The 288,358-nt window shown below is 42.7% G+C and overlaps 3 protein-coding genes, 1 long non-coding RNA gene and 1 pseudogene across 7 annotated transcripts; 1 reads left to right on the forward strand and 4 right to left on the reverse strand.

The window, feature by feature from the left end:
- Positions 1–22,336: 22,336 nt before the first annotated feature.
- Positions 22,337–23,685, reverse strand: C5H11orf96 (chromosome 5 C11orf96 homolog). The gene has a single exon (XM_024558963.4). The coding sequence runs from the start codon at positions 23,316–23,318 to the stop codon at positions 22,947–22,949; it is 372 nt and encodes a 123-aa protein (XP_024414731.2). The 5' UTR covers positions 23,319–23,685; the 3' UTR covers positions 22,337–22,946.
- A 16,591-nt stretch (positions 23,686–40,276) lies between these two features.
- Positions 40,277–75,481, reverse strand: ALKBH3 (alkB homolog 3, alpha-ketoglutarate dependent dioxygenase). Of its 2 annotated transcripts, none has more exons than XM_024558797.4 (10): positions 75,354–75,481; positions 73,164–73,313; positions 72,707–72,810; positions 71,569–71,603; positions 69,097–69,144; positions 68,070–68,173; positions 66,443–66,531; positions 60,256–60,465; positions 43,880–43,978; positions 40,277–42,972 (listed from the first exon to the last, which is right to left on the reverse strand). In XM_024558797.4, the coding sequence occupies exons 2-10, from the start codon at positions 73,240–73,242 to the stop codon at positions 42,880–42,882; spliced, it is 861 nt and encodes a 286-aa protein (XP_024414565.2). In that variant the 5' UTR covers positions 73,243–73,313; positions 75,354–75,481; the 3' UTR covers positions 40,277–42,879. The 2 variants fall into 2 exon arrangements, with proteins under 2 accessions (XP_024414565.2, XP_024414566.2); XM_024558798.4 differs by having other exon boundaries at positions 75,105–75,480.
- Positions 75,482–75,541: 60 nt separating this feature from the next.
- LOC123479592 (uncharacterized) lies at positions 75,542–88,216 on the forward strand. Of its 3 annotated transcripts, none has more exons than XR_006655248.2 (5): positions 75,542–75,607; positions 76,399–77,842; positions 78,398–78,464; positions 79,329–79,450; positions 88,054–88,216. It is a non-coding gene; the product is annotated as an uncharacterized lncRNA (long non-coding RNA). The 3 variants fall into 3 exon arrangements; XR_008427009.1 differs by having other exon boundaries at positions 76,399–76,471; positions 77,365–78,464; XR_008427008.1 differs by having other exon boundaries at positions 76,399–78,464.
- Positions 88,217–88,730: 514 nt separating this feature from the next.
- On the reverse strand, positions 88,731–225,347 carry HSD17B12 (hydroxysteroid 17-beta dehydrogenase 12). Its single transcript, XM_024558740.4, has 11 exons — positions 225,061–225,347; positions 174,839–174,885; positions 170,963–171,038; positions 137,919–138,026; positions 125,264–125,328; positions 124,335–124,379; positions 107,892–107,926; positions 101,158–101,239; positions 99,511–99,576; positions 90,421–90,570; positions 88,731–90,161 (listed from the first exon to the last, which is right to left on the reverse strand). The coding sequence occupies exons 1-11, from the start codon at positions 225,218–225,220 to the stop codon at positions 90,057–90,059; spliced, it is 939 nt and encodes a 312-aa protein (XP_024414508.2). The 5' UTR covers positions 225,221–225,347; the 3' UTR covers positions 88,731–90,056.
- On the reverse strand, positions 113,712–113,810 carry LOC112303503 (U6 spliceosomal RNA; annotated as a pseudogene).
- Positions 225,348–288,358: the final 63,011 nt, after the last annotated feature.

Here is a 288,358-nt window from a genome sequence, read left to right on the forward strand (position 1 = left end):
GATATAAATCACCAGCACCTGTTCACGAGAGCGCCTGCCTGGCCCCTCGCCCAGATTTATGGGAAAATAATTGGGAACATCCCTTCCCAAAATAAAAACAACAATGATTACTCCCAAAAGGCTTTCCCCATTAAACCTCAAGTCAGTCTCTTCCTCAGGGGTGAAGCTGGGCTGGTAGATAAAGGAATAAAAGTACTTACCGGACCAGGTCACGCTGGAGAACAGGAGGCGTGCTGAGCCAGGAGCAGGGTAGTCCTCCCTTTCATCGGGAGCAACCCCACCCTTCTTCTCCATCAGGAAGTTTCACCGATGGCACGTGGGTTTTTGAGGCATCTAGTCGATGAGACGTTTCCTCAACCCCTGTGAACTTTGTCTCTAGCAGGGTGAGAAAAACAAGCCCCCCACCCCACACCCCGAACCCCGCCCTCAGAAGGATGAGGTGATGGGACATAAGGGGCTTCTCTGCCCAGGTGGGACCCAAACCCACCTGCAGGCATAAGCAGAAGGGACCTTGGCCGTGGGGAGGCTGAGAAGCTCTGAGCCCCTTGCTCTCCCCACCCTGCCAGGATCTCAGAAGAGCCTCTGTTACCCAGGCAACAGTCTGTATGAACTTGGAGTACATTGAGATTTACATCTTCTAACTACATTTCACGAATACCTTCCAAAACTTAAACAAAATGGCTTGAGCTGGAGCTTCCTAGAGGCAAGTAAAGGAAGGAGTCTTCCCACCTAGTGTCACATGTGTTCATTATTTATGGAGCAAATCCTACGTGTTAAACCAAACCTGTGTCATTTGTTACCCACAACAACCCAAAGAGCATCGTCATCTGCATCTCACGGATGAGGAAAACGAGGCATGGAGAGGAAGCGACTTGCTCAGGGAGGCCCAGATTCCAACCCAGGCCAGTCTGACGCCACAGCCAGAGACAACTGCCAGACTCGGAAGGAGGTGTTTCTGCACACCCCTGCTGGATTCCTTAGGCAGGATGCTCTGTACATCCATTTCCCATCACTGCTGTTACAAATGACCACAAACCTAGTGGTTTGAAACAACATAGACGTATTACTTTAGAGTTCAGAAAGAAGTCAGAAGTCTGAAACAGGCCTCACTGGACTAAAGTTCAGGTGTTGGCAGAGCCGCATTTCCTTCCGGGGGCTGGAGGGGGAAATCCATCTCCTTGTGCTCTGCAGACTAGAGGCCACCCACATTCTTGGCTTGTGGCCCCTTCCACCACCTTCCACGCCAGCAAAGGCCAGTTGAGACTTTCTCACAAGCCATCTCTTTGGTCTCTTCTGCCTCCCTCTTCCCCAGGTCAGTACCTTTGTGATTAGCTGGGCACAACTAGATTATCAGGATAATCTCTTTATTTTAAAGCCACTTGATTTGCAACCTCAATTTCCCCTTGCCTTGCACTGTAACATATTCATAGGTTCTGGGGATTAGGATGTGGACACCCATTGTGAGGGATTAGTCTGCCGGCCACACTCACAGAGAGCAACTCCAGGGAGTCACCAACCCAGGGTCCGGTTTTCACCTTCACACGGGGTTTGGGAAATGATTGACCCTGACCAAGACATCCAAGGGACTGATTTGTCACAGTGGAAAGCACCCCCACCTGGTCCTGATGGGGTCAGAAAGGCGCAGGACAAGGATTGTCTACCCAATCTTAGTTACGGTTACTACTACGAGAGCAATAGCGGCTTATGCAAAATACTCAAACATTACCAGCCGTGTGACTGTGGCGCACTGTTCTGTGCCGTGTGTGTGTGTGTGTGTGTGTGTGTGTGTGTAATACAATCACTATACTATATAGTGACTGCAGCGCACTATCCTGTGTTCCTCGGAACCTGTCTCCTGCTCTCACCGGGCACACAGCCGCCCTGTTTGCCCAGCCTGACCCGTAGGCCGGTGTGGCCACGTGGCGTGTCCTAGACAATGAGGATGAGCAGAGTGAAGTGCCCCACTTCCAGGCCTGGCCTCAGGAAACCTCCGCCAGGCCCTCCTCCTGAGACAGCCCAGTGGAAAACGTCAGGCCTCGCGATGGAGCTGAACTCTGGGTCACCTCTCGGAGGACAGAGGGGCACTGGCCAGGACAGCTGCTTTTGACCTGAGAGCCAGAAACAAAGTTCTGCTGTGTGTGCCAGGCAGCTCTGGCCATTCGTCACACCAGCCATCCTTACCTTTAGACACTAAAGTTCTGCTGAATCTTTCAGAAGGATTTATACTGGGCAAATATAAAGCATACACCCATAATACAAATACCGCAGTTGCATACTAGTATAAATGCTATTCTGTGATGTGTTCTTTTCACTTAGCAGTAGGCTAAGGGCATCTTCCAGTAAATGTAGAACTACTTACTTTTTCATCTTCATTGAGCTATAATAGATAGGCAGAGAACCATGCATATCTAATGGGCACAACCGCTGAGCTGGGACAAATGCAAACGCCTGGGAAGGAGGGTAGCACACCTTGGCGATGCACAGCCAGCCCCTCCCGGAGCTCCTTTGTTTACTGTGTGCGCAGGCGTGGTAGGGACGCCTGGTGGCCTTTGACTACACAGCGCCACCCTGCTAACTGCAGGCACCATCACTTCTCAGACTTTTGGTTAAGAGTAAGTGTGGTATCGAATTAGTTTTATTAACAGCATCGAATTTCTTTGGTAAGGTTGCCCTGGAATTTACCTGGCCAGTTCCTCACTCATAGATATTTCCAATGATTTTAGCTTTTTAGTATTACAACTAATTCACCATGGATATTCCTGCACATATACCTTTGCACACCTCACGTGGATTTCTGGAAGCCCTGTTCCCACACAGAGAACCTCTAGGGCCAAAGACTCAGTTATACACTCATTCTGAACAATTACCATCAAATTACCTTCTCCTAAGTTTGTATTGGTGTCAATTCTAATGAATAGTGAACACATGTGCCTGTTTTCCTAAACTCTTGTCAATATTCCATCTCCGCCAGCTCGTTAGGTGAGATACAGTGGCTCATTTCTCCTAGAATGCCTGAAGACGCCTCATTTTCAACCGGCAGCTTGTATTTCTGCCTTCGGCGTGAAATGTTTTGGTGAGCACAGAATCATAGCTAGGGAATGGGGTGGTTCCAGAGGACGTCCATGCCACAGAAACCTTCAGACGGCTGTCCCTGGCCCATCACGGAGCCCACATCCGGAGGCAATGCTTCACAGCTGCTTCGAGCACGGCAAAGAATGCCACATCCTTGATTTGGGCTTGTGACCTCATTTAAGAAATAATCTTTAAATCCCTACCGTGTCCCAAGCACTGGGGATACAGAGGAGACTGAGGAGAAGCCGTTCCTTCCCTCCCTCCTTGCTTTCAGTTTTGTAGGTACGGTGGTATTCCTCCATCAGGGTCACACAGTGTCTGGTTGTTTCTCTTTGGGGATGTAAACAGGCTGATAATTAATGTCTAGATCCATGAATTCATTAGAGGTTGTAAAATGGTGACATTCTAATGCTAACAGTGTTTCTTCATTAATTAGCTGAAATACTTCTGAGAAGAGAAACTTCCCCCGTGGGTCATTTGGTAATCCTGAAGTACCGTTTATACAGGAAAGGCAGAATAATTAACTCTTTCCCCATGTTTAGCATTTCCAAAATGAGCGATTCCCTCGCTATCTCCCAAAGGTGATTAAAGAGATTTTCGATATCATCGCAGATTTATACAATTGAATATATTGAATGTGTTTCAATCTATTGTAGTTATTATCTTTGTTGTTGCTTCAGTTGTCCCATCCATGGTCAATGACAGCTTATTCGAGTTGGCTGCTGGGTCCTTCTGCCAGACCCTAGCAGTGTTCAGCAGCTTCTTCGCTTTCTGGTGAGAAAAAGTAATCCCAGTCCACCCTGTACATTCCTCCGAAGATCCGTGGACACTTTTAGTGGCGAGACGTATGTAAAGACCACGATGTGGACACCAGAAGGGCTCCTCACTGCTGGGCTGGTCATCGCTTCTGGACCTTCCCATGGACAGAAGTAGGAAATTCGTTCTTATCTTTAAGATGAAATGTATCACAAGAAGAAAACATTATGAACTGGTACTGATACTGACAATTCAAATATAGGAGTACAGGGTTTTCATTTAATTTCAGTAAACTCCCTCACACCAAAAATCATGGTTCTTAACGACATTAAGACATCTGTGCATTCGCTCTATCCTCCACGGGGCCAGGACTAGGGGGAGGCCGGCGTGCACAGGCCAATTTAAGGAGGTGCGCTCGTCGGGCGCAGCAGGTGCACGGCGCCTCCTTCAATGCTCTGCCCCAAGGGTGTCACTCTCCTCGCCCATAGTTCTGACCCTGATCCCACTCTACACACTCAACGGTCTTCGAATAACAACACGAACACCAGCACCAATGATGCGATGATTAGAAACAGTCTGAGGTCACGGTGGTGCTTCATTCAAACCAGCAGTTCTTCATTCCTCATCTGTGTTCCACTATGGGTGTGCCAGAAGTTACTGTGCTTCAAGTACTTGGACTAACTCTTTTTATATCACTATGACACCAATTGGGTACACAGTTGGGCTCATTTGGTTTATTTTACTTTTAATTTTAGGAATTAGTTCTTAAATTTAATTGTTTTATAGTTATATAAGGGATTTACATGATTCCAAAGTCAAATTTACAACATAAAGTTATTCAAAGGTGACTAACTTCCATTCATATCTCTGTTCCCTCACACTGTGTCCCTACATGTAATTTTTAAAAATATACACATGACTTTGCTTTTTTTGTAATACAAACAAACATAGGTGTGTGCCCCACGATTGCTGATAAAAGGTAGACACTCTACATACTTTCTGTACTTAGTTTGCCTGAGACACTGTCCCGGAGCATTCTCATTTATTACTGTCACACCGTCCTTCATGTTCGTTCAGCCGGCCTCCTATTGATGGGTTTGGGCTGTTTCCAGGGTTTGTTTTTATTACAAATAGTACTACAATGAATCAGCTAGTGCTCTTGTCTTTTTGTATTTTTATTGTGCTCAAAGGATATTGCTTCAGTGATCTTGAAGGATATTTTCACTGGGGATATAATTCTAGGTTGGCATTTATTTCCTCCCATCGGATTGAAGAGGTCGTTAAAATATCTTCTGGCATTATTACTGCTGACAGGTCAACTCTCTGTCTAACTGTGGCTCACTTGAAGGGAATCTATCTTTTCTCCTTGGCCACTTTTAATAAGCTTTTCTCTTTTACAATGGTTTTCTGTAGTTTCACTACGGTATGTCTAGCAGAGATTTCTTTTTATCTTGCTTGAGATTATTTACACTTTTTGGACCTGTAGATTGGTACCTTCCATCATTTCTGAAAAAATCCCCAGCCATTCTCTCTCCAAATATTGCCTCCTCCTCTTTCCTCCCTCTTTCCTATCCTCATGGGATAGGAAACATATCCCAAACATATATGTTCGATCTTCCAACTGTACCCTTCACATCCCTTGTAATTACTTCTACATCTTCATCTTTCCTTGCTGAATTCTGGATGTCATCTTCTGGCTTACCCTGAGTTCGCAAATGCCCTATGTGTGTAATCTACAAGGAAACTATTCACTGAGTTATTCAGTTTTAGTTATTATACTTTTCCTTTCTCAAAATTCTATTTGGTTCTTTTTCAAATAGCCTAGAATACTTTTCATAGTTTCTTGTTTATTGTAGAGAGTCTCAACCTCATATTTCATTTCTTTAAACACAACAAGCACCAGTATTTTACTCTCTGGGTCTGATGATGTTAACATCTCAAGTTCTTGAGGGGTCTGATTCTGTTGGTTCTCACTCATGGTCTCCTATTTCCATATGTACTTGGTTATCTTGACACACCAATGGTGTCTGTGGAAAACTAGTTGTGGGAATAATTTAAAACCAGTATGACAGTACTTCTCCTAGAGAAGATTTTCTTTACTTCTCCTGTGCACCTTGATATGCTAATGGTCGGAAACTACCTTAACTGAGTTCAAGGCTTGAAGTTCCCTGGGCTACCATGTGACGCCAACGTAAGTTGCACGTCTGCTCGAGGAGTGGTTTACTTCCTGTTTACGCTTACTCTGAAGTTATAGATATTTGAAATTCCAACATAACGGGGAAGATCTATCAGTTTTGTAACTGGTTCTGCAAGACTATCGAATGACCTCACGGCAAAGGTAATTTTGGTGCTGGGCTTTCTTCTCCGAGTTTTCACCGCAATTCTGGCCCAACATTCCTATGTTGCCTATCTTGTCGACTCTTTAATACTTTTAACAAAATATTTCACCTAATCTTTTAAGTTGTCACAAGTAGGAGGATTTGTCCAAATAATCTAGCTTGCCATCGAAAGAAACAGGTTATCTGCATTCTCGTGAATTTTAGCGACAGGTGTCTAGAAGCCGAGAAACACCAAGGATTGCTGGAGACCACCAGAAGCTAGGGGACAGGCATGGAGCAGATTCTCCATTGGAGCCCCCAGAAGGAACCAGCCCTGCCAGCACCTGGATTTACAGGAGCTGAGGACACTACGACAGCCGGCTACCGCAAGAAGTCAGACCATCGATGTAATCCTGGCTCTAAATCCGAAAGTGTGTATTTCGAGACTGAAGCTTGCTCCAGTCTTGGCCTTTGGAATCTTGCAATGGCCATTCCTCAGCTCGGTATGGAACACCTACCATTTGCCAGGACAAGACTTTCTCAGACAAAGGGACAAAAATTTCTGCCTTAGCAGAGCTTTCATCGTAGAGAATGTGGTACTTGGACTCCTTTCAAATTGCCCATGTTATAATGGCCTTATCTATCCAGTAGAGGAAAAATAAGATAAACAGTTCTGGGTGGGAAGTTGCGTTTACTCAGTGAAGAAATACAACAAGAGAAACACAGGGAGTGGCTTATCCTTCAGACCTCATTCTTTAAACAAGGGTCCCAGAACACCTCCCTCAACACTCGCTGAGACCACCTCAATGCTCCTCTACCACTGCCCTTTCAACAGATGTTTTCCTTTTCTTTTCTGATCTGGGAGCTCCCTTTATCTCAGCTGCAGTCAACTGCCCTATCTTAGCCCCCCACAGACAGGGGTTGATGGCAGACCGAAGTAATTATTTAGACTGTTAATAACATGGAGATAGTATTTAATTACGCATTATTACCTTGCAAACTTTTACTACATATACTGAGGTTTCTTCCAGCATATATATCAAAACCAACCAAAAAACAAGGCATAGGAATCTTTTCAAAAACCCTCCATGATATATATGCACACGGAATCTGTAAAACAGAACGCCGACATATTAAAACTACCACCCAGAATCATTCTGTGTGCAGAGCATATACCACCATTACTTGGCTGCCTGGGATAAACCGTTGGACTAGCTCACAAATATGTCTCCGCGACTGTATTTCTGCTGCTGAATGTGTCTCGCATTGTTCGGTCTTTTCTCTGAGACATTGGATCTCTTAAGTCCAGTGTACACCAATGTCGCTTTGGGTGGATGCATGCTGATAAAAGAGTAAAACTCTTCTTGGAGGCTGTGATTTAGCATTATTGAGGTAGGGTCCCAGGGTCTGCATTTAACCAGCTTCCAAGGAGATTCTGATGCAGAGAAACCTGCCCCTGGGTGTTATCCCCCAGTCCTGGCTCACTGCTTGGGTTACATGCAACTTTTCCTTTTTAACTGATATCCATCCTGTACTTGGCCCTACTGGTAAGCCTGAGTCAGAAACTCCTTTCTCGTGCCTGTCAGTGACAGTCACTCACCTGTGCCCTAGCGTATATCTCCTAATCTGCTGGGCTTAGTGCTGTCACCCAGTCTGGGGGGTCCAGACTTCCTGGGAGGCATGAGACTGTTTCTTCTGGTCACTGACAGGACTGCGCAGTCAAGCACAACTGTCGGTTTGAGCTGGGTTAGAAGGCCACTCCTGGTGTTGGCATGAATCACCAGAAACACTTCAACCATATTAAATTCAGGATCAAGTATTTGGAATATCAATAACTTTATTTTACTGAGCATTAGTTACTACCCAGAGTCCCTCTGTATGGGTTTCCAGAAGCCCAGAGCTACTTCCATGGGGCTGGGAATCTGAACAGTGATGTGAAGGGCAGGGGACACACAGGTCACAAAAGTAAAATGAGCCCAGGGTCTAGCTCTGCTCTTTGCCTGGAACAGGCTTTCGGAAATAGGCCCTTTCCTTCCCTGAACCATCAAGGTACCCTTGTTCTTTACAACTCAGGACTCTCTTAGAGGACTCTGGAGACAAGTCAATGAAATAGTGGATGAGAGAGTAAAGGCCATAGTCAGTCAAATAGTCAACAAGTGTTTGTTAAATGCCTACTATGTGTACGCTGGCCCAGGAGATACAATGGCAACAAAGGCAGACATGATATCATAGTCTATCAGGGCAGACAGACTTGAACTGAATACTCAGGTGAGTAACTGAAACTGCAACAGTGATCATTGCTAAGAAGGAGACGGTCAAAGGTCAAAGTCACAGACAAGTAGGCAGGGAGCCGTGAAGGAGCACCGGCGGGGGCCATGACGCGGAGCTACCGGTAGAGCGAAGGCTGCCTGGTTGGGAGAAGGCAGCGGTGGCAGGACCGGCAGAAGGCGGCCCCGAGGTTGGAAGGGTGAGGCCAGAAGAGAACAGTTCAGGTCAACAGCTGACGTCCGGGAGCTGGGTGTGGAGGACTATTCCGCCGTCTGGACTTCCCCATGTTGCACTTTGCCATCCATGTGACATCCCTCCTGGTGCCCCGGACGTCTTTCTACCTCAGTGTACCAAAGCCCTTTCTGTTGTTCGGTCATCACTGTGTGTGTCTCACCCTCGTGCCCTGTGTAAGGTGACAACACGGCACTGCAGTCGGAATGCAGGCTCTGGGTGCCGCCTGTGTGACCTCGGGCGAGAAGTTTCACCTCTCTCGGCACCAGCCTCCCCTTCTGTGAAATGAGGAAAGAACATGACTTACCTCCCAGGACCAGACTAGTACATGCCAAAGTTCTAGAACCGCACCTGGCACGTGGTGAGTGGGGAATAAATATAAGCTGTTAATATTACTAGTGCTCTAAACACTTTAAACATAGTTGCTCATTTACTTCTTGCAAAACCCTATGACAGTTACTATTATTACTGACACTTTATAGATAAGAGTTCTATAATTCATTAAAACATATATTAAGTACTGTGCTAGGATCTGGGATGGACAATGAGCAGAAGAAACACAGGCCCTGCTGTCAGATGCAGGAAGAATAGTTAGAACACCACTGGGCTCCCACTGACCACGTCGCGGACAACTTGAGCCTCCGTGTAAATAGTGATCGTAACAATCATAAGGTGTTGAACGAAACAGGAATTCATGGCTTCATGCTGATATAAATAAATGAATGCACAAATAAGGAAATGGGGGGATTCTTTGTTATGTTAGAATGCCAACTAATGAATGTCAAGGAAATGATGGAGCTTTTTAAAAATCACCAATTGGCAAATATCAACCATAGTCGTCACTGATTCAGACAAGATTTGTCAAAGGATGCTAAAACCACAGGGTACAACCACAGGAGAGCAGATGACAGCTAGTGGCGGGTGGTGGTGGTGGGGCGTTTAGGGGGTGGAGGGATTGAGGGAAAAGGAAAAAGGACTCATGGACAGGGACAACAGTGTGGGGATTGCTGGGGGTGGGGGTGTAAGGGGACTAAATGGTAATGGAAAAAAAGTACAATAAAGATTAAATGTAGCCCTGGCTGGTGTTGCTGTGCCAGTGGATTGAGTGCCGGCCTATGAACTGAAACGTCGCCGGTTCAATTCCTGGTCAGGGCACTTGCCAAGGTTGTGGATTGGTCCCTGGTTGGGGGCATGTGAGGGGTGGCCAATCGATGTATCTCTCACACATTGATGTTTCTCTCCCTCCCTTTCTCCCTCCCTTCCCCTCTCTCTAAAAAATAAATTTAAAAGATTAAGTTAAAAAAAATAAAATAACACTCCTTCAAAAAAAACTTTGGTGAGAAATGGGATATGTACATACTCTCAAAATACTTATTAATTCCAAAGAGGAAAACCACATCTTTATAGTAGAAAAACCTGGCAGACACCACCTTACCGCAGGGACTAAAATTGCCACCACCAGTGGTGGGACAAACTGAGGCACGTGCCCCGGATACGATGCCCTGAGAAGGACGCAGGAGCGCTTCTGCGGTATTCCTGCCAAAAATGCAAAACGTGGGTTTAATCGTGAAGGAACAGCAGACAGACTCAAATTTAAGGACAATCTACAAAGTAACTAGCTCGTGCTCCGTGAAGATTAAAGACCGTGCAAGACAAAGGCAGACCGAGGGACTGTTCCAGATTAGAAACCTGGCAACTAAGTGCGACGTGTGATGCTGGACAGGATACTGGACCAGAAAAATAAACGACATATATACATCAAGGGCATTACTTATATATGTCCTTTATGGAACAATGTGAATGTCTACAGGTTGCCTAGTAGTATTATGTTTATAATAATTTCCTGGATTCGATAACTCACTGTGGATATGAAAGACAACGTCCTTGTGTTTGCAAATACGCTCCAAGGGGTCCTGAGGCGTAAAGGAGCCTCGTGTTTGCTAGCATCTCTCAGATGCCCGGACAATAATAATAATGAGTAATGTGTGTGCATGCGCATATGGACAGACAGATAAAAATGATAAAGCAAATGATGTACAATGTAAACTCTTACAGGATCTGGGTTAAGCACATACAGAAGCTCTTTGTACTATTTTTGCACCTTTTTTCCTAAATCTCAAATTGAAAGTTATAAGCTAGCCAAAAAATCAAGAGAAACTCAGACCCTCCCCGCCTTGCCTGTTTGGAGGGGGAAGGGGAGGAAAGAGAGAGCTCTGATGTCCGATCTGTATTGATCTGTAAACACACCCCCACCCCCACCCCCGGGGCTGTGTCTCTCTGTAGACAGAGCTGCTTCCGGCCTCTGGGAAAGGGTGCTGACTTGAGAAACGTTATTTCTGGCCCTTTTCCAGTGCAGGAGGAAACAGTGAAAGCTCTGTAAGGCTAAGGAGCTGGATCCCGAGGACCGGCACCAGGAAGCGGAGGGGTGGGCAGGAGACGGGGTTCTAAGCAGGATCTGTGGGCTCAGCAGAGCTTGTTAGGGACCAGGGATTCACTGCCTCAGGGGTCCCTCCCACTGCAGAGAAAAGGGAAGGAAGGGCTAGAAGATGGGAAAGGGAAAACCATCATTTGCCAGCACCTACCGTCTGCCAAACACTGTTCTGGGTGGACCTCACTAATCCTCAAAGGGTTTTGCGATAACTTCTATAATTATTCCCATTTTAGAGATGAGGATATAGAGGTGTGGAGGGGTAAGGACAGAGGTTCTGTTTGGGGCAGCACAGTGAAGCAGATATGCTAACTGACTTTTATGCTTAAAGCAACTTTAAAAGTCGGTTAAAATAAGAATTTTTTAGAAATTAGTCAATGATCTGGCAAGAAAGAATGGAACACCCAGAAGCCCCAAAATAAGGGAAATCAGGAATCCAGAGAGGTGGGCAGGACAGCGGGCTGCCTTTCACCTTGAGGGGATTGCAAAATCATGTGAACCTTGACTTTTGTTCTCATGGGCGGATAGAGATGAGAACAGAGGAGGAGTCCACCCCCAGAGCCTACCCCACAGGGAAGATTCATGGAAAACACAGCCCTGCACAAACTGGATCTCCAGTGCCCCTCCCCCTCCAATCCGGTTACCTGGAAACTAGGAGCAAAACCCATCACTCACCATCCCCACTAAAACCTACAAAGAAATCTTAGCACTGAGTTGGGGGAAAGCATTTTCCCTGAGGATCCATAACCCCAAATGGGCTGTCAGTGGTTTTTGAATTCACATTCCTGGTTAAATTAAAACATCTCAGGCTGAAGTTTTAAAGTATTCCCTTAGCGATTTTGTTAGGAATGTAGAAGCAGGAAGCAGCAAATTCCCTCTCTTTCTCCTGGATGTTCGAATAATGCAGACGCCACAACATAAGCCACAGACTCAAAGGCACAGAAAGACTGGCAAAAGCAAAGATTTCACACAGAAGCCGTGAAGTTAGTGAAGTGCACGAAGAACGGCTTGATGGGGGCTGCAGAAGAACCGAAGAGCAAGCCAGCCCGGGGACAGCCAATGTCAAAACTCTCCAGCAAAAACACTCTCCCTTTAGCTGAGGGCTCACACGAAAAGCAGAGTTTCTCCGTCTTGGCATTACTGACATCCTGGGGACACGATTCGTTGTCGAAGGGGCTGAAGCACTGTAGGATGTTTAGTAGCATGAAGCCACATTCCAAACTGTAGCAACCAAAAATGTCTCCAGACATTGCAACATGTCCTCCGAGGCTAAAACTGCCCCGGTTGAGAACTGCCACCAATAAACAGTGACCTTAGGTAGGCTACGGTTCTGGGAAGCACAGAGTGGAGATGGAGAAGCCTCACTTGGGTGGTGGGCAGGGGGGGGAAGCGATGAATGTGCAGAGGAAACAGCCCAACAGTCCAGTGGTAGCACATCTCAGAAAGAGCCAGCTACATTACACTACAGTATAATAATAGATGCTGCCTAATCAAGTAGGGAGCTAAGGGTTCCATACAGTGTTATGAAGGTAAACACTAGAGGAAAGGAAAAGAAGCCTTCGTGTATGAGAATTTTAATTGCTCTGGTGAGAACTTCCAGCGCAATGTTGAACGACAGCGACAAAAGCAGGCCTCCCGGCCTTGCTTCTGCTCCCGGGCAAAGCTTCGGCCTTTCGCCATGGGGACGATGTTTGCTATGGGGTTTCCTTCGATGTCCTTTATAGTGTTGAAGGCATTCCCTTTCATTCCTAGGGGCTGAGCCTTATCGTGAAAAAATTTGTGGAACTACCCTTGCATTTCTGGGGTAAGTCTCAGTAGGTCCTGGTGTATAATCCTTTTACTGTGCTGCTGGATTCAGCTGGCTCATATTTTGAGGATTTTTGCATCTATATTCATCAGGGATATCAGTTCTCTTTTCTCGTGGTGTCTTTGGTAGGCTTTGGTATTGGGGTAACACCGGCCTTTACTGAATGAGTTAGGAAGTGTTCCCTCCTCTTTTAATTTTTTGGAAGATTTTGAGAAGTATTGGCCTTAGTTCTTTAAATGTTTAGTAAAAGTCATCAGAGAAGCCATCTGGTCCCAGACTTTCCTTCACTGGGAGGTTCTTGATTACTGATTCAATCTTTTTACTTGCTATTGGCCCGTATTTAATTAATTTTTAAAAAATATTTTTCAGATTAAGCCTCAAAATAAAATCCAACTCTTCACTGTATGCAAGAGACATACCTAATACAAACTCAAGATCAAAAAAACAAGCACAGATTTACCAAGCAAATAGTTTTTTAAAAACTAATGCTGATTAGCAGAAGTCACGATTTCATTATGAAACGAAGCACAATTGAGGCTAAAGAGCGTTGCACAAAATGGGAAGGAGCCGTGCTGTCTCAGGGAGATGCGCAGATGCAGCTGCGACGGTTAGGAACAGCCGTGCGGCAGCTACCCCGGCAGCTCCACTCACCAGGAAAGCAAGAGCGCACGGCAGGAGAGTCTCTCGTGGTGGATCTCAGCGACAGGAAAGCCAGCAGGGCATGTACAAGGTTCCCCTGCTGTGGCGCAACCAGATCTACACCGCCTACCCGAGCAAGGAAACAACTTTTTCGTTCCCGGAACAGCCCAGCTCACTGGTAAACAGCTCTGCTCACTGCACAGTTCAGGGTCCCAAGATCCCTCCAAGTTGCAGCTTCATTCCATGCCCCGCCCCCCCACCAAGACCACATTATCATCTACTGGGAAGAAGCCCATGTACCCCCATTTCCAGGTCACTCCTGGTCCAGGAAAGGGGAAATGCAGAGCTGGCCCACCCCTACTCTCCAGGAGAGGCAATATTACCTGCGCTCAGAGTTTGTGGGAGAAAACTTGGCGCTGGGTAAACCCAAATCCAAGGAGTGGGGTGGGCTGGGACTAGTCTGGCTTCATGCCTAAGAAAGTGGATAGAACAGATCTTAGGGGCTCACTGCCGATCTATGCCACAGCCCACCTCTCTGGCCACAAATACGTGAGTGCGCTCACGAGTAGGACACGCTCACCACTTCTCCACGGGGGACAGACACACCGAAGTCCATCCAGTTCCGCACCATGATCTCTGAGCGATGCCCAGCCCTCTCCACCGGGTTCAGATGCAGGTCCTATGGCCACATGACTTGTAAGCTAAAAGACAATTTGTCTCACCCACTGACCGGTAGACAATGGTGTAACAGAGAGTGCTCGACCACAGTAAACATGCCCAGTCCAAGAACGGAGTACGGCCACCGCACAGCTGTCCCCGGGACGGGGATTGTGAGGACCCCTGCCTGGCTGTGGAGGTTCTGGCTGCTTCCTCCGGAAGGTTCTCCCTTGTCTACCGTCCTCATCTGAAGTGAGTGCCACAAAACGTGTTCCTTGGGGGCTATTTGGGGACTGTTAGGATTTCTTTGGAAAAACAGTTCCTTGGAAGATTCATTAGGAATGAAAATCTATTTGCTTACAGTCACCTCCTGAACCAGTAATCACACTTCACGCTATTTCCTCACAGAATTCTCACGCCTGCGTTTTGTCTGCGCTTCCTCACTCTGGCCACACCTCTCCCCTGACAGGAATGGCCGTGATTGGAGACTTAATGAAATAGCAGGCTTGAGAGAGAAGCAACAGCCTGAGTCCCATCCTTGCCTGGGGGCTGGCTTCCCTGTAGCCTGTTTTGCCTGGTGGATAGGCTTTGAGAAAGGCTCTGAGTCACAACCGTCTGAGGTCCTGTGTTAGGGTGTCGGAAGCAGACAGTTGTTTCAAACTTGGGAAGCCCTTACCTTTCTGCGTACTCGTGATTCCCCTTCATCTGCTTGAAATCTGGCTGACACTTGCAGAGGTCATCTCTTGTCTTTGAATATCACTAAAACTAACAAGGAGCAGCCACTCCTCACTAACCTTTTAGCTCTTCCCAACTTCTCTTTGAGTTATAGCCTTAGAAGGCACAAGATGTCAGGCTGTAGGAGGAGACAATTTCACCTATTACCTGGCCCAGAGTCCCCACACGTCCAGCCTACAGTAACAGGGTTCCTGCTGCCGGCCCACTAGGTTTCAGCCATGGCCGAGGCCCCGACTCGTTGGGGTAAAGATGGTTGACTGTGTGTGTGTGTATGTGTGTGTGTGTGTGTATATCCCTTCAGGCTTCTTTAGGGCCTGCAACCCTGTCCCTCTCAGTGCACAGGGCAGGCTCAGCAGGTCCAGGTCCCTCACACAGAATACTCATTGATGGCCCAAAGCAGATTTCGTGTGCCCAGCAGCTTCTTAGGGACTACACTCTACAGCAGACCCCAGCACAGCTAATTAAAAAACCTCAGAACATATGTGACAGCCAATCAGATGGGTTTTACAAGGCATGGATCAGAGGGTAGCAGCTTATGGGGTCTGGCCCCTCCTGGAGTATCTCCCGTGTTCTGGAAAACGAGGGAAGAAGGACACTCTGGCAGAATCCTCCCAAGAAGATCAGAGGGAAGGCCAGAGGCTACCTGGAGGCCAGCAGGCTGGTCCAGAAGGGTGCGAGCTGGGCCATGGGCAATGACACATTGGCCAGGGTCCCAAGTACGCAGGAGGGTGGCACTCGGGCGGTTATTTTGGGTTTGGAAGGAATTGTTCAGTACAGAACAGCCCAGCCCAGAGTTTCTGGGATTTTCCCCAAGGCTGGGAACGAGGGGTGGGGTGAAGACGCTGCTGTCACGAGGAAGGCTCTGCACATTTCCTTGCCTCCATCTCCCCGTCTGCACAGGACGGAGCTAGACGCCTGGTCTCTGTGAACATGGCCTCTCTGCACAGCCGCCGAGGCCAGGGTCCTGAGGCTCTAAGGCCTCTAAGGTCTCCCAGGTCTTTCGTAAACTTCAGAACATGAAGGCAAGGAAAGCCATCAGGGAAAGGGCGGGGAAGTGATTTGCTCAAGTCCACACACAAGCGGGGAGCAGAGCCGGGGCTAGAACCTGGCATGTCCCGGTTCTTGCTAAGATCTCTTACAATACCGCTTCTGTCCCCCTTCCCCATGGCTGGGGCACATCTGGGGTGGGAGTCTCAGGTCCCCACCCCACTCAGAAGAATGGGACACTCCTGTCGTGAGAACGTCTGCTCTGGGTCAGGTGGGTAGAGAACGTGCTCCCACTCCGCTGCGGGCGGGGAGAAAGGGCTCTGGTAGGCGGCTGCTACGAAGAGACCCAGCGGGACTGCAGCGGGTGAAGGAAGACAGGGGTCCACACCCCACAACCGTCCACAGGCAGCTCAGTGTCATCAGATCCCAGGCACTGTCGTCATGCCTGGTCAATGGTGGCCCCCAGCAGTGCCCCCAGTCAGTCTTTGGGAAGCACAAGAGCGACCTGCCATGGCGTCAAGGCCTCGGCCCAGTGTGCACGCTTGCTTGCTCGTTCCTTCGCGGAGGGCTTCGGCGCATTGCCGTACTCACCACCGAGGAGACTGAGAAATCGGCCGGACCCTGTGCCCAGGAAGACGCGGAAAACAGGTATCAGTGGACCGTTCACAGTCTCCACTGTGGGCTCCTCCGCTGGCTACCAGACACCTGAGTCACCCTCCCTCCCACACCAGAAACACTCCCCTCTCTAAGAAGCTGGTCCCATACACCATTTAGTTACACTTCCAGATCAAAGTGCAGGCTACCTGGGGGAAAGGAAGTCCCCTCCAGAGCCGCAGATGGCTCCTCACAGCCCAGTGACACATAAACTGCAAGACAAGTCATCTGTCCCCCCATAGCACCACCACCCCGGCTGCATCCCCGCACGATGCTGGACGGGGTGGGAAAAGCACGACGATACTGCCACGCGCAAGGGGAAGAGGGACACACTCAGATGTCCCTGGTGCACAGCAATAGGCCAGTCGCGCTGGCCTCAGGGGCATGGGCTTGCTCTGGCAGAGAAGCACGTGTGTTCTGTGCTGGGCCAACCCGACCAGCCTGGTTCTGGAAGGTTCTCCTTCCCCCATCATCTCTGTGACCACATCTGAAGCAGGTGTTCGAGGCCTGGCCTCGCTGGGGGCTGCCTCAGGGCTCAAACGACCTGATCGCTGGCCAGTGCCTACCTTCCTCGGCAGTTTCTGGTCTAGGTGCTTCTAGTTAGTTCCGGGTGCCGGTCGCCACACCCGAAATGTTTTCCCCGCAGAGTTCAGAAGCTGTTTTATTCTTTGTTTCCTCTTCCAGTCCAGCCCTCTCTCTTTAATTCCAGCTACCTCGGGGTGGGGGGACTCTAAAGCAGTAAGTCTGAGTGGGAGGCCAACACCCTTACTAACCTTGCTCCGGGGCCAGGGCTGGGTCCTGTGCTGGGCTTCCTGGGGGCCTTCGAGAGAGGCTGTGACCCTCGACAGCTAATCTCCTGTGCAGCTTACAGTGGGTGGCTTTCACCTCTGTGAGCCCCCACATTTCTAGACACTCTCTATTCCTTTCTACCACTCCTGTCTTTCTTGCAATAATTTGCTAAAAGCCACAAAGAGCAGCTGCCATGTACACTAATATTTGGCTCTTCCCGGCCACTTCTCCTAGAGCTCTGGGCTCGGTGAACATGTGATCAGCCTTCCAAAGTGTCATAGCGACGGTTTCACCAAATTCTTTTTGAAGGTGTAGTGAAGACCTCCAACTCCCCAGCCTGCAGTCTCTGTACCCCCGACACGAAGCAAAGCCAGGAAGTCAATGACTCGTACTGCAGGGGTTTCTTGGACGCACCCCACTGCCAGCACTAATTTTTGTTTATTTACAGAACGAGTCACTGCTATCATAAAGATATCCAGTAACAATTCTGTGGCTGGAAGAAGATAGAAGTGTGTTTCTCTCACATGTCAAAACTGTCCCTGGGGCTTGTTTCAGATTGGCAGGCTGTTCGGTTCCCCAAGGTCATTCAGGAGCCTGGGGTCCTTCCATCTGGTTTCTCTGCCATCGCCTAAGCCAGCGGCCTTGTCAGCTTGATCACCACTGGGCTGCGGCACACGCACGTCCGCACTTGTGGGAGGGGAGACAGAGCATGGGGGTAGGGGAGGCTGCACCTTAAGGCCGAGGCCGGGGAGCAACATGCTCTTCTTCCCACTGTGCGCCATCAGCAGAACCTTAATCATGTCGACAGAGCCGACTATGACAGCATCTGGGGAAAATCAAGGTCAGTGAGCAATTAGGGGCCCCTACCATGGGCCTTGAAGCTCAGTGGGAAGGCGGTCGATATGAGTCAGAGGGCCTTGAGTGTAGGCCTAGAGGATAGCTGTCCACACGGGGCCAGGGCTGACCCGTGCCCTCAACCACACAGGCTGTGACATGCTAATTCCCCATCCAGATCACGGGACCAGCAGACCAACGGGACACACATTTGTTTGGTAGCTTTGCTATGCCCCCATGGCCCTCTCTAAGATGATGCCCACTGTCCTTTCCCTGTGCCAGTGGGGGCCTGAGGGAGCCTGCTGGGAGACAGAAGAGTGTGCCAGCCCGCGTTCTCCAAGAAGCAGATGCCACGATGGATTAAGCATGCAGGGATTACACTAGGAGACACGCTGGTGGAAATGAAACAGAGAGGGGGCCGGCAGGCTACAATGCCAGAGGCTCTGACAGGAGAGAGGGAGGAGTGTCCACAGACTGCCCTGTAGTCTGAGGAAGCTTCAGCAGAGCCATCGGGAAGTCCTTGGGCCAAAGTCCCAGAACAAAGAAATCTTGTATCTCCCAGAAACAGTTTGACCCTAGTTTCCCAGCCATGGAACAGCCCATGGGGGCGGGGCATGGGGTGGATGTCTAAGCTAGAGCTGCTCTGCTCTGGTCAATCCCCCCCCCAACCCCAGGCCCCCCCCCCCAACAGGAGGTCTTTTAAGACCCATTCTCAGGGCTGCCACAGAGGTTACAGTGAGAGGTTGGAGTTCATATCCTAGAAAGAACACAGACTTTGAAATTTAAAACAAAATACTGGTTGCAACCCAGCTCACCACTGACTAGCTGTGTGGCAATGGGCAAGAAACTTAACCTCTCTGATCCTCAGCTTTCTCACCTATAAACACCTGGGAAAGGTTATCCTGATGAAAGTAGAGTACCCACAGGAGGTACTCACTCAGCGGTGGTCTTTTCTCCCCTTCCCATTTTGCCAAAGCCCAGTGGGCCTAGAGCGCCCCCAAATGTGCTCCCTGAGGGAGGAAGCTCTAGCCAACAGCTGACCCTGTTTCCCTGAATCACAGACCGCCAATCCCCCTCCACCCCACAGCAAGCAGGCCCAGAACTGGTACACAGTAGGCAGCTGACGTCAAGCTGGCTTTCAAAATAGTCCAAGAAACACCCTGATAAATATCTCCCTTTGGGCCAAAGAGAAACATTTAGAAGAGGCTGCCAGCCAAAGCTGGGATGGCCACTTGTTACCTCCTCTGGGATCCAGCTCATTTGAAAACTGGTCACCCAGGCTAGGACTATGAGCTGAAGCCCAGGCAGGGAAGGGAAGGAAGGAGGCCATCTCCTTGGACAAGCCTGTAAATCCCAGTGGCTGCAAATCCAGACAGCTGGGCAGGCTCCTGCCCTCCCCAGGCACATGCCAGCTCTGCCGCTCCTGGAAAGGCACCCTCACTTTGGGATTCTCTCTCCTCCAAAGCCCATTCTCCAGAGCACTTTCCGTCTCCCCTCCCCTCCCTCCTCCTCTCTACAGGCCCCCTTCTCTCTCTCTCCAAAGGTAGCCCTTATTTCTGCCCATCTCTTGACACTTTCTGGCTCCTGACTCTCTCTGTGTTTCCCCAACTCTCCATGTCTCCATGTTTCCCTGTGTCCCCGAGGGCCTCGATCTTCCCCCATCTTTCTGGTTCTCATGCTCTCTTGCTCCCTCAGCCCATGCCTCTCCCTCTCTTCTCTCCTCTTCCACCATTTGGCCTCTCAGTGCAGCCCAGCCACAGCCTTGGAGCCGTGTGCTGCCTTGGAATGCCTTCCAGCCACAGGCAGGAGCTGAGCTCCAGCAGTCCCATAGGGACCGCTGAGGAGCCCCCTCCCGCCTCCCCTCCTTCTTCTTCTGTTCAGGGCAGAGATGCTCACAAGCAGAAGGCACCCCAGACCAGCCTGCTGCCTCTAACGCTGCAGCATCCCAACTTTCGCCCCCCTCGCGCAGCCCCTGTCTGTCCATGCCACTGCCTCTTCCAAACTGCTTTCGATACCCAACCCTGAGAGCTTACTGTCAGTTAGAGGCAAAACTAAGAAACTGGGACAAATCAGACATCACTTTTATACCAAAGAGTGAGAATTAGCTTGATTAAATGTGGACCATCTATTCAACAGAATAATGTAAGGACAAACCAGGAAGTAATCAAAGTGGGCATCTGTCTTCCTCACTGGCCCCTTGCTCATTTTAATCCAACACGCACAGACTTCAGAAGCACCGGCTCTGTGCTGGGCCCTGCCAGCGGCTGAGCAGGGACTGCAGTGGTGGGGTGTGGTCCCCAAGACCACCCCCAGATATTGGCCAGGGTGACCCCAGGAGGCCTGCAGCTAGGGAAGGGGCTGAAGGTGGATGGGAGAAGGAGGCTCTCCAGCAGGAAGAAGGGGGCTATGGTGCCCAGAGAGGAGACGCTCAGGCCTACAGCGTGGGACATCCACCAGGAAGGTTTGGGGCACCCGCTCCTGAAGAGTAGAAACAGGAGCTACTGCTAAAGATGAAAGATAAGACGGGTGGGGAGCAGGTTGAGGGAAGCGAATGGGGTGAGGGAATTCAGAGTTTCAGCCACCTTCCTCCCACCTGGAGATGCTCAAACCAGCCTACCCTGGGCAGGAGCAGGCACTGGAATCACAGCGGCACCACAGCTGCCTCACCGGGGGGAGGAGTTTGCAAGTAAGGGCCTTCTGTCATGGGCCGCAGCACAGCGGAGCTGACTGTCCCTGGGGGCGGCAATGACCAGTGTGCTCCCTGGAGATGGGACTGCGCCCAAGACCCAGTCCCAGAGACTCTGGGCCTGTCCTCCTCTCTCTGAGCCAGTGAGGACATGCTTTCAGGCCCTGTGTGTTTTTGTATTTTTTTTTTTAAGATCTAATGGCTTTATTCGAAAATTCATGAATCGGGCAAGCATCCCATCTAGGAAATAGAAAGGTGCTCCTATTTTTGTTTCTTGCCTCTGCTCTCTAGGTTCCTGAAAGGTGGGAGGAGTGGGGCGACAAGCCGTGCGATGTTAAGATGAAAGTCGGGTCAGAGCCCCTGCTGGACTGAGCCGAGCACCAGCCCCCACCACCAGAGGGCACCGGAGAACGGAAACAGGGCAACCTTGGGGGAGGAGTGGGAAAAGCACCCAAGGTCTCTGCGTCTCGCCGAACTACTCAGCCTGGCGTGGTGGGTCGACTCTGAAGCAATCCTGGAAGGGTGGGATGATAGAGCCCCAAGTAGGGGTCACTGCCAGCTGCCGAGTGGTGCCGTTGCGCTCTAACCCCGAGGGCTCAGGGCGGAGACGGGGATGCCTGGCAGCGGCTGAGAAGCCCTGGAAGGACAGGCTCCTTGTGATGTTCGGGGCCCCGGAGGCAGAGCCAGGAGAGCTGTCTGCGACTCCCACACCACGCTCCGTGTGACCTTCCTTCCCTTCCAGGATGGCGAGGTTTGTTTTTTCATCTGTACACGAAAGGGGTGGGGAGACTTGGTGGTACCCAGGTCCCTTCAGGCTCTGACCTCAGACTTGCCGCACCCTCCTCGCGGACGCCTGAAGACTGCAAAGTGGAGGACTGTGCACAGGGACCACAGAACTGAAAACAGCCGCTGTTTGCTCCCGCGGCGGCACTCCGCTGAATCAGCGCGCGACACGGAGAGCACAAACTCGCGCCCAGCTCGGACGGGCTTCTGGCCCCACTCGGGTCCCACTACCCAAATATCCCCACCTGAGTCCCCCACGGCTGGCTCGGGCATCTCCCCACCCAGGAAAGGGTGCGGAGTGAATAGGGTTTTCTGCGGTGGGTAGAGGGCTATGACTCTGACCCCAGCCTGCCTGAGAGGTCAACCGCACCGAGATGGACTCTCTCCATCCTCACGGTGCCGACCTTCGGCTCGCCAGTGGCTTCAACTCCATCCTGGACGCTGGCGATGGGGAACAGACGAGGGAGGCAGGGGCGCTCCGGGCTGGGTGTGGATCCACTCGGGGAGGCGGGCAATGGGCTCGGGCACTAGGGACGCGACCTCGTTCCAGTGACTGAAGCGTGTGGAACTGCCTCCACTTGGGGATCCCTGTACTCCCATTCCAGCCACATCCTCTCTCCACCCCCACCCCACCCCCCAGTCTGGCGAGCCTGGGCCCCGAAGGTTCAAGAAGTCAAGAGCCTGGAGAAATGCACTGTGCAAATATACTGACTTTATTCGTCTCCGGTCAGGAGCCTCACAGACATATTCAGGTAAAAAGATCGTTAAATAAACGCCGTCAGCCATCGCAATGCAAAAATAAATATCAATCCTCCGGCCACAGCAGCAGCAGCTGCTGCGCTGCGCCCCAAGTCCCATCCGCCGCGCCTAACAATTATAAAAGTGTTCAGCGAGAGTGTGTGGCGTGAGTGTGAACGAGTGTGTGCTGCGGGGCACGGTGGCGGAGCGGTGTGCAATACCGGAGTTGCAAACCCTGGGACAAGGGCGTGGAGCGGCCCCCCAGGAAGCCCCGGCAACGTGGGTGACTCTGCGCGGGCGCATCACCCCGCACACACGCACAGAGCGGAGTTCGTACTGGGCAGAGTTAAAAAATAAACATTTACAAGGGCAAACAAAGTGGCCCCCTTCCTGGCGTGCCCGGCCTCAGGGCGAGCGCAGCGCGGGGAGCGCTGGCCAGTTCCAAGCCTGGCGGGAGTCCAGGCGCATAGGGGCGGCGGTCCGGGTCCTCGGGGTCCCCGCGGCGCTGGCCCCGCCAAGGCTCCCCCACGGAGGCGCGCGAGTCCCCGCAGCCGGCGGCGCCCCTCACAGGGCTGAGTCGGAGTCGCTAGAGTCCAGGCTGTTCCTCAGTTTGCAGCTGCTGAGCTGCTCCCTCTGCAGCGACAGGCTCTGCGTGCTGCGGCGCAGGCACTCCAGGCTCTGCAGGAAGGACTTCTTGGCCTTCTCCTCCTCCATGGGAGACACCCCCTCCTCCTCCACCTCCTGGATCTCGTCGAAGGTCACCGGCTGCGTCTTGAAGCGGGACTGGCGCGGCCGCCGGAGCCGGCCCTTGCCCTTGGTCAGCTTGGCGGGCCGAACGGGCTGCGGGAACTCGTCGGCCAGGCACACGAAGTGCGGCATTACCGCCTGGTAGCTGGAGCAGATGCCCATCAGCTCGCTGGGCTTGGCGGCCGCCATGGCGCTGCCGGCGTCTTCGGGGCCGGGCGGCAGGGCGGCGGGGCTGTCCGGGGACGGCCGCTGCGCCGGGGCCCCCCGGGGGGCAGCAGCCTGGGGCTCGCCGGGTGGGGGATCCAAATCTGCTGTGGGGTGGCGGCGGCCCTCGCGGGCCCGGGTCGGCGCTCCTCGGGGTCGTGGACGGAAGGCCGGTCTGGGGGGGCGCGGGGCTCTCGGGTCGCTACTCCGCCGTGATCCCAGGCGCTCGCCTCCGCTGCTGCCGCCGTCTGCCCCGCGGCGGCGGCCCGCCGCTTATATAGCCTGCTCCTACCCACACGGCCGAGAGCTCGGATGACAGCGAATGCCTTTTAAAGCGTGCGCGCCCCGCGCCCTTCCGCCTGACGTCGCCCTGCCACTCTGGGAAAGTATCGGCCCTTTTCCCTGCGCCGCCTGCCCGCCACCAACCCCCGCTCCGGAAGGCAGGCCCCGCCCGCGGGGGCTCGAGAGCATCCGAAGCCCCGGGAGCTCGCGGCCCAGTCGGGGCGGCTGGGGGGCAGGGGTCTTAAGCTGTTACTGTCCGCTACGGGCTCCCCAAGTCTGTAGGAACCATGGCGGCCGGGGGCGCAGGTCCCCCTGCCCGTCCCTAGTCTCAGATGCACACACTCAAGGCCTGGTTTTTGTGCCTCGGGTTCTGCGCTGGGCTCGAGCGGCGGTGGCAGCAGTTGGCTGTCCTCACAGTGGGAACAGTCAGGGTACCCAGCTCCCCAGAACCGAGCTGGGGGGGTTGGGTTTCTTCTCTGCATCCTTGTTGTCACCCCCCTCCCCCCAACCTCATACACACACAGGCAAGCTCGAATACAAACAACCGATTATTCCGTTCTGGTTCTTCTCTTCCTTCCCTTTGTGTCGTCTTTACGTTTGTCTCCTCGCTACCCCACCCCCTCATGTCCCTCGGGCACCCCATTTACGCTCAGAGGGACACTTGGATATGCCACTAACAACAGCAACAGCAACAATAACAACTACCATCTGGAGAGCTGCACTCCAAGCCGGCCAGTGAGCTCTGTGTTACATCTATTACCTATTTAATCTTCCTATCAGCCCTGAGAGGTAACTGGTATTCTGCAACTTTTACACACGACAGAATGGAGGCACGGAGAGGTGCGGAACTGTCAGCACCTGGGGCCAACTCCAGAGTCCATGCTCCACAGTCCCCTGCTCAGGGTTGGTACCCACAGTGCCCCTGGGCTCCTAAGGGCAGGTCCCCCGCTGGGCGCCCCGACTCCCAAGCGGAAACTGTGAGCACTGCCCTGGGGTGCAAGGGCCTGAGGTGCCACACAGAGCAGTACCCCCTGCAGGCTCCCCACAGGGGCCACTGGGAAAGGAGGGAATTGTGGGGATTTGACCTCTATTCCTTCCATAGCCATTCAACGAAGATTCATTGAGAATTTCCTGTGTTCCAGCTCAGAAATATTCCTGCCCTCGTGGAAGTTACATTGGGGGGCGGGGGCGGCGGACAACAAGCAAGAAACAAGGACGTTCCCTGCGGGTGACATGATGGGGATGCAGGTGAAGGGATGCATGTGTGGGGAGGGGAAGGGGGGTGGCCAGGAAAGGTTTCTTAGTGTGTGTGACACTTTAGGTGACCCTGAAGGACAACAACTACACTAGAAAGTGCTTATAGCATGTGCCCTGCTCTGAATTACTTTTCACGCACCAACTCATAACTGCTCTGTGTAATCCTCTCAGCAACCCTGGGTAACAGCCACTCTTACCATCACCATTTACAGACAGGAGAACCAGGGCACGGGGAAGCCATTGTGAGCAACTTGCCCCAAGGTCTCACAGCTAGTAACCAGCAGCGCTGCGACTCAGACCCAGGCGTCTTGGCTCCTAACCCTCTCCTTATCCACTACACGGAATCCTTCTGCCCTGTGGGGGACGAAGAAGGATCAGTGTGTGCCCAAGTGAGGGCAGGGTGGTTTGGGCAGAGGGAACCAACCCCAGTGCAGAGGCCCCCAGGCAGGAATGAGCTTGGCTCATTCAGGGAAATCAAGAAAGCCTGTGTGGCTGAAGCAGAGGGGGAGAGGCCTCGCTGGCCCTGTTGAGGAGACAGCACTTTATTCTAAGGGCAATGGTAAGGCACTGGAGCTTAGAGCAGGGGAGCCGCACAACCAATTTATGTTTTTAAAAGCTCACTCTGGCTGCCCTGTGGAGAGTAGACTGGAAAGGGCCCAGGACGAAAGCAGGAGTCTGCTGAGAAGACCATTCTGTGACCCCAGATACAAGACACCGAAAGCCTGGATCAGGGTAAAGACAACGCAGGTATAGGGGAAGGGTCAGATTCGAGGTTCACCCGAAGGTGGGATTGGAAGGGTGCGCTGATGGAGTGGATTGGGGGAGTGTAGAATCAAGGCTGACTTTTACGTAGTCTGCTTTGTAAGTGTTAGATGGCAGTGCCACGGATTGAAGGGGAATGCCGTGGAGGGGAGGGCCACTGCAGAGTCTGCAGGCGGTCCTTCAAAATCCACTGCCCACCGGGGTGAGGCTTGAAATGCTCATATCAGAACTAGGTTATGTGAGGGAAAAATTAATTTCTATGATCTTAACGCCACGGTACTTCGGGGTTCCTTTAACAGCAGCATAGAAATACAGTCATGCACGATGTTTCTTCCTTGTGCAAACATCCCGGAGTGCACTTACACAAACCCGGCTGGCGTAGCCCGCTGCACACTCAGGCTACGCCCCTAGGCGACACGTCTGTACAGCACGTCACCCACAGTACAAAACAACATGAGGTCAAATCAAGCACAAGAGAAAACGAAGCGATCGAGAGACGTGGTAAACCCGAGATGTACGAGGCTGCTGGTGGCATAACACGCACACTCTTTTACAGCAAACTTGTTTCGTAAGTGAAAGAGTATCGGCAATAATGACAAAGGGTATAGTATAGGCAGTGAGTGCATAAAGCAGTAACACAGTCCTCTGTTACCGAGTAGGAGGCACTGTGCATGGGCGGCTGTGCCGTGACCGCTGGCAGCGCGGCGGGTTTGTTCACACCAGCAGCGCCACAAGCACACGAGGGACGTGTTGTGCTAAGTTGTTGCTGTGGCTACAACGTCTCTAGGCGATTGGGATTTTTCGGTTCCATTATAATTTTAGGGGACCACTGTCGTATACGCGGTAGTTTGTTGACCGAAATGTTGCTGTGCGGTACAGGACTGCCCTCTGGTATAGAAATCGGTACCAGGGAGGGGAAGCTGCCATGTACGACAACCCAAGAGCATGTGGCATTGGCTTAGGTGGCGAGCAATACGGAAACGAACGCTGCCAGGTGGAAGGCTGGCGACCCTTGTTACGCTGTGAGCAAGCATTTGTAAACACACTACCTGTGAAAATTTGGAACATAGACCACACACTTACTGAGCCTACCATTCTAGAAAAATGGCTGGAGGAGCCAAATCATTTGCATGTGTTGGCTGCTCAGTGATGCTTTTAGTAAGATATTACAAGAAAGAGATTGGCTAATTTGCAAGAAGAGATGGGCAGAAAAGGAGAATCCAGAAAACCGATGTCCTCAAGGGTGGAAAACCAACTGTTTTTGTCCACAGAGCAGGAGGTCGGGCTGTCGTGGCTCGGAGCCTACTCACAGCCCGTCTATTCGGCCAAACGCAAAGCCAAACAAAGGGATCCTGGATCCTATTAAGTGTGTCGTCTTGTCATTCAACTGAATATTTTTAAACTGCTGTAATTTCAGGTCTCTCTGTATTGACTTAGCATTGTCCTAACCAAGAGAAGTGTGTGTGTCCAGGTAGAGGACACTGGAACTCGGGGGAGAGAGAGGTGATGGACGGAGGAGGCAGTTTGGGAGTCACGGGGGTGCAGCCCACCTGCCAGACAGAGAAGAGCGGGAACCAGCCAACACTGGGACTCAGCCAAGGACCCAGCCCGCCAAAGACTGGGAGCACCAACAGCCAACAGGGGAACATGTCATATTCCAAGGGAAGGATGTTTCTAGAAGGAGGGAGATGATTAGAAGGGGAGTCAGGAGGTAGGTCCTACCTAGTGTGGCTCTACCTGCATGCACTGTGTGGCCTGAGACAAGCCACCCCTCTCTGCACCACAGAGGTTTCAGCTCCAATGCCACTTGCTCGGTGCAGCCTTCCCTGGCCATGCTATTTTAGGTTGCCCTCAGCCACCCTGTCCCCCTTTCCTTCCCAGCACACTCACCACAGCCTAAAAGGCCTTCTTATTACTTTGTTCCCATCGGTGTGGTCTGGCTTCCCCACCGGACTGCCAGTATCAGGCTCTGCCTTCCCCCAGCAGCCAGGTCGGGGTGGCAGCCAGCAGAAGCTCATGGCTCCTGCGGAGTGTTGCACCTGTGCCCTGCTCCTTGACCCTGCTCCCACAGTTCCCGGCACCACCACAGCTTCCTTTCCAACACGAACAGCTCCTCCAGACCCCAAACTCCCAGGCTGGGGGCTGGGATACCCTAGGCCACTCCTGTTACCGTCCCTGCCTAGATACCTTAGTCCCACTGCTGACCCTTCCTACCTACAGCTTCCTCCTGCTCAGGATGTCTCATGGGCGGCCCCAACACCAGGCAGCCTTCCACACTGTTTGTGCCCTCTGGAAGGAGTCAGCTGCGGGCTGCTGTCGGATTAGGAGAACACAGACCCAGATCTCAACCCTGCCTTGCCACAGGCCTGCTCTGGGACTTTGGGCAGGCCATACTGTCTGAGACTCAGTCTCTGAGCCTCAGAGTATAAGGCATGCCCCTGGGAGTCCGTGACCACTGCAAAGACAGCACCTAGCAAAGCGCCTGGCATGTCTTTAGCATGAAATGTGCATTCCTTTTGTTGTTGTTGTCTCATGCCCAAACCTATCCAGCGCCCGACGTAGTTGAGAAGATGTTAGGAAAAGGTGCCAAGAAGCTCCTGCTGCAGAGGGCGTTTGGGGGCTTGGGTGGCTTAACCTCTCTCCTCACTCACAACATACAAGAGGAAGCCAGGCAGAGAGACGTCTCCAGTCATGGAGGTTCAGGGGACCCACTGTGGGGTGTTACTGCCAGTGCCCAAAGGTGGTGCTAGGGGGCTTTAGGGGATACCAGCCTCTTTCAATAGACCCCCAACACACATGCCTCCCTTGCCCCAAAGGCTGCAGGAGCAAGTTCTTCCCCTCTGTAGGTTCATGGGGCAAGGGAGCCAGTGAGAACCACACATGTGAGCAGGGATGGGCAGATGGGAGGGGGGAGCCTGTCTCCCGCCCAGGCTTCTGGCCTGGTTCCTGTTGACCTCTGGCCTCGATGAGTTTGCAGGGGAAATGTGAGGTTTTCCAGGACAGGCTAAGTGGCCTCTCTTGGCCATCCCGGGTTTAGGGGGTGGCTATTAAAGGGGATGTAGGACAGTCCCTCTTCTCAGCAGGCCTGTATCCCTGGGACTAGAGAGGAGAGACATAGAAATGCCACCTGTTGAACACCTACTATGTGCCTGGCACTGTGCCAATGATGCATAGCACCTGCCTCACCTAAATCACTCTCACGGCATCCTTTGAGGTGGACCCTAGTATCATCCCTGTTTTAGACATGTGAACTCAGGGTGCTTTGTGGCTTACCAGGGTCACCTCAGGGCCAGGTGCTGAGGCTGGTGCTTGTGGGCAGGCCTGCCTGACTCCAAAATCAGAGCTCAGCACTTGTACCACCCATCTTGCTGTCCCTCGGAAGTGACGGGAACAGCACCGGACTGGATAGAAGTCAGTCACCGAGGCTCCATCTGCCCCATACTCCGAGGCCTTGAACCAGCTGCTTCCCATCCCTTAGCCTCAGTTTCCCCATCTGTGAAGTTAGGAGGCTAGGCTCTGATTTACTGGGAGGCCTCTCCAGCTCCAATATTCTAGAATCCTCAGGAGGATGCGGGGATGAGGGGACCCATTCACAGGAAGCAGACACTTCCTCTTGGGCCCGGGAGTGGTAAGCAGCCTGGGCTGAGGCTGCGGGGGAGGCTTGATTGCACGGAGGGGCCGCTGGGGGAGCAGATGGGGCAGGAAGATGGCAGAAGACCAGGGAGGGGCTTGTGCCTCTACCTCCTCCACCATTCCCACCCACACTTTGGCTTTTGGGCAGAGCCACGTTTTGAAAAAAGCAACTCCAGTTCTTCAGCTATTAGCAGGGCTGTTTCCAAGGGAGCCTGCAGTGCCCGGGCTGGGTCAGGCGGGAGCAGGGATGCCCCGTCCGTCCTGGCATGCAGACAGGCAGGGAGCCACAGAGGCCGCAGAGCCAGGTGGGAGGCCTCAGCCAGGCAGTTCTGCTCGCAAGCGCTCCCTTGCTTCCTGGGGGGGTGGGATGGCAGAGGGTAAGGAGACAAGAGGGCGAGGCCCCTTCCTGTGGCTGCTCTGCCATCCTGGCACAGACCTACTGCCGGCTAGATGCCTTGGTCAGCTGGCTGTCCCCTCACACTCACTCAGAAGTCTCTCCAGAGGGCAGCCCAGGCCTCCAAGTGCTCATGAGGTGGAGGTTATTCTGATGTTGGTGTCCGCGTCAACATGCACTTTGGGCGGGTGCTGCCCAGCCACCGTGAGTGGCACCTTCAGGTGTGTGGGGGTGCAATGAGAATGTGAATGGGGCATGAGGGAAGGGGAACGGCCAGCAACAAACAGTGTCCACAGCAGTCGAGCAACAGCGCCTTCCCGGGGGGTCCTGCCTCCTGGCCCCGGCTCACCTCCTGCTGGAGCCCGCTCTCCCCCTCAGCGGGCCCTCCACACAAAGCCAGTGACTTCAGCATCCTACCAACTGCTTCTGCCTCACTCAGAATTAGCACTTCGTCTGGTACGACTGTGAGCAAAAGTGTTTTGATAATTTTGCTGGAGGGTTGCCATGACAATCTCCAGCAAGCTCCAAGAGGGGGTGTCAGTGTGTGCACAGGAGGGAGAGAGACAGAGGAAGAGAGTCCGAGAGCCTCGGGTAGGGAGAGACAGAGGAAGGGAGAGGACCCAGGGAGAACCCCAGTGAAAGCCCCAAATTGGACCTGCAGCCTCCGTTGGCCCCACCCTGATGGCCCCATTCATGCTGAGATGAGCTCACTGTCTAATCTGGGCTTTGCTGTAGGCTGTGTAGCGGGCCGGCAGGGCTGGTCCCACAGGGAGAAGTACCCTGGCACCCCCCACTCCCAGGATGAGACCCAGGACACCAAGCTGGAGTGGCGGCAGGGAGATTGTTAAGGACGCCCAGGAGCCAGAGCCCAGGGAAACCTAAGAACCATGCCCCTCCTGCGGGCCTGGCTATGCTGATGGGAATGACAGCAGCCCACTTCCCAGGTGAGGCAGGCTTCCTGGTGCAGCTCCGGTAGCCCAGGGTCTGTGGCTCGGTCCTTCCCTCACACTTTCTCACAGGCCTGAGGGTCCCTCCCCTGGGATACTGGTCTGGGAATCACTAAGGGGAAGGATAAGATCCTGCACAATCTGCGGCCCTAGACCTTTGCAACATACTCTCCCCTCTGTGACTTCAGCACAGCTGGAATATCTCTGCTGTCTGTTGAGATGAGGACAGAAAGGCCCAGAGAGGGGAGGGAACTAAATCAAGGTCACACAGCAAACAGCCAGGCAGGGGGCAGAGTAAGGAGGGAAGCCAGTCCTGGACTCTACCCCAGTCACTGCCCTCAGGGAGACAGGTTCTGTGGAAGGAGTCCATCTGGCACTACCCCGCATGGATGGACAGGGAGACGGGCCCAGAGACACGCCCGGGCCAGTAAACATAAAGCCAGAACCCGCAGCCTCAGATCCCGAGACATTTCACTGCCTCTATGGAACCACAAGCCAGGTCCATGTGTCCCATGAACAAGCCCCAGGGACTTATTTAGGTCCCAATGTAAAGCGTCAGCCTCTGCCTGGGAAGAAGAGGCTCCTGGTTATTGGCAGGGCAGAGCAGAGGGCAGCTGGAGCTGGCCAGGAACAGAAGAGCAAGGTCAGAGGCTTGACAAGTTCCAGGTCCAGAAGGCAGCCTGGCAGAAGGCTGCCCAGCCTGTGCTACTCGATCTGTATGGCCTTGGGCAAGTCACTGTGGCTGTCAAAGCCCCAGTTTCCATAGCGACGGAGAGCTAGTGTGCACAGGAGCCCTTGGAGAAACTGCGTTCCAAGTTCTGGGAAGCAGCTGCACCCAAAGAGTAGTCCCTGAGGACGGAGGAGCCCTCAAGCCTGTCTCCGGCTGGGCTCGGATCTACCTTTCAATTGTATACCACCATGGGGTGGGGGTGGGGGGGGACCGAAAAGAAAGTGCCGTGGGCTCTGAAGGCAGATGCAAAGATGACTTTCATGCAGCCTTGGTAATGGGCAGCAACCTGAGAATAAACAGAACCCCTGCTCGAATCCCCTGGGTCTGGTGTTTGCTAGAAAGTTCTTCTCGCTGCCTTGTGATTGTGGAAGTTTTGTGCCTGCCCTGTCCTTCTCTCGGGGTGGTGGTTATAAGGACCAGACCAGATGATTTCTAAGAACATTCTGAACAAAAACCCTGTAGAAGGGTGAATTTTTAACCAGATTCCGAGAACTTAAGAGTTAAAAGATGCTGTGTCACGCAACATGTTCTGAGCCTCGCCTCAAGACAGGGCACCCCATCGGCCTTGGAAATAGCCACTGGCCCGTTTGGGGGGCCCAGGGTCTCCCTTCTCCTGGAGACCTGCCTGTTTTCCTTCTCAGACGTGGCTTCAGACAGCCCAGTAGACACCGGGGACCTGCTGTGCCTGAGTCTCTTTGCCCATTTTGGACATGTTGGGGGTGGGATTATTCCCAGGGCCCCCAACTTAAGGCAGCCTCTCTTTGATGTTGCCCTGCCAGTCAATAGCTGCCATTGCCCCAGCTGTCCCCTCACAGGGACAACAGCGAGATGGGATGTAACAGAGAATGAGTTTATTTGGAGCACCTATGTCACGCCAGCCACGGACACACAACACTTTCATCAATCACACCAGTAAGTTTATCCTCTGAGACAGGTGGTGTTATCGTCGAGTTTTGGTTGAGGCAGTAGGCTCAGAGATGTTAGGGAACTTTCCCAAAGCCACACAGCCAGGCAGAGACGGAGCTGGGATTTGATCCCAGGCCTGTCGGTTGCCAAAGCTCTTCTTATCCATCGGCAGCTCCCACAATGGTGACCCCTGGAGCTGTGCAGGGAGGGGTTCAGTGGGAGGATGGACAGGGCGCAGAGTCTGGACTTCTAACTGGGAGCCAGGCTCTACTTCCCAACAACTTTTCCAGACAGAAGGTCGGTGTCCCAGCCCACACAACAGTCAGGGTGTGGTGGGACAGGGGAGTGTGGATGACATCCAAACCCGTGCCTTCTCCCGGGCAGGTGACGCCCCAGCCCTCCAGCGGCAGCAGGCAGTTCCCAGACAGGGGCCGAGCCAGGGCCTCACACCTGGAGCTGAACTGGGGCAGGAGCAGCCTGCTCCAGCAGCCCGACCACACCTTCAGCCAGGAGGCCCCCAGCGTCTGGGATTGGAGACCGCTGCTTGCAGATACAAAGCACAAAACCACAAGGCTCGGCTGACGGGGGTCGTGAGGCCAGAGGAAATGGAGCAGAACTGCTGGCTGCCAGAGCAGGAAGGAACCTTCCAGATGAGCTGGGTCAGAGTTTTCAGACCAAGGAGTGTGACTCATTAGTGGGCTGTTGAATTGGTTAGGGAGCCATGACTGGCATTTTTAAATGATGTACAATGAAACTGAAAATATCAGAGTAAACACAGGGAATAAAGTATTGTTTTACGAAGCTTTAGTTTTAGTTAAATGTATGTATGCAAACTTTTTTTCTCTTTTTTTTATTTCTTATTTTACTCTGGGTTGTAGTCAATAAAGCTACAAAAAACATGAAGTTGGTTCAACCTCTGTATTTTGAAGATGGAAAAACTGGGGCCAAGGTCAGGGAAAGGCTTTGCTCAGGGGTCACAGGCAGGGTGAGAGCCCAGACGGCTCTCTGATGCTGGGACCCGGCTGGCCTCAGCACCCCTGGCTGCCTTCCGGGGACCCAAGTTCTTCCTCAGCTTTTCATCTTAGCCGCCACTGGCCTTGCCATCATATTTGCTGTGCCCACGCTAGGGCAGGAAGAGCCCAGTGCCCCATGGGGTGGGAGACATGATGGGGGTGTGGTGACAGAACATTCTCAGGTCCTCCTTCCTCTTGGCTCTATCTCCTCTGGCTCTTTCTCTGCCTCCTTTTGGCGCCCCCGCTCCTCTGTGGGAACACCCTTCCACACTCCCTCCCGTCTGCCTCCTCCATGGCCTTGTGCAGCCGCAGCCTCCCAGTCTCTCTTGGCCAGGCTGGGCCCTCTCCCCCACAAGGCCTTGTCCTACTTGTCCTAGACCCGTTGACACACAAGTCACTCCATCTCCACTGCAGTGAGATCTGCCCAGAGCCGCTGGTGAGCACCCCCTGCCCCCCAGGTGGGAGGACTTCCTTCACAACTACGCACTGTTTGATAGTAACAGCTACAGTACTAAGACAGACGGACACGGTCACACTCAATTCTTACAACAACTCTGGTTTTTTCTCAGGCTGAGAGATTTGCCAAAGGCAGTGAGTGGAGGAGCCAGGCTCTAGACCCCAGCCTGTATGGCACCAATGTTCACACCTCAGCCCCACCCACCTGGCTGACCCCTGGCAGCCTTTCCACCAAAGCATCCGGTTGGGGGGTGGGGAATGACGGTATGGGGAAGGGGGTGTATCTCCTACTTTAAGCTGCAATAAGGAAAGGAACACTCCCACCCCAGGAGGGAAGAGCATAGGAGAGACAACACCCACCCTTCTCCCAGGCCCCCGACTCTTTCCCAGAGAGGACACTGACTTCTCCGATGACGACTGTGGGAAGGCACTGGGTCGTGGGAGTCCTCTCCTGCCCACTTTCAGATCTGTCTGCCTGCAGACAGTGTGGTTGCTGCCCAGCTCCTGAGTCCCCCACCTGGGAGGGGGACACCTGGGAAGGGCTGCTGTCTGCCTGTGCTCCCCACCGGCAGGCTCGGTGGGTCCTGGCAATGCTCCTGGCAGTGGGCAGGGATGGGCAGGCTGTGCTGTTTCCTCGAACAGGGTGTCCCACAGCCTGCATGTGGTGAGCGAGGATCAAGAAGTCTGACTGTGGTCATGGATATAAGCCAGGATCCCTCATCCACCTTTGCCAGTAATAACACTGATATTTTGACCTCATAGCTGAGTCCGGTGTTTGTTTTTCTTTTGCTTCAGCACTTGTGGGGAGGAGGGGTGTCACCAGCACCAGGAAACCCAGACCACGTGCACAGGTATCTCTGCCTGGGCTCCTGTCATGGCCTCCCACAGGTCTTCTCACTCCACTCCCATCCACTCTCTCCCTCCGAATAAGTAAATTTCCCTAAAAGTCACCCTCTGGGCTCTCACTGGCCCCCCACCACCAGAGCCTTCTGCCTGAGATGTCTCCAGGGCCTGACTTCACTTCTGATGTCTCCACTTCTTCTCACTGTCTCTCCTCCAGCTCAGCACCCCTACACAAGCCCTGTACACAAGCCACCTAGGGCCCCTAATGTTCATAAGCCTTCATGATGTCACTGTGCAAGGTCCTCCTCCCCATTCTCCAAGTGCCTCCTCCACCATGCAGTCTTCCCTGATTACCCTCCCTAAATTCCATCTCATGTTCCTCAAACTCCTGTAGCTTTCATTGTCTGGACCCCTCATTTCACATTCACTTTGTCACTGAGGTTTTTCAAATGTGTGTCTCATTTTCTTAACAAATGACACAAAATATAACAATGCTAATGCTGGCTAAGGTGTACTGAGTGCTTGCTTACTCTGTGCAGGGCATGGGACAGCTTCTCCTTCAAGGAGAAGAGCTTTGCAGAACCCTGAGTGCAGGGCCTGCCGCGTTATCGGTGCTCAAAGCACAGCAGGAGATTTTCAGATGCGCCCAAACACTTGGTAGGAGAAAAAGTTGGCACAACCTCACTGGCAAGCCATTTACATTACAAATTCAAGGCCTTAAATAATATGTGCAGCCTCCCGAATCTGGGCCAGGCCCCCACTTTTAGAAACCTGCTCTGAGAAGCAATAATAGATGTGCACAGGGGCTTAGGTGCAGGACGGCCGCAGGGGTGGAGGGGCTGTGCTTCTGTTCGGCTGTAAAACGGGGATAAAGGGAGCCCCTAGTCCATGGACTGCTGTGAAGGGTAATAAACCATGAGTTAATCCATATAAAGCACTTAACACAGTGCCAAGCACCATATTCAGACCCTATAAAAAAGTTACTTCTTTTTAAAAAAGATATTTATTTATCTATTTATTTTAGAGAGAGGGGAAGGGAGGGAGAAAGAGAGAAACATCAGTGCTGAGAAACATCGGTCAGTTGCCCCTGCACGCGCCCCGACCTGGGACGGATCCCGAAACCCAGGCCAGTGTCCTGAATTGAACCAATTGAACTGGTGACCTCTTGCTTTGCAGGATGACACGCAACCAACTGGGCCATGCTGGCAGGGGTGGTACTTCTTTTTACTATTTAAATTGAGGTCTGAATGAGGCCAAATCCTGGGCTCTTAGCTATAACACCACCCTGCCTCCTACCATCCTCCCTCATGATTTCCAAAATCAGCACAACAGTCACTAATAACAAAAACACCAACATCAACAATGGTCGAAAGATCCAACACAAGGGGACCCACCTGGTTACATAACGACATAGACAGCACTATGCGGCCACTCCAAACCACGTTATGGTACAATAATTACTGCCGTGCCCAACGTACAAAGTACGCAGAAAAGGGCCCCAAGAGGATGAGCGTGGTGTGAAGTTACTTCCTTTCAAGTAAACAGACGTTTAGAAAGAAATACCCTGCAAAAGGCAAAGACTTGTCATCTCTGGCTTGTAAAGTTACAAATGACTCTGTTTTCTTTTCACCTTTCTTTTTAACTTCTTGCGAAGGACACACAACTCCTTTTGTGACTAGTAATAAAAACGAATCTTGAGAAAGAAAAATAAAAGCCACGCCGGTTGACTTCCACCAGTAAATGCAGGGATCGTGTCTTCCTTTCAAACCCCCCACTGCACCTCACACGCCATCTGTGGACACAAAAGCCCTGCTCTCGACCAGAACTCCAGCCTGGCAATCTTGTTTAACCTTCCAGGCCAAGGCGTTCTGTACAGAATTTTGAAATGGCCTGCAAGGACAAGAAAACAATGTGACCTGCGGGATGCATCTGGGCGGGGGGTGTGGGGGAAGAGGAGATGGCATTAGGCCAGGGCAGTGCATTAGGAGACCAATTACCTGGGGAGCATGTGGCGGGGCTGCTGAGAGCGCGCTGAGCCTCAATGTGAGGCCACTTTGGCATCTGGGAGCTCTCTCTGGCTTGTTTTAGAGAGCTTCCCAGGAGATGCTTAAGTGCAGCTGGATCTTAATATGATCAGCCTCACTCGGGAACAATTTTCATTTTGCCCAAAGCCTCTGGGCCTATGCTTGCTAAATGCCACAGAGCACCAGGGGAGCCTGCCAAGGGGAAGGGCGGGGTCACAGGGCCATCGGTCAGCCAGACGGTCCCACCCAACATGAGCATTAGGGTTGGGGGTAGCAGGGCACGTGGAACGTCCGGCTTAAACAACTACATCACTAAGCACATTACCGTCAGGCACATTACAATCATGCTCCTGACAGTCACGAGACGTCGGAGATGTGGCTGCTTCTGCGTCCACTTCACAGCTGAGGAGACTGAGGCTTGGGGGCTGGCTGACTGGTCCAGGTGGCTCAGCGAGGAAGGGCAGAGTGGGAGTGGAGTCCAGGTCTGCCGGACTCAAGCTGAGGCTCTCTCCACACGGCCTCTGGCAGTAATTCTGACAGACGCGGAGGCTGGGCAGGGATGGGGGTGTCCTAGCTGCTCCCTAATTTCACCGGGGCAGGCAGCACTGTGACTCTAAGAGAGGCCTGTCCCTCCACCCCCACCCCCGGGGCAAAGGCAAACCTGGGCCAGGCTTGCATGAAGCTGTCTGAGTTGTCCAGCTAACTCCCCTCGTCCACCGGTGCAGAGCTCAGCCTGCACTGCTTGGGCAGGAGGCTGCCGCCTCAGGCTGCAGCAGGGATCCCTGCCGCACATCGAGCCGGCGGGGAGACTGCCAATACCACTCCGCGTAGGGCGGCCCCAGTGGGCACTGTGCTCTTCAGGGGCTGTCTGTGCCCATGTCCTCTCTTGTCACCAGGTTCTGCTTTTAGCTGGTCGGACCTCAGAGGAAGTCACAGAACCTCAGCCGGGTGGGAAGCACACGGGGCTAGCACCTGATTTGGGCCTTCATGCCCTACGTGGCCCTTGGGTAAGGCCTTTACTCTCCAGCCTCAGCTTTCTCATCTGTCCAATGGGGCAGGTAGTCCCTAACCTACGCCCTGACAGGACTTTGGGGCAAAAAAGGGCACGGCATGCCCTCTCTGGCACACCCCTCCTGGCATAGGGAAGCCTGGGGGAGGGGGAGGCCCTGGGAGGTGAGCCACATATTCAGACTCCCCCTGATTTTCACCCCCAGGCTGGCTGTCTTCCTTTCTCCTTCAGTCTGGGTAAATAAAGGCTAATGCCTAAAGTGTGTGTGTGGTGGGGGGAAGGGGGTGGAGATGTCAGGAAGAAATGGGTGGCTAATCCCTTGATACATTTTCAGAGAAAACATTCCGGAAAAGTTTAATTAACGAGGGCATGAGGAAGACACTTCCCTGGGGCTCCTCTCCTCTCCCTGACTCTCCTGCCTGGGTGGTCCCTGCAGCCTAAATACCCCTAGGCCAGAGTTTGGGAAGCCCCCTGTGACATCCTTCATCCACCCATCCCACCAAGATTCTTCAGAAAGGGAGGATACAGCCCCCAACCAGAGTCGCCTTCGGGGGGTGTAGATTCCCTTCTTAGATGGTCTCGCCCATGCCAACTCCCCAAGCACCGATAAGGAGGGCAGCGGCTCAGACTTAGCCATTGGAGAGCCCATGGAGAGGCCTGGGGAGCGCCTTCCTGTTTTAGCCTCTCAGGAGGACAGGGCAGAAAGCCCTTCTGTCTCCACCACTAACTGCAACAGGAAAGGTTTTGGCCAGATCCAGTGGTGAGGCACCTGGATCATTACAGGCTCTGCGTGGCAGGTGCTTGTCTCCAGGTGCTCACCCACGCCTTCCTGCAGGGGGCATATAACTGCAATCCACTCACATGGCCCTCGGCCCTCTAGAGCCTGGGTCAGCCCGCCCCTTCCTCCAACCTTTCACCCCATGGAGAGAAGCTTCCAGGCTCCCAGGCAAGGACTGGAGTCTCTACCATTGCTTCCCAGCAAAAGAGCCAAGAAAACACAGTCCTTCCAGCCCCAGAGAACTCTGGCTCCTGCTGCCCCCAATGCCTGGGGCCAGGGCTGGAGGAGGCCCAGAGACCACAGACTGCCTGCTGACAAGTAACCGAGCGGGACCCTCCCAGCCCTCCCGGGACACCTGATCTCAAGATCCGACCAATCCTCTAGGACCCTCGGTGTCATCATCTATTAAAAGACACAACACAACCACCTACCTCACAGAGCCACCTTTAGGAATAGATCAGACTATAGATGTAACAGGTCCCAGGAGTAAACTCTACACTCCTTCCTGGTTTTCACCTTTCCTTCCCTTTCAGAAACCTGGAATTTGCATCCAGAATTAAAAGCTACCTGGGGCAGAGGCTCGGATCCTGCCTAACTGGGCCACACTCCCAGAGGCCAAATGAGAAATAGGGACTTTCCCTGGAGTCCAGGGAGTGTGATGTCACATTACTATGCTGGGGGGGGGGGGGGGACAGCACAGAAATAAGTATAATGACAATGCTGTCACACATACTTTGGTCAGCTCCCAGTTCGCTCATTTGACAAAATAATCTTTTAGGTAATGCTGGCTGCAAGGGTACTGCCTAATTTGTCCCGTTTCCCTACACTGCTCTTAGGTGCAGGCCCCCGGGCCCAGCTCCACGCTGAAAAGCAGCCCAGCCCAGCGCCTGTAGTTCGGCACAGCAGGAAAAGGCACCAGCTGGAAAAGGCACCTTTGGTCTGTGAGCCACTCTTAATAAACACATCATTCCCCTGTTGAGCCCAGACACAGAAACAGCTGACCTAAGACTGGATTCCAGCAGCACAAAACTGACAGGGGCCTCACGTGGGGGCTCCTTCCAGAGAAAAGGGGGCGGAGGGAAAAGGACCACTGTAGACTGGGTCTCTCTGAGCAGAGCGTGTGGGTGGAACCATGTATAAGTAAAGTCTTAAACAAACAGAATGCATCACTATGGAAACATTTGGCTTTTTCAAAGGCATTGTTAAGAAAAATTATCAAGAATTCAGATTCAACACTACAAGTGTTTATGACCAGAAAAGGCAAAGCAGGTCTCAGATACTCTGCCTCCCAGTAAAAGCTGCCAGAATTCAAGGAAGAAACTCCCATGGGCAGGGGCCCTTAGTATGTCAGGGCTTGCTCTAAGCCCCCCTACCAGAGCATTCTGCCCATCACGGCGCCCACTTAACTCCTGGGGTGGCCGCGACACAATTCGAGAGGTGTCACTCACGGACCAGATCCAGGCAGACCTGCCATGCACTAGGGCAGGGTCACTTCAGCCACAAAGGCAGCAGGGAGAGAGCCACCAGGAAATGGCAGGTTTGTGAGCTGTGACCCGCACTCACTAGGAGCCGCCAGTGCCACCTGAGTGTGTAGCCCCGTGACAGTGCGGGTCCGGAGCTCCGTACGGGGGCACAATCCGGTGCTAGGTGACCCGAGCCACGCTCTCAGGCTGTCTGCTGACTGGTGCCGTGAAGCATTGTGAAGAAGCCCGACACTGAGTGTGGACGCCATTCGGTCCCCAAATGTACTCACAGGTAGAAAGAAGGGAGGAAGGGACCATTTACCCACCTCTGACAGTTTCTTGGATATGGTCAAGAAGCGCTCTTGAGTAACTTGCCAGGAAGGTTGGAAAAGACCTTGTCTAAGTTGCCAGAGACTAGATACTGTCCCTGCTGTACCGTGCCCACCCCCCCGCCCCGCCACTGTGAGCTTCCCAGGTAAAATGACCAAGGTGGCAGCACAGTTTCTGACTGGGAGATGCTAAATTGAATAGAAGAGATGAGGTAAGACGCCTGCCTTGATGCACAGGAAAGCCAGGGAACAAACACGGCGGCTGGGCAGTCAGCTCTGCCGGCAGGTACTGGGTGGGTGGCAGGCTCGCCAGCTTTGCAAGCGCAAGCCCTGAGGCTCAGGGTTCCAGGGAGGCTGAGTAGACTATTCCGCCTAAATTCAGTATGGCAGAGGCAAAAAAGCAGTTTAGGGTTTAGCCTGTCATTTGAATTCTGGTTCTGCCATTTTATAAGTCCTGTCAAATTTCTGAAGCACTTGGAGACTCAGTTGCCTGGTCTCTACCCTGGAAACGGTATCTGTCTTGCAGGGCTGTGGAGAAGATTGGGACTAGGTATAAAAAGGACACTGTGTGGTGGGTTATCAAAGCTCAAAAAAAGGGCAGCTAAAAACAAAGCATTTTTTCCTCGAGCTACAGCCATCGTATTTGCTTCCTCTGCTTTACGGGTCATGGCGGTGAAAACAGCTTCCCCCTCATTCCTAGCTGACATCTACCGCGGAGGAGACCCGGCAGCAGGCTGGCCTTGCAGTCCCTGAGCGTGGCCGCCCTTCTCCGGGGCCTGCGATTCCTGTCTGGCCCTGCGCCCTGCCCTATTACTCTGGCCACTGTCTACTTCCCTTTTCAGAAGGGATGTTACTTTAGTAGTGGGAAACGGCAGCGCTGGCACTTGAGAGCAAGAGACAAAACCCAAGACTGCTCTCTCAGATGCAGAGACCCGGGTGGTGGCCTCAGCTGTCTGCTGTCCAGTAGGAATTGGCTTCCCTGACAGACGTGGCCCCGAGGAGCGAAGAGATCCAATCTGCAGCTGACGCAGGGGAGGTCAGGACCCTACATTAGGAGGGCTGCTGTAAGACTTGGAACCATCTGCCAGTCCTTTCGTGTCTGGGAATGGAAGAGGAATTTCCCAGTATCGTGTATCCAACTCATAACCAAAACTGGCTGTGCCACGCTGGCCAGGTTTTGTCTGTTTTAATAGAAAAGCTAGGAAGTAGATAGAGGTTTTATTTTTCTGGTGATTTGTACCTCCCTCACAGGAAGTCTTGGTATGATGCTCATGTTTCATAAGCCATTTGGGATTTCTGAGAGAAAGGAGCTGTACACATGCAACAACATTAAAAAAAAAAAAAAAAGAAAAGAAAAAGAAAAGGTGGAGGGACTCCCCTGCGAGAAGCCCGCGGGCTTGTTGGAGAGCTTGTCAGAGAGCAGAGCCTGGCCAGGCATGGCGTTATAGCTGAGTCCTGGGGAAGAGCCTGCCTAGTCTTTGGCACTTGGCCATGATCGTGGAATCATCAATCTTGCAGCATGGAATGGAAACAAGATCAAGAGCAAGAAGATCTCTGTAAATTTCCCCCCCCCAGGCAGTGAGGGAAACTCTAACTTCTTGCCCTGTTTTCTTTCTCTCAGGTTTTCCTTAGGTTTTCCCTCAGGTTTTGGGTTGGAATTCGTCTGGCGCAACGCCCCTACGTCAAGAGGTCAAGACAACACGTGCTCCTATGATGCAATGAGGGGCAGCCACTCTGTTCTGTTTTGGGAACCTCAGTGACCTCACGGACTCAACCTTGCATCTCGGAAACTTGTATCTAGGAGAACACTGAGTCAGAAGAAAGCCTTAGTCACTAGGCTGCTGCCATCTAAAGCGAGGAGAACTATTAGGTAACTGGGTCCATCCCCTACAGAATTGCTCTGGCTTCGATCTGGCTTGGGTTGAGATGACTAATTCTCTAGGGGAAACGAATTTATGTGGAACAGCTGTCATTAGCAGGGCATTAATTTCTCATGACATCAGTCAAGTATTCCTCCCTTTGAGGGGACAGTTTTCTCCTGTATTACAAGTAGGTCCAGGCTTGGAGATGGCCAACCTAGAGAACCTAGAGAACACGGCCTTCCATCTTTATTCCCAGGCCTGCAACCTGACTGAGCGCCCTGGGAAGACTGACAGGGAAGGACAGAGTTAAACACAGTGCTTCCAGAATATGCAGCTTTCCGTTACAATAGCACATGAGCCAAAATGTTAAGGAGTCCAGGCCAACTTCAGCAAAGCTCTGTGAAACCACCTCTGTTTGGGTTTCAGCAGCTGTCTGCCTACGGAAGGCTCCAGAGTCCCTGACGCATGTTAACATCTCCACTTCACTTAAGTCACGAGGGGCAAACACACGTGGATTTATACCAGGGGCAAAGGCAATTCATTTTTCTTCAAACAAAGCAGGGGACAGCAGGAGAAAAACTGCTTATGGACGGAATCATCTGTGAGCACAGCCACAGTAATTTGCCTAAACAACATATGTGACTTCAAGATGTGATTAGGGATTACTGTTTCCACAGTAAACATATTATGAACATGAACTGCTGGCTGGCACTTAACAGGGGTCTAACCTAGGAGGTCAATTCCACCCTCGTCTTCCAAACAGCAGGGCCAGGGGATCAGCTGGACCAGCCTCTCGAAGTTTCCTCGCAGTGCACGGCTTGCTCGGTCTCAGCACGGCTTCTCTCTCAAAGACTCCCGTCACCCGTGCACCCCTCCGGGGTCCGCGTAGACAGTCCGGAAGGTCAGGTTTATTCTCGGCTCTCTAGAGTGGTACTCTTTGGGCACCCGATGCTGAATGGAAATAGAAATGACTTTGACATAAATACACACACATTTTTACTTCAAAGCCATGGGAAGCTTATTTATGAGCACATACACATATTTCTATTTTATCCTCACTTAAATGAGCAGCAGTAAGATCTTTAGAGTCATGGAGAAAGGTCTTCTCCTCTTCTTCTCTGAAACAAACCCCACACCACTCTCACCACAAGATGCCAACAGAAGACATGGGGCTCTGCTCTCACGCTCAGTGTTCTCGCATCAATTTGTACACTTTAAAACTGACCTGCCTGGCCCTGCCTGGGGTGGCTCAGTTGGTCGGAGCTTCGTCCCATAACCAAAGGTTGCAGGTTTGATTCCTGTCAGGGCACCTACCTAGGTCGCAGGTTTGATCCCCAATCCCTGGTCTGGGTACAAACGGGTGGCTACCAATCGGTGCTTCCCTCTCACACTGATGTTTCTCACCCTCCCTTCCTCTCTCTCTCAAAGCAATGAAAAAATGCCCTTGGGTGAAGATCAAAAAAAACTGACCCGCCTTTAAGATGGCCTGGTCTAAGCCTTGGAGCTATGCGGCTCAATATGCCCGTCACTGGTGCTCTGAGGCTACCGGGGTTAAACTCAGTCCCTCAGCAAACGGGCCACATTTCAAGACACCCACAGTCACGGTGTCTAGAGGCCGCTGCGCTGGGCTGCACAGACATCAGTTACCTCCGTCGCTGCAGACAGTTCCATGGGCACCGCCCCGGTCTGACTGTCGGCGGTACCAACACTCCTTGGCAATAATGTCACTTTACTGCCTCTTGCTCATTATAAAAGCAACTTGCTTTGCACCACGTTTACTACAGAAATGAATTACCGTAAGTCAGTCAGGAAGCTGCCTCCACATGAGAGCGAGTCCACATTACGTGCGTGTTCTCACCTGCCAGTCAGCTTGCGTAGCTCCTTCCATGACTAACAGGGTCCCGTGGCCCAGGGGTATCTTCACTCGCTCCACGTATGTGTAGTCCCCATTCTCCTCCTAGAAAACAGCATTCGCTGCACTGAATTGTGCGGTCAAGATGCACCAGAACGTGACTCTGGTCAAAGAAACGGACACCTGTCCTTGGCCCCACCGTGGGGGTCCCTGCCTGGCTCTGTCACTTGGCAGCTGTTTGGACTCAGGCCAGTTATTCCACCTCTCTGTACCTCAATTTATTCCTTGTAAAACGGGGACGATGACCGCACCTGCCACACGGGGCTGTTGTGAGCCTCAGCTGATAAAGGATGTGGCGATCACTCGGAGACCGGCACAAAGCACGTCGCTGGAAGTGCTAGCTGTTGTTATACCAGCATCCAAAATGCCAAAAAGCCCATTCTGGCCCATAAGAGAATGAAAACTCACTTATATAAGAAGTCTTTACATCTGCTTTACACCGCGCTCTGTCTCTCACATAGCGTGGGAAAATGGGCTTTCAAACTAGACAGGGGACGGTGATTTCTGATCGCCTTCACAACGCCTGCTAATTCGCTCACAGGTACCGAGGTGAAAACCAGTCACAACTCTTCCTACAGCCCTTTGGTGTTCTGGAGATACATTCCTGTCCCAGAGCAGTCGGCAGCAGATTTTCTCAGAGAAGTGAGCTCTGGCTAGACCAGAACAGTGTTGCAAACGAGACTGGATGTTCAAGTCTTGGAAAATGGATCACAATTCCTGAACACTCAGGACACCCATGCCTGGTACTTTACATTGGCCCTTTCTTCCAGAGAGCTCCACTTCTCGTCCTGTCCAATACTGCTACAAAGCTCCACGGCACGGCCTGCAGAGAACCCACCAGGTGTGGCGTGACTCCTCCTGCACAGCTGACGGGTGCGTCACACAACTTCCTTGCTCACAGCAACAAAGAGCATGTTGAGAGCTGAGACTGGGTCAGAGTTGAGCTTCCCGATTTCTTCATCTCTATTCTGGGCAGATCTATCCATTCCTATGCTTCACTTCCGATGCACGGGATTACATCTGGGTGAGCGCAGAATTTATTTCATTGCAATACTGTGTTTATGTTTATTATTGTAGGGGTGCTTATGAGAACGTAACTATTTACAATGACTTCCCCCAGGAAAATCAAAATCAAAACAATAATGAACTTGCATAAACAGTCTAAGGTCCAGGCCCCAATCCTTGGCAGTGACTTTGTAAGCAAACTCATAATTTTTACAGGCAGGAGATAAGGAACAACGTTTGAAATAACTTTGTTTCAGTGATTGATTTTAATTGGGTCTGCCACCTTTCTCCTCCAGTAGTAGGAATAAATCAAAAGCATTCACCTCTGACCCTTCCGCCAACCAAAGAGCAGTGGGAAGGTGACCCTATCCTTCTCAGGAAAGCTCCCTCTAAGAAAAGCGAAAGACTGTTCTTTGAAATAAGTACCCCAGACAGAGGAGGTGTATGTTCTACTGGAGAGAAGACATCAGAAGGGAGTGCACTACCCATGAGAGTAGGGGCCCGAGGCTCCGTGACTTAGGCTGTGAAGACAGTTACCAGATCAAGGTTCACACAGCTGGATGCAGAATTGCTGCTGTCTCCATAATCAAGGGGCGCCACGGGGCCTTCATCTGTCAAGCACAGACACTAGGGCAGGAAAGGGAAATGAAGTAGAGGGGGAAGACACTCAGCCACGACATGAAGATAATCCGGAGGTGAAGATCTCACAGAACAGTAAAACCAATGTTGGGGAGAAGGGGCTTCTAAGGCTAGTGGGAGAGAAAAGGTGAGCACTGCAATTCTACCTGGAAACATGAAGCAGGAACAGACCCAGCGAGTGAAAGAGAATTCCAAATACTGGAGGGAAATATCAGCACTGATGGAACATGAGGTTCGAGAGGTCTCCATTTCACTTAACGCTCCCAAGAGCTGAGTTTTTCAAACGAGAGAAAGCCTCAGGTTGGGTTACATAAATTACATTCCGTATAACCATTAGTTGGACTAAAAAGTAGAAGAGTGTGAGCCTTCACTTGGGAGGGAGCTACTCTAATCCAGTCCCCAAAGCAAACAGCAACACACAGTGGCCCCACTGCGGAGGTGATTCCATTGCTTTGAGGCTTGTTATTTGTTCCTTCCAACACGCTGGGCTTAGAAAATGCATCCCTAATTTGCAGGAGACAGAAGAGAGGGTAAGGGATCCTACCAAGGGAGCACAGAGCTCACAAATGCTTCCTTCTCCTGAGGCCACACAGGCAACAGACCACAGCGCCACCAGTGAACTTAACCAAGACCCGCAGGGACTCTTCCCACTCAGCAGATAAAATGCAGGAGGAGCTCACGGGGCTGTGCTCGAGCCAGTGAATGGATAAGCAGCAGTGGAAGCGCTGGCCAGAGTGTTTACAGGAGTGTGTTCACAGTCATTAGCACGGTTAAGTCACCAAGACACGTCTTGTAACCCTTTGGATTTACTCGGGTCTTTCTTCGAAACAAAACAAAACAAAACCCGTCGCTGTAAAACCCATGGCTTAGGATAAAATTTTCCATCCCTGATCCCAGTTTAAAGAAGCTCTAGGATCACAATCAGTCCACAGGGGAAGCTTTGTTGTTGCTGTGCTTGGTTTTCCACACATTTGAAACCACAAGTGAAAAAAGGAGAAATATGTGATTTTATGTTAGTGCCGATCATCATTCTCACTCCCTCCCAACCACAGCCAGCTCACGTGAGGGCTTAACCCTAATCCCCACGGCGTGGCAGGGCTTCCCAAAGTTCCACAACTCTCACATCCGCCTCACCAAGATAGGAGCCTATTCTGTTTCCTCTAGAAAAATGCTATTTAGGGAAAATTGTCTGGGTGTATATATTTATTTTAAAATTTTTATTTATTGAGTTTAGAGAGAGAGAAGAAGGGGAGGGGGTGAGAGAGAAGTGAGGGGAGGGGGGGAGAGAGAGAGAGAGAGAGAGAGAGAGAGAGAGAGAGAGAGAGAACATCAATTTGTTGTTCCATTTATTTATGCACTCATTGGTTGATTCTTGCGTGTTCCCTGACAAGGGACAGAACCCACAACCTTGGTGGATCAGGATGATGCTCTAACCAACTGAGGAACCCAGCCAGGGCCTCTGGGTATATTTATTATCTCATTACTGACCACCCAACAGACAGGAAATCTAAACATTCTTCTTCTCACTGGAAAGATAACTGCATACTTTATGAGATCTGTGTAGATTTTTCATGTAATTACTCCTTCCTTATCCTTAAAAAACTGTCTTAGAAATTTAAAATAATCATCAATGCCTGAAAATCATTACTGGCATAGTTTTTCTTTCTTCTATAACATTAACATAATTTTATTAAAATATGTAATGCACTTGTAATTACTCGGTCAATGCCTGCCTTTCTGCTTGCTAATGAAATGAATCATGGGAGGACTATGCTGTCTTGCCCTTTCAAAACACGCTCAGTGCCAGTTATCACACGTATCAAGAAATACGTGCCAAATGGCTGAGGGAAAGCACCAAGGAAATATAAAAATCACCTTTAACCCTATCACTCAGAGTTCATACAACACACACAGGAATAGTCTATATACATAACCGTGTACTCTACATTCTAACACTGTATCGTGAGCATTTTTCTATGTCTTAAATACACAGAATTTTAAAAACACGGCTATATAATATTCCTGTGTCTGAACATATCCTTCCTTCTTTAACTTCACGGATATTTCTGACTACCTGTCTATGCCGGCACAGTGCTGGCAGTAAGGGTCCAGCGGGGATGCCCGTGTCTGGAGACTGAATGTGCACGTGTGTGTACTATTAAAAAAAAAAAGAAAATGCTACATTGCACATAGATCTCGGACAAAACATTTCTGAGTCTCCTTCTAGGTCATATTCTTCAAAATGGAGTTACAGGACCCAACGGCACGGACTTTAAGGCATTCTGAGTTATACTACCAGACTGCCTTTTTAAGAAGGTTGTGGCCATTAATGAGTCCATCGTGAAAAATTATAGTACCCGTCTTCTGGCCACGTCACCCACACTGAACACAATCAATGGACAATGAAGAAAAAACTTAGGGAGAATCGGCAACTTATTCTTCAAACGGAGCTCTTTAACAGCCCAGGTGAACAAATTTCCACACGCCTGGTCGCTGCTTGCGCTTCTTCTGTTGTGAATTCTCTGTTCACGTTTTTGTTCTGTCCATTGTTCTACGAGGTGTTAACATTTTCCTTACTGATCTGTAACCGCAGAGAGTAAGGCGTTTTGCCTTTGTCTGCCACACTTCTCATTTCTATTGGCCTTCTGTGTTTATGACAGCAATTTTTTTTCATTTGCGATGTGCCTTCTAATTGTGTTTTTGATATTTAACACAGAGTAGCCCCCATTTTTTAGAGTCAACTCTACTGACCTTCCTTTGGTTTTCCTCTGCAGCTTTCTTAATCCTCACCTGAGGACATGCCTATTGATTTTGGAGGGAGAGGGAGAAGAAGGGAGAGAGAGAAAGGGAGGGAGGGAGAGAGAGAGGGAGAGGGAGAGAGGGGGAGGAAGGAAGAGAGTGGGAGGGAGGGAGAGAGGGAGGGAGAGGGAGAGAGGGGGAGGAAGGAAGAGAGGGAGAGGGAGAGAGGGGGAGGAAGGAAGAGAGTGGGAGGGAGGGAGAGAGAGGGAAGGAGGGAAAGAGTGGGAGGGAGGGAGAGGGAGAGGGAGAGAGGGGGAGGAAGGAAGAGAGAGGGAGAGGGAGAGAGGGGGAGGAAGGAAGAGAGGGGGAGGGAGGGAGAGAGAGGGAAGGAGGAAAAGAGTGGGAGGAAGGGAGAAAGAGAGGGAGAGGGAGAGAGGGGGAGGAAGGAAGAGAGGGGGAGGGAGAGAGAGAGAGGGAAGGAGGGAAAGAGTGGGAGGAAGGGAGAAAGAGAGGGAGAGGGAGAGAGGGGGAGGGAGGAAGAGAGGGGGAGGGAGGGAGAGAGTGGGAGGGAGGGAGAGAGAGAGGGAGAGGGAGAGAGGGGGAGGAAGGAAGAGAGTGGGAGGGAGGGAGAGGGAGAGGGAGAGAGGGGGAGGGAGGGAGAAACATCGACTGGTTGCCTCCTGTACTTGTCCTGACTGGGATCCCACCGGCAACATTTTGGTGGGCAATATTTTGGTGTACGGGACAATGCCCCAAGCAACTGGCCCACCCAGCCAGGGCTCTCCTCCACAATTGTTATGCTTAGAAAGTCTTTTCCCACCCTGAGGAAAGTTAAATGTACAACTACATTTCCTTTTAGTTAAAAAAATTTTTTTTTACATGTTTTAGATTTAATTCTTTAACCCACCTGGAGTTGCTTCTCTCAGCCCCAGCCCCCACCCCACCAACTCGGCCAGACTTCTTTTATACAACAACTTCCAGGTACTTAAACCAAGGAACTTGCTGCACTTTTTGAACAGGATCAACCATGGTGCGTGTTGCTCTGGTGCCAGGCTTGTTAGGTACTATTAATAACATTACTGCTAATCCTCATTACAATCCTGTGAGGGAGATAATATCATATTGTTCATTCTTCTTAAACCAAGGGAGCTGGAAGGAAAGCACGTTCCTAAGGCAGAAGGCCGGCAGGCGGCAGGCCGGGCTAGAACTTGAACTTACCTTTGCCTGGCTCTAAAGCCTGTATAATTCCCACTCTACTGTGCTCTCCAAAGTGATCTCTATTCCCTCTGAAATCCTATAGTGTTTCCTGTCCTCATTATAAGGCATTCTGACTGTACTGGAAGGGTCAGAAACACCAGCAAGGAGCATAAATGAGGGGTGTAGGCGAGTGTACCCCGGCGGGCAGAGGGGACCACGGAGGGTCAGAGTGCCAGGGCCTGTGTACAGGGGGAGCTGCTCTGTGCTCCAGCTCCCAGTGCCCCCAATGTAGCTCGATCTGGGTTTTCCAGGGAAGCTGATTAAGTGGAATTTTTATGTTAAATGTCCTGAGGTACACGTTTTGGGAAATAATTCCATTTCTTTAAAATTACTGGGTGGTAAACACAAAAGTCTGAAGACCAGGTTCTGCTCCAGAGCCGCCCGCCCAGCTGCGCTGCTGATGGGCCCGACACACAACACCCTCTTTCATGCCGTGTGTTGTCAACCTTTGTCCTGACACCCTGCCTGGCCTCTAAGCTCCGAAGCCAGGCCTGTCGTCCGCTAGGCTCCCCTGATGCTCCCTTGGCCGTTCCCCATGGCAGTGCCCGACAGAGAGCTCAGGACACACACACTTCTTCATCTTCAATAATCACATTCTGAATCCCAGTGACCCCGACTCAACCAGCAAAGGCCGTTGAAAGAAAAATATGCTTCTGAATGAGTGATCTCAGTCACCAAGGGGACATCTGGTTTTCCGCGTCATCTCTGATCCCAGAGATAAGTTACTTATCTAAAAAATGTTCTGTTTTTTTACTACAAAGATACTTATAAAAACAAAACACAAATGAGCAAAATAGGAGCCTGCTACTCATTTCCCAAGCTCACAGCAAGTTCTTGACATGTGGTTGCTATTATTAGTTTCTGCATTGGAGGCCCCAAGGAAGCTTCAAGGCTACCTTGGGCCCTTGAAGCCTCGAAGGACTTAAGTGAACAAGAAGGTAGAGATCATGCCTAAGGAGCAAAGACATAATTTAGCAGACTGGTGCAATCACACAGGGAACAATGAGAGACCAAAGTACACTGAGCAAAGATTATGTGGCAATTAGACAGTCTGGCTAAGGAGTTTACATTTTACCCATCGGTTCAGGAGGAGCAAATAAAGACGTCTGAGTTGGAAAACAAAGTGATGAAAGCAGAGGGCTCAATCTTGGCTCTCTGCTACTCTTTCTCTGTTCCCTTGCCCTGAATGGCAATGCTTAACATATTGTCTGTATTATTAGCTTCAGTTCATTTCAACAAACAGGTTCTGAGGTGTGTCGGGCAGGCACATGATTTAATACTACCTCAGCCTCCTCTTCTGCACAACAGGGATAAATAATAGCACAGTATGAGCTTCATAAAACTATGGGAGGGTTACATGTAAAGAACTTAGAACAGAGCTAGGCACAGAGTCAACACTATTCACCTGTTATCGTTCATTATCACTTTATTATTGTTGTTATTCTGACAATTCCCAAATGACATCTCCAGCACAGGCTTGTCACCTGATCTCCAGACTTAGACAAAGGCCTCCTTTACATCTGAAAGTCTCTGGCATCTCAAACCTAGCACGGAGAAGAGGGAACTATTGATTCTCTCTACAAATTCTCCTTAAGGCCAAAATCAAGTGCAAAAATACCCACTCCTCCTCCATCTGACAGAGTAGCACCTACATCCACCAACTGCTCAAGCCAGAAACCTGGGAGTCACTCCTGGTTCTTACCCTCACAATTACCATCTCAACTACCATTGGCAAGTTCTGTTGGTTCTGCCTGAAAAACACACATCTGATTCATTCACTTGTTCAACTCCACTCACTGCCTGCTTCCTAGTCCGAACCAGCAGTCTCCCACTGAGGACACTGGAACCGCGTTTTACTTAGTCTCCTGCTCTTGCCTCTCCCCAAACTATTCTTCACATGCAGCCAGAGTGACCTTTTACAACGGAAACCAGACCAAGTCACCACCTCATTCATTCGCACTGCACTCAGAGTAACATCCAAAGTCAGAGCTCAGGATCATTACTTCTCTGTGTTCATCTGACAATTGTCCAGCTCCTGTGACCCGCCTGAGGGCAGGGCCCACATTTGTCATGTTCGCTGCTACAGCTCCAGAGTTGGGCACAAGCACCCCACACATGGCAGATGCTCAACTGGCATCTGTCGGGGGAAGGAGAGAAGAAAGAGAGAGAAAGAATGTGAACTACTCCGAAAATACCTGGCCTCTGGGTGCCAGACAAAACTGAGGGGAAAGACTGGAATTATGGACACTGGGGTGGAAAGGGTCATGGCTAGTGTTTCAGACACGTGGTACAGACAGCCTGGGGTGAAGACGGTCACTCTGAGAGGGATGCGTTCTTCACAGTCCCAGAACTAAGAAGACTTTGGAAATGAAACACTTAAAGTAAGAGGGCGAGAGAGAACTGAAAAGAACTCCTGTTTTTAACCTGACCAGGAGAGCAGCGCTATCATGAACATAAACAGACTTTCAGCAGGAGGAATTACGGCTTTTCTCAGAGAACAATCATGCGACTTGATGGCGTCAGGTTAGAAGCTACGAGTGCTGTCACAAGGGAGCGCGTCTCATGAACACGCCGAGAGTGACGACTGGGACTTGAGATGAACGTCAAAGCTGGACATCCGAGATTCAGAACTCATCCCACCAAAGAAGGGATGGCTGGAGCCGTACGAACAAATGCGATCTTACTTACTTCCTCACCCATCCCATTCCAAATGCACTTACAACACACTCACACACACACGCGCGCGCACACACACACTGCTAAATGCTGGGGACATAATAATAAGACAGAAATGGACGTTGGCCAATTGCCGTTACAATCCATTGCCAGTTTATAATCTCCTAAAAGACAATACACTCAAAGATACAAAATCAAAGATCATCTTGGATATATTCAAGGGGCTGAAGGCAAAAGAAAAAAACTTCAAAGGTGGCAGAGAGGTGGCAATAAGAAAAGTATGAGAATAACAAAGATAATAAAGTATTTCAGAAGCCAAAAGGCGACAGAAGCAGCAGCGAGCAGAAGGCTGGATCTCAAGCAGAGTTGGCAGGTATGGGTGCCTGACATTACAAGGAAGAAGGGCGACAGAAAAAAGGCCAGTGTATTTGCTCTTAGTGTCCACGCTGTCGGTATATGAGCAGAGTGGGGACGATGCATCGAGAGGGCAGGTACTTCAAGAGTGAGCTGAGTTGTGAGGAAAGGGAAATTGCAGATCCAGAAAACTTATTCCAGAACCTGTGCTTCAAAAACAAGAAATAAAGTCAGATGTTGCTTGGAATGTCTCCATGGTCAAGAAATGGGTTTCCTCGAGATGCTAACAGATACAATAAGGAATTCCCTAGCTCTGTGGTTCAAGAATCATACACGTGCTTGAGAATTATGGTCAAGGCCTTTTTTTGCAGACTGAAATACTTCGAAATCTAAGTGTTGGCCTGTGCTACATCTACTTAACCTGACGACGGTCAACTGTCCCTTTATCTGCCCTTGCTGCCAACTCATGACTATGCCAACAATGCCTCCCTTGTCAAAGTCATTCTTCAGTCTCCCCGCCACACTGCGCTGCTGCCTTGCCTTTGGGAACCTGGCTGGCTCCTAGACTGCTTGGCGGTTCACCTAAGCTCGCAGCTATACTTGGACCGCAAAGCGGTGTCTATAGCGCAAATACAAGAGCACGCCTGGACTTCCTGTCCAGAGCAATAACGTATCTGTAAAATCTGACATAAACAAGCATATTAGTCATGGAAATTATGGAAAGACAACAGAGTTATGACCCTACAAAGTCATCTCCACAGTTGTTCTGCTGACTCAACCACACTTCAGATGATATCATCAACATCGATCTGAAATCCATTACTTTAAAAACAGAAGCAGCTGTTTCTGAAATGAGATCTGCTGCAGCACAAGGCTGGCTGAAAAGGCAGAGATTTGAAATCACTGAGGTTATCTGTTCAAAGGGTTTTAAACTCACTTGCCAAAATAAATCTTTGGGTTTTCATTAAACTCGTTCCTGATTTGGGGCACTGATCTGGCACGGGCAGTTCTGGCAGGTGAGAGAGAACACGAGGCACACGGGCCTGGCACGTGCAGTCAGCCATCCTCCATGGCACACCCAGTGCCTCCCTCACGCACAGAGGAGGGCTGGGGAGGCCGGCGCATGGCTTTCTGCAGCAGCAGCTCCCTCCGCAGGCATCTGAAACCCGGCGCTGCAGACAAGGCTAGAACGAGGACTCCCGTCGTTCCTCCTGGACTGGCCACGTTAAAGGCAAATGCAGTTTAGTGGGACACGCCTGCTGACACTGTTTGCTGGGGGCAGGACAAGAACGAGAAATTCCTAGATTTAAGCAAAAACAAACTTGGCTTCACACTCACTGTCAGAGTCACCTCAGCTCCACTAAACGTGCATTTGAAATTGGAAGAGTTTGCGTGATGAAGGTTCCGTTCTTGGTAATACAGCATTTCCAAGAAACACAACTTAGAGGAACTGTTATCTCAAAAGAGTTTTGACCTAAGACAGTAGCACTGAAAACAAATGCGCTCCCTTCTCTAAGAGTTTATGAGAACATATTCCACCATTCAGACCTCTGGCTGATCCCGGTCACCGGCACACGGGCAAACTTCTCCAGTCACCTGTTAATAGCAGAACACTCAGCCCCACCCCGTTCCTGGACAGAGCCTGATCAAACGTGATCCCTCCCCACTCTCCCCTTCCTGTACTTCTACCGTGTCTTTTGAAACTCTTACTCAGTGACAAACAAATACACCTAAATCCTCTCAGCCTCATGTGCTCTGAAAGTTCCCTCTACACGTCCTCGTCCTGATGGAAACATAGCTATCCCCAGAAGATTCCAAATTCCCTGAGACTTTTTCAAGTGATAAACTCCGTACCTCTTTCAGATCATTATTCCCACGCCTTTCTTAAAAACTCTGCTCCTCTAAGCTCCACCTACTGCTCTCCTTCTCTGCCTTGCTCCCAGGTATAGACAAGGTGTAACAGCCTCCTGACTATCTACTGGCTTCTACTCCTGCTCCTTTCTAGTCCGGACTCCACACAGTAGCAAGGAACCTGGTAAAATGATCAAGGAGAGCATGTCACTCTTCTGCTTAACACACATCAATGGCTTTTTGATGTGCTTACAACCCACTCCTTCCTGAGGTTCGTGAGTGTCTGCACGCCCTGGCTCTGACCCACGCTCCCCACCCCATCACCTGGTACTCTCCTCACTTGCTCGCTTTGCTCCAGCATGGGGCATCCTTCTTCTCCAAACTCACCAAGCTCCTTCCTACATCAGCTAAGCAGTCATCCTCCGTGAAAATGTTGACTCGTGAAAGATACGAGAATCACCAGAAGGCTTAGGGTTAGTTCTCATGAATACAGCAAAGGGGCAGGAAAAAACCCTACCACTGAGACAAGGTCTAAAACACTCAAGCTTGTAAGCAGACCCCCTTCCCAGTCTCGACAAGCACGACAAAGCACTTGGGGAAAGGCTGCTCTCCGAAGACTGAAAGTACTGTTGCGGACAGCACAAAACCGGAGGGCTCTTTGCAGAAGTCCATTTCACCCAGCGGCGGTCAGAGATGGGTTCCAGCCTGCGGAAGGCCCCAGGAAGCAAATGATGATTCCGACCCCCAACGGATGTCAAGTCTGAAGAGAATTCAAGTCCCACCAGGACTATCTGCTTGAACACGCACACATTCACTTACCCACTCCCTCACGCACACTCTCCAAACCATTTATAAATGGCCCTAGAGAAAGGAACTCAAAAACTTAACCACCACTCCCGATCCATAGGCCACTTTTCTCTCGCCAAGTCTCCCTCCTCCCCCAGTGAATGCCGTCGCACAGGCCGAGGGAATCCTGGAGTTGAGCTTCACTGCCGTTCATTTCCTTTTTCAATTTCCACATCTAAAAGTCACCATGGCATCTACCATTTATAACAGCTTAGAAAGTCACTGGTCACTGCAACAACTTTCCTAGTGCCTTTCCTGGGAAAACTTTCCTGTTACTCTCAAGCAGCTACCAATTACCATCCCCGTTTACAAAGGCGAGTGAGTATAAACGAGGCAGGGAAGTGCTTTTTACCAGTGTCTGGGACAGAGACAGGAAACCAAACTTGATTTTCTCCATCTCATTAGGGTATGTCTTAAAGAGACGATGGTTATCAACTGTTTCTTCCAGGTGTTTCTTGTAATTTCCCTGGCAGACGCTGCAGCCGGGACGGGCCTGTGTGCACGGATGACAGGGACAGCAGCAGGGGTGGCGACGCTGGCTGAGGTGGAGGTTGTCACTACTCCATGAAATGCTGCACACGGTTTACCCCGTTTTCAAACTTCAGCTAGCCAGTATTATGTTATTTTGGATTCCAACATTCTCATTTCTTCTAAAGCTCTGGAAAAATGTCCGTATTTATGATCGAACTGACCTTTTTATACTCCACTCTTTCCAATAGTGTGTATAAAAGCAATTAGCAAGGGAAGCACTAGGAACTCCAATTCTCCGGGCGCTCTGGAGCCTCTACCAGTACAAGTGGTTTACAACGGTCTCTCCTGGCCACGGGAACAGGGTCACATCCTTCAGAAGGTGCTAGAGGGAGGGGTGGTTAGAGAAATGCCCAACTTACCTCAACCACCCTGAGGTAGACACAAGCCCCTGCCTTTTCAGGATCCAGCTGGTAAGCACAGACCTTATGCATGAGCAACATGCAAGAAAAACAAGGCCTCTGGCATCTAAATCACCAGTGTATCACAAACTTCCTGCTATTATCTAATACCCCCCAACTCAGCCATCACGGTTTCCAGGGTAACCGACAGAGAAATAGCAGCCTGCCAAATGGCTTTTGTAGTTCCCCTTCCAGCTTGTTTTTCAGGATGGAATTAAAGCTCGCTGGAAAAAGAACCAGACTAATCTTTACAACAGGGACACAATGTAGCCTGGAAAGTACAACCGCATTTGGGACAAGGAGTATAGAAAAGCTTGAACAAACTCAGCTTGGTAGAATAAAAAAAGACTCTTGATTTCCAAAACATGTCAACTGAGGTAGGTATATTTGGTAAGCTTTACTTCTGTCTTAAGACAGTATACCCTGACATTAGCCAGGAGGTAGATATGGTGCTATTCACTGGGTCTTTAACCGAATTAACAAAAGAGGGGGTGGCCTGCGTGCAAGAGCAAGATCAGGCCGGTTTACTATGCCCCCCCTCCCCGCCCCGCGCACTTTATCATCATTAAAGGAAACAGTAACTTACTCTGAAATCAAAATGAATGAGCAGGAGTTGACAGACTTGGACTACAGGACAATGAGGAAGGGCTGGCATCTCGGAGGAGTGACATGTTTAATCCTAGGGATGATGCATGCATGGAGCTGGCTGAGCCAACTGCATGAATCAGCGGGGCACTGATGCTCGGGGAACAAAGATCTCCTCACCATCTCAGCACAGGGAGAGACCGTCAGGAATGCGATGTGTGGAACTGGGGCGGCTTTCAGCTCGGCAGCTACAGAGATCCGCTGAAGGTGCCAGACCAAAACACACAGCTGCTGCAGGGGTGGAGGAGTCTGAATGTAAAAGAAAGACTGTTTCTCTTTGAAAGTGTCCCCAAACAGGTGCTTTTCTGTCTCAATAGTACATATTTGAATGAAGCACAGGAAATCTCATGACTCTTCTGTCAGTTTCAGATGAGAAACTGACTCAAGTCAAACAGATATTAGCTCCTCTTCTGGCAGGTTAAAAGGAACTGGATTTTGAAAGAGACTCCCTGTGACAACCCCTAGCACACTCTGAATGACTCGACGAGAGACAGAAAGATTGCAGTCTATAGTGGCACACTGAGAGAGGTGCCTAGGAGTCACAGGAAGTCAGACTCCTCCGAGGCCACACAGAAGACCAGCCGAACTTACACTTGTTGATTGCTGTTTTACCTTGGGCTGTGTGGGTTGTGAGTCATGTTCTCAAAGCTATCGCCGGAGTTCAGAAACGGGAGCTGACAAAGACTTGCAGTAACCACTTCCTTTCAATCCTTGAGAAAGGGGTCATTATAATAAGGTGGAGAGGATGTACCGCAGACACATTTCCAAGGCTGTCGACTCAAGGAAAGGCTTCTGTATTTCTTGTTCAGCTAGATTTGCAGAGCCCCAGATTTTCATCTGTTAAAGAAACTGGAAGGAGTCTTTCCAAAGGTTTAAACTTGGGTCCACTTTACCCAAGAATGGGGCTTACTGGTTCTGGGGAAAAAATCATTTTTAAACTGTGTTCACTTATGCATGATTATAATTCAAATATACTAGCATTCAATTTTCCCATCTTAAACAAAAGCCAGAATTGAAGGAATACACAATTGCAACAAATTCAATCACAGCTAAGACGATAGGAAGCCAAAACTTACTAGAACCAATAACCTGAGGTACTGACACATTTATATTTCTTCCCCAGTCCGTTTCCTCAGCCAGCATTGTTTCAAGACGTCAGACAAATTTTCTTCCTCATTAGATCTGTATTTATCAAATCAGCTACTGTAGTTACAGTGAAGATTCCCTTGCTGCTGGCAGACAATTAAGGGCCTTTACCACATTCTGTGTTTCACGGCCTGTGCTTTCACTGAAGTGCATCAAAATAGACTCCCAGAAGCCTTGAGAAGACACAGCTGCAGTGTGAGCAGTCCCCCTCTTAAACAGAGACTCTGTTCCAAGTGGCTGCCCTGAGAAACAACGCTACGTGACAGCTACACTCTCCATCCACACATCAACCCACAACATGACTGAGTATATTCCCAAGAGACAGCTCTTGATCCCCATGAATGTTTTATAGGTAAGTGAAGACCTTCAGCTTCCTGCAGGTGAAAGGAACGTAAGTGTTCTGGGCACCAGAACACTGTTCGTGCTTAATACTCATGAGAAACTGCCTATACAGTAAAATTAATTATACAGAAAGTATGCTTTGAAAATTCTTAAATTTCAATCTATAAATAGGCCAAAAAAAGTTTTTAAAAAGGGGATGGTGGTAAATGTACATGGGTAAAGAAATGGTAAATGAACACTTAAATACTTGGCAAAAAAGAAAGTATCTGTGAAGAACTAGAGATGACGGTTACAGTACAGGTCACACTGGACACACTATAGCTTTTCTGCCAATGAGAAGGATGGAAGGATGCTTCCGGGAGGAAGGCACAGCACGCGCATGTGCCACATCACGAGCTCCAGGGGAAGGATGACTTCATCTTATCCACTGTTGCAGCCCCAGCTCCCAGGACCACACCTACAACACAGCTGCTGTCCGACACGCCTGGCTTGGGAAGAGGGTCTGGATCTAAGAAGGAGATGTGGTGCATCTCTGCTGTTGATATTACCGGAGTCTTACTAAGGGCAGGATGAATTCTTCCCATGTGTGAACCGGGAATATAACTGAGAGGAAGCCTACGTCTAAAAGCATAACCAGACCTAGAAGGAATATGGCAAAGGTTGGGCAGTCGGCTTCTCGCGTGGTGTTCCCTGGTACATGGGGAGGCCGTCTGCCACGGACACTCGGAGGCTACTCAAAGTGCGCAGGGGGCAGGTTCACGCTATAGTTTGCTGACAATGGACAATCCCCTGCTCACACAGATTGATGTTTCTGTGTAAACGAAGCAAAGAAAACCTGTATCACCGGAAATTATACCAACAAAAGGTACTTAATGGCATAAATGCAATATAACATATTATGCTTCAAAATACTATGCTTGGAAACCCAAACGCATGTCAGAAAAGCAGCTCAGTCCACTACCTGCAGTCTCAGAGAAGTGTATCTGACGAAGGACAGACATGAGCACGGCCTAACAACAATTATGAGGTCTGGATCAAGTCACGTGCAAGACACAGCCTTGCAGGCCTTCCACACTGACTGGGTCTGGTACAATGTTGTAAAATGAATGATTGGGAACCTTGGTTAGAAAAAGACACAAACTCTGGAAACAAGGTAATTTGCTGGAGATTTGCTCTTTTCTTAGAGTTCCTAATATCTTTCTATCCATCTTAGTTGTAAGGTTCTATACTTTTTGATTTAAAAAATTAACAGCCTTGGATCACTTAAATGTCATGTCACAAAAGAGCTGGGATGGAAAGTGAAGTTATTACACAGTCACTTTAGTCACTGCTTCTCCACCGGAACTTGGACAGACCACCACCTTTGAGTATCTGGCTTGAAGTTCGTCTGACAGAACTACAGAGTCACCAGTATTTCAGGGGAAGGCTAAGAAGGCAGCCAGGATGCACGTGACGCTCCCTCGCAGCAACGTGGCAACAGAACACGGAACTTCAAATCAGGCCCCTCCAGGAGCATCTTCCTTGAGCCTCCTTCCTTTCCCTTCCTGCCCCGCCAGCTTGGGCCATTCCTTCGTAAGTCCTCCTTTTGAGCACTTGTCATAATTATAATTATTTGGGTAATTAGTAAGATCTGTCTATCCCCACCTCCATGCGGACAGGGACTGCGTCTGTCCTTTCCACCAATGACAATGAGCCCCCAGCACCTGACACATGGCCAGCAACCTCTGTTAGATAAGTAAGTGAATGAATGGGCACTTTGGGGTAAGCAATCAGTTCAAAACGTTTCACCAACAAATCACACACTCCTATCCTCTAAATCTGAAAATAGGAGCTCTACTTTTTTCACAGAGTAACAGGAAGGAGGAAGAACATTTAAAAAAAAAGGATACTCACTGGCGGGGGCTTCTTTCTCATCTCGAAAGTGCGTGTGGCACCAAAACTGAGCGAAGCAATGACGGGGCACCTGCCTAGCGAGGGCTCATCGTCGCTATGCCAGTCCACACTGTCCTTCTCGTTCCGGTAAAGGTTGCAGAGCAAGGAGTTGAAGGTGTGGCCAGTGTTCTCTTCAATTTGGCTCTTCAGTGTGCGCAGCACAGGATGCCACTGCAATCCACGGGCCACGACAAGGGGCAGAGGCACGGGCGGCGTCCACATGGAAAAACAGAAGGAAAGTGCAAAATCAGTCGCATTGTAAACAGGGGCAAGGAATACGCAAACCACTGGGAACGCAATAAACAGCAGGCGAGAAGAGCAGCTTACCCACCCAATACTTCTATTTTGAAGCAAGCTGACCTCTGCAGTTTTATTTAAGTGCTAAATTTACTGTAATGACGCCATGAGGCCCATGCCTATCGACCCATCTCATCCCTTCCAAGTTAAATATACGACCCTCGAAAAGGAGCAACTGCCGATATACCCAGGGCAGCACCTCGCTGAGTGAGTAAGGTGGCACGTGGAGCAGGGAGGTGGTTTGCCGCCACCGCGGAGCGGCTGCCCGCAGCTCACAAATACAGACCACAGTCTGAGGGGTGAGACAACTCGCCTGCTGGGTGGCCTTCTGTTCATTCTCTTCCTATTTCGTTGTGAACGGCAGAATTGCTTTTTTAACAAAGATATTTAGTATTTCCAGAGTGGCTAGCTTCCTAGAAACAGAACCTGGCAGGGGAACAATAGTCCGTTCTACAGAATGGAATCATGGCGTGGCCTTGATAAATCTGTGTGAAGCACAGAAGATTTAAACAGATCCGCGGCCTGCCTCCTGCGCACCAGGTTCATCTATGGAGTTTATACTTCAGAAATCACTGTCGACACTATGATCCCTGACCCTGGGTTGTACTTTGGAGCTACACGCAGCATAGCTCGTATTGACTCTTGTTAGAATTCTATGTCTTTCCCCCAAGAAAGCTCAAGTGCTTTACAGAGCTTCCTTTAGGGCAGTGGTTCTCAACCTTTACACTATCGAAACCTGCGAGGCCCCCACATAACTTCTGTTTATATGTGTTACAGCTATGATATTTACCATATTAAAATTAAAGCTGAAAAGAGGTAAGCTATTGGTTAATTCATTTCAAATATAACAAACCCATTACATGTTAGTGAAATATTATTTTGTAAAAAATAACTATATTTTCTAATACAAAAAATTGGTGAGAATACCATGGCTTTACAAATCTCTTTAATATCTGGCTTAATTAAGTACAGGTGACTGTGACATCTGCTTTCGCATTCAATCCGTTACGGTATTTGTTTTGTGGAAGTGTAAGAAGAAAAGTGCCTTCACACAGATGTATAATTAGAAAAGAGAGGAGGCTCTTTTATAGCCTTTTCAAATAATTACAGATATTCTTTGATATTACACCAAAACTCAGTAAGTACTGATTTCTTTTTTTAGATTTTATTTATTTATTTTTAGAGGGAAGGGAATAGAGGGAGAAAGAGAGGGAGAGAAACACCAATGTGTGAGAGAAACATCCATTGGTTGCCTCTTGCGTGCCCCCAACTGGTAACCTGGCCCGCAACCCAGGCATGTGCCCTGACTGGGAACAGAACTGGCGACCTTTTGGTTCACAGGCCTGCACTCAATCCACTGAGCCACACCAGCCAGGGCAATAACACGTACTGACTTCTTAAAGGTCAGTTGCAATGTGGAATCTGAAACTGTATGAACAAACTGTTCGTATCCACTGGTTCGTATCCATTATGTTTAAATCCACTGGTCCATCTTGTACTTTGAATAGCTCTTTAATCCTGCACAATTATGTAACATCAAGCACTGGCCACCTGGAAAACATCAGTTCCCTGTGTATGCAGATATTCTAACTGTTGACACATCTCATATACAGTATCAAAGAAATCACATCCACTAATGTTACCATGGACCTCACCCGAAAAGGCAAAGTAATGGGAAGAGGCCTGGCTCAAGGTGGAAGTTATGAGTTTTCCCAAAATTCTAATTTTTGCTTGAAAACTCAGCCTTTATCATTAGTTGTAAATCCTGTTCATTGTTTCTCTTGAAGTGGCATTCACTTCATTCATTTATAAGAATATGTTTGCCAAATGCTCAAGTATGAATACGTCTGCCGGTTGTTCTTCCAAAAAACCGGAAAGTCCATGAAAAAGGAGCCAGTCCAGCCTACAGCATACCCAATCTCGCAAGCGTTTTTCCGACACCCTTCACACTTGGCCTGTACCAGGAATGCTTCACACGTACTTCCCACTTCCTCAGACTGTTAAGAAGACACATACTAAAAGGTTGAGATTTAATAAAGCTAATGTTTACTGCTTCATCCAGGGATGTTCTTAAAGGAAGCCAGCATTTTTTAAAAAAACTGAAGTGCCCAAATGTGAAGAATACAATGGTTTCTAGTATAGTTTGAGGACAATGCCTGATTCTAACTAAGTTTTATCCACCATGACTTTTTTATCCACCGTCAGTGCAAATTCAACATAGAAAAAATGTCATCCCGTCTTACTATAAAGAGTTTGACCTTGTGGCCTTCCAAAAAGAACCACGTGGCCCACTTCAGGGGTCCACGGATTGTGCTTTAAGAACTGATACATTAGAGAACCGCTTCCGAGTCCACGTCCCAGGGCTGGCAGGAAAGGAATGAATGCTGCGTGGAGGAACGCACAACATTATCCGTGAGTCCATCCCATGGCTGCTGTCAGGCAACACTGCCCGGGAGCACGTGCAGGAGTCCCTCAGCTTTGCTGTGGGAGGGAACCCATAGTGAAAGCTGGGACCCCTCGTCATGGATATTAGCATTACATTCTAACCAGAGGACTTAAAATAATAAACACCAATAAGAACAAACAAAAACTTAGGTTAATAAAACAGAAATACTATTAAACTAACCTATATTCAAGAGAATAAATTTCGAAGTGAAATTCCGTAATAATGTTAGCGAGCTGTATTTCCTATTTGTTTTATGGTTTCAAGCTTAACTTCGTGGGGATAAAGATCAGATGCGAGAATTACACTCGGCAAGAAAAACCAGAATGTGAAGGAGGAAGACAGCTTTTCTGCAGTGTGACGGAGACACTAATTAGCACCTCCCTGACTTCAGCTTCAGGACTGAGCACTGTGATAGCATCAAGTTTGCATTATGTTTCGAAGTGGCTATATATTTTTTCTCGGTTATTTTTGGTGGTGAAGTAAGGAGAAAAGGGGAAAAAGGAGGATAATGAACTAGAGGATTAATTTAGACTCTCCAACCAATACTCTATATACGGATCCCTCAGAACTGAGTGTCTAAATTAAAATTCAGCACTACCTCACTGTTCAGTGAAGACATTCTATCCTTAAAAGACATTTGAGGAAGAAAGTCTGAGAAAACATGAATCACAGAAGTAAAAGCACCCATTCAGTGGATTTCAAACAGTGTTTTGTAGAGTCCTAGGTAGCCCAGAGGAGCCTCTGGGATTACCATGGGAGAAAAGAGAGGTCAAGTCAGTGGGCCTCCCTACCAGCCACGGCACTCTTCATACACTGGCTTCATATAAGGTTTAATTTGAGCAAAGACTAAAGGAAGTTTAATAACCTATGAATGAATCCGCTCCTGTGCTATGGGATATTGAGCTTGAGATAATAATTTTAAAATTAAACAAGCATCCTTAACACACACATATATACACATGAATTCCCCTTAAAAAAATCTGAGACAGGGGCATGTCTTTTGATTTGGTTCAAGGTAGTATATAAAGAAACTAAATCTATTAGCAATAAAGACAAAATTATGAGCTAGCCAAATTCAAATTAAAGAATTCTAATTTAACAACCTTAATATCCAACAAAAGAGGCTTTCTCGAATAAATTACAGTATACATTGATTATGGAATACCATGTAGCTATTAAGTATGATGCAGTAAAGGAATATTTAATGGTACTAAAACATGTTAGTGATATAGTTAAATGAAGCGTAGTATACATTGAGGTAAAGACAGAATATTCGATAAATGGTGTTGGGAAATTTGGACAGATCCATTCAAAAAATTAAACTAGACCACCTTCTTACACCATATACAAGAACAAACTCAAAATGGATTAAAGACTTAACTGTGAAACTCGAAACCATAAAACTCCTGGAAGAAAACAGAGGCAGTAAAATCTCGACATTTCTCTTACCAGTATTTTTCCTGACATATCTCCAAGGGCAAGGGAAACAAAAGAAAAAGTAAACAAATGGGACTACATCAAACTAAAAAGCTTTTGCACAACAAAAGAAACCACTAACAAAATGAAGACAACCTATTGAATGGAGGAAGATATTAACCAATGATGCATCTGATGAGGAGTTAATGCCCCAAATTTAAAAAGAACTCATATAACTCAACACTTTATATATATATGAAGACTGGAACCAAAACATCAGGTGAAAGACTTATCCAACATTTTGGTGTTCTTCATGCTTAATCTGTGGTTTCTAAATTTTCAATAATAAACACATTTTACTAACATTATAATAAAAGGGTTTTCATTAAAAGGAATTGCCTTTAACAGTTGTCAAAATGACCTTGGCTGGTGTGGCTCAGTGGATTGAGCGCCAGGCTGTGAACCAAAGGGTTGCCAGTTCTATTCCCAGTCAGGGCACATGCCTGGGTGTGGCCAGGTCCCCAGTAGGGGGCGCACAAGAGGCAACCACACATTGATGTTTCTCTCCCTCTTTCTCCTTCCCTACTCTCTCTAAAAATAAATAAAATCTTAAAAAAATAATAAATTAAAAAAAAAGAGTTGTCAAAATGTTCTTTAAGCATAAAAGACCACTCCCCTTAGCAGATCTTATATGCTTTATGTTTATTACAAAGCCGTGGCTCTCAATCAGGGGCAACTGTGCTCACCTCAGCAGATGTCTGGCAATGTCTGGAGTCATTTTTGGTTGTCACAACTCGGTGAGAGGAGTTTTGGCCACATAGTGGGTAAAAGTCAGATTAACTGCCAAACTTCCTACAATGCACAGGACAGCCCCAACAACAAAGAACTATCCATCCCAAAATCGTAAATACTAAGGTTGAGAAATCCTATTCCAAAAGATTAACTAGGATGAATGAGAAAGAACTTCTTCCCCACAGCCTGTTTAATCCTCAACTTGTCTGCTGTGACTGTTGACAAAAGGTGTATTAATTCTGACAGAAACATGGCCAGCAGTCTACGCTGGATTGACCTAATTCAATTCTCTTCATGTTTCCAAATCAACCTCAGATACAAAAATCTCAGCACTCCCCTGGATCACATTCGAAATGCAGGCCTAGGAATCAAAGCACCGAGCTATCTTCTCATATGGAAAAGCCACGTACCACCACCAGTCAATGTTTCATCCGTGAACATTTCAGTGAAGTGGTAGCTCGTGATTATAAATTATTAGAAGCTCCGAAATGTGTCACACCACATTTCTGTTAATCCCATTGCTATAAGCAAAACTCCATTTTCTTCAAAGTCTTTTTCCACACAGCATAATATTATTTGCCAAAGGCAAGATTCCAGGGACTAAAGAGGGAGCTATTTCTTGGATCTCAACTCCATCCTCTGGACAAGTTTAATTTATATACTGAAATCTCTTTGTTTACTGTCATGGAAATTTTTAAAAATAAAAGAAGCAGTAGAAACAAGCCAAAGCAACGATAAGCTGGAAGCCTAAGAGGTACAGCCACAGAAGAAATACCAAGTCAAGAAAAACACCAACCGTTTCCCACAAATGGCAAAAGAGCCTGAAAAATGAAAAGAGACATTCTGACCTCACTGGCCAGTCATCAGGACGTCAGCCCCACAGTAAATGTGCACCAGGGTGGACACAGAAGGGCTACAGCCAGGAATGCTGGGAGGAGGGGGCCTGGGAGAAGGAATGGCTCCTTTTCCTGCAGTGCTGGAGTCTGATTCCAGGTTACTTTAGCTCCGGTTTTCTCTCATCTTTGCATCGAAAGCACAGCAATGGCAGTGAGCGCAAAGACTCCGTGTGTGAGCCCCGAGGGTTTTCTGAACCAGGAACCATCATGCAGCTCTGCACGTTTTATTACTGTTTCGTAGGACTCAACACTTACGGTTTACAGTCTGTAACACCGTACAATACAACAAGTTCCAACGTACGTGCGGATTGGGCTCCATAGTGACTCTGGAGTAAGTGTAGGGAAGCTCGCCATACCATGCTGTAAGTCTTGGCTGCTGGTAAGTTACATCTAAGAGAGAAAATACAGGGCCTTTGAAATGGTTCAGTGCTATTTGCCGTGCACCCAGTGAGTGCCAACTACTCTGTGTCATGTCGTGCGGAAGGCTGTGAGAAACACAAAGGAAGAGCAAGGACGGGCCTGACCCAAGGCTCTGCCTTCCGAGAGGACATGGGATTCAAGCGGAGAATGGGGAGAGCCAAAGGAAGAAGACAAGAAGGTATGCTGGCGTGAACGGAGTGAGCACAGGCTCTGAGATGAGCATGTGTGACTGACTTGTGCCAGTTATGACATAAACAAGGGTGAAGGAGCCAGCCAGAGACAAGGAGGGCCTACAAAGCAGGACGCAGAGCCTGAAGCCTCGCAGGGAAGAATCTGTGGCCCCCATGTCCGTACGAGAAACAACACAAACCGTCTGCCCGGGGGCCACCACCGCATACGCGGCGTTGATTCTGCGCGGCGAATAGAGCACAGCAGGAGCTGATTTTAGTCAGAAGTTTCTTATGTGCAACTTATTTAGAGAGGGAGTTATCCGTGGATCTGCTGTTTCCCCCCCAACTGGTATCAACTGCTCCAACAGTAAGAACAACAATAAGAGCAGCTAACAGTCCTTGATGGCTTACTAAGTACAGGGCATTCTGCTAAGTACTTATCATGCATTACCTCATTTACTTGTCACAACAACCATACAAGGTGGGTATTATTATTAGCTCCATTTTACAGATCAGAAAACCAAAGACTAGAAAAGTACTGCAATTTGCTTAAAATTAACAATTAATTTGAATAAAAGTTAGCAATCAAAGCCAAATCTGTCACCAAAAGCCCCGCTACAGAAATTGCTGGGAGTTAGGAAAAAAAGCTGACTCTTATTCTGATGTCTGAGTCACAAATGAAGCCAGAATACTCTGCCTCTTTCTTTACAGAAAATTCAAATTCACTCAACTTGCCAGAAAGGAACTGTGTGCTAGAGCACAGACTCCCCCCAGTGTCCACCTCTGGTATAACAGGTACTGTCCTTTGGGGATGACCACAGAGGAGCAGGTTCAAAACGATGTGGTCTTCACCCGCTCAGGACAGTACAGACACTAAAGCCACAGGAGGCTGGGCTCCTCCAGTGAAATTAAAAGGAGACTAAAAAGCCAGTAAGAAGGACTGTGAAAAAACATATGCCAAGTAGAATCAGAAAAGATCAAACATGAAAAAGAAAGCCCTGGGAGTTTCTATGAAGAAAGAGGAAAGCCCGCAGCATCTGAAGTAATAAAGGTAGTGAGCAAGCACAAAGGCAGGTAAGTGTGTCGCCCACAGTTCAGCCAACCCAAAATTCCTTTGGTTCCTTGGGCTCCCGCCTCATTCTCCCACCACATTCTTTCTGAGCCCTGCCTGAAACTGCTTCTGTCCCCTTCGGCTAATCGCTACTCATCCTGGGGGTCTCAGGCGGCTTTGGCTCTCTGTGTAGCAGGCTGTGGTGAGAAGAGGCAACGGTGCTAGAACACATGCCAGACAGGGAGACCGGGCGGCAACCACACCTGTCAGCTCCAGGACCCACTCACCCTCTCGGATGCCGGTCCTCTGTTTCCAGGGAACATCTTGACAAAGCTGTTCCAATACCCAGTCGGCTTCTTTTAAGTCAACAAAGCCAGGATACAAACGCACCCTTGAAGCAGAAAGAACAGTTATTAACTAAAGAACACAGAAAAGACTGGCTTCGGATGCTATCAGAAGAGCAAATTAATCTGGACACTGCCTCCTCTCACGGGCAGAAAAAAATCACCTTACCCCCCATCCCATAGCAAGCAGAGCCTAGTCTCACCCAGGTCCTGAGGCCCCGGACGTGAAGTAAACCCCTCTCATGTCAATGCAAATAAAACAAGCATGAAGGGTAAAGGGATTCGCGAGAGCCCGCGGAGGCGTGGCTGAAGTGCTGCTCCAGCACTGCTGAGCTGGGAACCCTTGGGCTAGTTCCTTAACCGCCGAACCCTGGTCTTTGTCATCTGTAACCAAGTTGATATTTGCCTCATAGGGTCACTGTGCAAAGTAGAATAACTAATAAAATGCCTGGGCCTGTGTTATTTTAACAATTGATATCTCCTGAGACTTTGCCAATTGTAGGGGAAGCAATCATTTATAATTGTATTAAAATTAAAATATCCAAATTAAGGTTCTTTCTCTCACTGAATGTACACTTATATTAGCAATGCCAGGTCAGTTCAAAACCATTCTGGAGATTCTTCCCTTGGAACACCCTCTTCAACTTTACTCTTTGAAGATGCATTTGGTGTTTTGAAAGAGCCAGAGCTCACCTAAGCCATACCTGCTTCACAGTAAGATGTGACCAAAGTAATGCAACCGTTTCCTTGTGTGACAGTTAAACTTGCTTTAAAAGGGAGGTTCCCAGAGGGTTATGACAATACAGTGCCCCTGGGCTAATTACAGAGACATCTTCTAAGGAATTCATTAGAATATGTAAGTGCTGAAATACTTGTTTTAAATGCCTCATTATTTTATAGTGACAATTAGTATACTTGTGCATTACGGTGATGTTTTCAATTTTTTTTTTAAACAATTCACGTCACTTACCTAGACACGCCTGTGGGTGACAGGCTGATTTCATATACACCCTCTTTACTAAAGGGACAAAGAACACAGACTTGTTAGTACCGAACAAAGCAATACGATCTGGGAGTGGAAGGGCTGTCTTCTGGGACTCCCAGAGCCCTGGCTCACCAGTCATTGAACAATGAGGGCGCACTACAAGGCGAGCTCTTCCCACCGCTGAGATCGGGGGCAAGAGGGCAGCACATCATTAACGGCGTCAGGAACAGAGCGCAGTGAAGAAGACCGTTATAAAATACATTCTGATCCTGTCCCTTTCTACTTCATCCACAGTTTGGGCTGGTGAAGTCCAGCAATCTATCACACACAGGGGTGCCGAATAGAGCCCCGCTCTGGACTCGGGAATAGGGAGACACGTCACAGGCAGCAGGGGCTCTGAGCGTCTGTTGCTCTCAGATTCATGTCTAATGAGGTTCCGCCTCTGGTTAAAGCCCTTCAAAGGCTCCCACCGACTTTTCAGCATTGCATTTGAGGTCCCCGTGCTCTGGCCCCACCTCCTGTCAACTCCCACTGACTCACCATCCTCCAGCAACAATTACTGCTTGGGATCTCAAGTACACCACCATGTTCTAATCCTGTGCTTTTCGACATGCAAGAATGCCTCCCCACCATTCAGCACCCCAAACCAGCCCACCCCAGCTTTGGTTCAGTGGGAAATTCTAATTCATCATTCAAAATCTCAGCTCAGCATCAACTTCCTGACCTTTAGTCCACCCCAATGTTAACATCTCATCCTCTGTGCTACCGTAAGACCTTACATACAAATCTGCTGGTCCATGATACACAGGATGGCAGTTCACCTGATTTCAGGTCTATTTCATTTATAAGACTGTGGGTTACCGAGGGGCAAGAAACATGTTATTATTGTTTCCCAGTACCTAGCACATAGTAGTTGAGCAATAAAGCTAAGTGAATTTAATCAACTGTGTACAAGTACAAAACTCTTGCAGATGCGCAGTGTGCTGAGGTCCACGTAAGTGACCCTGATTAGTCACCTGGATTAGTGCCTCTATTGAGATAACTGTGTCAGATCCTTCTCAGAAAGAGGTAAGTTGCAGAGGATAATACAAAGGACCAGTGTTCACACCACCCTCTGCCATGTGAGTTAGCAGATCGTGATCCTGCGCTGGCTCTTCGCTAGATGTGTGAGCCCCTCTGAGCCAAAAGGTAGGCAGATCTACTGGCATATATACAGTATATATCACATTTCTAAGTGTGTTGCCTACAAAGTTTCCCAGAGTGTGAATACAATGTTTCACTGTGATTTGGGGCTACATTTAGAAGCTGGCTCACTTCAAATGTGAGCCACACTTCTGTCTAGTAAAAAAAAAAAATCTAGCATAGTTCACTTTAGATAACCAAAATTAACCATCCCTAGGGTCAAGAGGAATGAGTTCTGTCATTTTGCTCCTGACTTGTAAACTCACAATTGCCCGTTTTTTCAGTCTGGATGTCCTGTCTGTACCTTATAACAGGTTTCCTGGTTTTGTTTATTCTCTTTATCACCAACAGAGGCAATATCACATTGGTATTTGTAAAATAATCAAAGACTGTTAGAGCTACTAGAGTGGGCCTTAAGTGATTAAGAACTCCAAACCGTTAATGTTACGGACGAAGAAACGAAAGTCCAGAGAGATGGAGATAAATTACCTAAGAACAAGGTACACAGCTAACTAGTGGCAAGGCCACAACAACATACCCTTTGTGAAAATATGATGACATCTGTGTTAGTTTCAAATATCCGTAAGATACACAATTCAACTGCAAACAGCCAAACAGCTTAACAGACTGCTCGTGGGCAACAACATAAGCCTAGTGCCGAACTGCTGACGTAAAGAGATGCTTTCTACTGACATTTTATGTACATCAGATAGAAACTGAAATGCAGAGGAGTCAAAGCATCTTTCAGCAATTTTGAAAAACAAAACATTTTAGACACAGATTCATGTAAAAGGAATAGAATGTTTACTATCGTTTACTTGCTCTGGAACAGTTGTGTGGTTTTAAGAAACAGACTATAAGGTCATCTAGGTTTCCAGCAGCTGCCATAAGCATTGCTAGGGAACTGGTGCCCACAGCCTTCTTCAAAGAGCCATGTTTCAATGACTCAGGAGAAAGCCCCCTCAGTCCTAACCTAGGAGGTATTTTAGCTTATTGTCTGCAGATACATGAGTGAAATAGGGTCAGGAAATCTACACCAGCGTCCGCAGTTTAACGTACAGATATCTTGTTGCATTCTCCACATCATTAGTAAATTCAGAAAGGCTTCTCAAAAGACTAAGTTTACATACATCTGAGATAAGAACATCCCAGCCTAAAATCAAGAAACTAATTGAGCTGTTTGCTCTTCTAGACGGAACACCAGGGTGAGGGAAAGATCCTGGGCTCTCCATTTCAGTGTGGGCATCAGTTCGAGGAAGGAAACAAGTTACTTACTCGATCACTCGCGGCTCTGGGGCGCTGCGCACTACCTGCAAGGAAACAGGCAGGTCTCACTCTGGATCGGCTTCTCATCCTCCCGGAGGCTGACTTGCAGGATTACCAAATCCCCTCATTTCTTGTCAAAATACAGCAGGTTTAAAACTATCCTTTTTTAATTTCAAGCTCTTAGTATCCCACCAGAAACTCTCATTTCTGCTCTTCTTAGAATTGCTTTATAGTTACTCATGGGCGTTAAAAGATGCAACTGGAATTAATCCATTTTCCTACGGCCAGCAGCTCTGGAAAAACTTTTCCAGGAGTGCTTTAAAAATAGAAGATATTCTATGAAGGGATTTGAATCATTATTTATCAAATCACTACTGTACCACTGCAATTTTCAACCGGTGTGCCACAAAAAATTTTTAAACGTGCAATACCTGACTATTTAGTCAACACTGACCTCCTTTCCCCTAGACTGTCCAATAAAAAATGACAACAGCCAACATAATAATAGCCTGTCTTGAACCAGAAACATATAGAGTTCCATCTTATTGGTCACATCACATAATAAGGTTGTATCTGATCGGTGAATTCTCGGTACCAGAAATCCTTATATACAAGTATAGGCACCTGATTCTTTAAAAAGTCACTTTGGAGCAAAAAGGGTTGGTAATTACTATTATTATTTTTTGCAATTCAATCAAAATTATACCCTTTTTTTTTTGTCAGACTGACAGAAAAGTATATTTTTGGGTGAGCTGCAGAATTTTAGTAGTGTATGTATGCCCTGAGATGAAAAAATAGCCGCTGTAGAACGATGGCTGATTTTTAACTCTTTTTACACTTTGTTAAAAAGAATGAATCTTTACTGTTTCTTACATTTTCCCCCATGGAAAAAAAGCCCTCTAATCATGGTATGTCTTCCGTGCCAAAAAATAAAAATAAAATCTAATTATACATGCCTATAATTTGGGGGCAGGCTACTGAGAATCCTCAGACATGCTTAGAAATTGATACTCCATATTTCATTATTATTATAGTCCTTTAACCTTCCTTTTAGTAGTGAATTCATTCAGTCACTATGTGTCTCCTATGTGAATGTAACTTTTAGAAGTAAATCCTTGTTACTGTTGCAGGATAAATAAGAATTTACCTGCTGGGGTTCTTTGAACACAAACTGCCTGTCTGACAGGTGATGCTCCTTGTTTATCCAGGTCTGACCAGGCCTCTGGTGGAGACGGCTTTCAGAAGAGGTAGCTGAAACAAGAGAGAGGACAAGCTGAAACCAGGGGAAAGTCCGCTCTCATCGCCTTCTGCTGAGCAAGGACCAATGAAATCTGCTCAGACACAACCTCCATGACATCTACAAATTAACTAGTAAGGTCCACCGAAGACCTCAACCCACACACTGAAAGGTCTGAGTGTAGTGACTAAATATGAGGAGCACTAAAGATCAACCCTTAGCTCCCCGGCAACAAATTCACGAAAAATACCAGCCATACTTTAAATAATTCCTAATCATCGAAGTGGGAGTCTGTTATAAACCAAAGGGACGTAAGTAAAAGAGGACGACCGTTGTCCACATCCACAGGATCCCCACGGGTTCTTGCCTGGCTGAGCAACGGCCTGGCTCTTAGCAGAGCCGGCCCAGGCTCCCTGCACTCGGGCTCGCCGTCTTTTGTCCTCCATGTTGACCAGGAGGGCTTCCGCTCTTAGCTCTCAGAAGACTTCATTGCTGACATGTACCACACGATGGTTATCTGTTTAAAAAAAGATGCTTTTAGTTGGGGTTGTGAGAACTTGTACTACCAAGGGGTAATTATAATCCTTTCAGGCAGAGAGACTGCTCAAGAGCAATCAGAGCCTCTATATAAAATCACCATCTGTCGTCACATCTCAATCAAGAGGCCTACTAAGCACTTAAGAGTTGCTGGCTCTAAGGTTTACCTTTTGCAATTTATTATAGTGCTTTCACCTCATTCACAAAATAGTGCATGTTAAGAAATTCTAAAACCAGGATCATGAACCATGTTACTCTTACTAGTCCCCAAGAGCAGAACATAAGGAAACTAATACTCCACCTACACGGAAAGTGAGAAATAGGCTAAGCCTCAGTTTCCAAGAAGATTTCCATATCCCATTATCACTGGTTGCATCCAACTTCCCTGGCAGCTTGCTAACAGCATCCATGGCCTGTCTCAGAAGATCTGATGCAGGATCGACACAGGTGTAACAAGCATGGCAGGAGACGGTTACAGGCAGACACGGATGAGGACCACAAGGTTAAGTGCCTCACCCAAAGTCACTCATGAAATCGACAGCAGATACATTAACATTCAAATTTTAAGTTATAGTCTTCAGCTAACTGAAAAATCCACTTCATAATGGTCAGTAATGTAATGCCAATTTGACGTTTTTATCAATAAAATTTTAGTTCACAGCAAATACAGGAGCACACAGAGCTACAAAAACAAAAAAGCCAGGGAGGTTTAGGCCATGTATTTTGAAACTACAATCCACTTCTTTTTTTTTTTTTTTTAAGATTTTCTTTCTAGAGAGGGGAAGGGAGGGAGAACAAGGGAGAAAACCATCAATGTGTGGTCGCCTCTCCCTCACCCCCACTGGGGACCTGGCTTGCAACCCAGACACGTGTCCTGACGGGAAATTGAACCAGAGACCCTCTGTTTCCTAGGCCAGCACTCAACCCACTGACCCACACCAGCCAGAGATTTAAGAGTCCACCTGAGAAAGCTTCTCATCTCAGGCTCTCAACGATAACAAGCTTATTTTATGGCTTGTTTAGCCTACCAATTACCAGGGCCCACCCCTGGTAATTGATTTCTGGGCTGGGCCCATAAATCTGTGGGTTTAACAAATTCCCCAAGTAGTATGAAATTCTTCTCATTTAATAAGTGAGGAGATGATAGAGGCTGCCACCTTCCCCTAAAGAGTTAATGGCTACCCTGATGGGTGTAGCTCAGTTGGTTAGGCGTAGGCAAAGCCAATGGTTGCTGGTTCAATTCCCAGTCCAGGCACATGCTTGGGTTGGGGATTCCATCCCTTGTCCCCGCGCATATAAAAGGCAACCGACTGATGTTTCTCTCCCTCTTTTTCTCCCTCCCTGTTCTTCTCTCTAAAAATAAATAAATAAATAAATAATCTTCAAGAGTTAATGACGGGATCAAATGCCAACTCTGCAGACCCACAAGACGTATAGAGGAAACCCTCCTTCGACATTTTCTCTCAATTGAGGCCTTCGAAGCTTAACACAATTAGCCAAAGTTCTTGATCTGTTCACGGGTCAGCGATATGTTGCATGTCCGGGAGCAGTTGAAAATAAGATTCCTGTGCCCCATCCCAGACGTACCGCATTCATGGAGCTCCAAAAGACTGTGAACTAACCCCACCCTCCACCCCGGAATTTTTTACCCGGATAAAGCTTGAGAACCTCGCAGCAGGACAAAGAGCAAGGGCTCTGGCGTTAGCTAAGATTCGCTCTGAATCCAGATCTGTCACTTCCCAGCGGCATGATCTGGGGCAAATGACTTCACCTGTTTGGGCCTCAGTTTCCTCCTCTGTAAACAGGAAACCAATCTCTCTCTCACGGCTGAACTGCAGATTAAACGAGCGTGACAGGTGAAAGAGGCTGGTCCTCAACAAGGGCTAGCAACTTTCCCTATTTTAGACCTTCTCTTCCAGGAGGCTCAGGTTGAGGTCCTGGAGGTCACGTGGGAAGGGACCTCAGAAGCAGTCCCCACGCCACCGGCCCCAAGCTCCCGTCAGCAACCCGAAGGCCGCACCTGGCCGCGGAGTAGGGCGCGCAGGTTAGCAAGCGCTCGCCCCGGTAAGCAAACTCCAGCCCCGGACCTGCTCAGCCACCTGAGGTCCGGGGAACCACGAGTGCAGCCCAGACTCCTGCAACTCCCAATCCTAGGCCCCGGCGGCAGGCACTTCCTCTTACGTCACGCACTGCCACGGCGGCCGCTTCCGGTTCCATTTCCTGAAGTCCGGGCAGCTCCGCGTTCTCGGCTTTCAGAGGACCGCGTCGCCGAAGGTCCGAAGGGGGGGCCGGGTTGGAGGGGAGCACAGGGTTTGAGGGTTAGGGGGATACCCGCGAGGAGCTGAGATATGTCGAAGGTGGGAATGAAGATGTCTTTCCTAGGTCAAGGTCCTTCTGGACTTCAGCCTCCTATCCCTGCCAGCTGGAGAATTCCCAGCATCTTTTCCCGCCCTAGTGGAAGGAGGAGGTAGTTGGGGAACCAGGTGCTAAGCAAAAGGATTTGAGTGTTTGCTCTGAAAGCCATGGAGAGCCTAAGGTGTACCTCCTCTGCGTTCCCTTTGCAGGCTGTGCATACCTCCATCAGTAGTGCTTACAACAGGACTCTCCAGGCTAAGCAAATTTCGCTTGAGCGAACCCACCCCAGTTTCAGTCCAGACGCTAGCATTCACTATGTGTATAATCTAGGGCAAGTGTTGCGCTTCTGTATAAAATGGACATAGCTCCTGTTGGGAGGATTAAAGGAAATAGTGTATTTAAGTAATTTAGCACGATGTCTGGTACACAGAAACTCAGATGTTAAGAGTGCCTTTGCTTCATCTGAGTTCTTGACAAACATCTTTAAAGTGGCCGTGTTAAGCCATGTATCTTACAGGGTGAAAACAGCAGAAGGAGCACCGAATTAACTATTTTGTGCGAGTTATTCTTTACAATCTATCAAGGCATAGTAACTGTAAAGTCTTTAAAAGAAGCCTCATATTTTTAATACATACAGCTTACCTGCAGGAAGCTCAGTGAACTCCATCAATGTACCTTTTATTTGCTAATATCAAATCTAATTTTCACAGCATCCATTATTCTTTGCTATACCTTGTGACACTGAAGGAAAAAACGATTTATCCTGCAACTGAGAGAAAAGTGGTGAGGCTGGACTACAATTTTTATACCCCACCCCCCCATCAACTAGTGTATAATTTGTCAGTGTCTGCTTCTGGCTCAGGAATCTGGGCTGTATCTTCCAAAGGATGTAATTTATTTCTTTTTCAGTGGTTATGGTTTTGGAACAGGAACAAATAAGTCTGGATTGAGGAGTCCCTAGAAGTAGTGTTTGCCAAGTAAAAACTTTTTAAAACTCAGTACATAGCTCGCTTGCACCCAAAATCACTACATCTTTGCCAGAATCACCTGCATTTTTACCAAGTGCCCAAGGTGATTCTGATACATAGAACATTTGAAAACCTTTTGGATACATGTAGGGTGACAAATTGTTCTAGTGTGTCTGGGATGGAGGGGTTTCCCGGGATGCAGGATTTTATAAGTGCTAAAGCCGGGACAATCCTGGGCAAACTGTTGATCATCTTAGATACACGTGAGTAGATAGTATTAGCAAGATAACCTTGATGCATCCTGGGTTTCCTCATTTCTATTTGGAGGACTTGCTTTTATTGGGGGTGGGGGGGGCGGTGGAGACCCTGGAAAGAGAAAGAAGGTGAAGTGCATTGCCAATTACTACTCACTGATTCTCAGTTCCAAACCCAACCTTCACTACCCTGCTCATAGTACTGGAACACTTCTTTTTCCACATAGCCTGGTGTTAAGTTTCATCAGTAGAGGGTGCCAGAGGGACATTAGAAGAGGAAAGGGCTCTTCTCCCTGATATCTGGGTGCACTTCTCAGCTTGGTCTTCAGTGCATGGTGGGCGGCATTGCTATGGGCTGGATTGCTACGATAGTTGAATTTACAGCCTTGTTAAGTGTCTCTTGTGAAGTTAAGGCATTAACTGAGAAGGAATGGGATACCAAAACTTGAAATAGGGATATCTGCTGGGGCCCAGATGAAAGTGACAATCGAACACCCAAGCCACCTGAGCCTCCCTTGGCAGTGGAAGTAGCTTGCCCTCCTATGTCTAAGGAGACTAGTCGAAGTTTGCTTGATAATCCTGTGAAACCCTCACCTGGAGCAGATGACTTGAAGAACACAGCATAGGTCTGTACTTCCTAACAGGTGAGAATGCTTCCAGATTTGTGCCTGCCTTTGTGTTCTGCCTTGACCTAGAGGTAGATCTAACGTAGAGATACTTTGAAGTGGCTGCTCCTTCTGTCTAATATTTCTGTATTTTTAGAGTTTTCCCTTTCCCCTGTAGGTAATTATTATAGTTAACAATTCTTTGTTTTATTTCTGTTCGAATTACTATATAGTTTGCCTGCTTGAGTCTTGTTACAGTATGATTATGATATCAGGGATCAAGAGCAATGACTAGCAAGTGGCTGGCCCCAGGGTTGGCCTTAAACTGTAAGTAATTGGTTTGCCTCTGCTTTGGACCCTTTGCGCTAGTACTCCCCTTCTTTCTCTACCTGAGAGAGTGCTCCTAAAGTCCCAGTAGGTTTTGCTGGTTCAGTTGCCTTGCCTCTCCTCTGAAATCAGTGTTTCTCAGCACATAGATGGAAAACCATCACATCAGAGTCACTAGGGGAATGCTTAGAAAAACTTGCCCTGGCTGGTGTGGCTCAGTGGATTGAGTGCCGGCTTGTGGACTGAAAGGTCACTGGTTCAATTCCCAGTCAAGCACATGCCTGGGTTGCGGGCCAGGTCCCCAGCTGGGGGCGTGCGAGAGGCAACTGATGGATGTACCTCTTGCACATTGGTGTTTCTCTCCCTCTCTTTCTCCCTCTCTTGACCTCTGTGTAAAAATAAATAAATAAAATCTTTTTTAAAAACCTGAGGATTCCAGGCCCCCTATAAGATTCAGAGTTAGCAAGTCTGGGGCAGGGCCCTGCCTTTTGCATTTTTAACACTGCTTGGTTTGATTTCACAAAAACCTTCAAGAGTTCTCTCTGCCTTTTCCAGCTGCCTGCTTTCTCCAGGTGGTCACTTTCCACTCAACAGTTATTTCATCCCCTGGATGGCAAAACAGGTCAATATTTTAAGTGTTAGTAGCTCTTAGAACTCATCCTGGGTGAGTCACACACTGCAGCCTATTTTCAGTTGCCGATTTTCACTCCAGACTCTTGCCCAACATTCCCTGTTTCACTCATGTGCCACTTGGGGAGCGCCTGCTGCTGAATTCCTGAGACACTCCAATCCAAGGAAAATAATGGCACATCATGCTAATAGCTCTCAGCGAAGGTGTTGCAGAGAGAGATTCCCAGCGTATGTCTCACTGCCCAAGGCTTAGCAGTTCCCAGCTTGAGGAAGGAGGGTGGGACAGGAACCTGCCAACTCTACAGTGTGTTCATGTGGAGGCTTTCAAGTCTTGCCAACTTTAAACAACACTGATGGAGAGAGGATGCTTCTCCAGACTGCAGACAGGAACGCCTCCTGTTCAATGCCCAGCACGATTGCAGACGCTGCCAGAGATAAAACCTTCCAGGACCCACAGTGTAAACTATGCAAAGTACAATCAAGACAGGGATGCTCCTGAAATGCTATACGGAGCCGTCTTCTGGGACCTCATAGCTGGATTTTTTTTCAATGACTTCAAAAGTGAAGGGTTGGTAGCAAAATAGTACAGTACGGAATATGGAAATTCTCTGTACTATCTGTTTAATTTTCCTGTAAACCTAAAATGGAAATTAAACATACAGTCTATTAATTAAAAAAAGACAATTAGCCCTGGCTGGTGTGGCTCACTTGGTTGGAGTGTCATCTCGTCAGTGAAAAGTTATGGGTTCGATCCCTGGTCCCAGCGCATACAATCCCCTGCCTGGGTGTGTATGGGAGGCAACCAGTCATTTCTCACATTAATGTTTCTCTCTCTCCCTTTCCCTCTTTCTAAAAGCAATGAAAAGAAAAATGTCCTCAGGTGAGGATTTAAAAAAAAAGACAATAGGAAATATCCAAACTGAAGCATAGAGAAAAAAAAAAAAGTGGAACCCTCAATGGAGACTTCTGGCAGAACAGGTGAGTAATACAATTAAATTCTGGCTAAATTAGAACCACCACACAGAGTGCCCACAGTGTCCCTGTGGATGCTGGTCTGAAGCTGTGTTGTATATGGCTCCTCTGTTCTCTGCAGTCATTTAAAATTGTCCCCTTGTTGTTCTATCATGTATCTGTTAGCTTACACCATACTGAACCCCTACCTAGAAGAAATGTAAAAAACAAGTAATTACCCAAAATTCTGCAAAATGAGTCGGTTACTACTCTACACAATTTACTGCAAGACTGGAGTCACAAAAAAATAGGTGATATTTCCAAGGGCAAGAAAACAAACCAAAAGGGGAAAAAAGTGTAAGAAACTAAAATCAGAGCTAGAAGCAGTTCGCAGTAAGAAAACAAGAAATTAGTGGTTGCCCCTTGGGGGGCTAGGAGGAGAGTAACTCTTGAGCTGATCTGAAGGTGAGAGCACTAAGCCTCACTGCACTGGAGGCACCAAGTCCGGTACCTCCAGTGCAGTGAGGGTGTGCCGCGCTGGGAGAGCTCCCAGGCTGCCCAGGGAAGCAAAGCGTTTATCTGAGGAGGGACGCCCCCACGGAGTCCTCAGGGTTCATCTCCAGGTTACAATGAACCAAATAGGATTTCAAAATAGAAAAACCAAAGAGAAGAAAACAAACCACTCTGAGTGAGAGGAGACATGCAAACAGTAGTTTAGACACCTAAGCATTTCAAGTATAAGAATTCACCAGATACAGAATATAAAATGCCAATGTGTGGAGTACTTCCCTAAGATTTTAAAACTATATGGAAAGTGAGCAAAGCATTACGAAGCTACCTAGAATGAGCAGGCCAACTGAAACAAGACCAACTAGAACTTTTAAAAAGAAAAAATAAAAATAGCGGTAATTAGCTTTGATAGCATACTTTGATAGTATAAAAATACAGGAAGAATTATAGAACTGGAATATATATGTAAACAAACTATGCAGTATGCAGCTCAGGGAGACAAGAAAGATGGAAAATGGGAGAAAAGTTATAGGACAGAATGAAGATACGACATTTATAACTAGAGACTGGAAGACAATGGGAATTTTTCAGAAAAGACCAAAGATACGAATTCTTAGATACAGGAAGCACACTATCAACCAAGTGTGATAACTTTTAAAGTTCCACACGTAAATGCTCTGTCATGATACTGAGGAACACCAAGCCAAAGATAAACGTGGCCAGAGACACATCACCCGTGAAAGAACGCCGTATCGGCACTAACTTCTGAACAGCAGCAATGGAAGCCAGAAGTCAGTGGAGTGGTGAGGTATTTCATTAACCCCAAGATGCCATCCACTCACTGTGAAGCACACCTGTACTCATTCAACACAGCCCCAGCAAGGAAAAACAAATGGTCCTAATTAAACTACGACATCAACCAGAAGGAAGAGCTGAGATGTAAAACAGGTGTGCAAACAGACTGATCAACACGTAATTCATCTTACACCAACATGTTTGTATAAAATAATGATGAAAGCATCTCATTTATAGGGTTTGAAAACAAATCAAAATCCCAGTCCACAAAAACATGAGTCAGGAAAGCGCTGATCAGAATTACGATGTTCTAAGAGGGTCTTAAAGAAGGGCCTGTGGCTCCAGGTAACTTAGATTGTATTGGGTGTGAAGTGAAAAGGTTCAGGAGTAAAACAGGAAAAACAGAGTGTAAACTTGGACGCTAATAAGGGGCAGAGGTGGAATTAAAGAAACAGTCAATCAAGAAGGGAGGAAAAAAGCCTAAAAGACTAACAAATACCACTAAATAACAGAGATCTTCATGTTTTTGAACTGTAATAAATGTAACTGCAATAAATCTGCCTATAAAAGGCAGAGGTTGCCAAGTAAAAACAAATTCAAGTTTATTTGGCTTACCAGAAACAAAGCTAAAACATAAACACATAGAAAAATAGAAGACAAAAGGATTTAAAAATACAGGCTAAAATACTAACAAAATAAAGCAGAGGTAGCTATAGCCCCGCTTTATTAACCCCAAAAGATCATTAGCAATAAGGATGTCAGATTTTAACCCAAGAAAGCATTAGCAAATAAGGATGTCATTGCGTGACAGGAGTTCAGCTCGTTGGGATGTAAGAATTCTTAACTTTATTCACCTGACAAGATAGCAGCAAAATGTATAAAGCAAACATTGTAAACAATAAGGGAAACGGACAAATCCTTCATCGCAGTGAGAGAATCCGAAACAACTCACTCACTGACAGATCAGGCAGACAAGTTAGTGAACATACGGAAGATGTGACTACAATTCACAAGCCTGGCTAAATGGAAATATAGCAAAAATAACAAATGTTGTTCTAGTAGGTAGTAACAAAAAGTTTACATGTGCATTATTTTCCTAAGGCCGCTGTAACATTACCACAAACTAAGAGGCATAAATCAAGACTATTCTCTCACAGTTTGGAGAAGTCCAAAATCAGTTTCTAGATCAAAATCAAGGTGCTGGCAGGGCCCCTGTGTCGTCCGGAACCGCTAGGGGGAGGAGTCCATTCCTTGCCTTTCCAGCTTCTGGTGGCTGGCGGTTCCCTAGCTTGTGGCTGCATCCTTCTGATCTGTGCCCCCCCACCCCCATCACATTGCCTTATACTCCTGCGTGCAACATTTCTCTGCCTCTCTTATTAAGGATACGTGTGATTGCCCTTAGGGCCCATCTGGATAATCTAAGAAAATCTCAAGATCCCTAAATTAATCATGTCTGCAAACACCCTTTATAAAATATACGGTAACATTTACAAGGTACAGGGATAAGGACCCGATGTCTTTGGGGGTCATTATTCAGCCTTCCGCAAATATATATGGAAATATAGCCCTGGCTGGTGTGGCTCAGTGGGTTGAGCGCCAGCCTGCAAACCAAAGGGTCACCAGTTCAATTCCCAATCAGGGCACATGTCTGGGATGTGGGCCAGGTCCCCAGTTGGGGGTACTCAAGAGGCAACCACACATTGATGTTTCTCTCCCTCTCTACCCCACTCTCTAAAAATAAATAAATAAAATCTTTTTTAAAAAAGGAAATAGTATATTTGCTTATATATATAAAGTATATATCAGGAAATATATATATATATTTACTTTATGCCAAGCTGGATTCTGAGCACTTCAACAATATTAATTCCTGCCCACAACACTCTCTGAGACAGGTGCCATTAGTATTTCTGTTTTTCAGGTGGCAAAAAAAAGACTATAACCTGCCCAAGCTATATCATACTCAGGTTTTCTGACCAGAATGCAGTTATTTAGAAAACAAAAGATTTTTTAAAACTTTTTATTTTGAATCATCTGAATAGTTTCCATGGAGGAATGTTCAAGCTTAACACAAAATTTGATGCAGATCCATTGCTTTACTCACTCAGTCATTTTATTTTTTTCCCATTTTTAATTTTTTAAATTTATTTTTACTCAGTTACAATTGTCTGCATTTTCTCCCCATCCCTCCACCCCACCCCAGCCAGTCCCACCTCCCTCCCCCATCTCTTCCCTCCCCCTTAATTGTGTGAAGTCCCAAGGTGCCTACTTTGAAGGGGGTTGAGGTGTCATTGTCCTATGTACAATGTTTCTTGTATCTTGTATCTCCTTCAATAAATGTCTCTATTTTTCATTAAAAAAACCTTTTTATTTTGAAATAATTTAAGATTTACAGGACATTTGCAAAAACAGGATAAAGAATTTCCACATACCCTTCACCTAGATTCTTCAAATATTAATATTTTGCTACATTTGCTTGATCATTTTCTGTACACATAACCTTTTCTAACCCTTTGAGATGAGGTTGCATACACAATGCCTCATTATCCCTAAATGCTGTACTATGCATTTCCTAAGAATCGAGGACTTTTCTTAAGTAACCACAGTACAGTGATCGAACTCTGGAAATTAACATTGATATGATGCTATTATCAAATCTATAGTTCTTACTCAATTTCACCAATTGTCTCAAAAATGTCCTTTATAGCAAAAAAAAAAAAAAAAAAAAATCCCCTCCGCTAGGATACAATACAAATCATGTGCTACATTTTTCAGATTTCTTTAATCTGAAATGTTTGACAAGTATAGGCCGGTTATTTGGTAGACTATTCCTCAATTTAGGTTTTTCTGATATTTCTTCTTGACTAGATCCAGGTTATGCATTTGTGGCGGGAATCCACATAAATGATGTATCTTCAGTCCACCGTGTCACAATGCACGTAATGGAAAGTTCGTATTAATGGTGACACGAGTGCCAGGTTTTTTTAAAGAAAAGAAAATACATTTGTAAAAAAATTTGTGTTTTTAAAAACTTAAGATTGTGCTTTCAAAAAACATTTCTAAATAACCCATCGGTCAAGGAAATCATAATGTAAATTTTTAAATATTAGCCCTGAGAAAGACATAGTGATTACATGTACATTTGTGTACACACACATACAAGTTGTGGGATGTAGCAAAAGACAGAAAGACTTAAGAGCCTTAGATGTTAGTGTAAAGTAGAAAAAGATTAAACATGAATTACATGCCCAGTTCATGAAGAAAAATAGCAGGCCCTGGCTGGGTGGCTTAGTTGGTTGGAGCATCATCTCATACACCAAAAGGTTGTAGGTTTGACTGCCAGTCAGGTGTGTATGGGAGGCAACAGATCAATGTCTGTCTGTCTGTCTCTCTCTCTAAAAATCAATAAACATACTCCCGGGTGAAGCTTAAAAAAAAAAGAAGAAAAATAATAGGAGGCTTCTGGTCAAGATGGAGGGGTGGGTAAACACACCTTGCCTCTGTGCACAACCACAGCAAAAATTACAACCAGGCTACAAAACAAGTATCACCCAGAATCAGCAGAAATCCAGCTGTATGGAAGTCTGACAACCACAGATTTAAAGAAGGCATATTCATCCAGACAGGTAGGAGGGGTGGAGACTCAGATGCCTGCAAAGAGGCAGAGAGATGGAAAGGTAGGGAGAGATGAGGAATGGGTGGTCCCACATCCACATGTGGTAGATAAAAATTGGGAGGGATACCTCGGGAGTGAGGGGTCCAGCCCCAGACCAGACCACGCAGCCCAGAGCTCCAACACCATGAAGGTTTAAGTCCCCATAACTTCTGGCTGTAAAAACCATTGTGGGTTGGGGTGGCAGAAGAAACAGCGGGAGTCTCAGGACATCCTCTTAAAGGACCCACAAAGGACTTTGGATGTACGCAGACTCATTCCCTCTAGGCTTCAGCACCAGGGCAACAGCTGGAAGGGCACCAGTGGCATACAGGGAGTAAGTGAAGTGAGTGACATCAGAGCAAGTGCCAGGAGACAGCTTCCTCCTGGGCAAAACTCCAGAGACCAGGCAGTGGCATTGTCCCCTCTCTGAGCATCCCTCCACAGAGGCACAAAACGGTGACATGTGTTATCCCACCCTGGCTCCACCCCATATAACTTACAGGTCTGCTTTTCTACAATAGACCATGCTACTAAGATGGGGAGTCAAAGCACCTCTACCTACTACAGAGAAACAAACACAGGGAAGCTGCCAAACCGAGGAGACAAAGAAATGTGGCCCAAATGAAAGAACAGAGGAAAACTCCAGAGAAAGAACTAAATGAAATGGAGATAAGCAACCTATCAGATGCTGAGTTCAAAACACTGGTTATAAGGATGCTGAAGAACTCATTGGGTGCTGCAACAGCATAAAAAAAGACCTAGGTAGAAATGAAGGGTATATTTAGTGAAATAAAGAAAAATCTACAGGGAACCAACAGCAGAGGGGATGAAGCTGAGAATCAAATCAATGATTTGGAACATAAGGAAGAAAAAAAAACAGTCAATCAGAACAGCAAAAAAAAAAAAAAAAGGAATTCAAAAAAAACAAGGATAGGCTAAGGTGCCTCTGGGCCAACTTCAAATGTACCAACATCCGAATCATAGGGGTGCTGGAAGGAGAAGAGAAAGAGCAAGAAACTGAAAATTTATTTGCAAAAATAACGAAAGAAAAATTCCCTAATTTGATGAAAGAAATACACATACAAGTCTAGGAAGCACAGAGAGTCCCAAACAAGATGGAAGCAAAGAGGCCCATGCCAAGACACATCATAATTAAAAAGCCAAAGGTTAAAGATAAAGAGAGAAGCCTAACAGCAGCAAGAGAAAAGCAGAGAGTTATCTACAAAGGAGTTCCCATAAGACTATTGGCTGATTTCTCAAAAGAAACTTTGCAGGCAAGAAGGGGCTGGCAAGAAGCATTCAAAGTGATGAAAAGCAAGGACCTGCAACCAAGATGACTCTATCCAGCAAAGCTACCATTTAGAATGGAAGGGCAGATAAAGTGCTTCCCAGACAAGGTAAAGCTAAAGGAGTTCATCATCACCAAGCCATTATATGAAATGTTAAAGGGAATTATATATGAAAAAGATCAAAACTATGAACATTAAAATGGCAATAAATTCACACCTATCAAAAATTGAATCTAAAAAACAAACTAAGAAAACAAATAGAAACAGAATCATAGATATGAAGATCATTTGGAGTGTTACCAGTTGGGAGGGGAAAGCGGGGAGAATGGGGGAAAAGGATTAAGAAGTACAAATCGGTAGGTACAGAATAGACAGGGATGTTAGGAACACCGTGGACATGAACTCGGGGAGATTGCTGGAGGGAATGGGGATACTGGGTGGAGGAAGGCAAAGGGGAATAAATCAGGACAACTGTAATAGCATAATCAATAAAAAATATATATTTTATTGTTATTCAATTACAGTTGTCTGCATTTTCTCCCCATCCCTATAATCAATAAAATATTTTTTTAAAAAGAAAAATAGACCCCCCCAAAAAGCAGAACATAAAAAGAAAAGAGCAGAGAGGATCAATAAAGCCAAAAGTTGGTTCTTTAAAAGAACTAATAAATAAACAAACCTCTGACAAAATGGTAAGGAAAAGCAAGAAGACACGAACAATATCAGAAAAAGAAATCAAGTATGTATCCAACAGTGGTTTAAAAACTAAGAAAATTCCTTTATGCTAATAAATTTGAAAAGAAATGAGTAAATGCTTAGAAAATAATTATTTTTTTTCCAAAATTGACTCAAGAAAAAATAAACCTTGAGTGGTCTCATTACCACTAAAACAATCAATAGTTAAAAATCTTTCCACGAATAAGTACTAGGGCCAGATGGTTTTTATAAACTTTCAAGGAAAAGATTGTCCCAATCTTTTATAGATTCTCCCAGAGAATAGTAAAATAGGCAACACTTCCTGGCTCATTTAATGAAATTATAATCTTGACATGAAAACCCAACTTCCTAAATATAGATGTAAAATTTCCAAAACAAATACCAGCAAACTGAATTCATCAGTGTATAAAGATTGTAAAACATGACCAAGAACGGGAAGGTGATGTAATACTAGAAAGTCATAACTGAACTAAGATCATGAAATCTTCAGGAAATACATCACCTAACAGACACTTCACTATGTATATACTCCTAGCTGGTTCTGGAACTTGCTGGCCAAGCTCCCTCCTTGGGCTCTTTGCACAGGCTGATCTGCCTGAAATGCCCTTTCCTCGGGTGACTCAGAGGCCACCCCTCACTAAAGCCTGCTCTGAATTCCTTATGGGTAAGCCTCCCACCGACACATGGATTCCGCATCCTCCCAACCCTGCTTCATTTTTTCTCATAGCACATGGCACTTAAATGCTACATTATGATTATTCCTTTTGCTTATTATCTGTTTCCCTCCTTTGCTCTCTCCCCTCTTCCCAACTCAAATATAAGCAATATCTGGGCAAGAATTTTTGTCTGCCGTGTTCACTGCAGTTTCTCCAGCACCCCGAAGAGTCAGTGGCACGTGGTCCGCACTCCATTAGCACACCCAAAGGTGTGTCTAGAACCTTTGTAACAAGGAAGACCAGCTTGCTTACATCCTTTCAGGATTACCTCGTGTAGGACCCAGTTTGCTTATTTTTCAATGACACATATACCGTGAGTGGACGAAGCTCTAATATGCCATTCGTCACATTACAAGTTTTCATCTGATAATGTTTATGTTTACGCTAGACATGTGTTCCGTTTTTAGATGTCTTCATACAAATCTCAGTAGAAAGATCTACATTTTCACAAGGGAATGCAAAGCCTGCCCACGCGCACCTGTTCTGCACCACGAGATGAACGACGCAGACGTGCCAATCTAAAAACGTTAGGCTGTCGCGAAGTACTGAGTCCTTAACATTTTTAAAAATTAGCTTTCTGTCCAACAGATTCAATAAAAAAGCTTTGGTAGTTTGCTTTGATACTGGTAAACTGCAGAGCTAAGTAGCGGAATCCAGGAGCGCCTAAACCTCAGGCGGTTGGTTATGGTAGTAGACCGAGGAACTTACAGTCTACTTTAGCTCATCTTATTCTCATGAGGTTTCATCACAATAAATCTTTTCCTTCACACTGAATCAGCACCCGTTGTACCGGTGTGGGCATAGATGTTTCCTCCCTGTCAAGTTCAGTTCTATTGTATTTCGGTGCCAGAAATATCAAATGAGAAATCAGAAGCCATCTCTGCAGGGCAGGACCGCGGTTGAGGAGATGGAGACCAAGAACGTTAGCATCTCTTTATTTGTTCCCAGGGCGAGTGGGACTGGCACACCGACAAATGGGAACGGCACACGTCATTATGCGTGCAGGATAACTCCACCCACGTCCCCCGTGCTACTTCCCTGCAAGAGCAATGGAAGACCAATAAATTAAAATCTGCTTTCTGTGTTGTGAGGTGTGCTGATTCTACATGAATAATCGATACTATCTTCTGCTCTATGCTTTTGGGGCTCAAACCTTATCTAGCACATTTCAGACAATGAAGTCGATACAGAATTAAGTCTAAAAATATTATGTTTCACTATGTGGAAGGGTTGGAGAACATTAGTTGCTCTTTTAGTTCAATTTTTCTTTCATGGGCCTGGAAACATGGATTTTCATTTCATCATCTTCAACACTGAATGTCAAATAGATGACGATATTTGCTGAGTTGAAGCAGTCAAAGCCATAGCTCAGAAGTTTTGAGTTTGCTAAGGGGTTTCCTAGCCAGAATACAACTTTTCTAACTGGGATACAAGGAAAAGTCTTTTGTATACTTGTAAGCCAATCCCTCCCCCTCTGCGCCAACGTTCTACCAATGACACCCCCCCCCCGCCGCCACAATCTTCAACCAACCAGCCAACCAGCCAACCAACCAGTGTGTGAAAGTGGATGAAATATTGCCCGGGCGATTGTGGTTTCCACAAAATCAGAGAGAAGGCAATGTTTTTCATGAAGCGAAATTTATTCCATTTAAATGACTATTCCTTATTCTGAGATTATGTTCCTCCTACTTTTTGTATGCCAAAATGTCTTTTATGTAAGGACGGTGATTTGGCTTTCTGTTTTTGTTTTGTGTCTTTAGCTGACAAAATTTAAAGCTAGAAACACTTAAACACCCCAATTAAGAACATTTTTTTTCTAATTTACTGGTGCTTAAAGCTCAGAACCTTAGGCCCAGAGCCTCGGGAAAGACCCACCTTCTAGGCTGCACATTTCACAACATGGACTGTTGCCTGGCAATTTCCCCAAGTGGGTATGTGGCAGAATAAGAGTAAGACTTGATTTATATTTAGCCAGTGTAAAAAGGACCTGAAGTTCAAGCACCAAAGAAATATATTTTCAATCAACACCACGGTTACATCATCTTTCAATAAAGCGAACTGTATCAATTACCTACAGGCTACCAATTTAAAGGAGACTGGCCACTGCTCTGATGTCACCGTTCTAGGAATAGCCTCTTGTCACACAGGCGGGCAGTGTCATTGCCGTGCGGGGACCAAAGCGGCTGCTCTAAGCAGGCCCCTCTCCTGGGTCAGAGTTTCAGTGACACTCCAGGTGGCCGCCAGGCTCAATGTACATTTTGGCCCTTTTACCCTTATAAATCATGCCATATAGCATTCAGTAATTACATACGTTTACACTGAGAACAAATACATATTAGACAAAAGCATATTTTCATGGGCTTCATGTGTAAGAAAACCTCTAAATTTCATGAATTATTTTTATGTCGTTAACTACTTTGGGAAAAAGGAAAGTTCCATATAAACATACAAACTGGGACAGGCCTTTAAGAAAAGCTTACAAAGAACTATGCAAATTGCTGTATGTCCTCCCATAAGTGAATCGATTAATCTCCAGTCCCCCAAATTGTTAAAAACAAGAATGAGTAGCTGGCCATGACTTTTAAAAGCATGTTTCAGAGAAAATATCAGAATCACCAGTGGCATTTTGGGCTAGATGAAACTGTTGGGATTATGCGCTTCTCTATCATTCTGTGATTTACTGTAATCCTACTAAGTCGTTCTTGTTAATATTAGTTCTGTATCCAATTGATATGAGCATTTACATTGTAGCATTTACTAAAAAATAACCGCTGGCAGCAACCAGAATACATGTATCAGAAACTCGTGCTTTCTTCCCGAATCTGAGCACATTCAGCCTTATTGGGAACTATTAAAACGACAACCGAGGATTTGGGAGCTGGGCGGGTGACCTGCGGTGGTGTGCACGGGCTGGAGCTCACGGCCAGGGCACCGGATGCAGTTGCCGATGCCTAGTTCTTCTTGGCTTTCTTCAGATAGCGAGCCCGCACGGACTTGTTAGAATTCATGATTATTTTAAAATATAACCAAGAAGGCAGGACTGAGAAGATTGAGCCCTAGGAAAAGAAATGGGGAGATATGTAATTACAGCGTACAATTTGAGCTAAGTTAAAATACACGATTTTTGTTTTACTATAATGTTTTTTATTTATAGGTAGATTTTAGAATCCTTGGGTGTTTAAAATAAAACATAGATGACTTGCTATTAAGTCTAGACAATACATATGTTAATATATCACATACTAGTTCGTGACTCAGTGGGGAAAAAAACCCATGAAACCCAAGTGCCGGTTTGGGACATAACAATCTACCTACCAAAAGAGAATGGATCGGGTATCCATTGGTTCGGGGTTTCAAGCCCACTGTTTTCAGCGCCAGCTTCACGTAGGTCTCTGCAGAGGGTATTTGCAAAGAGGTCTTTCGGATTTTAGCCAATTTTGTAGCCACATAGAATGGCAGGACACTCTGGAAAGGCAACACCCCCCAAAAAACATGCCACTGATTAGGAAGGCCACGCACTCGGGGTTCGCTGCCATGCTCACCTGCGCTGAGTGGCAGAAACATTCTGAGGAGCGATAAAGCCCGAGTCTTTAGAGAGAGAGAGAAAGAGGAGCAGCCGTCCACGGCCGGCTGCACGGGACACGTGTCGGCAGAAAACAAATCACAATAAATCAACCTCTCAACCAAACAGAATTTGAGACTGGAGAAAGTTTTAAAAATAAGCAGGATACCTTTGTGAACATTTAAAAAGAAGGGATTACAGAAGTCTAGAGAGTAGAGCTTCGGGATAGGATGCTCTTTCTACTCTGAACATCTGCAGATCCACCAGAAGGAAGAGATTTTTGACAGGTTTACCCTCGGAAATAAGTCCTACTACATTTCCCCATAGTTTATAGACAATTAAACATCTTTCAGCTTTGTTCCTCCTACAAGAAGCATTTCATTCTCAGCCTTTGGCCTACCTCCACTTTTCTTCCTTAGTTCCTGAGGTTGTTTGTGTTTTATTTATCGGGGTAACACTAATTAATTTAGCTTTTATTGGGGTAACACTGATTAATAACATTATGTAAATTTCAGGTGTGCGACTGATTGTGAGTTATAGAAACTTTGCTGTTAATGAGATAGGACCGCCTCCCTTCCCTGCTTTTTTCTTGGCGGGGGAGACGGTAGGACAACACAGAAGCAGCGTGCACAATGAAAGACACTCGACACGACTGGCGGGGGTGACGAATCTGAGCGCTGCCTTTTGGAGGGACTTAACTAGTGCTAGTGGTTTGTTGCTTATGCTGACGACACTTTGGATGTGCTTCAACGGAGGATACAAGGGAACACTGTGATGCCGAGGCCTGGGGCCTGACACAAGAGATTCCTCTACAGTCTGAAACACCTTGGGCAGGGTTGTCCGCCAAAGAGCGAATGCACTCTGCTTATCTCGTGCGGGTGAAGGGAAAGGGAGTCGATTACAACGATGTCTCTGTTGAAGAAGATCTGCTCTAACACTCGGTGGTCAAAGTTAAAAACATCATTACTAGAAGTAGAAATAAAGTTGATATGTGTTCCACACCATGGCTCTCCTTCCTGCTGAGAGCTGGAAGGAGTGTTCCCGTGATTCTTTTCGAGCTTTGTTTCTTTGGTTTGTGGTTTCCCACCCCCAAGCATGAGTGGGATTTATCTCTGGATGACAAGGATGGCTTCACTACAAAAACCAATCAACACGACGCACTGCATTAACAGAATAAAAGAAAAAGTAACATTTCCTCTTCCTCATTTGATACAAAATAAAAGAAAAAAAAACAACTGTGACATCAGCTTTGAAAATTCTACATCAACTTTTGGTTTTGGAGAATTTGTTTATTTCAATTATCACTGTCCACTTATCCCTAACGTACTGGGAAAGAAGAATTTGTCAAATAGGTCTTTAATTTTAAAATCGTGTTGCTGCAAGGATATAATATATGAGCCCAAAGCAAAACGAGATCTCCGCATGTCACACAGTATGAGATGCAGAGTTCAATGAGGCGCGCACAATGAGTAGGAAGAGTGTGCTCACCAAGCTGAGCAGCAAACAAAGCAAAATAGAGTATACACATGTACTCTGTCTCAAATAAGGAAGAACATAAGCAAACCACGCCACACTGTTATGCCTCAGGTTTCCTGGTTACAAAAAAAGTGAAGATTAAAAAACTGTTGACATGTCTAGACTACAAGCCTGTAAAGTTTTGAGCTTCTCTTCCCCTGACCAGCGTGGCTCAGCTGGTTGGGCATCATCCCGTAAACTGAAAGGTTGCAGGTTTGATTCCTAGTCAGGACATGTGCCTAGGTTGTGGGTTTGGGCCTGGGTGGGGGCACGTACTGGAGGCTACCAATTGATGTTTCTTTCTCACACCAATGTTTCTCTCCGTCTCTTTCTCCCTCCCTTCCTCTCTGGAAAATCATTAAGTGTGTCCTCGGGTGAGGATTAAAAAAATTTTTTTGAGCTTCTCAAGACGAAGATGGTCTCATAAGTCCCAATTATTTAATTACATTATAATCCCCCTCTTTATACATCTGTATCTGGCTGAAGTTGGACTGCTTTGACCTTGTAGAAGACCCACGCACATTGCCTGGCTGAGCCACCTGACGGTGCCGCAAGTGAGCTCCTCACAGCAGCTAACCGGCCAGACTGTGGGCGGGGCCTCGTGGCTCTGGAGGTGGAGACAAGAGATGCGCACCCAGGAATTCCAAGTCAAACTTTCCCAACTCAGAAATATAAATTCTATTCTGCAAAGGGTATTCGTTTATTTCCACAATGGTTTAAAATCAAAGCAGTTAGTGCAGCCTAGTGGAAGACGGAAAGGATTCGGAGATGAAGTAACTTTTGAGCTGAGTCTGCAGTGAAGTGGAGAAGTTTGCCAGGTAAACAAATACGGGAGGAGCATTTTGGGAACTGGGGACGGCAAGAGCAAAGGAAGGCATGATGTTCTCAGGGAGCTGTAAGTAGCTCAGTGTGGTTCATACATCAGATATGTGTGAAGCAGTGGCAGGGGGAAGGCTAAGCTGTACAGAAGACTAAATTCAACCACTGGACAATACTGACTGTTAGAATGTAAGCTCTATGAAGACACAGTCTTATTCGCCACTCTTTTGCCAATGCTTCGAACAGCACCTCCAACACAGCAGAAGCATGAAGAAGAGCTACTGAATGAACTGGCAACAGAACACTCCGTTATGGACAGCGAGCAGTGAAGACTAGCATTAGGGTCCCTTCCCACTGCTGCAGTCCGGAAAATTATTTACACCAGGAAGGTGACAGTGTAGGATGAGTTTAAACCAAAACCTTAGATATTCCCAAGCTTAAGCAAGATCATCTACCTAAATGAAGGCAGACTTATAGGTCTAGCTCCTTGTCCAGAATTTAAAAAGGAACATTTCAAATTATGTAAAAGTAAATACCTTGTATGTCAAAATGTCATCTAGGTGCATCCTTAAACAGTTCAACAAAAGCTCAATAAGCAACAATTAATCCGTCTTTCCTGCTTACTCAGAGAACTATTACACTGACCAGGCCAAGAAGATACTCACACTTCTATAGGAAGTATTTCAGGAAGAGTAAATTTTGAAAGCTGCTTAAGCTCAACAGTTTGCCATTATAAGTATTGACAACTTGAAACAACCTGGACTTCGAAGCTGCAGACGTGGGCAAGTGTCCCGGTCTTCAAATCTATAAACCCCCGAATGGCAATAATTCACTAAGCCACGAGGCAAAGTTGATGTTTTGTCCTTGCTCAGCCTATCTTTAAAGAATGCCTGGAGACAACTTGGTATCTTTTCCCCTCACCCACTGGACTAGCTTGTTTAGGGATCTGGTCTTCACAAAACAACTCAGGGGGCCCTGATGCACGGCAGCGGCCTCTACCACTGATGTCATGGAGCGGTGGAGAGATGGGTGCCCTGGGCCGCACGGAGGGTGTTCGCAAATCCAACACCGAGCCTTGTAATCGTGAAACCTCACGTGGCACAGCATCTTCCGTGCAGCCACCCGTGTACTAAACATGCCTTCTTGCATTTGAAAATGACCAGAACAACTCACAGCCATGCTTTGGAAAACATGCATCTGGAGGACACCGGGCTCATCTATTTGTGCGATATGGAATTCTAGACATGGTGTTTATCCGCCTTCATGAGCATTAAATCACACGTTCTTAAGGCAGAGGCTGCAGCCTTTATGAGGCAGTCGAGGAAATCTGTTCGGTTAAAAGGAGCGGGAAGGAGTACTGTACTCTCCAAAAACATCAATGTCCTAAAAGACAAAGGCTGTGGATATATCCCAGATTACAGGAAACTGAAGAGGCAGGAAAACTGTGTAACACCTGGTCCTAGATTGACTTCTTTACTGGAGGATGAATGATGCTATTAAAAAATATTATGGGGACTACAAATTGGAATAAAGAGGGCAAAGCAGATAAAAATATTGTGCCAACTGTACCTCTAAAGTTGGTGACTGCATTGTGATCATGTAAGAGAATCCCCTTATTCTTTAGAAACACCCACTGAAGTATTTGGAGGTAGAGAACCATGATGGATGCAACTCACTCACCACCAACAAAACCAACGGAATGAAATGTTAACAATGACTGACTCCGAGTAAAGGGTATTCGAGTAGTCTTTGTACCGTTCTTATTCTTGCAAGTTTTCTGTAGGCTGAAGTTATTTCCAAATAAAGAGGTTTTAAAAGACGAGAAGGCACATGAAAGTTGTACAGAACGAGTCCGAGAAGTGGAGTTTCGGGAGGCCATCCTAGTGCTAGCGGTCTCTTACACGCGCAGCGTTAAGAACTAGTCAGCGCAGGGCACACAAAGGAGCGGTGCGGGGGGGCCCCCCACTGGCCAGTCAGACTGCTTCTGACTTTGTTCTTCCAAAGGGTGAGGCGTACTTTTGACTGTGCTGGATAATGAGACCAGATAGTTCTCACCAACAGAGCACGCTTTTGATAAGGTTTACCACAAGGCACTTCTTAATCCTCTATTCAAAAGTCAGGCCCAAATCACCTCCATGGCCTTCGTATCACTTGTCGTCACTACTGTTTATTTGCATTTCCAGAAAATGCTTATATAATGGCAAATCTGAATTCATAAAGAAAATTTCAAATGCTCTTACAAAATCATAGGAAAGAAGCTGAGGGGATGACTGGGAGAGAAAAAATAAAGGAAAAATATTCATAAGGAATTAAATGTAAAACTACCTAGAATTTGAAAACATACTGTCTTCTTCTCCCAAAAGACCAATCTGAAATACATGCAGATAGACCTAAAAAAGGTAGCTTTCCTTCCAAAGATTAGAAGAAATTGAAATTTGGCAACATAGCGTTAGCCTGGAAGCCCTCTAGATACAGAGGTTGAAAATTCAAGACCAGAGGCATATGGGAGCAACAGAAGAAGCTCAACAGGCCTTCAAAACGGATGTCTGTGTGCTGCGAAGCATGGCCACGCATGATCAGAGTCCTCTGTGATAACAGGCAAAAGGCAGGTCTCTGCTGAGCCCCGAATTAGCAACACAGAGACAAGATAAAAAGCCCAGTTCTCACGACTACAACTGAAATAGGAGAGGGGGGAAGGCCAGAGAGTGTCAGGCAGGGGTACTCAGTAAGAAGTACGAAAGCAGAAGGTGTAACCACACGTGCCGGGTGGTGAGGTAAGATTTCCCAGGGCAGGTGAAGTGTGGCCTGAGCCTGGAAAGATGGAGGGGGTCACAGATCTAGGTGTGAACAGACAGGGAGATGAGGGGGGAGCTGGGGAAAGGGTGTGCCAGCAGAGAAGCCAGCCCGTGGCACGGCAGAGGGCAGGGCATGTAATGGACACTAGAGCACCCCCTCTGGCTGAACACGGGGCGGGATGATAGGAGTGGCAAGAGAGGGCACGGCCTGTGAAGTTTTAGTCCAATCCTAAACTAAATGTTGGGCAGCCCCCCGGCGGAGACTACGGAGGGCAGCATCATCGGAGTAGTACTTCAGTGAGATCACCCAGGCAACAGCACGTGGGATGCAGGACAGCCAGTGCGCTGGTAAAGGCTCCGAGTCCAAAAACTGCAGACCTGAAACACCAGCGCAGAAAACCAGCCACTCTGAACTCTGAGCCTCATGTATGCAGACCAGGTATTTTTGTCCCTCTGGTCAGAACCGACATGAAGCTCCGGCATTCTGATCCGTCCACACAGAAATGACAACTGTGTTTTCCCTCACCAACATTTGAATGTTTATATTTTCACCAAACTCATTCTAAGTTTAAACCTTGAATGACTTCATATGAAGGAAGACAATGATTACATAATTCATAACTCATTATTAGGGAAAAATAAAAATAATCAAAGTCCAATATTTTGGAAAACAAATGCTAATGTGTTTTTGTGGTAGTTCCTGTCACACCAGATTAACAGGCAGCAAATTGGGAGAAAAGATCTTTGAGGGGAACCAGCTGTGGGAAAGAGAGGGGAGGAGATAGTTTTGTATATTCACAGAATTTTAGAAATCACTCATCTGCATCCACAATATCCCCTTTCGTCACTGGAACAGTTGTAGCTTCTGGTCACACTGCCAAAGGCCCTTCAGCATTCCTGCCTGGCCTCAGCAGGTGTTTAAAAATTACTAAATTCATAGCTTGATTACGATAATCCCATCAGGATGAGAACATAGCGCCACATTGCCTGGCCTTGCTGTCTTACGTCTCGTGAATGCTTTACTGGTGTCCGTGTTAGCAAAATGTAACCCATTACACACAGCAGATTCGAGATACGACCACGGGAATGACCAGTGTCAAGGAAGGGAGACGAAGGTAGTCTGGTGGTTTAGTGTAAAATTCCTAATTTTTGAAAACCCTGTTCGCCCCAGTGTACCCTCTATGTATGGGAGGCTGCAAGTCAGAATAATACCAAAGGGCTATGATATCTTGGGGTCCATTGGGCAAGACTTCAGGTGGGGGTTCGAGGACACAGGCTCTACGCCGACCCTGGAAGGTGAGAAGACTGTGAGCCCACTCCTCCTCTGACGGCCAGCCCTCCCACTGTGGGTTATTTAGCGCCAGCAGCTACTCATAAAATGAAAAGGCTTACAAGATACATTTAGATAACCTTAGGCCCCTCTTGAATGTCTAAAGACATAAGAAATGGAACTAAGCAGCTGAGCGCCTCCTGGTTCTGTAACTGCCTGAGCACAGGGGGATCCAATAAGGGCCCACTGCTGTCCTAAAGGCCCGGAGCAAGTAGCACCGGGGTTCAGAACTTTGGTGCCAAAAGGATTCGGACTTGAGTGTTGGGTCAACACGGGCAAGTGGCTTAACCTCCCTAAACCTCAATTTCCATAAATTTAAAGAAGACAATGATCACACCGTCTTAGATTATTTTGAGATGCGATGGGTTATGTATATGAAGTGCTTAGTACTGTGCCTGAGAAGTATCCCCTTCGATGTTAGTCATTATTATGACGGTCGACCACTGGCGGCTTCAGGGTACAAAAGAGAAACCGTAGGCCCCCAGGAATGAAAGCCAGAGTGAACACTGGGTGTGCGAAGCGCTGGGGGCAGGTAACAGGCAGGAACAGATAAAAGACACGAAAGTCAAGTGCTCCCAAGACATCACTAAAACTGTGCCAGAGCAAAGAAATGCCCCGAGCTGTTATTTCTGAACAAGAGCTGATTTGAGACAGACACGCTGAAAATTCCTCAATTTGTGTCCTCTTATATTTTGTATTATATGTTCATAGCATTATATCTGTTAGCTACATAATCAAATCAAAGCTCTCTATAAAAATTAAGTCAAACGTGCACCAAAGGCCTAAATGTAGAAGCTAAAACTAGAAAACTCCTGAAAGAAAACATAGGTGTCCAGCTTCCCGACACTTGTGGTGGCGATACTTCTTGGATATGACACCAAAAGCATAAGCAAGAAAAAATAAATAAATCGGACCACGTCCAAATTAAAAATGTTGTGACTCAAAGGACACTGGGCGGGAGTATTTGCAAACTATCCAATAAAGGGTTAATGTCCAGAATATAGAAAGGGTTCCCACAATTCCACGATAAAAGCAAACAACCCAATTTAAAAATGGGCGAAGGACCTGAATAAGCATCTCTCCAAAAAAGATATACAAATGGTCAATAAGCACTTGAAAAGGTGCTCAACATCACTCATAATTAGGGATATGCAAATCAAATCCACAAAGAGATACTGCTTCATACCCATTAGGATGGCTATTATTTAAAAATTAAAAAACAACAACAACAACAGGAAATAAGTAATGATGGGGATGTGAACAAGCATTGGAACACTTGTGCATTTTGGTGGGAATGTGAAATAGGGCAGCTACTGTGGAAAACGGTAAGGCAATTCCCTCTTTCCCCCGAAAGCAAGATGACCACATGATCCAGTAGTTCCACTTCTAGAGACACACACGAAAGAACTGAAAGCAGGGTTTTGAAAAATTAGGTGTGCACTCATGTTCACAGCAGCATTATTCACGGCAGCCAAGAGGTGGGAGCACCCCAAATGTCCACCAACAGACAAATGGATAAACGCAGTGTGGCATGTCCATGCGATGGACTATGATTCCGCCTTAAAAAGGAAGGGAATTCTGCCACGTGAGACAACACAGATGGCCCTTGAAGCCATTATGCTAAGTGAAAAAAGCCAGCCACAAAAGGACAAACACCGCATGATTCCACTCACATGAAGTACCCGGAGTAGCCAAAGTCAGAGAGACAGGAAGTAGCAGGGTGGCAGTCAGGGGCTGGGGGAGGCAGAAATGGGGAGTTACTGTTTAATGTGGACAGTTTCAGTTTTGGAAGATGAAAAAAATTCTGGAGGCCGGTGGCGGTGATGGCTGCACAGCAATGGGAAAGTACTTAATGCCACAGAACCGAATACTTAAAAGTATTTAAATGGTGTTTTCTGTTATGTACATATAATATATGTTATCACAATCTTCAACTATTAAAAATCACTACCATGTCTGCATCATCCTGGTGTCTGCTGTTTTCCTTGCTCCGGCAAAGGTCGGGTTTGTTCGGCTCTCCACCCTCGCTTGCGGTTATTACACAGTACTTTGGAACAGTCACGGCCCGCCTTACATACCTGGCAGCTAACAGTTATTAATAGTCCAATTCTCTCAAAATAAACCCCGAGAACTTACAATAATTATGCTTCAACTGTTTGCACTACATTCAGTTCTACTCTAGGTATCCTGATTTAAAAATTCTAAGGAACAATTTTTTTAAAATCTAGACTTACAGTGCATAAAGAAAAAAGAAACCATAATGATGTGCTAACGTCACAGACACTCACTTAGGAATGTGGTTTTCTTTTGTTACTAAGATGGCAACAGTTGCTGTGGAAACCACACAAAAACAGGAATACTTTACTGAAACAAACTCTACTCACCTGCACAAAGATGCCGTTGCTCTTATATTCCTCATGGATGCACTGAGAGAAGAAATCTACAAAAGCCTGGGAGGGGGTGGGAGTGAGAAGAAAACACACACACACAATCACATCAATCTATCTGATTTGTAGCCATGGAAACAAAAAATAATAAACTAGCCATTTAACACTGTAGCTTCTAATCATTCTTTTTACTTCAAATGCAAAAGAGACCTTCAAAAAAAAACCACCTGAAGCCCTCAAGTCATTTTTATCTGCCACCAAATTAGGTATTCTCTTACCAAACATAATATCCCGATCAAATTTTGATTTAACTGGAAAAGGTTCTTCTGTTCTCTTTTCAGAAAATTACTCTCTAAGAAGTGTTTCATTATACAACAAAGGGCGCATTTCTCCTCCCTACTTGCCATTCAAACAGAAACACAATACAAATTCTGTTCAACTGTTCTATGAGGATTCTGTTGTCAATAAAGTGAAGAAAAGAGCAAGCATCCTCTTGGCCCTATGGGATCCAAAACATGTGGAGATGAACCTGACAGCCCACCTTCTTATGATAGCATGACTTTGTATCTATCTGTGAAATACAATGTACCATTTCAACTGTGGTTGTAACCTCAGGCTGGAAGTGAAAAGTATCAATAATGACTCCACTAGGGTCCCAATAATTAGACTTGTGTCCATGGAGCAGAACAGGTAAGCAGCTGGTGTTCTCGGATCACTTCGAGAACCCTGGTGTTCACTGGAAACATGCCCGCTGTATGTAGCAGAGCTATAGAAAAGCAGGTAGATTACAGGGGTAGGGGGTGGGGCCAAACTTTGCCAAAAGACAGTAGTCACTGTTGATGTTTTTCCAGGGGACAAAAAGCCAAGTGAAAAAGAAGGTAGGCATTTTGTTCTTTTCCTTCCCTGACCTATTGCATGTTCTTATTATGTATTATATTTTGCTCATTTTCTTCTAAGAGCTTATTTAATTTCAGCATCTCAGCGGTCATTTCCATTTCAGAGATGAATCCTATGCCTCGACAATGTATATGCAGATGATGCTATTGACCTGCAGGCAGTAGGAAATGCATTCTAAATTATTTTTCTAGTAGTAATGTGAGAGGTGAACGGTGATATATAAAATTACATCTTACAGAGTTCTGGAAAATTCTCATTTCACTCTGGAAGTGACAATAACTATCTGTGAATTCTGAATAATGTGGCAAAATACTCACACTCTCACCCAGTCTATCTCGCGTCTACTACGTGCATCTAAGTGCTGCCTGGCTGTGACCCTTCTGCTCGGCTCTGTACACTTGAACCAATGCTGTATGAAGGCGACTTATTAATGAATTAAATCTCTGATGACGTTCTGATCAGCTGAGCCAGCTTTCTCTGGAAAGTTCAAATATCAACTTTAACACCAGTAAACAAGTGGGAGAAAAAAACCCTCTGTGGATCTGTGACCTTGGTGTCCCATTTACGAAGTTTACACCAATCAGCCCTCATTGGCTCTGGCTCCCACGAAGCTAGCGCGCAGTATTTTTCTTTTCTTCTCATTCCATTTGAAAACTGCTAAGAATAGAACTTAAGAAAGTTCTACGCTCGTTTCTGATATTCGAAATTCATTCTTACTCTGACATGAGTTACTAAAACCTTGTTCACCTTGGTTGCAGAGTAGATGGTCAGCAGTGGAACCGGAAACATGCCACTGAAGGAGGAGATGTTCAGAATCACCCCTTTGGATCTAAGGAGGAAAGTGCACCACAAACAGCATGAAATCACACACACAATTGTTGGCGAATTACAGATGGAGCTACAGATCTGCAACAGAATGGCCAGCTGTTTTCCTAACACACTCTCTCCTTGCCTTCCATCAGCATGTGATGTGCTCGGTCAGTGAATGAGGCATAACTCAATCAACTAAAGATAGCTCTTGCTTGCAGTTAGCTCATTTCTCAGTCTTAGTAATCCAGGGCACCGCCAGCTCAGGTCTGCAGTCTCCTCGAGTTGCTCTCCCCACTGGGAGGTCTTCTCCGCCCGCAGCCCCAGGAATGCGCCCTTTCAGAAACACCCCTACCCTCCTGGGGAGCGTGTGGTTTGGCATTTCACCACGAACTCCCTCGCTGTAGTGTGTGACCGTTTCATGTGCATTTTCTCCCGCAACAAAACCGAAAGTTTCCGGACATGGTGGCCTTTGTCCTCACTTCTCCTCAGAACACTGAGCGCAGTCCTGAGCGTGTAACCAGTACTTAGTAAAACCTTCTGGAAGTGAGTGACGGGTAGGTCCTGCCCTCCTGCTTTCCCTGGGTTGTAGATGTCCAGGCACTACGTGGAGACCTGACTCTAACGGGCGATGCTATAGCTCATCAAGCCATATTCTTCAGCCAAAAGACAGAGCTCCCAAGTTTCCACTTCTAGAGACTGTTCAAAGTTAAAAGTCAGAAAGTTATAAGGAGTTACTAACACTACCGATAAGTGAAAACTGGGTTGAGGGAAGCAGTTCTACAGACATGCGAGTCGTTAGCTGGCGTATATAGGTTAGGTAGAGTGCGGAACTAGGGCTTTAGGAATTTAGAATTAACAACCAGCTCTTCCCCGCACACCCATTCTTCTCCTAGGGGTTGGGTCCCCGCATCAGCTACGGCAGCTTGCCTCACCATCTCCTGTCCCCCAGATCAGGCTCCTTTCCTTAATCCATTTTCTCATTTTTCTTCATCTGAATTTACTTTCCCCAAAGCCTATTTTTTTCCAATATCGAAAAAGGGGACTATATAAACCCTTTTTATGCAAAATAAGAAGAGGAACGTGATTAAATGGCATCAAAGTTATTCCAGACATAGATCTGAAAAGAAATAATCCCCAAAGGTCACCCAGTCCATCTGCCAGCCTCTAGGCGAGATGCCACCTCAGCCATCAAACGGGAAGTCTGGATCCTCAGCCTGATGTATCACGGGAAACAAGTTGTTGTTTTTGTTTTTTTAACTGAAGTCCCTATTTGTAACACACACTTTCCTAAACAGTGAAATCCATTAACATTTTGGCCTCAGAAATCAAATTCTCAAATTTAAAAATGTTATATTAGGGTTTTGAAGAAGGTTGGAATGTAGTCAGTGTATTAATTACATCATTTTTGATTAAAAAAAATTCAACATTACTTTGTATTAGCTTCAGGTGTACAGCACAGTGGTGAGACAAACACATACTGTATAAAGTGTCCCCCTGACACCTGCAGCACCCCACTGGCACCATACACGGTTATTACAATATTATTGCCTACATTTTCTGCTGGTCTCTCTCGTAGAGAGAGAGAAGCTTTCCCTTTTTAAATTGTAAGGTAAGAGAGTAACAGTCTCTATCAGGAGTTAGAAGCCGATCATTTTAGCAATGAATATCTAGTAATTTCACTTTATCTATACTTCTGAGAAATTCCTTTAATGAAAGTGAATGAACATTACTAGAGATGCTTAATATAGCATTAATTTATGATGTTTAAAATATCTTTATCTATTTAGGGTGTTGCAAATATTACAAAATCAGATTGTGATGATGGCTAGGACCCACCAAACTGTGCACTTTATAAACGAGTGGATTTTATGGTATGTGAAATGTATCTCAATAAATCTATAAAAAATAGAGAGGAAAATATATTTATGATATGTTGGAATGTGCCACCTTTAATCTCAGGGCAGATCCCAAAGAAGTGGAAGCTACGAGAGCAATTAGTTCTCACCAAAACAGACTCCTAAAATCATTCACCAAAGCAACGATTTCCATACCAGAAAATTCACTTAAAGATGACAAAAACTTCTTTCCTGGTTTTAAATATAACAGACCAATAATCAAATATGTCATAATTATGCGTTATGTTTCTTTAATTGTTTACTCCTTGAGTCCACTGAGATTTTTGTTTCTCAAATATTCTACCCTAATTAAAATTCCTAGGAGGTAGAGTTAGTTTGAATTAGTGGTAAGTCACAATTTGAGGGTACTTTCTTCAAAACAAAATATTTGCTCTCTAAAATAGATGAAAACAAGCTTAAGAGCAACAAAGCATAAAGCGAGAATGCACTAGACCTAGGTAAATAAAAGGCAGGCGTCTCTAACCGTATTAAAATGGCAGCAGAGAGAACATCCCTTCTGCAAAAACTGTGCGGCCACGAAGCACACGGACATGTTTGTCTAGCAAAAGCCTCCCCCCAACACCCACACACAAGACAGCACTGAATTCTCTCTGCTTCTCCCCAAGGACAATCCCATTCACCTCCGTGTTGTGTGAATCATAAACGACACACTGGGTAGCTAGCTACCTTAATACTCCTACTGTATACAGGACCTGTTCTCTATGCAGAGATGCGGATAAACATTTGGGACTGCGGGGCCCAAAGGACTCGTCTTTAAAATCAACTACTTTGTCAAGCTCTAATCCTCTATCTCAGCAGAGTTAGTGACGTCAAACCAGTTTCCATGGCACAGCCAGACTCATGACAACTCTGTTATATCAAGCAGAAGGACAGAACAGGCTGCGCTTAATTGCACACGGAAACAAACACGAAACCAAACCCCGGTTAATCTCTCATTTTCCGGGGACTTGGGGAGCAATTCTACGACTGGAAGGCACATTAAGAATATTTGCTGAAGTTCCATAACGAGGACTCACATTGCTTCAGCACATTTCCAGTGTGTTATGACAAATAATCCAAATAAACAAGTCAAGTGATGTTTTCTGTGATACGACATGCTTAATTCATCACGCTTCTTACTTGCTAGCAGCCACAGGATGGTGTCTCAGCGGTGCAAATTTCCTGAGAGTCCACTAGAACTAAAATACTGCAGAAACAAAGCAGAAAACACCACTGCCACTAAGGAAGCACTTTTCACAGGATCGTGTTCTCTTCAGTCACTAGCCCTTCTCACTAGTGAAATGCTCAACTCACGCAAACCTATAAAACTCAACACCGTGCATTTATAGCTTCCTATGGTTAGAATTCCCTCAGACCTGTGAAATTCGCATTCACGACACTCTCCTCCATTGTCAACTGGATAAAAAAACAATAATGCCAAGCCTTTATTCTCCTGTGCATGCCCCACCATTCCATCAGACTGCCGTAGTAACCTTGTCCATAGCTCCAGAAGAATTATCGCCACAGAGGAAGTGAGAGGTCTGCTTTGAAGTAAGTCACTGATCTCTGACATCCTCACCACTGCCTCACCCTGCAGGTGAGGAGAGAGGGGTGGGCAGACGTACATGCTGCTGTGGAGAGATGGAACACAGGGTCAGCCCCCATGTGGGCAGCTGACTGCAAGTAGCTGACGCCAGTCAAGGGAGACTGTCTAAATAAGACGGTCACGATTGTTCATATTTTCATGTCTTAGCAGGGAGTGCAAAAGCGTGCTCTTGGAGGGCCATTACTTTTATTTGTAAGCTTTCACATAATGCTGAAATTGGTACAGACAGTTCTCCAACAGATTCTCAAGAAGACTGAGAAACACGTCAAAACAGTTCTGTGGTCAGGTAGATAATTAGCACTAGCAATCCAAGTACATTACACAAAATATTGCTTTCTTGAAGAAAGTTTGCAAACAGTTACCACATGAGAGAGAACTGCCTGCCCTAAAACACCATAACATGTCATAATTCCACCTTAAGCAATACAGTACGAGGGAGCTATTTTTAGCTTTTCCATGGTTGTTATGGCAACCACCTCCTGGCTCCAGCTGTACACAATGTTTATAATTCCAGGGAAGTGGAAAAAGCAAGTTTCCTCTAAAATGTAATTATGCACTTGCTACCTCTTTGGTAATAACACCTTAGTTTGATTGCAGATACTTGTTTAGTGATGGTCAGTTGGCCCTCGGCTGTAGTTCTAGCGGATGTGGAAAATCTCATACATCAGAGACAGAATCAGTGAAGGGGGAAACAAGCGACAGCAAGGGATCTTTATCTAGGACTCCACTTTTACCAAACGGAGACATGAATCCTGGGGAAACCAAGCATGGGAAACATGCCATTTGTGGACCGTGTAAAGGGCAGGTGGTAATTAATCATTTATAATAAATGACGGTCTGTTAAATTGGAGTTTTTCTGTCCTCTTGGGCACACAGCTAACATTTCTGGCCTCCCGTGCAGTTAGGGGCAGCCTCTGCCCGAGTTCTGGACGGTGGAATGCGGGCAGAAATGACGATGTACATCACTTCCGGGCCTGGCCCATGAATATGCCCATAAAATCACCCTTATTCTCCCGCCTCACCTGCCAGCTGCATCCAGAGGACTCGGCAGTGAACTGCAAGGCCCAGGAACAGAGGCCCTAGATGGAAGGAGCCTGAGACCCTGAATAGCTGGGTAGAGCAGAGCCCTGACCACTGATTCATTGGCTGTGATGCAGGGGGAAAAGCAGCTATCACAGCCACTGAGCTCCGGGCGTGGTCTGTCAGAGTAGTTAGCCTGCCTGGCCTAACACAGCTAGAAACTCCTTTAATTCAAAGTGAGTATAGCTGTTCCTTCACCTAACCAAAAGAACTGACTCATGAAATCCACTTACACGTCTTATTAGTTGTCAAAAGGTGCCGCAGCCCCCCTCCCCCCGCCATGTCAGTTTCAGTCCAGCCTACGGAGGCTTTCTGCCAGATCAATTCTAACCTCAGCTTAAAATCAACTTGAGTTCTTCAAGGCAAGGATCCCATGGGTCTTCTGTGTGCCCCATGATAAAACTTCCGCAGCGAATGCCTGTTGAGTGGTTGGATCCTTTTCTTTGCATTCTTGGTTTTTGTCTAATGCTCCAGCTACAACTGTGATCCTGACGACCAGGTCTCCAGAGATACGAGTGACGTTCCTAGTACTTAGTGCATGTACTAATTGTGCAGCTTCGTAGCCCTCATTTAATCTGAAGTACTTGAATTCTATGACTCTTTGAACCTAATACTTTATGATCTACAAAAGATGTCGTAACTGTTATTATCTCTTTTGATTTAGGTTTTTGTTTTTTTTTTTTTACCAACACACTTAGAAATTCCTTTTACAATACCTCTGTGATTTATAAGTATTTCTTTTTTAATGGGTGGATTTCCTGTTCTGAATTAATACCACGTCACTTGTAGTTGTTAAAGTCGGATTAAGACGATGGCCCAAATTTCACCCCTCCTGAGTCCTATTCTGTCTGCCCTGATTCTCAGCAGCTTTCTAGGGTTCTGGTCCGGTTTGACCACCATCACTGCCATTTCTGACCACCAGGGGGACACACTCCCATGGCCAACCAACAACAAGCAGTCTGAAGATTTTAAAGTTTTTACTGTAATCAAGCTATTAAAATATATAAAACTACATATAAAATGAAATTACAAGCAAAGATCCTTGCTAAGAAGCAGTTTCTCAACCAGTCTCTGTAGATGCCAAACAAAGCGGGCTCCTAACCACAGTTTCCTCATCTGCACCATGATGGGAGGCCATCAGAGTAAAATGAGCCAACACACACTGCCTTCTTGGTATAACACCTGGCACACAGTACGTGCTTGATAAACATTGGCTGTAAGCCCTCCCTGAGGTTGGTCATAGAGGTGTCATCACAGAAGTAGGGTCCTGGGTTTTCCCTTTTCAGACCTGTGATTCCTTTGGGTGTTGTCCAAGCTCAAAGCTTTTTTGCAGAGCAGGGATGACCTTGAAGCTCTAAATTTAGCAAATGATCCGATAGCTCAAGATGCAAGGCCAGCTCTTTGCAGTAGGTTTTCTTGGAAGGTCTAGCCACCATTCAGGCTTTTCCAAGGGAAGAACAGAGTTTAATCATAATTCTACACTTCATGCTATTTCAACTGTAAGAACTCAATAGCACGTTTCTCAATAAAAATGAAGACATCCAGGGTATCCTAGTGGAACCCAACATAAAGTGGAAGAACGAGGCCAGTGGACACAGTCTTTTCCTCCAAGGGTGGTTTTGACAACTTATAATCACGTTATAGCCCCAATTCCTCACACACCCACACTCCCAGTTAGAACTGGAAAACCAGAGGATGGGGCCTTCCGTCATGAAACTCCACTGACTTGGGCTCTGAGAGCATACGGCTTTAAGAAGGTATTCCCAGGGATATCCCAGGAACTCTATCCGCCCCCTCAGAATAGCAGGCAATTGAGTTAGTGATGGTGACTCAGGCAGACTTTTTATCCAGATCTAAAGGAACCACCTCGGCTCTGGAGAGGGAAATAAAAAGGGAATCGAGTGGAAAAAGCCTCCACCACCGGCTGACTCACACTTCACCCTGTGACTCACCGGACACCTTACTCTGTCACTAAGACATGGAGGAGAGGTTCATTAGTCACTTTAGCGAGTTTCTCGGAGAAAGGATTCTCCCTATGAATAACCATGAGCTCTGTCTCCCTGGTGTTTGTGTGTGAGCTCGTGACTCACCTTTTGACCATGCCGGGCAGCACCAATTGTGTCATCTGCAAAAGAGAAAAACAAAACATTCGTGATGGCTGAGGGTGCAACCGATCAACAGGGAGGAGAAGCCACCCCCACAAACAAGATGGGAATCACACAACCACTCACCACCTCCAAGGTCAGCAGGTTATTTTATACAGTCTATATGATTCGTCCATGCCAAGACAAGCAAGCAGATGGAATGACTAGAGAGAACACTGGGAATACTTTGTCAACTTGGCTAAAATTATTCGTGCCTGATGTGTAATACTGGCACCGAGATCTTCAAATAATTAAGGATTTACAGAGAAATCTAAGTATCCCAGTATGCGTTTTCAGGAAAGGACATGGGCTATCATGAGAAATACTGTGCCTCCAAGATTACTTAAGCTTTCTAGTCTCAAGAGCTCCAATAGTCTTTTCCTATCACGATAGCCTTTAGAAGAATGCCAGGAAGTGGCACGTTGGCAAATATTAAGGATATCTTCACATTCACTTCTCTCGCTGCTCTAGCCAGTTGTTAGTGAAACTCACCCTCAGAGTAAGTTAAGGTTAATCTGTGGTCTCCAGTGACCAATAATGAAAAAATAATACTTGCATTATTAAAGGACTTCATAACTGTTGGCTACATACATGTAAGATGATGACAGAGACTATTTGTAAACTCTGTTTTAAGATATGATTAACTAAGAAAAGTTACCATATCCACTGGCTTAGTCAAGGCCACATCATAAAGTACTGAGGTTAAAACATGAATTCTTGACTCCTGGATATCATCAATGCTCTAAGAAATAAATGCTGTTTTGTCACAGAAAAGTTTGCAGGCATGCTAACGATAGGAATTTTAAGTTTTCCATATTGAATAGGTCTTAATTAAAGTAGCATTCTGAGGAGAAGGGAATTTATTTTTCTTAGAAATGTCACCCCCTACCAACAGGCTGTGTTTTATTTTATTTTTTTAAATTGAGGTAACATTAGTTAATAACAATTATGTATTTCAGGTATAAAACATTATAATTTCGAAGTCTGAATACACTAAAGAATGCCCACCACCAAAAGTCTAGTTTCTTTCTTTTTTAAGATTTTTATTTATTTATTTTTAGAGAGAGGGGAAGGGAAGGAGAAAGAGAGGGAGAGAAACACCAATGTGTGGTTGCTTCTCACGTGCCCCCCTGCTGGGGACCTGGCCTGCAACCCAGGCATGGGCCCTGATTGGGAATCGAACCAGCGACCCTTTGGTTCGCAGGCCGGCACTCAATCCACTGAGCCACACCAGCTGGACAAAAGTCTAGTTTCTATCTGTCACAGTATATTTGACCCCCTCTACCTATTTCACCCTATCCTCTCCTCTTTTTTGGTAACTACTAATTGTTGTCTGTATCTATTTTGTTTGTTGGTTTCCTTTTTGTTTTATACTGTGCATATGGGTGAAATCATATAGTTTTTGTCCTTCTCCATCTGACTTATTTCACTTAGCATAATAACCTTAAGATTCATCCATGTTGTGGCAAATGGCACTATTTCATCTTTTAGAATCACTATTATAAAAAAGACAAGAAATAGCAAGTGTTTGCGAGGGTGGAGAGAAAAGGGGAACCTCCTCCACTGCTGATGGGATTGTAAATTGGTGCAGCAATTATGGCAAAGAGTATGAAGGCTCCTCAAAAACTTAAGAACAGTTACCATATGATCAAGCAAGTCCTCTTCTGGGTATTTACCCAAAGAATGTGAAAACACTAATTCAAAAAGATGCACGCTCTCCTATGTTCATCGCAGCATTATTTCCAACAGCCAAGACATGGAAACAACCTAAGTGTGCATCAACAGGTGGATAAAGGTGTGGTATATACACATACAGTAGAAATATTTTAAAGCAAAAGCATCCGGCTAGAAATGCTTTAAAGAAAGTGCATCCAGACTCGACCCAGGTAAAACCTGCTCTGCGGCACGCTGAGCCCGGTGTCAAGCTTGAGCGTTGCGTACACCTCCTAGTAAAAACACGAGTTCAAGCTGATGCCGGGGCATAAAAGAGACACGGACACGCCACCAAAGAAGTACCTTCGAAGCCTAGGGGAATTGTTTCAACAAAAGTATCTGGATTTGGCTGAATTTTCTGGCCCAGATGAGAAAGAAGAGACCGTAACAAGGTCTCTTCCCAAGTGTGACGCGCTCCGAGTCTCCCTCCTTCTTCCACGCAAACCTGCATTTTTCCTGTTAATCTCATCTCCAGAGAGAAGTGGGGCAGAGATTGACAATTGTCTTCCAATATTCATTCTTTCCATAATACATAATAATTGAACTTTGAGTGGGATATGTCGCCTCTTTCCCGCCCTCCCTGTCCCCCCACAAAGCCATATTTTCTACTTCCTCTCTCAGATCATGTGGTCCTAGGACTGCAATCTACCTAATAGATGTGAACATAAGTAGTACATACAGCTTCCTGGTCATGCCGTTAAAGAAGGAAAAAATGTATGTCCTCTCCCCCTAACCCTCCTCTTCATGGCTAGAACGTAGATGTGATGGGAGGAGCTACAGCAGCCAAGAAGAAAGCCATGTGCTAAGCCAGGGCAATGAAATAAAAAGGGGCAGGATTCCCAATGATTGTGAAGCTACTCCACCAAAACTCGATTAGCTACACAGCTTTTAATCTGAGAAATAACCTTCTATTTTAAGCCACTCCTAGATTTCTGTAACAGCAGCCAAACCAATATTCTAATATAACTTAGCATTTACATTACTAAAAACCAACCAATATTAATATTTTAATGCTTAAGCCCCAAAGCAAAGTCAATCAAATTATGCTGGCAGCCCAAATGGCCTCACTATTTTATAGTTTTTAAAACACAGTTCTGTTTCCTCTCTTTGCTAGGTTTGCTTGACCCAATTCAGAATGTGCCCACTGGGCCTCAGAGTAAACTGTGTGGAATCAAGTCAAAGAAAAGGCTGATTTCAGAGTTTACCCTTTCAACACAGTCACCTCTTATCTTTTCAGATTAAACAATAACTCTCCGAATTAAGTAATAACTCTTAAAGGTTTCCTAAGATTTGTCTTTTATATAGGAGCATAGGAATTGCTCAACAGACAGCTACTGAATGTTTAAGGCAAGTGTGGTATTGGGTGAGGCCAAAGTTCTAAGCCTGGCCCTTCCACTTACTGGCAGTGTGACCTCCAGTTCGTTCCCGATCCTCCTCTGCAGAGTCCTTGTGCGTTAAGTGAAGAAGGTATGTATGTTACAGGCTATCATACTCTCAACCTCAAATAAGGTGATATACACAAAGGACCGGAACAGAGACCATCACAGAACGAGTCCCTGAAAGGGAACCAGTGCCCATTCAGCTGGACTCCGCACACAGAAGTTTGGGGACAGTTCCATCAACTGGCATTTAAACATATCTCAGCTAGATCTCCTTGGGGTCATAGAACTGTTCTAAAGTGGGATTGTGGTGATGACCGCACAACTCCGTAAACTTACTAAAAACTATTCAACTGTACACCTAAAATAAATGAGTTTTATGGTACCTAAGTCATCTCTCAATAAAGCTGTTTGTGAAAAAAAAATCTAAGAATTAAAGAACTGGACTCACAAAATACATTTGATGTTACTCTATCGCCCACAGAGATAAAATGAGCTCTAAAAATGCTCTATGCATATCAACTTCTGGCCTGGCGCAACATGAAGTGATAAAGAGGCATTCTTCTGTCCGGGGGAGGCCATGCTGTACTTGAACCCGAGCTCGGTGATGAGAACTCACTCACTACCTAGCAGGAGAACAGAGTTTTACAAAAGTAAATCAGAACGTGACAATGCTATGAGTGGCGCCATAGAGGTGGGGACAGAAGGCACCAATGCTTGGGAGGGCTATTACATCTGGGAAGTCAGGGAGAGCCTCACAGATTACATTTAAAAAATAAATAGGTGTTTGCTAGGCAGGAAAAACAATTCTAATTTAAGGAATACAATGCAAAAATGCGAACCGCTACAAGAAACAACAATGTATGCTATCGAATTGATGCATTTTAAAAACTTTTGGTTGAGTGGATGAAGTAAAAAAGTAAAAGCATGTGCACCCTAAAAAATGTCACGCGATTTACATGTCGTCCTACAACAGGGGCAGCTCCCATGCTGGTGCGAGCAGGGGTGCGGCAGGGACATTAGCAGTTGTGGAGTATTTTATTGCAAGGACAGATAGATAATTGCATTCTTAGCAGTATCTAAAAACATTTTTTATTTCACATGTTACAGCAGGGGATCACAATGCTTGGCTAATAATGCATCATAAAGTGGTCCCTAAGCACTTTGTGAAGAGACATCATTATTCAGCTCCCCAAAGTCCTGAGATCATGAGAAACGGGAAGAAGATGGACAAGATGGATAATAAAAAGTTCTCACCAGTGGCCAACATAGACAAATCAACAAACAAATGTTGGAGAGGATGCGGAGAAAAGGGAACCCTAGTGCACTGTTGGTGGGAATGCAGACTGGTGAGGTCACTGTGGAAAACAGTATGGAATTTCCTCAGAAAACTAAAAATGGAACCGCCCTTTGACCCAGCAATTCCGCTGCTGGGATTATACCCTAAGAACCCTGAAACACCAATCCAGAAGAACCTATGCATCCCAATGTTCATAGCAGCACCATTTACAATAGACAAGTACTAGAAGCAACCTAAGTGCCCATCAGCAAATGAGTGGATCAAAAAACTATGGTATATTTACACAATGGAATTCTACGCAGCAGAGAGAAAGATGGAGCTTATACCCTTTGCAACAGCATGGATGGAACTGGAGCATTATGATAAGTGAAATAAGCCAGACGGTGAGGGACAAATACCATATGATCTCACCTGTAACTGGAACATAATAAATCGAAGAAAAAAGGAAACAAAATATAACCAGAGACATTGAAGTTAAGAACAATCTAACAATAGCCGGGGGGCGGGGGGGAGTGGGGAGGGGACAGTGAGGAGAGGGGATTACAGGAACTACTATAAAGGACACATGGACAAAATCAAGGGGGAGGGTGGAGGTAGGGGAGGGAGGTGGGTTCAGCTGGGGTGGGGTGGAGGGATGGGGAGAAAAGGCATACAACTGTAATTGAATAACAATAAAAATAAAAAAAAAGTTCTCACCAAGGGTCAGGGGTGTCTATGGGTGTGAGGGGGGGTGTAAAATGAGAAAATGAGATGCTATGTGCAAAGCAGCTAAGTGGAGTCCACAAGCATGGCCACTGATGCTTAGCTCCCTACCGAAAGGAGAGGAGAAGGGAGAGGCTTTGGAGGCAGCAATCAATCTTCAGAACTACCAGTTAAGTCTGATGATGGATTCTTTTACTCTGACCAGGGATCTCAGTACCATAAGAATGTTTAGTAAGTGGTCGTACAGAGTTTTAAAGTTCAATTCAGATTTTTTCCCAAGACATCAATTTACACATTTAGATACAGTCCAGTAAGAAACATTACTTTAACCTGGGATATTGAGGCAATATAAATGCATACATTGGAAGCTGTATTTTTTTTACATTGTGTGCATGTCATATATTAAATGTCTCCTTTCTGAATGGCAACAATTATCCAGACAAAACAAGACCCCACAAAATATAATCTTACTCACAAAATTACATCAACAGCATGCTAAACATTAAATATATTCTTGATGGTCTTCAATGTCTGGACATGCTCAAAATGTATTTCCCCCCAGTTTTATTAGATATAATTGACATATAACTTTGTATTTGTTTACGATGTTCAAGATAATGATTTCATATATGTAAATAGAGATGATCGTTACAATAAGTTCAGATAACATCAAAAAACACGGTACGTTTCACATTTTTGCATGTCATTCTTGCGCAGGGCCACGCTAATCTCTGTATCACTTCTATTTTAGTACATGCTGCCGGAGCGAGCACCAAAATGTATTCTTTACATGTGCGAATTAAAACTCAAGACATTTTTAGTATCTTAACACAAAGGAGCAGTGTTGTCAATGCCTGGATAGTAAAGGGCCAGAAATACTTAAAGGATGCTCAGGGATCAAGTGATCCATCAAGTCCTCTCATGAAAAAGTTAAATTCTTCTGTGCTATTTATTGGCTTATCCTTTTAAATTCTGACTCTAAATTATTTCTCCTTGCTCAAAATGGAAGATCTTATTTTTTTTTGATCTTTCAAATAACAACAACATTGACAAGTCTGAGAAAAGTTAACCTGCATGCTTTTGTAAAATTAATGCCTCACCTATACTTAAATTATCTTTCCTTCTAATCAGATTATAAATCATAAATTCAATTTCAAGGCTGCTGTGTTTGGGTATGTGTATACAAGTCATTCTTAATATTCTGTGCATAAACTGAGAGGCTTCCCTGTGTCCACATAGGGTATTTTAACTAAGCTATCAGGAATCTCATTTTACTTTATATATATTAATTGGTAGCTTGATATATTTAAATCACATACCAAGCATTTCCGTGAAACCTCACTATTTACCAGGGCTCCATTTCACAGCTCACTAGCTGTTTCTGGGGTTAACTCAATGTGCTAATTTTAGGCCACTGCAGGTGATAGCTGCTGTAACCAGGACATTTTTGGTTCCGCTCAAGATATTGCTGAAATGAGGTTACCATAACTTGTACGTTTAATGGTTAAGAATATTTAGAAAGCAGCAGTAAACATGATTTCTATACGTGTTTCCAAAAGTGTACAGCACAGGATTTTTATTTAATTCTTTCCTGAAAGTGGATAAAGTTGCTGCAGCGGTACCTCTATAATAATGACGGCTCCACATCCTCGCAGAAAAAACACCAGTGTTTCCTACTTATACACATATATTTTCGGGGCAGTTTCACTCATCCTTACCACAAAACTGAAGTCCTACAAGCCTAAAACCCAAAGAGGAAAGGCCAGTGTTTGTTGTGTCACACCCGGACACTGCCATCACCTTGTATGCAGGGTGGCCAGACCGCACAAGTACACCCATGTTTTGCCGTGTGTAACGTGCACCCATGTTTTGTGCGTATTATACACGGGATTATTATACCCACGGTAGGTAATCGTTATGCCCATGTATAATGCGCATCCCTATTTTTCCCTCAAAAATTTGGGCAAAAAGTGTGCATTACAGATGGCAAAATACGGTACAAAAGTAAAGGGAAATTTTTATCAATGGCAGCTCAATTTAGAGTTCCTTTGGGGGACACTACATATTCACTTCCAAGAGTGCAATATTTACAAGTATTTACTGCCACAGCTGTGTATATTCTGGATAGGAAATAAACAGGAGGCTCATTTTGTTCATACAAAATCAAAACAAGTATTATTAGATCACTTAGGTGAGATATCTAACTCAAAAATATATTGGCTAGCCAAGAAAATCCTTGAAAGTGATGTATTAAATAAAATGTAACAAACATCTAAGTATTCCTAAATGTTGCTCATATTTTTAGCAATTACTTGCATTGTTTTGTAATTAGAAAAGCACCCACAATTAATGTTATTTCTCAAAGAAATTAACATGAATAATTTTTTTCTCTTTACTTCTCCAGCATCATAATTAAGAGATTGTAGAAGGAACTTTATACTCAAAAGCCAACTAGGCTATCCACTTTTTAGTTTCGTATAAAACTCATAACACAAGCAAATTATACAAATTATGCAAATTATTTTACAAGGAAGAAATTTTTGTATCATGTAACCTCTGGTAGTTAGTCATTTTGGGGAGACAACAGTACACAGAAAACACTATTTCATAATGCTTAAAAAGATAACTAAAAACCCAATTAAAAGATTAAAATTCAAGGTGATTTTGTACAGTAAGAAAACAAATATTGTCACCTGCATCACCATTATATGGGAATAGGAAATAAGGTGTAACAACTTGCCCTAGAGCCCAGGCACAGCCCCAAGAATCCAGGCTGCTCATACAATAATCAGGACACCACCAGCAGCCGCTCCGTCCACCCCTCTGCCCTGCCCTCCACCCCAGAGTAACCGGCTTGGAGTAAACAGGGTCTGCAGTCCAGCAACTGCAAAAGGAATCCTCACGAATTAGAAGAAAATAGATGCAAATGTCTTAAACAAGCTTGCAATTGGAATCATTAACAATGATTTTTAAAATCACAGCATAATAGTGAAAAGAATTACATAAAGTAGCAACACTGTTACACAAAGCCCATGTTGGAGAAATTAGTTGGTAACTCCATTGGAAGTCCTACTAGAATGACACAGCGCACGTTTCCCTGGGCCAACTGCATTATCTGAGCTCTGTGTTATCAAGGATACAACTTAATTAGAAATTCTCACAGTTTTACCTATCGGGCTAACTGAATAGTTACTGTGCAAGGCATAAAAGCTTAATTAGATGAAGTTTATAGAGTGCTCTGAGTACTATCTGATTTTCTTCTTTATTAACGTTTAAGTCACCACGGAAGTTAAGTGCCCTCCTTGCCATTTCCGTGTCCCCACCCCGTGTGTTACTTAACCTGATACTCAACCCTACACCATAAAAAACCAAACATTTGTAATAAATTTTAGTTTGATATGTGTTAAAGTGAGATAACAAAAGCAAAAGAACTTTCCAAAACACAGGACTGCATGTATATTAATAGTAAATCTAAAGCCGTAACTTATAAACTCTAAAACAAACTAAAATAAAAAGAACACATATACCATCGAAGACTGTTTTTTCATACATAGCATACTATAAGATGGTAGGAGTTTCCATTCCTTAAATTTTCCCAAAGGAAGCTGACTTTTTAAAAAGTGACAGATCTTAGGAGAAAAATAATCCCTAAAGTTCTCAAAGAGAATGTTACATTTTCGCCCACGTATAAGAAATTTTTCTTATACTAGCTTCACTCTGAGCTAAAAAGAACCTTAGAACCAATCTACAACTACTCCGGTTTCCTTTTTAAAGATGAAACCCATTGAAAGAATGGCTCTGATTCAATTCGGCACACCCATCACTTTGTAGTTCGGTCTGGAACAGCCCACTGCTAGGAGACCCGAAGGGCTAATGTACCCAGCTATTTAGAAATGTTTACGAGCATTACAGCTGCTTCCGAATGGATTAAAAGACTCTAGATATTACCTTGGAATGTCTTCATCTAGAAAAGCCCTGGGTGGGGTTCAGTGGTGAAGGCCTTACTCTCTTTCTGGTAATTTATTAACTTCCTAATGTTGTTAACTTGAATTCTTGGGGCAGGGCAGGGGATAAATCCTTCGCATAATCCCTAAAATTAGATACAATTAGACCCCTGAACAGAGATTCTTCTCAGAGATTTCCAAATCAATAGAGGGCTCCCCCTACTGGCACTACATCACACCCCGGGGCAAATCCATGTAAGAAAAAGGAAACCATCACTTCATCTGTGCTTTTCATCCATCTGTCCACCCATCCAAACATTTATCATCCATAGACAGGGCAGAGCAGTGCCTACTTGTGGCTGAGTAACATTCACTGAGTACACAGTGGTACCAGAAGGAGAAAGTTAGCTTTTTGAAAATACGCAAAGGGCCTCCTACTCCAAGAGATTTCATTTCAGATAATGATAGGGATGGAAGAGATTTGTTTAGTCAAAGCCATTCTAATTCTTCAACATCACTAAGTAGTTTTTCACTTTGAATACACTGAATATTTGGAGTTACCCAAACAGGGGAATGCAAACTCAAATGCCTAAAGGGCCACACAGGTAACATACCCCAGTACAACAGATCAGACAATAGGGACTAGTGGGGACTGTGGCAATCTGGAGATTGCAAGCCTAACTACTTAGCACATTTAGCTGCTACTCAGCTAATACTTGTCACTCAGCAGTTCAGCTCTGTGTTACCTGATTTTCCAACAGAAGCTAGAAGTTTGGGAGTGAAATGTCTGTTTTGAAAACACTGCTTGAGCCTACTGAAGTATGTTGGTGGGGCACATTCAGCCCACTGACTATCGGTTTGTAACCTCCTACCCAGAATCAGAAAAGAAACTTACCTTCTGCCCACTCCCCTCTGGCAGAGTCAAGATTAGGAAATGCTTACATCTTACTTCCGTGTAAATACCAACAACGGGTCTAAATTCAGCCCTCGAGGGCCACATACATAAGTGTGATCCCGATGCCCAAAGAACAAGAATTTTCAGTTTTTTAATTCATTCATTTTTTTTTATTCAAAAAGCATTCATTGTATACCCGCCATATGTGAGGCCTGGGCTAGGCAATGGCAAGAAACGGAGGGACATGGTACCAGCCCCTGCGTGATTTATAATCTGTGCAGACACTAAACTAAAAAGGAAAAGCTGAGTGACGGGAAGGCTCACAGTGGGCACTGAAACTGCCCGAGGGCCCTAATCTTGTCCCGAGGGATCCGGAAGGCTCCCTACCCCAGCCCACCTCCAAGCACACAGTACTTTAATTGAGAACTGAAGGTTGAGTAGAATTAGTAAAGTGGGGGATGTCGGAGACTTCTTCCGCGGAGGGAAACCAGCCTGCGGGGGCCTAAATCAGGTTCAGAAGACTGAATGAAGGTGCTTGGACCTGAGCACAGATGGGGGTGGGGGGGGGGACCTGACTTGAAACTGGGGAGGGGAGCAGGGGCCGCATCAGGAGGGTCCTTCCCTGTGGGTCACGTTAAAAACTCTGGACTTGAGGAAGAGGAGAAGTCACCGAAGGATTTAACAGGGTATGTGACAACCCGATGTAAAATCACACTTTGGCTGGAGTATGGAGACCAGAGGGAGATAAGGTGGATGAGAAAGACCAATCAGGCCATTCTAAGTAGTTCCAACTGAAAATTTCGGGGCTTGGGATCTAGAAAGTATCACCGGGTATGAAATGAAGTGAGTTGACCTACAAAACAACCAGGAGGTGGCGTGACTGGCCTTGACCAGCTCCGTGACTGTGAGTGTGTGGGACGACAGGTTTCCCGTCTTCACAGGAGACACCTCTGGTTCTTCCAACCATTCCTAACAAGACATAGTTTCAAGTCCCTACTTTGGTTGAATACCTGATGAAGGAAGGAATAAACTAAGTTCCCCTGCTTAGGAGTCTCCCTCCCCACCCCCAAATAAAGCAGACCAAACTCAGTGGTACAAACTCTAAGCGGAGGTTGTTAATAAATTTTACCACGGGCCATGCCCACACCCACTTCCTTCTTTGGTCTAAGAAAGGTAAGAAAGAAGGTTGGAACATTCCCTGCATTTGTCAGAATGGAAATTTCCTGAGGGATTCAGGTACAGGCGGGGCCACTCCCTATATTCCACCTTATTCACCAAGCCCAGTAGTAGCTTCTGGGCCCAGTACTGTCAGAAAGAATGGTGTCCCCACCCTTAGGGAGCTGCAGGCAGGTGCAGGTAATATTATTTGGGCAGTGTCCATCTGAAGAGGAATGAAGAGTCTGTGGAGTCTTGAGATCCTAAAACTACTATTTAAAGAAATCAAAAAACAGGCCAGGAGAAGGAAGGCAACTCCTAATCTGGCAAATGCTAAAACAAGTGATCTCAAGTCAGAAACAAACAAAACAAGAGCAGTTTTAGAACTTGTCGGTGGACCTGCGTGAAGCTCAGTGTACTACCTGTTGAAACTGGACTTGTGTTTACCTGCCTCTGGAGTTGTGGCACTTCTGCCTTTTCCATGATTTCTCTAGTAGTCAATAATAGCACAATTTCATTTGCAAATTCTCTCAGTATTCTGAGGTCAAAAACCCTCCAGTTACGAAACCAGAACTATTTTAGGAGAGTGTGGTTCTTATCTGAAGTTTTAATTATCTCTAAACTCCACAATTTCTGCTCTGAAGGTCATTATCTTAGATTTTAGTCACAGGGCATCTGAAATCACAAGGAAAACACCGTGGCTAGTAGGGCTCTCTTCCAGGTTAAGGCCAATGGACCTGCTATATTGATACAAGTAGACCTGGCCAGACAGCCCAGCCAGACCCCAGAGTGACTACGCTTCTTCCTCTGGGGTCCACGGCATGGGCATGTGGGCTGAAGCCCTTGCAGGAGTGGTGGGCCCTGGAAGCCACGTGACCAGGTGCTGGGCCTTGTGGCTGGCACAATGGACCCACCCATGGCTGGCCGTAGAGGTTGGTAATGGCCCCAGGCTCCATTGCAAGAAGCAGCGCTGGTGGTGTGGTGGGCAGATGGCATGTGCAGACTCCAGGGAGCAGACTGAAGCCAGACTGCAAACGGAAACAAGCTAAGGGTCTGGATGGTTGTGCTGTAGCAGCCTGAGGTTCTCAGAAGAAGGTATTTTCAATGGGAGAAGGAACTCCAGGTGTAGCCTTGGCTAATCTGGCAGAGGGTAGAGGGGATTTTCTCTGGGTATTCTGGAGGGGATGGGCTCTAAGGCTTGCCATTCTTCCAAGTTGTGTAGCTTTTGAATAAAAGACCTCTTTCCTTCTTCACCAAACTTCTGCCTCTGGAATTTGCCTATGGGTGGTGGCAGGCAGTGAATCCACTCTCTCCTCGGTAACAATACTGGTCACCTATATAGAATGTCCACACCACTGCTCTTCTCACCTTGGTGTTCATCTGCTCTGCAGGGAACAAGGGCAAGACTAAACCCTGCAGGATCTGAAAGCAAAACTGGGATAGCAGGCAACGAGGCCTCTAAACACCCCTTAGGTTGCCTCAACTCACACTGTCGTGGCTGGTAAAGGGAAAGCCTAGTTAAGTAAGTCATTAAGAAGGAAAAAGGGAATAAACCTAAATTACTGAATAGGATGAAAAGTGAAACAATCAGATGGAACTGGAGAACTCAGTGGCCTAGGAGAGAGAGCTAAACTGGACTCTGATTAAACATCAAGTATCTATAGGCAAAAACATTCGGTTAATATTTCTTCCCCAGTGTTCTTCTGCACCATTCACCACCACTTTGTCTGGTGACGACCTGTCATTCCTCTGGTCAGGGTATTTCACTTTTATTATTCTTCTGTTGGACTATTAAAGTTATGTGATATTTACAATCATCCGACCCACCGATACAGGACAGACGCTCATGGACCAAGCAATAATCTTGGCCCTGAAGGAATGTAAAGCAGGTGGTTCAGCACTTACGGCCCCCTTGACTAACATTGATGGTGAGAAGAGATCTTCTCTTTCTTATATAAACCCTCTTGATGCATTTATTTGGCTTTAGGCTGCAGACACCCATGTCCTGTTCCCCTGATATCCAGCCACCATGAAACCCTGTAAGATTCTAGGGCCAGGCCAATTTTCATCTTCTTTTAAGTTATCCCAGGGCTCCAAACAACCCTGCTACCAGAGATGTAGCCCTGGCACTGGCAACATAACACGGGCAACACAAGGACAGTAAGCGCAATTCATCAAACTACATGACAGGGCAAATGACAGCTGCATGAAAGAGCACTAAACCTGGGAGCTCCCCACACAAAGCTTCGTCGAGGTGAACGCCCCTTCTCAGTACAGATCAGACACACACATAACATACGTGTTGTCAAGTCCCTCTGCCGCCAGACCTGCCTTTCTAAACTGTGGATCAGGTCACACCTTATTTCCACTTCAAAGCTGTCTGCGTACGGCTCTCCATATGTGGCTCTTCTGTGCACAGCGCTCAGGTTCCTGCACGGCCATGTCTTAACTTCCTTCCCTGGCCGTCAGGTTAACCGCTGCACACCACTCGCCTCCCGCCGCAAGTCAACCCGTTCCATACCCGAACTACCTGATGGCTACCCAGATGCCTACACTTAGTGACACCTACACTAAGGTCGCCTATAATCCAATAAAACTCGGCTGTCCTCCAGATGTTATTAACTCCATGATGACTAAATCAAGAGATTTAGACTGATTTTCCAATAAAGAGCCTATCACAAAGGTACAGGAATATTCATATTTGTACTAAAGATAAAGAATGAATATTTGGAGAGGAAGTGTTTTAAATAGCAAACTCCCTGAGTGTTCTGTGAGATTTGCCAAAAAAAGTTTACGTACAAAAATTGTAAGCATGTGTCTGGTTCTGCTTGTGACCCTTCCCATTGATCTGGTTTACAACGTGACACATGTTTAACAGTTTAGCGTTCGTCTCCACTGACTCATCTCACGGGACAGGCTCCTATGCCGATGTAGAAAGGGAAAGTAGAATAGGAAGAGTGAAGAGGTGGGAGAAACACTTTATAATTTGTCAAGATGTTAGGACAGGTGGCTCATTTTTATTTCATCAGTGTATTGAACCGGCTGAAAGGTACTCTCCAGTGCCGTTCGCTTTGAGCTGCTCTGTCCACATCTGCCCCCTGCGCTGCTCCTCTTTAAGCAGGGACACCAGGTGACCCCCACCAGCACACCCTGATCTGTGCTCAGGTGCCTCGGGAAAGATGCAGTGTGTGGGCGTGGAGCAGAGAGCTGACTGGTTCTCGCAGATCGAGATCAGAACCTTGGCCTTTCATCATTAGCATTCTGTGCACTGCCAACCAAAAATGATGCCTGCTCTGGGAGACGGGGGAGGCCAGTTAAGTTCTGACAAGCAGGAGAAACACTAATGTGTCTAGTGTAAACCTTTATACAGTTTATTTGACAGAGGAAGTAAAATTATCAGGAGACTAATTTGACTAATTTGTAGCTAGTATTAATTCTATAAAATAAAATTTAAACACTTGAATGTTTTTCATAATTAACTCATTACAATATATTATAAAACACATGTACATAATTTTAACACTCGTATTTTTAAGCGCTTGGCCAAGTGCGCTAGAAAAGATTATGAAAACAATAGTATGCCCCAGTCATTACAAAAGGTAAAACCACAAAACATAAAAATTATAGACCAGAAATAATAATTCTCCACAAAAATCTGTGTTAAAAATAAAGTTATAGTTGTGCATATTTACTGGAAATCTTTATCAGCTCTTAGTTCAGCTAAATAATAATAACATGGTTTTTAGAGCCCTTACTATGATTTGGGCACTATTCTAATAAGTTTACACATATCACCTTGTTTAATTTCCAAAACAGCTCTGTGAGGGAAAAAGAATTATCGTCCTCATTTACAGGCTGAAGCAGAGTGAGTAATCTGCTCAAGGTCGTACAACTAGTAAATGTGGGGGTTATTTAATTGACTTGAAACTTCCTACAGATTATTGAAGGATGATTGTGTGTATATAAATATGCCAAGGGAAATACCTTAAAAACTATACAGATATATTCATCCTACCTATGTTTTCAAAGCATCAATTTTGTGCTTTTTTCCCTTGCTACAAATCTACTCACTAGAGGTCTACCTGTTAGCAGTGTGCCTCACTCAAACTGAATCCACGTGAGAAAAACCCTTGGTTAATAACAATGGAAAAGATAGCGATTGTTTGTTTTATAAAATCACCACTTGTCATATCAAAATGTAATTCATTCGATGTGCCTTTAAACAACAAGCTACCAACACTATGTGTACGCATCCATTAAGGAGGTAGCTTTCCTTATGGGAGAGCTGGCTGGCCCGAATCAACCATATTGATAGAATCATATAATAACTGAATTACCTAAATACTTTAAAAGCAACACATACGTTACACAGAAAGAAACATAGCCATACATAAAACATTTGATAAGGCATAAGATCTCAGGGTCTTTGGACTTGAATCAACTGTGTAAAGGTTGTGATTTCTCAGACTATAAAGACACAAGGAGAATGTTTCTTAAACATTCATGAAAGAGAAAAAGATCACGACTATCACCTCAAATGAAAATTAACAGTTAAGTTCTTATTTATATTTATCTGGTCAATTCTAATAGTTTTGAATTATACAAGTTACTAAAAATGGATTTAGCTTTTCCATCCATCTGTTCAAATTTGAAGTGTCTGACATTGCCCACGGAAATTCTGCCTGGCATGGTCTCGTATGTATAATTGAGGTATGATACATTATTGTCGTTGCTGTTAAATGTAAGGAAAAGCGGTACCAGGTGCTCCTGTTTATTAGCTAGTCTTCCTTTTGGCGTATAGGAGCTGGTGTCGCATGCCTAGCAACACGAGAAACTAGAGTAGTTCTTATGTGTGGCTAAGAAAAATCACTCTCCTTACTTTATAGTCCCGCACTTCCCATGCAATACTTTATCACAATATTTATAACTCATCGACTTACATGTATCACAGGAGATACAAAATTGAAACAATTTATGAGTGATGGCTTGCATGTAGGTGAAAACTTTGTAAAAATCAATCTTTGGTCTAAGTTAGCTTGTGTAGTCCCTGGGCCTACCACAGTGTTTGCAAGTAATGGAGGCATTTAATAAATACTCATTTGTGTGAAAGCAGTATCATACAGACGCCTGTTTGAGCTCAGTTCTTCCTGCTTCCTGAAGACATAAGGGAAGAGACCACTTTCATCTGGAATACACTCTCACATCAAAGAAAAGTTGGCTGAAATGAACAAACTGATTATGTCAGTGTTCTTAAATAGAAAGAACCAAAAAGAATGATCTATTTATAAAGAAGCTGCTTACCTTACAAACAGAAAGAATATTGACAGTTATCAGTTTCTTGATGGTCTGCAAAAAAAATATTGATTATTTTATATAGATTTGATCATGGAAATGACCACAGTATACATTTATAATGAATGACCTGGAGATGCATCAAAAATGTCCCTAGATATAGCAGAGACCTCGGGAAATGACAGGAATTGGGACGGAGAGACACATTTTTATTATTATCCTCTCAGTGTTACAGTCCTTTTCTACCCAAAGCAGCAATTCATGCTAATGTGCAAAATCCAAGGTATATGTGCAAGTAAAATCTGAAAGCAAAAGACACACTTAATCTAAAATAAATATGAACCCTCGTAATTTCTTCTCTGCTAGTACAGGAAAAGAGAAATGATTGAAACTTAGATTTTTAACAATTTTTAAAAAATTTTACATGTTCCTTCTTCCATGATATGTTTTTCGAGTCTTTATTAAAGAATTATGCATGTATCAAGGGTACAGCTTCCATTTTCGTAGAGCTAGCTTACCTGAATCAACTAGTATATTGCTATATACTAACAACTTTATGATTTTTAAATTGGTGTTCAGAATCCGAATACTTAAAACAGAGCTGTTGTGAGATAATAAAAATAAGAATAAAACTAGGGCTATTATTGATCCTGGCACTATATATATACACACACACACAAAGGAGGTGATAAACATTTTCTCATTCAATCCTTCTACCATCCCTGTGAAGCCTATTTTATGGGCAAGGGAACGGAAACGAAGTACGAAGTACGGTTGAGATAACCCTCAGAGTGACTCAGGTGGCAAGTAGCAGAGCCAGGGTGTGAAGCTCAGGCAGCTCCACTCTAGGGCTCACGGTCTGAGCCGTTATACCGCACCACTTCCACAATACCTGTATGCATGCCTTTTGTTACCATAAGATACAAAGAATCACTCACATTGTCCAAGTCAGGAATTTCCAGGAAGTATTCAGGATACTCATACGCCACCCCCACATTGTTCACTGAAATGACACATTCGTTAGTCTGCTAATGTTTTACAGATTTTTTTTACAATACTGGGATTAAAGATTTCAATACTAAAATTATACATACAATGACATAATTACTTTATGGCTGGAGTGAGCTTCCCACACCTTTCTATCCAAAATCTATCCATGTGAGTGCAGTTCAAATGCCTCCTCTGCCACTAAGCCTTTTTGCACCTACCACCCAAACAAAAGAACTTACATTCATTCACCTTCCAATTTCCATAGCGCTTGGAGTGTGTCTACTCTGTCTCTGTAATAGTTATTTGTAGATACTGCTTAATCCATCTCTAGATCTTAAATTTTCATAGTACAGTAGAAAGGGCAGAGAGTTCTGCAGTATCAGAGAATGGAAACCCAAGTTCTACTTATAACTATTTCAGAACACATGTGACTTGGGTAAGTCACATACGACAGACATGCATGTTTCTTCACTTCTAAAATGAGAGTTCACTTAATCATCCAACAAAGCCAGAAAGAAAAGTCCATTTCTAGCATCATGGAACATACGATCAAGTAGGCAGAGAAAGGCACTAAACAAAAAGAATTAAAACCATTATTTCATTACAAAGTACAGGGTGCCGTGGAAGCCGATGCCTGGAGAGTCTGAGTTCGTCTGGGAGTGAGAGAAGACTTCTCTGTGGAGGGCAAGAGACTGGGTCAGACTAAATGTGTCCAGCAAATCTTCCTTCCCTGCCAGCCCCTAAGGCCTTGAGAGTCCAAGTCGTGTTTTCCTGAATTCCTACTCCTTGATCACTAACCTAAGACTGGGGCTCCCAGATAATCGAGAAGCTGTGAATAAACAGGCTAATAGAACTGGGTTCATGATTAATACTCAAATATCCTATGGCTTCCTCTGCTCTGTAAAGACAAAGACAAACCCAGAATAAGGAATATTTGCAGGAATCATATAAATAAAATATCTTCGAATTTATTTTAATCAAGTCAATAATGAAATGGATTCTCTCTCTCTATCTGTATTTAATCATCACAACAGCTACAATATCTCCCTTTTGCATGTGAGGAAACCGAAGTTCACAGCAGTTAAATAACTCACCCAAGGTCACAGAGAAGGAATTCACACTCAGGAAATTTGACTTCAGAGGCTGGGCTCTTAACCACTACATCAAAGCCATCATCTGCCCTCACCCAGCACTCAGTTCAGGGGAAAAAATACCAGTAATAATTGGGTAACAAACAGAAATCTGATAGCGATGTTTAATAAAACTGTGAAGTATTAGAAAAGAACGTTTTCAGTAGCAAAAAGATAATGAAATTATGATCAGCCTGCTAAAGCTTCTAAGGAATCGTGCCAGATAAACTTGATAGTAGTAATAGTAACTCTTTCAATAGACTAACAAAATTAGGAGCTCAAAGGAGTTCAATAAGGGTTCTATATTTAGCAGTAAGCCAGTCACTTGAGGCTGTGAGTCTCAAGATGTTACTTGCACAGTTCAGTCAGGATGGCCTGAACAAGACCATTGAAACGTGTCTGAAAATCTGTAAGCAAAAGATAATGGCCAAGCAAGCTGTATTTAATTGGGACTCATGCCCATCTGAATAGAGATAGTATCTAAACATAATTAATAACAGCAGGTCCAAATCCATTTTTATTTTATTCAGTAGGTTCTCTACCCATCAGGTGTTCTAGGAATCAATTCTATAAAAGATCTGTTAACAACTAAGCCAAAAGTAGTTGAAGGTGAGGCTTTATATTCACTTGCCTTTGGTTTAACCATCTTCAGAATTATGAAGGATGAAAAACAGCGTGACTGAAACAGTAACACCCAAAATATCTGATAAAATGCCACATATAAACAAAATATTCTTTTTTTAATAAAGATTTTATTTATTTATTTTTAGACAGAGGGGAAAGGAGGGAGAAAAAGGGGGAGAAACATCAATGTGTAGTTGCCTCTCATGCTCCCCCTACTGGGGACCTGGCCAGCAACCCAGGCATATGCCCTGACTGGGAATCGAACTGGCTACCCTTTGGTTCACAGGCCGGTACTCAATCCACTGAGCCACACCAGCCAGGGCTAAACAAAATATTCTTTACAAAGTCAATTTAAGATAATAGAATCCTTCAAGAAAGGTTTTGCCAAATTGTAATATTCATCAGAATTTTAAAAAAATTTCCATCACGAACAGCAAATTCCATCTCAGATCACTTTCCCATATCTAGAAAACTCTTTATATTCAGATTCCTTTCTAGCCCATGGAAAAATTAATGATCTATTTCAAAATAATGAAATAAAACCCTGAATAGTGTAATTATAAATCTCTTAAAACCCAGATTTGGGTTTTTAAAAAAATCTGGGAACTTTGCAAGCAGTATAGTTGACTTCGTAATCTTTTTAACATGTACTACAAGCACAAATCCAGCTAAGGAAGCCCACAAATAACCGAACAACTAAGCAAGCAGGAAGTGTTATTCTGGGTAAGGACGCATTAACGATAGAAAGTCTTCCGTTCCGTCTCTGCTAATGGAGCAAAGGGAAGCTATCAAAGCCATCTATTCACACAATGAAAATACAAAAACACTATTGAACACAGCTCTAAAAGAAAACCTGGTCAACACGGAGAACTTCTGCCCAAATAAACCAACAGTATCATGTATAAGGACTACACTTTCATAACAACAATCTCACACACACACACACACACACACACACACACACAGAAAAAGTGTTCAAGTTGGAACAGATCTTTCAGAATATTGACCCAATTTTATGAGGGGAAACACATCCCAATGTTACAATGGCAAATGTCCTATAGCAGCGATTTTCAACTGCTGTGCCACGAGAATTTTTACAACGTGCAATACTTGACTATTTAGTCAGGGGCACAGACCTCTTTTCCCTTAGATTGTCCAAAAAAAAAAAAAAAAAAAGTGCTAGCAGTCAACACAAAAATAGCCGTCCAGGGTGAATGAATCAAATACCTATTTTTTGTCTGATTGGCAAAAAATATATTTTTGGTGTGTCACAGAATTTTAGCAATTAGTTTATGTGTGCCATGAGATGGAAAAGCTTGAAAAATCGCTGTCTTATAGTAGGGATTAGGGCTCTTCAATCTCTTCCTGCTTTATTAGTTGTGCTTTCTGCTAGTGGAATATATACTATCCATAATCTCCCCACAGTAAGTAACCACTTCAGACAGCTATGATTTAAGAGTATACAAGAGAGACAACTGTTGCTCTCAAACAGTTATTTCCCACCAACTGCACAATAGAATGCAAATCTTTTGGAAAAGGCGAACCCACTGCAATTTTATTTTGAAACATTAGGTGGCAGCAATAACCAAAGAGCGGGAAGAAAGCTTTCAGGGAACTGGAAAAGGAAGAAAACAGGTTTAGAGTAGGAGTTAAGAATGGAAATATTTCCATTATAACTTAATCTCATTAAGAATGGGTACACGCAACGCCATCTTTATACATGACAGGACTCACCAAACCAAACGGTGCCACAAGTTATTCCTACATTATTCAGATAGTTGAAACCTAAATGGAAGCATTTTAAACTGGCATCAAATAGCTGTTCATTAGAGAGGTTCTCTTTTTCTTTCTTTCTTTTTTTGAATTCTACAATGAAGGCACCAGAGACAGATTTAAAATTTCTGATGCAGTGACCCGCAAAACACTTTCGCCAGTGGAACACACCACGTCTTTCAGAAGACAAAGGATGTCTGTAATCTCAGAATCCCAACTGCTACCCTAGTAATCATCACAGGACTGTGAACAAACATAAAGTCTGTCCCATCAGTTTCTCATCGGAGTTCTACGACTGAGAAGAACTCAACAGAAGAGATGAGACAGCTGGAGAACAGAGTGTAGAGAGACCAAGAACGAGCACAAGGGGAGTGGAAAGAGGCGGTGGCAGCAGGCAGAGGCGATCCTGAGAGTGCTGATTCTCACAGAGCGCTTCCAGCCACCAGGCTCAGCAGTGCTCTCCGTGCCCCCACCCAGACTTCCGAAAACCCGACCAGATATGTATGGTGTTTTCAAGGCTCCGGAAATCCACAGAGTAATTCTGAATGTTATAGAAATACTCTAATGATATGTTACTACAGTTTAAAATTCACGTCCACATCTCATACCTAAAAAGAAAAAAAAAAGAATATACACAAGATATCTGTTCCTTCTAAATTCATTTACTGCTGCCTCTGACCTACTGGACATTTAAATTCTTTATCAAAACCAGCTGCTATAGAGATAATGATGCCATTAGGAAATTATTAGATTGTTGGTAACTGAGTGGACATGAGGGAGGAGCAAGCAACAATAAAGACTAGAAAATAAAAATCCATTTTTATTTTCAAACACAATAACAGATATGAGCATCCACATGCACGTCACTTACAACCTGCTGCTCTTCCCAAATTCATCAGAGACAAGAAATTAAGGTGATTAAAAAAAATACATTGCCTAATAGTTGGGCTTCCCAATATAGATCAAATAATGCAAAGTACTGCCCATTTCCTTCTCATCATAGCAAAGTGGAAATGTTAAGTCTACATTTCAGGTGCGTTTGTAGTTATATATACTAATCCAGTTCTAGCACTCAAATTAAAGGCTAGGGAAATGGAAAACCTATTAGAGTTCATTAATAAAAATGGATTAGAAAAAATGCTTCCACTTCATTGTATTTCAAAATAAACCAAATTTTTAAAATGTAGGATTTAGTAACAGTGCATGTACCAAAAGTGCGGTGGGGGGGGGGGGGGAGGACCACCCCGTCTTAGGCTTTTATACTAAAAAGATACAGATCTCGGAGTCCAACAGACCCAGCTTTTAGTCCTGGCTCTACTACCACCACCTCCTAACCAGAGGGAAATGATTTTACCCCAATAACCTGTTTCCTCACTGTCCATGTGCAGCTAGCATAGGACTAAACATGAAAGAATTGAACAAAAACATGCAAAAATCTTTAACTCAGTCCGGAAACACATCAGCATGTTAATAGAGAGAGGAAGAGTTGTTACTGTTGCGTGGTCCTTCAGTGGGCAAGTGTTACTGAGCTCACATGTCATGCCCGACACCGCTCGAGGTGCCGGGGATGCAGCAAGACAGCCACGGGCCCTGCTCTGACGGTGACATGAGCAGCACCCAGGTGGGAAGGCCCTTCTGCAAGAGAGCTCTGGGCCACCGTTCGTCAGAATAACTGTTTACACTGATTAAATGGATCCCAATTGCCGCGCTCCCCTCTTTATTTCACTCGAGGAGATCTATCCTCCCGTCCACAGAGAGTGTGGAAAGTGATGCAGAGAAAATTCCTTCTTTGCCTTATTTAACATATTGCGGTAGCTAGCACATGCTCATACTCTGACAGATGATATTTGGAACACCATGTAAAACATTTTGCAAACTTCACAGTTTTCATACACTGTGAGTAGCAATTTCTAAATAAAAGAGAGTTTACAAGGCTTTAAATTTGCAGTGCCTTTAATCAGAAATTGAAAATTTGAGACTGAGTCAGAAGCAACACAACAGAATGTTTCAGTCCCACTGTTTAATTATAAATTGCTGTGGGATCCTCATTACAAAACTAGGTAAGATTTGCCACACATAAACTTAGAAGAGGGGAGGAGGAAAGAAGGATAACAGTGAGGTTGGTGGTTCAATCTTAGCTAACAGGTGAAACACTTACCAATTTCATGAACTACGGTTCTACTTACATTTCTGAAATTACAGCTAATTACCCAGTTTTTAGTTAAAGGTTCTGCTCTAATTAATACCATTAGTGGGTTTCTAGTAAAAGGAAATACGTTTGAATTCTAAATCTTACTCTCCCTTTAGATCTCCAATCCCATTCAACACATCTAATGGAACTATACTTAGTCTGATAACGTTCCTGATGATTCTCCTAGTATTTAAAAAAAAATCCCTGTGCTTCTTCGGCTTGCCCTGATTGGCTACCCCAGGCTGCTGCCTCATTCAGCACAAAACACATCATCCACACCGGAGATCCGAGTGTCTACGTGTGTCTCCCACCTGGACTTCTCAGAGCCCTCTCAGGGGTCACATATCCCAAAGTAAAACCGTCATTTCTCTCTAAAGAATTTGCTCCTGATCCAGGGTTTCCTGTCACGGGGAAACAGCATCTCTTGCTCAAGCCAGAACCTGGACGTTGCCTAATTACTAACATCCTGGACAATGCATTACCCGTGCATTTAAATTCTGTAAGTCTATTTCTTGTCTGTAAAATAGGCATAGAAATACCAACTAGCTACTTCATAGGATTGTTGAGGATTAAATGAGATTCATTAGAATGGTGCCCGGCATATTTTAAAAAATGTTTAATGAGTGTTGGTGATAATAATTCAAAACAACCGCTACTATTGTTATTCTTCACTCCTGTCAGACAAGACCTCTGATGAAGACCTTCAGCAGAGACTGGTCCTATTTCTATTTGCTCAGCATCTCTCTGGTCGGTCACTTCTATCCATCCCCACTGCCGTAATCCTAATACAAACCGTCATCATATCATGTTTCGTCGCTGAGATAGACTCACTGGTCTCTTTCTATCAACTCTTGCCCTCTTCACCTTGGGAGTCAGAATGATCTCTCTAAAACTCGAGTATGATGTCAATTTACTGCTTAAAACTCTACAATGTCTACAATGTCCTTCCAGTAAAGTCCAGACGTTAATAAACCGGGTTTTCTAAGCCTTTTGAGATCGGGCCCTGCTTAATCTCCACACTCCAGCCACTTCCTCTTTGCAATCCCTGTGCTAGATTTGTAAATCTCCTATCAGGGCTTCTGAACAGACTGTTTTTCTACCTAGAAATGCTTCCCACAGCTCTTCCTCCAGAGTTCAGCCTTCAGGTCTCAACTTCGGTATCACTTTCTCAGAGAACATCTCTAATATGCTTATTAGCTTCCCCAGTAACACACTCTTTCACCACCAGCAACAGGTTCCCAATTACTTGTTCAACGGCTGTCTTCCATGAAAGCAGAAACAATATCAGTTTTATTTACTGCTATATCTCTGTAATTATCCTTGTTGATACTCTGGTTTCTCTTCAGATAGGAGAGAATCTTTCACCTTTTACTTGTTGAATGAATCAGCATACTATTGATTAAATCAATCGATCAACAAATAGGAACAGCGAGGTGCTGTATAATAATTGTCTGGTCTTTGTCCCAGATTCCCAGGCTGGAGGCTGAAACTTCAGGAATTTCCAGGGTAACAGAGGAGGGTCTTTGTTATTCATGGTGGGCCTGTGGGCCACACCTGAGTTTATCCAACCGAGATGACTCAGAACAGGGGTGGGTCACCAGAAAGACCAACGAGGTAACAAGGGTGGGGGCTCTGAGCCAGCCCGACCTCTGGAAAAGAGAGGGGGCTGAGAAATGATTCAGGCCTACATAATGAAGCTCCAGTCACAACTCTGGACACTGAAGCCCAGTGAGGCGTCTGGCTGGTGAACACATCCGTGTGTGGGGCGTGTGGTGAGGGCTGAAGCGCAAGGGGAGGATGCAGAGGCTCTGTGCTCAAACCCTCTCGGATTGGATCGTGCCCCATGTATCTCTGCACTGGACTGGCCTTGATTTGTATCCTTCATACTACAACTGTTTTCCCAACCTCTGTAAAAAGGTCCAGCAAACAGCAACTTTGTAGTCAGTTTGTCAGAAGTGCAGGTGGCCTGGGGAGCCCCAAACTTGCAGCTAGCAGCTGAAGTTAGAGCAGTATTGTTGGGGACTGTGCCCCGAACCCAGGGAGTCTACCCCAACTCTGGGTGGTTAGGGACGGAACTTCATTACATTACAGCAGGGAAGTTTTAGAAGTATCCTGCCCCTAGAAAGCACAAAAATCAGATCTCGGTATAACAGAGATGCTGCACCGTTTCCGGAAACCATCCTCCTGGCGTGCTCCTATAATCCTTTCCTCTGCGACGTGGCCAATAATAGCCTCTGCCCTTCATTGGGTCTGAACCATGTTATACCTGGGCTACTGGAAGGGAAAAAAAGTGGGTGGGTGGAGAAGGGGATTACTTCCAAAAGTATGAAGTTTACCTTTGGGGCTCTCTTAACTAACTTTTTTTTTTTCCCTTCTATTCTGCCTCCGCTCAGCACCTGCCGCTATAGTAAGCCTGTGCTCTTCTACTGCAAAATGCTTTCTCCACGTCTTTCACCAACTAAAATAGTCATTTCCGCAGGCTGACTGATCCAGCAAGTAGACAGGTAATAAACTGAATGTACTTAATCCCAATAAGATATAAATGAAGATGTCATTGGCTCTTTCAGAGCTCCTGACATTTCAAAAGAAAGCAATTTAAATCTAAAATTCTAATTAGTAAAGTTCCTGAGAATGGCAAGAAGATAATCTGTAGCTTTATACATTTCTAAACCTTCTGAAGAAGAAGCAACGCCCACTTGTAACTTCCTTCGTCAGCGGAGACTGGGGAGCTGCACGACTTGCTGGTACACTCCAGCATCCTTCCTTCCCAGGGAGCCTAGGAGATCCACCAGCTCCCACAGCCCCGTGGCCCCCTCTCCGAGACCCACATCTGTTTCTTCTCCCTTTGACACTTCGGGACTGAACTACAAGGAAGCTGTCTCTGGGTCCCAACCCAATTAATTACCTGGGAGTTCGCCATTTGGAAGCTAATCAGGCCTTTTCCTCAAGAAGCTAATAATACTCTTGGGTCTTTTGTTAAGAAGCTTTAAAAACTTAATATAAACCGAGATACAATGCTTTCTTTTCTTTTGTTATTAGCTCCCTTTCCCCACATTTGCTCCTACAAAAACCTTCCATTTTGTACAACCCTTCCGAGTGTTCTTCTAGTTGCTGGATGGGATGCTGCCTGATTCCTGAGTCACTTAACAGGGCCAGTTAGAGCTTCAAAGTTACTTGGTTAAATTTTGTTTTTTAACAGTAATGAATAGGCCTGAACGCACTAAGCCAGCACAGCATCACAAGTCATGCCTTCTGGACCAACCGACTCTCTCGTTTCTACAACTTGTAAACGATGACAGTATGGTATGAGAGGGCGTTGGCGGCCTTGGGCACAGAAAGTCTCGGTCTAGGTCAGGATGTGTTAAAAGTTTGAATAAAGCAATGGTTGATTTTTTTAGTGAATCACAAACTAAGTTACTATATTTTTCCAGGAGGATCCTTCTATTTTTAATTCTAGAATAAAGAATGTCACTTTTTAAAAGTTAGAAAGTCACAGCGCGGGGATTTGATAAAAGTGTTATCTGTGGCATGCTTGAAATCCAGGGCTACTCCTCTGGCCTTGGTAGACCTCACGTCCTGCAGCGCACTGTGCAAAGTCCCCAAACCAATGTGGGGCGCACGCAATCGTCTCTTGAGGAATCAAGTGAGCACTATAGTCGGCACATTTTGTTAATGGATTGTTTGCTTATTCAAAGCAATACTGATGTCATTTTGCCCGAAGAGCTAAAATTTTTAAGCTTTCTCCACTCTGTGCTTCTTGGCATTTGCCTGAGAGAAGACGGCAGATGCTTACTTGTTTTACATAACAGTTAAGAATCCAACTTCTCAACCTTAAGCATTTAGAGTCCGATCAAGTTACGTGACCTTTCAGTATAAATTCACACAATTCATGGCTGTTTTCTCTCCACTTATCTTATTGAAAACTTAATGTTTCTCTCATGACAAAGGGCTTTAGCATTTTCCTTGGTAGTTCACAAAATATTAATTTTCTTTATTAATCGCTGACAATACTTTGGTGGTTAACGCTTTTCAAACAAATGCAATGCACTGTGGTGATTTATTTTTCTCTTTATCATTACTGGTTTTGTTAATATTTGGTAGGAAAAAAAAATGCCTTCCTGTGACTTGATAAGGATTGCTAGATCTCACCAGAAATCAACCCATACATTTATTATTTTAGGGAATGTTATAAGAGGGAGGCTGACATTCAGCAGAAGAGGTAGGAAAATAAGATTATTTTCCCCTTACTAGACAGAGGTGGGGGTATGTGTGACCTGGATGTGGATGAGAGAGGGAAGAGGAAGGTAAAGGGGCTACAGACCCAGGTAATCATAGGAAAAAGAAAATACAAACATCAGACCACCCCCCAAGTACTATACCCACACTAGAGAAAGAACTCTAAGTTAGCTTGAACTATGACCTAGCAATAAGATAAAATTAGCTCATGAAGATTTTTAATAATTCCCTCAAAAATCTTGACAAACTAAAATTATGATGTAATATAAGTATAAGGTGTCTGCTAACAACTGTCAATAATAATTATGCAAAACTTATAATTAAGGAGACAGGTGTAGTAGAATAGGAAGAAATCTAAATGGACGGCCAGTTAGTAAGATAACGTATGTGAAAGTGCTGCTATAAATTTTAAAGAATTATGTAATGTTCAATATTACCTATAATTATTTGTACTATTAATCTGTAAACAACTAGGATTTAAAGTTGCGTGTATGTATGTATCTCAATAAGTGTTCAGTCAGAACTGTTTAATTATGGGATAACTTTAAAGTGTTATCTTTCCCATTAGAACACTACACTGCATAATATCAGGCGTTTTTTGCTCACTGTTGTATCTTCAGTTCATTAATGAATGAATGAATGGGGGTATTACAACCTGCTAACTCCCAGGACGCAATTTACTAAGGAGGCGGACTACAAAAACAGTGGTTACATTAGCACGTGTGGCCTAGGAAAATATCAATCCTTATGTCTAAATATGACTGTTTACATGCTGACACAAGTCCCAGGACTCCAGGAGCAGGGACAACATGCTCGGCAACCCTGTGCCCTGTGCGCTCACCCTTAACGGATCTAGCTATTGTGCCTAAACTTGTACTGTACACTTTCCCTATACCAAGTCCGGGGAGAATCTTGCAGTCCTGTGGCAACCAGATGCCCAATATTTCCCATCTTCAGTGGCATCCTTCCTAAGCACCTGGAGTTTCAAAGTGACCCAGTAAAAAGCAGCTAAAATACATGTAAAGCTAAAACCAATTGTGATGAACTAAACGACTTCTGAAAGAAAGTTACCTTCTCCAAGAACACAAGCTGAAGGTAAGTCTCCTGTCATCAGGGCTCCTCCATCCTGTCTCTGCCGAGGCCAGCCTTCCTCCTCCAGTGCTTGCCCACTTGGAGGGGGTCAGGAATGGACCACAGCACTGTCTGTCCTAGCTAATAAGTTATAGCTGCTCCTGATTTGCAAGTTTAAAAAAGCCAAGAATTTACAGATATTAGAGGTGCTGCGGGTATTCCAGATCTAAGCTTAGGTCTAAGAGGAACTGTGGAAGGCTCCAGGCAATGCTGTAAGTACTAAAAGAACAAGGCAAAAACTAGAACTGTGTCTTCATTCATGTTTTGCTGCTGGCTCTCCTGCAAGTCGGAGAGTCACAGTGTGGGGCACGGCGGTGTGTGACACGGACCAGTCAGGAGCCGAAAAAAGATGGCATGTCTAGGCCAGGGTTAGTCCCAGGTCCAAGGGTACTGTGGAGGGCTACACGTGTTTACCTTGTTTTTAAATTGCCTTTTCAAGAAATTATATAAAAGATTGTCCTTTTGTAGTATCAATGAATAAAGGAAGTGGATCTTGAAATAAGAAATGCTAGAAAACATTTTTAAAGCTTTCCTCTTTGTTTTTCCTCCTTTTATAGCTCAATAAAGAAAACAATGGCAATCACCAGGTTCACTCCAATTTAGGCAGTGAGATAAAGGGGTTTAGTGCAGGGAAGTTTCTCTGAACTACACACCCTGTTTCTTCCTAGTAATGTCTCAGAGGGTGTTGGACAGCTTTTCAAAGCCCTTTTCCTTACCTTAAAATCCGGTGAATCTTTTTCATAACAACGTACAATACTTCCACATCTAAGAAAACCACTGGTTTTTGGCGATTAAGAGCAAGGTAGCTGAGGTGTAACAAAAGGGAGTAGTAGACTTAGATTAAAAAGAAAATAGAGGGCTGAGTACCAGTTGTACCGCTCAGTCTTTACGTGACCTTAGGAAAGAGCACCTAGTTCTCTAAGCCCTGCCTTCGGCTGGGGTGGTACCTCCCCCAAAAGGGACAAAAAATGGTCTGGGGTAGGGATATGAGATCGTACTCTTTCCATGCGCCAAGCACAGGTATACATACCTAAATGAGGCGTACAGTGTATCTCATTAGGTGTACCTGCATACCTCATTTAAAGTTTCACGGGGAAAGATTAGGGGAAAAACAAGTCGTAAAAGGCTCCTGGGGAGGAGCGGGTGACAAGTAACAAAATGCTGAGAACCACTTTTCTAAGCCTTCGTTTCTCACCTGTAAATAAGGGTCAGCATCCTCTACCTTAAAGGGTTATTGTGCTACAACTATAAATATATACAGAGAATGAGACACTGGAAATAAAGCAGGCGGGGAAAACAAGCAAAAGCAGAATAGCCATTAAAATATAATGAAAAACACAAAGATTCAAGTATAATAGATGAATATCATCTAATAATCAATTATATTAATAAGACAATATTCGTCTCACTAGCCATTTTACCGACGGAACACCAAACCTCTGAAAAGAAAACATACGATCATAGTAGAAGCCAAACAATAATGCAAGAAGAATCTATACATGTGGCAAAGATACGAACCTAAAACGCCAATATTAAGACCCGCCAAGCTTGTTTTAATTTTTTCATAAATATCTTCGGATACAAAGTCAACAGCAATGGTCTTTGTTTCCACCTTGAATTTCTCTCCTAGGGAAAAAAACACAAGTGGAGAGAGAGGAAAAAATTAATACATGGCAATGAAGCATTTGATGACATCATCCTTTCAAACTCTTTTTACCCCCAATTTGACATAAAATTTAGGGCAGGATAGTTGTAAGCGCTCAAGAGGCCATCTGAGAGAGGAGACAGAGGCAACACAACAGGCCTGCAATAAACATTCCGGCGTTGTCACGAAGCTGGCTGAAGGTCCCTCAATCAGCTCTCCTTCCAGAAATCAATAATGACTACCTCTGAGGTCCTTAGGGACGCATGATAAAACATGATTCATAGCACAACGTTATACACTCTTTATATATCACTGTTCTGTGATTTTAACGACAATCCAATACTTCATCATCTCAGGAATATGCCTTTATGTTGTGAAATATTTTGAAGTGTGAAATATGAAAGCAAAAGTCCATCTTATTAAAATGAAAGCAAAATGAATATGATCATACTGGAAATTAGGAGCTCGGTCAATATTAATAGTCACCACATTTAAAAATCCACGCAAAACTAACAGAGCTACAAAGTGACCCAGGAAAGACTGCAGGGTTCTACTCTGCACAAGACCATTCAAGTCCAAACAGAACTCATGGAAATAACAGGCTGAAGGATGAGACCCCGGAGACACACAACTCATTGTGGTGTCTCTGAGGCGACGATAATGTCGATGTCTGCCCTCACTGGTAAGCACCTTTGAGAAGGTGGCACGGACTGTGAGGCCACCCAGACATGGGTACCAACTTCATTTCCACACTTATTCACTAAGTGAAGTTGAGCCAGTCACATTACCCTCTTGGAGTGTCACATGTCCCATCTGAGCCTGCCACATCTCCATCCCTGTGAGGTCCAGCATCCCCTTGTGAAAATGAAGGTGATACAACCCAGCATGGCGCGAGGCTCAAGGGTCATCTACAGGCACACGGGAGACAATCCGTAAATGTCAGTCTCCCCTTTCTGCACCTGACCCCACTCACATCACTCAGTGAAGGTCAGTGGGCTACGGACGCTTGCATTTGGAACTCGGCGAGAAATCGAAAGAATGAATGTGAAAATCCAGCTTCCAGAAATAAAGTTTTCTCCATTCGCAGTCAATGGGGCTCATCACAGAGTAGGCAGCATTAATCCACAAAGGAGGTTTCCACTCTTGATCCAAAAGGATTTATATTTAAAACTAAAGGTCTGGTTCATCAGAGGTGTGGTGTTGCGTTCGACTCAATGGAAAGTATTGACCCTGGGCAGGAATCAGTGGATAAACTAGAGAGGACACTAACTGACAGGGAAAACACCTTATCCGGTGTTAAAGGTATACCTCCCATTCCAGCAAAAGCGAGTTACTGTATGTGTTCGTGTAACAGAGAGCCAGGCAGGTACACAGCAGCCAGTTCACAGCAGCCGGTCCAACCGGTCTTACTATAAACCCTTCGCAGAACTCACCACAAGTAAGTAAAGAACCCTGCCTTTGTAAGAGCCGCAAATTCATATGAGAAAAAATCAAGAGGCTGAGGCTTTTATTAAATGTAAAATTTATTCAAGGATAAAATAAGACAAATTTGTCTCTTTATTTTGAGAAGAGCAAGGTATGTTGCCATACTGCACCATATCCTGACATTTAGGAGAATTTCTCTCTGGTAATAAAAGCCACTTCACAACCCCTGGTTCAGATTTATTCTTTTAAATCTCACAGGATTTGGTGAATGCACTTACATTAGAGTCTGGTATAGATGTGCTGCTAAAAAAATCCAGAGACCCTTGGAAAGAATGTTATTTAATAAGAACCCGCAAGTAAGCCCTGTCTTTGTGTTCACATTAGGATAAGCAAGATGGCTTCTCATGCAAGTTTTCCAGGATAATTAAAATTTGAACTTCGCCTGGATTACCATGAATCATGTTCTAGTTCAGCCAACACTGTCGCTTTTCTCTTACCTTCACTGCCTCTACCGTGGGCTCTCTCTCTTTTTTACTGTAGGTCGGATCTAGTGCTTCCCCTCCTCACGAGCCTCCAACGGTTCCTTCTCCCTTACAGCCCGAGCCAGAGTCTCGGGCAGCAACCTGATGTCTCTCTGACATCAACTTGAGGCCACCTGCGTACTCCCTCAGATGCTCCCCAGCTCTAGGCACAGGGGCCCCTAGCAGTTCTTTGAACACAGAATGTTCTCCAAACACACTCAGAGCTTCTGCTCTTCCTGTTCCCTCAGCTTGGAATGCTCTTCCGAATCCCTCGTCTCTGTTGGGTCTGCACGCAAACGTTACCTTCTCAGAGAAGCCTTCCCCGGCCACCCTCTAGAGTGCCAGCGCTGCTCCCCTCGAGACCTGCGCCCCCCTTCCCTGCTTTGTTTGATCCCGACACACCGACCCCCTCCACCACACTGTCTATTTTTGTAATGCACGTGTTTGTTGTCGACTATTCCCACCAGAAATAAGCTTTGTGAAGACAAGGACTTTGGCTGTTTTGTCCAGTTGTTCAACAGTGCCACAAAGGACAATGTTTCACCCTCCTCTCTGATTTCCTTAGGCTGGCTCCCCTCCTGGTTTCAAGAGGGCCACTGCCATTTAAAGTGTCCCATGCAGAAGGCAATGTTCAGAGGTGGAAATGGGGTGTCCCTGTTAGATGCCCCTTCTACAGTGAGGAAGACTCCCCCAGAAGAATCCAGCAAGTTCCTCTCCCAGGATTATGGTGTGCACATTACTGACCAGGCCCATGGACAGGCTCTGAGGGTCCCGCAAACTGCCCCTACGGCCACCACCACGTTGTGTGAGTCAGAAAGAGCAGCACAAACACAGAACAGGGCAAGAGTGGTCTCTCTGGCACAAGCAATCCAAAGAGGATGATGACAGGTGTTCTGAAGGGCTGAGGTAGGAGGTAGCTGGCTTCCCCAGGACCTGAGAAATAAGTTTAGGCATCCTCCCCCTCCCCGCAGCCTGTCGGCCCTCATCTGACCCTGCCAACAGTGGTCCAACCAGATGAGCAAGAATCCTCTACTTTGAAACAGCTGCACAAGGGTATATTAAGCACCTGGAACAGCAGTGAGTACCGTATACATGTGATACAGCACAGACCCATACACATACCCATAATTTCCACCTTCACACCTCCCAAACCTGAGCTCTTCGCGAGGCACCAGTCCACGGCTCAGGAACAGCCCGGTGCCAGGGAAGAACCTTTCCAAAGCCTCTGGAGAGGTGCTTCCGAGTACACTGGCTGGCCCTTGCCCAGCACAAAGGCCCAGTGGATGCCAGCCTCTGTCACGCCTGTCCCCCAGGGCGGGAGCTGTGATAGTTAAGAGTCTATACCCTACAAGTGTGCAGGATAAAGACACATACACAAGTGAATTTGGAGGTTGCAATGGGAGGAAATGAGCCACTCATTTGTCCCTTTAAGAAACCTCTGGTTGCCCCAGCTACTGGAGTGACATCAGCCTCCGGGGTGTGCCTCTGGTTCAGAGTCCCCTGAAACAAGATCACGCCCATCCCAGGACATCCATATCCAGCGACTAATCAAGGTGGGAGGATAAAGCCATCAGACAGCTTGTACCTACCACATTCTGATTCCAAAATTACAGTCTGTTCATTATACTACTTTTCTATTCTTTCATAATGCCCCAGGTTTAATTTTTCTAGCTTTAAGATAAGTTAATATTTCTGGCAACGCAAATCTCCACTATTATTACTCTTTTTCAAAAGTTTATTGGTTATCTATACTTGGATAGTCTCAATTTTTATTAGGGCTGCATGAAACATTTCAATTAAATTTTTGAAGAATGAAAATGTAGCATTCCCTCCAGGCTCTCCATTTATTCAATGTCTCACAGTAGAAATCTCGTGGTTATAAGTTCTTAAAGAAATTAAAGAACTAAAGAATTCCTTGTTAGGCTACTACACACCATTATGCAAAGATACTCAACGCTGCTGATTATTCCTACTGATTGAAACCATTCGGTATTTGGAATTAAATGGGCTGGCGTCCCGCTACGTACAGTTGTGGCGAAATGTAATCATGGCCCCCTCCCATTTTTCTGGTCGAAATGGCTCTGAGATGGTCTTGGCCTGCTGCTCCCAGCCTAGTGACTAAAACCAAAAATTAAGAAGCAAAAAAACCCTTCAATAATTGACATAAGCTGTTCAAAGCAGTCAACTCACCAGAAATGGAGGCAAAAAACCAAATCTGGCTTAGATAGTAGGGAATGCAGCTAAGAACTAGCTGGGTGGGTGATACCATTTTTCCCTTTTTCATCTGCTATTCCCCTGAAAACCATATAATCACCATTGTGGGATTAGAGAGAACAAATATTACGCATAACCACAGAGACATGTGACGGCACATGTCCTCACTGCCTGGAGCCACTCCATCACCTGCAAGCATGGGTATGCCACGCCGACAGCCTCGTTGCTGGTTTTCTGAGAGGACCCTGAGTTGGTTCCAGGTGGAGTCTGGAAGTGACAGGACAGGGACTGTACCTGTAAGTAGTCTCAAGATGCTGACAAAACACTTCTCAATATGGAAACTAAGACGTTTTAAGGTTCAAACTTAAAAAAGTCAAGAACATATTCTAAATGGCCTTACGTTTAACATACTTCTGGTCTGGCCATCATTACTTTCATTTTGCTCAGCGAATTAATGTATCTTAAATCTCTTTCTCTAAGAATACACTTACGGGTCTTAGAAAGACTTTCTGCATTTCCCCCCCTGGATGTGTGGGGATATTAGATCTGAGAATGCTAGAAAGAAGGTCTAATCTACATAAACTCATGCATTATTTACAATTTTTCTATTAATAAAAACCAACGATAATACATTAATTCATTTATCCCTACATCTGCTCCAAAGAATCTGTTTCCCCCCCTAAATTTTAGGTACTATCCATTATGAAGGTTTGTTACACGCACCCTCCCCCATCTTTTCCATATTATAACTTCCATCATTTAAGACTCAAATCATGTCACCACCTGTGTGGACTGACCTTTCACGATCCCCATTTTCTCCAAGGCTAAGCTGTTGATACTTCCTCTCTTGGCTGTGTTCCTAGAGACCAAGCTTCCATACAGCCCTATTAAATACTACCAGACTACATTATTCAGCGAGCCCCTATTTCCTATCATCCCACGTGATCTTCGTCTTCCCAGCACCTAGCACCATGCTTGGCATATCGGAGAGGCCACTCAAATGTCTGCTGACTGACTAAATACATCCAGGGCCACACTGCAAACTTACTAAATTCATCTTCGCACAGTACTTCTTGAAGACTTCCCTATAAAAATAAAACTACATGCTGGTAAGAGATTGAGATGTAACGTAACATAAGGTACTTACTATATGCATTTTAAAGCATTAAGATAAATTGAGAAACAACTCAGTTCTTCCATCTGTCCTACATGGACACAATCGGTCTCATAAAAATAGAAATATTTTAGAATTTTCAGAAACCTTAGAAACCATCTGGGAGCTTAACTCAGGGTCATGGAGATGATGGTTGAAGACATGTTTGTCATGGACCCCTGTCCCTTTACCCAGTCCTGAAAAAGATAATTAGGGAGAAAGCAGAGATTCTTGGAAAAACATTACTCTATCCAATGCCTACCAATTTTATCTTCTTAAACCTAAATTCATTAAAATCAATTTATAACTAAAAATGTATTGCATTTTTTAAAACTCCCTCCATTTTGATATAAAATGTTTTACAATATTCAGAGATGTAAAAAGCACAAATCTTTTGTACTTTTGCTAGTTTTAAGGAGAAAACAAACAACAGAAAATTCTCTCCACTTCCCTCTTTTTCTTATTTTCGTTATTTCACAGAGGTCTTACCTCACTCTACTCGTCACCCCTTGGGGTGAGACATCCCCCTACAGAGAAAGCACTCCCTATGTAGCTCTGGAGTAAAGGTGACTGTGCCCTAGAAGGGAATAATTTTTCTGACTCCATTTTTAAAGGTCCATTTAATTATACCACATTTTGCCATGTATAATGCGCACTTTTTGAGGGAAAAATGAGGTCATGCATTATACATGGGTAGTACCTGAAATACCTTGTATCTGTTCTTGTGTTTTGTAATTATTTGTTACATAAAATTTCTTGTACCATAATATGTTCAAAAAGAAATGCTAAAATTCCTTTATAATATAAAAGACAAGTATCTAAATATAAATAAATAAATAATTGAATTTAAAAATTAAAAGGAAAGACTTTTTCCTGAAAGTTTGGGCCAAAAACGCGGGTGCACACTATACAGGGCAAGATTCTGTAACTGTCAGAGATGCTAAACAAATAATGGTCCATTTCTTCTCTACATTGGCCGTGAAAATATACCTGCGATAATTTTAATCTCATGAAGAGAGTAATGTTCAGTCAAATCATAAATTTATCACAGTAGCATTAGGATTCCATCCCAAACCAAAAATTTCTTTATTTTAAGCCAAGGGTATTATGTTTCATTCATTAAAACCTATTTAACTAAAACAACCACCTGCAAGAAATAAAACAAAAACCATATACCATGTGAACTTGACTATTGTTAGGGCATGAATAGGACCCATTTGTTCTTTTGAACGCCCTGAATTCTACCCTTGGCTCAGGTATTGTAGACCCTTGGACAAGCCATCTTTGAAGAATTTTCAAATAAGGACATATATTTTCTACACTTGGGGGAAAAAAAGGCCTGCCAATTGAAATACCTAAATTTTATTTGTGAGGTGAGCATAATGCAAAAATATTCCTAACATCACTACAGTTAAGATTCCAAGATGATGTTGCTAATGCTATGGAAGCAGAGTGTTCTGGACTGAATGTCTGTGTCTCCGTAAAATTGATAATGTTGCAGGCCCACCCCTGAATATGATGGCTTTTGGAGGTGGAGCCTTTGAAGCTCACGAGGTTCAGATGAGTTCATGAGGGTGAGGCCCTCGTGACGGAATCGGAGTCCTCCCAATAAGAAGAAGATAAGAGCTCTCTCCCCACACACATGCACCAAGGAAAGGCCTGTGAGCACACAGTGAGAAGGCAGCCACCTGCAAGCCAGAAAGTGGGCCCTCACCAGGAACCGAACCTGCCAGGACCTTGATCTGGGATTCCCCAGCCTCCAGGGCTGTGAGAAATAAATGCCTGCTGTTTAAGATGCTCAGACTATGATTTTGTTATCACAGCTCAAGTTGACCAAGACACAAAGTTTCTCTGATGAAGCATGGCACGCACTTAGAAGCCCTGGACTTGGTACCAGCTCAGTCACTTGTTGGCCGAGGGCCCTTCACTCAAGCCTTTTAAACTTCGGGAATTCTATTACTACTAACACCCACCCTATACAGCTCTTGTGAGGATTACATGTCATAGCACAGGAGAATGTATTTTAAGAAACTATAGACTCTTCTACGGATGTTTTCTTATACCTGCCAATGTCTACAAAGATGACTGCATAACACGTGGTTGTGTATTCCTGAGTAGCACAGACATTATCTGTATCGTTGACTCTTTTCTCTTGGCATCAGATGCATACCCATCTCTACTTTAAAAAGCAATCTGCTTATTACTGTCTCAGCCACGGACTCAATGGTCATGATATACTATTTTTAGCCATAGCTTCAGTGTCCAAGTATTTCTTTGACTCAATTTGCTTGTGATTAACCTTTGAATTATGTTTTATCTACTCCAAGAGGCACATTTTTATTCACTGTTTAGCTCTGAAATCAGGATGCCTTCTAATTGACGGCATGCCAGTTTCACTGGCAATTTTTATTCTTAATGCTGATAAGCTGCATCACTGTTTCATGATCGGCGGTGTCTCGGATTTGCTGGAGGAAGCATAGAACCCTGCTGACATCCACCCTTCTCTTTCATGACACAAAATGAACTGAGGACAACTCCCAAATGCAAGATTCTCTGGTGCTCATAATACTCCACCACTGCCACTAGTCAAGAAGGCAGAGTATCTCCCGTCCTAAACTCAGGCCCTCAAAGCCCTAGCATACACTCATTCATTTATTCAGGGGCACGGGCACTGGCAACCGGGCAAAGCACCTCGCTCCATACATTCTCAGCTCTATGAGGGCAGGTCCATGTCTGGTTTCCTCTTTACCACTGCACACTCAGAGCTCACACTACCAGGCACACTATGGGAGCTCACTAACTAAGTTCCAATTGAAGGAATTCAAGAAGTACACACTAAGGGTGCCCACGTGTCAGACTTTACCCTGAGGATAATAGCAGATACTCTCAAATAGGTCATATTTAGGTGAAGGAGTTCGGTGTGAACCCAACTGTTGCTTTAAAAATATGAACAAAGCATGCAAAGAGACAGTAGCTCATGCTTGCAGAGTGGGATTTTAAATAGGAGGTGACTCAATTTGCATTGAGTCCTTAAGTAGGAATCGGCCATGCAGAGAAGGGGGAGAAGGAGGCACAGGGAGAAAGTGGGGAGAAGGATCAGCACGTGACAAGAATCCCTGTGGATAGAGTATGTGGTACACAGAGAGAAATGGAAGAAAAAATTCTGTGGAAGGAAGCTGGTAGAGGTTGTGTGTACCAAAATAACAAGCAGGGCCAGCTACATAATTGTGGGGTCCTAATAAAAACACAGGTCCCCTGTTCAAAAATTATTAAGCATGTCAAGCCCTGGCTGGGTAGCTCAGTTGGTTACAATGTCACCCCTATATGCAAAGGTTGCAGCTTTGTTCCCTGGGTAGGGTACATACAAGAAGCAACCAATGAATGCACAAATAACTGGAACAACAAATCAATCTCTCTCTCTTTCTCTCTCTCTCACACACACACACACACACACAAATCAATCAATCAATCAATAAAAAAAGAAAGAAAGAAATTCAAGATGGCAACAGCAGAGCATTAAACCAAGTCTGGCCCTTCTAAGCAGAGTCCTATGTGAATGAACAAGGCATGTGGCCCTGTAACAAGTTTACATTTCATCCTACGTGTTATGAATACATAGAGGAGGCTTTAAGCTAGGTAGGAAGTGACAAGATCACACTTGTTTTTTAGGAAAGAAATGCTAGTGGCAGGAGGGAGGGTGCATGGCCTGTTACAAAAAGCGATGGTGGCGGGGAGAGCACATAGCAGCGGCCTGAGTCCAGAGAGAGAGAAGAGGGCCCGGAAGACCGACGACGCACGGGTGAAAGTGGGAGGCAGGCCGGCTCAGGGGGACGTCAGAGTTTCCCCACTGATCAGACACATGGCTTTAGGGAGAGAGAGGATACAGTGGTTTCATCCATTTGCTTTAGAAATCTGGTTCATAAACCATCATATCTTAGAACTAAAGCAGTCCTCGTAATTCCACATATAAGGCAATATTCCTGTAATTATGGCTCAGCCTATTTTCTATCATATAAAATGTTTCTCTGTTATTTTAGTAAAGCAAGTATTTTTTTTTCTTGAGGTAGCTTACTTCTTCTCTTTGTTGGCTGGAAAAATGAAATTATTACCGATGAGACTTGGGCCAGAGTTGCCCGATTTTCCATGCAGGATAACCGTGAGCTAAAATCAAGCTGGAAAACAAGAGATATTTTTGTAACCCTCTATAAGATTCTTCCCTTCTTCTTTCAAAGAGAAAGATAGCTAAAACTAATTAGAAGTCAAATATCACACAGTACATTTCTTCTAAATATGCTGATTGAGCTCCTTTTTTAATTTTAACCTGTCATTTTGTTCTTACAAGATTCTGTTCTGGTTTTGTGAGATCTCGCCACTGGAAAAAAGTATTCTTTTCAAGCTTTGAGTCTCTCACTTTGGTATTTAGAAAAAAGGAAGCTTAACAGTGTAAGAAACAAAAAAAAATAGGAACTTTTGAATCATTTACCCTAAAATTTAAAATATCAGCTACTGAAATGAGTTTTACAGCAAATAACGCTTTGAAGATCAATTTAGTTTCACACAAAAAACACCCCTTTTCATTTAAATTGTTATAAGTACACAGTTTTTACATAGTAAAAGAAAATAAAAGCAAAAATGCTTGTGTAGAGTCTCCTTGTCCTGTACTTTTAGAACGAAGGATAAGAACCTCACACGAATCATCCCGATCGAGGATGTCCTAAAGAACCCAGAGGTACCATGTGAAAGGCATAGGGATGCAGTTAACGTTCTACAAACTAAAGAGGATTAATAACTATTATAGCCCCCAATTACTGAGCATCAATTACATGCCAAGAACTCTGCTAAATGACATTACGTCATTTAATCTGCACAAGAGCTTCCTGGTATACTGCTGAAACTTACAAATGATTATTCTCATAAATTTCAGTTTTCAACATTTGAAAAGCCATCATTTATTTGAGTTTTTGACATTTTGAAATAATCTCAAGCAAAGAAAAGTTGTAAACACTGTACAAGTAACTTTTCTTCCTGAATTGTGTCAGATTCAGCTGTTAACAAAATGTCCATAAATATTTCAGTGTAGTGGTTCTCAAAGTGTGGCCCATGACCCCGAGGGTCCATGAGAGTCAAAAACACACACACACCCAAAACAAAACCAAAGAAACAAGCAAAGACCCTATTTGCCTGCTTCGGCGTGTTGACATGTGCGCTGATGGCGCCGTGCTAGAGCTGCGACACCAACCAAAGCCGTCACACCTACCTACACGGAAGTCACCGTATTCGTCACTTACTTGCAGTAAAAAGAGAAAAAATCAGTCAGTCTTGTTTAAGAACGTCCCTTGATGAGGCAGTAAGATCATTAATTTTATGAAATCTCAACCTTGAGTACACATCTTTTTCATGTCCTGTGTAACAAAAGGGTAAGTTTGCACGAAGCACTTTTTCTGTGCACCTGACACAACGGCTGTCTGGAGGAAAACATTCGCGCAATGAGTCAGAAGCTGAATGAGCCCGCTTCTCATGCAGTGCCGTTTCACCTGAAAGGACAACCGACAGAGAAACCGTGACTACTCAGATCCGGCAGACATAAGAAATGAAGGAAGTGAATCTGTCACTTGAAGAAAAACAGGCAACAATATTTGCTGTCCATGATAAAAGTTGAACTTTTAAGTGAAGATCAGAATTTTGGAAAACTTTTATCTACCATCTAGAGCTTGAGAAAAAAAAAAAAAGACTTTTCTGATGAGATTGGGGGTGATTGTTGGTTACTGTGTCAACATTTGTAAGCCCTGCAAAAGTCAGGCACCAATATTTCCCAATGGCCAATGCAGAAAGTTCCAAAATCGTGATGGATAAAAGACCTATTCAAAGTACAAGGTAGGCCAATGGAGTTTAACAGAACTGAGCATGAAAATTTTATTGAAATGCTATCAGATTCCATATTGCAACTGAGCTTAAAAAAACCTGCGGTTAAGGAGTTTTGATGTCGTATCAAAGAGTATCTACAATTACTTGTGGGGACCATTGAAATCATTTTCTCTTTTCCAACTACAAATTCATGTAAATACAGGTTTTGTTCTTATACTTCAACCGAATAAGGTAGCACAGCAGAATGAATGCAAACCTGCCTTCAGATATTAAAGAGATGTGCAAAAATGTAAAACAATGTACTCTCACCAATGAAATTTTGTTTTCTTTTGGAATATATAGTTATATTTCCTACTTATTGTTATTACTTTTAAAAGAATTAAATAATTATTTTTAATTACTCAGTCTGAGTTTCCAATACAATAAACATTGATAGCTGTATCCCACATAAACAAAAGCTCTCTGGGGCCCTTAATAATTTTTAAAAGTATAAAAGGTTCTGAACACTAAGAAGTTTAAGAATGTTGCTTTAGTATGTATTTCCTACAAAGATAGTCTCCTAAATAATGTAACCATCAAAACCAAGAAATTGACATGGATACATTCCTGCCTCTAATCCTCAGAGCCTGCTGGAATTTGACCAAATGTGCCAGCACTGCCCTCTGTAGCAAGAGGATCCACATCAGAATCACCAGCCATGTGATTCTTAAGCAGGACTCACTAGATGCCACGTCTGCTTAGCGTCTTTCAGTCTGGAACAGTTTTTCAGATTTGTCTTGACCTTTATGATGCTGACACCTTAAAGACTACTGGCCAATTACGTGGTGGAAGGACCTCATGATTAGACTCAGGTTATGCCCCCTACAGAAATGAAGTGGTGTTTCTCACTGCATCCTTTCAAATGTCCCATTACTGATGATGATAACTTTGATCTCTTATGAAGGTGGTGTCTTCCAGGTTCTTCCACTGTGAAGTTACTATTTTTGCCTTTGTAATTAACAAGTATTTTTGGAAGGCACCTGCGCTCACCATTATACCAACACTGCACGTTTAACAAATATTTTAGCATTTTGTGGGGAGATCTTTTGAGACGACATAAAATCCCACTCCTCATCAAAATTCTACTTATTATGCATTATTGGTCATTATTAGTATGTGCTCATAGTTTCCTATTTTATTTACCGATTATAATTTGTTTCTGTGCTTTTAATTTTAATACTTAATTTGTCCAGATTTGGTTCACAGGACAGAGTCCCTTCAAGCTGACTTCTGTGTCTTTTCGACATGCCCCCATTTCTCTTTGACCACTTTCTTGCATTCTGACATGACATATTCCAAGCTCATCTTCTATTCTCCCTGTCCCAGCCCTGAAACGAGCCCTTTCTCCAAGGCGCCCTGGATCCTTTATTAGAAAACAGAATCTAGAAGCCAAGAACTGGGTGCTAAGCTTGTTTATTGTGACTGGGTGTTGCCGCTCCCAGGAAAGACCATGGGCGTTAGCAACCAACCTCTGCCGTGTCACCGGCACAGCACAGCTCAGGCACCTGCGGGGCGATGTCCCACAGAGGAGCCAGGTGCCAGCTCAGAGTCATTATCTGAGCAGCTTTGACAGAGGAGCCGAAGATGCAGCAGGTGGGCCTTGGGGTTCTCTTCCAGAGACTAGCTCATCATACATCACCTTTGAAATTAAACACACAAGTGTGCTTGATACATATTGCATAATAAAGGCTGACAAAATACCGTAAATTAAGCCTTAGCTTAAGAAGGGATAGCTTTACTTATAGCTTTCACTTGGTAGATAAGAGTCTAAATAAACATGTGAGCTTTTTAGGGGCAGAACAAGCTCTTGGTTAATTGTTGAGTTTCATGTTAAAGATATATAAGCCACTCCATTCTTTGCCCAAAGAATTTCCGGAAAGTGTACCAAATAGGTATTGAAAAGTAGATCCCATTTGCCCACAAAAACAATAGCTGAAATAAGATTGATATTAGACCATAATGTCAATACACATTGGTTGGGTCAAAGCAGTTATTACAGTAGTCCCTCAACTCCCTAAAATTGTAGGCAAAATATTCTTTATACACAAATCCTCACTTAACGTCATCAGGAGGTTCTGAGAATTTGAATGAAATGATGTGTAATGAAACCAATTTTACTGCAGGCTAACCGACATAAACAAGAGTTAAGTTGCGGCCTTGGCCAGATAGCTCAGTTGGTTAGAGCTGCATCCCGGTGTGCCAAGGCTGTGAGTTCCACCCCCAGGCAGGGCACATACAAGAAGCAACCAATGAATGCATTAATAAGTGGAACAAGAAATTGACATTTCTCTCCCCTCCTCCTCCTTCCTCCCTCTCTCTAAAATCAATACAAAATTAAAAAGTTTAAATGAAAGAGTGAAGTTCCTACAACATCCCCTCAACGTTACAATGGTGAATGAAACAATGTTATCTGAGGTCCTGCTGTCTATACGTATTTTTATTAGGGTTAAGTTTTTTTTATCATTAAGAATCACAAAAAGATCCATGACCCTCAAAAGAGGAACTATGTTTGTTTTAACTGCCCCCCAGAAATAACCACTGTGAGTGGTCCAGGCTGCAATCTCAACGACCTTTTCGGTGCCCACCTACATGTGTTAGACACACACAGGGCCGGCTCACGAGTTTACTATCTGCGGGAAGTGTGGTGTCCTTTAAATAAGAAGACCGGACTTTTTCTAAATATGCTACGCTGCGACTTGCTTTTTCCCCCACTAAAGATGGCCTTCCATGTCATTCCATGCGTATGTAGACATTCCATAAAATGTCTACATACAAATAGACATTTTAAATTCCATAAAATAGCTGGGCCATAATTTATTTAACCAGTCATTCAAAACATAGTACGAGCAGGCACAGATCAAAGGAAGAGCTCATTGTATTAGAGAAGGGGAATGTATCTTAGCAAGTTAGAAAGAAACAGAAGGTCAACGAATTCAGAGGAACTTTTATAGAACATCAAACATTATTTTAAAGGAAAAACAAAGTAAGGCTGGGAAACTGCAGCATGTTTATTTGTTACGACCAAAGCAAAAGCTGTCCAGGAGAAGTTATGAATCCAAGGAAGGTTGTCCCCCGGCTTCCAGAATACCTCCCCATGCCACAGACATTATAATGAAAGAGAGAAAAACACACACACAAATCAAGTATATAAAATAAACCAAAACCCCCATGCAGTCTAGTGAAGCCCATCTTGGGGAAAGGTGTGGGGGAGAATTGGGGAAAGGCTGCACCACAGGCAACAAAGGCCCGACCTAATGAAGAACAGACTCTGAAGAAGGTACTGAAGAGCCCTACTGCGCCACAGCACTCAAGGGCATTTGTGGACCCTGGCCACCTATTTTACCCCCCAATTATGGTCCCGACAGAGGCTAAATCACGTGACTTCGGTTTTAATTATTCACTTCAGGTTCTGGAAGGGAGCACTGCTCAAGAAGAGGTAGAAGCTTACACTCCCACAGCCCTGTGTGGAAGCTGGTCAGATAGCACAGAGCAATCTAGTCTTACTACCTGCCGTGAGAGCTGGGCCCTGTGTCTAACCAAAGAGAAGGATGGACTAGGGAGGTACTGGCAAACACGTTACACAGTTTCTCATTTCTCCCTACTATAAACAATGCTGTTATCTGAGTTTTTCTGTAGGGTAAATTTCTAGAAGTAGAATAGTCAGATCAAAGGGAATATATGTTTATAGACCAGATAGAGGAGAAAAGAGAATCATTTTACAGTTTTGTACAATTGAATTAACTAGTTGGCTACCTTCAGAAAAGAAGTTACACTTTTGTCATTTTCAAAGAAAAAAGATGCCTGTTGGTCAAGATTGGCTCCCAGACCCACAAGAACTATGAAGAGAGCTGGGCTGCAAGTAGCAAACATACAAAGAAGCACAGTGTTGGTCAGAAGAGAGAGGAGTGCTGCAGAGACCTGGATGCAGGGCAAAATGAGAGCCACTGGGCAGGTCTTGGAAACGTCTGTCCACACACAGGCTGGGCGAGACTGCCCAGGGGCATCAAACAGCTGGTCTCCTGGCAGGCTTGCTCCTGTCATGGAAATGGAGATGCTCATCTCCCTTCGCTTGATGTCCTTAAACGTGCAAACTCTCTGGGCAAGTGATGGCATGCCTGTGAAGGCAGCCTCTGGTTTTATGCTGACTTCCTCTGTACATCTGCCTTCGGAGAGTACTTACACTGTAAGTATACACTAAGTAGACTGATAAGCAACCACCACAGCCATACTTCCTTTAAAAAAATTTAAAAAACCAAAACTGGGCATTCGGTTTTGTTTATCAGACTATTAAGCGTGGTTTCATGCAAGTTTCCCCTTGAAAGGCATATTCACTGAGTATCCAGACCAAAGTAGGTTTCAGTACCTACAAATTCATACCCCAGTCCCTAAGTCTTGGCCATTTCTCCAGGAGTCCGCTTTTGAACCTAACCCTGGGGACCTGAAGCCTTCTGTCTGAGAGGCACAGGGACTGTCTGTGGCCTCGGCCAGATCGCTGGTCTCTGGCAGCGATCACTAATGCACAGCAGGCACCCAGCCCCGGGCCGCAGCAGCCTGCCTACAGGCCGGGCTCCACACTGGCTACCGGAGTCGCATACGTCACTCTCACAACTCAGAACTGTGTTGTTCTATTTCTGACTTAAATATCCCCCTCATTTCACAGAGGTGCTAAATCACAAGAGCAGCTTTTGAGTGCCAGGCACTATGCTAAGTGTTTTACGTGAATTACCTCATTTAACTCTCACAACCATCCTAGAACACAGTAGAACTGTCTCCATTTTCAGATGAGGAAACGGAAGTGAAATCGCTTGTCCAAAGCCCTGGTAGAGACAAGAAGGGAACCCAGGTACCCAGCGCTTGGGAAGGCTTCCTGCTGTCGGCTACACTGATCTCTTAATGATGTCAGACGCTGCTTCCTGATCAACTGAGGCTGGCAACATTACATTTAAATTCAAATTTTTTGTGAGAAACAAGCTAAGAAAAGTTTCAGTAACTGTATTTATTCCTCCCTGTGCTGAATATTGTCACAGCATTTAACCTACGAATGTACTTTTGAAACTCAGTGTATGAATATCTGGAAACATGGCCCTGAACACTCTGAGTCTGACTAATCTTTTGTTAAGAAAATTAATTCAAATCGGGATAGTCTAATGGTGGTAAAAAGCTTATCTTCCAAAGTCTTTATGAGGCAGCTGGTACTATGGACATTCATTCACTCATTCAATAAATACTTACTGAGGGCCTACTGTGGGCCAGGCACTCTTATGTGTACTGGGGTATCAGCTGTGTCCCAAACCAAGCTGCTTACCTTCGAGCTTAGAATATATTGGGGGGAAACAGGAAAGAAACAGGTGAAAACACAATGTATCAGATTTGGTAAAAAAAACACCATTAAGAAAAAAATAAAGCAAGGAGAGGAATAGAGAGTGAGAGGACAATTCTTTAAAAGTGAGAATATTTTTGAAGCTAAGAAACTGCCTATTTCAGATTTGTTAAACTGGTACAATATTCTGTTTAACTTCCTATGTCAAATCCTAGTGTGCAATAAATTTGTACTGTCACAGGTAATGAATGGATCCAATTACACAACTGATTGAATGTTGAATCCTTAAAAAATGAATCCTTATTTACTTTTTTTCTATATCTTTCAATTATTTCTAAGCAAAAAAAAAAGGAGGTTGTTTGAAGGTTTTTCAATTGGTAAATGTCACACAATATAAAATATAAAACACAATGTGTCATCATTAATAAATTCCGTATCTCTACATATGTGCTTTCAGTCAGAGTTTTCAGAAGTCTAACAGGTAGTTTTGAGGAAACCAGTTCACAAACCCTAATGGTAATAAACCCACCCAACACCTTGGTAGTCCCTGAACTGGTCTGTGTCTTACCTTTATCCCCCCTTAAATAGGGAAGATAAAAGCGCCAATCTCAGAGAGCTGTTCGATGATTCAGTGAGTTGATTTCTATAAAGCTCTCAGAATAGTCCCCAGCACATTTAATCACTAGAGAAATAATGGTTTGGTAAAAATAAATAAATGAAAATAGTGGCCCAGAGACTATTGGGCCCTCAATGTTGCTTAGCCCCAGTTAGGGCTAAATTGGGATAAAGTCATAAAGTTTGACATAAGGTATCTTGGTTTCCTTTATAAATTCTTTGAAAACTAGGAAAGGGAACACCTTAGGCTGGCACGGTCACATAGTTAAGAACTGGCAGGAGCTGACATCTCTATGTAGGGCAAGAGGTCCTTGGCTCTCTGGGCCTTGCATTCCCTCTTGCCGCACCCCAGCTCATGTGACCCATTCCCACGGCATATGCATTTCTATGAGCATATGCATTTCTGATCTGGGATCTCGACTGCTCCCTTTCAGCCTGTGCTCAGTGTATAATACAAAAACAGAAAAGACAGGGCCATAGTAAAAAATATTTTTGAAAACATTCAACACTAAACTTAAACATATAAAAGAGTGAGAAACAAAATATATGCTTTCCATGCCATTTTTTAAATGTCGAAGGAGGATAAGCTAAGGAGAAGTCAAATGCAGACATTGAAGAAAAATGTTTTGTAAGCAGACAACAAAATTTGAGATTTAAATGTATTCCTTCCAAGAACATGAAAAACGTATACTGACTGCAATATGGATTTGGGGTGGTCATGACGGATCGACAGAAGTTCATCAATTGTAGCAAACATACCATCTGATGTGGAATTTTGATAACAGGAAGGGTGTGTACATATGGGAAATCTCTGTATCTTCCAGTCAATTTTGCTGTGGACATAACACTGCTTTAAAAAATAAAGTCTATTTTAAAAAGTAAAGTACAAGATACTTTTTAAATCTAGTAAGGTAACACCTCCATGAAATATTCTTTAGTTTTTGAAAACATCTTCAAATGGTTTGGAAGTATTTTCTTTCCCTCCAAACCATTCATAAGAATCTGACAACTTAAAACACATTCACAAAAAAAGATAAGAAACAGCCTACATTCCCATGATGCTCTGTTCTACTCAAGAAAAAGCAACCATTTCAATGGGCTAATTCTCCATTCATACAGGATCACAAGCTAGTACATAGGATATTTTTCTTGCTTCTAAAAATATATTAATATTAATATGCCTAAAAGTCTGTGCATTAGTACTTGATTTTCTTCATCTACCACAAGTAGCTGCATTGCATAAAACTCCCAGAGGTAATTTGCTATGTAAAATGATGATTTAAGTAGCATTAAGCCTTCCTTGCAGGAATCGTCTTGTGGTTGTGCCAGGAGAAAATTCAATTAATAACATTTTAGCATTGTGTGTGAAAGAGGGATAGAAAGAAGACAAAGCCAAAAAAGACCAAAAATATTTTAACTCGTGATTTATTTAAGATGGTACATGTTAACATCTGAATACACCTATCTGTTTTACAACATTCTCAAGAATAAACTTTTAAGAGAAAACAAGGATGGAGAGTGGGGGTTTATGCCTGCTTATTTTTCATTTAATCTAGTAATTTACAGCATATTTAGTGTCCATGATCCTTAACGTGATCATTAAAATGCCCCTTAAATACCCTCGCCACTTGGAGCCATGCCAAATGAAGGCAAAGCGCCAGGTGAACCAACTTCGAAAACCTTTGTAGGCTGAAAAAATTGTGAAGCAGCGAAGTGAAAAGGTTAGACGTTCAGTTTTCAAAATATGTTCAGTTTTTTTGTTTGCGTAGGTTTTCAAAACTCATAAAGAGTACCAAAAGTTAAGACATAAAAATAGTTACTCTGCACTCATTAAATACTTTTCGTTTCTCTTTTCTGCGCAGCACACAGACGGGATGAGGTTTAGGTGGTGATTCTGAGTCTGCTACTGCATTTGCAACATGGTCTTAAGAAATGTATTTGATATTTCTTCACCAAAGACCCTGAAGGAACCTGTGGTGTCTTATGTACGACAAAGAGCTTTTCCGAGTGTCTGAAGAATGAGGTCACTCGCAGGTACAGATCCAACAGGAACGCATGCACCGTCCTCCGAAAGACACGCACGGGGCTGTTCATAGCCACACTGCTGGCAATCAAAACTGCAGACAACTCCACTGTCACACATTCATAACAGGATGAAAACAAAGGTACTAAAGCTCCGTGTAAAAATAGAGACGAAGCCCACAAACATCAAGTTAAGTCAAAATTCAAAGGAATACATGCGGTGTATATAAAGTCCAAAGAAGTCTCAATTAAGTGATAATATTAGAAAGTAAGACAACAGTTACTTCTAGAGATGAAAGGAGTAGTAATTGGGAGGGAGCATATGATTCCCTCAACTTTGTGAGTATTCTATAGTTTCCTACATTTACGTCGTTTTTAATGTTAGCATTTATAGTGTGCTGCTGAGACAAAAGCAAAATGAATGAAAAATGGGTTATAAAGTATAAGCATACCACACTAGAAGAAATATATTCCACTGATAAGGCATACCCAAGTGATAATATGTTCTATACTCCTTGCAAGTGAAATAGAATTCCTCTCTAGATGTGCTGCTTAGAAAGACTGTAAAGGATAATAGTGGACGCAAACTCAACTGTCCTCAGGGACCACGCACACTTTACTCAAGTGAGTGAAGACAGCCTATAAAAGCCTGAGCGTGTGCACTGTGTGCGCGGGGAGGGGCCCCGTCACCCCAGACAGGCAGGCCCATCTAAAGGGCATCTGGTTCACCACTCCAGCTGATTGCCGCCCTACAGGATGGTTGGGCCCAGAGTTAATAGATCATTTGGATCTTCAAAAGAAGACAAACTAAGATTTATGTGATTGACATGGTCTGGTTTTTAAAACAAAAAGTGGGACAAACAAAACCTGTCTAAAAGGTACTCGTTGGAGATAGCAGAAGAGAAGATTGCTATGGCAACAAGTCCCTAAGGAATGAGAAAGAGATTTGGTTGGGACTGAGATACCAGCAAAAGGTTGGCTTTTAGAGATGACAGTTCTTCCTCTGAGGAGATAAAACAGTAGGAATACAGAGACACATGTTGAGTAAAACAGGCCCTTTGTAAGGAGGAAAACAGTAAGAAATGGTAGAGAAGGTGTGGGGAGATGTCCACAGCAGTGGTTTTCAAACTTCATTGCAGTAAGTCCTTTTGTCAAGAGAAGGCAAAGCTCAATGAACAAAACCCCTCAAAGCAGTGGCTACACTGAAGCGCTGGGAAAGCTGGAGTCCCACCCATGAAAAGGCCCTTTATGTGGCTGGTGGTCCAACATCCAGCCACGCAAACCACTACTAAAAACACACAAAGGATGAATTAAGGCTTTCTAGAATTGGGCAGTCACAGCAGCATCCTCCATGCTATTCAGTTACGGGAGTACGAAACACGGATTCTACGCAACTCAAGATCAGAAGACAAAGCACACATCCAAGGCACTTGGGGATTCTGGGTTAACACCATAAAGGGTAAGTTGAGGGAGGCGGTTAACTAGAATTATAACCTAGGAGTAGAAGGAAAGCTAGACCTGTGGCTAGCTAGACTGTAATTAAAGATCAGCTTCACCGTGTGATCTTGGGTGGCCTCACCAGGTTGTCCCCATAATGGTTCAAAGGGTCAGTCATTACTGGATCATTGCACAAGTAATGTTCATTTCCTTACTTATTCAGGAAACATCTCAAACGTGACTGAAAGACTATTTGTTTTTAATCAAGGCCTGTTTTAATATCAATACACAGTTTTACTTAATATGGTTCGGGTTGTACTAATTCAAAGTCATCCTTAAATACACAGTGAACATGGCTGTGTCTCAAAAAATGAAGAGAAACAAATACATCTTTTTAAAAAATATATTATTTATTTATTTTTTGAGAGAGGAGAAAGAGAGGGAGAGAAACATCGATGTGTGAAAGATACGTTGATTGGTTGCCTCTTGCACACCCCTAACTGGGGACCTGGCCCACAAGCCAGGCCTGTACCCTGACCAGGAATCGAACCAGTGACCTTTCAATTTGCAGGCTGGCGCTTAATCCACTGCGCCAAACCAGCCAGGGCGCAAATACGTCTACTTTAATGAAAGTGTTCACATGTCCTTTAAATGATCCGTGATAACAACTGCAACAGGCAACCGCATGCAAACACCGTCATGATGCAAGTTTAGTTCAGTCTGTTCCTAACTCACTTGATGTTGTATTATTCCAACATTCCGCTTTGGGGAAGTACCTCCAAAGTTGCTACTCAGGCACCTGGCCATAATGTTTGAAGTTTATTCACAAGTGTGGGGGTAACGGAGCACACAGCTAGAGAGAAGCTGAAAATCTGAACCCTGCACAATTCTGTCACTGGGCATGGCTTGGCTTCTGAGACTTAGTTTCCCTACTTACAATGTGATGGCTTTAGTCTCTCAGTAGTTTCTAAACAGTGACGCCCTTTAGAATCTTGTGGAGTATGTTTTCCAAACTACATGTGCCTATACATGATTCCGTGTATTCCACAAAAGGGAATATGTTTACATTTGTGGCTTAGTATTTTTATCAGTTATGGAAGAGTGATTACATTTTAGATATTAAACATCTCTATAGCATTAAACAGAGGCATGATAAAAGCTGATTCTATATCAACACTTTTTTCTGTTACTGGTATAGCCTGTTGTCATTAAATATTAATCCTATTTGTTTTTTTAACAGCCAAGGAATAAAGTAATTCAAAATTTATGAAATTCACTGCAGTTTTAATCTCATCTTTTCTTTGATTCTAGTATTAAATACAGTACTAAGTCATTTAAATTAGTTGATGTGTAGTTATTTTAAAGATCAGCATAAAACAAATTATGCACTTAATAAGTAATAGTATAATGACATTACCAAACAATGAATAATTGACAAGAAAATATATTACTTCTCTTGATGGGAAAGTCAAATTAAAGTGACCCTTTTCCATAAAACTTTCAAAGTACTTTCTCTCTAAAATAAAAAAGGAAGAAATCCCTATATAAAACTATGAAGCTTTATAAATGTTTCAAAGAATATGCCTTTCTACAGATTCTTTTATAACCGAAGGCTATACTCTAAATTACAATTACCCACTTCGAACAACAATTTTATAGTGGGAGGAGAAACACTAATCATCTACTTAAATGGGACTCCTTTCAGAACACCTTGGTCCCATATTTGCCCAACCGAAAAACGTTTTTTTTACACAGAAGTCACTGCATCATCAATAACCCGACTGGGAAAAGCCACTTGCTGTTTTAAAGAAACCGTCCGAACACAAGGAAATGTTTTAAGTAAGAGGTATAGCTGGTGGTGTCTGGCCATGGCGCAGCGCACTCCCACGTGCCTCGTGCCAGCTGCACAACGGCAGCATTCAAGCAGCTGCCTTAATTGGAACTGCAGACCAACACACGCTAATTTGGCTGGGCCAACTAATTAGTAGGTATGCTACATTTCTAACTAAATATCCACCCATATTACAGATGTTGTTCTCTATTACAGTAAACGACTGGTAACAAACAGTAATGAAGTTGAAATCAGCTACACTCGGTGAAATTTAATTGAACAGTGTTAGAACAGGATCCCACGTTAGCTTAGAAACCCACTTGCGACAAAATAGGAACCTAAATTTCAAAAGTGTCTTTCTGTACAAGATTAAGAATAGTATGAGGTTTCAAAATGGCTCTTCAGGCACCAAAAGAATACTTGCTAAGTAGGCACACCCCCTTAAACCATGCCAGGCCCTGTGCAAACATTTGCAAAAGGACTGAGTCCTTTTCTCTTTAAAGTCTAATGTGGGAAATCAGTAATAGTAAAAAAAAAAGGGGGGGGGCGGAGGGAGTCCTGCTTCCAGTCATGATGGTGTAACAGATCAGAATTAGTCTATCATCTTAAACTAGAAAAACTAGACAAAGTACATGAAACGTGGTTCAAAGCCCATGGACCATAGACAATTCAGGACAGCAATACCTAAGAGAAGGTAAACAAATGAGGTGAGCCCTGTGGTTGTCTTAGCCTACGGCCCTGAGATACTTGCTAACCAGGACGAAGAGCAACTCAGGTAGAGACCAGCATTCACCCCTGAGTGGAGGAAGCAGACTTGAGCATTTGAGGAAGACAGGGCCCCTATAATTAACCAGCCCCTATAATAATGCGAGGTCTGTCCGGAAAAAGTCCAGACATTACCAATGTAAGGAGAACAGTTTGCATGGCATTGCTCTAACCTGGCTGCCAAGGAGAGTGAACTGGAATGCGCATGTGTGAACAATGACAACAAAATAAGATGTATAGCCAATAAGCTTAGGAAGGAGAGAATATGGAATAAGTTTTTCAACATGCTATTAATCCAAAAGAAGGCAGGGAAAAGAAAAAGGAACCAGATATAAAACTCAATACCAAATATCAAATAATCTAATTAAAAATGGGCAAAGGACCCGAATAGACACTTCTCTGAAGAAGACATACAGATGGCCAAGAAACATATGAGAAGATGCTCAATGTCACTAATTACCAGAGAAATGGAAATTAAAACAGAAAGAAGACATCACCTCACACGTGTCAGAATGACTATCGTCAACAAACCCCCAAACAAGTGTTGGCGAGGATGTGGAGAAAAGGGAAGCCTCGTGCACTATTGGTGGAAATGCAGATTGGCACAGGCAGTGTGAAAAGTAGTATGGAGTTACCTCAAAAAATTAAAAATGGATCTGCTTTGTGAACCAGTGATTTCAGTTCTGGGCATATATCCAAAGAAACGCAAGACACTAATTCAAAGAATATAGGCACCCCTCTGTTCATTGCAGCGTTATTTACAATAGGCAAGATTTGGAAGCAGCCCAAGTGTCCATCAGTAGATGAGTGGATAAAAAAAAAGGTACATCCACACAATGGAATACTACTCAGCCGTAAAAAGGAATCTTACCTTTTGTGACAAAGTGGATGAACCTGAAGAGTATTATTCTGTGTGAAATAAGCAAGTCGGGGAAAGACAAGTACCATGTGATTCCACTTACACGTGGAATCCAATGAATCCAAGTTGTACAGAAACTAATTAAGGTAAATCTTTGGGCTGATTAGGTTTGGTTTGATCATTTTAATTTAAAAATAGGCATATGTCTTCTTTCTGTATAAAAATATAATGCTACTTTTACATTTCATTCTCTGAACTTTTAAATTTTCTACATAGGTGTTTACCAGTTAGATATATTACTACTTCTTTATTACTACTTCTTTATTACTACTGCTTCCCAAAACTATTTAAACTTTTAAAAATTGATGTCTTTATACAAGGACTGGCTCTTCTAAACTTCAGAAACATCTGCAAATCGTTTCATCTTTTCTACTCTTCCTGTCCACTGTATCAAACTTTCCAATGTCATCTCCGACAACCTCGCTGCCAGTAATGACTGTATCGCTCTGCGACGTCCATGCAAATAGAGCTTCTGTGATTCCTAATTGGCTTAAGGTACTAATATCAGAGGGAGTTAAATAATGAGGAATCTTTGGTTCCCTGAATAATTTCTAAAGACTAAATTCCTACAGAAAACTCCACTTAGGATGGCAAACTCAGTTTGGTATGTACATTATCTTACAACATACTAAAGAAAACAGATTTAATACATTTTGAGCTACAGGTAAAAGTGTTAACATCATTTTGTGTGTGTGTGTATTATATTTATACACATGTATATAATATTAAAATCAACAAAGAAAACTTATGAATTAAATAGCTTGAAACCAGTTATTCAGAAGAAAATTGATCTTTGATCATATAATCTTCACGAGAAAGCTATAAGCAATTGCTGTGGGCCTTCAGCGCGCAGCCGGCCAGCAGTGTTCCCTTATCTCCCCAGAACACTCCCACTTCCTAACAGCCTGTTAACTTTTTGAGCTTTTGTGTTGACTTTTGTTATGCCCTTGAGTCATTTGTAACAGAAGTTTCTTGTTTCTCAAAAGCTTGATTTCCTAATAATTATTGTTTCATACAGCTATGCTTTATTTTAATTACTGTCACTCTAAACCAAGACCGTAATCATTTTTCATCTTGGGCCTGACTTATACATATTTTCCTGTAATCTCTAATCACCTGGAAACTCTATATAATACATCCTTCACAAATTTGGGTCCCAAATTAAGAATAATAAAATTGTTAAGATACAGTTTATACCCCAACAGTCTCTGGTATTTCCAAAATAGCCACTAGGTAGCACTATCGAGCAAGGAGGGTATTAGGGAGAACTAGGTTGGTAGTGTATTCTCCCTATTTTTAATTAGCTCAAGTCTTGTACAAGATCTGACCTAATATAAGAAAAGCCAAAGTTTAACTATTAATGAATAGGGTTCCATATCTGTACACTTTTCAGGGTCAGTAGAAACATATTCCTGATTCCTGATTTCATGAGCAAAGACTGGCACAACACTGTGAGCAAAATGATTTCTAAGATTATGTTTCTAAGTATAAACTACTCTTGTTAATTGATGGCGATTTTAAAACACACTCTCTAGAAATCCCTGCAGACTTATCAATGCCTTCAGTGTCCATCATAAGGTTCATGCCCTCAAAATAATCATTGACTAAATCATTAATTAGCTCTATATTATATCCCAATGGGGGATTCCATTTTGACAGTTAATTACTGTAATAAATTAACCAGAGACCATCAATCTTCTTAACAGGTGGTTTCTACTTTTCCTTCAAGCTTGCCAAGATGCCTCCATCATAAATCAGAAAACAGAGTCTTTAGGACGAAACACCCACAGCATAACGGCCTGAGTGGAGGCCTGTATTGTACTCTTGGATGTTCCTGATGCTGCAGAGAATCAGCTCCGGTGTCGGGCTTCCTTCCCAGGGCGACCCAACACTGCCACCAACAGCAGACCATCGGCTGCTCCAGGAAACAGGCTGAATTTACAGGACTCTTTACTTGAAAATCAGACACTGCCAAAGCATGCTGCTGACAGAAGATCCAGTGGAACAAGAATTAATTTTGCAAGACTAAACGGGACCAATGAGGAACATTTAATAGTGGTTTTGAGAAAACATCTTTTCTTTCTCCTTAATTTTTTATTAACCCTCTTTGTGTCTGACTATAGTTGAATAAATTAAAACAATGCACGCTTCCAATGGTATGTTGTTCCTACTGATGCATCTGAATTCAGGAAAAACATTCTTGGGGAAACATTAATATAGCTGATAAACTATGGCAGATTGTATTTTTCAAATCCAGATTTTATTTTCAAAAAACATCTCCCTCCCCACATGTTCTCCAGTGACCCAGTCACTCCCCCATCAAGAAGAGGAGTCCTTCCCCGCCCCTTGAATCTGGGCAGGCGCAGGACTGCTCTGACCGACCGCGTGTGGTGAAAGTAACATCACGTGAATTCTGAGAGTCAGTCACCAAAACCAATCAGCTTCTGCCTGCTTCTCTTGGAACACTCGCTCTGAGGGAAGACAGTTGCCATCTGGGAAGTCCACCTGCCCTGAGATGGCCATGCTAGAGAGGCCACACAGACGTACTCTAGTCACCAAACAGCTCCAGCTTCGCAGTCACTCCTGCCATTGCACCAGCCTATGGGAGAAGCCATCTCAGGTCTTCCAGCCCAGACGATCCATCAGCTGAGTATCAGTGAGTGACCTCCGCAATGCCGTGAGGAGCAAAGGAGTTGTCCCAGGGTCCTGGCAAAATTTCTGAGCAGAATTTATGAGCACCTAAAATCGTTGTTATTTTACACTGATAAGTTTGGAGTTTGTTATGCAGCAAAAGTAATTGCAGCATAACCTAGTAAATCATAAAGTAAATTTAAAGACAGTAATTGTGTAGAAAATAGAATACACTGATTGGCTTTTTCTGCAAAACTAATCAGAACAATGGCCAAATATTATACACTGCGTCTTTACTGAGTTCTTTTACTTTACATGGTAATGTAATTATTTGCATATGCTGAATAAGAATCTATCCTTCTCTCTACCAGGAAATAATTAGAGAAAACAAATTTGTAACCATGACCATGCCAGCAATGTCTCATTTAACGGGAAATCTCATTAATTAGGCACGACAAGCCCACTAGGAAGAAACAAGGATTGCACTCCATTTTGTGGACACTGCTTCAAAAGCCTCCCAGGAAACTCTGTTGGTACCTCTACGGCTTGTGGAGTCTCACTTTTATAGGTAGTAAAAAAATGCCACTTTCTGGGAGGTCTGGAACATTGACAAATTTGGGCATCTTGGAGTAAAAGGATACTCGGTAGTCACAAGTACTACAGGCAATGCCGGTAGAGGCAAACTGGGTGGCTTCTGGCTCCTCACTTTGGACTGCGTGAACTCTAAGGGCCATGAAAATATTTCTGGTACTGCAGAAGTGATAGAAAAGTACATATGAGTAGGGCCGCATGAGATTAACTCCCTCATCCTAACATCCTGTGGTTCTAGTCTTATTAAACATAAAATAAAAAGGTCCTTATGTGTCCACTACTGCCTCATTGTCCTTATGCAAATGAAACAGGCTAAACATAACAAAGCATTGTATTAATGATACTTCATTGGAAAATTGTGAACACACTTATTTGGTCAAATCCACATCGTAAATGCACAGGTCTGATCATAGGTAAAAAGTGAAACCTCACCTTAACCTATTCTCCTGCTGACTATAAATCAGTAAACTTCACATTTCTAAAAGCTTTGCATTTCAAGAGAGAAGGTCACGGAATTACAAGGCCATCCTAAAGCCTTACACTTGGGATAAGTTACAAAAAAGAGAAACATCGTGTTTGGGGTTTTTTTAAATAAAAGAAATGTGTGGTTTTTAAATCAAAGTTGTTTGAACTGCATGTAATCAGATTTACACATAATAATATAACTGTAAATATCACCATCTCTATACATACCTTGCAAACTGAGTTCTTCTGAAAGCTAGTCTCCTTTACATCACACTTTATTGCAAGTACAAACTCAGCTCCGAGTTCAAATCAAAATGGACAGAAAACTTAACATATTAATAATCTTGGCTAACAATAACAAAATAAGCTTATTGAGTATGATGACTTTCAGCTTGTCTTAATTCAACGGGTGATGGGTACCCGTACAAAGAACTATAATTTCATCAAAGCAGTCAATCCTGAAAAAGCACTTCTCCACTGCTGGCAGAACATTTCGCTCCCTACTAACTTGTATATAATCCCTTCAATTTTTTTCTGAAGAACCTTGACTGAGGAGTAGGCTGCCCTGCGCTCACAAGGAATTGCTTCTGAAGGCACGGAATCCCCAAGTCTGCATAAAGACAGTGGACAATCAGAAGGGGAGAGCAGCAAGAAGTCCCCTATTTTCTTCAGGGAGCATGCGGTTTCCTTTTCAATCTCCTCCTTTCTTCTCTCAGTAAGATAAGGAAGAAGGAGGAATGAGTTTAACCCACTGGAGTGAGTTTAACTGCTGGACCAGAGGAGACAAGGTGCCCTTAGTTAAACTACCTTGCTAGGCTTGTCACCTGACTGAACTCTTGCCGACTGGAAAATGGTACCAGGAGTGGGATCCCCAAAATAGACTTCAGAGGACTTTTGTATTGCTTTGCTTTGATCCATGATGCAGTAGCATCGCCATTAATCAAACAAATGCTGGTTGCTGGTTATATAAATTATCTACTGAAAAAGTCAGTGTCTTAAGCAACAGTTGCTACATTTGGGTTTGGCAGAAATAAGCACAAAGAGTATGGTATGGCAGGGCTTCTTCTCAATGCACGGGAGCACCTACCAGAAGAAAATGATAAGCTAGGGCCTTTAAACTTTCAGCTCACATTTATGATCAGAGAAACAGAGAGCTTCCATGGCAGCCCTAATAAAAACTTTTATGCCTAATAGCTACTGGCCTCACCTCACTAACATCAGCTTTACCTGTGCCCGTGGCAGAACTGCAATGCCAGTTGAATTCCACAGACCCACCATGTTTCAGGTAGGAAAGTGAAAGTGCAGAATGAGAAGAGTGAGACCCGCAGACTTAGGACAGGGATGTCTGGGTGAACTCGGCTGAAGCCAAGAATCCCAAACCCCCAAGCTACCCTGAGCCTCCCTTGCCAGTGGAAACAGAAATAGCCCACCCTCCTGTGCCTAAAGGGATTAACTCTCCCTGGCTTCAAGTCCTTTAACCTCAACATAACTCCAAGGGTGGTTTTCTTGCAAGAGAATTCCACTTCTTCTCAAGACACACTGGAGCATCCCTTACTGCCACCATAACAGGGTTGTACCACAGCATTCTCCAGGAAAAAATAAAAGTCGGAGCCACAAAGTTAACGAGTAACTTACACACAAAAATAACTGCAAAATTTTGCTATTTCATATTGGTAGAAACCTGGGACATCTGTGTGAGAATGGATTCTGAGTGTTAGACCAAGGAAAACAGAATATCACACCAGATTGGGCCGTTTTTTTAATGAGTCACTTAGAGATTTAGGATTTAAGAGTTAGCTTGTGTCACTGGAAGGGGCTCTATGAGTTAACTTGGTTGGCTGACTAAAACTTGGACCTGATAAGAGCCTACATTTAACAGATTTGAGAGGTCAGACCCTGCCTGGCGTAACGCAGAGGCAGGGATCCAAGTGCTTAAGAAGAGGACAGCTGGAGTGGATCTGCCACGTGTAACTTGCACACACAACCCCTCCACCCCTGTACTCCGGCAGGCCCAGGGGGTACTCCCTTCACCACGGCTCCAGCTTCGAAACTAGAGTACAACAGTACGGGCAAGAGGTGTTAGCCTGGCCCTTTAACACCCTGCCACTCATAAAACTCATCATGTTGCTACAAAATAAGAACCTCTCCATTTTTTCTCCCTAGCTTCTTCTTTGTTTCCTTCAGGATACCTACTACAAATGGCAATTACTTATTTGTCTGGGTTTTTTTGGTTTGGGACCTATTTGTTCCCTCTTTCTCCTCCACTGGCACATGACTTCCCCGAGGGCGAGGACTGCGTCCATCTCGTTCGGCACCGTACCCTGGCTGCCCAGCACAGCCCCTGGTACACAGGCGCTCCATACACATGCGTTGAAAGCGTAAACAGTCTGTCTTTGTCAACATCAAATTCTGGTACTTTCTTCTTCTGGAAGAGACATGTTCAGGGAAACATTATCCTCCCAAAGAGATGATCCACACCTGAGTTGAAAACTTGAACGAGTTTATAAATCTCCTCTGTGTGTTTCCTCAGCTTAGAGCGAATGACCTGGTCTGCTGATACCACCTCTTCTGTTAAATGTACATTATTCGCAGGAGAAAAATATTTTCCCACACTCTCAATAAGGAAAAGAAACCTTTCCTTACAATAAAGGTCAAGTGAGTGTTTTTACCATCCGCTCCATCATGAAAATGCTCTAACAGAACCCCGTCCTGCTCCAGGATCACATTTCTGCCCACGGCCACGTGTCGCTCCCTATCACAAGTTAACCAAATTCTCAAATCCTCTTGAAGTGTATCTTCTCACTTGCTAGGCAATTTACATACGGCTGGAGCACTTGTTGAAAGAGTGGCATGAGGCAGCTTTTCTGGTTTCTGCGTCAAGCAGATGGCCAATTCATTCATATCACAGCATTTCAAAACAACGTTTTATTTAACCAAAAGCATCTATTTTCTGCATATGAACCTTTACTTTTGGCAACTAGGAGAGGCTCTCATTAACAGCCAATTTTACACGCACACACACACAGCACATCTCATCACTGTGAGACTCACCCGCACGACTACAAGTATTTAAGAGAGAAACAGCACTGAGACCCAGCTGGTTTGCTCAGTTCGCCTACTACAGAAGTAACCACACAGCTTGGCTCAAATTCACGCCTCAGCAAAATTGCAAAATACTGTTGTCTTGGACCTTCAGGGTGGCATTTACATAGAACCGTGCAAGTTAAAATCCTTAAATGCCAACGATTTCCTGTATATCTGTATACCACATGCTCACCTTTGTAAAGATCTGTGCTCTCAGCAGGGTTAAAAATAATTTAGCAAACTTATTATTGGGAATCCATAAAGATCATTTGCACATAAAAGTTAAGTGCATCTATGTACAATTTGTCCAGTAGGATGAGCTATGCTCTGGAAAGAAATAACAAATATATTCCTTACCTCACAAGGTAAGGAATATCTGCTACCTCACGAGGATGCTCAAAAGATCAAGGGCAATAATAAATGTGATGGAATAAATAATAAAGCACTATATAAATGTTAGTAGTAGGTGGTAATGTTAATAAAAACACAGTACGTGTATGCCTTAAACTTAGAGAACTTGATAGTCAATTATGTCTCAGTAAATGTGGGGGGAAAATAATCATCAAATACAGTAGAAATCCCCTCTTCTCAAAGAATTGGGGGAGCTTGTTAGTTGGCTACTTAGAGAAATCAGTTAAAGCAAGGAATCCTACAAAATGATAAATACACATTGTAAGCATTTTATTTTAATTTAAACCAGGTATGGAACTGGAGAGCATTATGCCAAGTGTATTAAGCCAGGCGGTGAAAGACAAATACCACATGATCTCAACTTTAAGTGGAACCTAATCAACAAAACAAACAAGCAAGCAAAATATTACCAGAGACATTGAAATTAAGAACTGACAGTAACCAGAGGGGAGGTGGGAGGGGAAAGTGGAGGGCAAGGGGGTAAGGGTTTTCAGGAATAAGTATAAAGGACACGTGGACAAAATCAAGGGGTGGGGGTGGAAGCAGGGGAGGGAGGTGCAGATGGCTGGGGTGGGGGGGAATGGTGGGAGGAAAATGCAGACAACTGTACTTGAACAACAATGAAATAAAATAAATAAATAAACAAACCATGTATAAGTACAATTCACTAATCCTCTGGGTGGGGCCCAGGCTTTCTCTTTGAGTTCAGATCTGTGGAGGAATCCCAGTCTTTCTGGCATAAACCACACTCATAATGCATCAGTTAATATATGGCAGTTCCAGTTGTTTTGAAATGCAGCAAAAGCTTCAACACAAATGAAATAACCAGAGAGCAAATTTCTTCTCCCTTTTTATAATTCTTTCCAGTATTTTACACTTGTCTTGTTAGCCCCTAATTCCACAGCCAATTTCCAAAAGAACGGACTTTTCTTACTTTTTTCCACAGCATTCAACTTAGTTTTTGTAGAAATAACTCCCCTTTTTACACCAAGAGGCATCAGTTTACAGAATAGGTGAATTGCAGAACAAACACAACTGACTCTTAATGAGAAAGTAATTTGACTTGCAGGTGTCCAAGTGCACAGGCGTCACTGAGAAGCCCACCAGCCATAGTCCCCATCCTGGGAATATCAGCGAGTTTCAGCAAGGATAGGGACAGCACTGGTTTATCCACCTGGCTGTTACTTAGCCGTCAGTTTAAAAGGTCTTTGCTGTAATATAATTCCGGTCTCAAGCACAGCTAACTGTGAAGAAAGTTCAAAATAGTTTCCCTGCCGCGTGTATATCTGCTACCTTTGTATTTTCCTCAACCATAGGATGCATGCTTTAGAGACAACAAAGTCAAAGAGTGAAAAAACACGCAAGAATATTAAAATGAAGCAACAGAAAATGTGTAAGTAGAACAAACATGATAAAATAATCAGAGAATTTGACTTCTAACAAATTAAATGAGTCACTAAAAGACATTTTAAGCAAATTACAATAGCCCTCAATGAGTCCGAAAAAACTGATGATCCATCGTTACAAAAGCTTGTTAACAGAATAAAAAAGCAGCTTTGGTGTTCATTTTCTAATCATAAGGGGAGGGGAGGGCAATGTGGGAACTTACGTATTTCACTGGAAACCTGGTTCAGTTTGTCCTGCGACCTACTGATAAGGACAACCTTCATTCCATGCTTCGCTAACTGAAACAGGAAAACAGACACCGGACAATTGAATCACAACCAGGCATTTGATTTGGAAACAGAAATTATATATATATTCTCATTTTAAGAAAACCCGACCATATGATAATCCAAGTTAAAAAATAAAATAAAATAACCCCAAGTGTAATGAGTGGGCAATCCAAAATGAAGACTTTATAAGAGGATTCCCCAAAGGGTTGACTTTATAAATCAAGCTAGTATATAAATGCCAAAGGGTTTTAGAAGAAATAAATGGTTACTTTTTATTTTGTGTCCATCTAGACAGTTTGAGTTTTTCAAACCATAATTATCGATCACTTCTATAATTCAAAAATTAACTTTAAAGTAGTTTTCATTCAGACTGTATACATAAAGACTGGAGGAATGGCAAAGAAAACCATAGTTAAGATGTTAGCAATTCCAAAATATAGAATCAATTTTAAAAATTTTATTAAGCATTACACCTTATGGACAAGAAAGGCAAACTAAGAGAGGTAATTGGACAAATTAACGAAGAGCCTCCTGAGGAGCGCCTTCCATGTACTTACCCAGCACTCGCTAAGTGCTGCATAGACTAAGGAATGTGGCTTCTCCTCCGGAGACACACAGATATAGGGGCAAAGGAGAAACACTGACACACACAAGTTTTTAGTGAGCTGTTCCAGACAGTATGTCAAAGAGCTGTAAGTTAGCTGCTACAAACTATTAGCAATTTACTAAACTAATATTCTAGTCTTAAATCCTAAAGTTGGTTTTTATTAAGTAAAAAGTGGTATTGCAAATGAGAAGATATAGAACTTTTATTTATTTACTTTTTTAGAGAGAAGGGAAGGGAGGGAGAAAGAGAGGGAGAGAACATCTGTGTGTGAGAGACACATCAACCAGTTGCCTCTTGCACAGCTGGGGACCTGGCCTGCAACCCAGGCATGTGCCCTGACCCAAATCCAACCAGCAACTTTCCGTTTTCGGGATGATGCCCAACCCGCTAAGCCATACCAGTCAGGGCTAGAATACTTTTTTCAATAAAAATAACAAAGGTTGGTAATAATTTGTTAAATTACTCTGCTGTGAAACCACTAAAGAACCCATGAGTCCAAACTGATAGGTTTTTGGTTTGTTTCTTTTTTTTAATTAACAGGGGAGGAAGGATAAAGAAAAGCTTTTATTTAAAGAAAAACAGCATCTAATAAGTGTTAAAGGAAAGACATCCTTAGAAAATCACCATTTTTAAACCACCATGGTAATAACTAATTTAGGAAAAAATTGCCAATGGATGTTAGAACAATTGGGTGAAAAATTATTGGTAAATGGTATATTCACAGTCCTAAAGTACCACCCCACATATTCCTTATTAATTACAATGGAAAAGGTCCCTTTATAACGGAGAATTCTGGTGGGCGGCATTGTCATAAATGATTTATCTTAATACAGTCAATCATGAAACAAGGGGACTCCTTGTGCCTCCTGATCAGATAAAGTCAGGATGCAAAAGCACCTGTTCGACCTGAATCTAATCATGAGGAAGTAATCAGACAAATCCAGATTGAGAAACCTTTCACATAACAACTGGCCTGGAGTTTTCAAAAATGCCCCTGTTGAAAACGCATATACACAAAGGCTAGGGAACTCTTCCAGTCAAGAGACGTGTCACCTAAATGCAATATATTAATCTCTACCTGGATGTGACCACATCTAAAAGAGCTCTAAGAAAAGTTTTGGGGAGAGCTGGGAAATCTGCATATGGGCTGTATGTTATGTAAATAATATTGTATCAAGTTAAACTTCTATGTATCATCACCGTATTGCCATTATAAGGGTGAACGTTCTAGGTCTTAGAAGATTCAGACTGAAATAGTTAGGGATGGATTGTCAGGGTGTCTGTATCTTACAGTCCAGCTAAATGATCACTACAATAAAGTTAAATGCGGCAAATGCTAATAACTGGTGAATCCTGGTAAGGTATATGGGTGTTCATTATATTCTTCTTGCAACTTTTCTGTAGTTTTGATATTCAAGATAAAAAACTGGGAAAACAAAGAAGGATTAAAAAAAGAAAGAAATGTTTGGGAACGACAAATGAGAGATTCGGCAGATCTTCATCATAACCGGGCAATGTCACAGGGTGAGGGTGCCTTCGCAGAACCGGAAGGCAGGGAAGCGTGCCCGGAGAGCACTGCCAAGGTCCCTGCTCTGTATGATGGTCTGCAAACTATTATGGTTTCCTGCGCTATCATCGCATTACCAGTAACTTCAATCCTTTGCCGTGCCTGCCAATTCCTTTCCGACAATCACAGCCCTTCTTGTGAAAATGATACCCTAAACTAAGCCTGGAAATATAACTTATATGATAATAGATCCACCTTTTGGAAAACAGTTCAAAACTGAGGTCTGCCTAATACATGCGAAAGAAGGGAAACGAGACTGCCTTCTTCTGTAATATACTCCAAATACAGGTTATACACCATAAACTCAAAACGGGTTAAAGACTTGAATGTAAGACCCCAAAAAATAAAACTCAGAAGAAAACATTGGCAGTAAACTCTGACAATTCTCTTAGTAATATTTTTTCTGATACATCTACTTAGGCAAGGGAAACATAGGAAAAAATAAACAAATGGGAGTACATCAAACTAAAAAGTTTTTATATTAACAAAACAAAAAGATAACATACTGAATGGAAGAAGATATTCATTAGTGATACATCTGATAAGAGGGTAATACCCAAAATTTAAAAAGAGCTCATGTAACTAACACAAAATAATCCAATTAAAAAATGGGCAGAGAACATGAATAGACACTTCTCCAAAGAGGACATACAAATGGACAATAGACATCACTAATCATCAGAGAGATGCAATTTAATACTACAATGAGATATCACCTCACATCTGCCAGAATGGCCATCATCATTATACCAACAAACGAGAACCCTGGTGCACTGTTGTTGGTGGGAATGCAGACTGGTGCAGCCACCGTGGAAAGCAGTATGGAGCTACCTCAAATAAAATGCAACTACTCTATGATCCAGCAAGTCCATTTCTGGGTATGTATCTGAAGAAATCCAAAACACTAATCCAAAGGATATATGTATACCTATGTTCACTACAGTGTAATATTTACAACAGCCAAGCATGGAAGCAATCCAAGTGCCCATCAATATACCAGTGGATAAAGATGTGGTGATATTAATGCATACAATTCAATAGTACTCAGGGAAAAAAAAAAGATTGAAATCTTACCATTGGCAACAACATGGATGGACCTAGAGGGTATTATGCTAGGTATAATAAGTCTGACAGAAAACAACAAATAACATATGATTTTACTTATTGTGGAATCCAAAAAGCAAAGTAAATGAACAAACAAAGCAGAAACACACTCTTAGATACAGAGAACAAACTGAGGGCTGCCAGGTGGGAGAGGGGCCAGGGGGCTGGGTGAAGAAGGTGAAGGGATTAAGAAGTCTAAACGGGCAGTTACAAAATAGCCACAGGGATGGATGTACAGTGCAGCAAAGGGAATATAGTCAATCATATTTTATTAACTATGTATGGTGTCAGGTGGGTACTGGAATTATCAGAAGAATCACTTCATAAATTATATGATTATATACCTGAAACTAATATAAAATAATTTTAAATGTCAACTGTAATTGAAAAATTAAAAAAAAAGAAACCAAGGACTGTTCATACCTACACAATATAAAATAATGTTATACTAAAATTTTACAATTCCAACTTACCAGGGTAGAAAGTTTTACACTCATTTTGTATTAAAGAAAGGTCTTGAAAATGACCTACCTCTTCTGCATATGATTTTCCAATTCCATCAGTACTACCTGTGACAACTGAGAAAAGAGAGAAAGTAAGTTTAGTTTAAGAATTAAAATAAAGAACTGATCATACACAGTTAGGAGCCATCAATTAGACACACGAGGTCAATAAACTAATTTTTAAAAATTATAGGCAGTTTGAAAATTGAATAACATCTATTCCTTCTATGGAAAAGCACATTCCTCTTAAAAGCTCAAACACTTAGACGGCAGAAACATTTGATCATCATAATGGGACAGGCTGCATCTCATCTCGGAAATACCGAAATCGTGTTTGTTACAAATTCAGAGCACAGCTGTCTGCTCCAAAAGGTTCGGGATGCTCCATGAGGTTCTCCAAACTATTTACAGATTATGGAAAATAAGTCATGATGTAAAGTAGGATTTTCTTGTATTTGTCCTGAAACTGCTATCCATCCATCTACCTATCTATACCTATTTCTCTCTCTCATCTCCATCTCTTTCTCCCCCACCTCTCCTTTCCTCTCTCCCCTTGTCCCCTCCTTGTCTGTTGAAGATACTGGATCATATGTTTACACTTTCCCAGCCTGGCATTTGCTGACTGCATCCCCTGATGTCATTTAACAAGTCTATCTGTCCCCTAGTGGTTGGCTACAGATGCTTGATCGAATTCAGGTTTGATTTTTGATAAGAACCCTTTATAAGTAATACTGCATATTTGCACCAGGAAACATATTTCCAGTTATCTTTCTCTTGCTTTATTAGCAGTCATTGATGGCATATTATTTCATTAGAAATTGCAAAATGGTGATATTTAATATTTAAATTCTATCACTCCATCCTCGCTCATTAGCTGGAATATTTCCAGAGGGAAATAACTCGTTATTAGTTATTTGGTAACAGTAATACAGAGTTTACATGGGAACACAAGATAAATGTTTGGGTTTTTGCTCCTTTGTTTATCAGTTTTCAAAATAAATTGGTTCCCTAGCAACTTACGAAGGTGGTAACCCATGTGTTTTTATCATCGTGGTTTTATTTATAAAAAACATTATTAATTTATGGATTGAAACATGTATGGTAGAGCCCATACAAAATTAAGCTTTACATGAAAGTTCCTCCAACCTCATGATCAATTCAGTGGCACAGTTCTGTAACTTTTCAGCTCCTGAGTATTTTGTAGGGGCCAAAGAGTATAGGGGAACCCGAATTTTATACTACGTTCATGTTACTGACTCACTAGTGTTTCACGCACGAAGGATAAACCTTTTTTTAATGTTTCCAATTCTCTCCTTTTCCTTCTATCTGTGGTAACCTTTTTGCTCTCTGCAAGATCCCCAGAATCCCTCCTCTCCCCTTCCTTCAAAGCTGTTCAAGCTCCACCAACTCCACTCTTCCAGATCCCTTCAAACAAACGAAACTCTTCTCTCCTCCAAACTCCCACAGCTCTTTCCATGCACGGCTCTGCTGGCACCTACGACTCTCTACTTTGAGTTGTATTTCCTGACGTGTATCTGTCTTAATTCTTATTCCAGGCTCCTTGTTATGTGACAGGCAGAAGGCAGGTGCTCAGGAGACATTTGCTGAAAGCATGAATGATGCTCAGCACTTAGTGTAACAGACTACTAAACACACAATGCTTCGCCTGTTTCTCTGGAAACCTGGTTTCTCAAAGTTCTTCACATTACAAGTACACTTACTTACACTCTCCTAACCCATCTGCCACTCATCTCTCTGTTTACAGAGCCTTTTGTACCTAGATTGTTTTGTTCATTCTCTACGACTGCGGAGCAAGCAAATCCTATATAAATACAGCAGTGAGTTGATGGTAATATCAGATTTCTTGGATTAGGGCCTTAAAAGTTCCTTAATAAGAAAATGCTCAAGAATTAAACTATAATAAAGTCACTCCATATAATGTATCCAGAATTTTTGGCTAGAATATACATATTTCAAAAGAATACAGATGACTCTACGTGTGTATGTCTGTGTTCTCGAAGTCACACGGCAGGTAGTTAGTTTGCAATAATATCCAAACATCACCAAGTCATCTGCTGAACTTCAGGCAATTATAGAAGTTTATTAAGACATGTGGAATGAGGACAAGGATTGTCCAGCTTTTGCTTTTAAAAATATATTCTTTGTTTAAAGCTACATTATCTTCCAACAATAGTAGCAGAGATAGCTTGTTTTGGGACAGAAAAATCCTTTAAGTTCAATAATTTTTCATTTTTATAATATACTAGTGTAATTCTCACTATTAAGATGATACCATATTGTCTGGGGAGTCAACTTCTCATTACTAATTTTAGGAATCTAACCCAAACACACCATTTTCAATCAAGAGTCTTTTGTGGTTGCTTCTGGGGTACCGGGGAAAGACAGGAAAGAGATTACTAATTTTTATTCTTTTTACTACTAACCATGTGTATGTACTGCTTTTCTAAAAAAGAAGTCTTTTCCTTCTTTTGAAGAATTCTTCATCTATTCCCGTTTCTTTAAATCGGTGTTTCCCAAGTCACTTGATATTTTCTTAAAAACTGATTTTTTTAAGTAACATTTAATAGGTAACAATTATTTGATTACTATTCACTTAATTATTTGATTATTATAAAAGGCCACCAGTTCAATTAATATAAGTAGAGTCTTAGTGTAAAATATGTGTATCTGTAACTATTAAATTTTAAAAACACTCATCAGTGCAGTACCTAAGATAATCTCTTGGTTTGCCTTTCGGGAAACACTGATCCAACCACAATCACCCGATACACCTACCACCTCGCAATGAAAACCTAAGGAAACAGAGACCAGCTCCCAAGTCATCCAAATTAGAAGTAGTGCCTGGTTTTTGTGATTTCTTAAAATGAAAAAAGTAAGCACGTAGGACTGCACTGATAAGACGAAATGTGCAGACACAACCCAAGGGACAACTCTTCATGTGTTGATATGCACAACCAGGCCAGAGCCCACCATCTTCCTAAGTAGCCATTCTTCCCTCCCTTCTTTGCATCAATCAAGGCCTGGAATACAGACTCTACTTTCCAACCTCCCTAGCAGCTAGGGACGGCCATGGGATTAAATTCTAGAACTAATACGCATGCGGTGCCGTGAGGGACTTTGAGAAAGCTTGCTTAAAGGACGCTGACTCAGCAGGAGAGGTGCCCTTTTGCTCTTCTTCTAGCCAACTCAACAGCGGTGGCTGCCGCTCCAGCAGCAGTCTTGAGCAACAAAGTAACCTGGAGGGTAGAAGCCATGGGCTAAGATGAAGGCTCACAGGAATCAAGGTTCCTGATGACTCCGTGGCATTACCAGCCACTTTTTAAAAACTAATCATTTCGGTTTTTATTGTTTACCACGGAGAATCAGACATATACAAAAATTCTAGTCTTCTTTAAAATAGGTGAAAAACTTCTGTATGGTTTAAGTCACTGTAATAGACCCAGAAAAGCAAGAGAAAGTTGTCAGTAAATTATTAAAGCACAATATTTAGTATTCATCATAAGAATATTTGTTCAAGGTATTTCACTGGTATTATCCAGTTAATTACCACAGCAGCTTATCACCCCAATCTAAGCTGTCACCCCAACACACAAGGACTTGTGCAGCGAACCTTTCAGGCCCTCCTCACTCAATTCATGCTACACAGTTCAGAATCATCCCTCTGAAACACCGTTTTTATGATCTCAGTCTCCTGTCAAGAAGTGACAACGTTTCCCCATTGCCAGTTATATAAAACTTAAAACTTCCTGCCATCCAGTTCTCCCCATTGCCAGCACCTGGGGCTGCCATCATTCATCTCCCACCAAAACTGCTGCAACCGACTTCTAACGCAGTCCCCTGCTCCCATTCTTACTCCTCTCCAACTGACTCTCCACACTGCAGCCAAAGCCATTACTCCAAAGGGAAAATCTGGCATCACTTCCCTGCCTAAAACCTGTCAATGGCTTCCCACTGCCCTTATTCTTTACAAGGCCTTCCATGAGCTGACCTGAGGTCCCATCATCTTCCTCCACCACTCACTGCCCCGGCCATGCTGACATTTTCCCAGCTCCTCTGAGGTAATATGCTCTCTCTCTACACATGCTGCTCCCTCCACTCCCAATTTCACACCAGCCAGTGTCTCCCTCCCATCCTTGAGGTCTTCAGTTAAGTATCTCCTCTCCCATTAAGTCTTTCTTAACCTCTAGACGAATAGGATCTCAAAACTCTCTGTCCCCAATGTACTTTGTACTCCCTCTTCATTGCTATCATATAGGTTTCCATAGAGGTCTGAGTCACCACTGCTGACCTTTAAAAAAAACCAGTTATTTTTACCAGAAAGATGGGCTTATTCAAGAATAGTAGAGAATTGCAATTTGGGACAATGATACCACAGCAAAAACTTCAGGCAAGTCCAGCAAACAAAGGAGAGGAAAGTTATTTCACAGAGAAAAAGTAAGATGTTGGTGGGGTATTGAACGAAAGTCCATGAGGGAAAGAGAGTTCAGGGTGGTGATGGCTTCCCATTGGCTCAGTCGCAAGGGTTCCCATTGGCTGGGCTTTGTGCTAGGCAAGGAGAAAATCTTCCATCCACTGGAGTACCAGAGACACATCTTGTTGAAAACACAAGGCATATCCGCTCTCTTTGGGCCTGTAATTATCCATTCTTCCTGTTGGGGTGTGTAATGGAGGTAGCGTAGTAGGGCCTGACAGCTCCCCCATCAGGCCTCCTTACTCCATTTAAAATGAGGTTTCCTTTATTCATTTTTGCAACACAATGCCTGGCAAAAGCAGATGATCAACAAGGTTTTGCTGGATGGATGAATGAATGAGTGAATGAATAAAAGGTGATTGTGAATGGAAAACTAGCCTCTTAGGACACGATCCACTGTTTTATGCAGCTTTTTTTTTTTTTTAAGAAATAATGCCCAATCACCTACTGTACAAACCCGATATACTCTTCAACCCCTCTCACCATCAAAAATCAGTGATCTAAAACAAAATTTTAAAAAATTTAACAGAAAAGTTTCCCTTTGTGATAAACCTGTAGATACACATTTTCAAAGGATACTGAGGCTATCTTTGAAAAGAGATGATTTTGAATGTTAAAGAAAATGACCTCACTCATAATGTTCCTGGGTGGATATGAAGTGAATAAATCCAAAGCAGAATTAGGGGGAGGGAAGATGAACCATCCTGGTTTAGTAAAGCATGGCAAGTTACCAAAATACTGACAGTTTCCGGTTCTTACAAAGATTTACTTCTTCAATGAATGCTGGGTGTTCTCAGATTTCATTTGGCTGTGAAGTAAGTAGGTAAGGCAGTTTTCAACAAACACAGAAAAAAAAGATACAGGTATCACCCATAACCAATAGCCTCAGGTATTACCCACAATCCTGTGGGTTGTGGGAGAACATATGATGGCCAGGGGCAGAACTGAGATTGAGGAAAAAAGAAAGGGGGAGAGGAAATTTAAAAAGGCTTATGGCTTCCTATATAAATATAACACCAGAACCCAAATTTGCAAGCCTTTGAGAAGAGGGAAACTGACAACTAGAAAGAATATCCCAACTTGGCATCCAACACGTCTAGCTTGCTACAGATTATATAAAACACTGGCAACTGACCAGGGCTCAGCTTCCAGACTTTATACAGTCAACAAAAATACATTAGTTTGTGTAGGTTAAAAATATTCTACTCTTTTTGTCCTCAATTTGCTAGGAACAGATATTTTTAGTAAGTACCAAATCAACCTTATCAGAATCAAACATCAAAAATAGACTAGAGAAACACTGGAAGCAAACACGTTATTTTTAGCTCTTCTGTCTACCCACCAAGTTCTGACTGCAGAGCCCATGCATAAGCGCTTAGTTATTCCTGGCAGGTTCCTTCCTGACCCTTTTCCCCCCCGCTCTGAACACCTGAATGCAGAAAACACTCGATTGATTAAAGATTAATACTGCCGCAAACCATGACAGCTGCCTTTCCTCTGAGTGCTTTTGCGGGGTGGGGAGAATAGAAAATGACAGAGAGCTTGCATCAGTATTCCACTGGGGATCTATTACACGGAAAGAAAATTGCTATTTCAATTCCCTTTTGTTACTAAAAATAGCAGTCTCGATGGATTCAAGCAAACAGGGAACAGGGCTTAGCAGTGCTGAATTTAGAAACCACTGAAGTCCCAAAGAGCAAATGCTAACGTAGTCTAGTCTAACACATGCCAGCTCATATCTAACAAAGAACAAAGAGAAGCATGCAGGCTGCCAGTTAATAAAACAGCAACAAATTCCTGCATTTTTATTAAAGGTAATCAGTGAAAGTGATGCAAAATAAGAAAAGACTACTCTCATTTGTTCTTCTAATCATATTTGAATAAAAATAATTTTACAGGAAAATACAGATTATGCATAAACCCAGATATTGTGGGCATTTCCCACAACCTCGTGGTATGGGAAAGTTACACTTTTTTTTTTTCAAGCGCAGTAAGTTACTATAGAAAGAAAATGCCCAGTATACACATATGCTGACCCGTGAGAGAGGCCCTTCCCCCACACAGGCCTCCCAGGTTCTCTAATCACCAGCCCTCTCAGCCTTCCCTCCTCTGCTCTTGACCCAACCAAATACTGCAGATAGTTACAGCATGCCCCTTAAAAAACTAACGAAATAGCAAAAACGACAAAGAGCAAGACATAACAACATTCCAAAACAACCTATAGGTTCCAAACAGAAAAAAGGAGGAAGTTAAGAAAAGCAGGATCTGCCAAAGGCAGCTGATCCAATGGACTGACTTCCAGGCAAGGACTTGTAATTCCTTCTAATGGCACTAAACCCCCAAAATATAGTCTGCCTGCTTTTTTCACTTCACTTGGTTAAGTGAAAACCTTTCTAGATGAGTCATTTCACTTAGTACCACGTCCTCTTTACAAACGCAAACCCCTGCCTAAGAATCAAAAAGCTGTCAATCCTGTGCCTCAGTGTGATTTAGTGGGATCAAACTGCTGTGTGGCGTCGTCTGGGAACATCCAAAAGGTAAGCGTAACGTGGAAGGGGTTCCTGAGAGTAGGAATTCTGGCTGAGAGCAAAGAAGTTACTACTCCTGGATCACAGGCCTAGTAAAACCATCATGGAAAGACGTTAGGCTTTCGCTATTTTAGTACGAAGAGGGTATATGAAGTGGGTTAAAATGGGCAAAGGATTTGCATACATGCTCATCTAAAGAAGTTATACAAATGGACATAACCCGCCATCTTCTCAGACGGCCAGCATCTGAATAAAGTGCCCATAAAGATTTTAAAAACAAAGAAACAGAAAAAGAAGTTATGCAAATGACCAACAGGCACGTGACAAAATGTTCAACATCTTTAAGGAAATGAAAATCAAAACTACAGTGACAAAACAGTTTGGCCATAATTTTTAAAAAACAAAAATGGAAAACAAAAAAGTAAAAAGGTGAATAAATTGGAATTCTTGTGCATTGCTGGTGGGAATGTAAATGGTGCAGCTGCTGAGGAAGAGTTTTGTGGTTCCCCAAAAAGATATACAAAGACCCAATAATGCGATACACATAAAAGAATTGAAAACAGGTGCTCAGCCAGAAACTTGTACAGGAATGTTTGTAGCAGCGCTATTCTCAAGAGCCAAGAAGTGGAAACAGTCCGAATGCCCGTCAACGGATGAACAGATTTTTCTAGATGTGGTATATCCATCCATACAAGGGAACATTAGCAGCCGCAAAAAGGAATGAAGGACTAACACATGTCACAATGTGGGTGAACACTGTGTACGAATACTATGCTAACTGGATGCCATATGCAAAAGATCACAGACTGTATGATTCCATTTACATGAAACACCTAGAATTCGTCAATCAACAGAGAAAGAGGAGTGGGTGCCAGGGCTAGGAAATGAGGCTTGAGGAGGGACTGCTTAATGGGTATGGTGTTTCCTTTTGAGGTGATAAAAAAAGGTCTTAGAGCTAGACAGAAGTGATTGTTGTAAACCACAGAGAATGTAGGGAATTGTGCAATTTAAAATGGTTAATTGGGCCCCAACTGGTGTGGCTTAGTAGAACGAGTGCTGGCCTGCGAACCCAAAGAGTCGCTGTTCCGATTCCCAGTCGGGACACATGCCTGGGTTGTGGGCCAGTCCCCGGTGGGGAGTGCGAGAGAGGCAACCCACACACTGACGTTTCTCACCCTTTCTTTCTCCCTCCCCTGCCCTCTGTCTAAAAATAAATAAATAAAAATCTTTTTTAAAAATAAAACAAAATGATTGTTAATTTCATGTAGAAAATTTTACCTCCATCTTTTTAATCTCTTTAAAAAACAACTAGTAAATATTAGTTTTTTACCAAAAGCTAGATCAAGAAAGGAAAAGAAATTTCTATTTCTCTTGCTGTATCATCCCTTAAATTCAGGAAGTAAAATCCCATCAATAACATCATTAAACTTACACAACAGAATACAGAGGAACCTGAGTTTGGATTGTTCCTATGAGTACAACAGCACTTTTACTTGTATTTAAATTTATTGAGTATGTAAAAGTGACAAACACAGTAGTAAACATGCTGTTTTAATTTTCCCAATGCTATATTAGGTATAATTAGTAACTGCCCCAGTAACTATATGAGTGACAGTTATACATAATGAGATCTTTTTATAGCCTATGGGACTGGCTGGGGAAGCTGGACCCTTCCACTGTGCAGGGAATTTGGGGACCAAAGATTTAAACGAAGGAAGAATAGAGACTCGGACCTTCTCCTTCCCCTTGCTCACCCTGCTGGGGCCTGGAGCACTCCTGGACCAGCAGGCCCTGGAACCTAGTGGTCTGGCAGCGGCCCTGGGCCCTGGGCCCTGAAGCATGGGGAGCAGCAGCGGTGGCAGCATGGCTGCGCGAGCTACATCCTATGACTGAGGCTGAAAGATGACTGAAGCGGGAACGAGCTAAGCCACTTGGGTGGTGGTGCTGCAGCCACCAGCATTTCCCAAAGGACAGTATTTTCAATGGGAGAAAGAACTCCAAGTGCAGGCTTGACATAATCTGGCAAAGGGTGGTGGAGTTTTTCTTTGGATGTTTTAGAGGGGATGAGTTCTGAGGCAGAAGCCTGCCACTCTTCCAAAACTGTGTAACTTTTAAATAAAAGATTCCTTTCCTTTTCTACCAAACCTCTGTCCCCAGAATTTCGCCTAGAGGGTGATAGCAGATAGTAGATCCCACATTACTGTTTGGTAACAAAACCACCTCACAGAGGTTAAGAGACCTTCCAATGGTCACATCACGTTAAATCTAATCACCGGAACATGAACTCACCACACAACAGGACACTAACTTATAAACTTGGAACTATCTGTCACAGTCACATTTAGCAATAATGCATGGTGCACATACATACTGCAAGGAGTTCGTTGCTCGTTAATCAAATAATGCAGAATCCAACTTTATTTTTCACTATTATTTAACCGCCTCTTAACCCCAACCAGTCTGTCTGGTGTTACCCAAATATAACATGCCAGGAATCTGCTCCATGTTGTACCCAAGTCACTCATACTGAGAATGACATTTTTCTCTACTTCCCAACCTCATCAGCCACCTTTCAATAACCTGAACTTCTAAGCTTTACAGACCACGACAGTCGTTAAGTCTAGCTCACTATGTGACCTCTAGGTCGTCAAAGCCCCTCTATTAGTAGAGGGTAAATAATTTACACAAGTTCAAAACAACTGGAAGCAAAAAATAAAAATCAGAACCAAAGTCCCCTGACTTGTTTGTTATCTGATTCTTAATCATAATGATTAATTAGATTCTAAAATATGGCAAGGAAAAAGAGTTTAATGGAAGAGTTATGAGTCTTATCTCTGATATGCAATGTAATTATTTTCTTCTTACTGTGGAGTAGTTAACATTCAAATGAGACTCGTCCAGCCTATGCAACTGTTTTATGTTCCACATAAACCGTAACGTTGCCTCTACTCCTATGTAAGAAATGCACATCTCGTAAATGCCTGTAGGTTCGAAGTTACTTCAACAAGTCCAGACTGGAACAGTCCTATAGCTCAAAATAAGAAATAGTAGCTTTTGACATACCTGATGATTATACACATTTAAATGGTAGAGTAATATCTCTTCCCTTAGCTTACTAGCAGTATGCACGCACACTAATAGGACAATAGTGCCTACTAATGAGTGCCCTTGAAATACATAACTCCAGCCTTGAAAAAATGACAGTTGTAATGGGAGCTAAATGCTAATTCCAATAATTAATTTCTTTCGAATGGTCCGAATTTATAAACACCTAGGTAGATATATAGGGAGGGTCTAGTTTAGGTTATTTGGCTTGTTTCAATCTAATTCATCCAGTTTAAGCTTTTAACAACAATCTTCAGGTAAGTGGTGGGTAAATTCCTCCAAAACAAAGAGACCTTGGACATCAGTCGCGCTGAAAAGTCCCTCCCTACTAAGAAACTGCTTTTGAGCCGCTGGTTTCACTCAGTAACACTACAATATATTTTGACCCAGAGTTCCTTAGTGAATAATTTCTTTTTTTTCAAAGATTAAACACTTCCCTAAAGGTCTAAAATGTTCATGCTTCAGCCAAAGAGGCCTCACTACATCCCTAGGTACTTTACTCCCAGGAGAAGTCAAGTTCACCTACTTGTTATGCCTCAGACAGGCCTATGAAGAACTTCAAAATAGCCTATCCAAATGATAATTTCATAAACGATTAAGATATATATCTTGAAGTCCGACAAGTATCAACAACTAATGAAAGGAAAGAATAAAGAATGCTAATCTATTCTCTCTAGTTGGGTTTTTTTCCCCTTAACTCAGCCCTGAAGAGCCCAAACCATGGAAGCACAGTCCCCTCCTGTCAGACAGCATCTGGCCGGATCCTCTTTCAACTTTTTAGGAAAACCCAAGACTGCCAATGAAATTATGCTAAACAACTCAGCAAATATCACACTTTTCAAAATGAACATTCAGTAAGACCCATTTCCAACTGAATCTTTTCAAAGGTGCTTCCCATAATCCAGCACTGTTTTTCTCAGCTGCAAAGATTATATTCCACATAAAAGAGTGGTGAGTTGACTAGCAGTCAGGAAACCTATGTTCTGGTCCTGGTTCTGCTAATGAACCTGGACCAGTAACCAACATTTCTGAGTCCGACTTTCAGCATCTTTTTTAGACTTTTTTTTTATCCTTGCCCAAGGACATGCTTATTGATTTTTAGAGAGAAGGGAAGGGAGGGAGGGAGAGAGGAAAGACACATCAGTGGGCAAGGGAAACACTGATGGGTTGCCTTCCCGTACATGCCGTGACCAGCGACCAAACCTGCAGCCCAGGAGTGTGCATTAGCTCTGTGCTCTGACCCGGAGTCGAACTCGCTCTGTTTCAGTTTACAGGACGATGTTCCAGCCAACTGAGCCACGCTAGCCAGGGCTTTTCAGCATCTTTTTTTTATTTTAAGATTTTACTTATTAATTTTTAGAGAGAGGGGAAGGGAGAGAGAAAGAGAGGGAGAGAAACATCATATGAGAGAGAAATATTGATCAGTTACCTCTCACACACACCCCAACTGGGGACTGAACCCACAACGCGGTCATGTGCCCTGACCAGGAATCAAACTGGTGACCTCTCACCTTGCAGAACAACGCCTAACCAACCGGTCAGGGAGAAAGAGAGGGAGAGAATCATCGATATGAGAAACATAAACTGGTTGCCTCCTGCATACGCTCCGAATGAGGACGGAACCGGAAACCCAGGCATGTGTTCTCACTGGGGTCAAACCAGCGGGATGATGCCCAGCAAACTGAGCCACACTGGTCAGGGCTGGGGCTATCATTTTTGATAGTTTCATCATGTTTCCATTGTATTGATATACTATGATATATAACATAGATACCTTATATATAATATAGAGTGTAGATTACACATGGATCTACTATTCATTGCTGTATATTTTCAGGTATATGTTATAATTTCTTTAGTGGTCCCTATTGTTGAAGGGTTTTAGTTTTGCTATCGCAAACAATGCTTCAATATACCAGCATCTTAAAGGTCATGTTCATTCTGAAAATCCAAAAAGGCAGTAGAGCACTACATTAGGGCCAGCAGATGGCATGGAAAGGTGTAACATTTAAAGAATTGGTTCAGATGTCCTTGCACCTTAGGGGTCAGTGACAATTAAAAAAACAAACGAGGGCTACAGTACATCGGATGGAATCCAGTAGAGTACTAAAATCTGAAGTTTAGCAGTAAGGAGTCCTAATCTTAGGAATCGAAGGTGTTTTTAAAATGTTAAACAGCAGATAGTGTTCATCCTTCCGGCACACCTGCAGGGCAGGTGAGTAGGCCAGTAGATAACACAACTTTCACTTTAGGCATCAGAGACCTCAGTCTTGTTCTTTTTCAGCTCTAGTTCATGTAGTGAGACTTTGTTAAATAATTTACTTTTGAAAAAGTTGTGGAAACTTTCTCTAGAGACCAGTGAGTGTCTATAATACCCTTGCAGAATAAAAAGAGTTATAAGTAAATAAGGAAGACCACTGAAAAATACCTAAGAATGCATTTTAGGACAGCCTTCTGTTAGCATTTCTATTTATAAGCGGTAGTTTCAAGAAGGGACAATGTGCTTCCTTTGATTCCATGTTGCTCCCGGACAGATGTACTTGCTACCTAATCCCTGCCACTGGGACAGTGGCTCATCCATGAACTTGAATAAGGCGGGCTTCAACGACAGCAGAAAATTATTTCACCACTCTTTACCACTTCCCCGACAGTGATTCACAGGTGAAGTAAAAGTTATAAAAACAAGCCTCAAGTGTTCTACCTTTCTTGGCTGTGGAAGAAAAGTTGAATATAAAAGACTTTTTTGATTCAGTTACTCATGCTCTTTGTCTTGAATTTTCTAAAGATGAGCTAGCTATAGGTTTGTTATTTTAAATCACAGTTCTGACTTGACTTAATACTGTTTCCGAACGTGGGGATGTGTGTGTATTTTTAGAAATTAAAGATGAGCGAGGAGTCATTGCTACGACTTTATATTCATAATAGTCATGGAATCATAGAGTCTGGGCCATGCCTTTAATATGTGACCACACTTAAAAGAGGCTGAGAAACCTACTATGCCAGATGCAACAGTAGGAATAACAAATACAGTTGCCACCTTTTGTATAAAAAGTGTCCGTATGTACATGTGTGTGCACCTTTGGGTGTATACTGGACAAAGTGTAAAATCTAGAAGGTTATACAGAGACCAAGTTGATGGTAGAGGACTGTCAGAAATTTTTAAAACTAGGAAATGCAGTTTTTTTACTTAGCTGAATTTTGGGAGGTTTTCTATAATTTCATGCTTTTTAATATAACTTTTATAAGTTAAAAGTAAAAAAAAAAGCATATTCTGTAAATGCTAACAAACAGAATTTTACTATAAGTCCCCATCTGATTATTGCCACAGTGAGGCGGCCTGTGTAACTCAGGAGGCATGTAAAACCTGAGACAGAAAAGCACGTAATGAACTCAGGCTTTTCAGAAAGGAAACAAAATAAAGAACTGCCCACCATACACTTCCTCCTTCAGTCCACGTCTCCCAGTCTGATGTCAAAAGAGGTACACTGCAGAAAATAGAGAAACAGGACTGATCAAAAGCCAAAAAGAATGAAAGGGTGGAGAGAAGGATTATCATGGGTTTTCTACTGTTTCACCATCAAACCAAGTACTTGGAGAAAGAGAGCTGTGTAACTCAGCATTAAGAGATGGTGGTTTGTTCTCTGAGCGTAATTTATATCAACAAAGTGCCTTATGAACAAGAGTTACCCCTGTAGCATGCTAAAGATTCAAAGGGACTCCATGTTCCCATAAACTTCCTTCTGACCTAGGTCTTCCCTGGAGCCTTCTGCTCAGCTTTTATTTCAGTACAACCAGGCTACTTTGGGGATACTATATAGCATATAAATAATTAAGGAAATAGCCCTGACTGGTGTGGCTCAGTGGATTGAGTGCTGACCTCCGAACCAAAGGGTTGCCGGTTTGATTCCCAGTCAGGGCACATGCCTGGGTTGCGGGCCAGATCCGCAGTCGGGGGCATGTAAGAGGCAACTACACATTGATGTTTCCCTAACTCTCTTTCTCTCTCCCTTCCCCTCTGTCTAAAAATAAATAAATAAAATCTTAAAGAAAAATAAGGGAATATCTACTGAAAATAATGAGGACTGTTCTAACATTTTACATTAAATTTGTTGCCTGATGGAATCTACTTATTCCTTCTGACAAGGGCTGCTCAGTCTAACAGGACCATTGAGGCCGTCCTCGGCTTCGGTAGGCCTCTTGGCCTTTAACAGGCCACCGTTCTCTCTGTCATATGTTACCTGACTACACAATTGTCCCTGTCAATGGGAATGAGCATGACACTGTATCATGACTGAACCCTCAATATAAAGTATATTTAACTAAGTTTACCCTTTAAATAATAACTGTGGTCTCATATTTATATACTGTATAAATAAAACCTGTTCTCTGAGTAATTACGTAAAGCAAACTCCCTCAGTTAACTTAATAGAAGCTTTAAGAATATTTTTAGAATGCAAACTTCCCCCCTAGCTATTTTTATAAAAGTACATTTTCTTACGCCAGGTTTTCTTAAGAGTGGACTACACCTGTATTCTGACAGACTGGCAGCTTCTAATTAGGGACAGAATGTGCGCTAAAAATCACATGGAAATTTTCATAGGCAATGTCGTAAGATTTGTTCTATAAACGCTATTCAGATATTACCTCAATGTGCTTAATCTTGGAAACTCGGTCCATTAGAAAGCCAACGTTGAAGCTGGGAAATTCTTTTAATTCAAGTGATAGCCAAGTGAAGAAACAAACAAAGACACTAAGAGCAAAGGATTCTAACGGTACCTGTAGAGTCAGGTATAGGCTTGGGGCTTAGCAATCTCTGAAATATGACGGAGCACTGGACCAAATCGCATCTAATGGAAAGGCTTAGATGCAGAAATCAGGGGTAACTCTTTATGTGAGCCATCTCAGGCCCAACCCATGCCCTCGATTTCTCCTTTGTTCCTTCGCTCAGGCTTTAGGGGTTCAACCTACTTGCACCCCATGAGCATTACTCTCACCAACTCTATGTGCTGGACGATGGAACGATAGGTGCTCCCTCTCTGGTTGTTTGTTTCCTTTGTCGTCCTTAAAGACAAATACCCTGGTCCAATCAATTCAGTCATCTATAAATAGCAATAGTAATGGTACTTAACTCAGAGATTAGGATATGAACAGGATATCAAATCCTTACAGAAGTTCCTGGCACATAATTAGCATCATACAAGCATCAGCCATTATGTTTTATTATTGTTGTTTAAAACACTCTTTAGACCTATATATTAGTACCATCGTTGTTATTTCTTTTAAGTATCTGACTGCTCATTGTTATATAAAGTGAGAATAATGACCATAACATGGGAAATTTTTTAAGCTTAGAAACCTTACAAAAATCTAATATTCAAGGTTCCCGGCTACTTGAGAACTAACACAGCACTGCCACCGAGAGTCCGTTTAGGGGATGCTACCACCACCCCTTCTTCCACCTGTTCCCCTGGCGAGCCTTTCTCTTAGCCTTCACTCACTACAACTCTGCTGTTCTCTCATAACCTAATTTCAATAGGCCGTCCTTCGTGAACTTTTTCTGAGACCCCCCTCTACTTTCAAGAACTTACATTTTTACTTTGTTTACTTCGCCTCTCTCCCCAGTTAGAGTACAAGCTTCGTGAGGCTGGGCATTGTTACATTTTATTTATGGGCGAATCCAGGTAACTAGAATAGCACCAGGCATACAGATTTTCCATAAATAATTGGAAACATATTGAATGATGACTATTCAATCTGGCTTACCTCAGACTTTTTTCTTTTTGTTAAGATTTTTATATATTTATTTTTAGAGACAAGGGAAGGGAGGGTGAAAGAAAGGGAGAGAAACATCAATGTGTGAGAGAAACATCAATCGGTTGCCTCTCACATGCCTCCAAGTGGGAACCTGGCCCGCAACCCAGACATGTGCCCTGACTGGGAGTCCAACTGCGGGCCTTCTGGTTGGCAGGAGGACGTCCAACCCACTGAGCCACACCAGTCAGGGCTACCCAGCCTTCTTGTTAGATACATAAATCCCTCTGTTTAAGCCACCACAGTCAGGAGTACTGTTACTCACAGCTGAGTACATTCCTGTGAGATTATACAAAGCTGGTAGAATATTTGGTATCACTATTACTATTGTTATCTCTGTTAATATAAATTAGCTAGCATTTATTACAGGCTTATTATGTTCTAGGCATGATGCTGCACATTTTTGTCATATTGCTAAACAAGCATCATCTTTTTTAACCTTCACAGTAACTTTAGAGATATATACTAATTTTATAGATGAAGAAACTGGCTCGGAGAAGCTAAACAACTTGCCCAAGGTAACACAAGAAGGAAATGGTAAGTACAAATTGTAAAACCAAGTTTCTGGCTCCCGTGCCTATACTCTTACCTAGTGCACCAGGGGCCCCCAAACCCTGCGTCATGTACTGATGATACTGGTCTGTGGCCCGTTAGGAACCAGGCGCACAGGAGACGAGCAGCAAGCTTCACCTGTGTTTACAGCCGCTCCCCATCGCTCACGTTCCGCCTGAGCTCCGCCTCCTGTCAGATCCGCGCAGGCACTAGATTCTCGTAGGAGCAGGAACCCTGCTGTCAACTACACACCTGAGGGATCCAGGCTGCACACTCCTTATGGGAATCTAATGTCTGATGATCTGAGGTAGAGCTGAGGCGGTGATGCCAGCGCTGGGGAGTGGCTGCAAATACGGATATCATTAGCAGAGAGGACTGATTGCACAGAGACCATAATAAATCAATCTCTTGCAGACTCATATCAAAACCCTATCAGTGAGCGGCAAGTGACAACTAAGCTGCATCGGGTGGCAGGCTTTATAGTGGCAGGTGAACCGATGTGCTGCATCTGGGGGCAGGCTGTCAGTCAGAATGCGACACTTATTTTAGTCCGCGCAGTGGCCTGCCCATGATGTTATTTACCACTTCTGAGCGCGCCTCTTTCCCACACTGCGCACTTGTCTCAGTCACAGTTTGGGTAAGCCCACGTGCTAGACCTAGCATGTAGTGAGGGAGTTGTATAATTATTTCATTATACATTACAATGTAATAATAATAGAAAAAAAGCGTAGGATAAATGTAATGTGCTTGAATCATCCCGAAACCACCCTACCCCCGTTCGTGGAAAAATTGTCTTCCACAAAACCGGTCTGTGGTGCCGAAAAGGTTGGGGACTGCTATGGTGTACTGCACTACCATGTCTGTGAAATACCCACACATAAGTGCTCTCTCCTCAAAATATGTGCCAATAAGCTCTACAGGTCAGGAATCCTGTTTCCCAAGCCGTGGTATCCACTAACGCTATTAATGTGTTGGGCCCTTAAGTACCTACTCAGTAAACATTTATGGGAGAGATAGACAAGCGACTACCAAACCTACCTTGGAAATCTGAACTTTTATAAAAATGAAACACGAGTATGCATTGTTAAAAAAATAATTTACTATGGGTTTCCCCTCGCTTTCTTTTAATTGCAGGGATTCTCCTTCTGTTGTGGTTGTAACTGCCACTCAAGCATCTAGAATAAATACAAAAAGAGTCTCATAAAAATTAAATGATTGGTGTTGTATGTATTTAGAGATAATGATGGATTTATTTTCAATGCAAATTGGTAGGTTTTCTGCCACCTGGGGTAACCCCCAGTCTCAGGCAGCTTTCGCTCAAGCGAAACGATGTCAGCCCTTAGCTGGGTAAGAGGAGGAATGAAACACACATGCACAGACAATGCATACAAATAAAAACATAAACTATTGGAAGAAGGCAGCCAAAAACTGAATGGACACAGAAAGAGAGCGTCCTGTGCATATGTTTCTCTTTTCCTTGCCTTCAGCTCATACCAGTTTCCCATGAAAGACAAGCAGAGATGCAGAAGCAGCTGCAGATAGGTGAATGAACTGTGGGATACTGACAATCTGTGAATTAAAGTATCTAATACATGAAGTAAAAACATTCTCCTCCTCCAAACAGTTGCAGGAACAAATCAAAAGGGAAAGAAAAGAGTTGGAGGGAAAGTGAGACAAAGAACAAAATCTGGTCTGTGCGACACATTTATAAAACTGATGGCCTGTCAGCAAGTCACTGATGAATATTTTTGCAGGATAAAAATGGCAACCGAGAGTCTAAAAATAAACCGCTATGCTGCAGACCTGTCTGGTTCAGCTACACCACTGGAATACAAACACACTCACTCACTAGCACATTTTGACTCAAGGTTTCACAAAGACAGGAAAAGAATGTTTTGTTGGCGAGGGAAGATATTTTACATGGTTTTAGATCAGTTATGTTCTCTATATAATATACATTTGAATTTAAGTTTAAATGACTTTCGTTTACTAAAAAAGGTAAATGGTAATGGTAATAAACCATTAACTCACCTTATATAAAAGATTACTTTCTCCCAGCCCAATTACAGTAAAATAGAGTGCCATTTTGACCATTTTGTGATAATATCCTAAAATCACAATTTAAAAATAAAATTATAGATTATTTCTAAGCCATGCTGACTTTAATAGCAGATCTTGTCAATTATCTCCCAATGACTCTGGAGACGAGGTGAAAAACCTATGATCTCATTTAGTATCTGAACTCTACAACAAAGAGCTGTGAGCTAAAACGCAGAAGTGAATCCACTGTCCTTCACAAGCAGCACTTTAATTCATCAAATCCATTCACCTTACTCAATCCTGCCTTACATAGTTATGATTCTCCTCTTAGCTAAATGGTGATTTCAACTCTGGAAGGTTCTCCTAGAACATTCTGCGTACTGTCATGTCACCATTTTTAATAGTAGAGATGAATTAACTGTCCATAACAATAAAATATGAATAATAAATGACACTGGATCCATTCTGACTGCACCCTTTTGGAATAAACGAGGGGGAAAAAAGATGAACACTTCAGGAACCAATGAAGTTTTCACAACACAGTACGACACACCCTGCCTAACTGTTGCTGGTACTCAGCTGTGTCAATCACGTCGCAGTAAATAAATAACTACACATTATAAAAATATATTCTCCAATACACATCCACAAACTTCCTCCAGTGCAGCTTGGGTCTCAATCTAAATAATGGCAAAGTTTCTTAATGAGAAAAAAGACATAAAAGCCATAAGATATAAAATAATTTCATTTTTAGCAGTTTTTATTATCATTGACCTCATTTTCACAGTGGGCACCACAAACTTAATTATAATCAAAATAAAACTCTTCATTCCCACTTCATGCTTGCCCCTCTCTCAGAATTGCCCATGGGACCACCCATTCACTCAGCTGATCAGGCCAAAGCCTAGAAGTCAGCTTTGATTCCTCTTTCCCACATACCTAATGCACCCACAAGACCTGTCTACTGTCTCCCTCGAATACACTCCATTTACAAACACTTCTCACCCCCTGAAGCACCACACCCTAGTTCGGACACACCCTAGTTCCAGCGTCATTATTCTCATCTCCCGTGGAAGACGTCAAGGCTCCCTAATGCCCTTCCTGCTTCCAACCTTGGCCTCTATTTACCATACAGCAGCCAGAGTAATCTCTACAAAAGTGACATCACATCACTACACTTCTTTAATTCCTCCCATGACTTCCCATTACTCAAATTTCCCCCATTTGAATAAGCTGCAAAGTTCTTTCCAAGTCCTATGAAATCCTTCATGATCCCCTCCATGCCTACCTCTTGGGTGATCCTTTCCCCTCTTACACTCTTCACCTAGTCACACAGCTCAGTCAAAGGCCTTGGCTTTTCTCAAACAACCCAAGGCCAGTCCCACTCAGGGGTCTTTTTCCTTGCTTCCCTACCCCACCCTGGTCTAGAAAGTTCTCAACCCCAGAGCTTCAAAAGATTGGCTCCTTCTCATCACTGAGGTCTCCACTCAACATCATGCGTTCAGAGAGGCCTCTCTGTCCACCCTATCTAGCATATCCCCACCCTCCAGTACTCATATACCAGTTGCTTTTTTTTAATTGTTGACACTACCAGTTACTTTCTATCCTCCTTGTCCTTGTCTTATTCCATCAGAGCACTTATCACCATCTACAAGTATATTATTTATGGGTCTAGTTGGTGACTGTCATCTTTCCCTACTTGAATACAGGCTCAATGTCTGTCTTACACACCGCTGTATCCCCTAAACCATCTAATGTATAAATCACTCATTTATAGCAACGGAGTACAAACTCAAATACCTATAGAAGCCAGACAGGTAACATAAAATAAGTAAAGCAGGCCATTTCCGCCTAATGTGAAAATGCAGACCCAGTATAGTAGCTTACTATTTTTCATGAGACCAGATATATAACCTCCTAGATGAAATCTTCCAATTGTTTAATGTCAGCAACTTGTGCTTTTCTTTTTTTAATTAAAACTCGGTATGAGACAAATAAACCACGTCAGAGCCAAGATGCATACATAGGTCACCATTTGTTAACTTCTCATCTATCATAAATCTTCTAAATTTAAACTCACAGGTGTGACAGGTTATTCTAAAGATGGCCACAGTGGCCCCCGCCCCACACCCCACTTCTTCGTGTCCTCTTACAACATGCACTTGCCAGTCCTTCCATCGCGAGATAAAATCTACGTTCCCTCCCTTTGGATAGAGGGCTTGCTTTGCCCAGCTTGCTTTCTATCTTCTGACCTAGGCCTTAGGAGGACGGGCAGTCATGTAAGGAAGTCACCGAATAATGACAGGGCGTATGTTGGAGCCCGGAGAACCCAGAAGACTGAGGCCATCTTAGATCCCCTGGTCCGGTCAATACAGCAAAGGCAACATGAGGCCCCAGACAAGTAAGGACACCTGACTCCTTCTGTCCCAGCAAAGCTGTCATAGCAGACTCCACGTGGTACAGAGGGGAGCCAGGCCAGCCAGTCCCGCCCAAATTCCTGGTCCACAAACTTGTGAGGAATGAAAGGACTGTTGTTTCTCAAAATAAGAGGCCCTTGTATTTTCTGGTGATTTGTTTCTCAACAATAGATAATGGAGACAGAAGCTGATACCTAAAGGTGAGGTGTAAAAAAAAAATCCTAGAACATGCCGCACTGGTTTCTGGACCAAGAGGCAGGCAGAGGCTGGAAAAGTGGCAAGTAAATTAATTATTAGCAAAGGCCAGAAGAGCCATGAGAAATTTGCTATTAGAGGCAGGAGACAGAGCAAAACATTATATACCAGTAAAATGTTTGGTAAGAATATTGCCTGCAATAATGTGAAAAATAGTGTATTTAATCTAGCGAACTGTTGGATCTGGCTAAAGATGTTTTCGGGTAGAATATTAAAAGTGCCAACTGGCTTCTTTTAACTGCATATGATAAAGTACAGGAAGAGAGAAATAAACTAAAGGAGAGCCTGTTTAATTTTCAAGCAGAATTCAAAGATACAGAGGGCACAGGACAGTCTCTCCAACTGGCAAAAGATGCTCAAAATAAGAAACAGCCGCAGAGTAAATATCAAATGAAAAGTTTGTCCATAAAATCTTTTGTTGAGGACTTGGAGAAGTCTGTCTTGAAAAGGAATTATAGATGTGGCTTTTGGGACATGGAATTGACCCTCCCAAAAGTTCATAGAAAACGCTCAAAGCTTTTAAAGAAATTGGAGAGCTCACCTACCACCAGGTTGGACTAAAAAAAGACAGAAACCCTTCAAAATGAAAAAAAAACAGTGTCTGGGAGTCCTAACTTCGTATAGACTCACAGGTTGAAAAAGCTCCATATCTGCAAACATGACTCACTTCCTACAAGAAAGAAAAGCAGCAGAGGAAAAGCCAAGACCCCAAGGGTGGGGCTAAGTCTCAGAAAACAACATCCTGGGGAACAACTCCCGAGTCCCAGAACTGGGCACCAATCAAGGAACATCCTCAGTATGCGCAGAAAAGAAGTGGTGTCATGTACCCAGCTGGATTTCAAAGTTGTCAAGGACCAGTGATGGCTCTGTTCTGCGTATTCTCCCTTTTCGAAGGGGAGTATCTATTGCAGTCTTCTCGTCCCTGTCTTACCATTGTATGCTGGGTGAGGGCAGGTTAGGTGATGAGGCAGACAACTTGTCTTCTTAGCTCACAGACCACTAGATCAGAAGCGGCACCACAGCAGACGTGCCTCAGAAACTTCACGTGCATCCTGACTTTGTTAAGATCCTGGACTTCAAGTGGGTGCCAGAATGGATAAAACTCTGGGAGAAGGGTAGGTGTATTCTGCACACGGGAGAGATGTGCACTGTTATGCTCAGAGAGCTGCCTGTCGTAGATCATTTTCCAAGATGGTTGCAACGATACCGCCCCATCTTATGCCACTTTGGTATTGGAATTTGCCATTCTTCCACCAAAAGGTGAAATCCTTTCCCTTCTGCTTGATTCTGGGATGGTCCTGTGGCTCACCCGGGTTCAACAAAACGTGACAAAAGTGACCCTGTCTGACTTCCAGGTCGAGGCTTTAAGATACCCTGCAACTTCTATTTTTACCTTCTTGAAACAATCTCAGTGCCATCTAAGGAAGCTCAACCTAGTGTAGTGACTAGAGCCCATCTGGAGAGGCCACGGGAGGAGAACTGAGGCCCCCTCTTGCCCCCGTGGAGATGCCCCAGCCAGTGCCATGTGGAATAGAGAAAAGCTGTCTCCACTGAACCGTGCTCAAATTGCAGATCCACAAATCATTAACGATGGTGTGGCTGGCTGTTTCCTTAAGCCACTGACTTCCGGCATATTTTGTTATATAGCAATAGGTAACTGAACCATTCAGGAAAGGGTCAGTCTAAGTAATGGAAATGTGTGAAATTTTCCATTAAAAAAGAAACGACAACACATTTTTAATACTTGTAAACATTCACAATGATTTTAAGAATAACCTAGGATTCATATCGTCATTCCCCAAATATTTTCTGAGCACCTAATATGTGCCAGGCACTGTTCTAGGCCCTAAGAAAACATCAGTGAATTAAAGCCCTACTATATATTATAGTGAGGTGTACAAGGAGAGGCTTTTAGGAATCTGCTTTAAGAAACAAAATGGTTTCTAACTAACACATCAACATTGTAAGTTAGTGTTTGCCAAATACTGTACATAATCTAGTTTTAACTTTCTCCTTGAGATTGTTACTTGAATGCTTTATCATTGCATCAGGAACTATTTTTAGCTCAGCCCTTCTTCAGACTGAGCCAGGAGAAAAAACAAGGTCAAGATGATACAAGACCAAGTTTTGTGCACCTGAATTTTCAGGTGTCTTCAGAGCACTGAATTCATCCTCTGATTTAGAACATTCGCACCGCCACACCTTTGCTCCTGCTGTCTCCCCTTCCTGGAGTGCCCTTCCCCCTCCTTCTTCAGCTGGTGGGCTCCCGGTTCCCTTATCAATCTCCAGGTGCTTCTCCTGCTCTTCCACTGCATCCTCTGCATACATACGGCATAGTATTGGATATATCGTATTATAACTTCTTATTTGTTTAATTGCCCCCACTAGATTGTTAGTTCTTCCATTCCTGACACAGAAATCTACAGATAGCAGTAAATGAACAATAAATGTCTGCTGAATGAATGAACCTTAAAACTCTGATTAAATCATGGTTCCCTCACCTGTAAAATGGAGGTAATGATCCAACAAAATGGAATTGCAACTGCCTGGGAAACTATAAAGCATTATTCAAACTTTTTATCGCTATTTACCAGACAGGAGCACAATACTGAAGTTTACTCTCAAGGTAGGAAGACTTGTTATACTTAAGGGCATTCAGTAAAGCAAACCCACTCCCAAATAAAGTTCCTACCCAGGTGCACGTGAGTTCTGGTGTGCTGTTTCTTTCGTGTTTTAACCTGTCATTCTGTGTTGTAGTCACCTGTCATATCCTGTGTATCTGTATTTTATCTCAAAAACATGAAAGAAAACCTTCATGGTTTGAGACACACCCAAAGGGCAAACACAATCTAATCTGTGGGTTTGAAAAGTCACACGGTTCCAGGACTAAACAGACTCTAAGCCTTCCCAACTCAGCTTTCAGGACACAATTCCCCTTCTTTTCACATACATGTGGCTATTTGAAAACAAGATGCTTACCTGTGATATAGTATCTCAGGAAAGATTAGAAAAATGCAGAGGACTGAATGGGTGAGCACACACACCATGAGAGTCAAAATTCAACCCCTGCTACATCTATCACCTGGCAGAGGCACTTGAAATCTATGCTGAACAACACAGTAGTCACTGCCCGCATGTAGTTGTTACTTTATTTTTAAATTGAAATTAGATAAAACTTAAAAGTTCCTCAATCGCACTAGCCACCTTTTAAGTGCTCAGTAGCCACATGTAGCTGGCAGCAACCAAACCATACAGAGCAGGCGCAGAATATCTCCATCACCGTGGGAAGTTCTATTGGAGAACACTGCCTTAAATGCAATGAAACAGGTTCACATCAAATTACTAGGGAACTTTCCCCAGTATGGCTTTCTGCCCGCAGTACTGAAAACAGTGTGATATTTCAGAAGAAATGTTAAATAGTGGGGTAGTCAGGGAAAAAGGAAATACATCATTTTTTCATAGGTTGATAGGATGCAAAGGTTTGTATTAAAATTCATTTTGTTTAACAAACTTTTCTTCCTATAACATAAATTTTTTTCTTAATGTACATCTTCAGAATCATCACCTTCGAGTGTGGGTAAAAGAAGTAATTCTCGAAAAGCCATCTTAAAATTAATCATTTTCTTCAAATTATCATGCTATAGTTTTAGATTGTTTTATCTGCTAAAATATATGGAGCACATGTTATTTGGGACTCTAATAGCTAAATGTTAATTCTATAAAATCTAACTTTAGAATACAGTTTTTAAGCAGCCTCTTTCTAATGACAAAATAAGTATCTCTGCAAACTTATCTGAATTTAAAAGATGAAAAATTTATCCTGTTTTAAGATTTATATTTTATATCCATGAAATATTCTTTTCTTTTGAAATATTAAACAAACTTTCAAGAGTGGGATTCAAAGGTGGTTTATAGAAATTGCACGAATTCCATGGAATAATAGTCAAAGAATTTCAAAGTACAATGGTAAATTACTTGTCCAATTAAAAAAAACATCCTAAGTATTGGGAGGCAAAATATGTACTTATGCTCAAGTACTAGATTAAAACCCAAAGGAAACATCATTTTAATAAAAATCATCAATATAAAATTTTAGGAAGGATTTGGTACTCATCAGCACCCTCTAGAGTCAGTTATTACAGTCCACAATTAACCAGATCTTAAAACACAGTATTTCATTATTTGACATAAAAGTGACAAAAGTTAAGAAATTTAAATTATATTCATATTATAATTTCCCCCCAAAATTTAAAATTCCCCTCTAACAGTCCACATTTGCTTTTTCCCAGTGAGTTCGGTTCAGCAGCATCTCTATTGAGATAGGTATGTTGTTTTACAAAAGATGGATTCAAGGGAAAGACACCACGCCTTTTAAAGTTTACTATGCAAAGATCTTTGCTTAACAACCTGTGTTTTTAAGTCACTTATTTTTATTTCTAATTGTCCTTCATATGCATAAGTTTTAAGAATTACTCTAATTGTAAAAAAGTTTAACATATACTTCATTAAAATAGGATATAAAAAGAAGCTTATATTTCTTGAATATGCAGCAAATTGCAAGTGACAATTCATTGTAAGGACAGTTGAGCTGGGTTTTTGTAAGAGTCAAGAAAAAGGAAGCCTCTGTGGATCATTTCTCAGATACCACCCACTAAATTCTTCTAGTGAAACTTATCTCCAAGTTTCCACCTACACAAAATGTACCGCATATCTCCTTTTAAGTTTCTCCTTCTACTGGGTAATCCACTTCGCCCTCCCTGGAACGGCAGAGACACAGAGGACGCCTGCGGACACAACGTGCACAGCATCGCGCAGCAGAATTCAGCACCCTGGACCCCTGGCTCCAGTTCCCCCGCCCAGAGCTGCACCTGCACCAGCCCATGTTCTGCGCATGCGCCGCTGTAATGCTCTCAGGGGCTCAGAGGCACGCAGTCACCATTCCCACAGATGAAGCTCCCGTGTCCACCAAGAGACCACAGTCAAGCCAGCAGTCACGGCACAAGACGGCAGCCCTTTCTATTCAGAAAAAAAAAGGGGGAGAAGTGGTCAACTCAATTTTCTGAGTGCTTTAAATATACATAGGTGTAGCAGCAAAATGTTTCTTGTTTACATCCACTAAATTAATTTGGGGCTTTCTTTTGTCTCTTCAAAAATTAAAAATGATACAGTCATCATCTGAGTTCACTCTAGGGGAAAAAATCCAATTATGCCCTACTCTCCTCTCACTAGATTTGCCTAATGTTTCATAACTGAATACGTCGTTAAAGAGGGGACAAAACGCAGCACAGCGTTGCATCAGCTACTTTGTTAGAGGCAATTAAGTCAAAGTACTGCTAATAATCCCTCTTCGGGTCTCCAACAAGCGCATGAAGAGGAGGACTTATGCCTAGTATTCTTGCTTATGAAGGGTGAAAACAAGCTCTTTCTCTTATGTAGAAAATAGTTATGCAGCTCGGATCTTACCAGGACGTGTTACATCCTCTCTGCTGCTTATTACCTGGGCTATTTCACGGCCCTGATTTTTCTCCACTGGAGGGCACAGTTGGCTAAAAGAACATTTGGTGAGGCTCAATTTGGTCTGTTCCACCGTTCCAAAAAAAGGATGGGTGAGAAAGGAGGTGAAGCTTCCACCATAAAGGATGTTTCAGTTCTATTTCTTAATTTCCCTTAATCTGTTCTCTTTGAAAACCATTACAAAATATAAGTGCTAACTGGCTAAGAGCTAAGACAAAGATTAGAAAACAAAACAAAACAAAAAACCCTGTTCCGAACACCACTATCTATAAAGAATAAATAAAAGATGAGGTGGAAGCAAAGAATGGTTTTCTTAACGGTGGAAATGACCCACTTCAGGGTAGACAATAACCTAAAGTGTAGCAGACAGAAATTCTCCTTCCCTTCGGTCCCCACAAGGCATTTCCACAAGAATGTGGTGTTGAATTACTCAGTTCTTTTGCAATGACATAAATCATGTTCAGCAAAAACAATTTATTTTTATTTTCTATTTTTTGCATTATCATTTTAGAGATAAGCCAACAGGGGATGCTATTCAGCAATTCATTCATAGCCGCCTTTTCTTTAGAAAGCTAATCAATCCTACAGGCAGAGTGCAACATGTTTCCAGTATGTTCAGAAAAAAGATTAGTAAAGAGACACATAACTACTGCACTTCTAGATAAAGTCAATAAATGTAGCATTCAGGGAGCTTATAAAACAATAGTCTCTTGTTTGAAAACTTCCTTTTGAATAAAACTATTAGGTTTCAACTTACCAGTAAGCTTTCTAGGCTTTCATTGTGTTGAAAGTAATGTGATGAAGGACACCTCTCTATGGACATTACCCAGGGCATCGTGTCTTATTTGGTCAACTGGCAAAATATTGCAACAGTTTTTTGTTATACATGGATCAAGTTAATTTTTTTCAAGCAGCAAATGGGGCAAAATAACTTGGGTGGGATTACGTCCTCAAAAAGATCACTTAAACATGTATATTTAAACAAATTGTTCATGTTCTTTTAAAGTGACCCACCAAAGAAACCCAAGAGCCCCAGCCAGGGTCTTCTACATACTCACCGGCAGCCCTAAGAGATGAAATTAATCCCACTCGCCTCGTACCACCCCTGGTTGCTCCCTGTCGTCTTTCCTACTTACTTAAACCATGGCTGTCCCTAAGAAGAGTATTCTAGGCACACGGGTAACTTAGTACAAAGTCTGTGCTGCAGATGCGCAAGGAACAGCAGGGAGGCCATTACGGTTTGAGCAGAGGGAGGAAATTCCGTTCTGGTCTGAGTTCAAATGTCACCTAACGAGAAAATCTTGCCTAACCACTGTGTGTAAAGAAGCAGGAATAAAGCTTCCTTTCCCTTTTTCTGCGTTACTCTCTGTCATCTACCTTGCTTTATTTTTCTTCTTACTACATGTCACCACCGGACTTACCAAATATCTGCTTACTGTCCATCCTTCCCTATTAAAATGAACCTCCCTGAGGGCCAAGCTGGCCCAGTTGGTTCACTGCTGTGCCCCCAGCATATTACAAAGTAGCTGGCACACGAAAGGTAATGAAATGTTTGTTGAATCAATTAAATGGAAGAAAAATTATGGGATTATGGACAGAGTAGGCTGACACCTCTGGGGGTTGGGGTGGGAGTGGAGGTGGAGGGATTGAACAAAGAAGAAAAAGAGCTCAAGGACACAGACAACAGTGTGGGAATGGGGGGGTGTGGGTGCCGGGGGAAGAGGGTATGGGGGGATAATTGGTAATGGGATAAATACAATAAAAAGTGATTCTTTCTCTTAAAGAAATTGTGGGTAATCTAGGCTAATCAAGGTAGTAATTGGTAATCCTTGAAATAAAGGCATGAAGGAACGAAGAAAAAATGAATAAATGATATAACCTCCCTGATACTACACATTCTCCGTGATCTATGCAAGCTATGTCATGTGCCTGATGTGAGGGACAAACACCAAATAAGGGGCAGAAGTGACAGTGATGTACAAATCTAACAAAAAAAGAAAAAAAGAAGAAGAGAGAAAAAGAGGCATAAAAATTCCAAAATTAAACCTGTTAATAATAGTTGTCCTACTCCTCTTGTCCTTGCCTTTGACCCATTATCAAAGAATCAGATTCTTTCACTAAATCAGCAAAAATCAGCAAAAATACTTTACCTTAAATAATACCTGTTCCTTAAATACAGGAACAGTTATCTTTCCAAAACTAAAGAGTGTTTCACCGACAAAAGAGGAAGGCGGGAAAAGAATGCACACAAAACACACATACAAAGTGTACACACACACCCCTTCATCCAGAGGGCAAAATCTGACTAAGTTACTGAATCTCTCTTATTAGGAGGGACACTCCCACACAAGGAACCCCTGCTTCCCTTGCGGTCCAGCGGGGGTGCACGGCCCTCAGTCTCGACAGACCTGAGAAGCTGAATTCTTACTGCACCACAGTCCTTTTAGACTTGGGCCTTATATTATTGCTGCTGAAGACACACAATCTCTACCTTTTTAAAACAATATTTAAACACACACATCAGGCTCACCAGGTACTCAAAGCAAACTCGGCGCTGGGTAGGCCGTATCCCCACCACCCGGGACACACAGAGTCCACGTCTCTACGGCGCATATATCTTTGTTCCAGCTTTTCAGTGACTCGGATGCACATTTCCACACCATTCTGACTTTGAAAATACAGGAATTTAAATAATACTGAATCTCTAATCTTATACTTGTCTTCCCAAACCAGGAATGTCCGAAATGGATTTCATAAGTTTTATACTTAATAACACATTAATATGTGGACGTGGCAGAGCTAAGAATATACCAACAGGATAATGAATACGACTGACCCCTTATTGACTTTGGAATGGACTTGGCACTATGCAGTAAGGAAATTAACAGGCCCGTTCATACATACACTCAAGCCACCCTAATTTCTTCATACCCAGTCTTAAATTCTTTTTTTTTTTTAAGATTTTATTTACTTTTAAAGAGAGGGGAAGTGAAACATCAATGTGTGGTTGCCTCTTGCGCACCCTCTACTGAGGACCTGGCCTGCAACCCAGGCATGTGCTCTGACTGGGAATCAAACCAGTGACACTTTGGTTCACAGGCCCACACTAAATCCACTGAGCTACATCAGCCAGGGCCCTCAGTCTTAAGTTCTTTTAAATTCAGTGGTACTACATTGGGCCGAGATCCCCCAGATTACCAGGTACTCCCTAAAAGTAAATAGCTACTTAGACTAAGTTGAAGTAGACCATCCTAAGAAATTTATTATGTTAATTGAAAACCCAATATTCCTGAATAATTTGGCAATAATTCCCAAAGAATAATGGCAACAAAACAATTCTCACATACCTAATCGCTTTGGCTTCATGAACTGCAGACCCGATCACTAAAACGACTTAATGGCCTGATATGGACAAGAACGCAACGGCCAGCACCACCGGCAATGAGACTGTGCAGTGAGACTCGCAGTCACGTCCCACACCAATTGTGGCCTCCTTTCGCCCCTTGCAGTATTCAAATTAACAGCAATATAGTAAGTGGACCCAAATCCATAGGACTTTATACCAATTATAATATTTTATTCAAAAGAAGAAAATATCCCTTCTTTTCCATTGAATCTGTAGGCTGGGAAGCTTTCAGCTGCAAGTTAACAAAGAGTTTTAAGAAAAATGGGATGCATTATCTCAAAATAACAGGAAGTGCAAGGCACCTGCAGAGGGGGTGAATTCGGGAGCTCGGAGACAGCATCACAGACCCGGTGCTTTCCATCTTTCCGCACTGCAGTCCTGGTGTGTCCGTTCTTGCCTCAGTCTGTTCTCCCTGGGCCCAGGGATGGCGGCAGGCAACACATCCCCACATAACAATACAATTCCTTTTGCTTCTCTTAAGGGGAAGAAACGCCTTCTCAGAAACCCTCCCTCCAGCACATCATCCCACTTCTCATTGGTCGGGACTGATATAAGCCCAGTCCTAAACCAACTCTAATAAGGGGCAAGATAAGCTTACACTACTCAAGATTTGGCCACTGGCGCTGAAGAGGGAGCTCACCTCCCCTGAAGTGTATGATTATCTAATACCTACACAACGTGGGCATTCTGTCAACAAGCAGCCAACCAACCACATCCGCCACATCTTCCCCAAATGCTGTACTTACCATATGAAAATCATCTCCCATTCAGTGGATTAGCATTAAATTGTGAAGAGGAAGAGATTAATTTGTACATTTAATACAAACATACGCCTAAAAGATCCATTCACTAGTCATCTGTAGTTATAAAAAAAATGTTAAAATACTTGGAATTAGGCCAATCTACCCTAAGAAGTGGCAACACCTCTATGTACACTAAAATATTGTAACACACATCAATTCTGCGTCAAATCTACTACACGTCTTTGATTATCTCCAGAAATTGCCTCCTTCTCTACCTTTCCCTTGATCTTATTTTGTTGCTTTGTTTAAAGAAAATGAAACAAAGATAAATATTGTGATGGGAATCCCAGCTAAGCCGGTGGTGCCCTGTCTACTCCCACTCTGGCCAGACCATCCACTGGGAGAGCACATTCCAACCGCATCTCTTGGCTCAAGGATTTTCTCTGGTAGCTGAAGCCGGCAACACCCAAGAACATAGTGGACAGAAAGGCTATCAAGATAATGTTCCTCCCCACCGACAGCCCTCAACCAGTAACTAATGGCCGTTGGTGTATAAATTCCAAGCTTCCTGACCCCACAGGTGAAATAACTCTGAAACTTGAATTCTGCAGAGCTCCACAGCTGTGCAGTGGGATTGGACCCCAAATGACCACAGTGCTTGATAATGGCCCCGTACTGGCTGGGTTCCCTTCCTGGTCTCCCTCCCTATGTCTCCCTCCCTTAGGTCAAGCTTGAAGTCTTCCAATCATAGCACAGCGGAAATGACACTTCACTACCAATAATTTCACTACATCTGTACTATTATACCTAACCACAGTTTCTGTGTATGTTAAAAATAAAGTTGAAACTTAATTCCGAAACCCAGCTTACATTAACTAAGTTGTAAAAAAATCTGTTTTAGAAACAGTCTAAACTCGACATATTAGATAATCACATCAAAAGAGACTTAGGTGTTGATGACGACAGAGTTGCAACAGATCCCAAAATAAGTCTCTGAAGCAATTTGAACCTCACACAAAGGATCTGATCAACTCATAGGGCAATTCTATTTCTAGGCTTCTAACTGAGCAAGGCAGGAGGAAAAGTCTTGTTTGTGTATAATGCTTTGTACTTTCTAGAGTGCTTCCAGAGGCTATTCAGAGTCTCTTAACATCTCTGAAGACAGACAAAGTGAGTATTTTTAGACATATTTGATAGATCAAATAAACAAAAGGGTTGCCCACAGATTCCACAGCTGATGAATGTCAAAGGTGGGAAGGTGGGGTATGAACGCAGGTCTTCTAATAGTCCACTATTCTTCCCTGCTTCTCTGCCTAAAAAGGAAATAGCAAACATTTACCAAACTAAGGCACAAAGTGCTACAAAGGCCATACTCAAACCATTCAAAATAATATTCTCCCTTTCCTAAAATAGTACACACTGAGGCTCCAAACTTTTCTGCAGACCGCACAATATAGCATACAATCTATGACTACTTATAAATGATAGCTGACCCAAAGGACTTGGTAAGGAACTTAGAACATTAGGCTCAGCCTGGTGCTGATCGATGTTAAGATTGCCCGACATACACACAGAACCTGCCACAAATCAGCCTCATTATTTTCCTCCCCAGCCTGCTCCTTCTCTTTGTGTTTTTCCAACGTCAGTGACTATTGCCGGCACCTACCCAGACCTCATAGTCCTCGACTTTGTGACTCCATCACCCCTCCAACCTACACATGATGAGGGCCCAGGACTTCCACCTCCTCTCTCTCTCTCTCTCTCTCTCTCTCTCTCTCTCTCTCTCTCTCGTCCGACTCCCTCGCTTAGTCCCACCCCCATTACCTTAGTGAAGCCACCATCACCCACTGCCTGGCTGACCACCACCACAGGTCTCCAGGGTTGCTCCCTCCATGTGCATTCCCCAAATGCCAGAGTAAACCGTCCGAACTACAAACTTGATCATGACATCCACTGCTTAAAAGTCTTTCCATGACTTCCCACGGCGCTTAGAACAAGCAAAACTTTCACCACCGCCTCAAGGACCTTTGTGGCTGGACCCCTGCCCATTTCTCTACCTGGTCTTACTTCTTTCCTTGCTCCTCCCAAGGACTCTCTGTCCAAAGTTCCTGAATGTTCTCACTTGACTCAAGATCTTTACCGAAAATGTTCCCTCTGCTGGAAATACTCTCCTGCCCTCCAAGACCCCTTGCCTACCCATCTCTAATTCATCAAAACAGTTTGCAGAGTGGTTAACAGGAGTTCAAATTCCAGATGTTCCTCCATTTGCCAGTATGTGAGTTTGGGCAAATAGCCTGCATTCAGCAAAATGGGGATATTAATAGGACCTATCTTATTGGATTATGTGAGGGGTAAATGAATTTATCTAGGTAATTAGAAAAGTATCTGGTACATGATAACGGTTTTAATGAACACTGTATCTTATTACCAGTATGAACATCATCATCATCTTCTTACTTCCATTTCTTTTTTTCCACACCTTGGATTAAATGTTACTTCTTTCAGAAAACCTACTCTAAGCCCCTGGATCAGGTTAGTGCCCCGGTAGCTGGCGCCTATTACACATTTTGGAGCCACTTATGTAATGATCGGTGTCCTCTGCTAGATCGGCGGAGGAAGAGACCGTGGCTTCCTCGTTCAGCACTATATTCACATACTCAGCACTGTATCTGGAACACAGCACATCCTAAATATTTACCTGCTGAATGAATGAATGAATGAATGACCCAATTCACTGTTTAATCACTACAAAGATCATCAAGATAGCCAACTAAAATCTAAATTCCTCCCTGGCTTGTGTGGCTCAGTGGATTGAGCACCATCCTACGGACCAGAGTTGCCAGTTCGAACCCAGTCAGGGCACATGCCAGGGCTGCGGGCCAGGCCCCTAGTAGGGGACATGTGAGAGGCAACCACACATTGATGTTCCCCTCCCTCTTTTTCTCCCTCCCTTTCCCTGTCACTCGGAATAAATTTTAAAAATCTTTTTTAAAAAATCCAATTTCCTTCTGGTTAAACTTAAGCCATTTCCTTCTTCCTCATCATTTGGAGGACTTTAAAAGAACTTAATTGTCCCCCCACCCAGTCTATTTCAAATGCACAAACACAGAACTAGCCTAAAATAGAATATCTATGTCACTGTCAAGATTAGGAGTAAATATTTAATATGGATACCATTGGAAGTTTTTACCCTATATAAACCAAGCTCCGGCGCCAAGAAGAGACACCCAGCTGAAAAGCCTGCATGTGTAGCCCCCCGACTTCTTCTACAGCTAGCTTGACCTGAGTCCAGTGCTTCCCAGAATGCACGATCTTAACAATTATCTTATGTGTTAAAAATACACTTTCTTGTATTCTTCTATTAGAGACTTTTATTTAAGAGGGCTGCAGTGGAGCCCTAGTCTTATATTTTTAACAAGCATATCCAGTTGATTCTTATGATCCATCTGAGCTTGGATATTGCCAAGGCAAAAATAGACCTTTCACTTTCAGACAACATTTGAGGAACTCTCCAATTTATAAGCTCTTGTACAAGTATTCCAAATTGCCCCCAAATCATGCTTATCGGGCACGTTAGCAGAAAATTGGAAAGAACATGGAGCCTGAAGCCGGAAAGCCTAGATTCAATTTCTTCTGCCATTTCCTTGCTGTGTAACTTTTATACCACTCACTGGTCCTGGTTTGTTATGTGGAAATAACAAAATCAACCCTAACCTGCTTCATCATCAGGTTGTTGCTGCAATCATGTGAGGATACTTGCAAAACCACTTTGTCAATTAATCTGTCATCGTCCCAGTAAAATTTCGTTAATTCAGCCTCCTCTAATTCAGAACGTGTGAACATCATTGTCTAACCTGCTGTGGGGTTTTTTTCACATTATCTATAAAGAGATCATCACCGCCTTTCCCATGACAGTCGAAGATAGGTATTGGGACACAGAGATAAGCAGCAGCTTCCTGTTCCATAGCAAATGAGACTGAATGGGCAAGACCAGGGAAGCTTATTTACTGTATTAGCTCTGTGTATGTGCCTGAGACTGGAGTTTCAGCTATCATTGCGGCCAGCTTGGCCATATTTCTACTGGAAGTTAGCTTGCTGGTGAGCCGTTAGCTTGCTGGTGAGCCGTTAGCTTGCTGGTGAGCCGTTACTGACAGTCATTGCGGTAAAACCAATCTGGAGAATGAGTTTTCTACACACCAGGGGCGTTAAGGGAACTTTAAAGCTGGCATCTAACCTATTAAAAAATACTGTCCTTTCCTGGCCTCCTTAAGAAGCATACACTAAAAAAGTATAGTATATTCTTGGTAACTCAGTGTCATTAACATAATCATAAGTAGTGTGGGGTATAGACAAGGCTGAAACTATCGGTAAGAGATACGGGACCGACCCACTGAATTTGTGGCACCACGTTCAGTGTAGAAGTTCCCATCGTAATGCCCGTGTAGGAGCGCACCAAGGGCCTAAGGGGGCCCTCGGGGGCTACAGAGGTCCACGTCATTTCTTCAAGACTTCAGGCCCTTGTATGAAGAGGGCTGTTTTTGCCCCATGTGGGATGTGGGATGTTGCAGGAATGTGGGATGAAGTCTAGTTCTGCCAGCAGCCTCATTGTTGCCACAGATCAGCTTTCCACTTTTAATTCATCCCCAACGAATCTCTCTTACTCCACTGTCAGAGCGTGCTGCTCATCACTCCGACCACACTGCTTTTAAACCACCCACCACAGACGCATCCACCATTTCCTGCCTTTCGCCTGTGGCCTGTGCGGTCCAGCCGTTCTCTAGCAGGACGCATGCTCTTGGGCAAGTCATTACCTCTTCCAGCACATTTCCCCAACAGGTTGGCCGAGGAGGTCACCAAGGGCCCTCCTCCCAGTTCTGTTAGCCTATCACAATTCTCTTCTGCTTCCTAATCACTTGTCAATTTTCCCATTTCTCACAAAGTGGGTGACTAAATTTTTGTAAAGATTGTCAACCAGCTGTAGTAGTCATTTTTTCCCTTGAAGCAATTAAACTATATACTCAATGCGCGGTGGTTAACTTTCTAGCACTTGTTAAATATATACGTTTACCTTTCAGTGCCTTTGCCACCAAAGAGACTTTCCAGGGGCTCTGGGTCAATGTCTCCAATGATTCAAAAAAGTCTAAAGGTTCTGGAAAGCGTGGGTTCATTTAATCAGGCCTTCAAAATAAGGAAACTACATTTTGATCAACACATCCTAGAATTTAATTTTCTACTAATTCATCTCAGCCTTACCAATTAATTAGCGAGGTTTTACTGAAACTTTAAATTGGAAAAGTCTTTTTTACGAAATGAAAATCTATCTGCACCACTTTTGTAACGATCTGGCGATGAATAATTAATATAGTACCAAAATTCTATTAATATTGAAATGCGGCGGCGTAGTTGGTCTCCTGTAACAATTTCCTAAACCTTAGATGGAGAAAGGTTAGCTTGTTACCAGTGCTACTCAAGGACACCTTTTTTATCGCATTGCTTTTCACACTTTCAAACCTGTTATCCCAGCCCTGATATAGTTATTTTGTAATCAGTCTTTATCTAACCAGCCTTAGTTTCATTCCAATCTAGCTTTTTAGGTGTTTCACCTGAGGTTTTAAAACAATGAGGAAAAAGGTGTACAAATTATTCTGCAACACAAAACCAAAGCAAAACATCCCACTCCCAACTGAACCTCAAGGAGAAAATATTCATACACTAAATATTATTTATTGTGCACTCCCAAGGGGCCTGCTGTTTAGAACAAAGAGGTTAATGCAGGCGTACACATGCTAACACACACACAGAGCAAGGGCTAAAAAGGTAGGGTGTGAAAAAGCCCACAAGAAAGAACCAAACAAGTACTCTCAGCGTTCCAACAGGGCATGATCGCTTCCACCTGTACAGCTGCAAGGACAAGTTCAAAAGCTGGACGCTGGGAGTGGGTAGAACTTCACAAACACAAAGAGCGGGGAAGAGCGTGTGCGTTGCAAGATAAAGCACTCCAGGCAGAGTGAAATAAAGGTTCAACAACCACTGAAACTCCTGAATGTCTCTGCACAAGCAAAAGCACATGGAACTGGAAAGAAGTGGGAAAGTTACAGGCAGGTCTGGGACACAGGAAGTCAGTCATTCAGGGATGCACCCAAGGGAGGATGCATAAAGGGCCACATTAAGAAATGAGAGCAGAAATAAACATAAGAACGTGACCAAAAGGGCCAAGGAGCTGCAGACATGAGGAAACTCTGGGGTTTTTGGGTAAAGTGTAAGAGGTAATTTAATTGGAGGTTTCTTTTTTCCGGAAGAGGAAACTCACACTGGAGTGTGAGATTTGGTAGGGCGGTGCTACACCAGGTTACCTTAGAGAAAGATGTGGATGGGAGAGAGACTGTGATGATAGATTCAGTAAGCTATGGCAATACCCTGTCTAGATATGGAGAGAAAAGCAAGATTCTAACACAGACCAGGGAGCAAACTGGCCACTTGCTGCATTTGGCACACTGGCATAATTTATTTGGCTCACAGAGTGAACTTGAGAAATGTGCATTAACCTTAAAAAATTAAGAAACTTTCCACACTGGGACCCATGTTACAGAAGGGCAAAAACTGGCCGAGCAGTGGCCACGCTGAGTCAACCACAACCGGTCACGTGGACAGTGTCCAGACGTGTGGGCACACCGGGTCCACCTCACTCATTTACTTTATCTTCCAGAGACACCTGAGCCAGCCATCCTGGTGTAGAGGCTGGATGGCAGAAATCAGCAAAACTAAGAAAGTCCAAAACCAGTTGGGGAGAATAGAAAAGATGAGTTTTAGACATGCTGGGATTGAGATCTTGAATAACCATCCAGAAGGGAATATGCAGTAAGTTATTAAAAATTTTGAGAAAAAGCTTGGAAAAGAGAAGATGGATATACATAGAAATAAGAACCATCCCCAGAAATAAAAGTGATAGCAAATATAACAACGATATCGGACAGCATTTATGTACCATTTACTACTTAAATGCTACATACTTAGAATAGCATCGGGCATCTCACACCCATGAACTCATTTAATTATTTCTGTAAGCCTATTATTATCCCAATTTGACCGATGAGGCAACCGAGGCACACAGACGTTAAGGGATGTTGCTCCTAACTGGCAGACCTGGGATTCAAAAACAAGTGGTCTAGTTCCATCGTCTGCACTATGAGGGTTTCCTCCTGAGGTTATAGTCTATATTTTGTTTTTAGACTAAATAATTTCATTTTTAGAGGTGGGGAGACTGCTAATACTTCTTAAATTTATAACCAATAACTTAAGAGAATGCAGAAAGAGAAGATAATCCCCCCTAAATACATTATCCCTTAATCTCTGAAAAACTGGAACACCTTACTTAACTGATATTTTCATTCATTCAACAACTATGTGTTTACACTATGGGCAGGCACTGCTCTCGGGGCTTTACAATCATGAACAGCAACAGCAACACCAACAGCAACAGCAACAACAGATCTCTGTCCTCATGAGCTGCCATTCCAATGGGTAGACAAATAAGAAACATCATAAATGAGCGAAGTGTACAGTATGGGGATAGCGACAAGTGCTGTGACAAAAAGGACAAGCAGAACAGGGTCATGGAGATCAGAAGTGGGGTGCAGAAGTGAGGATTGTGCATTTGAAGGTAGTAGGTGTCAGTGAGAAGGTGATATCTGAGCAAAGACTTGAAGAAAATAAAAAGAGTGAGCCACGTGGTTACGTGGAGGAAGAACATTCAAGGAGAGAGAATAACCAAAAGCCCTAAGGCAGCCACGCCAAGCATACTCAAGGAAGTGAGTTCAGGGAAGCACGATGACGCAAGAAGTAAACATGCCAGAAGGGAGAGTGAGAGAAAAAGTGGGCAGAGATGAGGTGATAGGTTAAAGAAGGCAGCAGGCAGGTGGTTGAAAGCCCTGTCAACCACATGAAGAATTTTGGGTTTTAATCTCAACAGGGCAAGAAGCCATGGGAAGGGTCTGGGCAGAGGATCACATGATCTGCCGAGCTTTTCAAGGATCACTCTGGCTACTGTGTAAGAATCGATGGTAGGGGGACCATGGTGGAATCAGAGGATAGGAGGCCTTTGTTATTTAGAGGCAAGAGATTTCAGTGGCTTACTCCAGAGTCATAGAAGGGACTGGATTCTGGATATTTTCAAGTAAGAATCAAAGATCACTCGAAGGTTTGTATAAACGTAATTGAAAAGTTGCATGTAACCAAATTTTCCTAAGTCCATCGTATCTCAGGTTCACTAGGGAGAGCCATATTTCAAGGAACCACTTAGTAAATCTTTTCACAAAGCAAGGAATTCTCCCACAGTAACACTAATCACCTCCTACCTGATCTGTTCACAACTTCCGGTTTGCAATAGTATGTCTGCTGAGTAAACATTATTTCTTGGTTCCAACAATCCCTTTTCATCCAATAAGAGTAATTTGTACCAATAAAAGATGTTTACCAATAAGTTACTTGTTGTCCATAAAAACACTGAGGACTACACTAGAACCTCATTTGCATCTCATTTCGTTGTCATAATCATCCTGAAAAGAATCAGCTCCATTTAATAAACAAGGAAGTTATAACAATCTTTGCCCAAGGTCAAACAGCTTGGCAACCGGCAGAGCTCACCCTTGCCGCGCTGACTCCATAGCCAGCCTATCCTTTAGCACAACAGTTCCCAGGTGCAACACTCTTGACAGGCAGAACCTTAAAAATCCAACTCCTCTCCCTTTCCCCACTGACTACATCAGTTCAATAGAAATAACTTCACTTAATGGTGGTAAAGATAACTCTTTGGAAACTAGATCTTCTCCCCAGAATTGCCAGTAGGGAGAGGACAAAAGCTTTGTTCCACTAGACAAAGTCAATAAATAAAACAAAGCACTCCCTCTGACTCGGATTTTTCGCAGCCTTCTCAACTGTCACACCGGTGACCTTAGGAGAGCAATGGCCCAGTTTCAGGGTTCATTCAACTACCCTATCATCCAGTCCCAGATAGGACTAGAACTTCCCACGCCACAGTGGTTAGATTTTTCCTCCAGGGAGAGATGGTCTCTGAAGGATGATATAACCAGGAAGTGCACAAAAGTGGCTCCCTTACTACAAAGTACAAATTCACTTCTTTTTTTAAAGGCAATTTTAACTGAGATTATCTGAATAACTTGCACTCGTCTATGTGGCAAGGCAGCAACTTCAGGAGGACCACAAAAACAATGAATTTTGTTTAAAGTAGCAACTTGACATCACCCTTCTGCTTAAAATTCCCTCAATTGTTTCCCATGTTCTTGGAATACATTAAACAGACCTGCTTGCTGGCGCTCCTCCCCTCCACTCCAGTCTTACATCATGCCCTTCCTTTCTCCGCTCTGGTCACTGGCCCTGTTTTATGTGGGCCTCAGGAGCCTAGCACGTGCTGTTCCCTCTGCTCTTCCTGCTACTCTTCACTTTCCTTCAGATCTCTCAGCCCCGTCACTGCTTCCTCAGGGCAGCTTTCTCTGACCTTTGCTCACAAGCTCCCACAGAACCAAGTATGGCTTCTTTCACCTCTTAACACAGCACAGTTTGTCCATTTGACTAGTCTGCCATCCTGCTGGTTCTATTTTAACGTCCATGGTCAGCACTCAACAGTACTTTGGGTGGTGGATGGACAAATGAATAGTGTTATATCACACTCTCCACCAAGCACAGTATAAAGGCTTTCACACCCTGCCTCCCAGCCTTAAGTTCAATCCATCCCAGAAGACAAAAATACAAATTGCTATGTTTTTATTTCCACCCAAGATGACAAGAGAAATGAAATAAGGATCTGCCACGCTATAATTTGAATTCATTTGCTCTAGACAAAATTTACATGTTGAACTCTTAACTCCCAATGTGATGGTATTAGAAGGTGAGGCCTTTGGCAGGCGATTAGGTCATTAGGGTAAAACCCAAATGAATGGGATTAGTGCCCTTATAAAAGAGACCCCAGAGAGTTCGCTGTCCCCTTCTGTCATGTGAGGACACAGAGAGAAGACAGCTAGCTGTCTATAAACCAAGAAGCGATCCCTCACCAGACACTAAATGTGTCAGCACTTTGGACTTCCCAGCCTCCAAAACTACAAGAAATAAATGTTTGTTGCCTAAGCCATCTAGTCTATAGTATTTTTGTTACAGCAGCCCAAACAAATTAAGATACATTATTAACATTTTTTTTTGCCCTTGCCAGTGTAGCTCAGTTGGTTGGAGCATCATCCCATACACCAAAAGGTTACAGGTTCGATTCCTGGTCAGGGCACATTCCTAGGTTGCGCAATCACTCCTCAGTCGGGGTGTGTATGGGAAGCAACCAGTCAATGTTTTTCTCTCTCCCATCGATGTTTCTCTGTCTCTCTCTTTCTTTCTCCCTCTCCCTCCCCCGCTCTCTCTCAACCCTTCTTCCCCTCGCTCTAAAAAAAATTGAAAAATAATTTAACTTACATATAAATGGCATTTAATGGCACTGGAACTGATCTATTCAAATCCACTCACCCATGTATTCTGAACTTATAAATCTCATTATCTATATCTTTCAATAATTTTTTTCTGAAACTAAAAGAAACAAATTATCTTCAATTCCACCAGCTAAAACAAACAAAAAATTAGTTTTGCAGCTCAACACTCTCTGTTGCAATAGCAATGATAATTTGTTTTCTGAAGATGTAGTTACCCAGATATTTATTTTTTCTTACTAAGTCTTGCCAATTAGTTCAAGTTATTAGTGTGTAATACTACTAAGACTAATAATGCTACTAATAATATATAACTTTATCATTTATAAATACATGTAATATATATATAAATAAACAATAAATATATTATTGACCCAGAGAAAGAAGATACCTACCAAGAAGAGCTCCTGGTGGCTAACTGGCGTCAAATTTACAAGCAGAGCATAGCGGCCTCATTCAAGCTGCACTTTAAAGAGAAGGCTACACTAAACGGCCTGACACTTGCACTGAAATGCCTACCTGCACTGTTTCTTCCATGGGAGCCAACCCTTTTAAAGGAGTTCCTGGTATCTTATTTCAATCAATAGGACTGAGACTTTCCCAGTCCAATCAGAGCTGTGCAGCTATAGCACTATTAGCATTTTTACCAACCAATTGGAGCAACTCCACTTCAACCAATTAGGACAGTGCTTTTGGACCAATCAAACTGTGAAGATTTGGAGTCCTCATCTGCATAAGGATGGACCAATCAGGAACTAAGTGTGGGAATTTCTCTCTATATAAGTCAGCTAGATCCCCTCTGGCTTATGGAGCACACTTTCTCTTTCCACCAAAGACTGAAAATTGCATTTTTCCCAACTGAAGCCATCTCACCCTGGCAGAGAGGAGCAGACAGGAGTAGAGCTGTCTAGCAGGAGAGTGGTCTCACTCTAGGGCTATCTCCCCACAGGGCCACCTCACAGCCATGCTGTTTCATAATTGAGCTGTTTGCACTCAATAGTTTCCTTCTTCATTGCAACCCAAATTGGGGCTTTCCACTGGCATTGAATTCGTACCAATGACGATTGGCTGACAATATAAATATATAAAATAATACGTTATTAAGCACTTATGTGGCAGGCACTGTACTGTTTCACAACAATCCTACGAAATAGGCACCCGTATTACACCCACGTTACAAAGGAGGAAAGTGAGACTTAGAGATGTTCACTGCCTGACTCAATGTTACACTGCTAGTAAGTAGAGGACCTAAAATTCAAGACTAGGTTTGAGTATCCAAGTCCTCAGGCTTGACCTCTAAATAGAAAACTTAATATTGCACAGAAAAGGAGAACAGAAATGGGGGTGGGCAAGAGACAGAGGGAATGGGGGGGGTTGTACGGGGGAGGTATCTAGTTCAGAGTATAGAGGCTGAATTTCTAGTTCCAGGAAACCTTCGTCTTTGGTTTTTCCTCCAAGTAAGATCACGGCATGCTTGAGGTCTGGAGCTACAGCTGTGTGTGCTGCTTCTTACATAGTTCTGACACTAGTGCTTTATGGTTGCCCTGCCAACTCCGACCTGGAGAGCTTGTTTCATTTAGGCCCGCAGACTCTCCTTTCAGAGAGCAAGTACAGAATGATAAATGCCTTTCAGAAGTCTGACTAAGTAAGTCCATTTGCCTTTCTGCCCTCCTCCACCTGTCTTGCTTTTTCGAAAAAAAATTTAAAAACACAAAACACAGCACTACTGTGATCAACATCAGCTCACCGGCAGGAACAGATATACCAGACACGTTCCTGAATGCAACAGGGAACGCCTTACATTTACCAAGCCGGACCTCCAGAGAGTCACTAAATCCATTTGAGAATGCCAGAGAGATAAACATAAAACAACATTCAGGGTCAGGTCCAGCCATATTGATGACAGTCAAACCTTTGCTTTCCTAAGCACCTGAGTGCCGTTCCAATGTTTTCTCAAGCAGCAACAAGGTTCGTGGTTGCAAATCTGAAGAAAATTCTGACCTGCTTGATTCTAAAACATGCTACCTATTTTGCAATGCTTCCAGGAACACCCAGTATGTGCAAACTTGAAAGTGTGCCTTCAGTCAAAAAGCAGTAAAGTTCCTAGGGTGTAAAGAAATCCACCAAGTACCATGCAATCTGTAAGCTAATCACCCACACGCACAGCATGAAGATGTTGCAGAATGGACAACTTGGTTTCAAATACTGATTTTGTAACTCACTAGCTAGGAAACTGCAGACAAGGGATATCATTAACCTAAGTTTCCATTTCCTCTTCTGTACACTGAGGAAAATGCAGCACAGCTCAAAGAGACATTAAAGATAATCTGTGAGTTCGAGTCTCACCTAAAACACCAACACACTCAATGATGAAAAACTGAAAGCTTTACCTATAACATCAGGAACAAGACAAGTATGCCCACTGTCACCACTGTTACTCAGCTTAATACTAGAAGTCCTATCCAGAGCAATCAAGCGAGAAAAAGAAATAAAAGGCATCCAACTTCAGAATGAAGAAGGAAAACTGTCACTTTTTGTACATGACATGATTCTTTAAATAGAAAACCCTAAAGTTCCACCAAAAAACTATTAGAAACAATAAACAAATGCAGTAAAGTTGCAGAATACAGAAATCAATGTATAAAAATCCATTGTGTTCCTTTATACTAACAATAAAATCTCAGGAAAAGAAGTGAAAAAAAAGCATTTCCTTTTACAATTACGACGAAAATAAAACACCTAGAAATAAACTTAACAAAGGATGTGAAGGACCTATACACTGAAAACTATGAGGCATTATTAGAAGAAACTAAAGAAGACACAAAGAAATGGAAAGCTATTCCAGGTTCATGGATTAGAAGAATCAACATAGTTAAAATGACCACATTACCCAAAACAACATACAGATTTAATGCAATCCACGTCAAAATTGCAATGGCATTTTTTAAAGAAAAGAACAACAACAAAAAAAATCATCAGATTTGTGTGGAGCCACAAAAGACCCCAAGTATTCAAAGCAATCCTGAGAAAAAAGAACTAAGCCAGAGGTATCATACTCTCTGACTTCCAATTATACTACAAAGCAACAAAAGTGAAAACAGCATGGTATTGGCAGAAAAACAGACACACAGACCAACGGAACAGCATTGAGAGCCCAGAAATAAACGCACTTGTACGTGGGCAAATAATTTTTGACAAAACAGCCTAAAACATACAATGGAGAAAAGAAAACCTCTTCAATAAATGGTGCTGAGAAAATTGGGAAGCCACATGCCAAATATTTACAAGACTGCTATTTGGGAACATGTATAAAGGACCCATGGACAAAGACAACAGGGAGAGGGGGGAGATTAAATGTAAGAGGTGGGAGGTGAGTGGGGCAGGGGAGAGTAATGGGGAAAATGGGGACAACCGTAATTGAACAACAATAAAATTTTTTTTTAAAAGAACTGCTATTTGTCACCATACACAAAAATTAACACAAAACAGATTAAAGACCTAAATATTAAAACCCGAGACAATAAAATGCATAGAAAAAATAGGTATTAAACTTATGGACTTTGGTCTCAGAGAAAATTTTATGAATTTGACCTCAAAGGCAAGGGAAGTAAAAGCAAAAAATAAATAATAGGACTATATGAAACCAAAAAGCTTCTGCACAGCAAAAGAAATCATCAACAAAACAAAAAAGTCACCAACAGAATGAGAGAAGATGTTTGCAAACAACATCTCCAATAAAATGTTAATATACAAATATATAAGGAACTCAGAAAACTCAACAACATTAAAAGAAACAGTCCAATTTAAAAATGAGCAGAGGACCTGAACAGACACTTCTCCCAAGAAGACATTCAAACGGCCAACAGATATATGAAAAGAAGATCAACTTCACTAGTTATTAAGAAAATGCAAACCCAAACCACAATGAGATACCACCTCGACCCTGTCAGAATGGCTGTTATCAAGAAGACAAGAAATAACAAGTGCTGGAGAGGTTGTGGAGAAAAAGGAACCCTTATATACTGCTGTTGGGAATGTAAATTGGTATAGTCACTATGGAAAACAGTATGAATGTTTCTCAAAAAATTAAAAGTAGAGTTACCATATGAACTAGCAATCCCTCTTCTGGGTATCTACCTGCAAATTTTGAAAACACTTATTCATAAACATACAGTTCTCCATGTTTCTTGCAGCATTACTCACGGTGGCCAAGATATGGAAACACTCAGAGAGTTCTTTGGCAGCTGACTAGATGAAGAAGAGAGCCGCACGTACACATGGGAACACTACTCAGCCGCAGGAAAAGATGAAATGCTGCCCCTGCAGCGACATGCATGGAGCTTGAGGATATCTGCTAAGTGAAGTAAGTCCGATGGAAAACGTCAAGAACCATATGATTTCACTCATATGTGGGATATAAAACAGAAAGCAACAAATGAACAAACAAGACAAATAAAACAAAAATTCACAGACACAGACAACAGTATGGTGGTTAGGAGGGAAGGGGGGGAGGGAGGGAGGGGAAAGGGAGTCACATCCATGGTGACGGAAGGAGACTCGACCTCGGGTGGCGAACACACAGTGATACAGAGGTGATATATTACAGAATCCAGGGGGACACTTGAAACTTATTTTAACTTGTATTAACCAGTTATTCCAATAAACTTAATAAAAAATTCTCTTAAAGAATCTACATCGAATGCCTACAACGCTTCAAGTGTTCAATAAGTGGTAGTTACTAATATTTCTTCTCATGGTGCCAATTTAAATAATTAACATTTCATACAGAATTCCTCAACTCATGTGATACCTCAAAGACTAATTAAAGAAAGGAACCTACCCCCCGCCATCCCTGGTTACTCAAGCCTTCACACATTTGAGGTAACAGTCCTGTGCAGTTAGTTCCCCGATGTGAAAAGAGAAATTATACAGCACATATGATTTTACGAATTCTTTGATCTTTAGAGCTTGGCTAAGCACAGCCAGTTTTGATGAATGGTGTCTTACAGGAGAACCCCATCAGTCCAAGCCCCTTTTAAGTCCTCAGCGTCCACTGAATTGGGAAAACCTGGGAATACTACAGGAGCAAATGAGTTCCATCAGCATCAAAGCTGCGAGATCTTAGGGATCTGCTAACGCAGACGGACAGAGGACAAAATACAGAGGTGAAGGCCCTTTGCAAAATCTAAACTCCCTCCACAGAATGGACTATTATTCAGCGATAAAAATATAAATGAAGCACTTAAACCTGCCACGATATGGATGAAACTTGAAAAAGAACCAGTCACAAAAGGGCAAATATTATGTGCTCCCATTTATAGGAAATGCCAGAATAGGTAAATATATACAGAAAGTAAATTAGTGATTGACTAGAACCCAAGGGTATTGGGGTCAGGGAGTGACAGCTATTGCGTACAGGGTTTCTTTTAAGGAGGAGGAAAATGTTTTAAAATTAAATTGTAATGAAGATTGCCCAACCCTGTGAATATGATAAAATCTTGAACTGCACTGCACACTTTAAATGGATAAAGTGTATGGTATGTGTGGGAATTATATCTCAATAAAGCTATTTTAAAAATCTACCTCATTAACTGATTAGTGGAGCCTTCATAAAAATATAAATGAAGCACTTAAACCTGCCTGTAGAAATGTCCTCTCTGTTAAACACTAAAAAGAAGGACTCAGAGTGCTGCCTTGGGTTTAAAGCTATAAAATATCTTGACTTTGGAAGTATGCTTACCTTGCCTGTGCATCTATTGTCTCCACTTTATTTCAATAATTAATCATTTTAGATAAACTCCAGGGACTGCAAAATATTTACGCAAGGATACAGAAATGCACAGTTTACCTATGCTCAAACTAAATCCTGCAGGTTGCGTTCTTTAGTGCTCCCCAGCAACGACTGGTCTCTATTTAGTACAAATGGACCACCTTTGTTAGCCATATGCTTTTGAGTCCCTGCTACACTGACTTTCAAACAACTGAGGCTCCACTTTCACAGGATCTCTTTGTTCTCCTAAGAAATACAGGAAGAAAGGCATCACAATGACCAGCAAGAGTCTTCCTTACTCAATTGGCTAAACCCATCTGCAAGGGACCTAACGAAATCGGCGTCAGTCATTTGAGTGGGAGTGTTACTGGAGCAAACTAGAGAAGACACAACCTCCCTCTAGATTAGGAGATGAAGAAGATAAATTAAGAGTATGGGCCACATATTGGATGATCTTAAAAATCTAAGAAGACTAAAGAATCTGTAGTCTGGAATATTTTACAGATTGCGAAGCAAACCTGTATTTCAGGGTTTCTACAAGCTTTCGTTTTTAAGTTTAGAAGAGCTTATACCTGATTGACGTGCCAGTTACTGTGGGAAAAGACAAAAAAAATGTGGACCTTTAGCCCCTGCCTCTCATTCCAAAACTCCAAGGAGAAATTAAACATATTCACATAAAAAGACTTAAGAATAACAAAAATAAAAAAATACACTATCAAATCAACACATATTACTAGGTCATACTTAAAATATTCCATTGGTTATGAAGAAGAAGATGTTAAATGGACATTAGTACTAGAAAGTAGGCAATGCCTCCCTAATACTGCCTGCTACTCGCTTTTACTCAAAGCAAGGTGCACAGGTCTCAGTAAGCAATTCTATAGGAGAGAAAACTTACAAATACTCTTTATATATAAAAATTAGGCCCTGGCTGGTATGGCACAGGGGATTAAGCACCAGACTGAGAACCAAAAGGTCACAGGTTCGATTCCCAGTCGGGGTACTTGCCTAGGTTGCAGCCAGGTCCCCAGCCAGGGGGCGTGTAAGAGGCAACTGATTGATGTATCTCTCACACACTGATGTTTCTCTCCTTTTCTTTCTCCTTCCCTTTCTCTCTCTCTAAAAAAAAGTAAGTAAAATCTTTTAAAAAAGAGAAATGTTTAAAAAAGTAAAATGAAATAAAAATTAATTCTAAACTCCTAATTTTGGTTGAACAAAGTATCTACCTATTTTTAATTATAATTTAACCCTGTTTATTCAAGTGTCATCTCTGCTGGTGTGTTTTTCAAATTATTAAGTTCACCCTTCCAACAGATACAAAGAACCTGCTTGAGATGAACTACTCTTAACATGCTTTGTTTCCCAGAGTCCTTGAATTTGGACAAATAAAGTAAGTATTTTAAGATTTAGGCACCACATGTAAGTAATGTTACAAATAACTCGATCATTTCTTCTGCTTAAGTACTTAAAAAAGAGAGATTTTCCAACAATTCAGGGTAAGCTGAACTCAACAATATTTCACTTTATGATCCTCTCTGCTAGATTCCAGTGTTCTAGTTCAAATTTATTTCTAAATCTTTTAGACATTTCCCTTAATTTGTCAAAAACCCTTCCTCTGGGACCAAATCTTTTCAATACAAACATTACCTATGAAATGACAATGTTGCATCTCTTGACTTTTCCTATGGACTGATATAGATGACTTAGTCCAGTTGAGTTATTAGCCCATCAATTTTAGGTATTTTTAAAAAGCTACTAACATTAGTCTTTACTTACAAATTACCAAACTTCATCTGATTGCTGAAACACTGGAGTCTGGTATAACTGTTTCAAAAGTCCACTATCAAGTTTCCCAAACCTCACAACCCATAACTTGGGCAAGCCAATTGTGAAATTATAATATTGATTAAATCAAGTTGAGCACTTCACTGCTTTTGCAAAGACTATTTAAAAAAAAACAGCGGGTGATTCTTAAAAATGAGTACTATAATGTTAATTGCTGCTTCACATAGTGGACAGAGCTCTTACATATCCATCCCTACTTGAGATGTTTTCATTATGTTGCTGCCCCAAAAGTCTATTTAAATGTTTTTGAATAAATAAAGAATATGGAGTCACATTATCTGTGCACCTTACTTGAGCCTAGTCTGAAAGAAAACCCTAAACACCTCAGAACTCAAAAACAATTTTTTAAAAAGCTTGGTGAAGTGAACATTCAGTTATAAAATGGCAGAATAAATAATCACACCAGAGAACGACCACAGCATATCACTTGGCTACATGAATAAATAAATAAAATCTAAAGGAAAGGAAAGGAAAGAAAAATAAAACAAGCGCAAAACTTGCCAGCAGGTAAATTTTTCAACTTCTCCAATCGGACCTTTCTCTTCCATTTTTAAAATTCTCCCCGTGGATGGAACTATTTAGCTCACTTTTTGTGGGAATACTCTTTCCTCCAAGTGTCCATCTGCAAAAAGTACTTCTGATTCCTAACGAAGAGTTAATGTTTTGCAGAAGCAATACTTTACTACTTTTTAGACTCCGGGACAGTTTAGCGAGGATTTTTTTAAATGTAAATTACATGAAATTGGCCAGCTCCAAGTAAGTGGTTCGTTCCAAGGTGCAGAAAGACTTCGTAAATTCTATGTCCTCTTCCTCCAGCCCTCAACCCTGCAAAGTCAACAGAATGCTTTTGCACCCTTAACACTGGGCCAGTGTTCAAACCCAAGGAAAAACTTTATCTTTAAAACACTCAGAGGGAGCGATCCAAGGTGGGTAGAGTGTAACTGAAAAGACGGCAAGGAGACTGACTCTGGGCCATGAACCGGGAATGGCTTAAACGACAAAAGTCCACAGTTCAGATTTCCCCCTCACCTACTAAGTGGCACTTTAGAGTCCCCGCGTTACGCAAGGAACGTATTCAGCCCTTCGAAACTCTACACGTCTAGGCACGTCCCCGATGGCTCAGGGGCCAGGCGGATACGCGAAACGCAGGAGTTTCAGGAAGGAGAATAGAGGAGCTGCGGAAGGCCAAGAGCTGGGCCGGGAACTTGTCAGCGCAGACCAGGCAAGGCTGCAAGCCGCGCGAGCCGCTGCGGGAGCTAGGGAGCCCGCGGCGCTGGGTCTGACTCACCTGCCCATTCACCGAGCGCCGGTCCGAACCCAGGCTCGTGACCCAAACCCCAGGCCTGAAAGGCCGTGAAGAGCAGGTACGAGATGCGCAGGGCCAGGTAGGCCACGGTGCCCGCGCCCACCCAGTACAGGAAGCCGGCGGCAGGGAGAGGGCTCTCCATGGCTTTCAACTAGGCCTCACTATCCTCGTGAATGACAAAAAAACTAATGAATGAATCCTCGAAGAAGCGCCGACCCTGACGGTGAGGACAACTCATAGGCGCAGCTCCGATACCGTTTTGCCTAAAACCCGCCCACAGAGCCATATCCGTGCCACCATTGGTGATCTATTGTTTCCTCTGCGCATAGTGCGTCAGTCATTGGCTAACTCCATTTTCCCTGCCACGCCCACAACCCCCTCCCTCAAGCGCACCAGGCAGTGTTTCCGCTCTAGGGAGGCTGATCACCTGCCAATCAAGATTCAGCCCAGTCTAAACGTCACCAGGCCTCCAGCATCTTTACAGGAAGCGTCTCACCCCACCAAATAACCCAGGTCTCTCATTGGCTGCAGCGGTCCTCGCGATTGCGGAAGACTGCACTCTTATAGGCCAATCAGACCCAGCCTGGTTCGAACTCGGGTTTGAAGAGGGAATGGGATCAGAGAGGCCACTAGTGAATGGGAAGATTGTAGTAAGAAGTAGACGTGGAGCCATGGTTTTATTTTCACCTCTTTATTTAAAGTACTTTGTCACTGTTAAATGTGCTGTTATTGTTCCCATAAACTTGTCCAGATAAAGTCTTGGATCTTCTGTTTCTATGCCTTCCCCACATTACCCCTTCGCTGTGGTGACACTTATTGAGGGCCTGCTAAATGCCACTGCCCCCTCCCGCGCTGAGCATTAAACAATATAATTTCCCAAGTCTTGAAGTTCAAAGCAAATGGCTTCATGGAGACAAATAACTCATACACTATGACACAGCTGTGAAAGGAATGAAAAATATAGGAACGCAGGTTGATGGATGCCATGCTTTACCTGGGCCATTTAAAGGATGATAGAGATTTTTCTTTTACTTTCTTTTTTTTATTTCTTTGCTGCTGCTGTTGATGTTGTTGGAGGGAAGTGGGTTGTGAGGGGGCCACCAAAGTGTACATTCCAAGAAGTATGAGAACTACCTCAGCAAAGTTGCAGAGGAGTACACCTTAAGGTAAATTTAAGAAATTGTTCAATGCAATAACATGCTTCACAATTAGTAAAGATTTTATTTTTTCTTTCCCAAGGGAGGGAAAAGGCTAGGAGCGGAGAAAAGCGCCAGCACCAGCCCTGAGGGGTTAAGGCTTTGAGGTGTTATTAGGTAATGGGGTGGTGGTAGAGCAGGATGTATCAATTACATGCAACTTGTTTGGTGTTACCTTTGAGTCTGATATGTTCTGTTTCAAATCCCAGAGCCTCTGCACCTTCAGGGCACTTTCAGTAATTTTCTAGTCCTGAGGATAAAAGCTCATAAAACCAGTAGGGTCAGTCATGCTTGGGGATCTAACCAGTTCTGAGAAAGAAGGCCTGAGAAAGTGGCTTTTGTCCTATTATATTTGGGCTCATATAAGTTACGTAAATTTTTTTCTGTATCTCTTACCACCTAACCCCCAATCTTTCCCCACTGTCTTTTAAGGAATAGAGCCAAGAAACAAATGGAGTCACTATGGTCAAGATGCCAAATTACTAAAACCAAGTAGGTTGAAGCATGTGGAAACAATTCTATTCCCATTTTAACTGGACCGAAAACTTAAATTTGCAACTGCCCAGTCCTGTGTCAATGCATGAATGTATGTCACGCCTCTGGCTAACCCTCTGATGACTCCCTGAAGGACTAAGGAGAGAATGTTCATGTGTCCAGACTGCCTGACAATCCATTTTTCAGGTCACTACTCATCTAGAGGATTATCATCTTGGACCAATCCAGAGGCTAAGAATGCAGGACTGATTCTTCTTAAGAATGTACTTTTTACTATAAGAACTCTTAGCTTTTCTTTCTTCTTTGTGTAAGAGGGTGCAGCCAGGGGGGCTCCCGAAGAAGGATTTGTGATGGGGTCCAGAACTCAGGGTGTCCAGGAAATATTAAAAATATGGGATGTCCTCACCCCCACAGATCTGAGCTGGGGGATGGGACACATGGAACAGGGCCATTGAGAGTTGTTTTGCATAGCAACAATCTTGCAAATAACCTCAGGCATGGTCATTTAACATATCTGTAAGTTTTAATTGGTTTCATGGATATGTTAAATAGCTGTGGCTATGCTTTGAGCCAGGGGGTGGGAGTGACTTCCACCCAGGATGTAACTGGGAGGCAAATCCCCCTGGTTACAGCACCTGCGTGAGAGCTTGGAGAAGATTGGCTCCATGCCATGGGGCCACTCCTTCCCGGACTTACTATGGCAGCCAAGAAAGGCTGGAAAAATACGGGAATGCTGGCAGGTATAACTGATTGTGGGAGGAATCAGAAATGGGGCTGCAGAGGAAAATTGGGGCTGGGATTTAAACCCAGGCATGCAAGCCATGCTGGAGGGTTGGGATCACATGGCTTCGGAAGCAGGAGAGACCTTGCTGGGAAGGCAAGGGGTGAAAGGACTCTCTGGTGGACCATGAGAAGGTGCCACGTGGTTTTGGATTAACTGGAGATTGTGGCTGCCACACAGCTGACAGTGCCAGGAACAGAGGGGCTACCTGAGCCATGGACTTCTACTTCTTTTCCTGAGATACAGTACCCCAGACTGGGCAGAGGGAGAAGGAAGGACTGTGTGCATCTGTGGGTATTCTAAAGGACTTTAGTATTTTAATGAAGACATTAAGTCATTACTCTAAGTCTGTACAACTTTTTGAATAAATAATTCCTTTCTTTTTCACCAATTTCTGGCATTGAGAGACATCTTTCCCTGGTGGCGGGCAAGGCGAACCTAGTACGGGGTGGGGGGATCCCCAGAGCACAAGGCGGGAGATCCATTCAGTAATAGTATTTTGTTCCCCTCCCTCCCCCAGGTCTGTTCTGTAACATTTGGGACACTCTGGAGATGGCCCAGTAGTTTCCAGTTTGCAAAGTCTAAGACCCTTGAATAAATCTGTCATTTATTTCTAGCCAAGGCCTCCAGACTCCTTTTGAGTTCATTTGATACTTACCAGATTCATTAAGCATAACCCTAAGGCTATACTGTTCTTCATAAACTGTCAATCATCAGTTTATGAACCTAGCAGAATTCAGCCATACAAGTTGAGCTGGCACGATATTTTGTTTCAATTGAATTTGATACCTTTGGCTGGGGCTGCCTCTGCAGTTCAGCTAAAGTCCCACCACTCCTCTGACTCACTGTCTCCCCCCTTTGCCTACAGTAGAGCCCCAAGTTTATATATCCTAACTTATAATTATTGCTCACCACCAAAGGGCACTCCAAATATCCAGTCCCATTCTCCTTGGAATAGGTTGGGAGAAAGGGGAGGGAGATCCTATAAATTAAAAATACATATTTTTGTTGCATTGGTATGCATGACTATGGGAACAATACACTGTGAATCTGTAGGATCTAGAACAGTGTCTGGGACAAAGAGACCCTCAATAAATGTCTGACAAATAAGGAGAAGTGAAGATTAAGTCAACAATATTATTGTGCTCTAATTATGTACCAGTAACTGAGCTAGGTACCAGGTATGCAGTGGTGAGCAAATGGTCAATTTCTAGTCCCCATCCTACTGTACAGTTCTACACTGGGCAGCCATTGTTTTCCTCAACAGCTGCTGCTTCTTCCTAGAGTCCTTTCCTGGCCCCTCCTTGTGCTGGCCTCTAAATAATGCAGCGCCCCTGGGCTCAGACCCCAGCTCTCCTTACTTTTCTACACAGTCTTCCTACATGATTTTATCCAGTCCCTTGGTTTTAAATATCAAATGCAAGCTGACAACTTCCAAATGTCTTTGGCCAGGCTCTATTTCTGCTCAGGGACATGTGTGTGTATATATCCACCTGCCTACTCAACATCTCCACTAGATGTAAAGTAGAAATAAACATCTCAAACTTAACATGCTGAAAACAGAACTCCATCGCTACCCACAGATACCTCTCGCCTTCCCATCTCCATTAAAGGCACCACTATTCACCCTCCCCCCCTTTTAATGTTTTATTGATTATGCTATTACAGTTGTCCCATTTCCCCCTCTTTGTTCCCCTCCGCATATTTACCCCCCTTTTTAAGATCTAAAACCTAGGGATCAAGCTTGACTCTTTTCTTTCCATTACAATCCCATGTCCAATTCTTCAACAAGTCTTGTTCACTCTACCTCTAAAATATATCTTGCCTGGCCACTCCTCCCCACTCCTGCTGCTACTAACCAAATCCAAATCACAAGCATTCCTGGCCTGGAGTATGGCAATGGCCTCCTAAGTGGTCTCCCTGACATCTGGCTTAGGGTTGGTTTTCCGTGAAGCAACTAGAGTGTTTATTTATTTTTAAAGTAAATATTATTTTTCCTGCTCACATGCCTTAAGGACTTTATATCACATTAAGAACAAAGTCCTATAAGACTAGTTTATCTGCCCTGACCTCTCCAGCAGCATCGCCCACCCCATCCTGTGCTCACCTGATTCCAGCTACGCTTCTTGCAGTTCCTCAAATAAGTCAAATTCATTCCATTCTCAAAGCACTTCCACTTCCTGTTCCCTCTCCTTCGAACCCCTTGCCCTGTGCACTCCTTTGTATTACTTCCCCTATATCACCCTCCACCTGAGAGTGGTTTTCTCTGATTGCCCCACACAAATATCCCAAATACCCTCCACTCCTTTGCCCTGTTGCTCCTTATCCTTTTACCCTAATTTGTTTTTCTCATAACACTTAATGCTTTTGAATTGTTTTTTCGGGTTTTGTCCATCTTCCCAACAGATCGTTTCCTGTGAACAGGGATGTCTCCTTGCTCACTGTTGTATCTTCACTTAAGATGCACACCAAGAGTGCCTGAAATTTAGCAGGTATGCAATAAATGCCCTTCGAATGAATGAATAATGGAAGAATAAATGACAATAATCTGATGGGAGGGACAAACATCTGACAGATTATATGATAAGAAGCATAATAATTATGAAGAAGAAAAGAACAGGACTGAAGGAAAGAGTGAAGGGAGAGCCTAATGCAGATGAGGTGGGAAGGCTACACTGCCAGGCCTCTCTGAGGAAGTGGCCTGTGAGCTGGAGTCTAGGGATAAGTGGGAACTAATCTGGCAAAAACTAGGGTGGATAGCGGAGAGGAGAGAGCAACAAATACTCATCCACAGTTCTGTTGTGGTTTTGAAAAATACGCATATGTACCTCTAGCATTTACCACATCCTCTGACATAAATTAAAAAGGCACACAAATAATTGTTGATTTTTAATTTTTTAATAAATAAGGACAGCCACCGTAGAAATGGACTTTCCATGGATGTTAGAATTCACATTGAGTGTGTTATTTTAGTCAAAGGAATAGTAAAGACTGAAAACATCTCTTTTTGGTATCCATTCTTTTTCTATAAAGTTCGGGCACTACCCATGCATGCAATTAACACGAATAATCTTTATGAAAAATGCATTACTTAATTCTGATCATCTCAGCCTTCTTTTAGCAATAACTATTCTGTTAACTGAAAGAAAACAATAGCGACTTCATAGAGTGAAATTGTATGAGCCAGAGTTAAGTTTTATGGGTTCAGATGGTCACACATTTTTGGAATTGAACAAAAGTCCTTTGTCTCTGGCTGAATTTTATGAATCACTAAAAATTCTAATGCATATGAGAACCTATCATGATGCCTTATTCCTATTGAGCATATTCTGTGCTAAAATTTACCATATAGACCAAGGCTCCTAGAAACTGACAGAGCCATACTAAACAAACACATAAAACCATGAATAGCTTTCCCAAGAGCAAGCAATACCCAAAACCTTTTTCTTTTGATGTCAGGTAAATCTGGGACCAAATCCTGATTCTACCTCTTATTAACTATATGATTTTGTTGTCATTTAGCTACTAAATGTTCAAATTCCACATTTGTAAGATGAGCGTTCTTACTTAAACATTTGGCAGATAGATATTATGTCCCATGGGGTAGGTACTACTCTTATCCCCATTATATAGATGAGGAAACTGAGGCTTAAACCATTAGACAGTAGGTGGCAGAACTGGATTTCAACTAAAAGGGTGTGGTTATGAAATCATGTTTCAAGAACTGGCTCAAAGAAGGCAACATAAAAAATGGCTAAGGGAGAGAAGAGCTTCTAGAAATATTTGTTTGTTATGCAAATAACATACTCAGACACAACCACTTTGGAATTCAGTCTCATTTATTTAAAAGATAGTTCAGAGAAGCCTTTAATATGGAAAAATGGGCACGAACAATATTGCATCACATTAGTATACAAATGTTCCTATTTAACTTTAAATTCATTTCCAATATTTCAGTGACTTGACTTTCAGATCAGATTTTCATGATGAAATCAGGAGTTATTCAAAGGAATGAAAGAAAATCTCAAAATTAGGGAATTTCACAGAAGTGAGAAATTTTTAAGAATACCGGTACAACAGAGCTGAATCCTTCATTCGACTGTACAATAAAACTTAGATATTTTTAACAGTCTGGTCTTCTCTCTCAGGTTCGTTTAAACACAGCTCAAAATATTGCACTTGAGCTCTTCGTTAAGTTCAGTTGAGAAGGTGTTCAATCCTGGCTTAAATAAAAAAAATAATGCCTTGAGAAACAAATGAATTGAAAAGAAACAATTTTTTGGCATTAGAAATTGTGTAGTTTCTAAAAGTTAATATTTCATTTCTTTAACAAGCTCTAGTACCATAGAAATGAACATTAACATTTATCATGCTTCAGCATTATATTATCATTTTCAAAGTGACTTCACATGCATTATCCCACCCAAACATCATAACAGGATCCCCATTTTTCCAGCACGGAAACTTTAAGATGAACTTCATGCTTAAGAATCACTCTGGTGCAGGAGGCGTAGTTGTAAAACCAAGGCGTCTGCACTAAAATCCAGGGCTCTCTTTACTCTATCACAGGGGCGTCAAACTCATTTTCACCGGGGGCCACATCAGCCTCGCGGTTGCCTTCAAAGGGCCGAATGTAATTTCAACTCCTTAACAGTTAAGGAGTAGTTACGCTTATACAGTCCTAAAATTATTTTGGCCCTTTGAAGGCAACCGCGAGGCTGATTGGCCCTCCCCGTGAAAATTAGTTTGACGCCCCTGCTCTATCGCCTACTTTATAAGAAGTTGAACTCACATTTTATGGCCCATCCTGTAAACATATAAAACTAAAACTGGTCATTTTGAAACAACTATTTAAAAATATAATGTTTTATTTTTTATTTTCAATAGCTCACAGAAGTATTGGGTTGGCCAAAAAGTCCTTTCAGTTTTTTCTGTAAAATAAGACACCTTTTTCATTTTCACCAACAACTTTATTGATTTGGATATTTTGAGTATGTCAGCTATCTCCTGCTATTGGCTTCCTTAGTGGGTAGAATTCACGGGTGCTGCTAAACATCTTCCAGTGCATAAGACAGCCCCACAGCAAAGAATTATTTGGCTAAAATGTCAAGAGTACCAAGAAACTTCGCAAACCATTTTTGACAAGTTCAACCAGTCACAGCACCTTTTCCATACACGGCACAAATCTTTTCTGCCTTTCAGTTGCGTTGTTACCTTTCTTGCAATAAGAAAGCATAATACGCCAAAAAATGTTGCATATCTTCTTCCATCTTCAATATTGGAATGGTTACCCCCAAATTCACCAATTTTAGATATCCCACGTAGCAATATTTTTGCTGATATATCTCCTAGGGCAAGGGAAATATAAGAAAAATAAACAAATGGGACTACATCAAACTAAAAATCTTCTGCACAGCTATAGAAACCATTGTCGAAATGAAAAGAGAACCAACGGTTTGGGAGAACATATTTGCCGATGATACATTGGACAAGGGTCTGATGTCCAAAATATACAAAGCGCTCATATGACTCAACACCAGGAAGGCAAGCAATCCAATCAAAAAATGGGCAAAGGACCTGAACAGACACTTCTCCAAGGACAACATACAGAGGGCCCAGAGACATATGAAAGGATGCTCAGCATCACTAGCCATCACAGAGATGCAAATTAAAACCATAATGAGATACCACTTCACATCAGTCAGAATGGCCACCATAAACAAAGCAACAAACAATAAGTGCTGGAGAAGTTGTGGAGAAAAGGGAACCCTAGTACACTGTTGGTGGGATTGCAGACTGGTGCAACCTCTGTGGAAAACAGTATGGAATTTCCTTAAAAAAACTAAAATGGAACTGCCTTTTGACCCAGCAATTCCACCGCTGGGATTATACCCTAAGAATCCTGCAAATACTATTCAAAAGAACCTATGCACCCCAATGTTTATAGCAGCACAATTTTTAATAGCCAAGTGCTAGAAACAGCCTAAGTGCTATCAGTAAATGAATGGGTCACAAGACTGGTACATTTACACAATGGAATACTACACAGCAGAAAGAAAGAAGGAGCCCCTACCCTTTGTGACAGCATGGATGGAACTGGCAAGTATTATGCTAAGGGAAATAAGCCAGGCAGTGAAAGACAAATACCATATAATCTCACCTATAGGAGGAATCTAATGAACAAAATAAACTAACAAACAAAATAGAGCCACAGGCGTGGAAACATGGGACACACTGACAGTGACCAGAGAGGAAGGGGACAGGGGATGATGGTGGAAACAAGGGGAAGGGACTAGACAAAGGGCATGTATGAATGACCCACAGATACGGACAACAAGGTGGAGATTGACTAAGAGAGCAGGGGGTGGGCAGAGGAGGACAAAGGGGGAAAAGTTGGCACAACTGTAATGGAGTAACAATAAAAAAATGATTTAAAAATATATACAATAAAAAAATCACCAATTTTATTATGTTGTTTTTTTTTTAATGCATGCTGTTATGACATCTGTCACAACACAATCTAACAAAATTGTTTTGGCCCTGACTGGGGTGACTCAGTGAACTGAGCGCCAGCCTGCAAACCAAAAGGTCACCGGTGCGATTCCCAATCAGGGCACATGCCTGGGTTACAGGTCAGGTCCCTGGTGGGAGGGCATGTGAGAGGCAACCACACATTGATGTTTCTCTCCCTCTCTTCTCCCTCCTTTCCCCTCTCTCTAAAAATAAATAAAATCTTTAAAAAATTGTTTTGAATGAAGTGTATGACAGCTAAGCACAAGTAGAGCCATCATACAGAAAAAAACTAAACTAACATTTTGGCCAACCCAATATATAAAGTGAAAAAGTATCCCACCCCATTTCTTATTCCTGTATATTGCAGCCGGCAATTTGGTGTGCATCCTTCCATTTCTTCTTCTGGTAAGCATAAAACTATATGATATACACAGATACACACACACACACACACTTGTTTTTAAAGTAAAAGCTGGGATCATACAAATGTAACCTGACAACTTTCTCCTGTCAACGTACCCCTGAAACTACGACAGTGAAACCTTGACATGTTGCTGTCATACATTAACTGGATTTCAGTGCGGCACCAGCCCGTCCGGCCGGTGATCATCCCAACAGCCTTACCCAAACTACTTTCACTTAAAAAAACCTGAGTCATTGTCAACAAAACAGCTTAAAGCTAGGTAAAAGGGAAGGTAAACCGGTATTCGGGCAACATCATACGTCCAGCCAAAACTAACAAAACTTTAGGAATATTGTGCAAGGAAGCTTAAGGTAGATCGCACAAGTGAATTTCAGAAGTCTTTCTTCACCTGAATGTTTACTTTAGCAATAGACTCAGGATTTGCTCTCTTTACTCATACATTCTTCCTAAACTTTGTAGCTAGTTTAATTTCTATTGCTTTGCTTGGTTATTTTCTCTTTTCCCTTTATTATATTTGTATGTATATTTGATATATACAAAAATTACATGAAAAACATTAGTTGTAAAGCATAATGTAATGAATAACCATCAATTTACCACCTAACTCAAGAACCAATCACCAAGAACCCTACCTATCCCACCCTACAGAGGTAAGCCAGTCCTAAATGCTGTGTATTATTCTGCTGCTTCTAAATGTATATACTTAAAGGAAAAAGGACTCATGGACACGGACAACAGTGTGCTGATTGCTGAGGGGAGGGGGGTATAAGGGGAGTAGATGGTTATAGAGAAAAAAATAGCAAAAAAAAAAAAAAAACCCAACAAAAAAAGTGATGAGTTACACATAAAAAAATAAAGTATATATAATATATATACTTTTTCTATACATGCGTATTAAATATATGGAATCAGAAATTTATTTGTTTAGTTTTGCTTATTCTTGAATTCTACTAATAACCATAATATAGTGGATGCTGAAGTAAGCAACTCCTCCTCCGGGACCAGGACCTTCACTACCCGTTTGCAGACAGTGCCAGTTGCTAAGGGATCGAGGCTGAGGCCCTCTAAGGAAATCGTCCTTGGCCAAAGGGAGCTGCTTCGCCCCTTCTGTCTCCAATGCCTGGTTGATACAGGAACACAGGAGCCTGCTCCATTTATCTCACTTATGGACATCTCTGAAAGGCTACTCTAGCCGAGAGCTCCTTATGGGATCAGCTGAGGCTTTCATTATAATTGCATTGTAATTCAGCTTGTCCCTCAGCTTAGCCCTGCTTCCCTCACTCCCTTACTCATGTTCCCCAAAGCAGTTCATGAATAGCCCCTCCAAACAAATCTCAATCTCAGGGTCTGTTCCATGGGAAATAGGACTATTGTGGGTTGCACTGTGTCCCCTCCAAAAGTTATGTTGAAGTCCTAGCCCCCAGCCACTGTGAATGTGGCCTTATTTGGAAATTGGGTCTTTTTTAAACAAAATTTTATTATTATTCAATTACAGTTGTATGCCTTTTCTCCCCATCCCTCCACCCTACCCTGGAAATTGGGTCTTTGCAGATGTAATCAAGTTAACACGAGGTCATACTAGAGGAGGGTGGGCTTCCAATCCAATAACTTTGTCCTTATAAGGAGAGGGAGTCACACACAGAGAAAGAAGACAGTCATGTGAGGCAGGAATATAATGATGCACCTACAAGCCAAAGAACGCTAAGGACTGCTGACAACCACCAGAAGCTGGAGGAAGCGAGGAACGATTTTCCGTAGATCCGTCAGAGGGAGCGTGGCCCTGCTACCACCTGGATTTTGGAATTTCTAACCTCCGGGACTGTGACAGCAACCCTAAGAAAACTCATGCACGGACCTAAGACCCACACTTGGGTAGTCTTCTGGGACTTGCTCTTCTTATTCACCATGTTTTAAGAATAAATCATGGTGTTTATTGTAACCATTGTTCTCCATTTCTTATTTTCTTCAGTATCAATGGCAATAACTCATCAGAGATGTGTTAATAATATATACGTGGAAAAAAACTATTCTTCTTAAATGACTATGTCTCTGTTTTCGGATATAGTCTTATGTTTCTTTATTTCACGTATTTCTAATTTTTTGGAGAAAAGTTTCTATATAAATTTTAAAACTCATTACATATCTATCTTTGTATGTGTATATTTCATTAGGCAGAATAATGACCCCCTCAAAGATATTCGCATCCTAACCACTGGACCCTGCGAATGTTACATGGCATATCGTGATGATGTGTTAAGATGAGGAGACGATCCAGGTGAGCCTAATCACTTGGGTGCTTAAAACTGGAGAGCCTTTCCAAGTTTTAGTCAGAAAGGGAGATGGGACTGTGGGAGAATGGTCCGGAGGTGTAAGGTTGCTGACTTTGAAGATGGAAAAGGAGGTCCATGAGCCAAGGAGGGTGGGCAGCCCCTAGAAGCTGAAAAAGGCAAGGAAACAAATTCTTCCCTAGACCCTCCAAAAGGAATATTTTGATTAGTCCAGTGAGTCCCACATTGTAATTCTAACCGATAGAACTATCAAATAAGAAGTGTGTTGTTTTAAGCCACTGATTTGCGGTCGCCTGTAATGGCAACAGAACCAATACTATACATGCGTGTGCATGGGTGTGTCCTAAGGAAGCACGAAAGCACGAAGGTCCGTCCTATACCAACCATACTTTTAGGCACCTTGGAATTCTGTTTTTCTTATTCATATACTCATGGTAAACATATAGTAAGCTATCAGTAAGTATTTACTAAATGAATGAGTGGATTATTATTGTAGAAGGGAAGGGCAAAAATTAGTGGTAGGGAGAATAACTTTCAGTTGAAAAAGAAAATCACTCACATTTTGAAAGCTGTATAGCTTATCTGTTGGCTCTGCTTTTCTCTTAAGTTATAATTCATGGATGTTTCCTTTATGGAAACAAGAATTAAAATTGTATAACAATGGAAAGAAGCCACACTTTATTATCTCAACAAGCCCAAGTCAGGTTTTCCCACAAGGGAAAAGCAAGCTTTTGAAAACAGTGTGTTAAAGCAGGATTAGTTGGTTACTCTTGTCATGCCGTCTGGGCTTGTCTGATAGGCCTACCAACTTCACTGTTACCTCTTACTCAAGAGTAATTGGATTTTAGGAAAACTACCTCACGTTACCCAATTTATAGGGAATGTTGAAAAACCGACATACAGGTTATGCCTCTGTGAAACAGCATTAGTGACCTGTGTTCACATCATCTATATAAGGGGTCTCAACATATTTTCCTATCTCTAACCCACTTCTATTTTTATTTTACATTATAAGAATTTTAATGAACCTCCCAAATCTTCTTTGAAACAAGGTAGAGGGATGAAGAAGTAAATAGCCCCCTGTTTTAGCCCCCAGGTGTTGAGCAAAACAGATGGGAAGAGCATGCCCAAAAGCCGTATGGGTAAGGAGCTCAGGGAGAAGGAAAGAGAAGCGTGGCTAGAGCAGAAGGGAAGTGGAGGAGAAAAAAGAATGAAGGAGAAGAGGTCTCAGGTGGCTGCAGGCTGCATACAACACAAAACCTTGGCATACAGTAAGCTAAATTTACTTCTCACTCCCACAGCCATGGGTTGACCAGGGTTCAGCCAATAGAAGGCGGCATCAGCTGAGCTTTACTCCGGGCCATGGGCTGGGCTTGTCCACTCTGTTTTTCAGTCATCTGGGATGATCCATGTCAGAAAACAACTCTAAGCAACTCATTATCATATCTATTGCAAATTATTTCATCGACAGGATCTTCTTCATCAGTAATGTAAGGCAAAGAACAAGCCCAAGGTTGTATTGGACAATTCTGGCATTTAGTTAGCTCACATGTAAAATAGGGATGGCAAATGATGCCTCCCTCTCAGAGAAGACAGAAGTGACAACCAGGACACCCGAGGAACTTCCTGGACTTAACACTTCCAATGGTGAACAGATTGCTAGTTTCACCCCATCCTCATCAGTTATTATTAGTAGTTATCATTAACCTTTTCTCTTCATCAGTCCTTCAGGTGTAAAGAATTAATTATATCATTTCCAGATGTGTGTTTTCCAAAACAACCAAGCAATTACATTAACTCCATTCTGAAACTATCTACCTGGAGCCAGCATCAAATCCCACAGGCTTAGTCCTGCAAGACGGCCCCCAATGCAGATGCCAATTGCAAGTCCAGGTTGTTGCCTTGTGATCGGCTGGCTATAAATCAGAGGTTTCCACAACTTCCTCCATGGGTTTTATAGATTTGCTAGAGTGGCTCATAAAACTCAGGGAGTTTACATACCACCTTACCAGTTTACTATAAAAGGACGTAATTCACGAACGGCCTGATGGAAGAGATACGAGGGTTGGAGGGGCTGTGAGCCAGAAACAGTGGATGAAGACCAAATATATGTTTCTCGTTGTAAATCACAACATCGGGTATTGTTTTAATTTGCATTTTTTGAGGCTGAAGTTTTCTTCATGTGTTTATTTTCCATTTGCATGTTTTGTTTTGCACACTGTTCATTTATTTTGCTTAATGATATATTTATCTTTTTGCTAATGATTGGTAAAAGGTTACCATGAGGTTATTTGGATAAAGTTATTAACCCTTTTCAAATGCATTTACCATTTTATTATGGATAATTTCAAACATAAAAAGGTAGACAGAATAATATAACAAACTCCCACACATAATGAACTTCTATAAATATCAACACATGTCCATTCCTGTCTCACCTATACCGCTATCCACTTCCCCTTCCCTGACTTAGAGGCAAATCCCAGAAAACATGTCATTCTATCTGTAAATATTTCTGCATGTATTTCAAAAATTATACTGGCTCTCTTTTTAAAGATTTTATTTTTAGAGAGAGGGGAAGGGAAGGAGAAAGGAGAGAAACATCAATGCGTGTTTGCCCCTCACACGCCCCCTACTGGGGACCTGACCTGCAACCCAGGCATGTGCCTTGACTGGAAATCAGACTAGCAACCCTTTGGTTCTCAGGCCTGCACTCAATCCACTGAGCTACACCAGCCAGGGCTATACTGGCTCTTTTTTAACTATAATACCAATATCTCACCTAAGTGTTTACTAATAGTTCCTTTATACCATCATATATTTCCAAGTTTTTAATTGGCTTATTAATGTCTTTTAAAATACTGTTCTTTTGGCCCTGGCCGGGTAGCTCAGTTAGTGAGAGTGTCATTCTGATACTCCAAGGTGTGATCCCTGGTCAGGGCACATACAAGAATCAACCAATGACTGCATAAATAAGTGGAACAACAAAATCAATCTCTCTTTCTCTCTCTCCTAAAACCAATAAATAAATTAAAAGAAAATGCAATTTCTTTGCAATTATTGATAAATAATTGATTAAAGTGCTTTAATTTGAAGCACCTGGAAATCGCACACCATCTCTTTTTCTCTTTCCTTAAAAAAAGTTTTTTTTCCCATTGACAGTTTATTTATTTATTTATTTAGAGAGAGGGGAAAAGAAGGAGAAAGAGGGGGAGAGAAATACCAATGTGTGGTTTCGTCTTGAGTGCCCCCTGCGGGGGACCTGGCCTGCAACCCAGGCATGTGCCCTGACTGGGAATCAAACTGGCAACCCTCTGGTTCGCAGACCTGTACTCAATCCACTGAGCCACACCAGCCAGGGATCTTTTTTCTCTTTCAAAGTTTCAAAAATACATACATGAAAGATTCATCAAATTGAAAACATTTCAATGAACTGGAAAACCAAAGAAAGTAGGATTACATGAAAAATATGTTTACTTTGATTAAGTCAGCTGCAAAAATGGCTAACTTGCTCACAATACAAAGAGCTACTGTAAATGAGTTGTGAAAAACAGATGTAAAATCAGTGAACTAGATTCGCTACAATAATGAAATCATCAGTAACATCTACAAAACAAGTGTATTTAGGATACAACATTCCACCTCCTGAATACTGCGGGGAAAAGAAAAAGAATATGTGAATCCCCTAACGGTGATATACCTCGCCTCCTTCCCAGAGCACAGAGCAAGCGGTCCTGACAACGGCGGGGCACAGTGGAAGGAGCTGCTCACGGTTCCAGCACGCCTGTATCAGACGAGATTCCGAGATGAAGAAAAGACATGGGTGCAAACGTCAGTAGCCCCGAGACACTAATCGTCTGGAGATAACATGCTGTAATTCTAGTTTTAGTTTGGGAGGAATGACACATACGCAAGACATGAATTGTTTTAGGACTCTCTTTTCTACTTCCAATCCATACACTGTCTCTTAGACATTCCTCCCTTCGAGTTGTCTCATTCATAGCTATCAATGTGTTCCACATTTTACCATATGTGTATATTTGTGTGTTTATTGAGGATACGAATGAATAGTCTTTCTGTAAGTTCCTTAATACAGGTGTCCTCTCGCTCCAGTTGATAGAGAGAACACAAAGCCCAATTTAAGTATTTCCACAAGTTCCTCATAAATAAGCTGCTTACTCATCATTTCATGAATGAGACATTTTAATCATTAAAATGGGAATGTTAAAAAGACTTTCTACCAAAACTGAGAATATTTCTTATTCATACAAAATGTTTAATAAACTTGACTTAACACAAAAGACCCAGTTAATAGAAATCCAATTAACTGCAAATTTGTAGAGAAAACAACAAAAACAATTTGTGGACAAGATAATTTTTGAGTACAGGTTTCCAAGTCTATAGAAAACACGATCTAAAATGTTTGAATGCTACCGCTAACAACATTTTTCTTCTTTCAAAAAGTTAACTGATATTGAAAAATATATCCACTTCTTTTAAAAGTTCTCTTTCCTGTGTAGATACTTGATGTTTCAGGGCCTGTTGAAGCTGGAGGTGCAAAGCTAGAGATCTGTGAATTAACCCATTCTTGCTTTTAATCGTGAAGCCACCAAGATTGACGCTAATGAAAGAATTTCACAGGCCGTTCATTCCCCCACTGAATGCGTGTTCAAACGCTATTCAGATGGCTTATTTTTACTTTCCCTGCCTCAAAGGAGAACTATTCAATAGTCCACCTGGTCCCGAACTCCTGCTCTGGGGCTGCCCACCCAGCAGATGGAAAATGGAACCTGCACATGGTAGATGGACTGAGATACTTGATCCCTTCCGTACCCCTGGAAAGGTACTGTGGGTCCGTGTTTAACTCCAATTTTGCCCGTGTTGAAATTTCACTTCACCTTTCTTCTGACTTGAGATACAAACACTTAAGTATCCATTTAATCTAATTTAGGGAGATGTTTTATAAGTCTAAGCTAAGGGCTTCAGCTTGGGGATTTGTCTAAAATTTTAACCTCTTCCATATCCAATGAGAAGAAAATAACTATATATGGGGCTAACAGATTTTCAGATCTCAGTTGCATAGTGCCATAAAAATCCTACTTGCTCCTCATTTATCAATGAGTAAACAAGTTTTCATTCTATTAACTGTCAGTTTTAAAATAAAAACAAAAAGCAACCCCCCCCCCAAAAAAAGAACCACACTACAGTGCATACTAAGTTACAACCTAGTTTTTTACTGAAAATGGTAAACATTTTTCCAAGTCATATTTTCTACATAATGTTTAACGGCTTGACAGATTCCATGTATGAATATATCATAGATTTAAACAATATTCTATTCCTGAGTATTTAGTCTTAATTATGTAGCTATTATAAATAATGCTGAAACAAACATTCTAGTGTATTTATACACATCTCTGATTATTTCTTTATATTAAATTCTTAGAAATGTAATTACTGAGTTAAAAAGCATAAGTACTTTGTCTTTTTTCTTAGTCCATCTTATTAGGGATCATTTAAAAACAATTCACAACTTTTAATTTTAGTGTTTAATGAGTTTTGATAAATGTCAGCCAAAAAAGTTACCATGTGACGTGAACAAAAAAAAAAGGTTTAGGCTATAATAAAGAATAAAAAGCATTTACTTGAGCAAAAAGTTTTGGGAGACAGAGATGCAAGTAGCAATCCAAAGTGTGGTTTGGAGAGAAAAAAGAAAGACAAGGATTGTAAAGGCAAAACCACAGAATATAATTCTTTCATGCAAACGAGGGACTGCTGGCATGGTCAGTTCCAATAAGCAAAGGAGAGAGACAAAAACTACAAGGAAGTTAAGTCATGTTTGTCCACGCGGCAGTTCCAGGACGCTCAGGGCTCAGCCTTGAGCTGAGTTTAGCAAGTGATTTAGCAAATTCACAGTAGCTCAGGGAACTGAGGCACAAGCTGTGCATACGACACATAGGTCCACTACCCTAACAGCCTCCGGACTCTATTTTAAGTGACTCTCTTAACAATGCTTGTTCTGGTTTTTTCACTATCAGTGTGTACAGTTGCATAACTACCACCATCAAGGTACACATTTCCATCATCTTCATGTTTCCTCCACTTCTTTATTGTCAATCCCCTCCCTAAACCTTCCCCCATTGTGACCACTGATTCTGCTACTATCACTAAAACCGTATCACTGTCGTCTTGCCTTTTCTAGAAATGCATATAAATGGACTCATACAGTATGTGGTTTTTTTGTGTCTGGCTTCTTTAATTTATCCATGGTCTGTGTACTGGTAGACTGGCCCTTCTTATTGCTTACACTCCAATTGATTATCCGTTCTTCAGCTGATGAACATTTGGGCTCTTTCTCATTTTTCACTATTATGAATAAAGCAGCTGGGACACATTCATATATGTCTTTGTGAGGACAGATGCTTTTATTTCTCTTGAGTAAATAATACTGAGGAGTGGGATTGCGGATTACATGGTGTTTAACTTAATAAGAAATTGACAAACTCTTTGCCAAAGAAGCTGCGTCATTTCGTTCCGTGTCTTCACCACCACTGGGGAGTGTCAGCCTTTTTTATTTAGGGGGTATGTTGTAGTATCTCAACGTGGCTTTAATTTGCATTTCCCCAAGGAGTAAAGATATGAGCATTTTTTTATGTGCTTATTGAGAATCATTTCTCATTTTGTGAAGTGTCTGTTACAGTCTTGTAGGGAATTGGCGGGATTTGCAGGCTGATCAAGGAAAAAGATACAAACACAAGAATCACGAACACACAACAATCCAAAAGGGCAACACTTGGACAGGGTTGCATGAAGCCCCTTGTAGCATGAGACTGTCTGAAGGCTTATGGAGAACGGGTAACCACCCGGAAGGGGAGGAGAGCAACAGAACTCCCTGTGGCGAGCGGAGTCAGACAAGGTCTCACGTATCTGGGTGATACACTCCAGAAGCATAGCAGGGAGTCTCAGCATCAGAGAGCTTTGAAGGGCAGCAGCAAAGTCTTGGGGACTTTATGGCCCAGAGCTTATTTTATCTATTGCTAGTACATGTGTGGTCAGATTTCCTGGAATATGCAAAGTAGACAAGTTCTGAATGGCTAAAAATCCACTTGTTCGGTCTATTATAAAAACAATTGGATGTGTCAAAATTTGAATTTGGTGCCAGTAAGCTTCTGAGCTAAAAGGTTGCAGCCTGTCGAGATGAAATAAACTTGAGGCCAATACAAGGAAGGGCTTTGGGAGCTCATGTATACATATTTATACATAATTATATTTATTTAGGTTGGCTGCCTGCTTACCATATTGGAAGACTTCTTTACATATCCTGAAGAGGAGTCCTTCATCAAATACGCTACAAATTTTCCCCCAATTTATGGCCTGCCTTTTCATTTTCTTAAGTGTATTTTAATGAGGAAGTTTTAGTTTTGAGGCAATCCAACTTATTGACTTTTTTCTTTTGTGCTTCCTATTTTTTGTGTCTTATCTGAGAAATCTTTGCATTACAAAAAGATCACAAAGATTTTTCTCCTGTTTACTTCTAGAAGTTTTATCTCTAATGGTCAGGTTTATGACCCATTTCAGGTTACTATTTATATGTGCTATGAGGCTAGTAAGAAGATTATTTTGCATAAGGATCGCTAACTGTTCCAGCACTGTTTGTTGAAAAAAATATTTTCCCTCTACTGACTAACCTTGGCACTTTTGTTGAAAATTACTTAATATATGTATCCATCTCCATTTTGTGTTGCCAAATGGATTTATATATCTATCATTACGTTTAAATTACACTGTCTGGGTTACTGTAGTTTTAAAGTGAGTCTTGATAGGGGTTAGTATAAATCCTCTTGTCTTGCATTTCCATGTAAGTTTTAGCATCAGCCTGTTTAATTTTATTTTTATCCTGTTAGTGTTTTGATAAGATTGCTTTAAATCTATAGATCAACTTGAGAAGAGGTGAAATCTTAACAATATTGTCTTCCAATCCATGAACATGGTATCCCTCTCATTATTTAGGTATTCTTTAGTTTTTCTGAGTAATGTTTTGTGCTTTCCACATACAGGTCTTACATATACTTTGCTTACTATATCCCTACATATTTCATATTTACTGGTGCTATTTGTTTATTTCTCACTGAGAACAACTGAAGTTCAGTATTCTGGTGTGTTCAAGTGTGTAGAAATTGAAACTTGGAGGATAATTTTCAGTTTAACTTTTTTTCACCCACATCCCCACCCTCTTCCCTTTGGCAAACATTAGTTGTTCTCTGTATCTGTGGGTCTGTTTTGTTGTTTTTTCATTTATTTTGTTTTTTATAGATTACAAATATAAGTGAAATCATAAGGTATATGTCTTTCTCTGACTTATTTCATTAGCATAACACTATATAGGTCCATCTATTCTATCACAAATGGCAAGACCTCACTCTTTTTCGTTGCTGAGTAATATTCCACTCTGTGTGTGTGTGTGCGCGCGTTTATAAAATTGTGGTTTTAATTTGCATTTCTCTGATGATTACTGATATTGAGCATTTTCATATGTCTATTGGCCATCTGTATTTCCTCTTTGGAGAAGTATCTATTCAGGTTCTTTGCCCATTTTTAATTTGGATTGTTTGTTTTCTTGGTGCTGAGTTGTACAAGCTCTCTATAAATTTTGGAAATTAACCCCTTATCAGATATATCATTGGAAAATAGGTTCTCCCATTCAGTGGGTTGTTTTTTAATTTTGTTGGTGGTTTCCTTTGCTGTGCAAAAGCTCTTTAGCTTGAGGTAGTCCCATTTGTTTTTTTTTTCCTCCCCCTTGCCTAAGAAGACATATCAGAAAAAAATATTGTGACAAGAAATGTCTGAGATTTTACTGCCTATGTTTTCTGGTAGGATTTTTATGGTTTCAAGTCTAACATTTAGGTCTTTAGTTCATTTTGAGTTTATTCTTGTAAATGGTGTAAGAAGGTGGTCTAGTTTCATATTTTTGCATGTATCTTTCCAATTTTATCAACACCATTTATAGAATAGGCTATCTTTACCCCATTGTATGTTTTTGCCTCCTTTGTCAAATAATAATTGACCATAAAGGTGTGGGGGTTTGGGGTGCTCTTATTCTGTTCCATTGATCTATGTCTGTTTTTATGCCAGTACCATGCCATTCTGATTACTATAGCTTTATAGTATGGTTTGCTATCAAGTAGTGTGATTCTTCTAATTTGTTCTTCTTCCTCAGTATTGCTGTGGCTTTGTGGTTCCATATAAACTTTTGGAATATTTGTTCTAGCTCTGTGAAATACACCACTGGTATGGAATTGCATTTAATCCATAAATTGCCTTGAGTAGTATGTACATAAGGATGTTAATTCTTCCTATCCATGAATGCAGTATAAGCTTCCACTTATTTGTAATTACTCAATTTCTTTCTTCAGGTTCTTACAATTTTTTCAAGTACAGGTTTTTTATAATCTTGGTTAAATTTATGCCTAGGTATTTTATGTTATTGATGCGACTGTAAATGGAATTGTTCTCTTAGCTTCCCTTACTGATGGTTCATTATTAGTGTATAAAAATGCAACTGATCTAGATACTTATTTTGTGTCCTGCTACTTCACTGAAATGATTTATCAGTTCTGGTAGTGTTTTGGTGGAGTCTTCAGGGTTTTTTCTTTACAGTATCATGTCCTATGCAAATAACGACACTTTTGCTTCTTCCTTTTCAATATGGATGTCTTTTACTTCTTCTTCATGTCTGGTTGCTGTGAATAGAAGGTCCAGTACTATGTTGAATAAGATTAGTGAAAGTGGACATCCCTGTCTTGTTCCTGATTGGAAGAACACCCTTTTAGTTTTTGTCTATTGAGTATAATATTGGCTGTCAGTTTGTCATACATGGCCTTTATTATGTTATAGTATGTTCCTTCTATTCCCACTTTGATGAATGTTTTTTATAATAAATAAGTGCTAAATTTTATCAGATGCTTTTCCTGTGCCTATTGATATGACCATGTGATTTTTATCCTTTATTTGATTTATGTGGTGTTTCACATTTATTGATTTCTGGGTAGTGTCCCAACCTGTCATCCCTGAAATAAATCCCACTAGATCATGGCCTATGGTCTTTTTAATGTATTGCTGGACCTGGCTTGCTAATATTTGTTGAGGATTTTAGTAACTATATTTATCAGTGACATTGACCTATAATTTTTTTCTCTGTAGTATCTTTACCTGGTTTTGGAATAAGGATAATGTTCGCCTTGTAAAAAGAGCATGGAAGTCTTCTCTTCTGTTGAATTTTTTGAAAAAGTTTGAGAGGGATAGGTGTTAGTTCTCCTTTGAATGTTTGGTAAAATTAGCCTGTGAAGCCATCCAGTCCAGGACTTTTGTTTGCTTAGAGTCTTCCGATTACTGCTTTGATTTCATTAGTTGTAATGGGTCTATTTAGGTTTTTCTGATTCTTCCTGATTTGGTTTTGGAAGATTGTATGTTTCTAGAAATGTATCCATTTCATCCAGTTTGTCCAATTTGTTGGCATATAGTTATTCATACTACTTTCTTACAAACCTTTGTATTTCTGTAGTGTTAGTTGTTACTTCTCTTTCGTTTCTATTTATTTGGGTGCTCGCTCTTCTTTTCTTTTTAAGTATGTTTTATTGATTATGTTATTATAGTTTTCCCAATTTTTCCCCCTTTGCCCTCTCCAGCAATCCCCCCCTTAGTTCATGTCCATGGGTCGTGCGTAAAGTTCTTTGTCTTCTCCATTTCCTATACTGTCCTTAACATCCCCTTGTCTATTTTGCACATACTAATTATGTTTCTTATTCCCTGTACCTTTCCCCCATCCTCCCACTGTCCCCTCCCTGCTGATACTCCTCCATGGGATCTCCATTTCTGTGATTCTGTTCCTGTTCTAGTTGTTTGCTTAGTTTTTGTTTTTTAGCATCAGTTGTTTATTTGTGAGTTTGTTGTCATTTTACTTTTCATAGTTTTGATCTTTTTCTTTTTCTTAGATAAGTCCCTTTAACATTTCATATAATAAGAGGTTGGTGATGATGAACTCCTTTAACTTGACCTTATCTGGGAAGCACTTTATCTGCCCTTCCATTCTAAATGATAGCTTTGCTGGATAGAGTCATCTTGGATGTAGATCCTTGCCCTTGATGACTTCGAATACTTCTTTCCAGCCCCTTCTTGCCTGCAAGGTTTCTTTGAGAAATCAGCTGACAGTCTTATGGGAACTCCTTTGCAGGTAACTGTTTCCTTTTCTCTTGGTGCTTTTAAGATTCCCTCCTTATCTTTAATCTTGGGTAATATAATTATGATGTCCCTTGGTGTGTGCTTCCTTGGGTTCAACTTCTTTGGGACTCGCTGGGCTTCCTGGACTTCCTGGAAGTCTATTTCCTTTGCCAGATTGGGAAAGTTCTCCTTCATTATGTTTTCAAATAAGTTTTCAATTTCTTGCTCTTCCTCTTCTCTTTCTGGCATCCCTATGAGTCGGATGTTGGAATATTTAAAGTTCTCCTGGAAATTCCTAAGCCTGCCCTCATTTTTTTGAATTCTTGTTTCTTCATTCTATTATGGTTGAATGTTTATTTCTTCCTTCTGCTCCAAATCGTTGATTTGAGTCCTGGTTTCCTTCCCTTCACTGTTAGTTCCCTATTTTTCTTTATTTCACTTTGCATAGCCTTCACTTCTTCCCCTATTTTGAGACCATACTCAACCATTTCTGGGAGCATCCTGATTACCAGTGTTTTGAACCCTGCACCTGATAGGTTGGCTCTTTGTCACTTAGTTGTTTTTCTGGAGTTTTCATCTGTTCTTTCACTTGGGTCATATTTCTTTGTCTCAGCTTACCTGTTACAGTTTAAGGAGTGGAGCCTTAGGTATTTGCCAGGGTGGGGCAACCCACATGGCAGCATTGTGGTGCTCTATGTGGGAGAGGGGTCAGAAAGGGACCAGTGCTGCTTGCTCAGCTCTCTGCTGGTTTTCAGTCACTTCTCCAGCTACCCACAAGCAAATTGGGTCCTTCTGGTGCTGATTCCCGGGGCGGGGGGGGGGGGTTGTGTACATTCTAGGACCCTGTGGGTCTCTCCAAAGAACTCTCCTGTGAGGCTAGTGAGTTTCTCCTGTGAGAATCTCCTGTGAGTTTCTCCTGCTGCTGCAACCCCCACAGGTTTTTCCAGACAGAGGTTTTGAGGCTTTATTTCCCTGCCGGACCCTGGGTTGCACAATGTCTCACTCCCCAGTTGTTCCTCCCAATTTAGCTGCACACATATGTGGGACCACCCAATCACCAGCCATCACCTTGCTGCATGTCCTCTCTTCCCCAGCTACCCATCTCAACGAATGTTCTTCTTTAACTCCTTAGTTGTTAGATTTCCATACCATTCGATTTTCTGGCAGTTCCAGTGGTTTTTGTTGTTTTTTTAATTTGTTGTTGTCCTTCTTTTAGTTGTGTGAGGAAGCAAAGTATATCTACCTACACCTCTATCTTGGCCAGATTTCCCCATCTCTGGGTATCCTTATACCAGTGTTTTGAAATCTGTATCTGATGGGTTGGGTATCTCCATTTCGTTTAGTTCTTTTTCTGGGGTTTTGTTCTGTTATTTCATTTGGACCATATTTCTTTGTTTCCTCAATTTGGCAATCTCCCTGTGTTTGTTTCTGTGTTATTAGGTAGAGCTGCTTTTGACTTCCTGTCTTAGTGCACCTGTTAAGTTGTATGGGGTGGAGCCTTAGGTATTCAGCAGGATGGGGCAACCTGCTTCACTGCTTTGTGGCTGTGTATGTGGGGGAGGAGTTGTAGAGGGGACAATGCCACTGCCTGGCTGCTGGAGTTGCTCAGCACTTGCCCCATTTCCAGTTACTTCACGCCCTTCCTGTATGCAATTGCTGCCCCTCTAGCTGCTGCTGTGGTAGTTGTTCCCAGAGTGGGTGGGTTTGTGTGCCTTCTAGGGCTGTGAGGGCCCTTTAAACAGACTCTCCCAAGAGACGGGCAGTCTCTTCCACTGCCCCTACCCCCACTGTTTTTTACAGCCAGAAGTTATGAGGCTTTATTTCTCAGCACTGGAACGCTGGGGTGCGAGGTCTGGGCTGGGGCTGGGATCACTCACTCCCAAGATCTCTCTCCTGGTTTTTATCTACCACACTTGAATGTGAAACCTCCTGTTTCACTGGCCGCCACTGCCACTGTCACTTCCTCCTTGCCTCTGCCAACATACTGCATCCTCTCCACTCTGGCTCCCTGTCTCCACCCATCTGGATGAATATGGCTTCTTTAAATCCTTGGTTGTTGGACTTCCATACAGTTCAATCTTCTGGCAGTTCTAGGGTTTTTTGTTGTTGCTGTTGTTTTGCTTTGAGGTTAGTTGTGATCCTTCTTATAGTTGTGCAAGGAGATGAAGCGTGTCACCTACATCCCTACGTTGACCAGCAGTCTCTCTCCTTTTCTTGAAAAATCTGGTTAAAGTTTTGTCAACCTTGTTTATCTTTTCAAAGAATGTGCTCTTGGTTTCATTGATCTTTTTGTATTAGTTTTGAGACTATTTTATTTATTTCTGCTCTGATCTTTATTATTTCCTTCCTTCTACTCACTTTGGGCTTTGCTTGCCATACTTTTTCCAGATCCTTTAAGTGTAATTAGATAGTTAATTTGTTTTCTTATTCCTTCAGGTAGGCCTGTAAGGCTATGAATTTCCCTCTTAGGACTGCTTTTACAGTGTACCACCGATTTTGGGTTGTGTTCTCATTTTCCTTTGTTTCAAGGTATCTTTTGATTTCTTTCCTGATTTCATTTTTAACCCATCTATTATTTAGAACATGTTATTTTGCCTCCATATCTTTGTGTGTTTTTCTTTTTTTTCCTTATTGATTTCTAGTTTGATACCATTATGGTCAGAAAAGATCCTTGATATGATTTCAATCTTCTCAAATTTATTGAGACTTGTTTTGTGTCCTAACATGTGGTCTATCCCAGAGAATGTTCCATGTGCATTTAGAAGAATGTGTATTCTGCTGCTTGGAGTGAAATTTTCTGTAAATATCAATGTCATCTGACCTAGTGTGTCATTTAAAGCTGCTGTTTACTTGTTGATTTTCTGTCTGGAAGATCTATCCATTGATGTCAACATGGTGTTAAAATCCCGTACTTTGACAGTACTACTGTCAATCTCTCCCTCTATGCCCATTAAGATTTGATTTATGTATTTAGGAGCTCCCATGTTGGGTGCATAAATGTTTACAAGGACTGTAAACACTTATGCAAGAATTGTAAACATTTATGCAATGTTTAATCGATACCATTGTTGGATTGATCCCTTTGGCATTATGTAATGTCCCACTTTGTCTCGTTATGACCTTTGTTTTGAAGTCTGTTTTGACTACCCCATACTTAGCCTGTTTTTCTTTTCCATTTGAACGGAATGTCTTTTTCCATCCCTTCGCTTTCAGCCTGTGTGTATCTTATGTTCTGAGGTAGATTCCTTGTAGAAAGCATATATATGGATCAGGTTTTATTCGTTCAGCTACCCTATGGTACCTTTTCGATTGGAACACTTAAGCCATTTACATTTAAAATTATTGATAGGTACACGTTTATTGCCAAGCTATGTACAAGGGTCAACTTCCTCCAGTTGTGAGCTGGGGGTAGATCAAAAAACTGTCCAAGGCTCCATGAAATCTTCCTCCACTTGTCTGCTCTGCCACCCTGAGACTGCCTGGTCTTCCTCTAGAACCTTCCAAAGAAAGGCTGTAGAAGGGGCCCAGGGTGGTTGCAACCCCTAGTCCCTTTCACAAGGCATAAGAATGGTAGGGCACGGTGACCAGGGTCAGGAGAACAGAGCCGATGCGTCTCTTACTTGAGGACAGTGCAGTCAGGCACTCACTGGGGGGATAGTGGCCCCCACACCAGAGCCACGCCACTCAGTCTCTGCCCGAGTCTCCAACTCTAGCTCCCCCAGGAGGAGGACACTGTAGATTCAGACTGGGTGCAGCCAGCTGTCCCCACTACAGGATCAAACTTAGCAGGGCAGAGCCACCAGGACTCAAGTGGACAGATCAAAAAAGCCTCCCACCTAGGAGTGGTGCCAGCAGAACCTGTATAAAGGGGACAAGCACTTCACCTACCCCCAGCTCCACAGCTGCACAACCTCGCACTTGTCCGTGTCCTGAACAAGAGTCTCTGATGAATTCAGGCCCCAAAGATCCCAGCTCTAAGTAGCTCTGCCTTCCCTCTGTGGAACTGAACTCAGCAGGACAGGGTCACTGGGACTTGGGAGGACAGGTACAAATTCTCTCATTGGGGGTGGTACTGGCTGAGCCTGCAGGAGTTGGGGGCAAGGCTGGCCCTAATCCAAGGCCACACAGCTCAATAGCTGTCTGAGTGCTCTGCCTAGAGTTTCTCCAGAAAAAGAGCACACCAAAGGTCCCTGCTGGGTGCAGCCAAAAGACCATTCTGCAAGAGCCATGCTTGGGAGGGTGCTGTCACCACTAGTTGGAGGTTCAGGTTAGAGTACTCCCCAGGTTGCTGTTGTAAAAATAAGAGTGCTCAGTCCTGGGAAGATGGCACCTGAGGGTGGTGTAGGGCAAGGACTAAGGACAGGGACCTCAGACACTGACCAGTCAGATCTCTCCTTGGGACCACACCACCCTGATCTTTTCTTTATGTCTCCCGTATGCCCCGAGTTGCCTTCCTCTACGGGAGGCCCGAGTGAGTGTCCCAGAGCAAGATCCTGTACGTTGGCCGTTTAAGAGCAGACCTGCCTGGGTTTCTAGCAGACTCTCTTCTTTATCAGGCAGTCAGTCCCCACTGATTTTCAGTGCCAGATGCTTTGCAGGCTCCTCTTCCCAGCCCTGGTGCTCTGAGTTGGAGATTCTGGGATGGGTTAAGACCCCACACTCCTCAGGAGGGACTTTTGCAGTCAAGATATCCCTCTGACTCTGACCAGGTAGCTCAGTTGGTTAGAATATAACCCTGATATGCCAAGGTTGTGAGTTTGATCCCCAGTTGGGGCACAAATAAGAGTCAACCAATGAATGAATAAATGGGTGGAACAGCAAATCAGTTTCTCTCTCCCCCTTCCTCTATCATTTTTTTTTTAAAAGATAACCCTCTGGCTTCTTAGCTACCACATGTGAGTACAGGGGCCAGACCTCTCCAAGTCTCTTCCCAAGTCACCAGCCCCTATCATGGCTTCTTCTATAAATCATTGGTTATAATACTCCTGTTCAGCTGTCCCTCAGTTGGTTATTTAGGTTAATTGCTCTATAGTTTAGCCGTAAATCCAGTTTGGTGCCAGGAGGTGAGCGTAGCTTCCACCTACTCTGCAGCCATTTTCCAATCTCCCTGAGCCTCGATTCTAATAAGAAGGCCATCAACCTCCCCACTCTCACTGAATGCCTGGACGTACCGGATGCTTGGCCCAGATCCTGCCACTGCCTGTGTTTACTTCTAAGAGTTTTATGGTTTCCAGTCTTGCATTTAAGTCTTTAATCCATTGAGTCTGTTTTGTACATGGTGTCAGAAGGTGGTCCTGTATCATTTTTTGCATGTATCTGTCCATTTTTCTCCACACCACTTACTGAAGAGACTGTCTACACCACATTGTGTATCCGGGCCTCCTTTGTCATAGACTGACCATATTAGTGAGGACTTATTTCTTCGCTCTGCATTCTACTCCATTTTTTATGTTTTAACACCATATTAGTGCTACTTAAGTTCCATTTTCTTAATTTCAACTTACAATTGTTTGCTACTAGAACATGAGCATTTTTAAGGCTCTTGGTAAATAATGTCCTTTTTAAAGGTCATACCGATTTACGTATCCAACAAAATACGAGAATGCCTGTTTGACACTTTTGTAAGCACTGAACTTAATTAAACATTTTCCAAGTGTGGCAGATTTTAAAAACAGTTCTAGTCTTGCAATTTACTTTTTTGATTACCGGAGAACTGTAATTTTCTCTTCTTGGATTGGGGAAGTAGAGTTGGAACTTAGGCACCAAAAACTTGATCATATGCCTTGGTTCACAGCACACCATCATCACTGCCTTTTAATTTAGTTTCTTCTACCTCATCCCCCACTCCTATTCTTGCTTCTTCTTCCTGAATGGGTAACTCTTTCCTTGTCCTTAGGAGACTGCTCCACTGTGTTTTGACATTTTTGAAATTTTCCTGCAAGGCATTTTTGTGTCCATGTGTTTTAAATGTATACAAATGGTGTTGTTATAGATTTAATGATTACTCTCATTAAACACTGTATTTCTAAAATACATATAGCATATGTGGTGGGTATATGTAGTCCTTTGCTTCTATCTGATGTATAGAACTGTATGTAGACCTCCAACATACTGTACCTATCTCTGCCCACCCTGCTGATTAAGAACCGCAGGTTGGCGCTAAGTTTCTGCCACCAAAACAGTATGATCAATATCCTCATATTTGCTCCTACCCAACCCCCTGCACCTTCATCTTGACATTATCCATATTCCTAATTTTTGTTAGTTTACTGGGTATAAAGAGATATTTTATTGTGGCTTTAATCTGAACCTCTCTGATTACTAATGAGTTTGAGCATATTTTTCTATGCCATTAGCCTGTTCATAACTCTGGCACATTTCTCTACTGGGGCTCTTTTTCTTTTTTGTTTGATGACGTAAGCATCCCTTGTGTTACTGTAGAAACTAGTTCCTTGTCAGAGTTAGACATGCAAGTATATTATCCTGTGCTGTCACCTATTATAAATTATGTTTTCCCAGTAGTTTTTCTAGTTATCTATTGATGCAAAACAAAGCACCCCATACCTCAGAAGCTACAAACAAACCCCTTTATTTTGCTTATAATTTTATTGGTCAGAAACTGGGAAGGGCTCCAATGGTAGTTTATCTGTTTATCTGATTTACATAGCAACAGCGAGGGCAGTTGGGGCTGGAGAATTCATTTCCAAAATAGCTTTTTTCCTTACAGGTCTGGTTCCCTGGTGTTCCTAGCCCTCTCTCCACTTGCTGTCTCATCCTTCATGGCCTCTCTACATAACTTTTGGTTTCTCCCAGCATAGTGATTTCAGGGTAATTGCATTTCGTACATAGTGGCTGGCTTTCAAGAATCAGGAAACCGTTATCAGGCCAGGTAAGTGCAACACTAGGCACATCATCCCGTCTACCACAGCAGTCAAAGGGCCCACTCAAATTCAAGGAAGTGTCAAGATGCCACCTTTTGATACCAGAGTAACAGCATCACATTGCAGAAGAGCATGTGAGCTGGGATCTATTGTTGTGGCCGTCTTTGGAAAATATAGTCTACCACATTATTTACTGACATTTTTTTTTCTTTTGTGAATTGTTAAACCATGGTTTAGCCCTTCCTTTTTTTTCCTGATCTATAAAAAGTCTTTATTTTATGTATCTCAAACCTTTTGCATTTATAAAAATTGTTTCTTCCAAGTTTTCCTTCTTAGGTAGAAGAATGTAAGTCAGCTTCATTTACTTCACTGTTAGTTTCTTTTAAAAATAATTTGTTAGATGAAAAAAGTTACATAAATCTATGCATCTCAGAAAAAGTAATACTATGTTATAGGTCCTTATTAAAGAATAAGTCATTTCACAATTACCTTAAAATTGAACCCTTTATATTAGAGATTTTATAATAAAACAATTGTAACAAGTGGTACAGAAAAGTTTAAAATCACTGATGTCTTCATTTTTAACTCTCTAATGCAATGGGCCTTTTGCCACCTTATAAACTGCATATTCTATAACTTTGGTGAATCCTAAAATAAAAAGAAACACGCTGGCCATTCTTCAAATACAACTTCACTGACAATATGGTCCCTGCCTCCTCAAAGAGACTTCTTGAAAAACAATTTAAAACCCAGTAACATGTATTTATTTCAGAGTTAAAAAAAACAAACTGTGAAAGCTGTTTACATTTTTTTTTAGATTAGTAAGCACATAGAACTGCTTTCTACTCTTCTGTGAATTCATGGATTCCTTTTTAGATTGTCTTAAGTTTTTCACAAATACGTATTTCATGAGAATGTCAGGTGAGAAGTAATACTGTCTTCAAGTAAATCTTGTCTAAAAATTACAAGTCACGCATTTTCACTAACTAAAGACCGTAAATAACAGAAAAGGAAACTAAACCCATATATCCTGGGTATTTTTGCAGGCCAAAGTGTGGCACTTTGTGTTGAGGTTTAAAGAAGTCATTAACTCATTTTTTTCCTGAAATAAAAATATTTACATCATTTTAATTATAAAAATGTAATGACAAGAATGCTTTACTCAAATATCCTTATTATGACTATTGCAGATGAAAACAGTTTTTAAAGGTGGGAGTAAACAAGTCGAAAAATATTCCAAAATAAACGAAAATGTCATCTCAGTTCCAGGAAAGCACACTGAGAAACTTGAACAAAAAAAGAAATATAAAGAAGGCAGAGGACAAGGCAAAATAATTTCTTAAGATATTCTGAAGCTTATTAGGACAGAAACCTTGAAGTGACAGGATATGTGAATACGGTCTTCCTTTCTTTCTAACGGAAATTACTATCTTTTCATCAGGATACAGTACCTTGGAGCAACTGTTAGTTTGTGCTCTGTCTTGTCCATAAAATTCATATGATTAACACTCTGCCTTGAAAAAAACAGGGCCCAGCAGGGCAGAGACAATGTATTCTGTCCTATATATAAGTAGAAAAAATCAGAAAACAAAATTCATCATTGGCAGACATGAAAACTTTTTAAATACTTTTCCTTTCTCCCAGAAACCTTAACTTGCAAGAAGCTATAGGTGAGTGGAGATACACTTGATCTTTAAGAGTACTGCAATCTAAAAATAAATGTATTAACTTAAGAAAACAAAACATACCAACAAATGCACAAAATACAACCAACAAATGCTTCCTCTTCAAAGAACATAAATGAAAGGTAAGGGCCAAACTCTGAATGAGTAATTTGCTGTCTTGTACATGCAATGTCACCACTCACAAACGTTCACAGATGCAGGAAGGCATTAATTAAGAGGCGCTCGCGTTCAACAACAGCGTGAAGTTGTGTCCTAGGAAACAATCAGAGCCTCCTACAGACATTCCCACCCAAACCCTCCACCCCAAGTGTTTCCGAATTTTGGCTACAATCTAAAATCAAAACTTTAATTTTTCATTATCTTCCACATTCTGTATTTTGGAAGTAAATGTGTGTTCCTTTTCTGAAAGAACACCAGAACCAAAGGCTTTCATTGATAATACCTAGGTCAACATGGTCACCCTTCAGTATTGTCTCCTTGCCTGGAGTTTCATCAGAAAGCCTAAGTTTCAAAAAGCTTTTGGCATCACTATCGAAAATATATACACAACTTTAGGAGCAATCTTTTCCAAAAGGTAGTGGATCTGACCATATTTTCCTGAAACTACAGTGGACTTTATGTATCACAAAAAGCACTTCACACCACCAGCAGAACTGCAGTGACGGAGGTGGAAAGTGGAGTACAAAAAAGGCCTAAGGGATTAAACATTAGACCTCCTGGGAGTAAAGCCACACCACCTCCTGGAGAGATGTGTTCACTCATAAATGCCAGCAGGGTTCTTTGCAAATGCACAGACAAGTTTATCTCTAAACTTACCAACTAAGTACCCATCCACTCTGAAGGCACCTTCTAATGAAGTCAGAGGTGGGTAACTTGGCAATGACAAAATTATGCATCTTCTTTCAAGGCAAACTGTGGTTGTGGTTGGATTTGAATGACTGAACGATTCTACAAATCTACAAATTCTAGCCATCCAGTTTTCCTAAATACAAAACCAATTCACAGTGTCTTACCACATCACCAAACAATAATACATAGGGACACTATAGGTCATTTTAAGATAAGTTTCCCAATCTTTTTTCAATTGGCAAGTTCGTTAATATTCTAAAACACACTGGGGTCAGGTCAGAGGGAAGGAAATAGTTTCCTGGGACCCCACTAGGATGGCAACAATATTAGTCTACCAATCTATACCTGAAATAACGTTCAGCAGAAACACACATACAAACTCACCCAGCTTTGCTCCTTTCTCTACCGTTACTATCTTCTCAAGTGGTCAAGTACTAAGCAAACTCAGATGAGAAGGGTATTATGAAAACTCAGTTCATCACAAAACATCAAAGGGCTTTTAATGATATATGAAAGAAGTCCAACACAATGCCATGGAAACAGGTTTTTGGTACTCTAAAACACAAGAAAAAAAGGGAACACATTTTTTTTTTCACTCTCTATATCAATACTGTCATGTTGCCTGGCGCAAAATTAAAAACTGATAGCCAATTTCCAAAATCGTTCTTGTACCTTCTTTCAAATCCCCTACTTCACCAAGTGAGTGAAAAACTTTCTAGACAACAGTTTTACTTGTAGTGGAAAAAGCTTTCAAGTAGCATTGTTTGAGAAATGGCTCTTCACCACCAGTTAATCCTGAAGTTACACAGAAATCAACCAGACTGTCGAAATAAGGCAGAATTTATACAGTGCATGCTGGCAGACATAGTGAGGTCCAAGTTCGTACAAGCAGGTAAGACAAGTACGGACCTGCCTGGCAATCTGGTGTTATCTGAGATTCTGATACATGCAATTACAGGTTTCTACAGTGTTACACCTTGCCTCACGTTGACAGAGTAACTAATAACAAAGATCAAAGTGTGCCAACATGCAGAGCACCCCTGTGAGCTAAGACCACGGTGACACAGCTAAAAGCAAACTTGATTACCATAAAAGTACCGAAAACAACTCCACAGCACACAAGAAGCCCAAGGGGCTTGCTCCCCTGCACTAAAGGTACTTGTGATGCTGGCATTTGTTTTAAACTCGCTTTTGCACACGGTACCCTTCTACAAACAACTGCCAAACAGGCTCCTGGAGGCTCCAAAGTTTTAAGAACACATCCAAGTCAACAGAAAAACATTTCACAAGTGCCTGACACTGCCTGACAGCATTAGCAAACAAGGGCAGGGCTCACCACAGGCAGGGCAAGCGAACCACACATTCACCGACACGCTCACAACTCCTGCAATTTCTCAAGCCGAAAACAAGACAGATCACACCCAGACTATTACTGTCCATACCTTCCCAAATCTCCAGTTCTTGCATAAATCCCACCAGACCCAAGAAAACGAGCCCACCTAATCCCAAATAGTGTCGTGAACATCAGCGACTACATGGACAGAGTCGAGAGCTGTTAAGAAAGGGGGAGGGGGCGCAGGACACAAACTACAACAACATAAAGCACATTCCCAAACGCTTAGGCTCTGGCCCCCCAAATATCTCAAAGGCAAAGGGCCAGAAGGCCAGGGTCCGTTAGAATGGTGCCCCTTCCTCGAGCCCACAGCCGCCAGAGGCCCCCTGGCCAATCTGGCGACCGCAGGCCCCACCGTTAACCCGCCAGGCCACTCGCCCACTTCCCTGGCGCACACTTAACAGGCCCTCGGCGACCTGGGGGCTGCTGGTGGCCTTCTGACGGTGCAGAGAGCCCCCAAACCGTGCGGAACGACAGAAACCCTCAACTCTTGCCTCGGAGGCAGCCATCACAACTAGGAAGCGAACTTTTACGACAACTCCCACAATGCCCGCAGCCTACAACTCCCAGAGTGCACCGGGCGGCGCCGCGGTTAACCCTGTCGTGGCGGCGGAGCTGGCGGCTCTGCTGCCCTGTCCCTCCCAGCACCCAGTGGCTGCACTTAACTTTCACCCGCACAATCCCCAACTAACTTTGCAAACTCTGCCGAGCAGCTACAGTTCTGCTCTCTGGACGCCCTGCTTTATCACACAAACAGCCTCAGCTACCCAGAAAACTAATCCTGACAGAGTACTGTTTGTTAGTTTGAGAGCACTCCTGCCAGTGCCACTTGTTTATCATTTAAAGGGCACATTTAACTTCGATCAGTCTGCCCTTGTGCCTTTATACTTTTCTGGCGTTTTTCTAAATTATAGCCCAGAGGTTTTGGTACTCAACCTTATTAATTTAAATCTGTTTTCTAAGTTTTGGGACTTAACAAGAGAGAAAGACTATCCTATATCTGACCACAGTGCCTTATCTCTCTCCATTTTTATAAGACAATTTTCCTCAAATATATTGATTTATAAAATTCATGGGATGTCAAATAAGTCCTAATAAGACATATTAATTAGGGGCAACATATTCTTTCGATTTCGAGTTAATTTATTAAGGGAAAACTACTGTGCCAATATTTTGCTTTTCCTTTCTCCCTCTCAATTGATAGAAAGATGATCAGAAATGACATATACTAATGCTTTAGTCCTTTCTGGCTTTAAAATATCAGCAAACAAGAAAGAAACATTTTAATAAGATCTGAAAATTAAACTAAGAGTTCATTCTTTCAGAAAACTGCACAATTATATATGTTACTGACAGAAGAACTCCTTCAAAGTCTTTCTCATTTTAATTAAAAACTAAATGTTAACATGCATTTATTTTAAATGTACTGCCCATAATTTCAGTAAAGATGACAATTACATTTAGAGATTACTGTATCGTCAATATATGTTAAATATCTAAGATGTACTTACACAAACTGTAACTTGCTTAGACGTGTAAGTATCTGACAGACAAAATAACTGTTTGGTGTTTGATACGTGCACTAAAATAACAACTAGAATTCTCCCCAAGGACCTGCTATTCTTCTCATACCAACCATGACACAAAATGTACACAATGTGTGATTTTTCTATAGAAACACTTTGCTATTTGAAAGGGCACTCAAAAATTATCATGAATTTTTAACCACAAAAACCAGTAACCCTAATACACACACAAACCCCAAAACCTTGTTGCAAAGATACATCTCCTGCAAGATTTTGTTTTAAATGTGTCCCTTAACACTACATTCACCTCATTAGGAAATTTTTTGATCTAGTAACCTGCAATGAGAAAATACTTCTCCATATTTATTTTTTTCACTCATGTTACATGTAATTTCATTAGCAGTTAAGGTAAATGCTACATACTCAGATATAAAAAATTGTACACACACATATATGCTGAAATTTTAATTCATTATACTATTATAGCTTCTGTATTTTTCTAATTTTCACTTAACACTGTAGATAGAATTTAGCTAGGTAAAGTTGCATTTTTTCCTTATTTTTAATAGACCATAATAATCAAATGCATGTTTTATATATTATTCTCTGAACATTAAAATATCTGATTCATAATAAAGGCTTAAAAATAAGTTAGAAATGAAACTGATCTGCTCATGTATTTATTACCTGCTTACAACTATCTTCTCAGTGCTATGAGATTATATTTTCCATTAGGAAGTTAGTCATGTTTTCTTTTACTTTAAGCTTCAAAATATAAAATTTGAAAACTGATACATTAAAGGGTTTTATTTAAAGATTACATTAGAAATAATTTTATAATTTTTTCAGATTATCATAATTCTTCTTTTAAAATAACTTAGAAGTTTAGTATATCCTAATTAAGTAATTTAAATAAGTTTTAACCTATATGCTTAATATTAATATGACTATCTTTATAAGGAGAAAATAAATTTATTCTAGAAATAAATTCTTCAAATTCATATTAAAAAATTCAGTATTTTTCTCTCAAAGTTTTTAGATTCTATTTAACCACATGAATTTTTACATGTATTTCTTAAAACCTAAACCTCTATAATATGGTTTTTAAAAGTATTCATAATTACCTGTATTAATGTATTTAAAATTAGGAGAAATCTTGTTTACTCTTGAGAATACATATTAATAGAAGACAAACACTACGATCTATTTCTTCTTCCAAATGTGGTATTGGTGGCAAAGCTAGAATGTACAAATCTGTATTTCTCTTAAAACAGATTTTATGGATAATTTCTGTAACTACTTCTTTCAGCCTTTTAACTGCATAAAATACTTCAAAGCATCTCTAAATGTTTGTATAGACATTTAAATGCATTTACAGTTTATCTGCTTTAAAACGACTGATTTTCATATATGTAATTTTTATACTGTTATGTAAGTAAAGTGCATTAATAGAATTACTGCCCAAAATTGAATGAGTTGCTAATATTCTAACATGCTCAAAAAGTTAGTCTGTCTTTTTTTTCTGTTGTTACTAGTATGACACAAACAAAAACTGAAGGAAAAAGACAGAGTCTTGCCTGATTAAACAACTTGCTTATAGTTACATTATGATCCTACAAAGCAGTATTTTCCTAGCATGTGAGTATATCCCAGAGTTTAAGCTTCTCTGTCATCACCCAAGTCTTAATGAGCTTTAATGCACTGGCCTGCTTATAAGGCAGTGACCAGTCTCTTAAATGTTCACAGCAGTACTTTATTTATTATCACACACATCCACATGTATGTTTAGGAATATTCTAAGTGTCTGAAAAATCTCTAGTTCCTGATTGTGCTAAATACAACTTTAATTTTGTCTTGTCTTAAATACTTAGAAAAGACAGAAGATGGGAATCCTATTATCATGTCAGTCTATTAGAAAATGCAAAAAAAAGGGTCTTATATTTTCCCCCCAGAAGTTGATCTTTTTAAATAAAAAATTTCCAACTCAGTTGTTTTATTTAATTAAAAAATCTGGCTTTCTATAGTCTTCATAACGTTGTATATAAGTCAGGATGTGCAGAGCTTACGTGCATGTTACCTCTTTCCTCTGACTGAAATGTTCTCTTTTCAACAGATATATAAATAATAGGAAATGTTTCCTTACCTAAAGATGAAAAGTTTCACCTTTAAAAGACGTCCCTGATTCTTCACGAGATAAAACTTTTGACATTTTCCTACACAAATGAAAAAGATACAGGTTAATTATTATGGTCGCTTTTCTGTGAAAAATCATAATATAGGATAATGGAAATTTGACATTTTTGAGTCTTACTTTTAGACAGCAAGGCTTAAATATAATTAAATGAAAGCAAAACTGCCCATTAAAAAACCACCCTGTTTTAAATTTTATCACAGAGCCTCATAGGAAGGTTTTAATACTCTTTCAATATACTTGTCATTAACTATCTTTATATGTTTTAAATGCTTTTTAACACGTAATAATGCCTGTTTTATACATAGTTTCTATGGCCTAAATTTCTAATAAACTTGAAAGAAAAAATATATAACCCCTAAACTTTCTCACTTTCAAAGGCTTTTCTAGCTTCAAGTCAATTTCTCCAAAAAGAAATACTTAAAACACTAAATACTCTAAGATGGAAATATTAAATACCCGAAGACAGAGTAAGATTTAGGGTAAATATTTTAAAACAATTACCCTCTTTGTCCTTCTCCCTCTTTTTGCTCATGATTTTCTCCCCATTTTAATGCAGGTTTGCATTCTTAACTCACATGCCTTCTTTCCATAGAAAAATTATTTTCTGTTTAGAAATATTTCAGATTCCTTACATTTTCCCTAATTTTACATAAGGATCTACTATTTCAAACTCTAGAAGGGGAAGTGACAACTACTGATGGTGTAATTCTCCCTCTATATAATTGTACCATACCCCACTTAGCTTTTTTTTTTTTTTTTTTTTTTTTAACAAGCCAAGAAGATTTGCCTAGTGTTGCTCTCCCCAACACCCGAGGGCATATTCTGATGTTGGTTCTGTGTTTTGGCGCACATATTACCCTGTGGCTGCTGTTACCTCTCCATACTCCAAACATAAATATTTGCACCCCCCCAAGAGGAACCTGTGAGCTTTCATTCGCCAGACCCTAGTTATTTTCTGTTCTTCACCAGAACATCCCATGTGGGGGGCAAACGTGGGTGAGGAAAGCTGGAGAGCTTAGGGAAGTCAGAACCACAAGGAAGAAGCAATGCCAACCACAGATGGCACATTTCCCATCTTCGAAAGTCTCTTGCACATAACAAACTTTGAAACTTTAGAGCAATACAGAACCTATAAAATTTATATGCATGAGTGCTAAATAATTCCTCTCCCTTAGGTCACTATTGCCTACTTTCCATTTCCAAGCCATATTTTCAAAGGATGTGACCTTTCTGGGACAGTTGATTTTGTAAGTGCAAAGTGGAGGAGGTTTCGTTGGAAGGTAGGGGAGTTGGCCACTCGCAGGCCCAACCAATGTCTGAGGCAGATACAACGTGATCGGCTAGGTCTCCACCCAGACTCCAAGTCTGAGTTCTGCCTCTGCTTGCTCCTTGTCACGTGCCCCTGAAGGACTGAAGGTAAGTATGTAACTATGCTGTGCCTCAGTTTCCTCATCTCTCACTTGATTCCGACACCCAACAACAAGCAGATGCTGAAGTGGGAGCAGCCAGGGGAGTCAGGACCAAAAGGCAAAAAGAAGAAAGACTTGAACTAACACGGCAGCTATTCCCCAGCTGTACCCATTTTCCCGAAGCCTTTCTCCCACAAGGGAGGTGGCCTGCGACCTCGGGCAAGGCGGAGGGGTACAATACGGAGAGCCTCCAAAGTCCTCAAATCCTACAACGGTGCAGACAATAACATGGGCAGAAATAACAGCGATGTTTTTCTTTTTTAATAAAAAAATGACAAACTAAAGGCCTCTTTCTAAAATACTGACATGGTAGGTAAATGCTTTTTATAAAGAATAATTACCCCAGTGGGTTCTCTTCACTTCAGCCTCTGTGCCGTTGGCTTCCTGCTCTCCACGTCAACAGACAATCTAGTTTTCATTCAGTAACCCGATGCTATTGTAACTGGGGAGCAGGCACAGTGGGGGGCCTTTAACCCCCTGGGAAAAACTCCCTCCGACCCAACTCCGGCTGGGAGGATTGTACCGGAAACTCTTCAAAGCGTTTTCAGTGGTCCAAACAAGGCCTCCTGCCCTCTCCCCTGCTCAGAACTCCACACCAAATTAACCTGACTCATTAGTTCCTATGAAGACCCTTCGTTATTTAATAGAATGCTCTAAGCAGAAACTTAGTCGAAAGCCATTTTTTAAAAAGCTGAGATACAGTCATCCCAAACAGTAACAGATTAACAGATGAACATTAACTGCTCACTAGTTTCAACACCAGCTGCAAATGGCTTGAGTCTTCATTTGCTGGAACCGTCAATGCTGCCAAACTCTCCCCCAAACTTCCTTTCCATTTTAGGAAACCAAGTTCCTAGAAATGATGAAAAAAAAAAAGAATTTTCTTTATCTTGGGCTTTTTAAGCAGTAACTGCAAATACAATCTGACTTTATTTAGCATAAAGTTAGTGTCCTCTCTCTCTCTACCTCCCTCCCCTCCCCCTTTTCCCTCTCTTCCTCTTTTAATTAATTTGGGAAAATCCAGTGCCATATCTACACTGTTTTCCTACCTGGGCATCACTCTAAAGGTTAAGGAACTTCTCTCTTTCCCTTCATCCTTACTTGAAATCCCTCCTTAAGCGCACCACAGATTTCCCTGGCTTCACTGTACTGTGCTACTGGCCAACTTTCACCAAATGCTGTCCTCGCAGGAAATGTGCAATGTAAAATGAGAGGTTTGTGCAGGACGATCTCCAAGGCCCCGTGCAGCTCTGACATTCTACACGCGTCTGCGATGGCGCAGAGGCGCTGCGATGACTCCGCGTCAGCACCCAGATTTTGGTCTCATTTCTATGTGTGACTGCTGTCACCGTGTGTCTGTAAACTTTTCGCTGAATTACAGTATAACACACGTTTTCCTGCCTTTGTAGGCCAACAATCCCTCTCTTTGTTTTGCTTCTTCAACCTTTCTTTCTCCGCGAGATCATTCTGTATCACTCAGAATAACTCCATTCTTTCTTTCCATCCAGACCACCACCACCACTAGCAGGCTTTTTCTGACCTAATCCCTTCACACGATCAGATGTGCTTCCAAGTAAAACAACAGTGTCTACTTGCCCAGCCCCTATCATCACCCTCATCCTCGTCTTCATCCGGAACATTTACTGAGAACTTCCCAGTTGACAGACACCGCACATTGCACCCTAACGACTCGTACAATACAGACGCCATCACCGGCTCCGGGCTACCGATGAGGACACTGAGGCCAACAGAGGTTAGTCGGCTGCCTAGCAGGTAACCCTAACGAGTGAAGGGTCCACGCCTGAAAGCTACATATTTCGGGGACAGAGTTTGCATCCTTAACCACCCTGCCGCACTGCCTTTCTGATGAAATGCCTTCCCTGGGGTCTCCCACCTCTAAAACTCATCGGTTACCCAGCACTTGACCATCTTAGAACGTCTAGTTTCCTAACAGATGAACTAGGCATAATCAGAATATCTACTTTATGGAGTTATGAGAGTTTAAAAAATTAATGTAAAGCACTCAAAACAGGGCCTGGCACAGAGTAAATAGTTTGAAGAAATGTTAGCAATTCTTTAATGAGAGATTTTTTAATTTGCAGATGAAGACCATGAGGTCAGCACTTAGTAGAAAAACTAGACTTAGGAGTAATGCACCCTGTTCTTTTTTAAAATGTGTTAATGCAGTGCTAACTTCAGAGGCACACTTGAATTTTAAGACATTAAGACAACCCTCATCATTAGTTTCTTAGTCTAGGGTTTTATCTGTTGAACCACACTCCTTGTCTGGCTAAAAAGCAAATTCCAAGGAATCGAGGACTCTGGATTTGCCCATCCGCTCCTCTATCACACAGCTGGACTTTGTCCCAGTAAATCAGCAGCATCTGCTTTTTGGGAGGCCAAGATTACCAGAGGTTCCATATCTATTAAAAATCACGTCCATCCTGAGTATAGGTTTAAAGTCGCTTCAAATGGTGATATTGATTTGGTGAAACATATTTCTCACCAGGGGTCCCCTACTTCACATCCAGCCCATTTTATATTTATTAATTGAAAAAAAAATGGTGTTCCAAAGGAAAGTTTCTTCCCTGTATTAACAAAACTGGCCCTGACCAGTGTGGTTCACTCGGTTGTCCTGTGGGGCAAAGGGGCGCTAGTTCAATTCCAGGTCAGACACAGGCCTGGCTTGCGAGTTCCGTCCCCTGAAGGGGCGTGTGCAGGAGGCAGCCCCTCGATGTCTCTCCCCCTCTCTGGCTCCCTCCCTTCCCCTCTCTCTAAAGATAAATAAATATAACTTAAAGCACTGGGGCTCACAAGTGTCATGTAGGTAACATTTATATTTTGAAATCAAGGTGGTGCATTAAATGCGATGATAACGGTAGACGTAGGCCTGCCTTTGTGTACAGCAGGAATCGAAGGATCTGAAGTCAACCCAGTGGAAGCTGGGCTCTCCCAGAACTTTGTAATAGAAAGGGCCCTTCTGCTATTAGAGGTGTATTTTGTTTCTGTGGCCTTATGGGAATAAATAAATAAACACACATGCGTATGATAAACAAGGGCTTTGCTAACATATCAAGAAGTGTTACATTACTTGGGTAGAACACAGCTACTGTAGTCATAGCTTTTCGAAAGACAAAAATAAGCATTTTTAAGAAGCACATTAACCTGGTCATTCCAAAGACTAAAATAAAGTCATCTTGGTACAGTTTACATTTTCATAATTTATGTCATTAGCTTCAGACTTTCAGTCAGTTTTCACCATGATTCTGGCTACTCGAACTTCCTCTCATATTCTTGTCCAAGAATCCAAGTTTCTCAAACTTTTGTATTTCTGTGACTTTCCTCAAGGAACATTTTCCCTCACCCTGAGGTCCAAACCCAAACTTTTCAGCATATAGCTCAGGTAAGTAAAAATGAATGTCTTTATTTCTAAATGTCTACCATGCTTTTATTGTAGTTTCAACTCTACAATTTTAAATGCATTTTAAAAATAAAATAAGTAGTATTTTTGCACGGGAACTTCATTTTATACTGGTTAATAAGTTACTGCTATACTCCAAAAACTAAACCCCGCTTCAGGACACTGAATTTGCCTATTAGTCCAGAGAAATTTTAATCCATGTGCCCCTCTCGTGCACGCACAGAAATATCATCTCGGTTAGTTTTTTTTACTATTTATTATAGAGATTTTCAAAAAAAGAAAAGTGGAAGAAGTATAACCAACATCCATGCATACATCATCTCTATTTAATAGTTACTAACACTTAATCATATTTGAAAATCTTTTTTATTTTTGCTAAACTATTCTAAAAAATACAGATGTAGCATTTCACTCCCAAATACTTCACTGTGCATGTATAAAAAGTAGGGACATTTTCTTACACAACCAGAATGCCATTATCACTCCTACAAAATGAACAATAATTTCCTACTACCCAAGCCATACTCTAATTTCTCTCCTTGCAATCCAATTTTCTTGATAATATCCTTAAGTCTCTATTCTGTCATCAGTGACAGTACACATGTGTCCTTAGACAAAGCCACCGCTAAAGTGGCTAATTCTAACCAGTTCTGCGAAGGAAGCAATGCCCTCTCTGAACGGCTCCATTATCTGATGGATCATCAGGCATCTTCTAATCTTGCCCTCACGCCTATTGGAGATGTCGCATTAAATCAAACACTGATGAGAACTGGATAAAAGATCCTGTAGAATTGCAAATAGATATTTTCCCTCAATAATCAGTCTGCACTGGGGAGCAAAAAAAAGTGGAACGGGGAACCACAAAACCCTAACTACGGTCACTGTTTAAAATAAGGTTGTTTTAGGTCCTGGCTGGTGTGGCTCAGTGGATTGAGTGCCTGCTGGTAAACCAAAGGGTTGCCGTTCATTACCAGTGAGGGCACATGCCTGGGTGGTGGGCCAGGTCCCCAGTAGGGGGCGTGCAAGACTCAACCACATATTGATGTTTCTCTCCGTCTCTTTCTCCCACCCTTCCCCTCTCTAAAACTAAATAAATAAAATCTTTAAAATAAGGTTGTTTTTGCCTAATCATCCAGTACAAGTCTGTATAGCTCAATCTACACAAGATACAAAAGTTGTGATTTTCTATAGAATAAATTTACTGAAACTCAGAAAAAAAAATTACTTTTCCTTCGATTATTTAGTTAATTCAGTAAAAGTAATTTTACTGTGACTTCTTTACAGAAGAAGTCACATCAAGACTGCTAGGAAGGGCAGAGATGCAAATAGAGGGAATATACCTCAACATAATAAAGGCCATATATGACAAACCCACTGCCAACATCCTACTCAGTGGGGAGAAACTAAAAGCACTTTCCTTAAGACCAGGAACAAGACAGGGATGTCCACTTTCGACAATCTTATTCAACATAGTACTGGAAGTTCAAGCCACAGCAACTGGACAAGAAGAAGGCATCCAAATTGGATAAAAAGAAGTGAGACTGTCACTATTTTCAGATGACATGATACTGTATATAGAGAACCCTAAAGATTCCACCAAATAACTGCTAGAGTTGATAAGTGAATTCAGTAAAGTAGCAGAATAGGAAATAAATATCCAGAAATCCGTTGCATTTTTATACAGCAAAAATGAACTATCAGAAAGAGAAACTTAAAAAAAGTATATTTATAATTGCAACAAACAAACAATAAATAAAATACCTAGGAATAAATTTAACCAAGGATGTAAAAGACCCATACTCAGAAAATTGTAAGACACTGAAGAAAGAAATTGAAGAAGATACAAATAAATGGAAGCATATACTGTGTTCATAGACTGGAAAAATTAACATCATTAAAATATCCATACTACCCAAAGCAATCTACAGATTCAGTGCGATTCCTATCACGTACCAATCACATATTTCACAGAACTAGAACAAATATTCCATAAATTTATATGGAACTACAAAAGACCCTGAATAGCCACAGCAATACTGAGAAAGGAGAACAAAGTTGGAGGAATCATGCTACCTCATATCAAACTATACTACAAGGTCATAGTACTCCAAACAGCATGGTACAGGCATAAAAACAGACATATAAGTCAATGGAATAGAACAGAGAGCACAGAAATCAATCCACGCCTCAATAGTCAACTAACATTCGACAAAGGAGGCAAAAATATACAATGGGGTAAAGGTAGTCTATTCTGCAAATGGTGTTGGGGAAATGGGACAGATATATGCAAAAAAAAAAAAAAGAATGAAACTAGAGGTCTCCTTCTTATGCCACACACAAAAATAAACTCAAAATGGATTAAAGACTTAAATGTAAGACTCGAAACCATAAAAAACCTAGAAGAAAACAAAGGCAGTAAATTCTCAGACATTTCCCATAGTAACTTTCTTTTCTGATATATCTCTTTGGGCAGAGGAAACAACAACAAAAACAAGTGGGACTACAGCAAACTAAAAAGTTTTCGCACAGCAAAGGAAACCATCGACAAAATGAAAAGACAACCCACTGAGTGGGGGGACATATTCGCCAAAGACACATCTGATAAGGGTTTAATATCCAAAATTCATGAAAAACTTATAAAGCTCAACACCAAAAAACCAAACAATCCAAATAAAAAAATGGGCAAAAAACCTAAATAGAAACTTCTTTAAAGAGCACATACAGATGGCCAATAGACATATGAAGAGATGCTCAGCATCACTAATCATGAGAGAAATATAAGTTAAAACCACAGTGAGATATCACCTCACACCTTTCAAAGTGGCTGTCATCAATAAATAAGCAAACAAGTGTTGACGAGGATGTGGCCGAAAGGGAATCCTTATTCACTGTTTGTGGGAATGCAGATTGGTGCAACCACTGTGGAAAACAGTATGGAGTTACCTCAAAAAATTAAACAATGGACCTGCCTTATGACCCAGCAATTCCACTTTGGGGAATATATCTAAGAAAAACCTGAATCATTAATTTGAAAGAATTTATGCACCCTTGTGTTCATAGCAGTGCTATTTACAATAGCCAAGATTTGAAAGCAGCCCAAATGCCATAAGTAGATGAGTAGATAAAAAAGCTGTGGTACATTTACACAGTGGAATACTACTCAGCTATAAAAAAGAAGGAAATACCACTTTTTGTGACAGCATGGAAGGACCAATAGAGTAATATGCTAAGTGAAATAAGCCAGTCAGAGAAATACAAATACCATATGATTCCACTTATATGTAGAATGTAATGAACAAAACAGAAACAGACACGTAGGTACAGAGAACAGACTGACAGCTGTCAGATGGGAGGGGTTGGAGGGGCTGAGTGAAAAATGTAAAGGGATTAAGCAAAAAAAAATCCCCTCATAGACAAGGACAACAATTTGGGGATTACCAGAGGGAAAGGGGTGTGAGGGGAGGTAGAAGAGGGTAAAGGGGGGATAAATGGTGACGGAAGGAGACTTGACTGTGGGTGGTGAATACACAATACAATATGCAGATGATATACTATGGAATTGTGCACCTGACAGCTATATTATTTTATTAACCACTGTAACCCCAATAAATTCATTAAAAATTAATACAAAACAAACAAACAAAAAGAAGAGATATGTTAGGGGTGGAAAAGGAGACTAGACGTTGTTGCCCTGACATAAATTTTAAATCATACCAGGGCGAAAGATCTCTCGTGTCCTTTAATAGGAAATAATCAGAAGAATAGAGAAAACAGGTAACCTAACCAAGATAATACTTTCTCTTTTATTTCATCTGGAGGCGACTTGCTTTTTCTAGAAATGACCTTTACACGTCTGTCAGAAACCGATGCCAACAAAGGAAGGTGGTCAAGGATCCCCAAACAACACCACTTGAAACTGTCTCGAGGGCTGTTCTCCTGTGCCATTTAGAGTGAAAATCAGCTTAGAACAGCTCGACGACTTTCCTTAATCTTTCCCTTTCTCATCTCCTCCTCCTCACAGAGCAACCTTAAAAACATGTGCTAGGTCATTATTTTTTAATTATTATTTTTATTGGGTTACATATGACTAAATTAGTTAAGGAAATACAAATTTTATTTTTTCATTGAGGTAAAACTGTATAAGGAGAAGATACAGATACCTCCTCTGTCCATTGTAAACAAAGCATACCACATTATGCTTTTCTATGTGTCTTTTTTCTGCTTTAATAAGGAAATGGCAACAAAAGTATGCAGTAGAAAATATTTACAGATATTATCAGAACTGAAGGAAGCACGCCCATCAACGCTCAGCTATGTGCCACCCCCTTAAGATCTTTGTCCTCAAAGACGTGCCAAAATGCCTACATGTACATTTACAAAAATATGTGCATAGAAATGGTTACATTCGATACGAGAACTTATGTAAAGAAAGGCAAAGTGAACTTCTATTAAAATGAGACCAAAGGACAGCTTGGGAAAGCAGAATCCAAACAACCTCAAAATATACACACACACACACATGCACTATAGAACTTTAAATGCCTCACGAGAAAGGGATTTTTTTTTTCTCTAAAAGTGCTTGAGGAACATGTATAAAGGACCCATGGACAAAGCCAAAGGCGGGTAGGATTGAGGGTGGGAGGTGGGAGTGGGTGGGGTTGGGGAAAGTGGTGGTGGGAAAATGGAGACAACTGTACTGGAACAACAACAGCAAAATAGATACATTTTCAAAAGTGTTTCCTAAATGAAATTTGCAGTCTAAGCAGCTCTGCATTATGCCGTCCTTTACAGGCATTTCACTGTCCGAGAGGCAGCATGTCAGCATCACTGACCTGATAAATACTTACTGGTTACCCCTGCATGACTGGGAATAGAGACACTGGTCTTTAAAGTTGGAAGGTTCCTCGGGCATCATCTAATTCAATCTGTTTGCTCTACAGATGATAATAAGAGAGGTAAAATGACTAACCAGGGCCACGTGGCTTGCTGAACTGTTTACCTGCTCGAACAGATGGCAAAGAGCTCAGAAAAGGAACTGCCAAATAGAAAGCCCCGGATGTGAGAGAGAACTACCCAAACCGATTACGAGTTATTCTTCCTGATAACTTTTCAGAAGAAGAGAAGGTTGCTTCCTGTAACATCGCATTGAATGGGGGCAGGAAGGCATCAAACCGCGATGGTTAGGTGGGAATGAACGCACGCACAGCCTGTCTGTCCATCTGCACATGTGCCGAGCGGCTCTGCAGCCACTGCCATGGTCAGTGATGGATTTTCAAGTTTTGAGATCACCGTAGCTCCTCTACACACTTTACTTCTTATATTTGCCATGTTTCTTGCTTTAAAGGCTTTATTTGGGAGAGTGGTAAGGGGAGGTGGCCAATAACTAAGTTATTTATTGATTTTTCTGGAAAATTTTGGTAGCGAAAGGAAAAGATTGAGGACTGTCTTTGTTTTAGGGGATGCTAAAAGGCAGTCCTTCAAAACACAAAAGAAGCTGCAGTCACTAGAAATTCAAATGAAACCGGTTCTAAACTCCCTCGAGCCAGTGGCTGAGACAGTATGTCCTTCCACACAGACCTGGAGAGAAGTGGTACCTGAGGAGGGAAGCCTCACCGGGCAGGCTCGATAAACTCAATGAGTGGGACCACCAAGGGGGTTTGAACCATCTACCATTGATCTCTTCTAGACCAGAAACAACGTCACCTCTGTTGATTAGAATTGTCCAATACATTTAAATCTTAGAAACAGAGAAAATTGAACACATACCAAGGACAAACACAAATATAATAGTAACATCCTCAAGGTACATTTCTGAGACAATGAACCAGACAATTCTATTACAAAAACTACCACAGGTGACCCCAACTTAAATACCAAGGCATTAGAGGACCCCATTAGAATCCTTTGACACAGCTTATTTGAGAAATTGTAATATTGTAAAAATTATTATATTTTGTTAAGACGCCTGGATAATTTGTTCAATGCAAAGGGCTTGCAAACAGGTTTTGTCAGAATTGGCAGTTAACTAGATCTCCCCATCCATATTTCCCAAGAAAAATACCTCTAGGAAAATCAATTTCCAAATCCATCAACATGGAAAAAATTGGTTGGGGGTGGGGTCATGTTTGGCCAAGTACCAATTATAAACATAGACTCAGACATGGGGTGAGACGTGGTGATGAGATTAACGGTGTGGATTATCCACAAAGCTGAATGACACTCTGAAATGATCACATTGTATAGCCCATAATACTTTTAATTAAACCAGCCAAATAATGTTGAAAAGTCAACACTACTTGTTTGAAAATCACTTAGATGAACCTCAGAGCTTTATAAAAGAGGTTTGGGAGACCTCTACTAATGGTATACTACATACAGTATCACGGTTTAGGTAGAGCCATAATTACGATAAATATGTAAAAACCAGGTTCCCTGGTCCCAGTAGCTCAGGTGGTTAGAGCATCGTCCCAATACACCAAAGTTTCGGGTTCAATCCCTGGTCAGGGCACATACAAAAAAACCCCCCAATGGATGCATAAATAAGTGGAACAAAAAAATCAATGATTCTCTCTCTCTCTCTCTCTCTCTCTCTCTCTCTCTCTCTCTCTCTCTCTCGATGTGTATGTGTGTGTGTGTGTATTCTCCAAAAGAATCTAAGTGTCATTCATTTCTCTGGCCACAGCTCTAATGCAGGTTGAAAAAGTTTAGAAAGCTAACACAGCTCTGAAGACTAGCTCTAACCCAGTCAAATTTGTACTAGGACATAAAGTTTTTAAGTCAAAGTAACTTGAAAATTTGTTTGGAGGTAAAAGTGGTCTTCTTGTCCATTTTCATTAACATTTATACAAGGTGGAGGGAAAGTGGGCTTATGGTTGTGAGTATGCAAAACAGAGTTTACTCTTGTATTACTCTTTATTAATTATTATATTATTTTCCGTATGACCAACTGTAAACCTCCTTTTGCCCCACCCTGTATTTCAGCAACATCTTTTTTTTTCTATCTATAACTTGTGAGTGATGCTCGTCTGAACACCTAACAACACTTGAGGATTAAAAATGCTTTTAAAATTCCAGTCAATAGTGCCAGAGAAGTGATGGAGGCCAGAAGGGTGGTTTTATTGTTTTTGTGGGTCGGTTTTTTTTTTTAATTTTTTCTTTTTGTAGCGTTCGGATAGCAGAGGAGCCACAGTTCATATCTGCCAAGCACAAACGAATAATGATGTCATTCAGGATGCTTAACTGTTTTTTATTTGGGGTAAATCTCAACAGAAAGTTCTTCAGCAAAATGGGATATCATTATAAAAATAAGACAAGGGAAGCTGACAAAAAAATTTAAGGAAAAATTTTTGTTTATGAGAGAAAAGAAAGTTTCATTGAGATGGGATCCAATTTCCCTGGTAACTTTTAAAAAATCATTAATTTGAAATATTTATTTTATTTGTCATGTTGTAGACATTTTAAACTATAATTATATACTTCTTTTTATATGGTGTTTTGTAAAAAAAATGTCATGAAGACAAACTTCTGGACCAAAATTGAGAGTTTTAAAACATTATTACTTGGTTTAAGTTAACAAAAGGAAAATTTTGCCAGTGCTTTTCAATTTTTTTCTAATAATACTTTTAAAATCCAGATTTAAAAATTTTAAACATTAGGCAAGATCAAAATTTCTTTAAGATTTATTATTTATCATGAGGAAGATTGTAAAGATTAGCATTACATCAAAATTGTATCAAAATCTGAAGAAAAGAATATCATTTAGAATATCTAAAAATATATTTTAGAAATAAACACAATTTACTTAAGCTTTTAGTAATTTCTGCAACTGCTTGAAAAGACCAGAATATAGATTTCTAATACTATCACATTTTAAAAAGTTAATGAAAAATTACATGCCAACAGATATACTATCACTAATGTTTTTTAGTATCATAATGTATAATAGATAAATAGTAATAAAACAGTAAAATGCCATTTTAGTTTATATCTGTGGCTCTTATTTAATGAGGTATCACTATAAAATTTTTTTGTTAAATTGTCATTTTATTTTAACTCAAATATATATATTTTTTCTTAAATGCAGGTTTTTTGTAATCCAGTTAATTTTTTTAAATTAAGGACTAATACATTTAGACCTTAAATATACATTTAGCAAATTCAGGAGATGATAAGGTTTATCCCTAAATTTCTCTGAATGTTGCTACAGTTCTCTATAGTCACTATGAACACAATTACTGTGCTTTTACACTGTCAATATAGCTGTTTGACAATCCAAAATCTGCACAGGGCTATGTTGCCTTGGTGAGGCCTGACAACTGAATGTCTGTAAACATCAGGTAGCTAGAACTGAGTCAGATTAACGTTTTGTACTCTCTAAAACCAAGCCGTCCCTCTTTCACCTTCAAAACTGTGAGATGAATTTATTTATCAAGTAAATGAAAGTAAATGTAACTGGTTAGCCATGGGTTTGAAGGTTCTAAAGCTGCATTACAATTGCCCTCTTTATTGATTCTTTCTATGGTAGTTTTTATGTTCTCTGTAATAGCCATTATTACTATTATTATTATTAGCATCCACAGAGCATATAGCATGTATTACTGTGTCAATGCAAATACTTGGTTTAGAAAGATATAATTATAAACCATATTGAGGTACATTTTACATCAAAATTGTAATCTGCTGCAGCTTTTTCATTTAAGTCTAAGAGCTGGTAAAATAGAAAATTTAAAGAGTACTGTTATCCTGTGAAAACATTAGTTATGATACTACCAGTTTCAGATAAAATAAAAATAATCTGTTCTGAAATCATTGTTTTAGAAACTCCTGAAAAATAAAATGCAAGAAAATTTCAAAATGCCATATACTTTCTGTTTCTTGCTTCTTGTTCATGTATTTGCATGTAAAACAAAAAAGGCATGATTTTATATGTATTTGATAAGCCAATAAAGGAATATCTGACTAGTTCTAGAATGTATACTCTATCTTTAGAGTTTATAAACAAATTGAAATAAATGGAAGGTTTATATTCTAACTAAAGGATACAAAAATCTGAGTAATGAGGCAGGCCATTCAAGGCAGGCATTTAAATAAGTTGGTATTGCTTTATAAATCTAAAAGGAGCTTAACTAAGGTAATTTAAAATTTTTTCATATTTAGTTAAGATTGCTTTTAGTTTTTAGGAAATATTTTAAAATAGAATCTCTCCAGAATGTGTACATTTCCATTGTTTTACAAATAGATACAATAGCTTTTTAATTCAGTTTTTTTAAAAGTTAAATTAAAAATATCTTAAGCAATTAATAATTTCATACTAATTCCTTGCTTTTCTTGGAAATAAAACTAGCTAATGGAATTAGCTCATCTTTCCTTCAGTGTTTCAAATATTAGTATTTTAGTATTTCAAGCATCGAGAATTTAAGCTGTTTTTAAAAGCAAAAGAAGAGTTTTAAATATTTATAATAATTTTATTGCTAAGTAAAAATATTTGTAAATTAGAAAAAATTCACATTAAAATTTTGAAATTGCCAATGATTCCTTATGGGAGAAAATAAAGAATTATATTGTTTTATACTATCATATGTTAACTATTAGTCCAAAATTATTTACTTTGGTCTTTTTAATACTTTTTGAGTCATTAAGGACAGATTTCAGAACTAAACTGACAATGAACTTCTGTAGTTATTAATTTGCCTTCATCAAAATGTTCCTGCTTGGCAAAATTTAAGCATTATTTATAGGGCTATCATCTTCTTTTCCTAATTTGGTTGTTTCTTTTAAAATGAGGTTCATATAAACATGTGGTAAAATTTCTTGTATGTTTACAACATATGTATAAGATATGATCTCTAAAAAACTATTTTAGTCATATCTCCTTTTTTTCTGAACTACAAATCACTTGCCAAATTGGTTATTTGGTAATAATCAAAATTTAGTTTTTCAGGTTCTTTTAGAATTACCTATTTTTACTTTAATTCTGAAAATACATTAAGTGAAAAAAAGTATAATTATATCATTTTAAACAGTAACCATTAGTTTAACATTTGGTGATTAAAGCCAGTATTTTGCCACAGGCTTTATAAAAGCTTGATGTTAAGAGTTTACAATATTTAATTATGTCATCTTGAAAAAATCTTCAAGTATGACAAAACTGTAATTAAAAAATTTTAAAAGTTAAATTTGGAAATTTTTTCAGTTTTGGTTTTGTTTTCTTTTTGTATTTTGGCAATCTAGTTCCATAGAGCTTAGGCTTTTTGTAAACAGGTAATAGCCATTTCATTTCTGATACTTGGAAACACTGTTTTGATAAATTCTTGTTAGTAGAACTGTCTTTTAAATTTTGTGTGTACCTGAACTACCCTTTAAAGCAGTAATAAAATTAATGTGATTCTGTTGAATCTATTGCACAAGTCTGTATTGGAAGAACAAATGAGATAAATTATAAGCTTCTTTTTTATATTCACTTAACTAATCCTGGTTTAAATATTGTGCTTCTTACTTTCTAATAGGAAAAGGTCTGACACATGACAGACCTTGGCTGTAGCAATTTCTGTCATTAATGATTTTTGAAATTTTGCTTTAATTTAAATATCTGCTATAATTCATGGACTATTTATCTATGCAATTTTTACCTTGAAATTTGCAGGTTAGTTTTATGTGAATATTTACTTTAAATTTTAAAAGATATACTCATAATGGGTTTTACAAATATTTTCAAAAGATCATGTATCTTTAGCTGATGGGATTAATGTAATTCCTTATGAATTCCTGAACCTTTATAAGTTCCTCGTCTGGCTGTTATTTTAGCATCTATCAATAACTACCCTAGTGTGTACTACACACACTGGTAATAATTCCTTTATTTAAATTGTGTAATTCACAGGGATATACCACGGGAACAGAACCATAGGGCATCACATCCAACTGAGAGCTTAATGAGTTTCTTTTATCTTCTGTTAAATTTGTAATCTCATTTGAAAAAGAAAGGTACCTTGAAAGTTAGTCTTGAGAAAACTTTTTTGGGGGGAGAGGGGAGTCATTACTATAATTCTCTATTCCTCAGAAAAATAACGTTAGGTTTTCTTGAAAGAGGATTCTCCAAGGGTCTTACTTTCTTTTCCTTTAAAGTATAACTCGTATACATTTCATGGAGGTTGAATGCATAGGGGGAAAAAAAAGAAAGAAATGTTCGTGAAATTTCTTCCTGACTCAAATCCTGGAGCCCTCTTCAAACTCCTAGGGTGAAGTTTAATTATCGGGCGAACTGATCAGTGAGAACAAACAATCCACGTAGTTCAGGCTCCTCCAATCTCCATTTTTTAGTGAAGAAAATTTTTTTTCCTTTGAATTATCTGAATAACTGCTTCAACTCTTCAGTTCAATTTGCATGTCTAGACAGGAAACAAGACTGAATAAGACTTGGAAGGACTGTGATTTCTAAAACTGCTTTAAAAAAAAAAAAAACGCTGCATTTTGAATTGTAATTCTTACTATCTTCCATGTGTAACCTCCCGGACCGCTTGCATCTGAGGCCTTCCAGAAATCTCGTGTCATTTTAAGCAGTCGTTATCCAGAAATACAATCACATTTTAAAACTTACCAGGGTCTGTTTCACTTTTTCTCTTTGAAAAGCCCACCACAGATCTTAATTTGGCACTTACATGTAATTTATATGACTTATTTTCCCCCAAAACCCAGTTTTTATGAACAAATAAAAATGTTTTACCTCTTTATACAAAAAGAAAAAGGAATTTGGGTTTTTTTAATCCACTGCTCTTTAGCAATGTAAGGTAACTCTTTAAACGTAATTACTTAGAGGCAACTCTTTTCAGAGAAGAAAAGGAATGCAGGAATGGTTTCACTTGTTGAATGTAAGATTTTTTGACTTACGTTTTGCTAAAACCCTCTTTTAAAAAGTTATACATCATTTCATAAGACAAAAATAGGCTACTTTAAAAAACCACGTTGTCTGAGGAACATGCAAAAAAGAAATCGAAAGCTTTCTTCTTCTTTCAAACGGCTAATGGCAGACTGGAAAGAATTAAAAACATGATTGAATGAAGGCGACCAAAAGATACAGATTTCCAGTGAGACGGTAAACAATTGCTGGGGACGTGATGTACAGCTTGATGGCCACAGTTACCACTGCAGTGTACGTGGTGTGTCTGAAAGTGGCTGAGAGCGTAAGTGCTAGAAGTTCTCATCACAAGGGAAAACATGCTGTGTTGTAACTCTGTGAGGTGGTGCATGTAACTTATAGTGGTAATCATTTGTACTGTGTGTACGGCAAGTCGTTACGCCGTATCCCTTCACTGACATAGTGGTGTGTGCCAACTACATCTCAATAAAACTGAAAAATAAACAAAAAAAGAGAAAAATATATTATTACTTTTTCTTTTTTTTAAGATTTTATTTATTTATTTTTAGAGAGAGGGAGAAAGGGAGAGAAACATCAATGTGTGGTTGCCTCTCACATGGCCCCCACGGGGGACCTGGCCCTCAACCCAGGGATGTGCCCCGACGGGGAATAGAACCAGTGACCCTTTGGTCCGCAGCTCGTGCTCAATCCACTGAGCCACACCAGCCAGGGTAGAAGAATATATTATTGACTCTAAAGCACTAATAAATAAATGTTGGTTGACTGCTCCAACAATTGCTATTGCTATATGGATAATGCAAGACCTTGTCTGGAATCCTTCATTTTCAGTGATTTTAAACAAATTACTCTCCCTCCAGATTAAAACCTGGAAAGTAAAGCTTTAGTAACAAGATCCAAAATGCCATATACCTCCTTGAATTTTGTGGATCAACTGGGCTTAAAACATTTCTCACGCAGCATTATTTTCCCTTCTTGTAGTTACTGTCGAGACCCACAGAACGACTGCTGGAAAACACTCTGGATCACGTGTGGGTCCCGTTCACCATTAATCATGCTAAGCTAACCAAAAGAAAGATGAAATTCAAAACGAAAAAGGTTTTGGTTGTAAACCTTGTAGAATTATTAAACCCAGTGTTAAAATTCACAAGATTGCCTTTTAAGAATGGTCCTTTCTTAAGCCATTTTGGTTTGGGCGCACCTCAATAAATTCTTACAGGCCTTCCTCTCTCCCCTACTCCCACTGCCTGCCAGAAAAAAAATTTCCTAGTAAGAATCATTTTCTAGTAGAGGTCAAAAGAGTAAAAGAGTAAAACCCCCCGTTCCCCATACTTCGTGCAGTGCGTTCATTCAGCTATCTCATCTGGTATCTCCCTTCCTGAAATAACCCATCTCTCTCCAAGGATGGAGCTCATGCAGCATCACAAAACCACATCAAATCGTTCAGGGTGCACACCCTTTCCTGTGCGGGGCAAAGGGGGAGACACCGGAGCACCAGCTGCATAACTGGTTCCATGGCTCAACCAGGGACAGCTTTTGTTTTCTAGAAGAGAAGCCTTTACAACTCAGCAGTTGGAGATCCACTAAGGTTACCCATGAGTATGGGGGCCATTCGGTGTGAATTTTCTAGTGCAGCCCCAGCTTCAGAAAACGTTATTTTTTTTCCAGTAAAAGCAGATTATTCAACCTGAACTAAATGTGATGTAAGTTTATAACTCTGAAAGACTTCTCCTATCAACAGACGAATAATTTGGGGAAAAGAGACTTTCATCAGATAAAAGATCCCCATTTCCAGTTGGGAATCTAATTGTCATCATCAAGCCTAAGAATTTTGAAAATATTTCTTTTTAAGGGATAGAAGCATGAATTCTAAAATTTCAGTCCTCAGGCTCCCCACAGGGTACCATATCTGGTAGCCAGAGTACGCATTCACATTTTCATTTTGAGGCTCACTGGTGACCACAGTCCCTTTACTCTTGATCTACCTCTTATTATATATTCCTATCTGTCTACATAACCCTACAGTACCCAATCCCTTTAATCAATGCCAGCAGTACTATGGTGCCCAGAACAAGGAAAGCCAGTTGTTTGACTCTGTTAAGAAGCTGTTTGCACAAGGGATTCCATCTGCGTGGTCCAGGTAGCCATGGCCTTCCTGCCGATGACTGAAGGGTTCTTGTTCAGTCCCTGACGCAGCCAACAGAAGGAAGGGAAGGAATGACCTCAGCCTCCTTCTCTGCTTCACGTACCACCTGTCAGAGTTCTGACGGTGGAAGACAGGCCCAGACAGCAAAGCAGAGTGCTCACGGCAAGCTTAGCAGATCTGAGGAACCTACAGATCCAGCAGAAGGGAAAAGGTACAATTTGGCTTTGGGGTCCAAACCCTTGGGTCTTATACATGTCAGAAAAAAAGCATATGGAATTGGAACAAAATCTTTTGAAAATCCTTGTAGGGTTTTTTTCGTGTGTGTATGTGTTGTTGTTTGGGTTGTTTTTAACTGTAAATCTACAAAGCATTTTGATCACTGTTTCTAAGTTTACTATCTGTAAGGGTATGTTTAAATTTCTCCTTGAAAATAGGAAAACTTGGAGTTGTGTATAGTTCATTGTGGTGGTAATTTAAGGAACATTATGTCTCCGTTTCATAGACTCTGATCTTCTTTTGTCCTACCAGCAAACAAATAACACTTTCTAGATTATTGGTAACCTACATCATTGTTCCTGGGGTTTTTGAGCTGAATTTCTGTGCAAATGTCTTCACAGCTTAAACAAATAAGCAAACCAATACAGCTTGGCTCGGAGGTAACAAATACACCGGAGTGGCTTCTCCTTGTCTTTTCTCTTTGTCCAGCCTGCTAAAAACTGATACGATCTAAAGTGGAATGTTCATCCATGCTACCTGATTTATGTCACATATCATATTTAATATTTTGATGGGGTTCTGTCAAGAAAAATAATGTATTCGGGAAATACTAAATTGGTTTACATAGAGCAAGTAAGTGGTGGTGTGTTGGCACATGAGCGCACTTTTCCATGACCATTTCATGAAATTATTTGTCCCTCTTCCCTTTTCTTAGACGATCTCATCATAACAACTGCGACACTTTACATGTGTATACGGCATTGGTGTTTTTACCGACATTATCTCTTTTGATATATGTCAGTGATGATGTTATTATTAGCCCCACTTCAGGGAGATTAAAAGCTCAGTGTCTGAATTGAGACTGATGAGAAATTGAATCTTGGTCCCCTGAATCTTCTGGCTGTATAACCTTGAGCATGCTTCAGAGCCTTTCTGAGTCTCAGTTTACTTATCTGTAAAGTGGGGATGTCATATGATTGTTGTGAGTTTAAATGAATAAAAGTGCTGAGTATAGTGGTTGGTACATAGTAAGTACTCAATAAATGCTGGCATTTAAAGAGAAGGTAAATGAAGCTTAGAGACACTGAGAGGTGTGCCCTTGAGGTAGCAAAAGCCATGACCCAGGCCAGCTGACTTCAGAGCCCAGGATGAAGCCTCTCACTTTGTTTGCAATGCAGCTGTTTCAAAGTGTGACTCAGCATTGTTTCTAACTACCTTCTGCCTACATACTGATCGAACACAAAAGCACTTTTTCCTCTTAACCAGTGGACTTCAAAACCTTCCACGGATGGCTTCATGAAAGTTAATGGACACCTGGACCTTGTCCTGGTACAGGAAAATGCAACAAGGTTAACTTATCAAAGCAAATCACTAAGAAAAAAATATTCCACAAAGAGAGCTTCAGGAGTAGCTCAGTGCCCCAACAGGAAGCTGTTCCAAGAAACAAGCTGGTAAGTGAGAATGAGGAAAACCTCAAGGTCTTCGCATCAGCGTATTTTTGTCTATCACTTTAAACAGACGTTCTTAGCACACATGATCGGGCCATTGTGTTGGTTTAAAAGGGAAAATGCCTTGGCTTTAATGTATGGTAAGTGCCCAGAACTTCCAAATATAGACACAAGTCCCCTCAAATCGTCATAAATATATTCCTTTCCATCTCCGTTAAGAAAGCTTCTGAGTGAAACTCATTTCGGTACTATGGCTCTTTGGGTTTTCTAAGGAGGCTCTCTCCCTTGAGTTCTGAGTGGGGCCATTCTCCAGAGCCAAGTTCCTTGTTACTGCCGCACATCTCAGCTCCCTAGGCGCTTTCTGAGTCACTTCAGTTTAATTTATTTACCCTTTGGCTGACAGTCTTTGATGCGTGTTTGAGCCCAGCTGATGTTCAAGTACGTCATAATCACAGGCAATAAAACTGTGGTCCTCTGTTTCTAACCCTGCAGCCAGTGCCATTCCAGCTCAGAAGTTAATGTTCTAGGTTCTTTAGCCCTAAATTTCTAGTTACGTTCTAATCCTGGAATCCTCAGAAACTGATGGTGAGGTTTCAAAATTTCAAGCTCAACGTTTTCTTACATGGAACTTTGCCAGAAGTTTGCCGAGGGGGGAGACACTGTTTTGTTTCTGGGAGGACTAAAAGATGAAGAAAGATGGGGTATAGCTGTAGAAATAGAGCCAAATTTTAACTTACCCTTCAGTAGGACATTTTTTGAGTTGGCTATTATTATATAGTTGACTTTTAAAACAATAGCTCTCAAATATTTAACCCAAAGTGTATAAGGCAAAATGGCTCCATTTCTTTGTTTGGTGAAATGTCAGTTGGAAGATATCTTCAATAGACACAGGGTAAAAAAATACTTCTTATTTTTATAGGAGGTATAAGTTGTCAAGCATCATCTGAAATTCTTCATGAAATAAACAAAAACCAGCACCAGGGTTTGAGATTCTTCTTCAATCAGCACAAGGGAAACTAAACATTCTAACCCAGGATCTCGGAAGATGACATTTTTCCATGTGGAGAAAAATAATGAACATAAATAAATAAAATAAAAACTATCTTGATGTTATTAGTCTTAGAGGAAAATTCCCTGGAACTTAGGCATCTCTTTAGATTCTTTCTTCAGCAGGAGACTCCTTCCAAAAAGAAAAGAAAAATAACAATTATATAGAATAATTACAGAACTGTGGTTGACAAGAGAAAAGAGACACTAGTTTTCTGGTTTTAAAATGGGCCCAGGTAAATCTGTCCACATTCAGGTCTTCCTAGTAAATAAGATGTCACCATTCCAAATGCAAATACCACCTATTTTGTTTCATAAACTATAATGTCTAATGCAGTTTCATTAGACACTACAAATAAAATATGATCGCCCTAGTACGTGGCTCGATTCATGTAAAAAGATACTTAAGGAGCTGATTCACTAGCTAGGAACCTTGCACACAGCAGAGAGAATAGACAACGGCACCTCCCGTCTGTGAGGACATGAGATTTCGTGACAGGGAAAGATGTCTGTGGAACATATACTCGAAGGTCCACGCTAGCTGCAGGACATGGTTCCTGGCACTGCTTCCAGCCCGATTCATTGCTGTCTTCCTGCTGGGTGCTGGGTGACTCAGGGGCTCGGTTTTGGCGCACACAGACTCTCTCCTCTGAAGTTCAAAGGCAGTTTAGTTCGACAGCCACTGAACAGAGAGGTTCATGACTCAGGGAGCAACTGTTTGGTGGCCAAAGAGAAATGACCTTGCCATAATAACAGCCTGTAATCTGTTATCTCCTTCCTTCCCAAGATCTCCAAGATCCCAGGAAGGACTCCTCCCAGGGAGATGTCGACTCTCAGGGAGAGAAGTGGAAACAAAATCCTAGAGAGACCCAGCGCCTCCAGTCTGGATTGGGATCCGACCCACCCTCCCAACCTCACCACCCCTAAGTCAGAAGCGGAACTAGTCCGAAAGTCTCGTAGTGTGGATTACTGATAATTTAGGAAAGTGATTTTTCCCCAACAACTTCCTATTTCTCAAGGGAATGGGTCATCACAATCAACACCTGGTTTCTCAAGTAGTCCAGATGAGGCCCTGAAAACCACCCTGAGTCACTCATCAAGTTTTGCCCATACTTGAAGGTCACTTCAATATAACAAGAGATACCGGTGCTAAAAGAGTCCAGTGTGAGAAATCTGTGGGCCAATGGCATATGTATCTCGTCGATTGTCAAGCATCTCCCACAAAATCCCAGTAAGGCTTTTACAGCTCACCAGAATTTAACATCGAATTTTTTTTTAGTGGACAGAGGAGTGAGGGAGGGAATAAAGAAGAGACTAACAGAAACCCTTCTCTGGTATGAAAGCCGTGTAAAGATCAAAAAGGTAGAGTTTGGGATGCAGACTGTCTGGAACGTTGCAACCTTGGACGAGTTATCCCATGTCTTCACTTCACAGTTTGCTAATCTGTAAAATGAGGATGGGACACGCACATATCACAATGGGTTCTTGTGAAGAACAAGTAAGTTCAAATATGTGAAACACTCAGGACAATGCCTGACACAGGGTAAGCATTCAAAAAGCTAGCTAATGTTGTAAGAAGAGTTCGGGTTTTTTCTTGTGAGTTACTTTCATGCTGAGTATTACCTTTTAAAAGTAAATATTTTGACCCTTTCAGTGTGTCTTCCCTACTTTTATATTTACTTGGCCTCCCTTTTTCCTCTCCTAGTACCCGTTTGTTCTCACATACAAATACACAAAAGCACACGACCACGCTCACAGGAAAAGCACTAAACCAGAGTTTGCAAACACCTAGAATTCCACATGCCACCACCAACAGTTGACCATGCTGTTTGCCTCTAAAAAATTCTTTCTTTCCTATGCCTTTTCAAATATATCCCACTTCTCAAAGGTAATGCTATAGTCATCCAAAGGGAGGGTTGCGAACAACGCGATGTGAATCAGTTGATTGTGCTGGAGACTTACACCTTCAGCCATGACGGCATAATTAGTACCAGACTATTCCTCTTGTTCTAAACACACATAAAACTGAAATGGAAGTTTTCACACTTTAGACAACAATCCGAAAAGGAACGTGATCCTGAAAAAAGGAAAACACAAGATGCCAGCCCCATAATCACCTTCGGTTTTCTGCCTAGAAGCAGCTTCTAGACTGTGGCGCAGAAAGGGGTAGCAGAGGCAAAGCACGACGATCTCACTGAGCTGATGGGGTAAAGAATGGAGTTCAGGGTTGCTCGGGTGGCTGATATGTGTGCATTCGGTGCCAGAGAGAAAGAGGCTGAACACACACACACACACACACACACACACAGAGGAAGAGAGAGAGAACTCTCGAAATAATGCATAAAAGTCCCCTTGAATATTTCACTGCACACTAAGTTGTGCATACATAGGAAGACTCTGAGTCATGGCCAAGAATAATCACGGAGACACTGAGCTAAACAAAGATTCCAAAGATTGCATAGGGCTTGCAGACACTGCAGAACTGACCAGCCAGATTTGAGAGACCTCACTGTGCATACTGGCCATTCATTTGAGATCTCAAAAGAAAAAGTCTTAAGAGTAGGGCTGTTCTAGCTCTAGAGTAAGGGTTAGTTTATACTCTCCCTAAAAACTTTTAAAACAAACCTCAAGAGGATCAAGCTGGTCTGTGAGCAAATTAAACATCTGACAGAACAAAAGTCAAGACTCTTTCAAAGGAAGATGAATCCAGTTTTGCAACAACGTAACATCCACAGCATCCAGTATACACTGAAAAAAATCACTAGCTATGTAAGGAGACAGAAAAATATGACCTATAACCAGGGAGAAAAAACAATTAAAAGAAAAATACCCAAGATAGCTTAGATGTTGAAATTAGTGTACAGAAATTTAAAACATATCAAGAATTTAAAGCAAACTAGACAGCCCTGACCGGCGTGGCTTAGTGGGTTAAGCATAGTCCCACACAGCAAAAGGTCGCGGGTCTGATTCCCAGGCAGGGCACATGCCTAGGTTGTAGGCCCGGTCCCTGGATGGGGTGTGTGCGAGAGGCAACTGATCACTGTGTCTCTCACACATCGATGATGTTCTCCCTCTCTAAAAATAAATAAATAAAATACTTTAAAAATAAAGCAAACTAGACATAATAGGTGAACAGATAATCAGTTAAAAAAAAAACCAGAAACTATAAAAAGGACCAAATAAAACTTATAAAAACAAAAATTATTATATCTGAAATAAAACTTTACTCCGTGAGTTTAATAGTAAATTGGACACTACAGAAGAAGAAATCAAAGAACCTGAAGCACAGTATAAAAAAGACTAAAAAAAACCTTAATAGATCCCAGAGACAATATAAAATGATTGAATACAGGTGTAACTGAAGTCCCAGAAGAAGAGGAAAGAGATATTGAGTCAGAAAAAGTATTCAAAGACCCAATGACCAACTTTCATCCCGCATTTGATGAAAAATATTACCCGGAGATATCAGAAAGTTAACAAAATTCAACAAGCAAAGATACAAACAAAATCACACCTAGATACAGAGCTGAAGCTGAAGATAAATAGAAGAATCTCTAAAATGGCCAATCACAGAGGAATAAAATTTTAAATACTGATTCCTCATCAGAAATAATGAAAATCAAAATCCAATGGAATGACATTTTTAAATTACTGAAATGAATAAAAGAAAAACTTGCCAACTGAGAATTCTATTCCCAGTGAAAATATCTTTGAAAAACTTGAAGGCAAAATAACAGCTGTTTTTAGATAAAGAAAAATTAAGCTAATTGATTACTAGCAGACCTGTGCTATAAGAAATGTTAAAGGAAGTCCTTCAGGCTGAAGGGAAGTTACATACACCAAAGGCACCAAGAGCATCATAAACATATGTAGGTAAATATAAGAATTTTTGTTTCCTAATTTTATAATTCCTTAGAAGTAATTGTGTAAATGTGTGGTTTATAAAATATATAAAAATGTCACCTTGTAAAATTCTCACAATATACATAAAAATGGCATCATAATAATTCACGGGAGGTTTTGGTAAGTTAAGAATGCCTATCATAATTCTTAGCCCAACCAGAAAAAAATGAAAGTGAAATAGATACAGTTAAAGCTCATAGAGAAGATAAACAGTAATAATAAATTCTAAATTATTATAAAAGGAGCCAGCAGAACGGAACAAACACTGAGGGACACATTGAAAACAAATAACAAGATGGTAGACTTAAATCCAACT

This window comes from Desmodus rotundus, chromosome 5, assembly GCF_022682495.2.
Source record: "Desmodus rotundus isolate HL8 chromosome 5, HLdesRot8A.1, whole genome shotgun sequence".
NCBI classification, from domain to species: domain Eukaryota; kingdom Metazoa; phylum Chordata; class Mammalia; order Chiroptera; family Phyllostomidae; genus Desmodus; species Desmodus rotundus.

Excerpts from the sequence above, each read along its gene's own strand:
- ALKBH3 (XM_024558797.4), bottom strand. The coding sequence starts at position 73,242 with ATGGAGGACAAAAGACGGCGAGCCCGAGTGCAGGGAGCCTGGGCCGGC. Across the intron at positions 69,145-71,568 it reads CCAGAGCCGCGAGTGATCGA|TAAAGAGGGTGTATATGAAA; the intron begins GTAAGTAACTTG and ends TTGTCCCTTTAG. Across the intron at positions 66,532-68,069 it reads GAGGACCGGCATCCGAGAGG|ATGTAACTTACCAGCAGCCA; the intron begins GTGAGTGGGTCC and ends TTTCTCTCTTAG.
- C5H11orf96 (XM_024558963.4), bottom strand. The coding sequence starts at position 23,318 with ATGGCGGCCGCCAAGCCCAGCGAGCTGATGGGCATCTGCTCCAGCTAC.
- HSD17B12 (XM_024558740.4), bottom strand. The coding sequence starts at position 225,220 with ATGGAGAGCCCTCTCCCTGCCGCCGGCTTCCTGTACTGGGTGGGCGCG. Across the intron at positions 125,329-137,918 it reads TCTTAATATTGGCGTTTTAG|TGAACAATGTGGGGGTGGCG; the intron begins GTTCGTATCTTT and ends GTGTCATTTCAG. Across the intron at positions 107,927-124,334 it reads ATATTCTTTCTGTTTGTAAG|ATGACACAATTGGTGCTGCC; the intron begins GTAAGCAGCTTC and ends TCTCTTTTGCAG.